The sequence below is a fragment of the Engraulis encrasicolus genome, chromosome 6 (assembly GCF_034702125.1).
Source record: "Engraulis encrasicolus isolate BLACKSEA-1 chromosome 6, IST_EnEncr_1.0, whole genome shotgun sequence".
Classification (NCBI taxonomy): domain Eukaryota; kingdom Metazoa; phylum Chordata; class Actinopteri; order Clupeiformes; family Engraulidae; genus Engraulis; species Engraulis encrasicolus.
Genome location: NC_085862.1, coordinates 44755639 through 45038920, shown reverse-complemented (window position 1 = coordinate 45038920; position 283282 = coordinate 44755639). Strand labels below are relative to the sequence as shown.

At 42.1% G+C, this 283282-nt stretch overlaps 22 protein-coding genes and 1 long non-coding RNA gene across 38 annotated transcripts in view; 11 read left to right on the top strand and 12 right to left on the bottom strand.

Moving 5' to 3' along the window:
- Positions 1 to 4027, top strand: part of LOC134451574 (5-hydroxytryptamine receptor 3E-like) — a 7435-nt gene extending 3408 nt beyond the window's left edge. The window contains 6 exon segments of the mRNA XM_063202080.1: positions 1148 to 1254; positions 1595 to 1764; positions 1975 to 2118; positions 3005 to 3238; positions 3442 to 3642; positions 3786 to 4027. Coding sequence (XP_063058150.1) covers positions 1148 to 1254; positions 1595 to 1764; positions 1975 to 2118; positions 3005 to 3238; positions 3442 to 3642; positions 3786 to 4027 — 1098 coding nt within the window.
- A 2827-nt stretch (positions 4028 to 6854) lies between these two features.
- On the top strand, positions 6855 to 13301 carry LOC134450415 (receptor-transporting protein 3-like). Its single transcript, XM_063200261.1, has 2 exons — positions 6855 to 7067; positions 12698 to 13301. Exons 1-2 carry the CDS (start codon positions 6913 to 6915, stop codon positions 13038 to 13040), a joined length of 498 nt encoding a protein of 165 aa, XP_063056331.1. The 5' UTR covers positions 6855 to 6912; the 3' UTR covers positions 13041 to 13301.
- LOC134450416 (uncharacterized) lies at positions 10259 to 11791 on the bottom strand. The gene is made up of 3 exons (XR_010035084.1): positions 11485 to 11791; positions 10862 to 11079; positions 10259 to 10325 (listed from the first exon to the last, which is right to left on the bottom strand). It is a non-coding gene; the product is annotated as an uncharacterized LOC134450416 (long non-coding RNA).
- An 11681-nt stretch (positions 13302 to 24982) lies between the features above and the next one.
- On the top strand, positions 24983 to 28832 carry LOC134450414 (5-hydroxytryptamine receptor 3A-like). The gene is made up of 6 exons (XM_063200259.1): positions 24983 to 25045; positions 25307 to 25476; positions 26035 to 26192; positions 27062 to 27272; positions 27784 to 27984; positions 28294 to 28832. Exons 2-6 carry the CDS (start codon positions 25308 to 25310, stop codon positions 28533 to 28535), a joined length of 981 nt encoding a protein of 326 aa, XP_063056329.1. The 5' UTR covers positions 24983 to 25045; position 25307; the 3' UTR covers positions 28536 to 28832.
- Positions 28833 to 30971: 2139 nt separating this feature from the next.
- On the top strand, positions 30972 to 38803 carry LOC134451573 (5-hydroxytryptamine receptor 3A-like). Its single transcript, XM_063202079.1, has 10 exons — positions 30972 to 30989; positions 31117 to 31174; positions 31591 to 31763; positions 32585 to 32629; positions 33014 to 33120; positions 33762 to 33931; positions 34256 to 34413; positions 35459 to 35669; positions 36067 to 36255; positions 38182 to 38803. The coding sequence occupies exons 1-10, from the start codon at positions 30972 to 30974 to the stop codon at positions 38427 to 38429; spliced, it is 1377 nt and encodes a 458-aa protein (XP_063058149.1). The 3' UTR covers positions 38430 to 38803.
- A 1543-nt stretch (positions 38804 to 40346) lies between these two features.
- LOC134451572 (5-hydroxytryptamine receptor 3A-like) lies at positions 40347 to 56465 on the top strand. The gene is made up of 11 exons (XM_063202078.1): positions 40347 to 40367; positions 41798 to 41842; positions 42127 to 42233; positions 42699 to 42868; positions 43078 to 43238; positions 43416 to 43626; positions 44060 to 44254; positions 44536 to 44720; positions 55355 to 55435; positions 55802 to 56041; positions 56454 to 56465. The coding sequence occupies exons 1-11, from the start codon at positions 40347 to 40349 to the stop codon at positions 56463 to 56465; spliced, it is 1428 nt and encodes a 475-aa protein (XP_063058148.1).
- An 86-nt stretch (positions 56466 to 56551) lies between these two features.
- On the top strand, positions 56552 to 66038 carry LOC134451571 (5-hydroxytryptamine receptor 3C-like). Its single transcript, XM_063202077.1, has 12 exons — positions 56552 to 56617; positions 56935 to 57145; positions 57858 to 58052; positions 58320 to 58547; positions 61051 to 61223; positions 61519 to 61563; positions 61867 to 61973; positions 62302 to 62471; positions 63104 to 63264; positions 63713 to 63923; positions 64830 to 65030; positions 65746 to 66038. The coding sequence occupies exons 1-12, from the start codon at positions 56552 to 56554 to the stop codon at positions 66009 to 66011; spliced, it is 2034 nt and encodes a 677-aa protein (XP_063058147.1). The 3' UTR covers positions 66012 to 66038.
- A 1881-nt stretch (positions 66039 to 67919) lies between these two features.
- Positions 67920 to 74901, top strand: LOC134451570 (5-hydroxytryptamine receptor 3A-like). The gene is made up of 9 exons (XM_063202076.1): positions 67920 to 67926; positions 68407 to 68570; positions 68864 to 68908; positions 69023 to 69132; positions 69391 to 69560; positions 69963 to 70123; positions 71699 to 71909; positions 73345 to 73620; positions 74367 to 74901. The coding sequence occupies exons 1-9, from the start codon at positions 67920 to 67922 to the stop codon at positions 74600 to 74602; spliced, it is 1380 nt and encodes a 459-aa protein (XP_063058146.1). The 3' UTR covers positions 74603 to 74901.
- Positions 74902 to 77344: 2443 nt separating this feature from the next.
- rubcn (rubicon autophagy regulator) lies at positions 77345 to 111746 on the bottom strand. Of its 5 annotated transcripts, none has more exons than XM_063201752.1 (21): positions 111568 to 111746; positions 108748 to 108901; positions 106341 to 106424; positions 105746 to 105905; positions 100802 to 100908; positions 99492 to 99696; positions 97593 to 98231; positions 94787 to 94876; positions 94417 to 94532; positions 91996 to 92191; positions 91084 to 91188; positions 90418 to 90492; positions 87770 to 87824; positions 87206 to 87356; positions 86582 to 86727; positions 86144 to 86208; positions 84853 to 85091; positions 83752 to 83813; positions 83231 to 83384; positions 82668 to 82761; positions 77345 to 79648 (listed from the first exon to the last, which is right to left on the bottom strand). In XM_063201752.1, exons 1-21 carry the CDS (start codon positions 111603 to 111605, stop codon positions 79497 to 79499), a joined length of 3087 nt encoding a protein of 1028 aa, XP_063057822.1. In that variant the 5' UTR covers positions 111606 to 111746; the 3' UTR covers positions 77345 to 79496. The 5 variants fall into 5 exon arrangements, with proteins under 5 accessions (XP_063057822.1, XP_063057824.1, XP_063057823.1 ...); XM_063201754.1 differs by having other exon boundaries at positions 87206 to 87338; XM_063201753.1 differs by having other exon boundaries at positions 91084 to 91173.
- Positions 111747 to 112419: 673 nt separating this feature from the next.
- LOC134451349 (vitellogenin-like) lies at positions 112420 to 123427 on the bottom strand. 3 transcript variants are annotated; one of them, XM_063201750.1, is made up of 35 exons: positions 123388 to 123427; positions 123010 to 123030; positions 122690 to 122841; positions 122048 to 122299; positions 121791 to 121937; positions 121549 to 121721; positions 121310 to 121460; positions 120131 to 120288; positions 119876 to 120041; positions 119653 to 119778; positions 119340 to 119558; positions 119035 to 119252; positions 118850 to 118947; positions 118584 to 118708; positions 118385 to 118489; positions 118163 to 118282; positions 117806 to 117992; positions 117585 to 117678; positions 117307 to 117492; positions 117120 to 117207; positions 116919 to 116933; positions 116597 to 116801; positions 116149 to 116426; positions 115650 to 115682; positions 115470 to 115550; positions 115175 to 115381; positions 114898 to 115040; positions 114662 to 114800; positions 114404 to 114533; positions 114027 to 114210; positions 113820 to 113914; positions 113587 to 113681; positions 113331 to 113496; positions 112689 to 112854; positions 112420 to 112583 (listed from the first exon to the last, which is right to left on the bottom strand). In XM_063201750.1, exons 1-35 carry the CDS (start codon positions 123425 to 123427, stop codon positions 112487 to 112489), a joined length of 4860 nt encoding a protein of 1619 aa, XP_063057820.1. In that variant the 3' UTR covers positions 112420 to 112486. The 3 variants fall into 3 exon arrangements, with proteins under 3 accessions (XP_063057820.1, XP_063057818.1, XP_063057819.1); XM_063201748.1 differs by lacking the exon at positions 116919 to 116933 and having other exon boundaries at positions 112420 to 112590; positions 112693 to 112854; positions 115650 to 115694; positions 116161 to 116426; positions 117084 to 117207; XM_063201749.1 differs by lacking the exon at positions 116919 to 116933 and having other exon boundaries at positions 115650 to 115694; positions 116161 to 116426.
- A 6391-nt stretch (positions 123428 to 129818) lies between these two features.
- On the bottom strand, positions 129819 to 140321 carry LOC134451348 (vitellogenin-like). Of its 3 annotated transcripts, none has more exons than XM_063201745.1 (34): positions 140282 to 140321; positions 140011 to 140031; positions 139758 to 139909; positions 139411 to 139662; positions 139175 to 139321; positions 138910 to 139058; positions 138619 to 138769; positions 138364 to 138521; positions 137260 to 137425; positions 137047 to 137172; positions 136734 to 136952; positions 136429 to 136646; positions 136033 to 136130; positions 135405 to 135529; positions 135206 to 135310; positions 134995 to 135114; positions 134675 to 134861; positions 134476 to 134569; positions 134161 to 134346; positions 133942 to 134068; positions 133639 to 133843; positions 133254 to 133549; positions 132710 to 132754; positions 132524 to 132607; positions 132227 to 132433; positions 132000 to 132142; positions 131765 to 131903; positions 131540 to 131669; positions 131253 to 131436; positions 130807 to 130901; positions 130631 to 130725; positions 130382 to 130547; positions 130128 to 130289; positions 129819 to 129984 (listed from the first exon to the last, which is right to left on the bottom strand). In XM_063201745.1, exons 1-34 carry the CDS (start codon positions 140319 to 140321, stop codon positions 129881 to 129883), a joined length of 4896 nt encoding a protein of 1631 aa, XP_063057815.1. In that variant the 3' UTR covers positions 129819 to 129880. The 3 variants fall into 3 exon arrangements, with proteins under 3 accessions (XP_063057815.1, XP_063057817.1, XP_063057816.1); XM_063201747.1 differs by having other exon boundaries at positions 131253 to 131474; positions 131566 to 131669; positions 132710 to 132742; positions 133975 to 134068; XM_063201746.1 differs by having other exon boundaries at positions 131253 to 131474; positions 131566 to 131669; positions 133981 to 134068.
- Positions 140322 to 149621: 9300 nt separating this feature from the next.
- On the bottom strand, positions 149622 to 165293 carry LOC134451346 (vitellogenin-like). The gene is made up of 34 exons (XM_063201743.1): positions 165229 to 165293; positions 164901 to 164921; positions 164630 to 164781; positions 163892 to 164143; positions 163642 to 163803; positions 163393 to 163541; positions 163135 to 163285; positions 162776 to 162933; positions 162131 to 162296; positions 161706 to 161831; positions 161368 to 161586; positions 160801 to 161018; positions 160257 to 160354; positions 159869 to 159993; positions 159643 to 159744; positions 159297 to 159416; positions 158872 to 159058; positions 158628 to 158721; positions 156754 to 156939; positions 156206 to 156350; positions 155522 to 155738; positions 154960 to 155219; positions 154557 to 154589; positions 154378 to 154440; positions 154021 to 154227; positions 152917 to 153059; positions 152445 to 152583; positions 151881 to 152046; positions 151244 to 151427; positions 151024 to 151118; positions 150744 to 150838; positions 150483 to 150648; positions 149990 to 150151; positions 149622 to 149792 (listed from the first exon to the last, which is right to left on the bottom strand). The coding sequence occupies exons 1-34, from the start codon at positions 165266 to 165268 to the stop codon at positions 149689 to 149691; spliced, it is 4905 nt and encodes a 1634-aa protein (XP_063057813.1). The 5' UTR covers positions 165269 to 165293; the 3' UTR covers positions 149622 to 149688.
- A 20112-nt stretch (positions 165294 to 185405) lies between these two features.
- On the bottom strand, positions 185406 to 204166 carry LOC134451347 (vitellogenin-like). The gene is made up of 34 exons (XM_063201744.1): positions 204102 to 204166; positions 203764 to 203784; positions 203492 to 203643; positions 202825 to 203076; positions 202577 to 202738; positions 202328 to 202476; positions 202063 to 202213; positions 201702 to 201859; positions 198932 to 199097; positions 198479 to 198604; positions 198142 to 198360; positions 197590 to 197807; positions 196985 to 197082; positions 196598 to 196722; positions 196374 to 196475; positions 196046 to 196165; positions 195625 to 195811; positions 195394 to 195487; positions 194842 to 195027; positions 191551 to 191695; positions 190869 to 191085; positions 190307 to 190566; positions 189908 to 189940; positions 189729 to 189791; positions 189372 to 189578; positions 189018 to 189160; positions 188546 to 188684; positions 187970 to 188135; positions 187335 to 187518; positions 187115 to 187209; positions 186835 to 186929; positions 186574 to 186739; positions 185776 to 185937; positions 185406 to 185577 (listed from the first exon to the last, which is right to left on the bottom strand). The coding sequence occupies exons 1-34, from the start codon at positions 204139 to 204141 to the stop codon at positions 185474 to 185476; spliced, it is 4905 nt and encodes a 1634-aa protein (XP_063057814.1). The 5' UTR covers positions 204142 to 204166; the 3' UTR covers positions 185406 to 185473.
- Positions 204167 to 205881: 1715 nt separating this feature from the next.
- Positions 205882 to 213516, top strand: LOC134450413 (di-N-acetylchitobiase-like). The gene is made up of 7 exons (XM_063200258.1): positions 205882 to 206155; positions 206263 to 206401; positions 209333 to 209541; positions 209646 to 209817; positions 210365 to 210462; positions 210719 to 210880; positions 213015 to 213516. The coding sequence occupies exons 1-7, from the start codon at positions 206006 to 206008 to the stop codon at positions 213273 to 213275; spliced, it is 1191 nt and encodes a 396-aa protein (XP_063056328.1). The 5' UTR covers positions 205882 to 206005; the 3' UTR covers positions 213276 to 213516.
- Positions 213517 to 214932: 1416 nt separating this feature from the next.
- Positions 214933 to 223084, top strand: LOC134450412 (di-N-acetylchitobiase-like). The gene is made up of 7 exons (XM_063200257.1): positions 214933 to 215314; positions 215408 to 215546; positions 215775 to 215983; positions 216085 to 216241; positions 216485 to 216582; positions 217391 to 217528; positions 221947 to 223084. Exons 1-7 carry the CDS (start codon positions 215183 to 215185, stop codon positions 222253 to 222255), a joined length of 1182 nt encoding a protein of 393 aa, XP_063056327.1. The 5' UTR covers positions 214933 to 215182; the 3' UTR covers positions 222256 to 223084.
- Positions 223085 to 224732: 1648 nt separating this feature from the next.
- spata1 (spermatogenesis associated 1) lies at positions 224733 to 229426 on the bottom strand. Of its 2 annotated transcripts, none has more exons than XM_063200255.1 (12): positions 229138 to 229426; positions 228901 to 229007; positions 228698 to 228815; positions 228564 to 228617; positions 227806 to 228214; positions 226768 to 226909; positions 226595 to 226655; positions 226138 to 226210; positions 225748 to 225873; positions 225251 to 225432; positions 225056 to 225154; positions 224733 to 224966 (listed from the first exon to the last, which is right to left on the bottom strand). In XM_063200255.1, exons 1-12 carry the CDS (start codon positions 229168 to 229170, stop codon positions 224817 to 224819), a joined length of 1554 nt encoding a protein of 517 aa, XP_063056325.1. In that variant the 5' UTR covers positions 229171 to 229426; the 3' UTR covers positions 224733 to 224816. The 2 variants fall into 2 exon arrangements, with proteins under 2 accessions (XP_063056325.1, XP_063056326.1); XM_063200256.1 differs by having other exon boundaries at positions 226768 to 226906.
- Positions 229427 to 229879: 453 nt separating this feature from the next.
- rpf1 (ribosome production factor 1 homolog) lies at positions 229880 to 236613 on the bottom strand. Its single transcript, XM_063200254.1, has 9 exons — positions 236268 to 236613; positions 236026 to 236082; positions 235210 to 235290; positions 235028 to 235123; positions 234637 to 234790; positions 233187 to 233269; positions 232731 to 232912; positions 230249 to 230375; positions 229880 to 230116 (listed from the first exon to the last, which is right to left on the bottom strand). The coding sequence occupies exons 1-9, from the start codon at positions 236538 to 236540 to the stop codon at positions 230075 to 230077; spliced, it is 1095 nt and encodes a 364-aa protein (XP_063056324.1). The 5' UTR covers positions 236541 to 236613; the 3' UTR covers positions 229880 to 230074.
- Positions 236614 to 237806: 1193 nt separating this feature from the next.
- Positions 237807 to 240353, bottom strand: LOC134451343 (deoxyribonuclease-2-alpha-like). The gene is made up of 7 exons (XM_063201738.1): positions 240269 to 240353; positions 240030 to 240133; positions 239620 to 239785; positions 239427 to 239511; positions 239043 to 239201; positions 238640 to 238831; positions 237807 to 238437 (listed from the first exon to the last, which is right to left on the bottom strand). Exons 2-7 carry the CDS (start codon positions 240128 to 240130, stop codon positions 238097 to 238099), a joined length of 1044 nt encoding a protein of 347 aa, XP_063057808.1. The 5' UTR covers positions 240131 to 240133; positions 240269 to 240353; the 3' UTR covers positions 237807 to 238096.
- A 101-nt stretch (positions 240354 to 240454) lies between these two features.
- dnase2b (deoxyribonuclease II beta) lies at positions 240455 to 246584 on the bottom strand. The gene is made up of 6 exons (XM_063201737.1): positions 246406 to 246584; positions 246015 to 246189; positions 245615 to 245693; positions 244223 to 244384; positions 243672 to 243869; positions 240455 to 241297 (listed from the first exon to the last, which is right to left on the bottom strand). The coding sequence occupies exons 1-6, from the start codon at positions 246528 to 246530 to the stop codon at positions 240963 to 240965; spliced, it is 1074 nt and encodes a 357-aa protein (XP_063057807.1). The 5' UTR covers positions 246531 to 246584; the 3' UTR covers positions 240455 to 240962.
- A 1572-nt stretch (positions 246585 to 248156) lies between these two features.
- On the top strand, positions 248157 to 252476 carry uox (urate oxidase). The gene is made up of 8 exons (XM_063201739.1): positions 248157 to 248262; positions 248626 to 248838; positions 249018 to 249134; positions 249239 to 249317; positions 250566 to 250749; positions 251028 to 251151; positions 251313 to 251396; positions 252067 to 252476. The coding sequence occupies exons 1-8, from the start codon at positions 248245 to 248247 to the stop codon at positions 252136 to 252138; spliced, it is 891 nt and encodes a 296-aa protein (XP_063057809.1). The 5' UTR covers positions 248157 to 248244; the 3' UTR covers positions 252139 to 252476.
- On the bottom strand, positions 252283 to 255614 carry samd13 (sterile alpha motif domain containing 13). 2 transcript variants are annotated; one of them, XM_063201740.1, is made up of 4 exons: positions 255329 to 255614; positions 253964 to 254055; positions 253704 to 253815; positions 252283 to 253494 (listed from the first exon to the last, which is right to left on the bottom strand). In XM_063201740.1, exons 2-4 carry the CDS (start codon positions 253999 to 254001, stop codon positions 253351 to 253353), a joined length of 294 nt encoding a protein of 97 aa, XP_063057810.1. In that variant the 5' UTR covers positions 254002 to 254055; positions 255329 to 255614; the 3' UTR covers positions 252283 to 253350. The 2 variants fall into 2 exon arrangements, with proteins under 2 accessions (XP_063057810.1, XP_063057811.1); XM_063201741.1 differs by lacking the exon at positions 255329 to 255614 and adding an exon at positions 255041 to 255058.
- A 1369-nt stretch (positions 255615 to 256983) lies between these two features.
- prkacba (protein kinase, cAMP-dependent, catalytic, beta a) lies at positions 256984 to 277940 on the bottom strand. 6 transcript variants are annotated; one of them, XM_063201731.1, is made up of 12 exons: positions 277467 to 277940; positions 275162 to 276908; positions 273181 to 273242; positions 272009 to 272137; positions 271760 to 271858; positions 270856 to 270938; positions 270584 to 270710; positions 270097 to 270192; positions 269873 to 269995; positions 269169 to 269333; positions 259261 to 259435; positions 256984 to 258816 (listed from the first exon to the last, which is right to left on the bottom strand). In XM_063201731.1, exons 2-11 carry the CDS (start codon positions 275340 to 275342, stop codon positions 259310 to 259312), a joined length of 1191 nt encoding a protein of 396 aa, XP_063057801.1. In that variant the 5' UTR covers positions 275343 to 276908; positions 277467 to 277940; the 3' UTR covers positions 256984 to 258816; positions 259261 to 259309. The 6 variants fall into 6 exon arrangements, with proteins under 6 accessions (XP_063057801.1, XP_063057800.1, XP_063057802.1 ...); XM_063201730.1 differs by having other exon boundaries at positions 256984 to 259435; XM_063201732.1 differs by lacking the exon at positions 275162 to 276908 and having other exon boundaries at positions 256984 to 259435.
- Positions 277941 to 282845: 4905 nt separating this feature from the next.
- ttll7 (tubulin tyrosine ligase-like family, member 7) overlaps positions 282846 to 283282 on the top strand; it is a 91056-nt gene continuing 90619 nt past the window's right edge. The window contains exon 1 of the mRNA XM_063201729.1: positions 282846 to 283097. The gene's annotated coding sequence lies outside the window, so the exon portion shown is untranslated. The remainder of the gene's footprint in view (positions 283098 to 283282) is intronic.

Genomic DNA, 283282 nt, shown 5'->3' with positions numbered 1-283282 from the left:
GCGCGTAAAGACGCGTGCAGACTGGAAAATTAAAGAAACATTCTGATATGTTTTATTTATTCTCAAGCGTAATTTCAGTTATCATTTCAAGCAGCATTAACTGCAATCTGCCTGGCCATGACCTGTTGAAAGTGTTGCGTTGCCCATGAGCGTGAGAATGACTTCGCTTGCCGTTCTGGAAAAAAGATGTGATGGGTGGTTATTATATTCACCGGGGATTGAACTCACGCCTCCGATAAGGAAATATCGTGTATGAATTTCCGACATTCTAACCACTCACCCACCAACCGTGCTTCCATATTAGTGGTAGGCTATAGCGTACAATATTAAACATTATATGCAAAACCTACAAATAATACATGGTGGATTGTAATGTCGCATTTGGTAATTGCAGTTGAAGAGGGGTGAAGTCGGGGACATGATTGTGTTGACAAAGATTTGTGGACTTTGATAGATGTATAGCCTGAATTTGACAGGCACTGTGTGGTACAGCGTCACTGCTTTGCGACAAATGCACCCGAGCTGAGGCGAGACACTCCGAGCATTTCCGACAACTTCATCGTGCGTCTGAACTTACTTGGTTGGAATTTCATCGGACTTACTTCGTACCTACATCGGACTTTGTTGGTTTGAGGCTTTCGAGAAATCATCGTTGTTGGTTAGTTGTTGTGTCGGACTTCGTTCGTACTTACTTGGTCCGAAGGCTAATTTTGGTCGGATTCGAGAAATCCACCCCAGGTTAGTCTGGTAGAAGCAATAAATGAATTACTAGGAGCCAAAACTATGCAGAAAAACTATAAAAAGTAGCAATTTAGTAGCCTAATTATCAACTTTCAAATCTAGTCGAGACTTCATCTGACCAACAGCATGACAAGTAAGATTTCATAAACCGCATGGTTGACCTGCCTCCCTTGGTTTGCTACTGGTTGTTTGCCTGCTGTCAAAGGGGGAGGAGTTCACGTTTTTCCGGAGCGCAGAAACAATATCTTGAATGCTCCTGGCCTGACTAGAAGCAATGCTGAAGGTGTTGCGTCACGAGGAGGGCGTTAGCCTGGCTAGCAGTTCATTGGAAAGCTGCTTGATTGAACTGGGGCACTTTGGTGGGCATGTCCACTTTGACGGGCATGGGCACCTTTTGTCTCAACAGAGGTTTCCAAATGAGTTTGCACAATGGGATCCAGAGGAGTGTGGCACAAATAGAATCTCCCTCCCCCGAAAGAACTTGTGGTACCCTGATCTTCTCATCAATGAAGCGTGAGGAAATTGCTGTTTTACAACTGTCATCTGAGCCATAGTTTGGCTTGCCAAGCTAAGAATTATTATAATGTTGAGTCATTCGTCATTCAGTCTCCTGAAGTTTCAGGTATGAGTAACTATGATAGTAGCCAGAAATGTTTCCATTCAATGTAGGCTAGTAATCAATCAATAGTAATTGAACTCCGACAATGTTGACTAATTACTTCAAATACTTGCGTCAGCAAATGTAATTCCTTGCTTGATCATGTCTCAGTGATCTCAATTTCAGTGATGTGAAAACACGTGCCAGAGAAATAACATTTGTTGCCGACTTATTGTCCTTTCTGCTCTATGGCAGCATGGAAGCAAACACAGGACCAGAAACCTACTTTGTGTACCTACATAGCGATGGGACTGTAGACGACTGGCTTCCGGTGAGAGTAGTCAGCTCCTGCAACATGGATATCTATACGTTCCCTTTCGACACTCAGAACTGCTCCTACGCCTTCAATTCCTACTTACACAATGGTAAGGTGCGTGCAACACATAGCCTACAGTACACACACACACACACACACATGCATAATACACACATGCACACGCATGCGCGCGCACACACACACACACACGCACACAGCCACAAATACAGTAAATGAACACACATTCAGTTAACAATAAAACATGCTCACAACTTCACCTGTCAGTGGGAAAATGGCTCATTCCATCTTTTTTTTGCAGCGGATCACGTTCAGTTGGTTCTTGAAGTGCCCATTGAGACGATCATAGACTGGACAAACTATTACATGTCAAGGAAGGGAGAATGGGTAGTCCAGGACATCACCGCATACGAAGACAACAAAAACGGCTCCAATGAATGGAATCATATCTACGCTAATGTATGTGTGTATATGAGGAAGACAGCCAGACCTATGTCTACGTTTATGTCAATGTCTACGTATGTCTATGTTTGTGTTAATGTGTATGGGCCAAATTGTCCCAATCAACACATCGGACACTAATGTGTTTGGACAGTGCTGTCTTTTATGTACAAAAAGACTAACTTAAAATGTTGGTGAAATAATATAGTTTGACTATTAATTAATTAAAGGAACAGTCCACCCATTTTTGATTTTCACATATTTGCAGTATTTCCAAGCATTATTCATGAATGTGCATATCATTTTCTTCTCAGTGTTTTCAGTAGGCCTACTTAGAGTTATTGAATCAGAATTATTAGCATAGCTTAGCATAATCACTGGAAGTGGATGGGGGCAATAGCATCAAGCCACAAGTTATCACAGGACGGGATTAAATAGCTGATTTGCACTCTGGTGAATTTTAACTTAATTTTTAAGTAGTTTATAAGTACATTTGAAGATGTTTTGTTTGCCCCCATAGACTTGCATTGCTACGCTTAATTTGGCTGTACCGTTTAAATAGGCAATATAGCCAAAAATGATACGCACATTCTTGAATAATGCTTGGAAATACTGCAAATATGTGAAAATCAAAAAAGGGTGCACTGTTCCTTTAAGAACCATATTGCTTGTATTCATATGGGTATGCCATGTGTGCTGTAGGGTGCTGTGTAGACCCTAGTAACACATGGGAAGCATTTTCAATATCTTACTGTGGCGCTTTTAAGTAACGACAAAGAAACCATGCTGTAGTTGCACAACTGTATTTGCTTTTTCTACTTTTCAAACCTTACCTAGAACATTCACATCAGGACATTGGTTCTATGCTCTGTTATATTCTAAACAATAACTATTATGACTGCTTTTCTTCTAGTTGATCCTGAAAAGGCACCCCACCCTGTACGTGGTGAACCTGCTGGTACCAAGCTGCTTCCTCATCAGTTTGGACCTCTTCAGCTTCGCCCTGCCCCCTCAGAACGTGGACCGGTCGGCCTTCAAGATGACCCTCATTTTGGGCTACACCGTCTTCCTGCTCCTCATGAATGACCTGCTGCCTGTCACTGGAAACACCATACCACTTCTAAGTAAGTTGAATTAAATTACTTCCTCAACTGTGAAGTCCTTCAGAAAATATCATATCAGAACCATTCTGGTCATCTTCCAGAATTTATTTATTCTTTTTTATCCAAATTGCAATACTCGGTTGCAAGTTTATCAGTAGATCAGTAGTGATACTGGTACTCTCGCAATTCTGCTCTGTGTGCACTGGTTTCACTTCTCTCCTCAGATGTGTTCTTCTCCATCTGTCTGGCTCTGATGGTGGCCAGTCTTCTGGAGACCATCATCATCACCAACGTCCTGCACAACTCCCATAACTACCCTGACGTGCCACGCTGGCTTAGGTTCCTCGCCATAGACCTCCTGGCCCGCCTGGTTTGTCTGAGCAGGAAGACACCAGACGACAAGGACACTCAGTCAAAAAAATCAGGTACCCTTAATAAACCATGCTTAAATGAAATTACAACATTGTAAAGTAACATTATTCATACTTTGGGCATCATATTAAGTGTCAAAAGGGCTTACAACAATAAAGGCTCGAAAGATCTTCAGGTGTCATTCCTCTTTTTCTAGTTGAGGCTCCTCCCCAACGTCCCAATGTGACTGAGCCTGAGCTGGTCCATCAGGAGCCCTTTGGGAGTCTGCAGAGGGAGCTTAGAGCCATCCGGCAGCACATGGAGAAGAGTGCGGCCACCCAGCAGGTGTCAGAGGACTGGATCCACATCGCACAGGTGGTGGACCGCTTCCTGTTCTTCATCTACCTCATCTTCATCTCCACCAGCTTCATCACCATATTGGTCATGTGGACCAATTAGTTGTCTGAAGACTGCATCAGTGAGGGGTAATAAGAAAGGTCTATGATGATGATGTTTTGACTTTATATACACAGGGTACTATTTAGATCTCACATAATTGTTATGAAGCATCGGGATTTCAGCTGGCTGTTATGATATTGTAAAACTATGTCTTAACACCATCTATTCTACACTGTAAACCCGGATAAGTTAATAGAACGTTTTGAGTACATGAACTGAAATTTTTAAAGGGACACTGTGCAGGAAATGGTCAAAAATGGTACTGCAACTATGCTGCTCATTGAAACTAGGCTCCCTATCAGTGATGCGCGGGCTGACCCGAAAGCAGCGGGCGCTTGCAGTTAACTGCGGTCGACCGCAGGCACGGGTTATGAAATATTATTTTTAATGAAATTCGGGTCGGGTGCGGTCGGTCAGGACCTTTGAAATGATGCCGAATTTTAAAGTAGGCTATAGGCTAGCCAATAGGCTATAGTTTACTTCAGCAGACAGGGACATTTTTTGCGAAATAGATCAAAGTTTATATGGCTGAATAACAATGATGGTGCCACGCACTCTGCAGGAGACTTAACGAGGCTCCTGCGTCGGCCGAATATGTTCTGCGCGCAACTGGTGCAGCAGGTGCAACCATTGAGTGCATTTTGAAGAACACAGAGGGTGCTCTCTAAACAGTGATTTGATGGATATAGCCTACATATTTTCTTATACAATTGTAATGGTTTCGCACTCATGTGTTGCTTACAGAGTTTGTTTTCATTTCCTGTGTCGTACCATGACTACGAGGCAATCCACTTGACGGCTGGCTCCGTCTGCTCACCAACCTACAGATTAATTTTCTCCATGTATCCAAACGACGATACAATAAACAGGTGACAGTCGGCAGTCGTCATTGCATGGCCTCGGTTCAAAAATCCAACATGTCCTGTTGAAATGCACAGCTGTCTTGTTCTTCATGCAAATTCCTTTTTTTAAGACCTTTATTGACGTGATTGTGCTTTGCCAATGACGCTAGGGTGTTCATAAAGACGCACGGCTACTTTTTTCAAAGGCGGGTCGGGAAGCGGGCCGGGTCAATATTTTTCATGAATATTTCTTGCGGGCAGGGTAAGCGGGCGGACTAGGGAAAAAAGCGGTCGGGTGTGTTTTGTTTTTTCGTCGACCCGCGCATCACTGCTCCCTATTGCCAAATTTGATCTTTACATGAAAGTTTACTAAGTAATAAACCAAATATTTTCTAGTATGGTCCAAGTACAGTCCTTTTTGCAGCTAAAAATGGCTATTTTGGGAAATTCAAAATGGCGGACCATGGAGAAGATCCCCCTTTTCATGTATGAAAAGTGCATTTTTTTCAAATCATAGGCCTAATGAATACTTAGAATGTGATGGTGGTGGTAAGTATTCATGAAAAAGGTAATATTAGTGAATGGGCAGCATGAATTCTGGAAATAAACAACTAAAAATCTCACACAGTGTCCCATTACCATTTTGATTATTACTTTTATGTAAAGATCAAATTTGGCAATAGGCAGCCCAGTTTCAATGAGCAGCATAGTTGCAGTACCTTTTTGACCATTTCCTGCACAGTGTCCCTCTAAGTTCACTTTAAAAGTTTGAGTACATCAACACACTGTGCTTAAAAAGTGTGTCATTTATCATTTCTGTTACTCATGTGTAAATTATACAACACATATCTTCACCAATACACTACCAGTACTAGTAAGACATAAAATGGAGTAATTGTTTTTACTTTTCGTGATACAGCATCTAACCTAACCATGTCTCATCTAGTTAGTATGTCAGGACATACTGTAGGCTACATGTATTCATCAGTAATGATTATGAATGATGACGTTTATAGAATCACTATGTACATAGTATACCTGATGGTATGGCAGTTTATGACTAAGCACTGTACTGTATGTCAACAGTTTATAATGAGAGCAAACCTGATGACGCACTGGGCGAAACGTGTTGTTCGCTCCGAAAAATTAAGTATGAAAAAAGAACAGTAAGCAGTGTGCGGTGTCTTTTGAATTTTGTTCATAGTTTATCATGAGAATTCATGTCTCAATCTATGCAACATTTTGAAGTGAACAGTGCATTGAACGTCTTTCTGGAGCATTAAACAAAGGAAACACATTTAATAATTCTACACATTGTAACTTAATAAATTATATGTCAATCAATATGGTCTTGAGTGTATGTTGCCTGGTGGATATTATATTCCTCCATATTGGGTGTGGTGACTTTCCTCCTTTCCCATACTACAGTACTCCCCAGATCTAAGTCATAGAGGGGAGAGACTCCCCCAACAGAATGCACAAACATGTAAAAACAGTGGGCACAGGGCCGTGGACTACTGCTAGTCTGGCTGGTAGTCCCTATAGCCAGAACCAGTTGAAAACTACTGCTTTATACCATTGCAACCTGTGCATCCTTTCAATGAGTTTGATCCTTTCTTTTTTTCTTTTTTTCAAGTTTCTTTGTTTTGGTCTTTTAGACTTTATTATTGATAGGACTATGAGAGGTGGACAGGAAGCGAATCGGGAGAGAAATAGAGGGGTCGGCAAAGGGCCCAGGCTGGGAATCAAACCCGGGTCAGTCGCACAGCAGGCGAGTGCCCTACTGGATGGCCACGGCAGGGCCGAGAGTTTGATCCTTTCAATGAGAAGTTATCTATCTATTTCTTGTTCTGCTGCCACCTATTGGTCTAAAGGTTCAGTGATATCACCAAGTTGTGGACGAGAGTAACCAACTGAAGTCATCTCTATAAGTTTCATTTCTGATGAAAGGGCTTGCTCAGTCAGTTCCATTCTTCACACAGCTATAATAATAAAGCCTGCTGGCTGAGACAGACACAGTCTAGTTTGAGCTAAGAAGAGAGGATGTCACGCCAGGAGTGGCAGAATATTTTTTCTGCGAAAACAAAGGGGCTTGTTGAAAAACATGGACACAACTGGATTCTTGAGTTTGATGACACGATTGAGGCAGACAAGCAAGCCAGATTCTGGTATCAGTACACACGGGGAGCCTTTGCAAGGTAACACTCTTGGATTTTTCAGACATCTATCTATCTATCTATCTATCTATCTATCTATCTATCTATCTATTCAAATCTTAAGATGAAATGCATACTCATACTCTATCTTCAGATACATGTGATACAGTATTGTTTTAAACATTAGTGTTAACATCATTCGTCTTATAGGATATGATAATATTTGTATAAGACACTACAAGCTGTCATGTGGTACATGTATATAACAAGCTATAATTACCAACTGCAGAATGGCTGTAGAAGCCTTGCCAGTTTACTACAAAATATAACTGAAACATATAGCACATGGGATATAGTTGCATTCTGGGGTCATGTAGAACATGATGTAAAAAAAAAGTAGGCCTATAGTAGGAATGAGTTATATGTTACCCCTCAAATTCTTATTAAGGACATCTTGACAGTTAAAAAAGTCAAGTGGCATTTTGTTGTGGGAGGGGTGCAAGGGCTATCTGGGCTCCCAGACTATCTAGCCTAAAGGTGCCGGTATGCTTACTGCAAGATACGCGAGCGCGTGCACGATTCGTTCATGAACGCGTTACCGTGCGTATGTAAAGGAATAGGTCGGTATTTTGCATTTGGGACCTTAATTATGGTGTATCATACACTGAGCTACCCACCTGTGTCACTTTTGTTTGATTTGAAGCCTTCCGTGAGATTTTGGGTTTGGGCGATATCAACAAACCACCATACAACGGGAGTCAGCGGGGCACAGACTTTAAATCCGTCGTACACGCATAAACAGTATTTTCTTATTTTATTTAGGGTCATACAATTACGTTTCCGCCTCATTTCAATATTTAAATCTCCCGGGTTCAGTGAACGAATTAAAAATCTGTATTGACTGAGGTGTGCTACGTCATCTTTCTGCGACGCTCATTCTGACAGCCAGCCAGCTCTGTTACGGCAGTCGGCAACATGATAAAGTAACAAGAAGCAAACGTTGAAGCTCTCGGTTTTTAACAGTTCTTCGGCTAGAACTTTGCTATGGGTTGAATGTGCGCATATACTGGATGCTGAAACTAAACGACAAGCTTTATGAAACCGTGGCATTTTGCGTTGAGATGGAAAAGGAACGCGCCACACTCTTCTGGATACGAGGCTACGTGTGTGCGTTTTTTGCGCCAAAGGTCTTTCTACCAGCAAAACAAAATAGCAGGACAGAAGTGACAGCGTCAGAAAGAAAACAATGCTGTTCCGATTGCTGATGGAGACAACAGAGGTAAGGACATATTATGTATCTAGAGTTTTTGAATGGCTAATCTTGGTGTCGCCTCAAACTAGCTCTCTTCTCGGTGCCTTCGTATGGCTGTTCATGCTACCAGCTACAGATAGTCAAATGAATCAAGCTACATTTGGTCTCAAACAAAATTGTACACGGAAAATACGAACAGTATTCCTTCAGTAGGCAAGACAATCACAATCATATGATAAGCCCTGCACCAAATCATGGGGTATACTTATAAGTACAGTTTACTTTTACTTTTACTACTAGTAAAAACATTCTGTCTAGCCTACTGAGAAATGGTAGGCTACATTGATTCTCATGTCATATCACTTGGAGGTTTTACAGTGTGATACTGATCTGATGTAGTGACACACTTCTTTATTTATTTAGGAAGGTGCCAAGTAACTCTGGAGGATATTCTCGCCATGACGAATCGAGCTGGTATCAACATTCTTCGAAGTTGAATCGGAGATTATAGCCAAAACTCGCAGGAACACACAGCTTTCAATTGAGTAAGTCGCCGAGGAATTTGTAAATTCTGTTTGATTTACTATGCCCAGACAGCTTTGTCGATATTGGGGTCAGTCAGTGACGTTAGTAGTAACTTCACAGCTAGTGCCACGATTGTATAGATTATTATTTGTTCTGTTGTGTTTCATGTCAGTGGATTATCCAAGAAGCATTTTCATTGCAGTATACTAATCAATTATTTATGAACATAAGCTGTGGTTGTACCACCCCCCCCCCCAAAAAAAAAAAAAAACAAAAAAAAAAAAAAAAAACAGTCATTGACTGAAGTGTCCCTACCTCTTACTTGCTGTATTGTGATCATCTGTCTCGTAGGAAATGCTGTACACAGCGCTCAGGGCCCTGGGAGCTGAACGTCTGCGGCCAGGTTACAGTACAGAAGGGTCATCCAAGGTGCATCATGACCCTCATCCATCTCCCACCATACCATATGCTGGATGGAGTCAGAGTCTCTACATTGACTTATCATCTTGTGTTATATTGAGTAATTACAATGAAGTTATAAATCTAGTTGGTAATACTACACATAATTTGACACATTACACATCTTAGGTGCTCTCACAGGAAGAGATTATCTACATAATTCAAAAGACACCGTACACTGCTTACCATTCTTTTTCTTACTTTATTTTGACACACAGGGCAAAATGCGTTGTTAGCTCAGAAAAATGAAGGAAGAAAAAGAACAATAAGCAGTGTGAAATGTCTTTTGAATTTTGTTCATTGTTCACCTTCTCCTGCCTCACATCAGCACCTGCATTGCTGAGGGCTTGTGCACAAGGACTCTCTTGAACTTAGGTCATCAATATAATTTGATGGCCATTGAAAATAAATTTTACACATTTATCCATTTGTCATTACTGCCTCAAGTGTCATTACTTTACCTTCTTTACATAAAGGAAAAGAGAGAAGATTTTACTGGGACTTTAATGTCAGCAGGTGTGACCAATAACAATGTGTACATCATAATTGTAATCATTCAGTCATTAACAATGTAGGAAGAAGTGAAGAATCTTGTAATAATGTAAGAAATGTCTTATTGGGTAACCAAGATGTCACTATCAAACATCAGAAAGTATTTTAGATAAATAGGGTTTAGGACCTTCCGAAATGATTGCTCCGTCATGACACTAAAACATACATGTCTGTTCTTGGGACTGGAGTGGAGAGTTTTCGTGGTGGAGTGTTTGTTACACTCAGTTTATTCTATAGAGCAGTGTTTCCCAACCAGGGGTACATGTACAACTAGGGGTACGCGAGCACACTGCAGGGTATACTTGGAAAAATGAAATTTTAACAAACATATGGAGCTTAGTTACATTGGGATGGAGAAAGCGATATAGAACTTGACTTAGGGGGTACTCATGGCACAATGAAAAGGCTTGGGGGTACACAAGACAAAAAAGGTTGGGAAACACTGCTATAGAGGGGTTGTCTCCTTTCCAGCACTCAGTCCATTAGGTCCTTTCAGAAGGTCTGGCGTCTATCTGGAAAATAGAAATGACAATTGTAGTGTATTATGTATGGCCATTGAACAGGAATGGTAAAGGCCAATCACATGAGTGCACAGTAGGTGATGGCAGTAATGTAACAGAATGTGAAACTCATAAAGAAGATTGTCTGCTCTCCAGATACACCGTGATAAGTCAAAAGGTGTTAGTTGAAGGCCACTAGACTTTTTTTTATAATATTGGACAGGAAAGCAATGGGCATTTTGCCAGAGTAATACTGGATGGAAAAACCCTTTGAAAAATATCGACACGAAAGTAATTATAATTAATATTATATTAGTATTAGTAACTAATATTATAATTAGTATGAATGGTGTACTGTATGGGTAATACTACAAACGTGGCTCATAACTGTTTTTTCCCCTGAGCCACACATATCCCATGTGTTGCAACAACATTTCAGTTTTTACACATAAAATGTGTTCGTGATAACTCGCCTATGGAATACACCCTGGTGTGTTGTTTAGACTTCTAAAACAAATGCAGTGGAGTGGTAGGCCTGATGTGTTTACCTTTGTGGTAGACCATGCCGGTGCCAAACCGAAGTATTATCCAGACGACCGTCTTCAGGTGGTAGTGTTCGTCTGCGAAGGGCTAGTGAGAAACCGGGTCAGGAAATGACTGCACAGTAGATACTGATGGCTGGTCAACGGTGGGCTGCTATTCACAGGGGTCGAGTGAGGACGTCATGGAAAGTCCAGCTCTTGAGTCTTGACCTTCTCCTGTCTTTCTAAATAATAAATAAAGAAGTGTGTCAATACACCAGTATCACTGTAAAACCTACAACTAGTATGACCTGAAAATCAAGCAATGCAGGCCTGCCAGTTATTGGCTAGACAGTCGAATTACGTGCCGTCAGTTTTACTAGCAGTAAAAGTGAAAACCACAGTCGACCTACTCCATGATTTGGTGCAGGGCTTTGACAGGCTTATCATATGATTGTGATTGTCTTGCCTACTGAAGGACTACTATTTTCCGTGTACAATTTTGTTTGAGACCAAACGTAGCTTTGATTCATTTGACTATCTGTAGCTGGTAGCATGAACAGCCATATGAAGGCACCGAGAAGAGAGCTAGTTTGAGGCGACACCAAGATTAGCCATTCAAAAACTCAAGATACATAATATGTCCTTACCTCTGTTGTCTCCATCAGCAATCGGAACAGCAATGTTTTGTTTCTGACGCTGTCACTTCTGTCCTGCTATTTTGTTTTGCTGGTAGAAAGACCTTTGGCGCAAAAGCCGCACACACGTAGCCTCGTATCCAGGAGAGTGTGGCGCGTTCCTTTTCCATCTCAACGCAAAATGCCACGGTTTCATAAAGCTTGTCGTTTAGTTTCAGCATCCAGTATATGCGCACATTCAACCCATAGCAAAGTTCTAGCCGAAGAACTGTTAAAAACCGAGAGCTTCAACGTTTGCTTCTTGTTACTTTATCATGTTGCCGACTGTCGTAACAGAGCTGGCTGGCTGTCAGAATGAGCGTCGCAGAAAGATGACGTAGCACACCTCAGTCAATACAGATTTTTAATTCGTTCACTGAACCCGGGAGATTTAAATATTGAAATGAGGCGGAAACGTAATTGTATGACCCTAAATAAAATAAGAAAATACTGTTTATGCGTGTACGACGGATTTAAAGTCTGTGCCCCGCTGACTCCCGTTGTATGGTGGTTTGTGGATATCGCCCAAACCCAAAATCTCACGGAAGGCTTCAAATCAAACAAAAGTGACACAGGTGGGTAGCTCAGTGTATGATACACCATAATTAAGGTCCCAAATGCAAAATACCGACCTATTCCTTTAATGTCAATTTCGCGCGCGTTGGACACGGCAGCCAAATGCGTGCGTCAGGTGCAATATCTTCAAACTCGCTGGGGGCGATCGTAATATGGACTGCGCAGTTCCAAGCGTGTGCTTGATATGAACACGACAATGGCAGCAACTTTTAAGAGCGTCTCATTGAGTTTGTCCGAAATTTCAAACATTTGTGATCATACTTCCTTGTTGTACTTTGAAAAGGGAGCATGCACATACAGGAGTAATAGCAGTATTCTTTCCTTGCCCAGGGAGCCCCTCTTTTTGTTTTGTTGTTTTCCTTGCCATCTGTGTTCCCAATTTCCCCATCCCAATGCTGCGTGCTCTCTGCCCCCTGGATGATACCGCCAGTATTTTGCGTCTTGGTCAACTGCTTTTGAAGCAAGCATGTGCTGTCGGTTGCTCGCGGTGACGCGCGTAATTTACAGCTCGCAGCAAGCATACCGGCACCTTAAGGCCCTACTCTCAGGTTCAGACAGTGTATGTTGTATGCATTGTTTTGTATTTTCTTTGTTTTCTGTATATTCTCAGATTTAGATGCTCCAAGTGCAACAAGGACTGGACCTCCAAAAAAGTTCTGGTCGTGTTTCACTTTCAACTAAATAAAAGTACAAGGAAGGGGACAGTCAAGGCACACCATTTCCGTCAGGAATGCAAAACCTGCGAGGATGCAGAGATGGAGAAGCCAAAGTTTGCTCCGGACAACATCAAGGCACTGCTGGAGAAGTTGGTGGAGAGGATCGACGTCAGGTGTTACACGAAAAACAGAGGCAATAGCTCCGTGCGATTACGATATTTTCGGAAGTCTGACGGCCCGCATGAGGCTGCCCATTGTGAAGCCTGTCAAAAAGGTTTTTGTGGACAAGCGGAGTGAAACCACATGCTGTCTGGATCATTGATCATGCTGTCTGGAACAGTTGCATTTATATGTAGTTTCATTTATTTTGCATTACTTTGCAGTGTCGAGTGGCAAAGACAACAGTTTAAAACTAAATGAAGTCTCCAAAGGTCATCAAGCGCTGCAAATGCTTTGTTTAAAGTGAATATTTGTATTTATATTTATATGACAACAGGGGCTATAAAGGATGTCACACTTTCATTGTATGAAATGTCAATGAAATATATAAACATGATGTAAATAAACTTCTATATCTCCTCCATCTGTATGTTTGGAAAGTTCACAGAATAACAAATTGCAAAGTAGGTGTGCCAGTGACAGAACAGGTTGTAAACAAAATACCACAAGTGAACTATTATTGACACTTTGCTGCAGGGTGGAAATCTGGTAGATCAGGTTGGTCTGCCACATGAGTAAACAAGGCTCTGAGATGAAACAACTAAACCTGTTAGTAGGGAAGGGAACCATATGGCATTACAAGTACATGAGGTGCCTGGGAGCTTTGTTGCCTGTATAGGCACATTTTACAGACACACATTTTGATGAGCATAGAAAATAGTGGGCTTGTTTAAAGGGGCACAATGTAGGATGAGCTGTTTAAATAAGCTTGCTGTGAGAATGTTTTTCATCACAGAATGCCAGCAGCTGATACAAATCTGAAAACGGTATGTAAAGCGATTTTTCATGTGAGAAGTGACTGAAGTGTTTCCCACCACGACACTCGTAGCGGACCACTGTGTCAAAAAGTTAAATTTGGGGTTCTCAGCAGACGGACCGTGAAGAGCTCCTTTAAGGCTCAGTCATTTCAAATTGGTGTTAAAGTTTGGTTTTCACTTCCAAGTTGGAGTTTAGGGTCTATAGAATAATTTGAGTCCGAGTGTCAAAAGCACAGAAGAAAAATGGCATAAGGGGGCGGCGTAAAATATACAGCATAAACTGCTATAACTTTTCATTAGATTATCCTCATATTAACTTATGAGGTATGTATGGACTGACTCTGAAGAAGGTGTAGCAACGTTAGTCGGGTTGTAAAAGTTAGTCGGGTGTATGCACAGAAAGAATAAAGTCTTGAAAGCTAAGCTGCAATGTGCTCCAGCCTCTCCTTTCCAGTGATGTCTGTCCCACTGTGATGCACCTGCAAGCTGAGTGAGGGATGATGCGTAGACTAGAGTCCAAATTTTTCTGAGGTATGTACGGATTCAGAATTACATGGAGAAACTGGTGTGCTAAGCATTTGGTTACCAGACTGAAACACACACTTTAAAATAGGCACACTTTTTATCCATGGACAGCAAAATTGTGCTTTTTTAGATAAAGGCTGTGGGCTGTGTTCCATGGTGGGTGCCACAGTCCTCTGGCTCGTACACTGTTCCAGACTGCCCCAGCGTTCCAACCTGATAGACTAGAAGCATTTCCAGAAAAAGGCCTTTTATAAGGGTGTTAGAAGCATTTTTTAGTAAAAGTTGGGAACCTAGTTTTCTAAGACAATTAGAGTACCCTGAATTCAGCTAGCCTGGTTCCCAAGCTGAATTTTGAGTTTTTGACCATGAAATGGGCAAAAAACAAAATGGCCGCCGAAATTCTTGATTTTGGGCAGAATACGTAGAAAGTACCACTTCTCCATGGAAATAAATGTGCAATGCTCACATATTTGCATTTATCATGTATTCCTACACTTACACAAAGGCAAATTGTCATGGCAAAAAGATAAAAAATACTATAATTATGCCGTTCTAATAATAAGATATTCTCTTAAACTGGCATTCAATAGCAATAGCCTCCATGAAGCACATTATCATACAAAATTGTCATTCAATAAGATTTGGAAAGAAAAAGAGAGGCAAAGAAGATAGTATTATCTAAAAGACTAAATATTGGGACATGAATATGTCCCCTGTTCTTCGACGGAGATGAGTGAGCCATCTCTATGGGAGCGCACTCTCAGCTGTTCGATTAGCTGAAGACCTTTGCAATCACGCCAAAGGTCCAATCAACTGTGTGGGCAGGATGTCCACTTTGTCAAAACCGAATGGTTGCGCGCAAATAAGCCACTTTGATGCCAAACATCTCTTCGGCTGTCGGCAATAAGGTTGTCTTGAGAGACGGCTCACTCATCTCCTTCAGAGAATGGGGACATATTCATGTCCTAATGGTCTCTTTCAGTCGAATCGTTCGCATATCTATAGGAGAGTTACAATCACTGCCGATTTCTGGTCCAAATTAGGCAGAACTCCAAGAGCATCCTGTAAGGATAGCATTCCTATCACCCTACAGACAATCAGTGGTCCTGCCCAGAACCCTATGTTCCTGTGGCAACGTGGTCACATCTAGCCGGTAGAACCAGACAAAGATGGCGGGGTTGGCCCAACCAACCGCTCTGCACACCTCTGAAACTGCTGCACCCTTGAAGAGAGGACAAGATGTAGAGACCTGCACTGGTAAAGTGAGCCCTAATCTGGGTTGGCGACCCTTGGACTCATATGCCAGGGCAATGGTTTGAACCAACCATTTGGAGACCTCTATTTCAAAACTGTGAGCCCTGTAGAGGGCTTGATGAAGCACACAAACAGCTGCTCAGTGTTCCTAAAAGAGTGAGTCCTGTTCATGTAGATGTGTAAAGCGTGCACAGGGCACAAGTTGTGTTGTCACCTCTCTTCCACGGATCTGAAAGGTGGTGTGCAAAAGCAGTTTGGAGAGGCCCCTCTTGGAGGGGCTCGAAAGGGGCCCCACACATAGCCTCCAGTACTAGAGAGATATCCCAGGAGGGTATCGTCTGATGTAGCACGGGGCGTAAGTATCTAGTGGATGGGCACTCAGAGTGTTGGAACCGAATCCTACATGGCACGATGAAATCGCTGCAAAGTAGACTTAAATGGTAAAGCCTTGTCTCCCCCCAATAAGTCTTGTAGGAAGGACAACACGATCGGTACTGAACACTTTCGCGTTGGTCACACTAGCGTTGGAAGACAGACCACTTCAGGTTATACAGTGTCAAAGTAGATTGGGCCCTGGCCCCTTAAATGTCCTGATAACGTTATCCAGAAAAGCGCGCCATGCCTGGTGACAGGGTGCGCTTTCGTGCCAAGCGCAGTGGCCTGCGGTGATGCCCAAGGGGCTCCAAGGCAGCTGCTCGAGCTGGGGAAGCCACATCAGCAACTAGGGTGGTGGTCAGTACTGTATGAGATTCTCTGTGGTGGCAGGGAGTTGGGATAAAGAGTCGTCCACCTTAGGCTAGAACTAGTCAAGCTCTCGTAACTCGTGTCCTTCAGGGTACTCGTGACCTCAGTCAGGAAACGTGAGTCCAAGGAACCGGGTACGCACAAATGTTTGTAAAGAACTTTTACTCCGTATTGTTTCTAATCTGCCGTGAGTAGATTCCGTCATTGTGAAGTTTCTTGCTGCCATGGGGAGGACACTGTACATTTCATATGTCTGATCTGCAATGTGTGATCTCAGGTTAAAAGAGAGTGTCCACCTACACAAAGCTGGGGCTGTCTCGGTGATCACAATTATGCTCTTTTATTGCTTGTGACATTTACCCACTTCATAGCCTGATCAGAATCTGGCTAAACTTGTGAGCCAATCTCTTGACAACAAAGTGGCCTTTTTGGAATTCAGACAAAATGGTTCTGGAAGCTGACTCATCAAGTAGATACACTGGGCCCCAGTGTGCATAATTAAGATGGCCATACAGCTTAAAGTAGGGCAACATTAGGCTGAAAGAGTGAAAATTCAGATCCCAGGTAGCTTCACGTTGTTCTCTTGTGTATTGCAGCACAACAGTAACCATATCCATATACTGCTACCAGTTCACATCATCAGATTGACTCTCAGCAATATCATGCAGGAGATTTCTGTCCTTTTCCTGATACTGGAATGAAATCAGTTCACTAATGTCTGAGGATCATCACCATTAGCCATCCTAGCAAGACAGGTAGAGAAGACTTGGCATGAGAAGACCATAAAGGGATTGCAGAGTAAACGTGTGTGCCATGGCTTTGTTGGATGCCTTTCCTGCCAGAACAAGTTCAACAGGGCCTTATCCAAGCAATCCACCATCCATACATTGGTCAGTCCAGATCCATTCATATGTTCTCCTATGGCCTTAAGGAAGTTGATTGACAAGTTAAGTCCTCCTAGGCGAGGTATTCATCTGTTGTTCTATTCTGAAATTGCCCACTTTAACTCTTTAAGTCTGCAGTACAATGCTTGGTCAACTGTGATAACTGTTCCTGTCCAAAATATTAAGATATGACAATGCATTTGTATTCAAAGTATCAAAACGTGTGCAGTAGCGAGGACTATTGGCAAATACCCCGCAGCAGTCTGTTGTTCCTTTGATGACAGTGACTGATTGAACACTGACCAAGAAGTCTTCATGTCTAAGTTCTGACAGTGCAAGAAGAAAGCTAGATCCGTAGCCTTTGCTTGTCTAGCATACTTCTGCTCCTCTCCAGATTTTCCAAAGCATGATTAAGCAATTGGTGCTGAAAAAGTTGGCTTGAATGTCCTATGAGTAATCCAGAGAGGATGTAGCTCCATCAGGGCATTTGGCACATTTAATGTATGTCTAGTAGACACCTCTATATCTTTAACAGAATCATCAATTGGTTGGCCTCTCTGCCATGCTGCCATTTGTGTTGCATGGGAAGTATTCTTCCCGTCAAGTGTTTCCTCCAGGATATCAATGTTATCACATGTGTAGTGGATGAATTTATCTGCCACAATGTTGGTTGGAATAATGGCACCACTCTCTTGGTTCAGTGTTTTAGAGTGCTCTCAGCTGAGGAGGATCTGGACTTGGAGGACCTGGTCGTAACTCAGACAATGACCTGCCTGATTGAATAGTCATATTAGGTCTTTTACCCAATAGCTTGATGAAGAGTACAAGCAAGACTGACATGTTTCGGAGTCCATTTTTTGCCATCACTGACACAATACCCAAGGACTTTAGCCTCATTCAGAACTCTTCTTTGAGGAAGTTTTTCCTTGCCACCAATTTCATCATCTTCAAGAGATGTCTGGCCACTAACAACCAGGCTGAGTAGCATGTATAGACTATCTGGAATGTATGCAATAGTATCTGATAGAATATGTAAAATATGTCTGAACATTTTTCAAAATTTACGTTATATGTAATATCATGGTGTCATCTAGCGATTTCTGGACAGTTTTCAGAGAGCCAATAGCAACTTTCAGTGATTTTTTTGGAAACACTAAATACTTCACATTATGCAAAGTATTTCTAAAATACTTACATCAATTTTCTTAACCATATAAACACACATAGGCTACAAATATCTTATTAGAAAAGCTAAATATTTAAAACGTTCAGGCTAACACCTAGTCTACAATATTAGCATTATTAGCATTCTAGAAGCTATTTTATACTTTTTAAAATCCTCTATAATAGAAACATTCATCAACAAACATTAATGGGACACAAAATGTTAGAAAAGAGCATTTATTTCCAAGTACAGCAATACTTGGTAAAATGCTCTGTCAAAAATAGCGTATTTTGGCAGCCATTTTGTTTTTCAAATTTAACTGTCAAAACCTCAAAATTCAGCTTGGGAACCAGTCTAGTTGAATTCAGCACACTTAAATTATGTAAAGTACATAGGTTCCCAACTTTTACTAAAAAATGCTTCTAACATTCACAAATATGAAAAATGTGTCTAGACTATGACAGGGATTTGTCCATTGTCAGAACTTCACGTCGGAAGGTTTTGCCTTGTCGTACACCTCTGCACAAATTCTGGGGTATGTTCCCCCATTGTCAAGTCAAGTCAAGTCAAGTCAAGTTTATTGTCAATTTCTTAACATGCACTGGTCATACAAAGAATTTGAAATTGCGTTTCTTGCTCTCCCATGCAGACATAGACTAATCTAGGTAAGGACATAGACAGTATAGACATAGACAGTACTCATACATGGACATAGACAGTATGGACGTAGATATTTCTCATACAGACATTTAAAGTGCAAGATTGGACAACAGAAGACTTGTAGAGAACATACATTAAGAGGAGGTATTTTGTTGTGCTTTTTCTAAAAGTCCTTTATAGCGTTCTGACATAGTAATAGTAGCATTTGAAGAAATAAATAATTAAAAAAGGTTTTTATTAAATACACCAGCAGCAGTATGTGTGTGTGTGTGTGTGTTTGTATGTGTTTTGTGTGCGTGTGCGTGTGTGCGTGTGTGTGTGTGTGTGTGTGTGTGTGTGTGTGTTTAGTGCAGGTAGAAAGTGCGGTGTGCGTCTGTGTGTGTGTACCTGTGTATGTGTGTGTGTGTGTGTGTGTGTGTGTGTATGTGTGTGAGTATGAGTTGTGTGTCAGTGTGTGTATGTTTGGGTTTAGTGCAGAAAGTGCAGTGTGCTTGTGTGTGTGTGTGTGTGTGTGTGTGTGTGTGTGTGTGTGTGTGTGTGTGTGTGTGTGTGTGTGTGTGTGTGTGTGTGTGTGTGTGAGTGTGTGTGTGCATGTGTATGTTTTGAGTTAGTGCAGGTTGAAAGTTCAGTCACAGATGTAGTAGTGCAGGTGGAATGTTCAGTCGCAGATATGGTGGTGGGGATGAGGGGGGGGAGCGTTGTCAGTGGCCTGGCTGGCTAGAGGCTGACAGTGAAGGGAGAGTGGGTTGAGTGTTCAGTATCTTGATTGCTTGATGCATCGTGCTGCTTGCAAGCCTGGTGGTACGGGAACGGAGGCGCCTGTACCTCTTTCCAGAGGGCAGGAGGCTGAACAGTTTGTGTGCAGGGTGGCTTGTGTCTTTGATGATCATCAGTGCTTTTCGGGTGAGGCGTGCGGTGTAAATGTCCTGCAGGGAGGGGAGTGGTACTCCAATGATCTTCTTCGCTGTGTTCACAACACGCTGGAGTGTCTTCCTGTTTTTCTCCGTGCAGCTTCCTCCCCACACTGTGATGCAGCTGGACACGACGCTCTCTATGGTTCCTCTGTAGAATGTTGTCATGATGGAGGGTGTAGCACTTGCCTTCTTTAGTTTGCGCAAGAAGTAGAGACGCTGATGGGCCTTCTTCGCCAGTGATGTAGTGTTGGTGGTCCAAGAGAGGTCGTCGCTGATGTGCACTCCAAGGAACTTGGTGCTGCTCACTCTCTCCACAGCATCACCGTCGATGGTCAGTGGTGGCAGTTGTTTTTGGACCCTCTGAAAGTTGACAACAATCTCCTTGGTCTTGTTGACATTCAGCAGGAGGTTGTTGTCTTTGCACCATCTGGCCAGCAGGTCTACTTCTTCTCTGTAGTGGGTCTCATCGCCCTTAGTGATGAGGCCCACCAGTGTTGTATCATCCGCAAACTTCACTAGATGGTTAGTGCTGTGGGTCGTTGTGCAGTCATGTGTCAGCAGCGTGAACAGCAGGGGGCTGAGAACACAACCTTGCGGAGCCCCCGTGCTCAGGGTCAGGGTGCTTGAGGTGTTATTCCCTACCCGTACTGCTTGTGGTCTCTGCATCAGGAAGTCCAGCAGCCAGTTGCAGAGGGAGGTGCTGAAACCTAGTTTGTCCAGTTTTCTGATGAGTTGTTGTGGTATTGGAGGGCTCGTCGGCACACAGGTGGCAGAGACAGATTTGCCCCTGTCCAGCACTGGGTGTAGCATCTTGGACAGGTACCACTTTTGCACTGGCCTCATGGCTGAGGCGTACCACCAGGGATGCTGCGGCCACGAGGCCCAGTTGCCTCTGACACTGGCGAGCATGCACATTGCTCTGATCCAAGAACTGCTCAGTGATTACCCAGCCTTTATTTACAATAACTTTAAAAAATATGTTTTATTGCAACTTTGAGGGCATTTCCACCCTTTATCGAAAAAAAACACAGTTTTGCTGTCCATGGTAGTAGTCAAGTAGTCTACACAATTATCAAAACAGTCCAGGACACAATATTTTAAGAATGTCATTAAACAGTAAATTCATGGCAGTGTTTAACAGGCCAAATTATATTGTTACTTTATTAGTTTGTAGAAAATAATTGTACAACCGTGTATAGTACAGTTTCCTCTGTTATTTAGCTAATTTCTTGACATTTTTTCAAACGACATTCTGTTTTGAGCAATTGCTAGTTGCTTTGGGATTTGTCCATGTTATTTTGAGAATGTTATCTCTGTTTTGAGAAATGAGCCAAACCAATGAGAAACCTGTAATATATGGCCATTACTTTCTGTATGTGAATTTACAGTAAATAATTTTACTGATAAATGTCCTTGGTAAATTGTCTGTGTTGTCAAACTTCAAGGGTTTCACTCACTTTTTCATTTTTATACATAGCCGAAATCTGTTAGCTGAACGTAGTCCCATAGTGACAAAACATCTAACCATTTTGACTTGCAGTGCTTACACAATGGCAAAGGGACAATGTATTTTGGGGGTACTGATGATATATGTGGGGAAGGAATTTAGTTTTGACATACGCATACTGGTAAACTGTTTTTGGAGCAATATGAGCATGTGATGAGGATCCATGAGGTTATGCTGAACCATCCAGTTTATTTTGACAGAAGGACTAAATGAATGCAAATGAGCCAAAGCAATTGAGAAGGATCTATGCCATTTTTATCATACTATTGATGTGGGAGAAGGATTAGTGCTGATGCAAGAATGAGCTGTTTTGGGAAGTATATGACATTTTGCTAGTTATCTGAACTGTTTTGCAGAAGTGTAAGAATGTTTGGCCAAATAACCCAATGGTTATAGGAATGTCATCTCAGTTTCAAGAAATTAGCCAAACCAATCGAGAAAAACTGTAATCAAAAGTTGTAACAATTTAAATATTTTGTAGCGTCCCCTAGAGGCTTTTTATTATCTATGTGTTTGACACTCGGGCTCAAATTGTTCTTTAGACCCTTCACTTCAACTTAGACGTGAAAACCAAACTTTAACCACAAATTTGAGTTGACTGAGAAAAATTACACATACTGTACATACGACCCCAATAAAATCGTATTTCATGAATTAGCTTTCGTTTCTTTTATTTGCTGTGGTGATCATGTGACGTGCACTCACATTCAAAGCTCTCAATAATGGAGAGATAATCGTGATGATATGACTTTTCAGCCTCCATTATTTCTCAGAAGTAGCTGAACAACAAGCATGTTTCTAGGTGGACACTCTCCATGCCCAGGTTGCTGACTGGTGACGTATTGAGTTTGAACAGCACCACTTGTCTTGTGGTCACCACTGGTTCTGTTTCACCCTGGACATCTAGCATTGTGCTATACAACTGAAACTTGTATGACACTGGTGTCTGTTACATGAAAGTGTTTGACCTTCATCTATTTTGTAGATTTCAACTATATTGGCCAAAGCCATCAGAAAGCTACTTTCTGAATTCTTTACCTCACTTCTGAATCCTTTGAGAAAAAGCAGTAGTCCTACCTCAATTAAGACAGAGCCATATTTCAATATTTTGTTTGGTGGCTTTTGAAGAGACACCTCTGGTGGTACTGGATTAATTGGATGGACTGACGTGTTGTATCCCTCTGTATTAAGAGATTATGTGCCCATGGAACCATGCAAATCACTGTTTTTGTCTTTATAGAGTCATATAAAGCTGACAAAAGTGACATTGAGGCAGAAACAATACAGACTGACAATAATACTGACACACTTGTCATTCTTCAAGAGGAGTTCAGAGGAGGACAGCATTACTCCAATCACTTGGAGGGGTACAGTAAGCAAATCTCGACTTGACTATAATATGCATAATATTGACAGGAATCTTCCAACAGCAATGGTTAAATATAAATATTAATTTCCATCTTGAATGCAACAGGGGCTGGAACTGAGAATGTGGAATCTCAGCATCCCTGTGCTGCTGCTATTCATCCTCACACAAAGTAAGTGGCTTTGATTTCGGAAGACCTCCTATTAGAAAATATTCGAAATAAAATGATGGTACTTGTAATTGTTATACAAGGCAGAGGCGGTGTTTTTTTCCCCATTTTTTTTGTTAAAGGATCCCCATTAGCATGTACCATAGCAGTTTGCTAGTCTTCCTGGGGTCCTATTTTATAGACACGAAAATGGTTAGTGTCATGATGACTTAGACCAGTCCAATCCTCTCGGGTCAGGACATGTTCATACTCCAAACTCATTCTTATGACTGTTTGTATGGAAAATGTGTATTGTGAAGAGAATAGAACAAATCAAGAGGGAAATAAGCTGCCATGTACATTATACAAACAGCACGGATCCAAAATGTCGTGTTTCGCTCAAATCTACATATAATATATACTACAGTCAATGTAATATATATAATTAATTCATTGTAATATATACAACTAAATAATTTAAAACTGCTGAGTGGTCATACTCATCTTCTCTGTTAGCTGTGGTGTTGCAGCCTGCTGAGGGCCTGAACTGCTCTGAGCCAAACTCAGTGTCTCTGCTGAGTGCCCTTCAGGAGAATGTGTTGAACCTGAGTGCCATCCGGCCTGTCCGAGACCCAACACAGCCTGTCATCATACAGTTGTTCTTCATACTCTACGGCATCTTGGGAGTGGTAAGCAAACTGAACCAGTCTGAATCAGTCGCTTTTCATCTTACAGCAACACTACAGCCTGTTGTTTTTTATTTTAATTTTGAAGTTGCTAATGTTGTTTTTTTTTTCACGGGCAACAACAGACAGACATAGCCGAGAGACTGACTGACTTGACTATCTGTCCATCTGTGTTTTCACTTCAGAAGTCGTAAAGTGCATGCCCACAACAGCTAGACCTCTAAAGGATTTGGCTGATAAAAATAGCACACCTACCACTTTTTGTCTCTTCTCTTCGAAACTAGGAAACAAACTTAAGAGAATTTCTAAGAAACAAGGAGTGGAAATCATAGGTCTGAGGTTAAAGACACAGATGCAGACACACTTTCACATGAACCAACAAGCACGCACACAGGCACAAAGGCACGCATGCACACAGGCAGGCGCGCACGCACACGCACGCACACACACACACACACAAAATGCTGTAGCATTCTAATTATACAGCAAAAAGGCAAGGTGTTTGCTAAACAAGGCCATATTTGTTTGCTTGCTGCATCATACTGGTGCAAAAAATGGTTGGCCACAAGGAAGGTGCTCTTTCGAAAGAACGCAAACACGCAAAACACGAGCACAGACACACACGGCAGGCCTCAGGGTGTTTTTTTCGCCTCAGTGTGGTTTCAGAAGATACTCCGAACAATGCTCTAGCCCTCCACCTACTTTTTTTTCTTTTGTTTTATTAGAAGAAAAAAAAACTCCTCACAAAAACAATGTGGACAGAAATGAGAAAAACACATCACAAAATGTTGAAGTTGTTTCAGTTGTTCAACAGCTTGTGACAGGGTAAAAGGCACCTCTTGGTTTGCTGTCACCCAGCACATGTAGGGGCGTGGGTCAACTGAACTGTAGTTCAAATGAAAGACAATATCGTTTCCAACCTGTGTGTCGAATGAAGACGAATGTTGCCTCAAATGTGTGACATACAAGACGTGGCAAAAAAATCTTGTTATGTTGTGAATCAGCTGCTTTTCATATTATGGTAGTAGTTTTTTATGTTTTCACAATTGTTTCACTTGTAACAGGGTGGAGGGCACTTGTAGGCATCTTTGACACCCTCCATGAGTTGCTTCTTATTACATAAACACTTTTCTGAAACACAAATCGTATGATGTTTTTTTACCCATCTACACAGGATGAGAAGGCTCAACTGTTAAAAGCCGTCATTTTTCTTCACATGGTGAGCATGGCACATACTGTACTGTTTTCATCTGCAGTTGACTGCTTTGCATACATTTCTTAACTTGGAGCTGGGTTAAGGCTTAGATGTTGACCTTGGTTTAAACAAGTAGCCTACTTTGATGGGTATGGGCATTGTCTTCACAGAATTGGAAAAATTAGTTTGTACATTGGGATCCGGAGGAATGCGGCACAAGTAAAATCACACTGCCCCGGTCGAGCTTGTGGTCCCCAGACATTGTCATCAATGAATTGTGAGTACAATCCTGTGTCATATGAGTGTTTGCAATCTGAGTTTCTTTGGACTAACTTATAGTGGAGAGGAATTCATTGAAAATGCTGCTGCAGATGTGTACATATTGTATTGCAGACCACAATGATAAGCCCTGTTATAATTGTTATGAAGTGTCTCATTTGCCTTTTCTAGCAACTTTTTTTTTAACAATGATGTGAAAACAAATGTGCCAGAGAAATGTGTTTTTCTCCAACTTATTGTGATTTCTGCTCTATGGCAGCATGGAAGCAAACACAGGACCAGAAACCTACTTTGTGTACCTACATAGCGATGGGACTGTACACGACTGGCTTCCGGTGAGAGTGGTCAGCTCCTGCAACATGGATATCTATACGTTCCCTTTCGACACTCAGAACTGCTCCTACACCTTCAATTCCTACTTACACAATGGTAAGGTGCATTCAGGACATACAGTATGTATACACACACAAATATGCAGTCGCACAGATATGCACTTAAGCATGCACGCACACGCATGCACACACACGCACACATACCGTATAAACTCAAGCACATACAATTCACCCGTCAATGGCTGCATGCCGCCTCTCCTCACTTCAGACTCTGACTTCGTTTCAAGTAGACTTTCAATAAGTGAAAGTTACAAGTGCTTTCGATCTTACCCCACAAACTGGAACGCCACTTTGAAATGACAGTTAGACAGACAGAAAACAGTTATCGAAACTGGGGAAACTATCATACTGGGCTTTACTTCTGTTGCCCTTTAGAGGTCCAAACTAAACTGTCAAAACTCACCAGCGAGTTGAGATTCCATCTAATTCCTCTCACGATAAGAAAAGTATAACAACTAGAGTCATGTGTGAGAGGTTCTCTTGAGGTCTCCTCTAAATGAATAATGTTAACAAACTTCAGAAACTGAATCTGTCTTCATATCAGACAATGTCATGACGTTTCTGATTTCTCTTTTCCCCCTTTTTTTTTTTGTAGCTGATGACATTCAGCTGGTTCTTGACCAGCCCATTGAAGCAATCATAGAGCGGACAAACAATTACATGGCGACGAAAGGAGAATGGATACTCCTCAACATGACAGCATACAATGACAAGAAAAATGGCTCAGATGAATGGAATCATCTGGTTTTTAATGTATGTGTGTGTGTGTGAGGAAGAGGGCCAGGCCGTTGTCTATCCTATGCCTATGTCTATTTCTATGGTATAGGATTTGACATTGCAGACTTCCAGTTAGACCATTACTAGGACCATCCCTGTATGTTTGATTCGTATTATTGGTGATGTGGTTATAGCCAAAGGTGCACATTTGTTTCATGCACTGTGTTGTAATGCACTGTGTAATATAAAATGGGAAAGACGCTGAAGAAGGCTTAGGCCGAAACGTCTGTCTGTCTGCCATGCTAACCCAGTATTAAAACTGCAAAAAACTGATCTGGGAGTGCGGCTTTTTTACTATACATAATATAAAATGGGAAACACTTTCAATGTCCTCTTCTTAAAAAGCAGCATTTCACAACCACTATGTGTGAGCCATCTGATTAACACTACACATTAATGTGACATTTTGTTTAAAGTTGTAGCATTAAAGTGCAAAGGGCCAATTAATACCCAAATCAAGTTTTGCAAGTTTGCAAGTTTTTGGTAATATGATTTGTGTCCTGCTCCAAACATCACCAAACATTCATTGGTCTGCAGTTAGTTTGTTGAAAGATTTTTGTGTCGGGCTGTTAATACCTAGCAACAGATGTGATCACAACAAAAACATTATAGCTATTTGTTTAATGTCTGTGACAATTATGATTTACTATAATGCTAACAACAATTACGAGTAGACCCAAACAACTCATTCGTAAAGGTATAAAAGCCATCCACTGCTGAACTGGCCAGATTTTCTTCATGTGACAGGGCAGGGCAAACAACATGGGCAGGAGTATGACCAGAGTATGGCTCCTTTGATTATTTTTATTGACAAACTCTTATAGGCCTACCTGTTTCTCCTTTAGTTGATCCTGAAAAGGCACCCCACCCTGTACGTGGTGAACCTGCTGGTACCAAGCTGCTTCCTCATCAGTTTGGACCTCTTCAGCTTTGTCCTGCCCCCTCAGGATGTGGACCGGTCAGCCTTCAAGATGACGCTCATTCTGGGCTACACTGTCTTCCTGCTCCTCATGAACGATCTGCTGCCTGTCACTGGAAACACCATACCTCTTCTAAGTAAGCTAGACTATATTATCTCCTCCAGTTTGATCAAGTCCTTTGAAGTACACCATTGCGAAATGTAGTTCTATGAAACACACCATAGCCATCTGACTCTGGAGAAACAACATTGAAACGTTAAACATGATGCTTGCACCATATTGAGTGTTCCAGTCATCTCTGTCCTAGCCTTTCCTAGTAAATAGTTCAAATCAACCCTATCAAAGCCTTTCTCAGTGTCTAAGGGCGGCCAATATATCTGGAATTGGACAAACAGATGGGTAATAAATGATGAACAAACGACTATTACAACATGGAAACAAAAAAAGGGGGTCAGTACAGTAATGGTTGATGGAATAGAGAATCTTTACCGTAAGTCCATGGTCATTGCTAGGCAACACTGCAAACTAGATACTGACATTTGTTATTTTCTCTCAAACCTCTGTACTCAGTACTGAACGTGTAGGCAATAATACTCTATTTCAAGAAAACTCTGTGTGTACTGTAATTGCTTCTCCTCCCTCTTCAGATGTGTTCTTCTCCATCTGTCTTGCTCTGATGGTGGCCAGTCTTCTGGAGACCATCATCATCACCAACGTCCTACACAACTCCCATAACTACCCTGACGTGCCACGCTGGCTCAGGTTTCTCGTCATAAACCTCCTGGCCCGCCTGGTTTGTCTGAGCAGGAAGACACCAGATGACAAGGCCACTCTGACAGAAAGATCAGGTACAGTACCTATCATATTCTAGAAGTGAGATGAGGGCTCTACTTTTGCCCTTGTGAAGTTGATACAACAATATAAAGTGTCCAATGTACGTACACAAAATTATCTCCACCTATCTTAATTTTGCTAAATCAACACACCAATAATGATATCTTCTTATGGCTAATTTTACTTGTTCTGTCCATTCCAGCTGCCACTACAGAAGTCTTATATGAAATACATGTAAAAACACACACACACCTGTAGAAGTGTGGTAAGACTGTGGATAGTCCACAGCAACTTCCAAACAAGCCTCATGTCTCTCATTCTAGTTGAAGCCCCTCCTCAGCGTCCCGATGTGACTGAGACTGAGCTGGTCCATCAGGAGCACTTTGGGAGTCTGCAGAGGGACCTGAGAGCCATCCGGCATTACATGGAGAAGAGTGCGGCCACCCAGCAGGTGTCAGAGGACTGGATCCACATCGCACAGGTGGTGGACCGCTTCCTGTTCTTCATCTACCTCATCTTCATCTCCACCAGCTTCATCACCATACTGGTCATGTGGACCACTTAGTAGCTGTGTTTAATGATGTTATGGCATAATCAACTACATACAGGTCTTAGCTAGATCTTGTGAGAATCACTAATGGGTTTTGGGTCTGTTCTGCCCTTATGTAAGGGATAACTTTATGGCTGATCGCTAAACATACTGTTTTTCCATGTCCTTCTAATGGTCCACGTTTGATTGTACATCACTATGTCCCTGGGAAATAACATGAAATTGGTGTAGGTGTAATATATGTATACTTTGTCTAATTGACTATGTCCACACCCAAAGTCTATGTCTATGTCTGCGTGGGAAAGTAAGAAACTTAATTTCAATTCTTTGTATGACCAGCGCATGTAAAGAAATTGACAATAAAGCTGACTTGACTTGACTTGAAAACTGAAGTGTAACACCTTCTAGCCTCATCCACTAGAAAGACAGAAAAAATATTGTTACTGTAGATTGTAGCTTTCATTATATAGCGTCTAACAATATTTAATATTACCAATAGCTGTACTTCATCACAATACGATGTTCATGTACTACAGATAGCATGATATAGCCTGTAGCCTACATGTTATACCGAATAATTTGTAAGGAGAAGGGTTAACTATTTAGCCAATACAATTCAAAGCATGAATGCATGTCTCAATCTACAACAAAATAGGAAATAAATGGCATTAAAGTCTTCATTAAGTATTCAGGAAGCATTTATCAAGGCAACACTTGCAACAATTCAGCTTAATCAGGATGCATGTCTGCATACACCTCAACATATTGTATCCAAGTAAAATCAGTCACAATAAGAAAACAAAATTCTCAGGCACAGTGTTCTGTCAATATATTGCTCTGAGCTGCTAAAAATGGGATTGTATATAGTGAAAATAAGGCTATGTATCCAAGTAAAATCAGTCACAATAATAAAACAAAATTCTCAGGCACAGTGTTCTGTCAATATATTGCTCTGAGCTGCTAAAATGGGATTGTATATAGTGACAATAAGGCTATATTATATTATATTATATTATATTATATTATATTATATTATATTATATTATATTATATTATATTGCCTGTAATTAAATTACCATCATGCACGTCAGTATCAACAGCAGCCTCAAGGATTCAAGTATATTTATTTGTCATGTACATAGAGACACTTTCGTGTCACTTGTAATGAAATGCATGTCCAGTGCAAAACAAGTGTGCAGAAGAAGGGTGAAGAAGAAATAAAATAGCCTAAAAATAAAAGGTGTGTGTGTGTGTGTGTGTGTGTTCTTCCATCTTCCTGACAAGAGTGAGGGGAATTATGGTGTTGAATGCTGAACTATAATCAATGAAGAGCATTCTCACATAATTACCCTTTCCTCTGTCTAGATGTGATAGTGTGGTATGCAACAAATTTGAGATGGCATCGTCCCTTGACCTGTTCTCTCCATAGGCAAACTGTAGAGGGTCAAATGAGCTAGGCAGGGATGAACATATGAAGGACTACACTTCTCAAAACACTTCATCACCATTGATGTCAGAGCCACTGGACGGTAGTCATTGAGGCATGTTGGACTTTTGCCTTCATGCCATCATGCCAGTAGATAGAAGAAATGGGTGTGCTTGTCTGAGTAATTGAAATGAATAATTTAGTGAATGTTCCATAGACACTGCAGATTGATCTTCTGGCTTTTGTTAATAGAGTATACAAAAATAAAGGCTGTTCATTTGAGCAAATGGATTGTTGGATGTGAGTATCGATGTGAATGTAACACTTCTTGCTTTCACATACTGAAGGGAGGTTCGTCTGAGAGCTGATTGCAAGTGGGTAACATTTTGATCAATGTTGTTGCATGGCACATGCATGGCTCATAGCACTCTAGGAAACCATGACATTAATCTGTCCTTATCAACCAAGTATATATAGTGAAAGAAAACACACAAGTTGAATAATTGCAAAGGACATCATGCAGGTCTCTGCCTGTGGGTTTTATGAAAGTTTTACACAGACACATTAAGGAGCCGAGTGAACGCCTAAGACATCAAATCAGATGTTTAGCTTTCATTTTCTCTCCATCTTTTCTGTGTGATTTTCTAACTAGAAGACACTTGTACTCATATTTTTTAATAATGGTCTTTAATAGTCTCGATAGCATGTATCTTTGGTTGTAGGTGGACATTCTCCAGGATCAGGTCAGGGATTTTTATGGTGAATGACGATGACACATTTAGTTTCAGCAGCACTGCTTGTCTGATCACCGCAGGTTCTGCTTCAAATTGGGATGGGATGGACTGACATGTGGCATCCCTCGATCTGTTTATGATAGATTACTGTATGTGGGACTATGCAAATCACTGTCTGTGCCTTTATGGAGCGTCCCAGACCAAGCTGGCACAAATCATACTGAGAGACAGAAACAACACAGACTGGACAATATCACTGACACACTTGACAATCTTCCAAGGAGAGCTGAAATGAATAACGTTGAGAAGGTAAGTACATCTAAAACCTGTACGTAGTAATACGTAGTACGTAGTAATGATGTTGACAGACATATCCCAACAACTATGAATGGCTTGATTAATGAAAATGAATTTCCTTCCATTATGAATGTGGCAGGTGCTGGAACTGAGGGCGTGGAGATTCCCTGTGCTGCTATGCTTCATTGTCACACAATGTAAGTAGCTGAACAATGAAACTGGCGTTCACACCCAAAACCTACAAAATCAAATAGAAATGGGGGGGAAAACATTCCTTGTACATTGCTCTGTAACAAGCAGTTAAGTCCTACTTTTGAAAAAAAAAATCATTCCAAATCAAATTGTCATAACTGGAATTGGTATTATGAACATTAGGTAGAGGCCAACCTTTACGTAGGTGCAAGCAGCTTTATTTTATTTTTAGAATAAATATATTACACATATCATGAATTATTTGTTGTGTCAGTGCGCAGGACTTTTTCAAAGGTTCTGTAGATACTGTACGTCATAAATCTGTCATTGACATTGGCACATACGCCTCGAAGCCACAAAATGAGACAAATTACTTCTTTACAGTGTATTGTTGTTTTGTGTGGTCTGTTGTGTCTGACAGGCATGGTCTTGCAGCCTGCTGAGGGCTTCAACTGCTCTGAGCCAAACTCAGAGTCTCTCCTGAGTGCCCTTCAGCAGAATGTTTTGAACCGCAGTGCCATCCGGCCTGTCCAAGACCCAACACAGCCCATCATCATAGGATTGGCCTTCACAATGTATGCCATCTTGGGAGTGGTAAGCAGATTAATCTGATCTGAACCGGGTGTTTTTGATCATGGCCATATTGGGCACACTGTTCCGCCAGTGGAACAGCATATTATTTGTTATTTTGTTTTGACCCACTACCATTGTAATGTACTACTACGAGATTGCAGCTTTTACAGGGACACTGTGTGAGATTTTTAGTTGTTTATTTCCAGAATTCATGCTGCCCATTCACTAATGTTACCTTTTTCATGAATTTACCATCACCGTCAAATTCTAAGTATAGTATTCATTACGACTGGAAACATTGCACTTTACATACATGAAAAGGGGGATTGTCTCCATGGTCCGCCATTTTGAATAAAAAAAAATAGCCATTTTTAGCTGCAAAAATTACTCTACTTGGACCATAGTAGGAAATATTTGTTTATTACTTAGTAAACTTTCATGTGAAGATCAAATTTGGCAATAGGCAGCCCAGTTTCAATGAGCAGCATAGTTGCAGTACCTTTTTTGACCATTTCATCCACAGTGTGAATAATAATACGTAATATAATATGCTATGACAGGGTCATTGTCATTCTAGTATACTAACTGGGCAGTGGCGTAAAATGTATTTCTTTCTGAAAAATGCTGTCAAAATTGTTAGCTAAGCAGGCTCACAGCTAGGTTTGGAGGAGTGAGTTGGCAAAACTGTGATCCAAACGACAGACAATTATGCTCCCAGCCAGGGATAACTACTAAGTGTTTACTATATGAAATGTAAAATTATTTAAATGTATTGGCCTATAGCACATACAAGACATTCTAAACCTAAAATCTCCCAATTTTGTTTTATCCCATCTACGTAGGACGAGAAGGCACAACTGTTAAAAACCCTCATTTGGCTGGACATGGTGAGCATGTAGCGTTTGCAGCTGATGTCAATGAGACTTCAACGAACAGCTAATTTGCAGACAGGGCCGCTGCTAGACATAAGCAGAGTACGCAGAGTGCTTAGGGCACCAACAACTTTGCCCCCAAAATTGGGGCGTCTTACATTGAGATAGACCAAAAAACATCATGAAAGAAATATTGAATTACATTACAAAACACATATTTAGTAGTTAGTAGATTATTATTGTTATCATTTAATTATGAGGGGGGCCACCTAACCAGTTATGCTTAGGGCCTCCAAAACCTTAGCAGCGGCCCTGTTTGCAGATGATTCTATTGATTGACTTTCGTGTAAGCTAGCACTTAGGTTTGGATTCGGGTTTGAACACATTCTGTCTTTACAGAAGTGGCAAAATGAGTTTGCACATTGGGATCCCGAGGAGTGTGGCACAAATAAAATCTCTTTGCCCCGGAAGAGCTTGTGGTCGCCAGACATTGTCATCAATGAATTGTGAGTAAAATGCTATTACCCCTGGAAGTACCTAATCAGGTCCTTTGCAATCTGAGCCTTTGCACCAGGATGAAAGGTGAAAAAGTATAGCCTGTATTGTTCAAAAGGAAGAAAAGTATAATCTTGTGATCCTGTGGGGAAAATGTTGCTTTGTCATTGGCTGGTTCAGTGTGATCAGATCAGAAGTGGAAAATGGTTTTGGAATATGAGCATGAAATACAAGTGTTCCATATCATGGCCAACTATAGAAAAGCATTGGACATTTATTGGTTTATAATCTCCTTATTTCCTGCTCTATTGCAAATTGCGTTAAACATCAGGCATTGATTTGTAATTTTTAATTCATGAGGGAATATAGAATCGGAACATTTTTTGATGAATATTTCAATACTCTAGTGTCAATTGTGAAAGCAAGGCCATAAATATGGCAATGGCCGCCAAGGTATCCATTCGCTGGAATCAATTTCCTTGGCAGAGCGTAAAACAAGTTGTCCTCTGTCAACGTTGATTTAATGTCCTCGCAGTGCAGGCCTCGGAAGATGTTATCTCTAATTTCTCTAATTTACTTCTTTAAGTCAATGACATAAGAGGCATAAGTGGCCGAGAGGAACAAATTGTAACTTATTCTGCTTTCTGTTCAGCATGGAAGAAAACACAGGACCAGAAACCTACTTTGTGTACCTATATAGCGATGGGACTGTACACGACTGGCTTCCCGTGAGAGTGGTCAGCTCCTGCAACATGGATATCTATACGTTCCCTTTCGACACTCAGAACTGCTCCTACACCTTCAATTCCTACTTACACAATGGTAAGGTGCATGCAGGGCATATGAACAACACACATGTGTACACATACATGTTCAAGCACGCACACACACACACACACGCTCACACACACGCTCACAAGTAAAGTCGAGCACATACTCACAACTCAATTAGGAAACCTCTTTTCCAGTTTTCCTACTTTTAGTTGAAACATTTGGACCTCACATGTGTAGCATTGTCATCACATTTATGTACAACCACAACCTTAGCTGTCAGAGATATGTGACAGAGATATGTGGACAGTGGCAACGAAGTACAATCCTATTTTAACGATGTTTGATGTTTCTTTTTTTCTGTATTTTTTGCAGCTAACGACATTCAATTGGTTCTTCGCAATCCCATCGAAGTATCATTGAACAAGACGCACAAATATATGACAACCAAAGGAGAATGGATACTGCTTGACATGACGGCTTACCAAGACAACCTAAATGGCTCTGAGGAATGGAATCATCTTTACGTTAATGTATGTGTGTACAATGTGAGGAACAGGGCCAGACCTATGTAGCCTTTTTACCGTATGTGTGGCCCAGACAGTGTTTCTGTACACAAACCAAACGCATACAAATATTGTTACTTTTGCATTGTTTCACTCTGCAAAAATAATGTACATGACTTGTGTCTCTATAAACTTAAATGCATTTGCGCTGCGCAGGCCCACTGATCTCTAGAACACCAAAATAGCAGAGGATAACGTAGCCTACTGTATGTCATCACCCGTATGCTTGGAGATCTGTAGCGCTGGCTCAGCAGAGTCCCACACATTGTGTGAGAGTGTGGAATCTTGTGTACGGGCTGGTGAGCCTGCTAAATGAGCCGTGTGACAGGGATTTTGCGCAACTTGACAGAGATGTTTTATTGGATGGGGTACCTTTACTGAGAGGGAAAGGAGTATTATAAGGCTCATTTAAGTAACGGCTTGTAAATCACAGTAACACTACTGGTGTTTGCATTTTCAAAACCTTACAGAGGACATCTGAGTTTACTAAAGGGCACTGCACTATTTGCTTGGTTTAAACCCTTTCATGCAGAGCCCGAATGGAACCAAAACTTGTGGCAATGTCATAACAGTGTTTTTATGAGGCAGTTAAGCTTTTTCAGCAAATAGTGAATAGGCTCGCTAGCAATCCCATCTGAATGAAATTGCTACATTAGGTAAGTGAATGAAGAAGCACTCATCAGATTTCTTTTTTCTTTTTTAATAGCCTCACATCACAGACGTTTCGGGCTTACACCCTTCTTCAGTGTGAAAAAAAGAAATAAGAAATCTGATGAGTGCTTCTTTATTCACTTACTTCTGAGATTTGAGTTCATTCATTGACGAAGTTAAGCACCCAGTGTAAAGTATTAGATGACGAGGTGTTGAGCGCGCTTCCTGATCCTTCTAGGGCTACATTAGGGACATTCTAAGTTCTCTAGGTTCTCTAGGTTCTGTGCAACAGATAGTTCTCCCTATAGCCCATAAAACAATGAGGTATGACTGACTGTTAAGACTGTTTCTTGTTTTTTAGTTGATCCTGAAAAGGCACCCCACCCTGTACGTGGTGAACCTGCTGGTACCAAGCTGCTTCCTCATCAGTCTGGATCTCTGGAGCTTCGTCCTGCCCCCTCAGGATGTAGACCGGTCAGCCTTCAAGATGACCCTCATTCTGGGCTACACCGTCTTCCTGCTCCTCATGAATGACCTGCTGCCTGTCACTGGAAACACCATACCTCTTCTTAGTAAGCTAAACTAAATAATATCCTCAGAGTGCTTTGGAATACACCATTATAACAGCACCATTCCAATCAGCTCCATCTACAAGATTCCATAGGCCTATACAAGATACAAAATATTTAAGTCTACCTTATCGACTTAATACACGTCATTATTGTATACCATGAACTGACAGAAGGTCTGTTTATCAGCTCCACATCTACTCAGGGCTTGGATTAAATACGAGAATTATAGGCCATCATATTCTCATTTCGTGAAGCCAAGGTTAAATCGTGTTAAATCCAGGCCTTCAGGAAATAAAAAGTCATAAAATAACTTTGTTTTAAACGTTGCGTGGCCTTTTAACGTGGTGTGGCCTTTTCAACACTGTGTGCACTGTAATGGTTTCACTTCTCTCCTCAGATGTGTTCTTCTCCATCTGTCTGGCTCTCATGGTGGCCAGTCTTCTGGAGACCATCATCATCACCAACATCCTGCACAACTCCCATGACTACCCTGACGTGCCACGCTGGCTCAGGTTCCTCGTCATAGACCTCCTGGCCCGCCTGGTTTGTCTGAGCAGGAAGACACCTGATGACAAGGACACACCAGGTATTACGCACAGTAATACTGCATATTTGCACGACATTACAACATGAGGTGCACGACAACTACAAAATGAGGTGTTGTCTATACTTTGGTCGTCGCCAAGCTGAGGCATCAGTTAAGTCTCACTTCGCTGTGTCATAAGTCAAGATATCATGTTTTGAATTCAGGGCCCATTTGAGTTAAAGCGTATGATAAATATCACCAAACAAACATGACATTGCTTGGCTTCAGAATAAATAGAGATGGCAATATTAATTTACTCTTTACAATTGGATATTTTCGTTGTTGAGTATGATAGGTAGCAGGCTTCACTCAGGTTTCTTGATAACTTTTAAGGGTGCTGGCCCAAATAAATACTTAGAATTAAAGAAAAGGGGGGCCCACCTTGCATCATTTTTTTCTTTATTTTTGTGCACAGACGCGTTTCAGCGTGTGCCGTCCTCAGTGTGCAACAACAACAAATATTTTCATTGTTGGAAATGATCAAAAGAAGGAGTGTCTGGTTCTTGTTTTTGCTTGGCCATGGATCATTTGAATTGATGGGACCTGTTACTCACCAGGCAAAATAGCCATACACACAGAAACACTTTTGCATGGAATTCCTGCAGTGTCAGGTGTTAGTCCACGTGCTCTTCAGAACGTTTCAGCTGTTATGTAATTCGGCAAGTGTTAACTGTAGCTTGGAAAACCATAGCCATGTGTGACTCTTTTTGTGATCAACATTTTACCTTTTCATCATTACATGTTTTTACAATACAAACAGAAGTCAACTTTCGGTGCCATGTGTTGCTTGACCATTACACCATGTACGCGGTACTGTTTGCGATGCTCTGTTTGTACACATTTTCATGTATAACTTAATTGAAATTATACAACTGATGTAGCTGTAATATACAGAAGTTGTATGTGAATTCTATGGGGGAAAACCTTTAGGGCAATGCTATGCAGTAGCCAATACATGCAGAATCTGTGTTGTCTGAAAAAAATGAATTACATCATAGCAGCATTGCTATGACATTAGCAGGCTTAAGACGGTAGATGGCTCACAGGAACTGCCCAACCCAGAACCTTAGCCTCTTGCTCTAGTGAAGAAGACTCAGACAAGGGTGCTTGCAGACTTAAGACTGCAGGAACCTTCCGACTTCCATCTTTTTTTATTCCATCTTTTCTATTTGTAATTCAACAAGTACAATGGAATTTATCAATCCTTTTTCAGTCAAACAATAAATTGTACATACAAATCTCAAACCTCACACACCCACACACACATATCACAGCCATACACATTCATGCTGTACAGCAGGGGTGGGGAACCTTTTTCGTTCGAAGGGCCACTTCAAATTCATCCTAGGGCCGTACTATGAACACAAACCAGGATTTACCCCTTCACTTTAGGCCTATATTGAAGGCAGCTACCTTTTAAACAAACACCACCTTCTCTAGGTTCCCTGAATATAACTTAATTGTACTGCAAATGTCTTTTTTTAAGATTCCTTTACAAAATATGTCATATTTCATGTGAAGCTGAATAACATTAAAATCAGGGGGCGCTGTGGCGCAGCGCGCTAAGCCCCCCACATTTGGGCTTGCATGCCCACCCACGGGGACCCCGGTTCGAGTCCGGCCGGGGTCATTTCCCGATCCTCCCCAGTCTCTCCGTCCCATTCGCTTCCTGTCACCATCTTCGACTGTCCTGTCAAATAAAGGCATAAAAGCCCCAACAAAAACATTTTAAAATATATATATATATATATATATCGGGGGCCAGAGAAAACGGCCTCAAGGGTCACAAACGGCCCTTGAGACATAGGTTCCCCACCCCTGCTGTACAGGTGTATGGTATTAAAACTACACTTCAGTAGCATAATTTACTGCAGCAACGGCTGCTGAGTAAAACATGTTTTTCGGTCTTCTTTCCTCTTGTTACAGTGGTGGCCCCTACACAGCGTCCCAATGTGATTGAGACCCCCATTGAGCTGGTCCATCAGGAGCCCTTTGGGAGTCTGCAGAGGGACCTGAGAGCCATCCGGCATTACATGGAGAAGAGTGCGGCCACCCAGCAGGTGTCAGAGGACTGGATCCACATCGCACAGGTGGTGGACCGCTTCCTGTTCTTCATCTACCTCATCTTCATCTCCACCAGCTTCATCACCATACTGGTCATGTGGACCACTTAGTAGCTGTGTTTAATGATGTTATGGCATAATCAACTATAGACAGGTCTTAGCTAGATCTTGTGAGAATCACTAATGGGCTATGGGTCTGTTCTGCTGGGATAACAGCTGATCATCATACTGGTCATGTGGACCAAGGGGTAGTATAAGGGCCTGTCTATGTTGGGTTATGTCATAAGAAGATGTAACACCATCTAGTCTATTAGAAAGACATCAAAGAAGTAAGAGATTGTACTTTACACTATACAACATCTAACCACATTGCATGGAGCCAACACGTAGTCTATGGGGCACCTAAGTCTCCGCCCTTTCCGGGCAGCTCATGGGGCTGGGAAAGTAAAAAAACTTTCACAGGGCTGTAATGGACTGATCAAACCTATTTTCCGATCCACCTCACATTCCCCCCTAGATCACACATATGCTGTACCTCAGAATTAATGATAAGCAATGGTGTGATTGTCGACTTCACTTGTCAAGCTATTTATGAGTTATTTACATGCAAAACAGGGCAACAAAACAAACGTTGTGTCTCTGACGTGCAGCCACTTCAGCCACAGTGCAGCATTAGGGCTGGCTGTGCACCTTTAGCCTCGTTTCACATCAAATACCTGAGGCGCATGTTGTAGTCTCTTACCCAGTTTCGCACACAAAGTAAAGTAACCTTTCTTGCCTGCCGAAAATGAGTGGTCTTATGACGCCAATCCAAACCTTTAAAATTCACTGCTATCATATGTGAAATCTAGAGCACGTGCCAAACGGAATCAGGATTTAGCTTGACTCTCTCCATTCACTCCCATTCAAAATTTGGTGAGTTACAGCCCCATGGATCGGAAGTAGAAGGGCGTGAGTTAGGTGCCCCAAGTAGCCTATCAGAACATATTTATTAGAGTGTTTGTGTAATCAGTCAGAATGACTACCTGGAAGTAAATGTAGTATAATCCATCGTATAGCATGCATTTTATGAGTAAGTGTGATCAGTGACTGGCAGAAAGAAGCGAAATTAAGACGTAATAATCTATATTTAGTCCAAAGAATAAGGAGGATGAAAACACGTTTCGGTCTGCACAGCAAAACTGGGATATGAACGGTGTGTAAATTGAGTGATTTTGTGTTGTGTAGCCCTAAATGTGTTGACAGTCTTTGTGGGACATTGTATCTTAAGAAAGAAATGACAATAAAAATCTATTTTCTAATCCCAATATCCTGTCATTATGTTATTCTGAGCTTTAACGCAGTTTGTGATTTCAACAGTGGCATAATTCTTTTAAATATTATATTATGAATATTATTTACATTTGGTTAGTTAGTGGATCCCCATGGTGAAATTAAGCCCAAAGTTTCAGTCATTATATTGATACAGTATCTAACTCAGTTTGTCAATAAATTAAATCACAGCATCATGAGGACAAAATTGGTGTGCTATCTGGGGAATTAGTGTGGCTTTTCAAATTTTCCCATTTCCAATGTTAATTCCTTGGTTGATAACGTTTTTCATGTTAGGTTTTGAGGATAGCGTGATCCTCAGAATTACATAACGTGCGATAATCCTCTAAATATGGGTTCAACTTGTGAAAAAAGTGATGATAAACCATTTCACAGGTATTTCTCTTCGGGGCGGATGACTGTAGTGCTAATTATTTCTCATCTATAGTCAGTGCTGATCTCTTAACACGTTAAAACCTGATTCTGCTTATTAAAGCATTTTGCTCATGCTTGCTTTTCACTCCTACCCTTATGGGCTGTCCTGTCTCCTGACCTCAGGTCATTGTGGTGTAGCCCTCTCAAAAAACCATTAAAACGAGTTGCTGATTTGTCTATGCAAAGAGAGAAAAATATCACTATTTATGGTCAAAGGGAGAACTTTCAGTGACAGAGAATGTACACAGTGCATGCGTACTGACCACACTGGACATGGGCTCAATGGCTGCGCACAGAGACAAGGTAAGATAAACCTTTACTACATTTAGTACACATTTGGCTATATATTTACTGTAATTCGCAATACACATAGGGCTACTGTACAACCACTGCTCTGTGTGTGCATGGCAAGTATGCATCCAATCTTCAAGTTCACACTTGCATATTTGTCCATTTTGTATCGCAGGACAAAAAGATATGGCCTCAAGTCAAGATTACAATTGTGGTGTATGTCATGATTACACAAGGTAAGACATGCACAGGTTCACAGATTAGAGACATCATTATACAGTACTGTATGAAAATGTATGGTGATACGTGTTATTGTGGTTCATTTGAAATAATTTGTTAATAATAATAATAATTGATAATAATTGGAATTGAGTGATTTAGGGAATGGCCATAACATAATCTTTTGCAGCTCTGAAATTCACGTATACAACCATTTTATAGACTGAAACCGTTTTATCAAACTGTAGACAAAAAACACAAGCGAGTTACGTCTTGTGTTCAGTGTTGCCGGCTACTTAGGGTTGCCGTCTGCGGGAAAAAATGGATTTTGGAGAAAAAAAACGCCGAATTTTTGGCCATAGAAATCAATTGAATTGGGTGGGATTTAGTGCTTCCAGGCAGGATTTGAGAATTATTTGGGCTGGAAATCATCAGCCTCATCTGGCAACCCTGCTTGTGTTTGACTTGACAGGTCTGCTTTGGAAGCCTGGCTTGACTCTGAACTGCTCTGAGCCCAACACAAAGGCCCTCCTGATTGCTTTCAATGAAACTGTAAATGGCTTGAAAGGGGTTCGCCCAGTCAACAACCATAGCACCACAACCTATGTCAGCATATACTTCACCCTGTATGCCATTCTTGGAGTGGTGAGTCATTATCGTGTCTGGCATACAGTTGCTGTTTTATATGTGAAAACCTGGCCCGTTAGACATTTAGTATCACCAGAATGGCAATGACCAACTTATTATGAGATTAGTAAGTAAGGGTTCTGTTTTAATATTGTAGTTTTGTAGTACTATGGCATGGGTGTCAAACTCAGGCCCCGGGGCCAAATCTGGCCCACGGAGCCATTTTATTCGGCCCGCGGGATAATTTCAAATCCTATGTTCATAAATCAGACACATATGAACAACCATATATGATGGGAAAGAATGTGTGTGAAATTTTTAACTATGAGTATAAAGTCCATGCACAGTTTTAAAAAGATAAACTCGATCCGCAAATTTAGATTTTTTTTCCCTCAGTCAATTTGAGTTTGACACCCCTGTACTATGGTATTAAAGTCTCTTCAATGATCATTATAGTGTGTCACTGGTGAAACAATGTATTAAAAGGCTACACTGACTGCTGTTTTTTGTACATTATGGGTTACTTTTTTAACGTCCCGAAGAGTGGTTCAGAGTCATTCTGTGTAACATAGAGACAAAAATGTGATTGTTTTCAGGACGAAAAGGCACAGCTTCTGGAAACCATGATCTGGTTCACAATGGTGAGTTTACAGTACTTATCAGTATTGGTATGAACCTCATAACGTATTGGGTAAAGAAGTAAAATGTCTCAAGGTGGCCGTTACATAGAGTAAGGCCCATCCTAGAGTTTAGAAAAGAGTGACATAACATTACCTGATTATCATAGACTTGCAATCAAGATTCGTAGAAGCAACGCCGCCGAAGGTGCTGCGTCACTAGGAGGGCGCAGCCTGGCTAGAAGTTAAATGTTACAATTTGCTCTGCTCCTGTACTTATGATGCTACTCTCTGTTCTACTGTCACAGTCATGGAAAAACCAGTTCCTGAGCTGGGACCCTGAACAGTGTGGGACCTCGTCCATGACACTACCAAGAACCATGCTCTGGGTGCCTGACGTTGTCATTGATGAGTTGTAGGTTCAATTGTATTGGAGAGAAAAACATTGATTGCTACCTTGCGACTGACAACTTTTGTCAAAAGTTATGGAAAATCATCTACTGTAGATGTTTTGAATTCAATTGAATTTGATACCAAACAATGTTATTAGGCATGTGTAAGTCTAGAAGTTCTGAGGGAATGGTTTTAGACGAAGACTTACAACTTACTAACAAGTATACTGCATAAAGATTATATACAAGTATAGGCCCACGTATATACAAATGCCTATTTAAAACATACTCATTATCTCTACATTGAATTGTTTCAAAATGGTAGGATTCCGGCAGGTTTTTAACTTCACCTATGACATAAGTAGATAAATCTTTGGCCATATAGCACAAGTGTAATTCATGTTTTTCAATCAAGTTTGCATTGAATGATTGATTGATTGATTGATTGATTGATTGATTGATTATGTATGTGTGTATGCACTGTGCAGTGTGGATGAGAATAACGCCCCTGAGACCTTCTATGCCCACGTGACCCACGACGGGTACATCAAGGATGAAATGCCCCTTGAGGTGATCAGCTCCTGCAACCTGGAGATATTCAGGTTCCCCTTTGACACCCAGAACTGCTCCTACACATTCCAGTCCTGGATACACAATTGTGAGATTTACATTTTTTTGTCTTCAGTCAACAGATTACGCATCCATTTGTAAATATAGTGCAAATGTCACTGCCATAATGAAAAAGTTGATATACAAAGGTGTTCACAGTGTCAAAAACACTCGTTGTGGTATGATTCAGTTATTATGATTTTAAATGGTTGATAATGTTTTTTAGTGGTTATTTATTTCTATTTTGTTTTCTTGCAGCTCATGAAATTAAATTAAGATTAGGACACACGGTTGGGGAGATCATGAACACATCTCGTGATGTGATGGTCACAAAGGGAGAGTGGGAGCTCCTAGATATGACTGTGTATGAACATGAGCTAGACATAGGAGTGGCCGCACGCCACCAGATCACATACTATGTGAGTTCCCTCATCTTGCATAACTTACACACTTCAATTGCTGCATGTAAAAACGTATTCACTCAATATACAAAATGTTTATCATCCATTGTGTATCCATTGTATTATCCATGGTGTGCCCATGTATTATCCATTGTATTTATGCAATATTACCCCTTCTTGCTTGTGTGTCTTTAGATTGTTCTCAGAAGGCAGTCGACCATGTATGTGGTGAACCTGATCATTCCCAGCTTCTTCCTGATCACAGTGGACCTCTTCAGCTTCGTCCTGCCCCCCCAGAATATTGACCGGTCAGCCTTCAAGATGACCCTCATTCTGGGCTACACCGTCTTCCTGCTCCTCATGAACGAACTGCTGCCCGTCACAGGAAACACCATACCTCTCATCAGTAAGAGAAACATTATCAGCAAGAGAAACATTGCAGCTCTGTTGTGGCCGAACACTTGGGCACTGGGTTACCAGGCCGGCAACCTGGGTTAAATTCCGGCCCAGATCATGTGCCCATCCTTCCCTGTGTCTCTCTCACCACCATTCGCTTACTGTCCCATTGTTCGCTATACTGTCCAATTAAAGTTGAAACACCCCCCCCCCAAAAAAAAAGAGAAACATTGGAAGCAGTGATAACTCAAAAGTCAATAAAGGCAATTGCATTGCAGCACAAGTTGGCAGTCGACAGAGCAAAACGTATCCAGTAATATGCTTACCCAAAAAGGAAGATTTTTGAGTGTGGTTAAACAGTGTCACCATTGTCTTACTGTTGGAGAAAAGTTGTTAATAGCAGGGCCTTAACTTCCTGTCCCTTTTCCCGCTTGTGTTTCTAGATGTGTTTTTCTCTATGTGTCTGGCGCTGATGGTGGGAAGTCTCTTGGAGACCATACTGATCACTAATATGATGTGTGGCTCCATCCGTGACCTTCCCATGCCAAACTGGTTCCGAGTTTTTTTCCTGAAGTTCCTTGCACCGCTAGTCTTCATGAAGAAGAGAGTCAAGAAGCGCACTTCCACTCAAAGTCAAGGTATATCAAGTTTTACATTTCAAGTTATACGTTTCAGATGTCCTCTGAACCTTTGATAAACGAAGTGGTCAATAAATCAATCAATCGATTTACAGGAAATGATGAAGATTGCCAACCCTCTTATCTAAACCCTATCTCCTTCACCACTAGGTCATGGCGGACCGTTTACTGTTGGGACCATTTACTGTTGAACTTGTTCATCCTCTGTTATTGTGTATACACTTTTTTGAAAAATAAATAAATAGATAAATGAATAAATACATCCGAAATCTAATTCACAGCTAGCGGTGGTGAAGTAGCCCATGTTTCTGGTAAGGGCGAAGGTCAACTGGGTTCCAGAGACGGTCAGACTGCAGACCCCAGTGTGGTGGAGCTGCAACACCTGGGAGAAGAACTTCAGGCCATCCAAAGACACCTGCAAAAGAAACCAGTCACAGTTGACCAGAACGCAGAGGACTGGATTTTCGTTGGCCTGATCATTGACCGTATAGTGTTTGTGGTCTATTTTCTCTTTTCCTTCATCAGCCTGATTGCTATTATCGTCATATGGGTTAGCCTGTCCAGTGGCTGACATTGCAGGCAGGGCCGTAACGAGACATTTTCAAATACAGAGGTCGAATACTGCGTGCTGTACTGCATGCTGTACATTTAGAATGCTTCAAACTAATCAGTCAAATCTTAGGTTTGTTTTCATTAACCACTGCCTTAAGGATAAATGGGGGTGGCATATACTTACTGAATTTATCATTGTTACCTCCGCCAAGGAGGTAATGTTTTCGGTCACGTTGGTTTGTCTGTCTGTCTGTTTGTCTGTCTGTCTGTTTGTCAGCAGCATAACTCAAAAACTAATCAACGGATTTTTACGAAACTTTGTGGAGTCGTTGATAATGACCCAAGGAACAAGTGATTAAATTCTAGTGGTGATACGGATCACGAACCAGAACCAGGACTTTTTGAAAGATTCTGCCAGCAGGATGACTCAAAAACTTATCAACTGATTTGGATGAAACTTTGTGGAGTTGTTCGCAATCACCCAAGGAACAAGTGATTAAATTCTGGTGGTGATCCGGATCACGAACCGGAACCAGGACTTTTTAAAAGATTCTTCACCATTGCTGGCCTATATATCTAGACGCCCCTAGTGACCAGAATTTCTATTGCGGGTACTCCACAAAAAGAAGGCAGAAAGACTTAGGGTGTATCAAGCAGCTTCCTTGGCGGAGATCTGCGCTCTCTGAGTGCTTCTAGTTGATCATAAATCGATTTTCATCATGAATTTTACATTTCTGAAAAAATACAGAGGACATGACCTCTGTGTCCTCAACGGTTACGGCCATGATTGTAGGTATATGTAAATAATAACGTCATTGATCCCTGAGCTATGGCCTTACTTGTGCGACATGAGTTTGTATTCATCAGAGGTCATGACCTTAAGATTATGATTAAGCAAGTCAAGGTTTGTGGAGTATCCAACAGTGTCTAAATAGGCTATTAAAACATGGTAAGAACAATAGTACATTGAGTAGGCCTACTTCATATGTAACTATTGATGTCAACATGACACCACACTGTCCAAAACAAACTTAATTTCATCATTTGTTCGTGTTGTTATATGAGATGAGTGATCAAATGTACCTGTTAATTGAGCTTGTGTGTGATGAACAAGAATGTGAAGAAAAGGAGGCTAATGTTCATGGTGAATCTGCTGGTTCCTAGCTTTGTTTTTGATGACACTTCATAGAAATACTGTATGACTGGCATCATCTGTGCATGATTTTTCCATCATCGGTTGTCCATATGAAGGATATATTCTGATATTGCTGTATAATGTTGTTTAATGTTTTATTATATTGCAGACCACACACAATTTGTGTATGACTAAGTAGACCAGAGACAGTTTTGTGTATGACAGTAGCAATTGCTTTGCATGCTCCTCACATACAATTGTGTAAGCCTCATGGGTTACCTTTCCGTAGTGTGTGCTCAAATGACAAATAAAAACTTAAGAACTTCAATGTCATGTTACGTTGTCTGTTGAAAATAAATAAGAATTATGTGATCAACATTATTAACGGTTATTGTCATGTTCATGACTGACACTGAAAGATGGTGACATAAAATGCACCATGTGGGGCAGCGGTGGCCTAGTGGTTAGGTAGGTGGAGTAAAGATCAGAGGGTTGCAGATTCGAATCCCACCATTACACCTCTGCCCATGGCTGAGGTGCCCTTGAGCAAGGCACCTAACCTCACATTGCTCCAGGGACTGTAACCAATACCCAGTACCTAAAACAGCTTTAAGTCACTGTGGATAAAAAGTGTCAGCTAAGTTCAATGTAATGTAATGTAATGAATCGCTGGTGCACTGCACTATGATGGGCTTCACTGGCGTGCACAGACATTTTGGGGGGCAGGTGCTGGGGGCATGTGGAACCGCTTACTTCCAAGGCAATATAGGGATTATATCGCGGCATTAGGGGTCTTACACACCAAGGCGGTAAAGCGTCGCGGAACGGCCACGTTTTTTACCGGCGTCGGTGAAAATACATTGAAACCTATCTGTCCTTACACACCAACCGGCAGTAGTCGGGCGTCAGCGGCGCGGGAGCCGGCTCCGCGCCGCGCTGCATTTGGAAAATAGAACTCAAGCGTATTTTTCACGCCGGCGACCGGCGGTGTCTCATTCAAATGAATGGCAAAGTAGCATGCTAGCTTTGGCTGTGGCTAGGGTTTTGAACAGGACTGGCCGCGCACGCCGACGCTGTCAGTGTGAAAGGCAGAGAAAAACACGCCGGCCGAAACTAAGCAGAAATACCGCGTCCGTCCTGCGACCGTTCCGTTCCGCCTTGGTATGTTTTGGCCCTTATTATCACACGTTTTTAATTGTCAAGCATGTCTAGATTATCACGTCAACAAAGACCACAATAGAGAACATTGTGGAAAAACAAAAAAAAACTTTCAATGAGGGCACTTTTAGTGCAGTAGGGAAAGGGGCAGGTGCTTTAGCACCACCTCGTTCCTATCTGTGCATGCCTATGATGGGATTGCATGCCTATGTGGGGACCCAAGTTCCGGTCCGAGTCCGACCAGGGTAATTTTCCAGTCCCTCCCTATCTTTCTCTCCCCCTCTCGTCCTGTCATGATATTCACTGTCCTATTCACAGTAAAGAAAAAAAAAACATGAAATGAAAAAAGAAGTAGAATGAAATGAATAAGTAAATTATCCTACAATGAAGGAGATATACTATATGCTACGACACACTACATCTTATCCCATAACCTGAATCTGGATTCTTGGTCATACCTGCTGGTGCATGGTACACTTCATCAAAACGACTGATAAACTGATAAACATAGACAAGACTCAATCCCAAAACATATGGAATTGATCACATCCACCCTCTGCGAAGCCCAATTCAAATTCCTCACATCCTTTCTTCACAGCATCCCAGACTGGCACTATTGCCTCAGCAGTGTTTGGAGACATGTTGATTACATCTTAAAGGAATATCCTCTTATCATATATAGAATTTAAAGCATTAGTTGTGTTCATTTTAATGATTAATTATTACAAATTATTGATTTAAGCTATTATTAATATTATCAATGTATTATTTAAATGTATCTTCTAAAGCAATGTTGTTTGATTCAACAGGTTTATTGGTTTTAACACAAGTCTCTGCTCTTCCTGTTGTATTTGCCGGTTCTTAAAAGCAACAATACAGGAGGAGAGAGAAAGAGAGTCAGTAACGTCTGCTGAAAACCATGAACTCAGTGGCATCCAGGCAACTGTTGCGTAACTCCTGTCCTTCATGTCAAGGTGAATATCACTGCCCTGTGCGTGTGAAAGAAATGTTCGTGTCCCACTATGACCACAGCTAAAACACTGACCTGTGCTGTTCCACCACCTCACCACCACAGGCAAAGTCTTGGCCCACCACCACGTTTGCTTGTTGGTCGGTCAAGCAGACACCCAGCGCTTTGCATGGCGACAGCAGGATTTTTGTCACACTTTGGAATGTGCATGCTACCCATAGAAACAAAAGATGGAAATGTCCATCTCTGTCTCATTTGTCTATGGAAATGAGCTGTCAGTCATCCCAAAACTGAAAATGATTGAATACTTTATAAGTTATAAAATACAAACACGTGCACAGAATGCACAGTTCAAAATTCCCACGTCAGCTGTCCGGTGACAATGACTGGTACTGATTTGAGGTAAAACCATATCAATCCCCATCAGCTTCATATTTATTATGTACAGTATTACTGTTAGCAAGGACTTTCATACATTTATACACTGCTCTGTGAAATCATAGCTGTCAATTAACAATGTCTAAATGAAATGCTAGAGTAGAGAGAGTCGATTATCATTCATTGATCCCGAGGCTGAAGCTAAATGTAATACATGTGTATATTGCAGAGTACAGCATGGTACAGCATGGGCAGCAATTGCTGTCATAGTCACACCAGTTCTTGAGACAATAGTAGTTTGTTTTTAATTTAGGGATAGAGATATCAAAAATAAAACTGCTCATCTCTGCCCCAAAAGGCAAGCCCGCTTCCAGCATTTTCTGTGAGAATGCAATCTAGTTGTGTATTCTCCTCTTGCAGGTGTTAACCTACAAATTTGAAACCGATCAACAATTTAAACCACTCATCTATTTGACTTTAATGCACAGACATAAAACACCATTCTCACCTTTCCAGTGTCCTCCTGAAACTATTGCTCTTGTCCTCCATCTTGCCTTCAAAGTGGTATCTTTCCTTTGCAAATGGCATCCTGTTAATACATTGCAAATATCTGTTTCATGGTAGGGAATGATTATGTAATGCTTAATGATTAAGTAATGCCTAGTGGTTAGCTGAGTCCCCCCTGAAGATCATATTTATTCATTAGCTAAATTAATCATGTGACTCCATATGTCTATCCCATATGGGGAAGGCTATCACATTAAACGTGTGGTAAGGAATGTCCTTTAGTGCTCAAGAGAACACAAGCTTATTTGAATTATATTGAAGTACATGTAGGCTATTTCTACTCAAGTTGTGATGATTTTTAGTTTTTGAAATTTTAGTTAAAAATGATTTTTAGTTTTTCTTGGTCTTTCAATGGTTGTGTTTTTAGCTAAAAAGTTGCTCTGACACACACTGATACACGCGGTCTCACAACACAACAGGTGGTGAGTGTATCAGCTGTTCACCAGATCAGCTGTTTTTGAACCCTGTAACCATTCATGTCCTTTACATTACATTACAATATATTGCATTACATTACATTAAGTAGATTACACTAGATGATGCTTTTTATCCAAAGCGATTTACACATGGCACAGGGTATATTGGTTACAGTCCCTGGAGCAGTGTGGGGTTACTGTAGGTACCTTGCTCAAGGGCACCTCAGCCATTGAGGGAGGAAGGGATTGGTCAGGGTGGGGATTGCACCTGCAACCCTGTGATCTAATGTCCAACTTCCTAACCAAAACACCACGGCTGCCTTCCTCCTCCACCTCTATTATCTGTTTTTCTTCAACCTATAATAAATTCATGCTGACATGGTTCAGGATAGACACTAGCCTATGCATCATATGATATTGTGCTATGTCCTCCGTAGAGTTACAGTCATATGATTGCTTGATTCATGCTCTCTTATGAAGGCCATCAGGCAGCATCTTTTTCAATGCATGCACTGCTGATGTATCGCTGCTTGACAATAAACATTGTTTCCAGTAGACCTAAATCTCAAAGTTAGAAAGCATGATCATGCTGTAAGCTATAAGGGTTTCCACAGCTTAGAAACGGTCGTGTCTCTACATAGTTAATGCAAATTAATTGTATGAAAAATGGACCTGCTTGGATGGCTTCAACGATGGCAATAACAAGTGTTTCAAATGTGTAAATTAAATTACCAGCAAAGCCATTTTGTTAAACTCTGTATTATAATAATTGCCAATTCATTTTAAACTAGATTGCATTCTCACAGAAAATGCTGGAAGCAGGCTTGCCTTTTGGGGCAGAGATGAGCAGTTTTATTTTTGATATCTCTATCCCTAAATTAAAAACAAACTACTATTGAGAAAACAAAGCTAAAAGAAATGTTGGAAAAAATCCATTCACCCAGTCAGAAGTTATGGGCCAAACAATTCAGCCATCTTGGATTCAGCCATCTTGAAAGTGTTGTAGCTCTGCGTTTTGGGGATATACTAAATGACATACATGGTATTTGAAGTTGGCTAAGGAACACTGCATATGATATAATTTTGAAAATCAACATGGGTCCGAGTGGGATTCGAACTCACAACCTCCATAACTGTAATGCAGCATCTTTGCCATTGATACTAAATGATATACATGGTATTTGAAGTTGGCTAAGGAACACTGCATGATATAATTTTGAAAATCAACATGGGTTAGAGTGGGATTCGAACTCACAACCTCCATATCTGTAATCCAGCACCTTTGCCATTGATACTAAATGACATACATGGTATTTGAAGTTGGCTAAGGAACACTGCATGATATAATTTTGAAAATCAACATGGGTTAGAGTGGGATTCGAACTCCCAATTATTTATATTTAAAAAGTAATGGGAGTTGGGACATGATATTTACACCGTGTGGAGTCATCTTCTAGAGCTCACTAACAACGCGTCAACTAAACTTCTAGGTGAAAGTGTTGATGTTTATGAACGAAAAAGCCTTCTACACTCTGATCTATAGAGTGGGACGGAACTCTGTCTCTAAAGGTTCTACCATTGTTTTCAATGGGGACCCAAATTTGCAAAAAATCGCCAAAAACAGAAAAACGGACACGCTATATCAGTACAAATGATCTCCAAGCCGAGCCGGTCGTTTTAGTGTTTGAACGGTGTCTCTATCTCGAAAGGCCTAGGAGGAGATCCATTTTCATGCAAGCCCGCTTAATAATTGGTCTTTACCTACTACTTTACCATCTACTATTACATGAATGTGCATGACCGTCTGGAAGTGTTGATTTGTTGGATAAAACGCAACCTAAAGAATGTGAATTTGAAATAGATTTTTAATTCCTCTACCAGCAATCATGCACGACTTTGCCCTAACTTAATCGGTCTAAAATGATTGCACCTCACACCTTTTTTTCTGTGTAACATATATAGTATATATAGTATAGTAATGAACTAAAAGTGTAGTAGTATAGTAATTCACAAAATACAATATTTAAATACACTATACAGCCAATGAGGGGGCTGACATAATTTGTCAGAAAATAAAACATCAAAACAACTATGTGTGGTTTGATGTGGTGACCTCTATGAACCATGGCATGTCTGAGGCGACAGTGTTAAAACTAGATCTCTGATTTGTCTATGCAAAGCTGGGGATTATTTAGGCTATATTGTACATGCATTCAGTGATGGATGGCCTAAGTGTCAGACATTCAGCGCATGTGTATGTATACCTTCGATGGCTGCATTTAATTCACACAGCGTAAAGGTAAGATAATTTAATATAATAATAATAATAATAATAATAATAAACTTTATTGCAGACACATGTCCATATCACACACCATAATGTACGTGTCATTTTTGGTATTTGCCAGTCTCCTACAGGTTAGCCAGTACATATTTCAATAAAATATCTGTGTATTGTCCACAACAGGGTGAAAAGCAATGGACAAGAGTTATTATCTATGGCTTTGTTTTGCAGGGTAAGGCACAAAATATACTTTTAAGTTTTAAGTTTTAATTTCATCACAATCATTAAAAACATTTGACAGTCTTTAAGAAATGCATATTGTACTGTATCTCACATCATATTTTGCAGCCATGTGTGTTGGTTTGGGTATTACTCTAAACTGCTCTGAACCAACCACCAAAGCCCTCCTGGACGCTTTCTCTACGAACGTATCCATGTTAACAGGCATGCGTCCAGTCAACAACCTACACACCCCTACTAATGTCAGCATCCACTTCAGTCTTTACGGTATTCTAGATGTGGTGAGTCATCTAGCCATAATTGCTTCTGTTAGTAATCACTATTTTGACCCTGATGACCCCTGATGAAGGCCTAAATTATCACGAGGTAGATGCCAAACAGCGAATTAGAACAAATGGTATCCTTTCAGTTTAAGCATTTTTAATATTCATTATTATTTTAGTGTATCTACATGTAATATCTTGTATTTACACTGTAGCCTACCTAACCCTAACGGTACAGTACACAATGTTACGTTAAATTGTACCTAATTAGCGTAACAGGGACCGTAGGCCCTTTGGTGTGGATGAGATCATTGTTGGCCAAAAAACTTAACTACATCATCATTGTGGAAAGTCTAAAAGATGAAGACTTCATCATAGTACTTTTGGTGCCATCAAGTTGATAATAGAGGCCTTGCATGAAAGAGAACCGAACGGATTACCATAATCATAATCATCAGCACTGAACAACAACCTTCCACAATAACACGGTTTGGTCCCTCCTGGATGTGTATGTATGCCTATAGTATGTGATTGTTGGTATGGCTGCATGGTTTATTGTGTGAGTAAGTGCTTATGTTGCCTGTGTGTAGTATCTGTGTTGGAGCGTGCATGTATGAGTGGATGTGTGTGTGTATGTTGAGAGTAGGCCTATGTGTTTATGACAGTATTTGTGTATGAATGTATATTGCACTTGATGTCCATATGTTGTCCTTGTGTACTCTATTGCGTATGTTTTGTCTTCATGTTGGCTGTAAATTTGTTTGATGGTGGTGGGAACACATTTCCCCTTGGGGTCAATAAAGGCAATCTAATCTAAACTAATCATTACCATCGTAATTGAAACGGTCAATCGTGATCTTTGTTTGCAGGATGAAAAGGCCCAGTTTTTGGACACCTTAATCCACCTCACAATGGTGCGTACACTAACCCACCTACGTATATATTCATGATTAGTTACCTTTTTACTGTAAAGGCATGGACATTAACACACAGAGACAGATGAAAACAATATGCATATCGAAATATTCAAACTTGTCTCTGCAATACAGCAGTCAAGGGGAGGTAGTAATTGCCATGATTTGAAGAGATGCCAAAGCTTCGTAACGGAACCATAACATTATGGATACGTCACTAATAGAGGCGTTTATTAAATATTTGTAGAAGTGTTATGTGTCATCTGATCAATACTGCCGTGCAAAACAAGAACGTAGTAACTCAAAAATGGTGAAAAAATGTTTAGATCGGAAATGGGCTTTCAACTACCTCATTTGTCTTGTGTCAAAAAAATGGTGGTCCAACACCGTCCCGTTTTTGAGAAAAATCATTTTTGAAAGTGCAAAAATTACCAAAAAAAAGTTACTGCGGTGTTGGATTAAAGGTTACGTTGTGCAAAACAAAAACGCAGTAAGTCAGTGAGTTACTGCTGCACTTTCCAATGTGAATTGGTTTGGGAGTAGACAGTAATACTAGCCAAGAACGCAGTAACTCCTGCAGTAATTCCATTTTGTGGCAGTAATACCAGCCAAGAACGCAGTATCTCTGTTTTTTGTGGCAAAAAGACACATAAATGTTGTTTTTTCTGTTTTTTTGTGTGCATTTACTCTCTATCCTAAAAAAGTATTACCAGGAAGTGTCACCACCACTTTACCGACAACACAGATGTCCCACCATATAGCAAACTTTGAAGCCTAGTTTGCCAGAATCTGAGTTACTGCGTTCTTGTTTTGTAAGGCAGAACAGTCTCTTGCAGTTGCAGACAATACATGCCTTGAGAAACCCATAAAATCTCTGCCAAATGTCAGTTTCATTTCAGTTCAGAGAAGATGTAGGTCAGAGGGCTTCAGCGTTCTCTGTCTAGTAATGCGAAGGTGCTCTATTTTACTTAGACATAACTTTGAGATGTTTTGAAGAAATTCAAGGCTCTCTTCGTCTTCATTTAAAGGAGAAATTCTGCCAATTTCAATATGCTGTTGTATTGCTCACGCTACCCTTGACTTGTCAGTACCCGGTGATGCCACATTGTTCGGCTAAGCCCTTTCCGAGATATGAGCTCTTCTAATTGGGGCAGCGTTTGCTTACATAAAAAAAAAAAATAACATAGGCCTACTCCAAATATTTTCCCGAAAGGTACCGCTGTTGGCTAGTTGTCTGCTGATGTCGTATAACCTTTCGGATGTTTTGGGAATAAATAAAAATGTTATTTTGAAATGTAAACAAATCGCTGCCCCCATTACAATGACCAAGATCTCTGTAAAGGCTGAAGAAGAAGAAAAAAAAAAACTCAGGTACTGACAAGTCCAGAGTAGTGTGAGCATTACAACTGCATGTTGAAATTGACTGAGCTGGTCCTTTAAAAGCTTTTAATTTCGCTGAGCTATAGTTCATACTTGAACAGATACAAATTGCCAATATGTTTCGCATGGGGGCCGCTAGGGGGGGGAGTGGTACAGATTCTAAGGGCCCAAGCACTGATAGAGCCCCTTAAGAGGGCCCAAGCACTGAGAGGGGCCCTTAAGGGGGGCCAAAATTCAAATCTTTCATGGAGCCCAGCAATTCTGGCAGCGCCCCTGATGTTTCGGCCATCAGTGGCCTTCATCAGGGCTTCAAGGGCCATTGCTTCTTCAAACATTTTATTTCAGTTCAGTTTGAGAAAAACTCCCACACACTGACCATTTTGCTGTTTTCTTTCCACAATGTTTAGGTCCTACATTTACTTAATGAAGTCAGCTTTTATTGTCACTTTCTTCATAAGCACAGGTCATGCAAGGAAAATGAAATTACATTTCTCTCTATAATTTCATTTTCCTTGTATGGCCTGTGCATATGAAGAAGGTGACACTAAAAGCTGACTTAACATGAAGGTATTGGACTCAAATTTAATGTAGGCTTATGAAAGAAAACAGCAAAAGGGTCACTGTACGGGGGCTTTTTTTAAAATTGTCTGCTGAGTGACCCATGGGCCATCTCATATGCACCTGCCAGCTGAGGTGTACAAAATAAATTCAGTTCAGTTTACCTAGGCCCACTGCTGACACCTACAGGTATGCCTGTGAAAATGAAGCTTAGCAAGACATGTATATACGTATATGACTGAAATTTCTGGTCACATTTTTTATTACTCTGTGTTTCCATGACAGACATGGCAGATGGAGTCTCTGAGTTGGGACGTGGCCGAGTGTGGGACCTCATCCATAACTCTGCCAAGAAACATGCTCTGGGTGCCTGATGTCATCATTGATGAATTGTCTGTTCCTTTACTTTTATCTTCATTGGAAATCGTATCAGAACAAAATAATCCAGTAGAATTTTTGTCAGTTTTGTCAGTATTGTTGCCATAGCAGCCGAAAATACAAGCATGCTGTGGTGGCTTGGTAGATATGCCGAGAGGAAGGAATCTATTTTCTAATCTTTGAATATTTTTGCTCGTGTCCATATCTAGCCATAGACCAAATCTAGCTATACTTTTCCTCATATTGGGCAATATACAGTACATAACCTATGTGCATATAACCTTATCATTATGGACAGAGTGTTACACCTGTGTAAAATGACTATTGTCTATCTAAAATGTGCTGATAACAAAGGCCCAGATAGTAACTCAGGCTTCACTCCTGTACAGTGTGGACGAGAACAACGCCCCTGAGACCTTCTACCTCTATGTGTCCCACACTGGTGAAGTCATGGACATGATGCCAGTGGAGGTGGTCAGCTCCTGCACCCTGGACATCTACGAGTTCCCCTTTGACTCCCAAAATTGCTCATACACCTTCAGGTCCTGGATACACAACGGTGAGGAGAGGAGGCCCCCGTTTATAGGCACCAGGGTCACCACTAGACATAAGCAGAGTACGCAGAGTGCTTAGGGCACCAACCAGTGCCTGGGGCAGCAACCACTTTGCCCCCAATATTGGGGCATCCTAAATTGAGATTGACTTAAAAAAAAGTCATGAAAAAGATATTGAATTATATTACAAAACATATATTGATTAGTTAGTAGGTTATTATTACCATTATTATTATTATTATTTAATTATGAGGGGAGCCTCCGGACAAATTTATGCTTAGGGCCTCAAAAACACTGCTGCTATTTAGTGTTGCCTGGAATTCTAGCTTCTTTAGTCACATGTAGCAACGATACTGTATGCTGGTTGGACAGTCAATGCTTCAGAATGTCAATAAAATAATCAAAAGACTTTAAAATATATATATATATTTTCTGTTTTTGTGTGTTGATAGCTGATGAAATAAGGTTATCGTTCGGACAGCATGTGGAGGACATGCTCACCATGTCCAAAAACATCATGGTGACAAAGGGAGAATGGGAACTCCAAGACATGAACGCCTTTGAGCATCCATCAGTCGACAACGGAGAGTTCACAAGCTACCAGCTAACTTACGCGGTGAGCTCAGCATGCCTGCTAAAATGCACACCCTCACAGTTATTTCCTCAGATACATGTATTTTGCAAATGTCTCTTTCAAAATCTTATGAAAGTCATTTTCTTTCTTTATTATTTGATTATAGAGTGGACTGCACTGAATCAATGCTGTTTATTTCCAAATTCAAACAGCAAAACAATTATACTGACATTAAATAGGAAGCACAATAGAAACATTTTTTTGAACATTTAGGAAAACTGTTTTGGACAAGCGTACTTTAAGTGCTGCTTTGTGGTCGTAAATTACCATTTTAAGAGCCTTTGTTCATTTGCTTTCAGATTATTCTCAGAAGGCAGCCAACCATGTATGTGGTGAACCTGCTTCTTCCAAGCTTTTTCCTAATGACAGTGGATCTCTTCAGCTTCGTCCTGCCCCCCCAGAACGTGGACCGGTCAGCCTTCAAGATGACCCTCATTTTGGGCTACACCGTCTTCCTGCTCCTCATGAACGAACTTCTGCCCGTCACAGGAAACAGCATTCCTCTCATCAGTAAGTGATTTCCTGTCAGGAGTGTAGCAGCAAATTCTAGGCCCTCAATTGGACTGTGTGTAGGCCTCCTATATAAATGGGGCCCTGGTGACCAGAGACGATTCTAGGATCAGATGGGGCCCCAAGCAAAAATGCAAAAGAATGAACCATTTGAACCAAAATTGGCACTACTGTGGCAAAGTGTGGGCTCTTATTCACTATCTAGGGGCTTGGGGCCCCCAAGCGGCTGCCTGCCTTGCCTGGTGGCAAGATGCGCCTCTGCTAGTGACTCAGTCACACATGACCCCCCTGAACAACACCCCTGCTGCCTTTTAACATTGATTAGGTACAGTACCTAACATGCTTAAACAGTAAGCTATATATGAAGTTATTATGGTTAGGATTAGGACTAGTGTGTGTAAGTGGTAAATATCACATTGGCAACACTTTGTGGTGTCCTTTGTGGCCTATCTGCGTGTATCAATGTCTAAAATTATGTATTTACACTATACAGTACATACCTATCGTAACCCTGACCCTAACCCGAAGGTGCAAGTGCAAGTGCAATTGCACAATGTTACATTATGTTACATAGAGGATTCTCACTAATAGTAAGACATGAGAGCATTCTTTTCTTGTAGCGAGAGAGTAAAATCAGAGAATATTTAACCATAAACCACTATTGAGGAGAAATGTCCTGACCTCTTCTGACCTCTTCCGCTTGTGTCTCTAGATGTGTTTTTCTCTATGTGTATGGCCCTGATGGTGGGAAGTCTCCTGGAGACGATAGTGATCACTAACATGATGTGTGGCTCCATCCGTGACCTTCCCATGCCTAACTGGCTGCGAGTTCTTTTCCTGAAGTACTTTGCGCTTGTAGTCTGCATGGGAAAGGCGAATAGCGACAGCACGTCTTCTGAAAATCCAGGTACACCGAAACCAAATAAAAGTTTGCTTTACCCTTTGTGCCTGTCCATGATGGTTAGCCTACGTAGTAATGACCTACATTTCATCCAGACGAGAGAAGAAGTAGACTCCCTTAAGAGTTTCATGAGATAAAGTGAATGGTGATATATATGCCATTGCATTTGTATTGTATGTATTGTTTATTGACTTACAATAAACAATACATGGTTCACATGGTGTGAGAATGACATTTGTATTGCATCTCAATACTGTGTACGTACATTTACAGATGGCCTTGGTGAGGAGCCCTCTGTTCCTGGTAATGGCGAAGGTCAACTGGGTTCCAGAGACGGTCAAGCCCTCCAGACTGCAGACCCCAGTGTGGTGGAGCTGCAACACCTGGGAGAAGAACTTCAGGCCATCCAAAGACACCTGCAGAAGAAACCAGACGCAGTGGACCAGAACGCAGAGGACTGGAAGCGCATTGGCCTAGTCATTGATCGCTTCTTATTTTGGGGTTACATCATTTTTTACACTATCAGTCTTGTAATTATATTTGTAAAATGGATGACTATCTACACTGGGGGGCACCATGATGAAGATCACTGATTGTACTCTGTCATTGTCATTGTATTTTGTTTTTAATAATGCATCATTTGTTTCAATGGAACATAGCTAAGCCATGTTATGAAATAAATACAGTGTGGTAGATACGTATCATCTGCGATATAGTTTTATACCGGTACTACATAGGCCTATATATACAAGTAGTTCATGAGCACCATGATATTGTGTTGTTTTGCTTGAAATCTCTGTAGCTTACTAAACTGTTCCTGAGAGTAATAAATGATTACTTGTTAAAATATACCTTTTTGATGGCATATGAGTCATGGAAGATGAAGTTGGACTATGGTCCCACTATGAGAATGTAGGCTAATGATTGTCAATGTCTCAATTGGTATGTTTCCTTCGTGTTAAAAGCATAAATAAAGCCTGAACTGTTTGTTGGACATTTCATATGGATTATATTTGTTTTTATTTTTGCACACGTAAACATTTTGCTGTACAAGCATTTTGTTGTAAAAGTAAGCATATGCTTTTGTGGTACAATAGGCTAAGTATTCTGAAACCATAAGCATAACGTTCTGGACTGACAAATAGCATCTTGTCCATTGCTGTACCATCACCTTTATCATATCAGGTTCATGATTTGTCTTTGTGCTGTGCACAAGCACAGTTTGTAATTTTTAGGTACATTTTTCAACTTCCCACAATATCTTTTTCCGAGCAATGTAGGCCTAACTGTTAGAATCAGAAGCAAGCCTATCATTAACATAACAGCAAACTTTGCTCCTCATGTTACGAAAATGTTGAGATAGCAAGCCAATGGCACTCCACCTGACATTGTGGGTTGTAATTTTGGTGAGTTTATTTTTAATGTCTGGCACTTGCTACAAGAGCTACATATGCCAATAACCTTTTCCTAATTGTCACCAAAATTGTAATGACTAAGTCTTAATCTGTTAGTCTACTTGTACCGACAGGCCATCCGCGTAAAGAGGCCACCCTGCCACTTTTTGATCAAACATCACAATGTATTGTCTTGCGCCCCCTATCTATCTACCATGGTAGTAAAATGCTAACTAGGTTGTTTTAGGAACACACGCCCCTGGTTCAGGACCAGTCACCAGACCATAGGCTCGTTCGTGACGAAGCAGTAAGATTTTTGCTAGGCAGTGGGCATGCACACTTTGCCAGTTTGATGCATTCTGGTTAGAATTTTCTAACCACAATGCATCAAACTGGCAAAGTGCGCATGCCCACTGCCTAGCAAAAATCTTCATGCGTCGTCACGACCGAGCCCAATATAACAAGTGAGATATGGTCTGGAGACTGCCTACTTAATTTCTCATTGGGGAGGTGTGGCTTACGATTGCCAATGGCCGTTGATTGGCCATTACGGATGTATCATTTGATGTATATGTAGCCCATAGCCAATCGTGTGAGTTGTAAGAGGTGGTTCTTCTTACGATCCTGGCTCTTGGTCTGTTGCATTATCTGTGTCACTCTGTTCTGACTGCCACTCCATTTATTCAGGTCAAGGTTTAAGTCCTGTGCGTGTGAGAAAGATGTTCATGTGTCTCACTGTGACCACAGCTGAATGCTACTGTTCCACCAACCGACAACCACAGGCAAAGTCTGAGCCACCACCACGTTTGCGTGTTGGATTTTTGACTGGACAGCACTTTGCATGAGGCCAGCAAGTTTCTGTCACTCTTTGGAATGTGCACGCAACCCACAGGAACAAAAGATGGAAATGACACTCTCTGTATTATTTGTCTATGGAAATGAGCTGTCAGTCAGTTTAAAAAATGAATTTATGTTTTATAAGAGTCACAACACATGCAAACACATATGTGTAGACGCACATGAGTGCAGATGGGACTGGCCATATGCACAGTCCAAGTCAGATGTGCAGTGGAAATGGATAGGACACATCTATGGGAGGTAAAGCTACATTTATCACTGAGTCTTTCGACTTCTACTACACAATGGACTTTTATACAATGATACCGCTATGAAATATTTGCAGTCATATGTGTCTTGTTTGTAATTTGTTGCTTAACCATCCACTAATATGATAGGTAGGCCTATGATGTGTTATGATTTCGGTATGTTGATGACAAAGGCTAGTGGTATTATGACTGGCTGCGCTGAATTACATGCATGTGTTGCAGGGCCCGTATTGGAACAGAAAAGTTTTTGTGACTATCTTTAGTCTTTTGACACATGGTAAGATGCATTTTATTTTTATATTTCAAAAAAGCTATATGATAATCTGTCTTATAAGATCTTGTAAGATAACTGTTTAATTCTGAGTGTTTTTATTCTGGATTCCCTATGAGACGTAATGAATTGTTTTAAACAAAACCATTTGTATCAAACTTGCCTGTGATACTTTACGGTACGTCTGCTGCTACTGTCTTTGTTTTCACACACTGGACTTGTTTGTTTGGCAGCTCTGCACATGGGTCCTGTGGCGCCTCTGAACTGCTCTGAGCCCAACACCCAGTCCCTGCTGGCTGCCTTCAAAACCGACATTTTCCCCTTCAACGCAGTGCGCCCTGTCAACCAGCTAACCACCCCCACCAACATTAGTATATACTTCACCCTCTACGCCATCTTAGGAGTGGTAAGTCCTGTATCAGTACTGCACACCTCTACAATATTTTAAAGTCAAAGTAGAAAAAACAAGCAATCAATGTGTATAGCCTATCTACAGTATCTACAAAGTACAATAAGCACTGAGAGTGTGTTTTTTCTTCTTTAAGCTGGCAGTTTGTGTACTCGCACCTAAAATTATCCTTTTCCTAGAAGTTGAGCCCGCATATCCCTTCCTTCGATATATATTAAACTCTTCAGCTTTAAGCTTTAATTAAGCGCAGTACTGTGAGCTTGTTAGCTGAGTTTCTGTGTGTTGCTATCAGGATGAGAAGGCCCAGGTCCTGGAGACTTTCATCTGGCAGGCAATGGTAAGTGTCTGAACACTTAAACTAAACAACACTAACATTTCATTTTGTAACTATATGCTACAATATTTGTATTGATATTTGTATCAATTGTATGCTATAATATTTTCTAATTTGTAATGCATAATTTGTAATTCCTCCTACTACCTTTTGTGAACAATGTAACATTCTGTACATACATAGGCTATTATAACATTGTAGGCCTACTATTCATGATTCAACGATCCAAGTACAATAGCAAAAAATACATAGGCCTACCTAATCTCTATTTTGAATACAAGCATGATTCAATGATTTCGAATGCAGACATGGCGGATTGAGTTCCTGAGCTGGGACCCTGAGGAGTGTGGCACCGATGTGGTCACCGTTCCAAGAAACAATCTATGGAGGCCAGACATTGTCATCAATGAATTGTGAGTATTGTAGGCAGTTGAAAATTATTCCAGATGAAAAACCCCTCTTCTACATTGACTATGTTCCCAATGTTTTTGTTGATGACATGGTATTCTCATTAATTATTTGTAAAATGTTTTATTAGGCCTAGTTTTATGTCCTTTGTGGGCTTACATACATTTTGATATTCTCATTTAAACCAATTGTTGATATGGCTTAGGTAGGCAATTGAATTCCAATGAGCGTCACTTCTAAGTATGAGGTTGCTATTTACAAAAGCATTTTCCCTCATTCAGATAGCATTTTATGCTATGTGCATGTGTACCTGTATGTGCAATTCCTATGCAGCGTGGACAAGAACAAAGCCCCGGACACCTTCTACGTGCGTGTGAACAGCTCGGGCTATGTGACTGACGGCATGCCTGTGAAGCTGAAGAGCTCCTGCAACCTCAACATCTACACATTCCCCTTCGACATGCAGAAGTGCTCCTTCACTTTCCACAGCTACATGCACAACAGTGAGTTAGCATGAACCAGGGCTGGACTGGTAATCCGGCATACAGGGCATTTTCCCAGTGGGCCGACTGTCCTCAGGGGCTGTTGCTGCTGTTGTTGTTGGTTATTTTTTTTGTTTTGTTTTGCGTTTCCCATTGAGACTGGCCCACCATTTAGAAAGGGGTGGTCCATTGGTCCATCTTTGACAAATAGACAATGGATTTAAGCAGCCATACTGTAATATCGTTGAAAGATGGAGCCATATGAGGGGCTGATCTACGCCACAAATGCATGGGCTGTATTGTGGACCTAGTCCAGTCCTGGGAGGAAAATATACACTCACTATGTGCTTTTTGTTACATTGTTACAGGCACTGTCCATTATATTTGTGCTATTTTGAAGGGTCCATGTAGGGGCAGCATGTAGCAAAAAAAAAAATCTAGTTGCGCTCATATTGCCGCCTCAGACATACAGTAAACTCGTACTGCAAGACATGGAATGTGGTCAATGTCTCGTTCTTAATTTTTTCAAGACATTACATTATATTGCATTTGGCAGAAATGTTTTAACCAAAGTAACCAAAGTGAAGATATCATTGGGTTGAGTCACCCTGTGTTTAACCTGGTGCATGTGTTCCTCGTCTTTTCTCCTGCAGATTTGTCTGTGAGCCTGGATTTTGGGAAGGCGGTGGAGGACATCTTGAGTCAGTCCAAGCTGTTGATGAAGACCATGGGGGAGTGGGAGCTGCTCGACATGACCGCTGACAAGATCAGCTTAGTCAGCTACGAGAGCACATGGGACGAGCTTGTCTACTACGTGGGTCACTTCCTGATTTTTCTTTTTTCCAAGAGATATTGAACTATTTTCTGGCCTAAACTCCACTCAGTAGCAATGCCATGTAATGTGGTTGCACTAACTTTGCTGTATTATATCTTTGCTTACTCCATGTGTTTTGTTTTGACCTCTACACATCTTTACCTTGTTTGTGTCTTCCTATAAGCCACTTTGCATAAACTTAGCTTAGGGTAATATAATGCTAGCCTATGTCATGTAAATATTCAGAAGTAGGCCTAATCAAAAATAGTGTCATAATCATACATCACCGGATAATACAATGCTTTGTTGTAGGCACAATGTTATATTCAGGGGGAATCACAATTTTACCCTCTGAAAAAAATATGTGTCAATTCCGTGTGAAGTACCGTAAATTTCAGTTGTGTCTGAAGCGTATAGGCTACTCTGCTTTGTCTTAATGTGAGCTCAGGTTACGCTGAGACGCAGGGCCACGCTGTACGTGGTGAACCTGATCATCCCCAGCTGTTTTCTCATCACCCTGGACCTCTTCAGCTTCATCCTGCCCCCCCAGGAAGTGGACCGGTCAGCCTTCAAGATGACCCTCATTCTGGGCTACACCGTCTTCCTTCTCCTCATGAATGAACTGCTTCCTGTCACAGGAAACACCATACCTCTTCTAAGTAATTGTTTTGTCATGAAGCTCGTTTATTTGACATTTAAGATTGTATAGCTCAATGTTTCTCCACCTTTTTTGAACAAACGCCCCCCCTGACCTCATCACAAGCCTCTCAACACCTCCCCCTTGACCTCATCATAAGCCAGACAACGCTCCCCTTAGTGTTAAAAAATTAAATGGACTAATGCCCCACAATGGCAACTAAGCACCGCCCCCTCTCATCTCTATCCTTCTCAACGCCCCCTGGGGGGGTTGTAAAGCCCCCGTTGAGAATCATTAATATAGCGGATGCCAGCTAGCAGAGGTCGGTGTAGAACGTTAGTAAACCTCCCTCCCAAAGCCTGGTACTGGTAGGTGGCGGGTTCGAGCCCTGAGTGGGGAATTAGGGTAGGATCACCTCAGTTACAATTGCACTATAATGGGCGATGGATGGACTTAGGACTCAGGAAGTTTTTTCCCAAACAATTTTGTGTAAGAATAATTAAGGTTTGAAGTCAGGAAGGGTTATTCTCTTTCTACAAATGCACCCTTGTGAACATAAAAATATTTAAAATATCATGTTTGCTCAAAACTTACCTCGGTGAAAATATATAGAATCTGACACCAAAGTGTTGATTCTGATGCATATCCATGCACAAGTTCGTCAGATGGCCGTCTTGAAAGTGTTGGCCTCTAAATGTATGAATGAAGAATGGAGAACATTATGTTGCTATTACCTTCAGGCATAATGACATATTTTCCCAATTTGTACTGCAAGCAAACCTGTGGTTCTCCTATAGAACTCCATCAGCCCACATTATAGGGGGAGTCAGACGGAAATAAACATTACATTAAAATTTATTAATATACTGTGCCTGTCTCTCTAGGGGGGGGGAAATAATTGTAATTGTTACCTTTGACTTTCCTTCAGATGTGTTCTTCTCCATCTGTCTGGCTCTCATGGTGGCCAGTCTTCTGGAGACCATCATCATCACCAACCTCATGCACAACTCCCAGGCTTATCCAGCTGCGCCTCACTGGCTCACGTTCATCATCATAGACGTGATAGGTCGACTTGTCTGTTTACGACGCAAGAAAACGCCTGAGCAGGGCTTTGTTTTACCAAATCATGGTATCTATATTTACATTACATTACATTTGGCAGACACGTTTAAACTATCTAGCTGAACTATGTTTCACTTCCACTGTCCACCACAAAGAGAATTACGCCATCTCCATCAAGATATGATTCTCTATGAAAGCAAATTGCTGCCTCCCATTCATAATTTATCTGGTCATTGTCAAGATTTCATCAAGGTCGTGATATGCAAAACCCATTTATTTTGTTCAGTAGAAAGAGCTCAGTAAACTGTGAAACTTCAGCCTCTGAAATTCTGTTCCTCTAATTCTGTTCCTTTCAGTTCTTTTCCTTTATTGAAATGCCGTTCCTATAATCTGCGTTATTTTGTTCAAATGTACAATTTTGGTGGCTTGGGATGAGTAGGCGGACTGCTTAAACTCTGGTATAAGATTCTGGTAAAGGATGCTGGTTGGTATAGGATTCAAACCTTTAGGTACCATAACACAACTCCCTTCCCAAAAGTAAAATTGGGTATAATCTTGGGTATAATCACTTCTAAGCAGTAAGACTCCTAAGTCTTTCTCCTTATTAAGGAGGAGTAAATAAAGTAACAGTAGAGTCTGTATATTATGTATCCCTTGCATTCAAGTAACCTCAGCAACTTAATTTTTTGGAGAAAAAACTAACATTTTTTGTCAGTGAAATGTACCCACCCCACCAAATCATTTTTTACAGTGTACTGACATCCAAATACCCATTTCCACAGGCAGCCTGGTGAAGATGAAGGTGGGTGACGCGGCGGGAGGCCCTGAGAAGGAGACGGAGGCCGTGACGGAGCTCAGGAAGCTGAGGAGGCAGCTGCAGGACATCCGCCACCACGTCTTCAGCGCCGCCGAGGCGGAGAGCCGCGGAGACGACTGGATCCTCATCGGCAGCATCGTGGACCGCTTCCTCTTCTACCTCTACGCCATCTTCATCTCCGTCAGCTTCTTCACCATCGTGGCTCTGTGGATCCACCAGGAAGCTGTTTAATGGAGTGTGAACTCCCTCACTATTACAGTATATATGAAGTAGAAGTAAGCAAGAGTAGGCCTAGAGGCCTTTATATAGCAGCCTTTTAAGTAAAACTTGGAAACTTGCTGTCAACTCAATTATTGTATGCTGAATTCAGTCTGGTTCTCAAACTGAATTCAGAGTTTTTGATCAATTCCTATAAACAAAAGCGCTGCCGAAATGGTTTGTATGCCTGTCATCTAAAATGTAAAGACGTTGGCTTTAGTAAGATCATATAGCAACATTTATTTCTTATGTATAAGTAAGTAAGACCTCCCTCCCCTCAATTCAAGTTTAATTCAAGTGTTGTTAATAATATGTATTGTGGCACAGCTGCTGTATATGATTCCAATGTAATTCTTTCAAAAGTGTGTAAATGTTTTTCCTGTGTAATGGGCTATATTTTGTCTACTGTACTGTATGTGATACCAGCCAATAAAGAGGTTTTAAACCATGACAGAAACCCATGCAGTGGTGAATAATATTTTCAGGTAACATGTTATGTAGTTCTTCAAGAAGTACCACAGATACCATAGAGGCGCACGCACACACACAGACAGTGTGTGTGTGTATGTGTGTGTGTGTGTGTGAGAGAGAGAGAGAGAGAGAGAGAGAGAGAGAGAGAGAGAGAGAGAGAGAGAGAGAGAGAGAGAGAGAGAGAGAGAGAGAGAGAGAGAGAGAGAGAGAGAGAGAGAGAGCGCTTCACCAATTAAAGGTGCAATATTGTTTGTTAGGTACATGCAAGAGGTGTCTATGGAAAGAAAACAATCAGGATAACTTGATGCTGGTACAAAAACCCCACACACTCCTGTTCTCCCCCATCTCTCGTGCGCACGCATGCATGCACGCATGCACGCACGCACGCACACACTTTCAGGGAAAATAATTGTATGCTCGAGTTGTTACTGCAGGTGTTGAAAAACATGTAGGCTATGCTTGATTGTTACTAGTAGTTTGCAGACAGGACTGCACTCCTTCCAGACAGACGTGGCATACCAAGATTTTTGCCTGGAACAGGAGGAAATTAGAAGTGAAAGAAGAAGACTTAAACGATCACAATGGGGTGTTCTTGTGGATACCTGCTCACATCGTGTGTTTTTCTGCTTACAGGTAATTTTCTGACTAGAACTGTAGAGATTACAATTTGTATACTTGCAAGAAAAGTATGTGAGTCCTTGTGACATAAATAATGAAGTTTAACAGTGGCGTGCAGACATATTTTGGGGGGCAGGTGCTGAAGGGAGATGTTTGGGACATGTAGAACTTGCAGCTGTTACTAGGCTGTAGAGGCTACACTTTACATCAGTGGTTCTCAAACTTTTTGTGTGAAGTACCACCCAAGAAAATATTGAGCTCTCCGAGTACCACCTTGACAACCAACATTAGAATATCGCAGCAAAGGCCTTCCATATTCACTTTTGCCAGTCAATACAGGAGATGTTCATAACGGCATCAACAGCTACGGTCACATTCAGTGCAAGTTTGTTTTTAAATTTCTTGCTTGCCTAGTATTATTCTGCATTATGTTTTCAGATTCATAGAGTTCAATATTACAAAAATTGAGAGCAAAGAGACATTTTCGACTGCAACAACTTGATTAGCCTTCAAATCAATGCACAAAAAAATGAATTCTTCCAAGTACCACCAGAGATGTCAGAAGTACCACCAGTGGTACGCGTACCACAGTTTGAGCACCACTGCTTTACATTACATCAGAGCATTGTTGTAACATGCTTTTGATTGTGAAGCATTTGTAGATTATCATGTCAACATGTGGGTCATATGACATTGTGACAAAAAATATAACTTTCAAAAAGGGCATGTTTTGTGCAGTGGGGCAAAGGGGCAGGTGCTTTAGCACCAACTCATGTCTATCTGTGTACGCCTATGAAGTGTAATGTATCACAAGTTGCTTAGTCAAATTGTAACTTTTGTCGGTCATATATTTTAGTTTAAAGTGTAAGCATTTCTATTGATTTTTTTTTTTTAAAGTGCTTTGTATAAATGTTACAATTTCACGTTAGTTTAAATATGTCTATTACATTTAAATAAATAAATGCTATGGTCTCCCTTTAGTCTTATTTTATGCTGGAAACAGCTTTCTGTTCAAATTAGAACTACTCCAACAGTGGCTCACTTTAAAAAGAAATCAATTATTTTCACATGCCTTTGATTAACCTGTAGGTCTAGCGTTAATATGAGCTGTGATTTGCATTGTCTTTAGATAAAACTATATAAAAAAGTTTGTCTTTCTCAAGCACATTGAATGATAACTGAGTATGACAATGTGCTATATATAAGTACTTTTAATTGATTGATTGGTTGAATAATTGATTGATTGATTGATTATGATGTACGTGGCTTGTGTTGTCAGTGCATCTGTGCCTGGGTGTCCTCCGCTGTGAGGAGGGCCACAGTGGCCCCACCTATGAGTCCATGAATGACGTGTTCAGCAAGAAGTCCTTCAGGCCAGCTGTCAACCTCAGCAACCCCACCATCGCCAACATCTCCTTCACACTCTACGCCGTGCTGGGGGTGGTGAGTAGCCAGTACCTCAGAAGTCGATATTTTCTCAACGACATCACTGAATGATATTCACAACCGTCTAATTTCATAAAATCATGGCCATCTTGGTGATACAATGTGCATTGTCCATTAGAGGTGATTGATTTAAAATTGAAATGTATTATTTGTTTATAATTTCTTGTAAATTTGTTATGAACGGTGACAATACCATTGTCCGTGAAAGCGGGGTGGGGGTGGGGGTTTGCTGTATATTAATTATACCACAAATAATAAACAATCATTTTATTTTTTCTATCTTAACACAGAATGAGAAGACTCAGATTCTCACAACTTTCCTTTGGCTCAGATTAGTAAGTTCTCCTGCATACAGCTTTATCCATATTTGTGGATATCCATAAAAATCTATAATGCCAGCCACATATTTTGGACACTTTTAGCTCCTTGTTCTCTCTCTTCTCTTGCAGTACTGGTTTCATGAGTTTCTCATATGGGATCCTGAAGAATGTGATGGTGTGACCAAGATCTCCCTTCCAGTGAAGGACCTTTGGATGCCTGATATCATCGTGTACGAATTGTGAGTAACAATCTGGATTCAATGACTTATTATGTTATTGTCAACACCAAAATGTATGAATGACAGCTGGTTGTCTGTACCTCAGAGGTGTATAGAGTAAAAGTAAATGAATGATGAGCACAACACTAGTAGTACATGATATTGCATAGTTGTGACGTGGTATTACATAGTTATTCCACTGTACCTGTGCCTGCACATTATCAGGTGTTTGTCTATAGGCCTACCTGCTTATGTGAGTGTGTGTCTCCTCCTCATCAGTGTGGACGATGACGTGTCCCAGGCCTGCCCCTACGTGTACGTCAACCACACGGGCCACATCCGCTACGACCGCATGCTGCGGCTGGTGAGCGCCTGCAACCTGGAGATCTTCAGCTTCCCCTTTGACATCCAGAACTGCACCTTCACCTTCGGCTCCTACATGCACACCAGTAAACAACAGTAATACTAATAATAACAATGATAATAATAGCAATAACAACAACAACAACAACAACAACAACAAAATTAATCATACACACCAGCAATCACCAACCACCACATAAAGTGCACCCACACCTTCCCACATCATGCGCTAGTAGTGCTATAACCAGTCGACTATTTCAAAGAAGCAAAGGAGCCCATTACTGTAGTCCCTTAATGCACGCCGTACCTCCTGTGACACACTTTCATAGTCATTGAAACGTTAAGTACCATAGTAGTACGACAATACTATGACATAACACAGGGTCTTTAGTAATGTGCTACAACTTGGTCATTGCCATTCTGGTAACAGCACACTGTGTCTGAAAATGTTGACTCTGTTCTGCTCTCCCTGGTCCATCCTGCTTCAGTAAAGGACGTGAGGGTGAGCCCAGCCCTGTCGTTCGAGGAGATATCTGGGAACTCTAAGCAGTACCTGGAGGCCAGCGGGGAGTGGGAGCTGGTGGACATCCTGGGGGAGGCCAGCGTCCTCCGCTTTGGCATCGACGAGTGGGACATCATCACATTCTGGGTGAGATGGGAGAATATACAGATGCAGGTTTAACAAAGAAAAAACACACACATCCGTTCCAAAAAAGTTTGGGATGCAAAACTAGAAAAGTCACATGAAAACTGAAAATAAAGTCTGCACGTTAAGCTACCCTTTCCCTTAATTTAATGTAGTGACGTTTCAGGCAGCATTCCCTTCATCACATGGCGAATGTACAGATGCAACCATCATGGTACCATCAGCAGGGTATGGCTAGTTTTATATACAATATATTGATTTTTTTTTAGGCCTTTATCGCATTGGATAGTGGATCTACGATGGTACCATCAACAGGGCATGGTACTATCAGCATGGTATGGCTAGTTATACAGTATACATACACAATATATTGGATTTTTAAAAAGCCTTTATTGAACAGGACAGTGGAGAGCAGACAGGAAGCGAGTGGGAGAGAGCTGGGGTAAGGTCAGGAAATGACCCAGGATGAACTTGACCCTGGGTCTTCGAGGGCATGTCGTCCAGACATACTGTATGGTCAAGAGTGCAACACCACCCAATTTGAAAATCTAGATTAGTGTTTCTCTAAAATAATCTACAGCCGCCCAGAGGTCGTTAGGAAGCTACTTTGACACTATGGGTCAATTCCATTTTCCAACTCCTGTCCTTGACGCGTGCTTGTGGTCTCGCGCTTTGATGATGCCCCCGCCTCCATGCAGAAAACAATTGTTGAAAAGTGTCAGCCTAGGCACAATAACTTTTGGGGGACGTTTCCCCATTCAACATCCCTATTGGAAATGAGAAAATGACCTTTGAATTGTGCTTTTGCAAGACATTGAATTAAACATCTATTGTCAATGTCGTCTTGTAACATCATCACAAGGCCACAAGCACAAGGGAGGATGAGAGTTTGGTCAATGGAATGGAGTCTTTGTCACAGGGCAATACAAATGGCAATACAATTAAGAATACATACATTTGTATGATGACCAGGATAGCCATTGACATGATTGTACAGTAGGAAGAGTATGATTTTTCCAACTGTTTGCAAATGCTGCCCTCTGTAGGTAGGTGGTCACAAAGCGGCGTTTCCATGCTGTACAAACATGGTCAGCCTTCTAATAGGCCTAAGTGATGATGATAGTGATAATGATGATGGTGATGATTGATGATGATGAAGCATGTGAAATGAATGCATGCCAGGTCAGATGCATGTGCATCACTGATGAATTATGTGATAGGTTAAAGACAGAAGTTAAATGTTCCCGTGTTGTGCACTGTGTAATTTGACGACTATTACTTGTGGAGCTGACCTTCACTATTGCTAATGCTGACCGCTGCTGGTGGTCATCAAGTGTTGGCGGCCTAGTATGCTGGATGTGGTACTCCTTCTTATGAGTGTGCAGTGATGATACATGTGCACAACTGATGACCACATGTGTGATGGCTTTAAGACAGACATTACCATTTGGTTTTGTGCACTGTGATCCTCAACGTTGCTTACCGTATGGGACTGACCTCCTCCACAGAGCCGTTAATAAATCTAAATAATCTTTACACACGGCTCTGCTCCTCCATTGCGAATGCTGCCCCCTGCAGGTGGTGATCAAGCGGCGGCCCATGCTGTACGTGGTGAACCTGCTGATCCCCAGCTCCTTCCTCATGCTGATCGACATCCTGTCCTTCTACCTGCCGCCCCACAGCGTGGACCGCGCCTCCTTCAAGATGACCCTCATCCTGGGCTACACCGTCTTCCTGCTCATCATGAACGACCTGCTGCCCAGCACGGCCAACGGCACACCCATCATAGGTCACACACACGCTTGCAAACAAGCACGCACACACGCACTGTACACATACACACACACACACACACACACACACACACACACACACACACACACACACACACACACACACACACACACACACACACACACACACACACACACACACACACACACACACGTACAGCTGATCTTCCTGTTCATCACGAACGACCTGCTGCCCAGCACGGCCAACGGCACACCCATCATAGGCCACACAAACTCTTGCAAACAAGCACGCACACACGCACTGTACACACACACACACACACACACACACACACACACACACACACACACACACACACACACACACACACACACACACACACACACACACACACACACACACACACACACACACACACACACACACACACACACACAGTAGAGTATAATCTTCCTCTTCATCATAAACGACCTGCTACCCAGCACAGCTAACGGCACTCCCATCATAGGTCCCATACAGACACAAACACACACACACACACACATGCACGCACATAGGAGTACTACTGATCTTCCTCCTCATTATGAAAGACCTGCTGCCCAGCACTCCCCTCATAGGTTACACACACGCACATTAATTAGATTAATTGCTTGTGCTTGTAACCTTTAAAGGGACACTGTGCAGGAAATGGACAAAAAAGGTACTGCAACTATGCTGCTCATTGAAACTGGGCTGCCTATTGCCAAATTTGATTTTTACATGAAAGTTTACTAAGTAATAAACAAATATTTTCTAGTATGGTCCAAGTACAGTCATTTTTGCAGCTGAAAATGGCTATTTTTGGAAATTCAAAATGGCGGACCATCGGGAAGATCCCCCTTTTCATGTATGAAAAGTACAATTTTTACAGTCATAATGAATACTTAGAATTTGATGCTGGTGGTAAGTATTCATGAAAAAGGTAACATTAGTGAATGGGCAACATGAATTCTGGAAATAAACGACTACAAATCTCACACAGTGTCCCTTTAAAAATAGCGTTTTGGAGTATGTGTTCAATGAATGTTGCAAAGAACTTTGGGCTCCACAGAATAAAATGTGGCATTTTAGAATTCTGTATTGTTACACTGAAGAACACATTATATATAAAAAATGTTCAACAACTCCATTAGGAAAATGAAGTTATTTTAAAGTGCTACAAGATTTGAGCGCATGTACAAGGTGTCAGGGGTCAGCATCATCAGTAATTTAAAGGAGCATAAAATTATATTATTTGTAGAAAAAAAAATCTGAGTTTTTAGGGTCAGTATCATCATTGCACATTGTGGCCTACTCATGACTGGGTTGTCATTGTGTATGTTGCTTTGCTCTATCAGGTACTATAAATCTACTTTTACTGCCGTGTTAGTTATCAGTATCAGTAATGATCACATGATCTCATATAAACAGCTGCTGTTCTGCTCTGCCAGGTATCTACTTCTCGGTTTGTCTGGCCCTGATGGTCATCAGCCTGCTGGAGACGGTCATCATCACCAACGTGCTGCACCACAACTCCATGAAGTACTGCGACGTGCCGCGCTGGGTGCAGGTGGTGGTCCTCACTTACATCGCCCGCCTCATCTGCTACAGGTGGCCCGAGGAGGACTCCCCCCGCGCCCGCGAGAAGCCAGACGCCGCTGCACCCCACGCCACCCAGCCGCCTGCCCAACCCACAACCATGACCACACCTCAGACACCCCGAAACAGTGAGATAGACTTCAGTTCAGTAACCAATAAGTCCAGGTCACTTGAGTCTGTACAGTCCCTGGAGCAATGTAGGGCTACAGATCTTGTCCAGGGACTCTTAAGCCATGGGTGAGGGAGACCACCCTCATCCACTATACTGCATGCCACTTTCTTGATTGTCTAAACCTTCTGATTATTGTTGATTTCATGCCATTTTGATATTTAATTTCTACTATTTATTTTATTAGGGGCCAAGCAGCGAAGCTGGCGGAAGGCCCCTATAGTGTTAGTAGGTTTTCCTATTATTATTCAACTTTCTTCTCCTTAGTAAGAAGTCTATGGCAGCCCATAGAACCATATGGTCAAAAATGCTGACAATCGGCACACGGCTTCTAGACCCTCTCAACATTCCCCACAAGAATTTATAGGTCCCCACCCCCAACCCTCTAGCGCCACCAGCAGGCCAAAGTTGCAGGTACATTTCTGCTTGTGACTTTTGAATCGCTCGTCCAGTTTTCAAAAACTTTACCCCGTGATTCTCTTGACTCTGGGCCCTGAAGGTATTCCAAGTGGGCCTTGAAATCATTTCAATCAAAAATCAAAATAACATTTTGTGTATAGCTGTTGATTTATTTAAGTCTTATTGTTCATCGGGTCATAGTTGGGTCCCCGAACATTTGTGAAAATTTCCATGTGGGCGGGCACCAAGTTGAAAAAGGTTGGGGACCCCTGATTTACCCCATTCATTTCTCCTGTGTGCCTGCAGTGTCTGGATCCCTGCCAGCTTTGGCCATGCCGATGCCGGAGCTCAGCCAGATCTGCCAGGACGTGAACGTGATCCGTTCTCACATCTCGGAGCTGCAGCGGGAGAGCGCCATGCAGGACCAGTGGTGCCACGTGGGCTACATCCTGGACTTCCTGCTCTTCCGCACCTATCTGTTCCTCATCACCTGCTACGCCTTCGTCATCATCTGCATGTGGTGCATCTGGATCAACCAGTGATGCAGCACGCTCACACACACAGTCACACACAGAGTAGTTTGGATCAACACACGATTGATTCGCACAAACACTGACAGATCTTATATGGATCAACTAGTGATGAGACGCACGTACACATTTCATTTGAATCAACTAGTGAGGGGACGCGCACACTCGCTCCATTTGGATCAATCAGTGATTTGCACACACACTCAAATTTTATGTGGATTAACTAGTGATGGGAGTGGCACGAACGTACATACACACACATTTCATTTGGATCAACCTGATAGGATGCATGCACGCAATCAAACAGATTTTTATCTTGATCAAGCAGTGATGGGACACACGCACAGACACACACATGCCAACAGGGGGTGGGGGTAAGGATGATTCTTTCTATAGACCTGGCATTGACAAGGGGGTCTTGGAGGTCGATAAATATTCAGCTTCAATAGTACATTTGCATTGCATTTGTAGTCACAGGAGCTAGCTAATATTTCTGACTTTTTCCCTGCACACACATACTTTATCAGGACCAACAAGTTATGACACACACAGGCACACAGACACACTTGTGACTACAGTAGTTGTTATGCCAAGAAATAGAAATCATTGATAACATGGGCTACATTATATTTCTATTTAGTATATAAAAATAAACCCATTGCAGGAAGTGAGTGTGTTATTTTAATTATGGATCATGGTTTGTCCAATTACTATGAGTACTAATGATACTATGATAAGAGCTTGCATCACTGTAAATACTGTGCTTATATACTGTACAGTATGTTCATGAACATGCTTAAATTTTAGAAAGTTTGCGGACATCATTTGTAATCACATTGCAATACTACTGTAAAACATGTTCATTTTCAAAAGATGACAACAATAAAAGGAACTTTAACACATTGAATACCGGCGGTGCTCACGGAATTATGTCGTAGAATACCAGCGTTCTAAGCCCTTTTTTCCGTTTTTTTGTAGACTCACAGCTTATTATGTGATAGGGCCACTGAAATATGTTATGACTCGTTTGAAAGTGGAGACGCTGCCCTCTTAGTAGGTGAAAACTGTGTGTCTCTACGAGCTTTTATTGCCGAGTAAACCCACGCTAAACCGAAGTGGGTATCCATGGAATTCAGCTACAATCGGAGATATTGAGGTTTTTGTGAAGGGTGCGCTTCTTCAGAATGTGACGAGTTTGAAAGGGGATGAGTTGGTTTTAATCACAATTTGGTGCAAGGTTAGCTCTGACACACATCTTCCTGCACGTCAAGACACACCTCCTGCTCTAAACCACTACGACACCGGCAATCAATGCCCTTCGAAATCCACGTTTTTCACACAGACTGAACACAAGCTCTTTGCACACATGCAGAAGGTCGGACATTTGCTAAAATAGTTCCCGATGACTCCCGAAATAATAGCCCAACATTGACAACAAATCCCAATGATATGATGCTTAGATGTAGCCCATCCGATCCATATGTAGCCATCTATGCTAGCTTCTGGCTTTTCACATACAGGAAGACAGTTCAACATAGGGGTGAATACTCAAATAAACTTATCTGGTTGGCGATCAAACTTCTAAATCGGAGCGCATTACTCCAATTACAATTCGGGTGCCATTTTGATCCAAGGAGCTGGTAAAGGTCTAGGTAGCAAGCCCAGAAAGTTCAAGATACTCCTGGAACGATATACAATGGTCTCTGTGTTTACCTATTGCGTGAAGTCAGACACAATACACGCTACCGATCGTAGGCTACTAGGGAAACAACAACATAGCACGATTCACGAATACGGCAGCACACCTCCTGCTCTGTCACACTACGACACCAGCAATCGATGCCCTTTGAAATCCCCGTTTTTCACGTGGACTGATCACAAACTCTTTGCACACATGCAGAGGGTGAGACATTTGCTAAAATAGCTCCCGATGACTCCCGAAATAATAGCCCAACATTGACAACAAATCCAAATGATATGATGCTTAGATGTAGCCTAGCCCATCCGATCCGAATCATATGCGGTGGCAGATGGACACTCCCAACTGAGATCGCTCCCGGACGTGTAGTCCCAGGTGTTTCTATCACTCCCGGACGTGTAGTCCCACCCGGATCGATAGTCTGGCTAGTGGGAGCGAGCCGACAGGGGAGCGTCCTGCGTTGGGAGCGACAATCAGGGAATCATGATATGTAGCCATGCTAGCTTCTGGCTTCTCACATACAGGAAGACACAGAAACTTATCTTTTTGGCGATCAAACGTCCAAATCGGAGCGCATTACTGCAATCACATATCGGGTGCCATTTGGATCCAAGGATCTGGTAAAGGTCTTGCAAGTCCAGAAAGTTCAAGATACTCCAGGCACTATACAATGGTGTTTACCTATTGCGTGAAGTCAGAGACAACACATGCTACAGTGACCGTACTAGGGAAATCAATGCAGGCAGCGCGATAGGCGACATGGGTTGGCATCCAGACATCTTGGTAAGTTAAATTAAAATATCCAAATCATAACACTCAAACATCATAACAATCAAACAACTTTGGACTGCAAATGTTGTCATTTATGTCCATCACAGAGCTACCAAAATCACATATATTGTCCATTGAAGGGTGTAGATTCAAAATATGATATTTAAATGCAAAAACGCATTTTTACGTTTTGGTATACAACGCATGGGCGTGAAAAACGCATTAGTACGTCGTCGGTACTCAATGTGTTAAAGGAACCATGCCAAAGAAGAGTCCAACCAATATGCGTTGTCAACAATATTATTTTAATAATATTAATAGTAAAACACATCCTCATCATCAGTAGTGCACTTAAATCTTACAACAGGCCTCTGTATAAAAAGGCAGTTCACAAGTAGAACCCCGTGCAACTGGGGTGGCCATCAGCAGGATAAAATGAATAACTGCCATAGCTAAAAAAAATAACAAACACATTCCATAAGCAGCCATGACCCAACTCACTCTCACACTCTCTAGGACACATACACACACGCATACGCTCACTCTTTCACATCACCTTGTATCAGTGCAAATAGGGCTTTTAACAGTTGGCAACAGGAGGGAAAAAAGAAGCACATTGTTGTTATTGCTGTACGTACTGTAGCCTACAGGGGTCACTGTAATGCCCCTCCCCCAGCATAACAGGCGGATGGTGAAGCACATGACAGGGTGCGTTTATACTGCCGCTTACTGTAGACGAGAGCAAAGCCAGACTCTGTGAGGAGGAGGAGGAGGAGGAGTTGAGATCTGACCTCTGGTTAATAAGGTGAGATGGCGACTTGGAAGGAATACCTTGTTGAGGCTCTGAGCTGCCCGCGTGGGCAGTCAGGTAATTCACTTACGGCTGGTGACTGACGGAGGATTCACACAACAAAAGCACGCAGCTGGACCACTGGCAGAGCTTAGCGTTGTGCGTGTGTATGAGTGCAGCAAGTTTTTAAGTTAGTTCAAGTTACACAATCAGAGAAGAGAGAAGAAAGAAAGTGTGTGTGTGTGTGTATTGTCAGAAGTCTAAAAGCCTACACAGCGTTGGCCCGTAAACGCCAGACAGCTTGAAGCATCATTGTCAGCGATAACCATTAGCGTGTACAGTTGGAGCTGCGCTGGTTTAAAGGGCTAGAGCCACACTACAGAAACAGAAGCGAGCAGCATGCTCGCCAAGTAAAGAAAAAGCAGAACAGAACCCAGAGTAGAACTGCCACACCGTATTACTGTGGACGAAGGAATTTAACTGTTTTTTTTTGTGAGTGTGGCTTCTTCAACTGATGCACAACATATCTCAAGCATATGCTTCTATTGTATTTACGCACGCACCCACCCAAACAGGCAAAAATGCCTGCATCTGCTTCTACTGTATTCACGCACGTGCGCACGCACGCACGCACGCACGCACGCAAGCACGCAAGCAGGCAAAAATGCCTGCAACACATATTGTCAGACCAAAAACATCTTGATATTGCTCCAGAATAGCTAGAAATTTAACCAAACAAAGAACCTGCTTGGTTTCAAGTTCTTCCAGTCCTTCATAAGCACTGCAAATGAGAAAACTACTGGAGCGCTGACTATAGACTCAGTCGGCAACTTTGGACCCGCCCATGAAATTGCTTGTTTTCCCCCACTTTGACTAATCAATATGCCAAATGACTGGCAGTGATTGGACCGCACAAGCATTCGGAGGGGAAAACAATGCAGTTTACTGGGCAGGCCAGAGGAACCGACTGGGTGAATAGAGAGGACACACGTCTTCAATCGTATTCTCAGTAAGCTCTTTTGACGACAATAATAATATATACTATTTAAGGAGTTCCAGTGCTTTTTAGTGGTTTTTCGGCATTCGACCCAACTTAAACTTAATCAACTTAAGAAAGAAAGAAAAAAAGAAAATTAACATAAATCAAGGAGGCAGAACAGAATTTCTGCATATGCACACTTGCATTTACAAGCCATAAAATCATATATACCATCTTTTATATTACATCTTATACACATAAAAAAGGAAAGGAAAGTGAAGTTGACATTCATAGTATTCTGGCATTATCGCCCAGTAAGCCACTTTGTTGGACACAGTACTGTTTCCAAAGGGAGATGTAGCGAGGGATGGGTGGAGCAAATCAGAGAGATTGAAAAGCAGAGGGGGTAGGGGGTGAGAGTGTGTCATGGCATGTATATCACAAATGTGACTAAAGTGAAAAACCCAGATTACTAATTTCAATCAGTCATAAACCTTGTAAAGGAATAGTCCGTAAGCCTTCGTTTACCAAAGAAAACAAAGGCATAGGCTCCCTTAATGGCAGGTTTACAACTACACACAAGTTACCTCTACCAGTTTTAGCACAGTCTTGCCTGGCCGTGTGGCCTAGACACCTCCCCCTTTGCACCTGTTGCCCCGGTGACAAGTCAGCTGGCCCCGCCCCCCTCATCCTCCTCCAAGTCTTCCTGCTCCTCCATGTTGCGGCGTGCCATGCGCTCCCGCCTCTCCGCCAAACGCTGGCACCGTGGGCACTCCTTAGCACCCTTGAAGCACACGCGGTGGTAGCATGCTTTGCACTCTGTGGGGAACACACACACACACACAAACAGGCAGAAATTATTATTTCAATTGGGAAGACCAACATGAAACACAGAAGCAAAAAATATTTATAGAGATCATTACACCCACAATCACAATTTTGTTACTCTGCACAAGCCAATAAATTAGCACTACATAACAAAACCCCAAACTGAGCAGCTATGTAATGACAGACACAGGCACTAGATGTCTGACTTATACCAATAACAGGTATTGAGGAAATAAAGCGGTCACTGACAGGTCGTAAAAAGATCCCTAGCGATCTCCTGTGTCATCACCACTTTCCTCCCTCCTCCCATCACTTTTGTAACCGCACAACTGGACGAACCGGTTTCAGAACAGTCAGGTAGCAAGCAAGTACTAAGGTTGCTAACAGGCCTTTCAGGTAACCAATCACTGCTTCAGGTTTTAAAGGGTGGGGTCAAACAAAACAACAAACAGACTAGTCCACGTGACAAACGAACACAAAGAGGAGGACCGTAAGGCTGGGCCTATGATGATTCATGAACAGATCACACAGTAGCATTCAGGGCATTCCTGCTCCGCTTTCACTCGGTCTACAGCTTGTGGTTTCATGCAGTCTGAGAAGATGGGTGTGTAGATGCTGTGATCAATCATGACACAAGGGTAAAATATCTCCAAGATTATTCCAATGTGATGGTTGGAACACCCATGAACACCACAAACCAGAATAATAAATAAATAAAGTTTATTCAACACAATAAAATTGCAGCATTTGCAATAATTGACATATGGAAACAGACTGCTCTTTAAAAAACAACTCTTGTAAAAATAGTCCACACAGACCAAAATCATTTCAAGTTTGATACTGAGAAAAACATTGAAAGGCAGTCATAGCATTAACAGAATATATACCTATCTCAAAGTCAGCTAAACTAAACATTTCACACAGTTTTGCTGTCAGTCTTTAAAAGTTAGAGGAGATGCAGTATACCTCTGCCAAAGTAGCAAAACAATGTGAGTAGACTGCTCAATGAAGGAAGGAGTGGAGAGAATATGAACTGATAGGACCACCATCACCAGGGGAGTATCCCAACAGCATGGTTCAGTCCTAAACCTGGCTTAGTTAACCAATAGAAAGTGGTAAACCCGCTAAAAGATAGCCTGAACGTGCATCAAGAAGTTAAGCTAATAACATTAGGATTCCAGGCTCTTTTTATTCGCCGATTTACCACCATCTCCAGGTTAACGTAACCTGATTTTCTACTGAACCAGCTTGTAAGAGCATCCCTCAAAGCTAGCAGCAGGAAGGCTTGTGGCCCACCAAGAGGTAAATCCCGCCTTATTTACTAAGGTTTTAGGACAATGTCTACATTCAGACTATGTTCATTACTATGCTTTTTCCTGAGGGCTTATGTAAACACCCACGGGCAGCAGTACGCCATCGCAGTGCTAAAGAGTGACGTTGAAAGGCACAATATTATGTGTCACTAAGGGTAGAACATAAATCCCAACACCAGAGACCACCACCAACACCAAAAACTACACCACAACCGGCTCTAGTGCCCAATCAAAGAGCTGAGAAGCACACCAGTTTAAAAGTACACAACAACAACAACGCAACACTGGATTCGCTAAACCACATCCATCACCATCACCAACACCACCATCACCAACAACACCACCATCATCATCACCACCAACAACACCACCATCATCATCAATAAGGATGAGACCAGAGTGGTCTAACAGTGTGACATTTGGCGAATTTCAGTGTGGTACAACCACAAGGCCTCACATAAAACAATGATTTAAAAAATAATAAATAAATAAAAACGATTAAAAAAAACACATTTCTAGTCAGTCAATCTTATCTGTTACATTCCATTCCACTGACGTGGCACAATGTGCATTGGATGTGGAGTTGATCACAGAGTCCCTCTCAGCAGACTTTGAGGCTACTGGTGACAACCGCCCTTTTTGACCCTCCTCAGCACCCACCTCCTCAGCCCTGCCTTCATCCTGCACTTTCCCCTTCCTACCTTTGCTTACTCTCCTTGCCCTGCGAGTCTTCCTCTCCCTCCATTTTGTTGTCTCCTCTACCTTCTCTTTCTTGCTGTCTCCGACGTCCCTGCTACCATCTACAACAGCTGTGGCCACTTTGGCTTTCCTGATATTAGACAGCAGATGTAACATCTGACCAGGCTTCATTAACTTGCTGGAGTGACGCTTGCTTTCGTCTTTTGTCGGAGTTTGGTCTCCAGCATCTTGGACTTTCCCCTCCGCGGTGTCAGGTTGCTCTTCTACGTCTGCCGTCATACTTTGACCACTGTTCTGTTCTGAGTGTTCTCCTTCTCCCATCACCTCAGTCTTGCCACCTCCTTCCCCCTGTTTCAGCTCCGGTGTCAAGTCGTGCCATTGTGTGTTCGACACCTCATCTTCCTTTTGTTCAGGTGAACAACTAGCCCGACCTTTTAACCTGAGCTTCTGGAATATGCTCTTTTTGTCCCTTTTCTCTTCTCCGTCATGTTCCTCTCCTATCGCTTCCACCCTGCCATCCTTCACCTCCTCCGTCTCCCTTTCTTCCTCTGCCTCCCTCTCCTCCTCTCCCTCTCCCTCAGTCTCTTTCTCGCTCTCTTTTCTCTCAGTAGAAAAGGCACTGATGAGTTTGCCTGGCTTGAGTGATTTGAAGAGTTTGGCTATGGTGTCTGTCTTCGGGCCTTCAGCACTGCAATCCTCAATCATCTCCTCCCTAGTCTGGCTCTCCTGCTCCTCTTCTATCACTGCTTCCACCTCCACCAGGGATAAGCTACTCCCCAACTCTCCTTCTCCTGAACCACTATTTGCCTCTACTTCTTTCTCCTCCACTCCTGGCTCTTTCACTCTCTCGTCCTTCTCTTCTCCTCCCTCCCCCTCTCTCCGGCCTTGGGAGAGCACTCTAGCCAGTCTGCGGGGCACGGGGAACTTCCAGTCTTTCCAGGAGGGGGAAGGAGTGGAGCGCTTGGAGCCCAGTCCTCCAACCACCACGGGGGCCTCACCTTCGCATCGCTCGCACTTGTTGAGCTCGAAGGGGAAGATGATGTCTTTGTCGTTGCCACAGAACTCACAGACAAAGCCCTTCGCCTGGCACAGCTGCGGGAACAACAACAGAGGAACATGGATGAGTTGGTGTGTGTGTGTGTGTAAGCACTAATTTGTGAAATCAGCCTTAATACAGAAATTACAGCAGCACAAACAAAATGGGTATACACGTATGATATTCTACAATATTTATCCTATACATTCATGCATTTGCTTTCATGCTCATTTATGAATAGGTATGATGGCTACAAATTATCATTAATGGATTCTATTTTGTTGTTGTAGAGTAGTAGAGTAGAGTAAACTTTATTGATCCCTGGGGGGAAATTCAGGTGTCAAGTAGCTTACATAAATACACATAATGCCTACATAGACATTGTAATCAGTAACCATCTGGTATCTTTGAGGTGTGTGTGTGTGTGTGTGTGTGTGTGTGTGTGTGTGTGTGTGTGTGTGTGTGTGTGTGTGTGTGTGTGTGTGTGTGTGTGTGTGTGTGTGTCTGTGTAAGTTAGTATCTCACCACACAGCTGGCTACGTGCAGGGTCCCCTGGCGGAGCAGCTCCTTCAGCCTGGGGGCGAGGTCCCCACTGCGCACCGCACTCAGATCACTCAGAGAGAACAGGTGAAGGTCCTCCGTCAGGTGACCCGGAACAGAGTCAAACTGATCCAACAGCCTAGAGAGAGAGAGAGAGAGAGAGAGAGAGAGAGAGAGAGAGAGAGAGAGAGAGAGAGAGAGAGAGAGAGAGAGAGAGAGAGAGAGAGAGAGAGAGAGAGAGAGAGAGAGAGAGAGAGAGAGAGAGAGAGAGTGTCAATAATACAACACACACACACACGCACGCACGCACGCACACATGCACACTTTGAATTTGAGTGAGAGAGGACTGGGAGAGAGACACAGAGAGGACAGAGATAGGGAGAAGTGGAGGGAAACAGAGCAAAAGAATGGGGGAAAGAAGGCTAGTGTGTGCATGTGTGGAAGACAATAGAGTAAATCAGGGGAGATATTCCTGTATGCTGTTAATCAAGAGAAGGTGGTCTTACTCTTTAGCGAAGCGACAGGTCTTAAACAGATTCTTCATGTGAAACAGCTGAACCCTCAGAACCTACAACAAAAGATGAAACGCAACACAATCAACTGAGTCATTTTTGACTTTGGCAAATAACTTCAGATGATAACCAAACAACTGCACACAGAGAGACAGAAGTATCATCACCATTGGTTTCCCAGTTTGACATCAATTAAGTGTATGTATCTATTACCCTTAAAAACAAACAAAAAAATCAAAAACAAAACTAGACCGAGAAAGAAAGAGGAAAATACATGCATGTGGATTATCTACACCACAGTGTATCATGTGGCTAGATTATCTGGGCCTAGCATGATAGCCAGGCTGCTTCTGAAACTGTCCCAGACAAAAACAGGTTCCTCAAACAGACTGCCTGCCAGGAAGGTCTCAAGAGGTGACAATCTATTTCCCCTATTCCCAGCAGCAACGGTTTTGGAAAGCAGGCTAATTGCAATACGAAGACCACAGCACCACAATCAGATCCACACAGACATATAACCCATACCAGCATCTTATCACACCTCTTCTAATTAAGCAACTGATGTGAGAAACGAAACCGAAAGCAGAGCAAGAAAATGTTTCGATGCCACGTCCCCGGAGAGAGTTTTGATGTCTCGGTCCATACAGCCTCCATTTTAAAAAATCCTGCACCATTCTGTTTGTTTGTATAAAAGAATTCTTGTCTGCAGAGTGCATAGTCTTTGTAATTTAAGACATTATTTAACAGAGAGATTGTTTGTCTTCCTCATATGGCATGTTTACAGAGAAAAAAAAATAAAGGCGAAGAAACAGAATACAAAAAAAACACAAAAAAAAAACAGGACCACGTTTCTTGAAAGCATCGTTGCTCACCAGTTAGCAACTTACTAGGTTGCCAATGGGAAATTGCATTGCAACCAAGTAAGTTGCTAACTTAGCAACAATGTTGCTGAGAAACGCACCCCAGATAGCCGTAAGAGAGGTTGCATACTTGCATGACAGGGGAAAATCCCACAGAGGTTCATACTAGTCCTTTTTTTTTCGCCCGGGTGGTTTTGAGACCTGTTATCTTGGGAAGAGGGCAGTTGCAACTCACCCTGACAGCCTCCAGCGCTTTGACCTTCTTGTAAAGGCCGCTGTTGATGTCGTTGGGGTTGAAGAGGGGGTCCCCGGCGATCTTGCTGAGCAGGTCGCGGGCGAAGTTGCTGACGTAGTACTTGCTGAAGTCCCACTTGCGCAGCACGCGGCCCGGCACCACTGCCTGGGCGTTCTCATGGCAACACTGGCAGAAGTAGCGGCCCAGGTACTCGCAGTAGCGCAGCCTCTTGATGTAGTCTGCACAGGGGGGACAGAGATGGCAGGGGCCAGTCAGCCTTTATTATCATATATATATATATATATATATAGCTCAATAATTTATTGTAACCTGTTGATTAGGGTACATATCGTTATTATTTTCATTACTATTTTTAATTTAAGTGTTCAGTCAGTGTTTCAATACCATGGTGTATAGGTAGTGATATTGCTCTTTAAAAAACAACACTGAAATATTACCATATTATTACTATTAGTAGTTAGTATTATCATTCGGATTTAAAGGGCAGCTCGGCTTACATTGAAATAGAAAAGTTTTAAGGATTTAATTCACATCAGTATCATGTTCAAACTAAAATATGCAGTTTGGTCAAATTAGAAATAGGCAGAGCCGTTTGGCTATTGATTTCAAGGATACAAGCTTAAGACCACCATGTAATTTGGCCAAACGAGATTGCTGGGTGAGCCGTCATTGAATCCCTATTGTAATGCTAGCGTTGCATTAAAGTGGAAATGTTGCGTTGCACCAGCATTACAACAACTGTGTGGGCATTAAAGGGAAGGATTGACAACAAGGGCTGTTTACAGATTGCAATAATCGCAACTGTAGTAGTGCAAGATGTACTGGGAACATGTTTATGAGGATATGAAGTAGCTTCCATTTCATCATAAATGTGTGTGTAAAAAATACAAGAATACACAGCAAGTGCTGCTTCAAAATGTCAACATCGCAACTGTGCTGTAGTGGAACAGCTTGAAGAATGTTCCCAGGCGAAAACGCAAAAGACTTACATTCTGACTGGGTGAATTTTGAGAAATTCTGTACTGGCAATGCAAGGTTCCCTGATCAATCTGTTACCCAACATCTTCATTACATCACTGTTAAAATGCTGGGGTCATTAAAGTGCAAGCACTGTCAAAATTACAACCGTGTGGTCATTACGGGAAAGGATTTACAACTAGGACTGTTTCAAGACTGCAATATCGCAACTGCAGTGCAAGACGCACAGTATTACTTGTCAAATTTTGCGCACGTACTGCACGTCTTAAATGGATGACGAATCGCTGGGTACCTGGGTCAATGCGTGTTCCACAGCCGGCACATCTGTAGTTCTGCTTCGCCACCACAACTTTCCTCCTGCAGTTCAGAGAGAGGATGGTCAGGCAAGTAGTTCAGACAGTGACAAATAATTACAGACAGCACTACATTAATTGTAAATGTATGTATGAGTGGCTTAGTTGCATGTGCGAGTGTGTGTGTGTGTGTGTGTGTGTGTGTGTGAGAGAGAGATTATTGTCAATGTTTCAGTTAAACTGCACATTGGAGACTGGTCAAATGCAATTTCAAACTTCTGTGCCTGTTACATAGAGTTTTGACAATTGACACTTGACTTGACTTAAAAACAACAGCTTTAAAGCAACCATCACACAATAATCTTACACAGTAGTACAAGTATAACAGCCATAACACTGAGCAGCATACGGAAAATTATAAAATTGAGGAAAATTACTTGGGAGCAGGATGGATGTTGAAAATGATCTGCGGTCGTGGGGGAGCCCATTCCAGGTTTCCTCTGACCCGTATGCGTAGTTTATAGATGTCCGCGTGCTCTCCGTCATCAGGGGAGATGGGCAAGGAGTCAGGTATGGGAAGGAGCTGCATCAGGACACATCAGGCAGAAAAAAAGACAACAAAAATTAGATTTCAAGGTATGAGGATGAATGTGTCTGTGCTCACCAGCCTGTGTCCACGCACACATGTAGAACTGATGTATACTGTGTGCTTGCATAGCTGGAAATACGGAAGTGAGTATTTTTACGTACAGGCCAAAACAGTATTATGTATTGGATTGGTGTACAGATGCGAAAACACATCTATGGACATGCAAAAGGGCAGCATTTTTATGCACGACGAAAAGTGCTTGCATCTTTGTATGGATATTCAAATAGGTGTGTTTGAGTGAGTGATAGAGTGACGGTGAGAGCAAGAGAGGGAGAGGTAGAGAGTTAGACAGAGGGAGAGAGAGAGCTAAATAGAGTGGGATAGAGAGACAGAGTGACAGCGTGTGTGTATGAGAGAGAGAGACAGACAGAGACAGAGACAGAGTGTGTGTGCTGCTGAGGAGCCGACATACTTTCTGTGGGGCATCGTCCTCAGGCACCAGCCAGTCCAGTTCGGAGGCGGCTGGTAGCTGCATGCCTTCAAACTGGCGCAGGAGCCCCATGGCCACAGACTCTGCTGAGTTAGACTGCAGGAAACTGGGGGATCTTTGGGAAGGAGGGGCACTATCACGTACAAATACACGCATGGTTCACGACACAGACACAAAAGAAACAAAAAAAGGAAAAACATTAAACAAAACTTAAGGTTAGATATTTGCGTCCCAGCTAGAGTATTGATTCATGCATCCTGTCATATGGCAATAAAAAGTGGACTACAAAAAATAATGGGTGCAACAAAAATGGGCTTAAATACTGTATTATGCCAATATCAGAGCTTAAACGTTTTCCAAATCCAGCTAGCTGGCTGGCTGGTCCAATTCGATTCAATGATACATACTAGCCCGCAACGAGCAGTGATATAACCAAACAAACTCAGAGAATGGCTGGAAGAACTGGAGAAAGGCAAAACTCAAGGGCAGGTGTTATTCCAGTCAAGCATCGATCTACAGTAGAAAAGGCAGTAGAGTAGCACTTACATGGACTCTGAGCTGAGGAAGGATCTGCTGCTCATGCTCCTCTTGATGTCTGCATCTATTAGTAGAAACAGACACATCATTAGCCTCACTGCTCTGGCATTTCACATGGCCTATTCAGGCTTTTTCATGTTTTTTTTTTAACTAGCCAGATTACAAAAAGGTAGAAATGTTAGAAATAGCATCTACAGTACAGCATCTATACTATCTGTAATTGAGTGAAATCATCAATTATATATTCCAAACTGATTATACACCAACAAGCATTATAAACATTAAGACATTTGAATAAAAAATTACTACGGCTAAAAAGTGCTTACATTTTTTGTTGATGATGTGGACAGTAGACAATGGGAGAGATAGGATGAGGCATGTTTGAGATGGTGAGTCACACAGGTCAGAGGTGGACACCAAAGCTTTAGAAAGTATTTGTCCCATTGTTTACACTACTCAGAATATTCTGGCTACCCATAATAGACTGCTTTAATTAAAATGAGAGCAAGAATTAAATACTTAAATAGAATACAGAGCATGACTCCACTTTCTAAAAGCTCAATATCCACCTCTGGTAATGGTAAGCATTGCAATGGGTTAGATGGGGAAGCTGATTTTAAACAGTGCAACAGAAATGGATTCAGGAAGTGGTGATGGTTCCAAAATGGGAAACAGAACATTTGATGGTTTCATTTCATTACAAACAACCATAAAATAATCTTAGTTGGCTGACAAAACCTTAGCAACTAACGTCTTCAAACTCTGGAAAAGACTGGATGGTCAAAAATTTTCCTGTTTCTTTGACAGTTCCTGGTTAGTCCAGGTGTTTTCACAGAGTCCAGACCTCTTTTGTCAGTCAATTATAGACCTCTTGGCCATTATTATGCTTCATTTACTCAAGAATTAGCCTATACAACAATGCATTTCCCGTTTTGGAATTTAGATCACCATTTTAATTATCAATCACAAGCTTCTTCCACTAGATGACAAAAAAAGAAACAAACATTCAGCAATCTTGCCGATTTGGGGATGTGCAGACTGGGTAAACAAACAAGCAGCCGCAGCAGCCGCAGCAGCCGCAGCAGCCTTGCGGAAACTTCCAAACAGCAGCGTAAGACAAGGCGTATTTGCAAACAGTGGATTTGTAGGGCTAGCACGTCATGCCTAAGAGCTCGCTGAGTAATCTGTAATGCTCCGGTGGAATTTCTGAGGGCTGTGGGAGAGGAGAGAGCTGTGAAAACAGAGATGACCGCAGCATGATATCTGACCATCTACTGAGGCGGGATTCACTACCGATAGGAGGAGCAGAGACAGACACATCAAGGACATCTAACAGTGCAGAGCTCAGCTACTAATCAAGAAGAGAGGCGCTAATTATGGTGAAAAAAGGAAAGCACAAGAAACAGCGCTGTAAATACTACTAAGAATTACGGCAAGCTGCCAATTCCTTGAAAAGAGCCTAGAAAAACTTGAGCCATGCACAGACACGCTCACATGCTTGCACACACATACTGTTCATACACAATGTGGAAAATTTGATACAATATACATTTAACAGTATGATGCGTCTTGTGTGTAGGCTCAGGCAGTGGAGGTGCAAGCAGCTCACTTTGTCTCTTTTCCACCACCAGTTGTCTGGTAGGCCTATAGCCCAACAAAGCGTGACGTGGCCGCCACTTCTTGCTTTAGGGTTGAGTTGTGTCGTGCCCAATTGAAAAGCAAAAAGTGGCGGCCGAGTCGCGCTTTGTTGAGATGTAGGCCTACCAGAAAACCGGCAGTGGAAAAGAGCCTATTGTGTCTGGCCTAAGGTCAGCTCCAACTATGGTGATGAAGTAGGGCAACAAACAGACGCCTACCAATATCTGACTTTCTATCTTTTATAAAAGGAAATTTTGGGGGCTTGTACACCTTTATTATTCAAATTGGACAGTGAGAGAGACTGGGAGCGAGAGAGATGGGGATGGAAGAATAGGGAAATGACCTTGGAAAAATACCCAACCCCCCGCCTGACTTTGTAAAGAGGTTGTGATACAGGAGAAGCAAGTCTTCTTTCTAACTAGCAAGAGCAGGCTGGCAGAAGATTCCTACTCCAACTTATCTGGAATTTTGCCATTGTTCTAATGGTGTGAATGAAAGAGGAAATCTGAAATGCTGACATAGCAGGGTTTCAGAGGAAAACAAAGAACAACATCAAAACATGCTTCATGAGTCATGAGTTACTGAATAATCTCTTCACACCAACACTGACACGCTGGTGTTTTTGTTGCCCTCCTCCATCACTCATGCAGAATTGTGATTTTTGCAAGCGGCTAACTACTGCCGAGAGCTGCAGACTACCAGAGAGACTCTGCACCAGACCCGGACAAGACGTTCAGGTAATGGAATCAGTGCAAGAGTCGCTTCTGCCGAGTGTTTTTGTTGTTACATGCGAACCAATATCAGATTTACGTCTCGCCATTCCATTTACTCCAATTACAGGAGGCATTTGTATGTACTGGTATATGTTCAACTCATAGGATCGGACTCAGAGCGAATGGAATAATTGGACGGTAATCTGATCGAGATTTTGTTCGCATGCAACCTCAGAGACTGCTCTAAAACCCCATGCTCAGCCCCGACCCCTCCAACCCCACTCCCCTCCACTCCCCAGCCAATACCTGAGAAGAGGGAAGCGAGCGACAGCGATAGGCCACTCTGAGAAACCACCATCAGCGACTCACCCCCACAGCCATCTAAGAGACAGAGACTGGACTCAGGGCGACTCACACACAGACACACAGACATCCCGGGAAACACTGTGCACACGCGGCACACAGATGCATGCAGTGACACCACTATTGACTGTTCTTGGGGTTTGACCCCCCTCACATCCACGTTAACACACTGACCCGGTGTCAGACTGACCTGTGACTGTGTGCACAGTCAAAGGCCAATGTTGTTGCAATACTGACAAGCAAGCACAAACAGAACTCAGCACCTGGTGTTGTGGACCAGGGTGGACATTGTACAACAGCAGCCCTGCTACTGACAGGGGGCACCACAGCACGCTACATAAAGCGATGGAGCATCCCACAGCATTGTGCTCGGTGTTGAAATCAGAACTGAATCACGGCCCGTGACCTGTACTGTAGACACTTATGATGGCTGGCTGCTCAGGAGCGATGCAGGCATGTGAATGATGATTGATGAAAGCATGATTGGAGTGGGATGGCAATTAATATCAGTGACAACAGCAACAACAAAAAACACCATCACCAGCAGAATAGATACACACATCACACAATCCCAAAGACGCACACACGCACACAGACTTCCTGTTTTACCTCTAAGCTCACACTCTTCCACCTCCCCTGCAGAGCCGGAGTCCGACAGGTGAACGGAATCCTGGGAGCTCCGCCGGGACCCGCCGCTGTCTGTGGAATGGAATGCTGGAGATCAAGAGGTGCAGGGGTTAAAAGGTTATGCTTTCATTCTACTGGGGGTTAACACTAAAAGTTTCACTACTTTCAATAACACAGTCATCTACAGCTAACGCAGCAATACTTACTTACTACTTGGAATAATTAATACTCATTTACACAGTACATACCTAGGCTGACACCAACCCTAATCCTGATGGTAAAACTTTTAACACACTCAAAAACTTAACACCATTTCCCCTACAGATTTGGGTCCTGTTTCTCGAATGCATCGTTGCTAACCAGTTGGCAACGATGTAGTCGAGAACCACACTCCAGAACAGAACTGACACACATCTCACACTTGTTATTGCAACCCTGAACCTCAAGAGCTCCTCACTTTATGCTCCTCCAGGGCTCAGCACCTCAGCATGGAGGCTCTAAGGGTGAGGTGCTGGCATGTTAGTGGGGTGTGAAAAGTTGGAACTAGTGTGAAAACTGCTAACCAAGTTATGTGAAGCAGCTGCTTTAAAAGAGAAACGCTACGGGTCACAGTCCAGAGTTTCAATGAGCTGTTACTCTGCATGACCTGTATGCACAGGACTCTAAATCATACACGGATGAAGCTACATAAGGGTTGGATTTATAAGTAGTTGTATGAAAATCGCAGTATTGATTGACTGATTGGGTGAGGCATTAACTTAATTGAATGTGTTTCAATGGTAAATAGCACATGACTTGACTGTCTACTAGGTGCTGCCATGCCCTGCCTGTATGGATGGGCACACATCAACCTGTTGAGCCTTTTGTGTGCAGACTTTGGGTTGAGGTGGTTACCATTGCTGGAGGGGCAGTTGGGCTGGTGGCGGCTGCGCCGTATTGCCTGCCTGCGCAGGCGGATTTTCTGCTTCAGCTGTTGGATCTCGCTGTCGCTGTCGCCCTCCTCATCGGCCTCCTGCTGCCAGCGCATGTTGCACTTCATCAGCTCGATGGCCGCGATCAGGGACTCAGATATGCTGAAGTGGGCGTTCTCCTGCAGAAATGGGAGACATGGTCGATTTAAGTGGGTTTCAGACAGGGTCTGATAAGATAGCTGACAGTGATGCGCGGGCTGACCCGAAAGCAGCGGGCGCTTGCAGTTAACTGCGGTCGACCGCAGGCACGGGTTATGAAATATTATTTTTAATGAAATTCGGGTCGGGTGCGGTCGGTCAGGACCTTTGAAATGATGCCGAATTTTAAAGTAGGTTATAGGCTAGCCAATAGGCTATAGTTTACTTTAGCAGACAGGGACATGTTTTGCTAAATAGATCAAAGTTTATATGGCTGAATAACTACGATGGTGCCACGCGCTCTGCAGGAGACTTAATGAGGCTCCTGCGTCGGCCGAATATCTTCTGCGCGCAACTGGTGCAGCAGGTGCAACCATTGAGTGCATTTTGAAGAACACAGAGGGTGCTCTCTAAACAGTGCAGTGATGGATATAGCCTACATATTTTCTTATACAATTGTAATGGTTTCGCACTCATGTGTTGCTTACAGAGTTTGTTTTCATTTCCTGTGTCGTACCATGACTACGAGGCAATCCACTTGACGGCTGGCTCCGTCTGCTCACCAACCTACAGATTAATTTCCTCCACAGGTAGGGATTCGAGTGGCTATGCCTACATTGTCGAAATAGAATAGGCTACTATAGCCTATAGCCTACAATGTCCAAATTATTAGCCTATTCCCTTTGAATGCAGTGCTCATTTGAGTAATTTAGCCTACAGTGGAAGAACAATGCCCTCGCCACTTAAAATAAATAAATAGGCTAATAAATAGCCTAAATAATAAAATAGCATTGTATGAAGAGCAAACTTGGTAGTCTGGGTAACAGACAAACATATTATGATCGAAATGCTCTATTAGAAAATAATAATTTGTGAGAAAATGTTATCTAGCCTATTCAACAAAGACTAGGCTACTTTTTGTTGGACAGGGAATGTCGCGTTATAGCATCGTGAGTGCAACTGTCAATCAGTTGAGAAGGGCTCTGCAGCCTACGTGATCATGTATGGATCTTTACATTGCAGTCATCTAAGATTACGAAAGTTCACGCTTTGTGTGCGCTAAATGATAATTTGCGCTAGAAAGACAAGCGTTGCCTATAGTGGCACCAGGCGGCGCAGGTTGCGTTTGTGGTTTGTGCACACACATGTGACGCGATTATCTTTCCCAAACTCCCAAATTAACCGCTTGGTCTCTGGTGAAGGAGGGGGTGGCCTTGGCACCCTGTCCCTCAACTTCGGGATAGGAAAAAGCGAAACCAATTTCAGTTCAGGAAAAGGACAGCAGAGGAGTAGCCTCAAACGAAAAGAAGACAAAGTGTTGTAGTCTATGGGTGTTTTCATAGCCTACCTGTTCCCTATCAACCATTTAAGCGAACTTATACCTGCAGCTCAGCATTTTCTGTGATGTGAAGTGTATCCAGACCCCTCGGAAGTGAACCATGCTGAGACCTTTATTGACGTGATTGTGCTTTGCCAATGACGCTAGGGTGTTCATAAAGACGCACGGCTACTATTTTCAAAGGCGGGTCGGGAAGCGGGCCGGGTCAATATTTTTCATGAATATTTCTTGCGGGCAGGGCAAGCGGGCGGACTAGGGAAAAAAGCGGTCGGGTGTGTCTTGTTTTTTCGTCGACCCGCGCATCACTGATAGCTGTAGCATTGTGTCTCTTGACCTGAGTAAATGAGTTGACAGCAGGTTCAGGATTGTTTGTGGTTCTGTTGAAAATGCCAATGGAAAGTTCAACTTGAGCAACCATCCGTAATATCTTTATCATACCAATTCATTGTTACATTTTATTATGGGTGTGCTGTACATTTAAAATCATGTGCCCTTTCTTAAGGGTCACCAACTGTCTCTCCCTACAACAGTGAATCAATCTCTGCCAAATGAGCAAAATGCAGCCAAACGCAAACACGGACATGCCCACAGACACCGCCCGTCCCAGGACAAAAGACATAGAACAAAAACCCCTCATATTCTTACATACAGTTCAATGGTAAAGTGCAGTTATTCAGAGACCAAGTGCAATGGGTTATTACAGTCAGTACTTAACAGGGATGTACTAGAGGGTATAAATGTAAATGATCCGCAGGCTCTATTTGTCTGGAATGAAGGCAGCCTTGAACCTCCTGCCTGAAGGCAACAACTAATATGCTTGATGTAAGGGGTGTATGAGTTGATGTACTGAGTGTGCCACTCGCTGACCTTCTCCAAGTCAGCGCAGCTGCCGAAGTCCTGCTCCGAGAGGTAGCTGATGAGGCTCTGGCCCTCCGACGGCTTCCGGAACATGCCATCAGGGACGCTGCTGTACTGGGAGCCATCTGTACATCACAGAGTACACACACATGGATGACACACACAGATACACACACAGACACAGACACACAGACACAGACACACTTAGTTCTATATATTGTTACTTTTGAATGAAAAAAAACAAGCACCCACTTGAATGTAATACCATATGCCCATTAAAGTTTTTGATGAATAAATCACACACGCACAAGCACGCGCACGCACGCACACGGACGCACACGCACGCACGCACGCCAATAGGCACACCCAGAGAACTTACTGGACTCCATGTAGAGCGAGCTGGGAGTGCTGCGGTCACTGCTGAGGGGGGAGAAGGGGTCATAGTTCTTCCCATCATCAACAGTAGACTCTGAAATCACACACATGCACACACACACATACGCACAGGAGTAAATGCACGCACACACACACACAATCATTCTTCCATCAATTCATTGACGACTACTTGGAATGGTGGGACAACATCGAAATGGAATACACATGCACAAATAATACAAAAAACAACAGGGATGGAACTGAATGTGTTGCAAACTTGACCGATGAGATGATTACCTTTGTTTTAAACGAAAGATCAAAAAAATAAAATGAATAAAATCGTGAGGAGAAGTGAAGACATGCTGGAATGTGCTGATCATGTACAGGAAAGATTGTTTTGTTTAAAACCCAAGCAGCTTGCTCCATTGGGGCCAAAACCTGACTGCTTCTTTTAAGTGTGGGGAAGCTCTCGCCCTCGCCTTGCTTCTCTATCTAATCAGAAAGAAGCAACATCTCCTTCCTGGAGCCCTGCACACAGTACCACAAAACACGTGTGACCCAATTGACATGCCTGTGACAAAGCCCAATGTGACTGTAACACAACTCAATGTAGTAACAACAGTCTAAAATGTTGCCGTTTGTGAAATATGGAGCAAGTGTAACAGCAGTAAAGTTATAAAAATTTTAACTACTGTAAGTAATCAGCACGGCAGCGTGGTTGGTATAGTCTTGATGTTTGAGGGACTTACAGTTGTGCTCATATGTTTACAACACAGAAAGCCAAATCAACCCGTCACTAGCTTCAGAAAGAATAAAATGAAGTTTTTGAGCGACCGTCTCACTCTCCTGATCTCAACATCATTGAGCCATTCAGGGGGAACCTCAAATGTGAGGTTCCAGCAAGACACCCAAAAATATTATAGGAAACAACCATTCTGCCAGGAAGAATGTGCTGTTTTGTCATCTGAGAACATTAAGAGCCTTATCCACAACTACCACAAACAATTTAGAGCGGTCCCTGATGTTAAACAGGGCCATATTCAGCATCAGAAACTAGGGTATGTAAACTTTTGAACAGGGTCATTTGGGTAGTTTGGGTTGTGATCATGCTTTTGAAAGAGTAAACACAGAATATTGCTAATAAATATCTTAAGCCAGTCACTAGCCATGAGTGAAAAAAAAGGTTTTGTGTAATCCTTCATATTTTGTGAGAAATCGCAGAGAAAGCGTTTATTCTGCTGGGGTATGTAAACATATGAGCACCACTGTATATCTTTGAGGCCTGTTGCAAGACACTGCTTGTTCAAGTCACACCCAAAAATTATTTTGGGCAGTTTAATATCAACACCTCACTCATCCTCCATTCAAAATATTTCTAATCACCATATTTCATGCATTTTGTCAAAGCTAAGCGATTCAATATGTTTGTGAAATAGTTTCTGGAAAATCTGATAAGGCAAAGCAGCAGCCTTGTGACCAACAGTGTAGAGTAATGACCATGAGATATGTGAAATTCATGGTATGGGGGCGGCGGAATACAGAACTTTAATTCAAGCTGCCCTGGCAACCTGCCTGGTAACAAGCATGCTTATTAGAGCTGTACACACCCAGGTTTCCCAAAGGACCCGTTTGGAATACATCACTTGTTTTTTTTTTCTAAAAGGGTTTGAGCACAAAACAGTCTTAGTCTTTTGGATTTTTTCCAGGCCATTTCAGTCAATTCATGGCACGTGTAGCTAAAGAATGTCGAATAGTCTTAAAAAAAATGAAATTAATTATACACAAACACACAAGGCAATCATAAACGTGAAAACTGCATTCACAAATATACTGCACATGTAATGAGGGCATATCATGTTGAGAGGAGAGAGAGAGAGAGAGAGAGAGAGAGAGAGAGAGAGAGAGAGAGAGAGAGAGAGAGAGAGAGAGAGAGAGAGAGAGAGAGAGAGAGAGAGAGAGAGAGAGAGAGAGATAAAGAGAGAGGGCGAGGGCGAGATACAATGCAATGTGAGATTGCAATATACAGTATGATATGGTAGGATATGACACAAGCACAGGGGGGATGTATTGAGGAGTATTGAAGTGCTGTTCTAGAGCACAGCAGACCTGCCACAGGGTCCTCTATTATTATGGTGATTTTCCTGTGTCCCCCTTCTAATCCAGAGAGGACACGGACAGCAGGAGGGGAGGAAGAGAAAAAGAGAGAGAGGACGAGAAAAAGACAAGAGAAGAGACAAAAGAAAGTGCAAAAGAAATTGTTACCCCTGAATACTAAAGAGTTAAGACTGGGGATGTCAACAATTAATCGATGAACTTAATTCATTAAGAGTAACTTGTCCAAGTCAGAAGCAGATAAAACCTCTCAGTGGTTGCTCAATTCTTGACCTTAACAGAGACTTGTCTAAGAAGCAAATGCTAAACCCTAACAAAACTCCTGTCAGCTCTTATGCATTCGTTGACCGTGTTCCAACTTGTTTGCAGAGCAGGCTAATAGTTTAGTAACAAATGCAATAGTGCACGCCGGGTGCTCATGTTAATCTGTCTAGTAATAAGAGCCCCAAACTGGAGAGGATTCCAAACTGGGATGCTTCCAACTTCCAAGCCTCAAACATTTATTTATTAATCAATTAATCAATCAAGTGGAAAATCTGAAGGTCTCATACGTAAACAGAGTCTGGTAAAGCACATACTGTAGATTCACACATGCACAACCAACAGACTTGAACTGCATCCAAACCATGCATGGAAAGCCATCCCATTCCTTCTTCAACACACTGAGCCACCCGCCCCCCAACAAAGCGTCCACTCACCAAGCCTCCTCTTCTGCGTGACGCCCGTGTCGGAGAGTGACCGCACGTGACCCCTGCTGTGACCCCGTCCCGGTCCCCTCTGACCCTCGGAGAAGGAGCATCGTCTTTGCTGCGCAGCACCTGCAGCGGCGGCACCAGAGACAGCAGAGCCGCCATGTCCTTGGCCCTCTCCCCCAGCCTGTAGTCCGCCGGCCTTGTCGGCTCCGGCTCCCCCCTCGGCCGCCTGCTCGGCACTCCGTGTGGAGCCCTGCGAGTCGCGGCGGCGGCTGCGCTGCCCCAGGTTCCCGATGGCCAGGTACTCCGGCCCGTCGTCCACCTCCAAGGCCTCCTGGGACGAGGGCGACTCCCCTGCTCCAAGGCCGCCCCCGAGCTCCCCCCCAGGGAGAGCCGATGTGGAAGAGGGGGCGGGGGAGGTGGAGGTGGAAGTGGCGGCCGCTGCAGTACCGGGAGGCTCGGTCAGCGAGATGCGAGGCACGCAGCTGGGCTGCCCCACCATGGGGAGCTGCGACTGCTGCCCCTGCTGTCCCTGCCCCTGATGATGGTGATGGTTTAGCTCTCCGCTGGTGCCACTGCTGCCACCACACTCCCACGGGGCACCGCTGGCACGCTCTGAAGCGTCCGTCTGTCGACGAGCAGCGCCTGGAGAAGAGAGAGAGAGAGACAGAGAGAGAAAGAGACAGAGACAGAGAGAGAGAAGAGGAAGAGAAAGTGAGAGGAATAAGAAGTTCCAGAGCAACAAAGATGGCAGACAGAAAGTGAAAGAGACAAAGAAAAGAAAGGGAAGAAAGAGAGAGAAAGGGAAGAAAGAGAGAGAGAGAGAGAGAGAGAGAGAGAGAGAGAGAGAGAGAGAGAGAGAGAGAGAGAGAGAGAGAGAGAGAGAGAGAGAGAGAGAGAGAGCGCAAACGAGATATAAAGACAGAGAGAGGGGGGAGAGACAGAGAAGGAGACAGAGAAGGAGAAAGAGAAAGAGAAGACCAAAAGAAAGCGAGAAGTAGAAGTGGAGAAGTGAAGGAGAAGGGTACACACTGTGAGCCTTGGCGCTTTTAAAATAGATAGCATTCCCTATTCCCAGAAGCCCTATTACTAGCCACCCGCCCACCCACCACTTGACGTCGGGAGAACACCAAAAAGCACATGCACATAATTTCCACCCGACACTGTGCACTTTCTGTGCAACACAGACAAGGGGACGCATTGAGGGCACTCATTGTGGGCTATTCAGAGCGGTGCTGGCGTTTTCTGCTCTGCACACAAAAGCCAGCTATTCTCCCCGCTCGAGGCGTCCGCGGTATGCTTTGCCACCTACTCCCACAAGAGATGCCAAAGAGTTTAGCTGCAATGCAAACAAACTGGACGGCAGGCTTGGACCCAAATCACTACGCTCTCCACTTCCATGAGGTATTAGTAACTTAGTAATTACAAGTGCTCCCGATTACATCAACTACACAACTGGGGAGCATTTCTCGAAACCAAAGTTGCGTACTACATTAGCTACTTTGTTGTTTTCAATGCATTTTCCCATTGGCAAGTACCGAAGTTTCTAACAAGCTAACAACTTCTCTTTTGAGAAATGCACCCCTGATCAAGGTTTTCGGATGAGGACCTAAACGTTTCTTTCTTTTTTTTTTCAAGCTTCAAGAAGTCTGGACGCTAAAAACATTGAATGAGAATCCACACAGAATTCTTCTGTGTGTGCAACTTGCAGTTTGCAGTAGTGGTTTAATAACAAATGCAATAGTCCACGGTGCTAACAATAATCCGCCAAATAAGAATAGATTCCAAACTGGGATGTTTCCAACTTCCAACTTGAACGAGTAACAATCTTCTCAGACTCCTCTGAGATTATCTGTGTACATGTGAGAATACTGAATACTGTGAAACAGTAGCGTGTCTGCTAACCTGATATGCTGTCGGCCGGTCCCATGGGTGCCCCACCCACCGGCCCCGTCTCCCTGAGGAGGGAGCACTGGGAGGTGGTCATGCGGCGGGAGAGGCCGTTCTGGCCCCCCTCGAAACTCCTCCAGCTCCCCATAGCTCCCGGCAGCATACACAGGCTCTGGCTCTTCAGCAGACCCACCGAGGGGGAGTCGTTCAAGTGAGACAGCTGGGGAGAGGAGGAGTAAGGAGAGGAGAGGAGAGGAGAGGAGAGGAGAGGAGAGGAGCCGAGACGAGCCGAGACGAGACGAGACGAGACGAGACGAGACGAGAGAGGATAGGAGAGAACAGAGAGGAGAGGAGAGGAAACGAGAACAGAGAGGAGAGGAGAGGAGAGGAAAGAACAGAGAGGAGAGGAGAGGAACGAACAGAGAGGAGACGAGACAAGACGAGATGAGAACAGAAAAGAGATGAGAGAACAGACAGGAGAGGAGACGAGAGAACAGAGAGGAGTAAACAGAGAGGAGAGGACAGAGAGGAGATGAGTAAACAGAGAGGAGAGGAGAGAACAGAGGATGAAAAAAAGGATAATGCTGTTGTTGTTACATGAGCTCAAACACTGAAACGCAAGAATTGATTGAACTCGTGACACTAGAGGATAGATAAAGTCGATGTTTTATTGATCCCAGAGGAACGTTATCATCACTATTAGCAAAAGACACACTTGGAAAGATAAGAAAACAGACACTAAAACTTAGAGCAGAATGACCTAATAGTAGCTCGATGTGGAGTATTGAATTGCAATAACAAAGAGCACAGGCAAATATGTACAACATGTACAGTACGTGGTAACATCATGTGACAAACTAAACTACATATTTGAAATTACCATGACATGGTCATGCATTATAACAGCAAGAAAGTATGAATGCACACGACACATGACAAAAGACAATGAACAGTGGTTTGGTAAAATTGGCCCAGGGGAATATCTCTCGACAACGTTGTTGCTAACCAAGTTAGCAAGTTAGTAGGTTGCAATGCAGTTTCCCATAAGCAACCTACTAAATTGCTAACTAGTTCGCAACAACACTTTCCAGGGGAGAAATTCCAAGAACATGGTTAAGTGATAAACCTGGCGAAGTCAACCTGCATGAAGTGGTAATTCTGCTAATAGATGGCCCAAGTGTCATTTAGAAAAGAAAGAATCCAGGCTCTTCTATTAGATGGTTTACCACTGCCTCAGGGTGCCTGGATCACTACTTAGCAAGGTTCTTGGCATACTCCCAAGGAGTGTAATAGTGCAGAATGAACACAGACAAGGAGGCGCTTACTCGGACTGTGTCGATGAGTGCCAGTAGGCGCGGGTCGTTCTGATCCACCGCCTCCAAGCACTGGAACATGGCCGCCACGTGGGGCTCGCTCAGCACAAACGCCTCATCTGCACACAGACACAGACACAGACACAGACACAGACACAGACACAGACACAGACACAGACACAGACACAGACACAGACACAGACACACCTCAAAAAGTGTAGGGAGTGGGGGCACACACAAACAACACAAACGTGCAAATGGCCCGCAAAGTGTCGAAATAATATGTCTGGTTAAAGGAAAGGGCAAGTTCACTGAGCACTGATATACGGTTAAGTACATTTTTACGCCAAGGAGGATATGTTTTCAGTCGCGTTGGTTTGTTTGTCTGTTTGTCTGTCAGCAGGATAACTCAAAAGGTTTTGTGGAGTTGTCAACTCAGAACATAGTCAAATGTTTTTAAGTTATATTATAGGCAAAGGATGCCACAGCGTGTAGATGTTATGGCGTCAGTGACCCCATGGACTTGGTGGAGATTTGTTTACAATTTACCTGAACAGGAATCTACAAATACTACAGTGTAGTGTGAATTGCGAAGTGCAGGTTCAAAATCTGATTATGGAAAACTGATGCAAGTTACCTGGATAAAAAATAATCATTTTAAAAATGTTAGAAACTTGGCGACTACAGCTTATAGTGTGATATGAATTGTCTGAATAACAGCTTCCGTAGGATTTTTGTGCTAAAATTGATTTTTTTGCATAATTTGCCTTGTTTGGGGTCCTACTACTGAAAAATGATGGGTGTCGAATTTTCTGACCCCGTTATACCCCTCCTCTAGGGGGCGCTTTCTCGCCCTGGCCAGTATAGCTACCGAACCCATATCTCTACTAATAATGATCACATTTTCACAATCTTGGTGTCAATTTCAGGGTTATTGATGATGCTGAGTCCATTTATGACAGTTTCATTTTGATCAGAAGTTGCTATTAGACATATTTTTGAGATTTAAAGGCTATTTTGAGATTTAAAGGCTATTTTGTCCACCGGCATCTGTCTCATTGGATCTATGCACATCATATACATAATAAAGATTTAAATTTTATTAGGGTCAGTACTGTGAGAAAATGATGGGTTTCAAATGTATTACCCCTCCAGGGGGCGCCTTTTCACCTTGGCCAGGATACGTATTGCAACCATAAATGCAGCAATAAAGATCCTATTTTCACAAACATGGTGTCAATTTAGGGGTTATTGAGGATCCTGAGTCCATTTATGGCAGTTCTAGTGTGATCAGAAGTTGTTATGACTCATTTTTAGGTAGTGGCAAAGAGTTGTCAAACTTGTCAATAACACGATTGAAAATGAATATACCAGGATCTTCTCCAAATAAAGACTAAATATTAACCAACCAGAGGGGGTTGTGTGCACTCAGGAAGATGATGCTGACCAGCTATGTAATTTGTGTGTGAACAACAACAGTAACTGTGTTTCATATAGTGAAGTTAAAGGCCCCATTGAGTTTTTTTTGTTGTTGTTTTTTTAACCATTTTAAGCAACCATTTATAACATTCCAACCTTAATATTCCAACCTAACATTTTTTGAGGTAAAAAAAAAGATCATGTACTGTAATGGTAATATCAACTCATTTATACAAAATATCATGAACATGAATAGTAAACAGCCCGCACTGAGGAGTGCTGGTCATTAAGCATTGCTGCTTCATTTTTTTCTCCTAAACAGGTGCACTTAGGCTCAAGGAAATACACTATATCTCTTCAAGATATGATCAGATGTAACTCCAGTTTCAGCCATAGCATCAACAATTAGAACTATTCCTGGTTCAGTCATTCGAAGGGACACCAGCATTTCACCTGTAGTCTTTCAACAGCATGCATGAGGCTAGCTTCATCAGTTATGATATGGAGAAAGACATTTATGGATTGCCAGCCCTGTAGAGCTCAATTGAATTTTGCATCTTCACAGCTTTTGCCCTTGATGGCAACATCTCCCGTAAGCTGGTAGTGTTCATTTAGCACAGACTTGCTGGGTTGAGGGAAGCTGTCCAAATAGTGCATCACAATATGAGCAAGATGTGGTGTTGTGGTGATAAGACATGGGCAGTGGCATCCTGACTCAGTCCTACTTTGCCGCCATGAAGTTCCTTCATTTTCCTTTATGCTCTAGGTTCTGATCTGTGAACAAATGAGTAAAGGGAACCTTTGATTTTGCCGCAACAAAATCCCCTTACCCAAGAGCATCCCATGTAATAGGATCATCTTGTTCCAAAGCATTCATTTGAGCAAGATGGACTGCCAAGAGGCGGGCATAACTCAGGAGATCATATGCAAAGAAGTACTTGATAAGGTTCATCAAGGCAGCCAGATAACATGCCCAGTCCACTGGACGACAACCACTTGCTCTTACAGGTGTTGTACAAGAAACTGAGCAAACTCTGAAGTGTCTTCTGCTTGAAGAGGTTTCCAAATAGAACTGGGTGTTACTGTACAATTGCAATGCATCTGGACTGTGCAGATGCAGAGCCTCATTGATATCCACACACTTGGACTTGAATGGATTCAAGGGGATGAGCAGAGGAAATGGCATGAAATCTTGTCATCATAATAGCCAGGCTAGTTGTGATGTGATATGCAAGGGCCCACTTGTATGCTTCCCACCAAAGACTCCATGGAGATCTGCTGAAGAGTATGAATCTCTTTCAATTGAGCATGTGTCAATGCCACTTGCATCAGTTGTTTTGCCAAGAGCATGCATTGCAGCAAGCACTACATACTGTATCTATGTGCATAACACCTGCTCGTAGGTGTTTTGGAAAAGGTCAAGATCAGAGATGATGAGAGTTCTCCTCTCAGGACCTACTAAAACAGCAGTGATTCCCTGTGTCAACATCAGAACAGAAAATGGGTTGCATAATTTAAGGTAGGTCTTGAAAGTGGAGCGATGATCTCTGAGTTTATCAGGCGATAAGTCTCAGATTGCAGGGATATCAGTAGAGATTTAGTGGCTGTCCAACTATGGATAACTTCATGTTTTACCAACTTCTTGGCATGTTTGGGTGTTTGTTCATCTATGGACAGAATGAGATAATCACGGTCAGTTTCCTATTCAGTACATTCTGCTGCTGTACTGTTGGTCGCATCTGTTGCTAAATATTTAGCAAGTGCCCATGTAAGAGTAAAGGCGTTGGAAACAGTGTTGTCTACATTTCTTTGTTTGAAAGTTACATTGAACTGGCCTAGTCCTTATGATTGGTAGCTGCAAATGTGGTGCATGTGGGGAGATGTGGGGAGCTTCTCAGGGATGACAAGGAGTTGGTTGACGGCAACTAAATCTTCATCTCTTTGATTCATTACAAGCACTGAGCCATGGAAGGTGTTCTGTTCCGTGAGGTGTTTTGTAGGAGTTTAAGGTTGTACAGTAAATGGTTGCATACTGAAGAAGGCACACGCCAAAACATGTTTGTGCAATAAAAAACACTGCTATGCAAGGTGCAGCCTCCTTCTTGAAACATTGAATTTAATATTTGTTCCAGCACCCTCAGAGGTTCAAATAATTAAGAGTGATGCCTGCTCCAAGAACAAAATTGTACAGTAAATGGCAAACCAAACATTTACTCTACATTTACTTTAAACAATATCAGGTAAACAACACCCACCCGACTTGTTCATGCATTTCAGAACACCTTGTCCTATTCGTTTTTCGAGTCCAATTATTCTTTGGTAGTCACTGCCAATACAAATTACTCACTTTGGTTACTTTATTCCCCGACCCTCCATAGCGAAATAATGACTTTAGTTGCTCTGGTAGCGTTGGAAACCTTTGGTCTACACACAAAAGTAGACAATTCTTATCTTCTGTTAAACAGTTTTGTTTTTCTATCGCGATTTCTTTCTCCTGATATTGCCAATCGGCCAAGCCTTATACAAAGTGAATTAGAAACTGAGCTGCTCAGTTTCATTGTCATCTATTTTAATAAAAATATAGAAAACTCTGAAACTGTTAATAAAATTGGGTAACGGAATGGGACGGATGCCATAGTAGTCATAACTCCCACAACAGACCTGTAGGTGGACAAGCCTTAAATGTCAAAAATATGTGTAATAGCAACTTCTGATCACACTAGAACTGCCATAAATGGACTCAGGATCCTCAATAACCCCTAAATTGACACCATGTTTGTGAAAATAGGATCTGTATTGCTGCATTTATGGTTGCAATACGTATCCTGGCCGAGGTGAAAAGGCGCCCCCTGGAGGGGTAATACATTTGAAACCCATCATTTTCTCACAGTACTGACCCTAATAAAATTGAAATCTTTATTATGTATATGATGTGCATAGATCCAATGAGACAGATGCCATCGTAGTCATATCTCCCACAGCAGGCTTGTCGGTGGACAAAATAGCCTTTAAATCTCAAAAATATGTCTAATAGCAACTTCTGATCAAAATGAAACTGTCATAAATGGACTCAGCATCATCAATAACCCTGAAATTGACACCAAGATTGTGAAAATGTGATCATTATTAGCAGAGATATGGGTTCGGTAGCTATACTGGCCAGGGCGAGAAAGCGCCCCCTAGAGGAGGGGTATAACGGGGTCAGAAAATTCGACACCCATCATTTTTCAGTAGTAGGACCCCAAACAAAGCAAATCATGCAAAAAAAATCAATTTTAGCACAAAAATCCTACGGAATGACACTTCATACCACACTATTAGGTCAAGATAAAGACAACAAGATTTCATTTCAGACAATAAGAAAAAATTGTGGATTCCATGAAAGCAAAAAGCCAAAGGTCAAAAGAAGGTGATAAACACATGAAAGTGAGCTCAGACAAAGGGGACTGGCCAATATGCCAATAAGGAAGAGTGGTGTGGTATGGTGTAGCATAGTGTAGCACAGTGTGGTGGGGTGCAGTGTGGCACTTTACTAACCGTTGTAATACTTGCGGGTGTTGCTCTCGTGCTTGAGGAGGGGCTTCAGCTGGATGGAGAGCGAGTGGACCTGGAGGCTGTGCAGCAGCCAGCGCTCAGCCTTGTAGCCCTCCCCCTGGATCTGCACGCCACTGCTCAGCACCGGGTCCAGCTGACTGAACTGCAAACACATCGACACACAATGGCCAAATGAGTCCTTTTCTTCTCCTCGCTTCTGGCATTTGTGCGTTACATAAGGTGCAAAACAGTGGTGATGTGAGCAGATTTCACTCAGAGAAGGCCAGGGACTGTGTGTGCATGATGCAATTGTGTGCGTGTTGGAGTTTGGCGTTGGACAGGAAAGGTGTTGGCACACTCAAAATGGACATTGTCCCCAATTAAAGTAAGCACTGTTGAATATTCAGGAAAGCCTTTCACACATGGACGAAATGAGGTGATTTAAGGTCAGCACAACCTAGACTACTGCCATGAACGTATGTCCTGAAATAACACATTTTAAACACTTTCTAACCACGTTTTTGCCACGTAGTCTATTGCATAAATGCAGAGCTGAGAGTGTTAAGAGGGTAAAGGAGAGGGTTAGGGTCACACGTACCTGTTCCACATGAGACGCCAGGTGAGGGCTGATGTATCGGACACACCACACAAATCGCCAGTAGTCTCTCTGCTTGTTATACACCTGTAGCACATGGCAACAGAAAAATAAGAAGAGACATCAGAGTTGGCAACCTGGCCCCCATTAATTTTAGATGCACATGATATTGTGTTTGGCGCCACCAGCGGACAACCCAAAGCACAGCAGGCATACAAGCAGATGGGTAGACAGAGCAATACCTGGCTCAGATTAGATTATCCCGATGATCATCATGATGAGCGGAGAAAACAACATTTCCCAACCGTCAAACAGGGTTTTGTGTGTGTGTGTGTGTGTGTGTGTGTGTGTGTGTGTGTGTGTGTGTGTGTGTGTGTGTGTGTGTGTGTGTGTGTGTGTGTGTGTGTGTGTGTGTGTGTGTGTGTGTGTGTGTGTGTGTGTGTGTGTGTGTGTGTGTGCGCACCCCCGCCTAACGTCCTGATTGCAAATGAGATAATGACCTTTGAATTGTGCTTTTGCAAGGTATTGAATAATCATCATCAATGACGTCAAGCACTTTGTCACAAGGCTACATACAAGCAACAGGAAAGGACTTTAAGGAACTTAACAAATCAAATCATCAACTCACAGGGCCTCAAGGCCAAACACAAACTTTTTCCTCGTTTGTTTCATTGTGTCAATGCTTTTCATGGCTCATTTCTAACGATCAATTTCAAGCCTAGGTGTAGTTCCACTTTATGTGTACTACATGTAAATGTTCTGAATAATAACAGTACTTTCCCCAGTGTAAGCATTGCTTTTGTCAAAAGAGAGTGTCTCTCCTTTTGTCAAGCTACCTGCTTTCAGCTGTACACCTTGTACTCATAGACATGACTGCAGCCACGCCAAGCTAGTTTTTTCAGCCATTTTGTCTTTTGTTAATGTAATCATCCCAATCAAATCAACACAATCAGACTGGCATCATTTTGTCACAACGGGTCAGTGGGGCGATAAGCAAATATGTTACAATAGTGTCACCAGTTGTTGCTCATGTGAATTTGCTATGGTTACAGCAAGTTTATACAAAGAAAGAACACAAACAAACAAAAATGGAATGCCATGACATACGAGGGTTGCATTTTCAGGTCAAAAAAACATCCGGAATTCCTTAACAATCAAGAAAAGTCACATGAAGTCTGCATTCCTGCTCCTATACAGCCAGGGTGGAGACTAGGGCATTACCCCCATCACTACCCCTTCTGCTTGTTTTTGCCCCCAACACTCCATTTTGCTGGTGCATGTGAATGTTTGGTGTTTCCTAATGCTTCTGAGAGGGGAAAATGCTTACAATCCCTTCACTTCCCTTTGAATTGTTACTCATCCACTTCCCCTTGAATGGGACTGACTCTCTCTTTTACTTGCCGGTACATGGGGAATCTCTCTCTCACTGTCTCGTTTGGTGTATGTCTGTTGTTTATTGTATATGTCAATTGTCTATTGCCGATTTCATGTCATGAGAGGAAAGAACAGGAAAACAAATATTTATGGTAGTACAGAAGTACATGTTAAGGGATAATGGAAGTGTGTGGATGTTGATTGCAAACTTGATAACCATCAAGTTTAAATGAAAAGTCATTGTTTTGAATTGCATTGAAAGCATTGTACATGAAATCCTTCCTTTTTATAAAGAAAGTTTTTTTTTTTTTAAATGGACAGATTGACAGAGAGGAAGATGACTCCCCCTAGACTTTATTTTAAAATGACAACTGTGGGCCATAGCAGATATACCATTTCATGCAGGTTAACCTAACCAGGTTCATCACTTAATCATGCTGTTGGAATACTCTCCATGGCTGGCACTGGAAAGCCAAAGAGATTTAACTTTCTGCTCTCATTCCTCTTCCTGGGTTCTCTCTGGCAAGGCCTACCACTGTACCTGATAGTGGAAAAAGTATAAGTTTGCACACTGTAGCTCCGCTTTAAAATGTATTCAGGTCATACAACGTTTCAACCCAACAGGGTCTTTATCAGGCCTGTTGGGTCTAAACGTTGTATGACCTGAATACATTTCTAAGCGGAGCTACAGTGTGCTGAATTTTTTCCACTATCAGATGCGCCTTTGTCCTGCACCTGGCCTCAGAGAGGTGGGATGTGCATGCTCTTGGGTCAAAGACGTCCAAAAAGGAATTGTCATTCAGTGTAACGGATACCTTCTGCTGACTGTAACTGTAAAAAACATGACTCTTTTTATTTTTTTATTTTTTCCAGTGAATTCATGAAAGCCTCGGCTGTCATCCATTCACTTGAAACCATTTTAAAATCTTGTTTTTTTTACAGTTACAGTCAGCAGAAGGTATCCGTTACACTGAATGACAATTCCATTTTGCACGTCTTTGACCCTCTTACTCTTATGAAGATTCTACCACTGTACCTGCTCATACTTGAGGCCATGGCTCAGGATGCTGTTCATGTCCTTGTGGAGCCTCTGCAGCCCGCCATATCTGGACCACACATTGGGGTTGTTGGTCGACAGCAACCCCTCCACAGTGGTCTTAAGGCTGGACAGCAGCTTCCAGTGCTCCTTCCTGAAGAGACAAAATGGTACATCACACTTGAGACTTACAGCAGCTGCTGAGGGACAAAGATGGCCTTCAGATATGTAGGGAATGGATACTGAGGTTACTTGACAGAGAAAGCATTCAACACATGTCACCTGAGCACACACTGTCTGCAAATCCAACAATTTACAACTTGCCTTTCATCTAAAGCAAGGGTGGGGAACCTAGGTCTTGAGTGCCGTTAATGACCTTTGAGGCCATTTTATGTGGCCCACGATGTAATTTTAATGTTATGCAGCTTCACATAAAATATGACATATTTTATAAAGGACATTTGCAAAACAAGTTAGATATATTCAGGGGACCTAGAGAAGGTGGGGTCTAAAATGCATAGGGAAATCCTGCTTTGTGTTCATACTACGGCCCTTGGAGGACTTTTGCAGCCCTTGGAGGAATTTGATATGGCCCATCGAATGAAAAAGATTCCCCACCCCTGATCTGAAGCTTACATAGGTTTACACGTGCACTTTTACACGCACACACACTGTATAAAGCTAAATGGGTGAAACTGTAAGGCAGAGAATGATGGCCTGTACATGAAAACAGATGCATGATATCTTCTGCATATTTTCAAGGCGGACGTGTTAACTTATTCCATAACACCAATTAATTTCAAGAAGTCACACCATTGAACAATTGTGTGCCACTCTGATGAAGATGGAACTTCAGCTGTTGTCATGTGTCAAGTAAATAAATGTATTCTCTTGCATGACTGAAATCAGTAAGTTCAGATGTGGAGCAACCACAAAGTCATGATGATTCTACACTAAAAATGCTTCACAGACAATTAAATTGCAAGCCATGTTCCAGCACTTCCTTATTTTCTCTGAGCTCAGCATTCAGCTTTTGGGTTTCACTTGCTTTGTGTGTGTGTGTGTGTGTGTGTGTGTGTGTGTGTGTGTGTGTGTGTGTGTGTGTGTGTGTGTGTGTGTGTGTGTGTGTGTGTGTGTGTGTGTGTGTGTGTGTCCGCTTCTTTGCCCACATTTCTTTTCCAGTGGGACACACACACACACACACACACACACACACACACACACACACACACACACACACACACACACACACACACACACACACACACACACACACACACACACACACACACACACACACACACACACACTTTACGTCTGAGAAGAAAGTGTTTATTCAGGTTCTGTGATGGAAAACACTGAGCCCCCTGGATTACATTCAGAGGGGAGTGTTAGGTTAGTTTAGAACCGTTCTGGTGAGAGGTCATGTGACTCAAGAAGCTGGAAAAACAAGGAACATTTTTACACAGTAGATGGGTCCAGTCATGTGGAGTTGAAGCACATTCATTGGTTTAGCTAAAAAGAAGTCATATCTCAACACAGTCTATGTCTATAAGCTACGTGTGGGTAAATGGCTTAGTTCCATGTCAGTGCGCTAAACCTCTCAGCTTCTGGATATATAACTTCGGACATTCCTGGTGCCTCTCTACAGTAAACCCTAATGACATGCCTGTTAACCATCAGTTATTGCGCAATCGTTACATATCGGCAGTGGCACAAGCCATCAAGCTCCAAAAAATGCCTTTACAGCACAAATGCTCACGGGGAGGACACACACAAGCTAAGCGTCACCTAGTTTACATTCATGTACTGTTTATAATCGCTGATACACCACTCATTCCTTGCACATTGTAGAACTGAAGCTCCCCGTGGCTAACTGGAATTGATTGGCAGATTATTGTATTGTGGCACCATTTATTCCACGTTTCATACAACGGGTGGGCCAACTCAGGGATGAATGGAGATGTTAAAATGACTTCTGTAATACCCACGTAGTGGGTTTCCTTTTAAAAGTGAGAGGGAGAGGAAAAATAAAAGATAGTGATGAACAATTTCCCCCAAATGTCAACTTCGTGTCAAATGTCATCCTCCTCACAGTCACGGCGCAACCAGCTTAGCCATCTGCTGATAGCTAGCAGCCATAGCATAGTTTATTTAACAACTAGCCTACACAGGCGTCAACAATTTTGCCTCTTTCGTCAAGTTTAGGCTTAAACAGGGCAGTTTTCCGTGTCTCATAAGTGAATGTGATCTGATAAAAGCTCAACCTCTAAGGCACGTGAGCAGAAGACGAGACAGGAAAGATTAGCCAAATTACCTGGTGAACGTTAACAGATGAAGAGCTAATGTTAGATCTTATGTTGACACAATGCATCAAAACCGGAGAGAAACACTACATTTTCATCTCGCCACATTAACAATGAATGTTCACACTATAATGTTGGCAAGTGTTAGAAACCCACAACAATGCCAAAACATTTCAATATAGCCTACAGCTTGCCAGTGAATCTGAATATACACCAAGTGTCGCATGCCAGTAGCTTTCTTTTTTTTTCAACCAACTATGTTGGCCAACTATGAAGGCAACAACACTGTCCTCGCATCAACGTTAGTGGGAAGTAGGCCTAACTACTGTATTCACACTATCGACACGCTCATAGTAACACTTGTTTATTACAATACACGCAATAAAATGGCACAAAAACATGAGAGGCCCGCTTACTTAGCTTGCTGACTAGCTGGTAGGCAGCAAGGACTTGGCTGGCTAGCTGTCAAAACAGGGGGTGAAAATAGGTGGTAGAACTAAACATGTCGTTTTACCTGCGTTCCAAAAGTTCTGCTTCTGAAAGTGACTCCATATCTGTTAGTTCCAGGGGGGAAACCGATTCATAGGGTCAGCCTCCCCCCGTAAACATCACTCTTCTGGTAAAATCAATCGTTAATACTACAGGTCTCTTAACTGGAAAGCTAGCCGGCTAGCTTGCCAAACTGAACCTGCACACGAAACCACACAACCCTGCAGCTTTTTCCGTCAACACGTCAGCGAACACGCCCAATAAGCATTGGCCATTCACAGCCCAGCCCACAGACCTAGCTCTGGTGTTACTTTGTTGCCAGCAGAGCCGTAGTACAGAGCTCTTAAAGTCTGATCATAAATAATAAGTAGCAAAATCGTATCGACAAAGCCTGGATGCCAGCAGCCTATCATGCCAGCTCAGCTCATCCTCATACTGACACAATCAGAAGACCTTGCATCTCCAATGTTCAGACAAACTGAAAAAGGCGCTGGGGTTTCATTCAAGACTGTTTTTTTCTTCTTCTTCAGTAATTGTTGAATTTGTGAGGTTTATTAAAGAAGAAGAAGAAGAAGAAGAAGAAGAAGAAGAAGAAGAAGAAGAAGAAAGGGAGGTAAACAATGAAAAATTAAATTACAGTCCCAATCATGAGTGCCCCATGAGAGCCCATTTGTATTTCTGGTATTGGAGTAGACTCTATTATATAGGCCTAGGCCTATATACCGGTAGCTTTTGCTAAACCTGAGGCAACTTGGCCTGACTAGAATGGTAGGGGTATGCCTACCAGGACATTATTATAATAAATCTCACAGACAATTCATACATGCTCAATGTCACTTTTATTGAACAATGAAATACCATTCAGGGGGTGTGGGTTTATTTCACAAATGGACCCTTCATTGATAAATATTTATTAATACTACAGTATATGGACATGAAACATTCTATGCACATTGAGCATTGCACTGGCATGCCATGTGGGCCTCTGCTGTCTCCCTCAGATCCACGCTCTTCTCATTCAGGTTGCCCATGTCCAGGGATCTGGATTCTGAAGGAAAGAAAATATACATATTTAGAGGATCACCCATCATCTCCAATACACAGATACACCGATCAGAAAATCATTTTTGTTATTGTACTGCAAACGTACCAATGGGCAGGCAGCGGTATCCAATGGTGACTGGCATGGTCTTCAGTGGGAGGCATCCAGGCAGACAGCGCAGCACGGGCTCGACAGAGTAGCATTTGGAGTCCTGTCCGTTCACATTGATCTGCTTCTCCAGCTTCACGGATTCAAGCTTCAGACGGCACTCTGAAACAAAATAGAACAGCTTATCAGCATACATGTACCAGATACAAAAAGAGGACACTTACGAAAGTTGCCTTCTTGACATCTACTATTAACACATTCTGTCCAGTAGATGAATGACATGGCGAAAGCTTTAGATGGGTGTTCAACATTGTGCTGGGTTCTGTAGCTTCTTAATGTACATGGGGTCGCCGGCGGGCCTATCCAGTAGCCTATTTGCTGAAAATATTCAACTACATCAAAACAACATAGCTATGACATTACAGAGAGCCTTAAGTAACAGATTAAGACATGGCTATTACAAATTTGGTGACGGTAAGGTTATGAGCTCTGTGATAAGGGGTTAACATATATAACAAATCTGAAAACCGCAGACTGGATTTAATGAAAAATACACAAACATTGCAAAGCTTGGTGGGGTAAGGTTATGCCGACTATTACAATGATGGGTAGGCTAAGTTAAATAAAGTGTCTTTTACGGGTGCTGTCGCGGCAGCTCTCGGCAGAAAGCACCCAGGAGTGGGCGAAGCTGACAGGGCTCTCAGTCACGTAGCCACTTGGTGTGGAGTATTCCTGTCTGGTCTCTCCGTCAGCCTTGCCACAGAGACCACAAGTCTGGCCCTTCATCCAGTCCACAACATTCACCTTAGGGAAACAGTTTCAGGAGTATTAGTGATTTGTTCTAATAAGTGCTGTAGTTAGAGTTGGGTTGTTTCTACAGTAACTTGTATTTACCTTCCATTGGTCCTTGCTGAAGTAAACCTCCTGAAGACCCAGGCTAGGGGCGTGAAGTGCCAGGCCCTGAGCTTTCTGTCTGATCTGGACAGTGCCTGAAAGACAACCAATTGCTGGTGTTAAAACGCTGCATTGGGAGAGTTGTAGCATTTAAAGGAATAGTCCACTTCATTTAAGAAAATTGCTCACATGTAGTTAAAGTAGTTAATAATTTACGCATTTCATTAATTTACCAGATGGGTGTTTGTAAGGAAGGTTGTTAATGGGAACCTCCATTCCATTGACCTTAACCAGCACATCAGAGCCAACGGGGTACAGGTCAACATCCCTGCAAAAAGACAACAAACGCTTCAGCATTCTGAGCTCCATCAGCGTGTCATGTGGATGTGTCAAGTATTGTGTTGTGCGTCAAGTATGCATGCACCAATTACAGTACTTACACATCTGCAATCTTCACATTGATGTGGTTCTGCTCAGTGAGCTGATCCTTCTTCAGGAGGACGGTGAACTTGAGCTCTGAAGAGCAGTCCTGGGCCAGCACCTGGTAGCAGGCAGCTGGTGTCTGCAGTTGGTATGTCCTGGAGTTGAATGTGGTCAATTTGTTTTGAACCAGGCTGCACTGGACTGAAAAAACATAAATACAATCTTGTTAACTGGTGCAAACACAGATGAAATGTAATCTTGGTAACACTTTATTTTATGATTCACTTGTTAGCCTACAGAGAGCTAGTTAGCCTGGCTCACAAGTGACCCTTCTATTAAAGTGTAAAGTGTAATAAGTGTAATCATTTTTGTTTAGGAATTTCTGGTGGCTCACCTGAAGTGGCCTCACCATACAGGTGCTGCAGCTGCTCAAGGATGCTGTCTTCAGGAATGATGCGGATAACTCCGTTAGCACCAATGGGCACAGGAATGGGCAGGGGCAGGGCCAGTTTGGAAAGAGTTAACTACACATAGAAAAACGAGGTAAGTCACATGACAAACATGACACAGATATAAACAGTAATGCCTAAAATGTAATTCCTAATGTATTGTAATGCAATGTAAAATGTTCAGAAATAGTATACATATGTACCAGTGGCAGTTTCACAATGACATCAACGGTCCTCTCAGTTGGGATGGCAACGGTCAGTTCCATCTGTCTTTCACTGTTCTTGGCCTTGGCCACGGTGATTCCGGCCATCAAAGCAGCACCAGGGATGTACTTGTTCAGACTTGATGGAAAGAAGAAACACTCCGATGAATACTTACAGTACTTGGCAACCAGAATCACTTTTATAGTAAATATCAGTCTTTGCTGAAGGATCTTACTTAGTTGCATAGGTGGTGACAATATCAGGGATCTTCACCCATTCAAACTCCACACGGGCAGCAGGGGCTGTACCGAGAATGCCAGCCTCGGCCTTCAAGATGGTGGCATATTCAGTGCACTCTTTACCCCAGGCGATCTTTGACTGAACACACATGAAACACGTTTAAATATTTATACCACTACTTGAGAGGTACCATTAAAAAGACTTAAAGAAACTACCAACTACAGTAAAAGGACGCTAGAATATCGTAGAAGATAGATTAGTTAGATTCTCACCATGACTTTGAACTTGCTCAGGATAACACCATCAGCACACATCTTCCAGTTGTCAGTCTCAGCCAGAGCAGAGATGATGGTCTGGAGCCTCCAGTTGGCTTTGTCAAGGTAGGCGGCAGCCTGGTAGCCCAGAAGCTTGTGGTCGGCTCTCACGGCACGGAAGAGCGCCACCACAACAGGTGTGACAGCATTGCCAAGGAACTTGTTCTAAAATTGTTTTGAAAATGGCAGACATTATTTAGTGAAGTGTCTATCTATGTAAAGCTGTTCTGGTTTGTCTTCCAATGAGTCTTACCTCTCTGTAAATGGCCTCAAAGCTGGATGCACTGCTTGCGCTGCTCCTGAGCTGAGCCGAGGTGAACTGGGAGTTCAGGTGCTGATATTCAATTTAAAAAATAAAGTTAGATATACTGTAAATCATAATCACCGTAATTGTGAAGGGAAACTAAATGTAGATGGAAATGCAGAAATATACCTGGTTCTTGTGGAATTTCTTGAATGGATATTGCTTCATTGAGGTCTAGAGAACAATTAGACAAAACCGTTAAAAGGATGTAGTGCTGTATATAAATTGAAAATTCAACAGCCAAAGCTCATCTAGTAGTAGTTTCAATGAATATTCTAGTGATGACACACTATTGCAGTAAATACTGGTTAAATCATGATACATGGCTTGTACAGTTCTCAGAGGGCAGGCTTCACCCAACACAATATTCTGCTGTATGTTAATGGTCAAAGGTACCATCAAGTAGGTCACTCTTTTCTCTACCTTAGCTACCACTTGGTCTAATGACATAATTGTTACGTCTTTGCCCTGAATCTGTGCCAACTAGCCATTCTCGAGTTCCTAAATTCTTTCATTCCAAGGGTACGATTTGAAATTGAAGAGATAGCCACCTTGGCCAGCAGGTCACACAACATCTGGTGCAATGTCACAGGAAGTACACTTGGCATGCCACGCCTATATACTGTACGGTACTCCTCACCTTTTCCAAGCGGGCACTGGAAGAGCTGCTGGAGGAGCTGAGGATGCTGCTGGATCCGAACCAGTCGGAGTCGATCAGGCTGCTGCTGGAGCTCATGCTAGAACTGCTCTTCACGGCAGGCTCGAGGATCTTCTTCAGTTTGGACACAATAGTTCTACCTGCGGCGCTCTCCTCCTCAATGATGTTGATCTCCTTCAGGATCTTCTCGGCAGCCTTGGGTCCGACTTGCACCTCAACCTCCAGTCTCTCAATTGCGGGGCCTTCAGCTATAATGAAAAAGAGCAATGATATGATTTAAATTTTGTAAATATGCAATTGAGATGTATGGGTGAATTCAGGTAAATTGGGCCACTTTTTCATATAAGTGAATGGCCCAAAGTGGCACAATTTACCTGAAATCACCATATTTTAAACTTTCCTTTGAAAAAAATCCTACCTTGTTTCAGAGAGATCAGAGCAGCATGCTGTCCCAGAATGTTGAGCAAAGGCACAGTCTTGATGAGGACTCCATTGGTGGTGGACACCTCAGCACATCCCCTGAGTCCCAGGAAGGGTGCAGGGAGACAGAAGGTCTTGTGGATGGGTGCACTCAACTGAGGCTGGACTTCAATTGAAGAGTAAATGATCTCAGAGGACTGGGCCTGTGAAAGGAAGAATCACAGTCCTTCTTTTAGGCCACACAATTAGAAAAGGCGTTCAACAATTATTTCTGCTTGCGGGAGAGATGCTGAGCGCTCTTCTTTGTTGAACAAATAAACTCCAACATGCCGTTGCTCAAGAAGTTAAAAGACAAAGTCCATTCCTCAAAACTTGGTGGCCGTCGGGCCAACCTCAGGCAACTCTTGCATACTGTTGCTTGAAGTAGGCCCAACGGGCACTAAGTTTTCAACAATTATTTATCTTCTAACTTCCATTGTACTTACAAGGCTCTGGTCCATAGACAGTCTCTCGATAGACACACGTTGGGCAGCAACAACTGGTACAATAGTTGTGATTTTCTCAGCTGCAAGGTCCTCAATGTTGCGAGCAATAGCCAGAGTCTCAAAACTAGTTACAACGAGAAAAATCACAAGTTTAGCACAACATCAGTCAATAACGTCTATTTTGTTTTCACATTTTAATGGGATGGGACAAAGTCATCCTTACCGAGCAACAGCAATGTGCTCAGGAGTTGCAATGGGGAGGGCCTCAATCTTGAAGTTGAGTTTGGGAATATCAGCTCTCACGGCAACTCTAGCTGGCACAGCAGTGAGCACCCTGGCACGGGCCATGACTGCAGCCTGGATCAGGGCAGTGTTGACACCAATCACAGCAAAGGTGTGCATGGAAATGCTGAGGAAATAACACAATGCAATATACATCAGAGAAAGCTCCATGTGTTGTAGACATTTGTGTGGTATGATGGATATCTGAAAAATGTCAACCTTGGCATGGCCTCAGCCTCCAGGTTAATGTCAGCCTTCAGCAGCTCGGCAGCATTGAGGGGCTCAGCAAGAGATGGGGTAATGATTCCCTTAACTATGGATATCGAAAGGGGCACGGGTCAGTGGTGTTGTTGGTACGATGATAAACGAACAAAAAGGAGTCACATGCTGTCTCTGGACGAGACTAAAATTGGTAAATCCTACATAAGTATTTCTCCTACCTTTGACGGTGGCAGTAGCAACAGCAGCAGAGTAGAGACTGAGTTCCATGGGCACACCAACAGCAGTGGGGAAGATGCGACGAACCTCAGCAGCCAACAGAGGCTTAGCGATGTGGGCAGCAATGCCAGTCTGCAGTGCCTTCAGGGCATCCTTCAGAATGGTCTTGGCATCAACGGTCTGGGCAAGCTGGAGGAAGAAATGATAACATATCCGTAGACGTACCACATCAGTTTTGATCTCGAATGTGAAAGGCAACTTCACTAAAAATGTTACTTAGACTATGGGCAGATGACACACATCTGATATGATCTTTTCTCTGATAAAAGCTTAAAACAGAATTTAACCGTGTTGTGTACCTGGACTCCTTGATCAATGAGAGCTTTGTCAATATTGGCAAAGGCAATCTCCTGTCCAAGGAATTTCACATAGAAAGATCCCAGTGGCTGGTTCTTTGGCAGGGCCTTCCAGTCAGCAAGCTATAGGACGCAAAATGATTAGAATTTTGCAACATTGTGTAATTGTACCCCTTCAGTAGTATTGTAGACTGACCGACTGATAAATAAGTCGAGTAAACTTACAGCCTTCATAACCCGCTGCATCTTGGTAAGTCTGTCATTTTCTAAGTCCTCCAGAGCGCGAGTTTTCAGAAGAGCCTCCTGAAGTCCCTCAGTTCTCACTCCAACCTGGGAAAGAAAGAGGATGATCAGGGGTGTATAAAGATAAATTGGAGGGTGTTTAAGTCATTCAGTGCAGGCTGTCTCAGAGGTGAAAATTTACCTCAATAAGATCAGCAGCAGCTCCAGCAAGGTAGGCACGAGCCTTGGCCACAATGGCTCTGGGCAGAAGAGTAGCACCATCGTTGATGATGAAGGCAGTGCCGGCAGCTCCAGCCATGACAGGGCCTGAAAAACAAATTCAAACAAACAAAAACAAAAATCAATTATCAATTATGAATATAACTATATTATATAGAATATAACAATACCAGTAAGCCATATAGCCATAGAAAAAGGTGTTGTTTTTTTGTTAGAAATAAGGCGTACTTCTGAAGATGTCCAGGTGGATGGCTTTGCTGTAGCGGTAGCTTAGTCTGTCCAGCTTGGGGCTAAGGATCTTCATGGCAACATTGCTAGCTGCAGCACTAAAAGATGTAGAGGATGATGTTAGACCACTAAGCATTGCTTGTGACAGAAGCAAAATATCAATATCCTGACATGATTGGACTTACACTCCGGCAAGGTCTGGGGCAGTGCTCTTGGTGAGGGATCTGATGTATGAGTACACAAAGCTCACAATCTGCATGCTGGTCTCCTTCTTCAGAACGTTGGCAATGGTGGACACCAGTGCGACTGGGGGTCTGGTCTCAAACAGAACCACAGCGGCCACCATACGCAGCTCAGGGTGAAGAGCCTTGTCCATGAACAGCTGCAGGGCCACTGGCTGGATCTAACAGGCCAAATACAGCAATTAACACAATACTGCAAATATAACTGCTACCTTTTAATGGTTCACATTGACAGTGGCTATGCTTACCATCTTAGGCTCCTTCTTGGCAATGGTCCTAAGGGCCAGGATGGCATCGACTTGGACTCTGATGGGGAGAGCAGCAGCGGCCGAGCCAAATCCAGGAAGGAGCTTCATGATGGGCTTAAGACTGGCGGGATGACCAGCATTACCCAGGACCTTGAGGAGCAGGGTGATCTCAGCAATATCAGCCTTAGGAATGGCCTCAGCAGCAAGGGTGTGGATGGGCTGAAGAGAGAAATTGGTGGAAAATACCCTTATTGCAGAGAAAAGACTAGAAGACTAGCTACAAATGGGCAAAAAGAAAAGATAAATCGCTCACCTTCAGGAGTTCAGCTGGGCAAGTGGGAACGGCAGCACAGTACTTGGCAATCATGGTACCATAACCCAACATGGCGATCTCACGCAGAACAGGCTGTGCCTGAACCTTATGGTTGAGGGCCAGGCTCTAGATAATTTTTTAAAAAGGTACTAGTAAGAAAGGAAAGAGAATTTGCTTTGAAAAATGTTAAACGTTGAAATGCACACTACTTCTGCCCACTTACAGACACAAGTCCGATGACCTCCGCATCAGCAGGAACCATATGCACAGCAGCCACAAAGATCTGAACGGTTTCGGGAATGGTGATTGCTCCAGTCAGGAATTTCTCCTCGATGAACCTCAAAGCAGCTGTTGTTCCAACAACTGGAATGGTGTCCAGAATCCAGCGTCTGAATCAATCACATTGCACAGGTTAGTTTTAAGGAATGCATGGTGTGCGCACATTTGTTCATGTACAGACTGTGAAGGGAGTTCATACCTGTACTCGGGCCTGGCATGGAACTGAGCCCAGATGGCCTCAATGTTCTCGAAGGTGGCCACACGCAAGACCTGGATCAGCTGGATGAACTTAAGAGGGGCATCTTCGTGGACCTTAGCCACATTGTGGGCAACCAGATGGTTGAGGATCTCAACAGCCTGAATGGGAAATGAATTAAATTAAGAAGATGACGAGGTCCCACACAAGCTTCCGATTAAAATATGGCTGTTGTACTTTAAAGATGTTATAATGATTTATTATATGGTTGTGACGTCATCGGTCGAATGCTCCATTCATTTCAACGGGGCTCCCCAACGTTCGCACGTCTGTTATTTTTCGATAACGGACGGGTTGGTCTATAACAGACCGCTGTCAATGGCAACAAGACTTTTCACTGCTAAAGCGACTTTTCAACAAGACTCTAATCAGCTGCTGTGATAGACTACACCTGTTGTCCTGGCTACCTAGCTGTTGCCTAGCGGTGTTCCACAACGGCACTGTTTTGTTTTGCGCAGCAACAATCTTAACATTAAATAGGCCTAAAGAAATGTCCCCGCCATGTGTGAATCATTTAAGTATATCCATATAATAAGCGGGTTAACTTTCGGCGAGTCGGTCGCTTTGTGGAATAGCAGCACTTCAGAGAGAACAAGACCCCTCCGCTCCGCGTCGGGGTCTAAAGATTCTCTCTGTCGTGCTGCTATTCCACGGTAGCGACCTTCTCGCCGAACGTTAACCCTTACGTAATTATCTACTGCAAGAGTCCACAAGGAAAGAGTCTCAACAATACAAATGTGGGAAAGAACGGCTATTCTGTATCATTGTGTGATGCGTATCCAAGGTTGAGATGGGGTGGGTGGGTGTTGATCACTGTCTTTGTAATGTTTGTGTTTATCATGTTGGGATTTTGTTCATAAATTTAAAAAAGAGGACAGGTTTTGGAGGATGGTGGAAATAGCAGAATGGCTATGACTAAAGAAAAGCTGTCAGTTGATTGGTCATAGTGTTGAGTGTTGACCAAGGCAGTGCAGAGACTATTTGAAACATAATGAACTCAGTTTGGTCCCACCCACAGCTCTCAGCTATCTGAATCGGGTGACTCTAGACTAATATTTTCACGTTAGTCTGGCTCACCAGGCTAGTGTGGGTATGGATCTTGTATTAACAGCTGTACCTTACCTGAGCCTGGGCGTTGTTAATCCTCAAAAGCTGAATTGGAGTCTGAAGAATCTCAGTGCCGAACTCATACATAATAGATCCACGGGCCAGGTAGTCAGCATGGATGGGGACGATGGGGGTCTTCTCAATCTCCAGGAATTTCAAAGATTGCCTGAGAATGAAAACAGAAACAATATTCAATGTCTTCCATCCATAGATTCTTACATTTACCATGAGAGAGGAGAGCGAGATGCACATACTTGGCTTCCATCTGGGCAACTCCGCCCATCTCGGCAACAGGGGTGACCTGGTGAAGCTCCCTCACTGTGGCCTCAGTGATCAGAGCACCAGTGGCACTTGGCTTCATGATGTAACTGTAGGTGGCAGCTCCAGTCAGAGACTTGGCTTGCTGTATGTGGAGATGACATTGAAACTTTATTGGAATACTTCATAGCAAATGCACCTCATTATAGCATGGCCTATATTTGTTCTCGGTTCATACCAGGGTTTCCAGGTAAGCCAGACCCAAATCCTTGATGATCCTCTCCTGACAATTGCCAAGGTCCTTGGACTTGGTGACAAGAATGCGCTGGGCCTTGACATCCTCACTGATGAGGTAGTGGGTCTTGCACACTCCCTGGGCTCCAGCCTTCCGGTTAAAGATAGAGCATTTATAAGATATGTTAGTGCATGTGTGCAGGTGCATGTGGCAGAACCTTAAATAAAAACTGTAAAATTCTTGACATTATAATGCCTGACCTCTTGCAGCTCATAAACGTTCTGGGTCTTCTTCAGGTTGAGCTGAAGGATGTTAAGGATACCTCTGTGGACATTCAGTACTGTGGTGGATACTCCAGCGGGGGCAAAGACCTTACCAACCACACCATTGACATACTCAAACTTGATGGGCATCAAGAGCTGGGAAGCCAGAGCTGCGGTGAGCTTGGTAGCTGGGACAAAAGGATCCTTGGGCCACACACCACTGTACTCGAAGATCTCAGGTTCTGCAAGCTGGGGACACACAGGAACAATTTCATAAGCAGTGGAAAATTACGCAAAATAAATCATGGTATCTCTGTTTGGGTTATTGGAATAACATTGCACAGTGCCTTTAGAGTGCATAATCCAAGCCGTCACAATCTCATTTAGTTTTTCTTTATTCAAAATTGAGTAGTTTTCCTGATATTCAAGTTTATATCAGGGAAATCAGTTTGAACATAATTTTGGCCAATACTATACTCACACTATGAAACATAGCATGTGTCTTAATAGATAGCAAACATTTTGATTATGTGCATCACATTTCACATTTGAGCTTTTTTCAGGGAGTCAAAGATACAGAAACAACGGAAACACTGTATATGTCTTCTGCCAGCAGATATACTGGTAAACCCAGATTACCTTCAGCAGGAAGATGTTGTCAGCCACAGCACTGATGAGAACTTTGCTGCTGACTTTCAGTCCTGCTCTGGCCAGTCCTTCCACAGGAAGGCCGCCCAGGAGCAGTGCCTCATACTTGTACACATAGGTCTTGGAGGCGGCAAACTCAGGGGCTGTGGGTGAAATGAAACAGGCGTTTGTGGAATAAAATCTCACCCATTCGGTTTTTACATTTATATGTTACCCAACTAATAATGATGTTATAATGATATAATAATAATGTAATAATTATTTAATGATGTAGGCCTATATCAAATTATACAATAATGTGTAAAACTCACCAAGGTTAACATGCTGACTTGCTGTAAGATAATAGAAACACAGATGTTTTGTTAAAGATCTATGTCAAAATCTAAAGTAATTTCATACAACCTAAATGCCAGTCAAGTAAAGTTGTGGTGCGCACATCCAAGACGCAGGTGCATGATAAAAAATCTAAACTATGAACAAAAAGATGAATGTCCGCACACTGCTTCCAATGCTTTTTTAATTTTTAAAGTGAACGCTTTCGAGCTAATTAAGTCTGATGAGGAGCGATTAGCTCGAAAGCGTTCACTTGAAAAATAAAAAAGCAACAGGAGCAGCGTGCGGACATTCATCTTTTTTTATACAACTTAAATGCAACCTGAAGTGACCAGAACTGATGTGTAACAACTTACCCACAAGGGCAATAGCCAGAGCAAGAACAAGCAGCCTCATCCTGACTGGGTGCAAAGGACCACACAGATGCAGCCCCCTTTTATAGTAGGCCTACCGTTGAGAATCTATCCTATCTAATCTTGATTTTATCATTAACCAGGCTCTTTAGTTGCCACCCCCTACTTGCATACATACAGCACCGCACATGTTGAAATTTGCAGTAAAGTTAGGTTGACCTGACCATATTCTTGTGACATCCGCTCCACTTGAATCACCCCCCTGCAAAAACATGAACACACACCTGTTTCATTTTTCTTATCATTCCATCACACTCATTTTTGGGTACTGTGGAGCTTTGCTTAGAAACATAACCCTGCAAACAATAAATGTTAATAATGTTGTGGGTACATTTTAATAGGCTAAATGTGTATTATTATTTACATTATGTAAACATGTGGAAATACGGCTTTAATATAATATACTTTTACCAATTTTTTCTCATAAATATGGTTAAATTAGTATTAAGCTATGTAAAAAATATTACTTTAAATAAGCAAATATTACATTATAAGCAACTATTAAGTTTTGGTACCAGTCTGTGTGATTGTGTGGATCCATTGGCACCCTCCAGAACAAGGTAACAAAATAGCTTTTTATTTTTTACTTTTATTTTTTGCCTTTGTACAATGTGACAGAAAATGTATCTCAACACAATGTGACATGTCATGTCAGAATGACATCCACATAGTTGACAGACATTTGAAAAGTTGAGGTCATTGTGATAGGTCATTGTGATAGATGATGTTGCGAAATAAAAAGGCAGTGAAGTGCTTTGATCTGATCAACAATATTCTGAATGACAAGGTAATCCACATGGCACACACACACACACACACACACACACACACACACACACACACACACACACACACACACACACACACACACACACACACACACACACACACACACACACATATACTCTCTCTCTCTCTCTCTCTTTCTCCACATTTAGTGTCACCAGTACGAACAACATTTCAAAGAACTGTTAGGGGAAACAGATAGGGGAAAGGACTAAAACACATTTCACTGAGACTGTGTGTGTGTGGACTTGCCTTGGGGACCATAATGTTGACCTGGCTGAATATTGTTCTGCCACCCTTCATTCTTTTAGTGCAGCGCCTGGTGGAGCTGTTTGGAACTACATGTATAAGTCTGTCAACGGTGCTGGTTGAGAGCCAGGTCAATGTGTGTGGAGCTCAGTAGAGCCCCCAGTGGAGTTGTGTGGAACTATTATCAAGTGATAGCCAGGTGATGGGGTGGATGTCCCCATTAACTGTTAGGTCCCCACAAGGACAGTTTAGCAAGAACACACTTGCGCGCGCGTTCACACACTCACACGCACGCACGCACGCACACACACACACACACACACACACACACACACACACACACACACACACACAGCAGAGAGTAACCAGTGGTCATATACAGTCATAGGAAAAATGTTGTACACCCTTTGAAATGTTTTACATTTGTGTCAAAATTGGTCATAAAACATGGTCTGATCTTCTTTCCTGGAAATCACAAGAAAGAACAATCAGAGTCTGCTTTAACTAATTTCACCTAAACATTTACATGTTTACAGTGAGTCCAATATGTATTTGATCCCTTGCTGATTTTGCCGGTTTTCCCACTAATAAAGACATGATCAGTCTATAAATTTATTATAATATGTATTCAAACATGGAGAGACAGGATATCAAAAAGAAATTCCAGAAAATAACTTAAACTAATATATTTTAATTTATTTGTATTTCATTTAGGCAAATAAGTATTTGACGCCTCTAGCTAAAGCAGATAAAGTGCTTTGTGGAAAAGCCCTCGTTTTTTACCACTGAGGTCAGATGCTTCTTTTAGTTGATGACAATGTTTGTGCATATAGTAGAAAATAGTTTTGCCCATTTTGTGGCTGTAGCTTGGCAAATGGGAGGTTCAGTTCTTTCCATAGAATTACTATAGGGTTAATATTTGGAGACTGTCTAGGCCACTTCACGACTTTAATATGCTTCTTATTGAGTCACTCCTTCGTTGCTTTGACTGTATGTTGTGTATTATTGTCATGTGGGGAGATCAAAAAATGGCCCACCCTTCAGTGTAGTGGTGGAGGAAGGACGTTTGCACTCAGGATTGCACATTACATGTCTCCCGCCATCCATTCGTTGACGATGTGAAGTTGTCCTGTGCCTTGGCTAGATAAACACCCTCAAACCATAATGATACCACTTTCATGCATGATGGTGAGGAGGGTGTTGTTGGGATCATAGACAGCAGTACTCTTTCTCAAAACACATTGAATTGTGTTAATGCCAAACAGCTTGATTTTGGTTTCATCTGCCTACAGCACCTCCTTATCATATCCTAAACCAGTCTGATGTCCGTTGGCAAACCTCAAGTGGGACTGCACAGGTTCCTTCTGAAGTAGAGGTACCATGTGTGCACTACCGGATTTTAAACCTCTGTGGCATTAAGTGCTACCAGTAGTTTTCTCAGTGATTTTGGTCCCAGTAGCTTTGATATCATTGCCTAGTTCATCCCGTACAGGACTAGGGTGCTTTCTTTCTGTTCTCATGATTATCAAATCCCTACAAAAGGTCAAATCTTGTATTGAACCCCAGACAGGCTGATGGATAGTCTTTTTGTATTCCACACATTTTGGAAGAAATGCATCAACAGCCGGGTCATTAATACCCAGTCTCTTTCTTGTGCAGTCCATTTAATCTTTGTTCAGGTCTAAAATCTTGTCCCTGATATCATTTGAACGCTCTTTAGTCTTTCCCATGCTGGTCAGGTTGGAGTGTGACTGATTCAGTCATACTATGGACTGATTCTGCTGATTCAGTGTGTCTTTTATGCATGTTAGTATGTACAGGTGTCTTTAATTCAGATGACAAGTTGATCGGAAGTGCCCATCTGGTCTGTGGGCCCAGAACTGTAATCAGTTGGCAGGGGATCAAATACTTATTTTGCTCGATGAAATGGAAATAAATTAATATATATTCTCTTAAGTTAATTTCTGGATTTTCTTTTTGATGTTCTGTCTCTCCATATTAGAATACATATTATCATAACATTTATTGACTGATCATGTCTTTGTTAGTAGGCAAACCAACAAAATCGGCAAGGGATCAAATTCTTATTGGATTCACTGTATGTGGAGATTGGCGACGCCACGTTCGTTTGCTATGCCCAAGAGATGGAACGCCCTCCCCATCGAGATCCGATCAGCCAGCTCCGTGGACTCCTTCAAGAAGCAGCTGAAGACCCACCTTTTCATCCTTTCCAACTCCTAGCGTCACAGTGTCCCAGCTGCCGCTGCGTCCTTACTGCTCACAACCAGCCCTGGCAGGGGGCTCCCCTAGGTGGCCGCTGGTCTCTGCCTGAGGTTTCTTCCTGGCTATAGGGTTTTTTTTCTCAGACCTCATTGAGTTTTTTTTCCCCCCTACAAACTATGATTCAAGCGAAAGGGCCGCATCTGAGCGCCCAATTTCTGTGTGACTATCTATGACTTTTGCTAGACCCAGCCACTATTGACCTGACGTATCTAAGAATCCTGGTCCCAACCTACGTTGACCTTATGACTCTACAATCTCTTTCTATCTCTTCTTCCTCTGCCTTCCTGCTATCTCTGCCTCTCCTCTCTTCCTCTCCTTTTAAATCCATCTCTAACAATTATGTTTTTTTTCTCATTTGTTAAGCACTTTGAGTTGCATCCCTTGTATGATACAGTGCTATACAGATACAATTACTATTATTATTATTATTATATTTTTATTGGCCATAAGATGTAAACATTCACAGGACAGCAAGGCAGCATAAGTACACCCTTGCATTCAATAGGTTTTAACCGTCAGTTCTGTCAGAATCATTTTAGTCAAGAAACACAAGAGAAGATTATGAATGAAATTTCTTTATCATAAATTATGAAGTATATTTGGCGGTATAGCTCTGTTCGGAGGAGCCCCCCTATTTCCATGAGCACCTTGGAAAAGCATTAAGTCAGGGGGCAGCAGCAGTTTAGGGAATTCTCACCCCAGCAGGACAGGGAGAGATAGATAACCCCCATGAACAGAGCCAAGCGACGTGACAAGAGAACATGCCACATCATACACGACAAGGTGGAGCAGGGGAGGCGGTGGGTTGCAAAAACTGAGCAGCATACAGTTGAGAGGAAGTGGGTAGAATTAAAAAGGCGTGCTGAAGATGTGTGGCCAATCGCTAGGGAAGAAAGATTATTAGCTGAGGGGATGCACCTGGATCAATTAGGATGAATGAGATGAAGGGGAGGGCGGCAAGCTTCTTGACTACCATGGCCTGGTCAGAACTGACATTAGTACTTTAATTTAGTTACAATAACTTTAACCAGATGTTTCCTGTAGTTGCCGATCAGATTAACAAAACAATCTGGATGTATCTTGTCTCCCCCTTCTTTACAAAACTGCCCCTCTTGAGCAAGTTTTCTGGGATGTCTGGAGTGAATGGCTTTCTTGAGTTTATGCCAGATCATCTCAATTGTTTTTTTGTCAGGGCTTTGACTGGGCTATTCCAGAATGTGTATTTTATTGTTATGAAGACATTCTAAAGTTGATTTGCTTCTAAAATATGGGTTGTTCTCCCATTTCAGGACCCATCTTCTTGTGTGCTTCAACTGTGTGACAGACTTCACATTTTTGACTGTAAAATATCTCAATAAACTTCTGAGTTCATTGTTCATTGTCAACTGACAAGGGCTTGAGGCACCAAGGACGCATAATATGCATAATGATGCTCCCGCCACCATTCTTTAGCGCCATGTCATCCCTATCTGTGCACGCCTATGCTGTTGTGTGTCATCTGCAAATTTGATGATGTGATTCGTTTCAAATCTGGCACAACAATCGTGAGTCATCAGCATGAACAGCAGAGTAGATAGCACATATCCTTGCGGCACCCCTGTGTTAGTGATGGTGGTCGCTGAGGAGTTGTTGTCAACTCTGACTGTCTGCGGTCTGTTTGTGAGGAAGTCCAGCAGCCAGTTGCACAGGGAATTGTTGATGCCTATTTCACTCAGCTTCTTCACCAGATGTTGGGGGATAACTGTGTCAAACACGGAGCTGAAGTCAATGAACAGCACCCACGCGTTATCTATTCCCTACCATGTGATGGCACTAATACACCAGATACAAATGATTCTTTTTTCACTGTCTGGAAAGCTTACTGGTGTACTGATTCAAAATGTAGAGTCCGCATGCATAGTAAGGAGTACAAGAGAAAAAATATGCACAATCACATTTGTTTCCTGCATGATTGCATCATATGGTATCTTATTCCCAATGTTATGTGGGTCTTGAGACTGACATTTGGGGTTGCGTTGCAGGCCTGGAGGAGTCTATTATTATAGTATTTATCTTGTTGTTTCAGGTGTTCTGAGTCAAAGGCACAGTGCTAGGTGTGGATGAAGGGATCCTGGAATATACTACTAATAGTGTGTTACAGTAGGGTTGTGGGCGTGTGCTGATTGACATGTCAACATGTCTGGTTCTTTGGTGTAGCAGTCAGAGCCCCAGTTTGCTACCTCAGGTTCAAGTTCTGACAGGGAAACTCTTCTCTTGTTTGCTACATACTATACATGTATGATGTGTCATTGTCATGCTGTCAAGTCAAGTCAAGTAGGTTTTATTGTCAATTTCTTTACATGCACTGGTCATTTCAAGAATTTGAAATTACATTTCTTGCTTTCCCATACAGGCATAGACTAATCTAGGTAAGGACATAGACAGTATGTGTGCTGTGAGAGCATCAGAGGTGCACCAAGCTGTATTGGCCATAGTAAGGAACCCAGGATTGGTGACCCTGGTGGTGAAAGGAAACCCAGTTGTGGGTGAGCTGTGGGGCATCCTGGATATTGGAGGTACCAGAGCTACACCCTGAGTGTGTGAATTACTACTGCTGCTTCTACTACTACAGGTGTAGAAGAGAAATGAAATTCCCGCCAACTTCACAGAGCAGCACACTGTCTTCAAGGGGACATTTTGGTGGGTTTTTTTTGGAATACATTGAAAATTTGTGTGGTGACGTGAAAACCTAAGCGACCTAAGTATTTTTTCTTCTATCCCACTCTTCTTGTTCCTCTTTTCAAGATTTGTTGTCCCAATGAAATGCCAAAAATGTTCCTAACAAAGACTTTCCCACACTTTGGGTATGTCACAACCATGTCAGAGGCATTTAAGTGAATCTGCTCAATCGACATGTAGTTCAATAATAAAGAGCTAAGTATAGAATGTGTTCTTTATCGACTGAGAAAATTAGTATTGTAATGCACATATTGTTTTCTTCAATACCTTAGAAAATGATTTGCACAGAAGTACAGAACAACCAGAGACACAAGTCTTTTGCTCAAATTCAATATATTTTACAGAATTTTGAAAACATCGGACACATTCAAATCTCAAACACTAATGAAATGAGGGTACTCTATGCACAACGGGCATTGCACTGGCATGCCATGTGGGCCTCTGCTGTCTCCCTCAGGTCCACGCTCTTCTCATTGATACTGTCCAGGTCCAGGGAACTGGATTCTGAAGAAAGGAAATATACGAGACGTTTTTAGAGGATCATCCATCTTCTCCAATACTCAGATTTACCAATTAGGAAATTATGTTTTTAATTAATTAATCCATTTACATAATTCATTTTAATCATACAAGTAGTACCAACATACCAATGGGCAGGCAGTGGTATCCAACGGTGACTGGCATGGTCTTCAGTGGGAGGCATCCAGGCAGACAGCGCAGCACGGGCTCGACAGAGTAGCATTTGGAGTCCTGTCCGTTCACATTGATCTGCTTCTCCAGCTTCACGGATTCAAGCTTCATGCGGCATTCTAAAACAAACACAATGGAATTGTAATGAATTATGTGCAAAGATTGAAAAAAGTGAGAATTGTGTGTGGTCAAAGGTGAATGTCTCCCTTACCGGTGCTGTCGCGGCAGCTCTCGGCAGAGAGCACCCAGGAGTGGGCGAAGCTGACTGGGCTCTCAGTCTGGTAGCCACTTGGTGTGGAGTATTCCTGTCTGGTCTCTCCGTCAGCCTTTCCACAGAGACCACAAACCTGGCCTCTCATCCAGTCCACAACATTCACCTGGTGGAAGCAGTAAAATTGCATTAGTGGTTCGCTCTCTACAGAAGTGCTGAGGTTTGAAGCTGTATTTAAATTGTATTTACCCTCCATTGGTCCTTGCTGAAGTAAACCTCCTGAAGACCCAGTTTAGGGGCGTGAAGTGCCAGGCCTTGAGCTTTCTGTCTGATCTGGACAGAGCCTAAAGACAAACCAATACATTTAAGACAATGCACAGAGAGAGAATAGGAGATGTTTAAGATCATTTTGTTATCTAGTTTACCTGAGGCGTGTCTGTAAGGAAGGCTGGAAACGGGAACCTCCATTCCGTTGATCTTAACCAGCACATCAGAGCCAGTGGGGTACAGGTCGACATCCCTGTGGGGAGACACATCTGAATCAGCAATGGGGATGAGCAATATAATCAGCAAGATAGTATATTGGACTTATTTCCAGAGAAGATTGATAAGGAGGAGAGACAGTCCCTAAGGACTTTCTTCTGGAATCAATATGAGATAAGGTTCTAAGATGTACTGGATGTCTAACAGCTACCATGCACCTTTAGGAGACTAGTGGAGGTTCAGAGTTCAGTGAGGAACAATTGACAAGTCACACCTACATACAAGACTGGAATTGATCCCACTTTGTTGTATTGGTGACACGTAGAACGATTTATCTTGGTTACCACATTGGAAAACCTTTGGTATTTCATGCCTGCTATTGACTTACAGATCTGCAATCTTCACATTGATGTGGTTCTGCTCTGTGAGCTGATCCTTCTTCAGGAGGACACTGAATTTGAGCTCATTGGTGCAGTCCTGAGCCAACACCTGGTAGCAAGAGTTTGGCATCTCATTCTTGTATCTTCTGTTGTTGAAGGTGGTCAGCATGTTGCGCTCCATGGAACATTGAGCTGAAGTAAAGAAAGTGAAGAAGAAAAAGATTTCAGACCTCTTTAGTTGTCTTCCTTATAAAATAAGACATTACTTTTAACTGATTGGATGTTTATGCCACACCTGAGGAAACCTCAGCATACATGAACTGCATATTGTCAAGAATGTTGTCCTCTGGGAATGCACGGATGATGGCTTCGCGGCTTATGGGCACGGCAAAAGGCAGAGGCAGGGCCAGCTTGGAAAGAGTCATCTACGCACAAAAATAACTTGGTTAGTCAACGCACCTCTCTATGAAAGACATTTTTAAAAGTATGCTCCAAATGGAAACCTTTGGGAAATATTTACCAGTGGCAGTTTTGCAATGATGTCAACTGATTTCTCAGTTGGGATGGCAACGGTCAGTTCGATCTGTTTTTCACTGTTCTTGGCCTTGGCCACTGAGATTCCAGCCATCAAAGCAACACCAGGAATGTACTTGTTCAGCCTTAGAAAACACAAACATAGTATATTGGGATAACAGTTCTACAATTATGTTACTAAGTTTCAACTGTACATATCAGCCTTTGTTGAAGGACCTTACTTGGTTGCATAGGTGGTGACAATAGCGGGGATTGTAATCCATTCAAGCTCCACACGGGCAGCAGGGGCAGCACCGAAAATGCCAGCCTCGGCCTTCAAGATGGTGGCGTATTCAGTGCACTCTTTACCCCAGGCAATCTTTGACTGAACACACATAAGACATATTTCAATATTTATACCACTGCCTGACAGAAAAGGAGGCTAGTGTTTAATTGAATAGATTCTCACCATGACTTTGAACTTGCTCAGGATAACACCATCAGCACACATCTTCCAGTTGTCAGTCTCAGCCAGAGCAGAGATGATGGTCTGGAGCCTCCAGTTGGCCTTGTCAAGGTAGGCGGCAGCCTGGTAGCCCAGCAGCTTGTGGTCAGCTCTCACAGCACGGAAGATGGCAACCACAACAGGTGTCACAGCATTGCCAAGGAACTTGTTCTGAAAAGGTTTAAACAACAGCACATTCATTACGCACTTTCCCTTCAAATTCTGTTAAAATATCTAGTGTTGTCTTGCAATGTTTCTTACCTCCTTGTAAATGGCCTCAAAGCTGGCTCTTTGGCTTGCGCTGCTCCTGAGTTGAGCTGAGGTCAATTGAGCTGAGTTCAGATACTGTTATTTCACAAGAAAATGTATTATTGTCAGGAACAACATAAAATATACATTCTACTGTAGCTGTTATGTGCATGTTATGTGATAACGTGTAAAAAATACCTGGTCCTTGTGGTATTTCTTGAATGGGTATTGCTTGGGTGCAACCTACAGGAAACACGCAAGAAACATCGTAAAACTATGCCTTGTAAAATTGTGATTAGAAAAAAATAATGTTTATACAATTCTAGAATGTGATGCATTTGCACTTGAGTATTCGATTCTATTCTGATACACCTGCAGGAGACCTGTGGTGGACTACCACCGTTTACCAGGCATGTATGTCTGAAGTGAGAGGCTACTTGAAGCTTTTGCATTCTAGAATGTTGCCCAGTTTAGAACGGCAAATATTTTCGATGAAAGAAGAGAGAGAGAGAGAGAGAGAGAGAGAGAGAGAGAGAGAGAGAGAGAGAGAGAGAGAGAGAGCAACAATGATGCACTGTAAATTTTGCTATCACCATATAATGTTAGCAAAATTACAAGATATTCCTTGACTGAACGTGTGAAATGCACAAATTCCACTACTTTCCATGACAGAAAAAACCTCTATTGAATTTCCATGATATTCTAGGAATTCCATGACCAGTCTGAACCCTGGTTTTCATACCTTCTCCATGCGAGAGGAGCTGCTGGAAGAGCTGAGGATGCTGCTGGATCCAAACCAGGCGGAGCTGATCAGGCTGCTGCTAGAGCTACTAGAGAGCTGGCTGGCACGGGATGAGGAGCTGGAGCTGGAGCTGGAGGCCTTCAATGCAGGCTCGAGCATCTTCTTCAGTTGCTCAATGATGGCTCTTGCCTCTGGACTTTCCTCATCGATGATGTTGATTTCCTTCAGGATCTTCTCGGCAGCCTTGGGTCCGACTTGCACCTCAACTTCCAGTCTCTCAATTGCTGGGCCATCGGCTGAAATGGAATGAAAAGGTTTTGTAATTTTTTTCCACACAAGGAGATGGAGAAAGGAGACTAAAATCTGTTCCAAAACCCCTTCTGACCTGGTCTCACAGCAATCTGGGCACTATGCTGTCCAATCACGTTGAGCAGTGGAATAGTCTTGATCAAGGCAGCATTGCTGGAGGTGAGTTCGATGCATCCCTTGAGACCCAAGAGAGCAGCTGGGAGGCAGAAGGTCTTGTGGATTGGTGTGCCAGCCCTCAGCTGAGGTGCTGCGTCGGAGTAAATGATCTCGGAAGACAGGGACTAGAAACAAAAAGAGTATAAATTCCATTTTGTTACACAATCACATTGAGCTTGGAATTTGTTTTAAATGTTGAGGTTGGGACGTTCAAGGGACTTACAGCACTGCGAGAATTGGAGGCAAACCTCTCAGCGGACACGCGCTGAGCAGCAATAACTGGCACCATGGGTGTGATCCTCTCAGCTGCGATGTCCTCAATGTTACGGGCAATAGCCAGGGTCTCAAAACTATTAACAAAGCAATAGGAATTGCGCATCAGTATATAATTCCATAAGCATATTATAAATGAGTGCTTTGCGCGCATAAACATTTTCCTTACCGGACTTTAGCAATGTGCTCGGGTACGGGAACAGGAAGAGCCTCAATTTTGAAGTTGAGCTTGGGGATATCAGCGATGGCCTGCAGTTTAGCAGGCAGCACAGTGACAGCCTTGGCACGGGCCATGACTGCAGCCTGGATCAGGGCAGTGTTGACTCCCATCACAGCATAAGTCTCGGCAGCAATGCTGTGAAAAGTAAGATCGAACACCAGTATTAACATTCACTATGGTGCTAATCGGTAGACATCTTAACAGATGCAGAGATTGTACGCAGACTGCAGAATTTGTACGCTCATATCTTCAGAAATATCCCACCTTGGGGTGGCCTCAGCCTCCAGCTTAATGTCAGCCTTCAGCAGGTCAGCAGCAATAAGGGGTTCAGGCAGAGGTGGGGTGATGATTCCCTTAACTGTGGAAAACCAATGTGTTGAAAACAATTAGTGTTTCAAAAATGTCATGGCGTTCCCATTTAGTGTTTCTTTTTACCAATTTGGTAGCATGATAATTCTCCTACCTTTGACGGCAGCAGTAGCAACAGCAGCAGAGTAGAGACTGAGTTCCATGGGCACACCAACAGCAGTGGGGAAGATGCGACGAACCTCAGCAGCCAGCAGAGGCTTAGCGATGTGGGCAGCAATGCCAGTCTGCAGTGCCTTCAGGGCATCCTTCAGCATGGTCTTGGCATCAACGGTCTGGGCGAGCTGGGGATAGAAATGACAACGATATATCCTATAAATGTCATTCATAATTCACCCAGTTAACCATATAAACATACAGCCTTAAATAAAGCTTTAGATGGATATGTGGAATTGAAAAATAAAGTGAAGTCTTCACCTGAACAGCTCTATCAACAAGGGCTTTGTCAATGTTTGCGAAGGCAATTTCCTGTCCAAGGAACTTGATGTAACCGGATGCCAAAGGCTGGGTCTTTGGCAAGGTCTTCCAATCAGCAAGCTGTAAAACATTAATGAGATTTGCACTTAGATCCATTGTGCTATTTAGATATAACATATACTATCATTTTCTTTCATATTTCTTCACTTACAACTTTCATGACGCGCTGCATCTTAGTAAGTCTATCATTTTCCAAGTCCTCCAGAGCATGAGTTTTCAGAAGAGCCTCCTGAAGTCCCTCGGTTCTCACTCCAACCTGGGAAAGAAAGAGGATGATCAGGGGTGTATAAAGATAAATTGGAGGGTGTTTAAGTCATTCAGTGCAGGTTGTCTCAGAGGTGAAAATTTACCTCAATAAGATCAGCAGCAGCTCCAGCAAGGTAGGCACGGGCCTTGGCCACAACAGTTCTGGGCAAAAGAGTTGCACCATCGTTGATGATGAAGGCAGTGCCAGCAGCTCCAGCCATGGCAGAGCCTATATAAAAATATCAAACATGCTATTAGTTTGGCAGCCACAGAGTCAATCCAGCAGTTATTGCCAAATGCTTTTTATATTCATACATTATTTTCACCAAATTGTTACCACCACCAAGGAGGTTATTATTTCAGTCACGTTGGTTTGTTGGTCTGTTTGTCTGTCTGTCAGCAGGATAACTCAAAAAGTTATGAACTGATTTTGCAGAAATTTTGTTAAGGTGTTGGAAATGACAAAGGAACAAATTATTCAATATTTGTAGTGATCCAGCCCACGATCCGGATCCAGGATTTCTTCACCATTGCTGGGTAGGGTGAATTTTGACGTTTCAGTTTCTAACTCCACCAATCAGAAAGACTTGCAAAATAAATAGGGTGTAACATAGTCAAAATGCTCTATCAGTTTCCTTGGTGGAGAGGTCTGCACTCTGAGTGCATTTCTAGATCCTAATATTCCTGTTGGAGTTATGAATTTATTTAACACGAACAGGAAAAAAACCTTACTTCTGAAGATGTCAGCGTAGAGGCCTCTGCTGTAACGGAAGCACAGTTTGTCCAGCTTGGGGCTCAGGATCTTGATGGCAACATTGCTGGCAGCAGCACTGAAAAGTAATAGACGATCATATTAGACTAGCAGGTTTCCCAACCTTTATTGTCTCGCATACTCTCTAAGAGTTTTGGTCATACCATGAATACCCCCTTTCTCATGCTCTACAGTACATATCTTCCTATATCCCACTCTGACTCTGCTCCATACATTTGTTTCAATTACATTTTTCCCAGTACCCCTGCACGGGGTCATGAGTATGTATGCCCCTTGTTGGGAATCAGTGTGTTACACTACTGATCATTGTTTGTGACTGTAGAGAATTATTAAAATTTTGACAGTAGTACACTTACACGGAGGCAAGGTCTGGGGCAGTGCTCCTGGTGAGGGATTTGATGTATGAGTACACAAAGCTCACAATCTGCATGCTGGTCTCCTTCTTCAGAACGTTGGCAATGGTGGACACCAGTGCGACTGGGGGTCTGGTCTCAAACAGAACCACAGCGGCCACCATACGCAGCTCAGGGTGAAGAGCCTTGTCCATGAACAGCTGCAGGGCCACTGGCTGGATCTAACAGGCCAAATACAGCAATTAGCAGAATACTGGAAATATAACTGCTACCTTTTAATGGTTCACATTGACAGTGGCTATGCTTACCATCTTAGGCTCCCTCTTGGCAATGGTCCTAAGGGCCAGGATGGCATCGACTTGGACTCTGATGGGGAGAGCAGCGGCTGCGGAGCCAAATCCGGGCAAAAGCTTCATGATGGGCTTAAGACTGGCGGGATGACCAGCATTACCCAGAACCTTGAGGAGCAGGGTGATCTCAGCAATATCAGCCTTAGCAATGGCCTCAGCAGCAAGGTCGTGGATGGGCTGAAGAGAGAAATGAGGAGAAAATACCCTTATTGTGGAGAAAAGACAAGAAGGCTAGGTAGAAATGGGCAAAAAGAAAAGATAAGTCGCTCACCTTCAGGAGCTCAGCTGGGCAAGTGGGAACGGCAGCACAGTACTTGGCAATCATGGTACCATAACCCAACATGGCGATCTCACGCAGAACAGGCTGTTCCTGAACCTTATGGTGGAGGGCAAAGCTCTGGACAAGTAAAAAAAGAACTGGTTAGAGAATATTTTCCACATATTTTTTTAAAAATAAAAGTGTTCACTTTTTCTTCCAACTTACAGAGAAAATTCTGATGACTTCCAGATCAGCAGGAACCATATGCACAGCAGCCACAAGAATCTGAATAGTTTCGGGAAGGCTGATTTCTCCAGTCAGGAACTTCTCCTTGATGAACTTCACAGCAGCTGGTGTTCCAACAACGGGAATGGTGTCCAGAATCCAGCGTCTGAAGTAATCGTGTTGTAGAAAGTACAGGTTAGTTTTAAGGAATGCATGTGTACGCACATCTGTTCATTTACAAGCTTTTAAAGTGGTAGTTCGCTATTTTAGACATTAAGCCCTGTTTGTGTGACTTCTGGGGTGAAGTAGAGATGTTCTCATCACAATTTTGACATTTGGTGCTGAACGGAGCATTTGGGTATCCAAGACTGCAGCCCCCCCACCTTTACATTGACTCCAATAGAGCACTCAAGCAATCGATTATAAAATGGCATTAAACTTTTGTTTGAGAAGACATGGAACTCACCGTGTGGTCAGTGGTAGACAGCGATAAATTGACCCGAAAATTGCAGCGAAATATGCCTTCCAACTGTTGCTTAGCATTTGGCGACCTATTTTTCCCCAGACGCCGTTGAATAGCAGTAGACATCCAGCCAGTAGGTAGCGATAGTGTGTTGTTTATGTAGACATCAAGGAGAGAGGTAGAACGGCTATCTTTGAGCGGGACTGGCTGCAAAAACTACAGCTTGCATACAAACCATAGATAGTAACGTAAACAAACGCACCCCCATTTCCGGTCGCGCGGAGTAATACAAGTCAAACCAATACAATCAATGAAGACGGACAATAATGAATATATCTTCTCTGGAAGCGTATTTCGCTGTGATTTTCGAGCCAACGTATCGCTGCCCACCTCTGACCACTCGGTGAGTTTCATGTCTCTGCAAACGAAAGTTTAATGCCATTTTATGATCTATTGCTTGAGTGCTTCATTGGAGTCAATGTAAAGGTGGGGGGGCTGCAGTCTTGAATACCCAAATGCTCCGTTCAGCACCAAATGTCAAAATTGTGATGAGAACATCTCTACTTCACCCCAGAAGTCACACAAACAAGGCTTAATGTCTAAAATAGCGAACTACCACTTTAAGATAGTTCATACTGTACCTGTATTCAGGCCTGGCATGGAACTGAGCCCAGATGGCCTCAATGTTCTCGAAGGTGGCCACACGCAAAACCTGGATCAACTGGATGAACTTAAGAGGAGCATCCTCGTGGACCTTAGCCACATTGTTGGCAACCAGATGGTTCAGGATCTCAATAGCCTGAATGAAGTACAATGATGTAATGAAGCATGTAAGAACAAGTGAACAAAATTATGTACATGTAGTTCATGAGTTTACATAGACTGCAAAATGTTACCTGAGCCTGGGCATTGTGAATTCTGAGGAGCTGAATTGGAGTCTGAAGAATCTCAGTGGCGAACTCATACAGGATGGTTCCGCGGGCCAGATATTCAGCGTGGATAGGCACAATAGGGGTCTTCTCAATTTCAAGGAACTTCAGGGATTGTCTGTAATTGTGTTAGTGGACATAGCAATAATTTCAATCTAGATATGTTGTTGGATTTCGAAAGATGATAAAAAATAAGTCTCGTAATAGAGAATTAGGTCCATAATTTGAATCACAATACTACACATAAGCTATGCATACTTGGCTTCCATCTGTGCAACTCCACCCATCTGAGCAACAGGGGTGACCTGGTGAAGTTCCCTCACTGTGGCTTCAGTGATCAGACCACCGGTGACACTTGGCTTCATGATGTAGTTGTAGGTGGCAGCTCCAGTCAGAGACTTTGCTTCCTGCATGTGAGTGATGATGGACAGTTACAGGAAAATTCAAATTCTTGAAACTCACCTGCATACTATCATATATGCATTGCATTATAATGATTTAATCAATGCTTCTTAAGTCATACCAGGGTTTCCAGGTAAGCCAGACCCAAATCCTTGATGATCCTCTCCTGACAGTTGGTGAGGTCCTTGGACTTAGTGACAACAATGCGCTGAGCCTTGACATCCTCGTTGATGAGGTAGTGGGTCTTGCACACTCCCTGGGCTCCAGCCTTCAGGTTAAAGATAGAGCATTTATGTTAGTGATGTGGCAGAACCTTGAATAAAAAACTGTACAATTTTTGACATTCTAATGCCTCACCTCTTGCAGCTCATAAACGTTCTGGGTCTTCTTCAGGTTGAGCTGAAGGATGTTCAGGATACCTCTGTGCACATTCAGTACTGTGGGGGACACTCCAGCGGGGGCAAAAACCCTACCAACCACACCGTTGACATACTCAAACTTGATGGGGATCAAGAGCTGAGAAGCCAAGGCTGCGGTGAGCTTGGTGGCTGGGACAAAAGGATCCTTGGGCCACACACCACTGTACTCAAAGATCTCAGGATCTTGGAGCTTTGAAAACAACATAAACATTTTTGTTAAAATAATTCTGGATTCATTTAAATCAAAATGCTTTTTGATGTGGTTGAGATGGTGTATTACAGTACCTTCAGCAGGAGGATGTTTTCAGCCACAGCACTGATGAGAACTTTGCTGCTGACTTTCAGTCCTGCTCTGGCCAGTCCTTCCACAGGAAGGCCGCCCAGAAGCAGTGCCTCATACTTGTACACATAGGTCTTGGAGGTGGAAAACTCAGGGGCTGTTGGTAAAAGATACATTTTACCAGTTGTAGATGTTAAAATGTTTAAACAAACAAACAAAAAAACTGTTCAAATCGCGAATGAGTTAGACTATACTTACCAAGGTTCACATGTTGACTCGCTAAAGAAAAAAATAATGAAATGTTATTTTTTTACAATGGCAGTATTCATTAATTTATTATGTAATGCTAAAGCCCAATTTCTTGCAAGCATCATTGCTAACAATTGCTAACAACAGCATTGCTAACCAATTAAGAACGTATTTAGTTGTCAATGGGAAAATTGCATTGCAACCAACTAAGTTGTTGAATTACATAGCACTGAAGCTGTCGGGAATCACACCCCACAACCTGGATATGAAAGCCACTCACCCACAAGGGCCAAAGTCAGGGCTAACACAACCAGCTTCATGTCTGGATGTGAAGAATGACTGCAACACACAGCTCTTTTATAGTCGACAGATCTGTGATGTCATCTGTATAATATATCATTAACTTTGATACTTATGTGCTTTAACTGTGACAAACAACGGCATGCACACGCACACACGTGCATACACACAGACGGACAGACACACACACACTTGACTCTGTCAAGGTTGGGTGGTCAGAAGTTGAAAAGGTTAGGCTGTCCTGCCCCACGTTGTCATTCACATCTTATCATCCGTTTATTGAAATTCATTGAAATTCTGTGGAAATCATTGACATACACAGGGGTTCCCAAACTTTTCCAAAGGCCCCCCATAGACTGGTAGAGTCCAGCCAAGGCCCCCCTTACATAGGTTTTGCCACACTATATTCCTGTGCGCCCCCTTTCACAACCATAGTCTAGGTCAGTGTTTCAGTGCCCTACTTGGATATACAGCATAATAGCAATAATATGTTCAGAGATGGAGTTGTTAACTAATGGGAATATTGTTAAGCTTATTTTTATTTATTTTGGTGCACTTTAATGATTCGATTATTCATTCTGTTTTGCTATATTTTCCTTCCAACTCGTTGCGGACCCCTAGCACCATCTCGCGGCTTTGAAAACCACTGACTGAACCCATCTCCCTTTTCAATATAGGCCTATATCAATCCATTCCCCCCAGAAAATAAAAAAACCTCAAACCACATATTACACATACATGTGTTTATTTATTTATTTATTTCATTGAACGTATGTGAACATGTACAAGGTGGAAAGTAGATATGTACAGTGATATTGTACAGTATTGATATAAATCATTAACTTTCAATAATGAATCAGGTGAATTCAATGAATTGACATACATTTTGATTGTTTTTAAGACTGTCATCATTATACTACCTCCTTGTTTAATGGATATGAGTTGAAGATTAACCCATGGTGACATTTTGGCATTAAGTCAGCATTGGAATCAGCCTGACATTAATGCTGGATATGTTTCAAGTTGGTGAATCAAATGACAATGTGCCTAATGTCTCTTATCTGTGTCAACACATTTTAGGTCATGTCAAATATTTCCACAAATTCAGGTGATACTGCTACACATCTCTTGCCTTGTGTCATGAATTGAAATTTGTCAACCTTAATTTTTTTTCAAAATGTGGGGCCCAAAATAAGGAATATGAATCTGAAAATAGTAACAGAACATACATTAACAGAATATTTGTGAGAAATCTGACATTCATAGTTTTTGATACACAAGACACAAGACACAAGTACAGCTTTTGTACAACTACAATATACCACAATATTGCTGATACCTCACAGTTATGTAAGACATGTTTCATTGTTACAGACGTGATCCTTTGGTGCCCCTTTGAGGTCCAAGGAATATAATCTCCTCTAAAAATATTACTGTAGGATCACCTGAGTAGGCGTTGGCTCTTCAAACCAGTTGGCATTGACATTCTCCCACCTTGTTTATTAAGATTCTCTGATATATAACATTCATACATAGTTTGTTACCCTGTCACTCAAAGAGATTGGAAGGGGTATTGATTTGATTTGTTTCTTTCTCTGTTTATCTCTCTGTTAGCAGCATTGGACACAGAAAAAACCCTAATATTTATTATATTATACTTGTCATATGATGTTTGACCATTTAAACTTTAGGATACCAACCACATGAAGCAATGCTATTTTGGTTGTCCAGCCATGCTCAAATCTGTTCATCCATCACAGATTTTTGTTGCACAGTAAATGGGTGGTTGGCAGGGCCGTCGTTAGGCCTATTTTAGGGGGGCTTTAGCCCCCCCTACATTAGTATTAGCCCCCCCCTTCAACGATTTTGCAAAAAGAAAAAAGATTTTTATAATATTTTATTATATTACATTTTATACATATTATTAAATATATTAATATTTAAAATATTTATTTTTTATAATAATATTAATCAGTTGAAACATTTTGTAATGTTTTGTTTAGCTTACATATAAGGAATGTTCATTAAAATGTGATTTTTTTTTTTTTTACTGTAACTAGTGTTTAAAAATCGGTTTGGTGCTCCTAAAATAATTGTTCAAGAAGACGCTTTTGCACACCTCTGTAGGTGGGCAGGTGCGTAGGATATTATCCAAGTTATTCGAGTGTAAAGAAATCCTGCACACTGTCCATTCCACGAACAAACTTTAATACAACATGAAGAAGGTCGGATGACCGAAACAATGTATTAAAGTTTGTTGGTGGAATGGACAGTGTGCGGGATTTCTTTGCTCTTAAAGTAATCAATTCATAGACAAAACCTTTGCAGGTGAGCGGAAAAAGCGCATTTTCTTCCTCTGGGGCTAAGCCCCCCCTGTCTCTCAAACCTAGTGACGGGCCTGGTGGTTGGGCACAGTATGCACTAGTTCACAATCTTGTGTGCTGACTCTACGTATGACAGATACTGTATAGAGGTCAACAATTTCAAGATGGCTGACTTTCAAGATAGTTTGCTTGATAACTTTTAACTTCAAATGGTTTTGCATCAAATTCTGTATGGTAACACTCTAACATTGGTAAATAAAATTTGAAGGTCCAACACTTTCAAGATGGGTGATTTTTTGTTTGTACAATACATTTTCATTTTTTGTATTTTTGGGGGGCTTTTCGCCTTTATTGTTGACAGGACAGTGAATGACAGACCGACAGACAGGATTGACAAACGACCCGAAATCCGGGTCGCCGGCATTATAATCCAGTGTATGGCAGGGCCTGTGCAATACATTTTCAGCTGATGGACGGATCTTCAATGAGTCGGAGGAGAAGCAACCCTTGGTAGAACTGAAAAACATCCTGCGCAAGAAGCTGATGACGATGCGCAGAGCAGAGTGGCACCGGAGACGGGGGAGGGAGAGGGCAAGGAAGCGAGCAGCTTTCATCTCCAGTCCCTTTGGCTTCACCAAACAACTCCTTGGGGACAAGCGCGGTGGCTGGCTTGAGTGTTCTATAGAGCAAGTAAATCACTTCCTCCAGGACACCGTGAGCGATCCGTTGAGAGACCAGGAGCTGGAGCCTGACAAAGCTCTCATCAGCTTAGATCCCCCAACAACGGAGTTCAACCTGAAGGAGCCGAGCCCAAAGGAGGTGGAGGAGGTTGTCAAGGCGGCCCGCTCAGCATCAGCACCAGGCCCCAGTGGAACCCCTCACCTTGTCTAAGCGCTGTCCAGGGCTTCTGCGGCACCTGTGGAGGATCATGAAGGTGATCTGGAGAAGGGGAAAAGTGGCCAACCAGCGGAGGCAGGCTGAGGGAGTGTGGATTCCTAAAGAGGAGAACTCACGAGACATCAGTCAGTTTCAATCCATCTGGCATCTCACTACTGAGTGTGGAAGGGAAGGTTTTCAGCATCGTCTCGAGAAGACTGACAGAGTTCCTCCTTAAGAACAGCTACATCGACCCATCTGTACAGAAGGGAGGGATCTCTGCTCCTGGCTGCTTGGAACACACTGGGGTCGTTACACAACCCATCAGAGAGGCCCGTGAGAACAAAGGTGACCTAGCTGTACTGTGGTTGAACCTCGCCAACGCCTATGGGTCCATACCACACAATTTGGTTGAGCTTGCTCTCCACCTCCACCATAGCATCAGGAAGGCTTAAAAAATATTGGCTGATCCTAGTCACCCCAACCATGAACTGTTTACTATGTTACCATCTGGGAAAAAAAGCCTGAAATCTCATACTACCAGACTCCAAAGTAGCTTCTCCAACCAAGCAGTAAGATTACTGAATTCATGCTCAAGACAACAAGGCACTTTCTTTGCACTCCCCCCCCCATCTCTCTCTTTTTTATTTTTTTTATTTATTTATTTTTTAATCTTTTTGAGGACACAAAAACACAACAATTTTTACTCTTTATAGGCTTCAAACCTATAATAAGACGTAATAAACTAATCTTGAATCTTGAATCTTGAATCTTCCCAGTAAAATGAAGGATCTCATCCTGGATTACTATAATGATTTCAGGATGAGAGTTACTTCTGGGTCAGAGACATCGGACTGGCATCGCATTGGGAAGGGGATAATTACAGGCTGCACCATCTCTGTAGTCCTCTTCTCCTTAGTCATAAATATGGTGGTAAAGTCAGCTGAGGTGGAATGCAGGGGGCCCCCTGACCAAGTCAGGTGTACGACAGCCCCCCATCAGAGCCTATATGGATGACCTTATCATAACATAACATCCATCTCAGGAACTGTCATCCCAACCATCACAGAGCAACCAGTGAAGAGCTTGGGGAAACTCTTCGACTCCACCCTGAAGGACTCTGCAGCCATCCAGAAAGCCAACTTGGAACTTGGAACCGGGCTTACCAAGGAAGACAAGTCTGGTCTGCCTGGTAGGTTTAAAGCCTGGATCTACCAGCACTCAATCCTGCCCCGCATCCTATGGCCTCACCTGGATTTATGCAGTCTCAATGACAGCAGTGGAGTCCATTGAGAGGAAGATTAGCAGCTTTCTTCGAAAGTGGCTGGGACTTCCTCGCAGCCTCACCAGCACTGCCTTGTATGGGACGAGTAACATCCTGCAGCTTCCTCTCAGTGGTCTCACAGAGGAATTCATGATGACACGCGCCAGAGAAATTCTGCAGTACAGGGACTCAAATGATGGCAAAGTATCAGCAGCTGGCATTGAGGTGCGGACAGGAAGGAAGTGGAGGGCCAGGGAAGCAGTGGAGTTGGCAGAGTCACCCCTACGACAGAAGGCACTGGTGGTCACTGTGGCAACAGGCAGAGCAGGCCTGGGTTACTTCCCAAAGACCATCATCAGCCAGGTACGTGGGAAGGAAAAGCACCACCTGATCCAGGAGGAAGTCAGAGCGGGGGTGGAGGAAGAGCGTGTGAGCAGGGCAGTAGGACTACGGCAGCAGGGAGCTTGGACAAGGTGGGAGAGCGCTCTCCAGCGGGAAATCACCTGGACAAACATCTTGCAGACAGATTTCCAGCGGGTACGCTTCCTGGTCCAAGCTGTCTACGACGCCCTGCCAAGCCCAGCGAACCTCCATGCGAGGGGAAAAAGTGAGACCCCTTCCTGCCCGCTGTGCTCTGGTAGAGGCTCTTTAGAACACCTCCTCAGCGGCTGCCCGAAGGCTCTGGCAGATGGACGTTATCGCTGTCGCCATGACCAGGTGCTCAAGGCAGTCGCTGAGAGTGTAGCAAGCAATAAACATCATGCTCCAAAGAAGGCAATCTCCTTTGTCAGAGCTGGAGAAAAACCCAGAGCAAACCATCGGGCTACGACTGGCCTGCTCCACACAGCATCTGACTGACCGCTGCAGGTCGACCTGAGTAAGCAGCTGAGGTTCCCCCAGAACATTGCAACAACAACCCTCCGCCCAGATATGATCATGACCTCTCAGTCATCGAAACACCTGATCATACTGGAGTTGACAGTGCCATGGGAAGACAACATCGAAGAAGCCAATGAGAGGAAAAGGGCTAAATACCAGGAACTGGTGGAGAAGTGCAGGGGGGCAGTCTGGAAGACATTCTATGAGCCCATAGAAGTAGGCTGCAGGGGATTTGCAGGGAGGTCCCTGTGCAAGGTCCTCAGCCGCCTGGGCATCGTCGGAGCAGCAAAGAAGAGGGCCATCAAGTCAGCAAGCGAAGCCGCTGAAAAGGCCACTAGTGAGGACGGGAGGTAGGATAATGGAAAGAGCCCATTCAGAAACTATTCAGAATCTACAGAACTTAAGATGAGAATAGGCCTATACATTTACAGTAGTGTGTCCAAAAAATGTAGACACACTTCATATCACTCTAAAGTATTTATTGAAAGTCATGTAATTTTCATTGTGTAATAGAATTTACAGACATCATTTTATGGTTTTGTCACCACCTGTTCTAAAACTGGCATCCATTCTGGTTCATGCACTGCTGATAACACTGACAACAGGAATCATACATCCCTGTTTTTCCATATTAAGCAAGTTAACAAAACTGTGTTGTATAAAATGGGAGCAGTATGGATGTGTGTATAGTGGACATTGTAGAGCACTTTCATTGCTTGCTGTTATAGTAGTTTATAACATGGGCATTGATGCCTTCCTCCTCTCGCAATCCATTTTCTGCAATGTTTTGTGAGCTTGTTCCATTTCTGACATAGTGTAGACTAGGGGTGTCAAAAAATTCTCAGTGGGCCAATATAAAAAAATGGGATGAAGTCGTCGGCTGAACTTTAATATAGTATATTTCAATAATGGATGGGAATTGTGCATGAACACACTGAAAACTTGAATTTCACAAAATCCTTCAAAAATGTGGCTGCACATATGAGGAGATATCATTCACTACTGATGCACTTGTATATGCTGTTGCACTGGCCTGGGTCCACTCAAAATCCCTGTGACTCACAAAATTCCACGTTGGGTCCAAATTAAAACATTCAAAATAATGTGGCAGGCCAAATAAAATAACACTACGTGCTAGATTTGGTCCCCCAGACTGCATTTTACATCCCTGGTATAGACATTTAGACAATGAGGTTGAGAAAAGTGAAAGTCCATTTTTTTCTGTGACTCAAAAATATTTCAGTGGAGCTCTGCTTCAACTCAATGCCAATAGTTGCAGTGTTAAATAGTGGATAGTGAATCTTTATTTCCAGAATAGCACATTTGCTTTTCCACCCACAACTTGTCTTTTTCAACTTCCAAGCTTCAAATTTAAATGAAATGTAGGCCTATTGTATGTCCATGTAAATCTCCACAATTTCACTATTTATGTTCTGTCTATTTAAATATATATATATATATTTTTTAAATCTACAAGAGCCTGGACATTCGAGACTGGTAAAGATGTCAGTTCGGGGTTTAGAAATTAAAACCCTAGTACATTTGCTGTCTAACACAGGTGACCACTAAGTTATTGGTGTTTTGTATGCTCAATTTTATCCCCAAAGTGGTTGGGTCATTGAAATGAATGGCTGTGTCTTACTCCCTGACCCTTTTACCTCGAGAGTTTGACACCATCAAAGAGGTTTCCATCATGAATACATCTTGAGATTTGTTTATGCTTCTTGTCTTAAGGTTTTTCCTCTTGGTTGCGATAACTGTGAGTGTAATAGTGTAATAGCCGCAGAAAACAGAAAGCCCTTAGGAATGGGCAAAGCTAGCAGCCCTTTTCATTATGTTATAGTAGTAAGAGTAAAAAGCTTGAAATGGACCATTCTATCAAGTCAAGTCAAGTGTGCTTTATTGTCAAACATCTATGCAACAGGTTTAACACAAGTGGCATGGTGAAAGAAATGTTCATGAAATGCTCTCCAGTGTCCTTTGAAATGTCCATGTAATGTTCTTCATTGTGTTGAGGAGTCTGATGGCTTGTGGGAAAAAAACTGTTGCTCAGTCTGCTTGTGCGACACTATAAGCTGCGGTAGGACTTCACTGATGGTAGTGGGGAGAACAGTTTGTGTGATTGGTGAGAGGGGTCTTTGATGAAGTTCATTGCTCTCTTGAGACAGTGTGAAGTGTAAAGGTTCTGAATGGCTGGTAGGTGATCTAATGATCTTTTCTGCGGTCCTCACCACCCTCTGGAGTGCCTTCCTGTCTGCAGCTAGACAGCTGCCGTGCCAGACAGAGAGGCTGCTGGTCAGGATGCTCTCAATGGCACCCCTATGTGTGTGTGTGGGTCAAAGACGTCCAACATGTCCTTCAGTGCAACGGATACTTTTGCTTACTGTAAATGCAAAAAAGAGATTTTTTTGAAATTATTTTTTTGGCTTAGCTTTCATGCATTCACTTTTCAAAAAAATGTTTTGAAATTTCATGTTTTTCACAGTTACAGTAAGCAAAAGCATCTGTTAGCACTGAAGGACAGTGTCATGTTGCACGTCTTTGACCCGTGTGTGTGTGTGTGTGTGTGCGCGCACGCTGTGGGCTACATGCACACTGTGTAGCATCAGTGAACGTTCCATCTTTTTTCCATCTTTCCAAAATCAGCATGTGTACCCTGGGGTGTCATAGTGAGTTACCAGGTCCCCATACATATATATATATATAAGGGGCCCACAGAATGTCTGATTCATGTAGATATACATTACGGCTAGGGGGGTCCATTGGAGCTATTGTACACAGGGCCCACAATTTGCTGCTATGCCCCTGTGTCTACTGATTTTGTAGAGGGATGTGCTCAATTTTGCACAATTTTAGTCCATTTTTTAAAATAATTGTTGAGTTCGGCCCGCGACTTCGTTCCAGATTTTGATTTTGGCCCTCAGTCAATTTGAGTTTGACACCCCTGGTCTATACTGTATATTTTAGGGCTTTTGTGTCTTTATTTTGCGACAGGACAGTGAAGGAGAGACAGGAAATGAGTGGGCAGGGAGAGACGGGGAAAGACTGGCAAATGACCCGGGGCGGAATCGAACCCGGGTCGCCGGCATAGTAACCCCAGTGCCCTACTGTTAAGCCACGGCAGGGCTGTCTGCTTCTTGTTTTAATTTCCTAACCATGGGTTTTTCATCATCTCTCTTTGTTTCCCATGTTTACACTTGTCCTATCATGTGTACGGTTCTGTGCGATCGGTGTAATGTCTTCGGTCAGATGGTCTGTTTTTGCTTGGTAGCCACTGCCTGTTTGCTGTGTATCTCTGTTCCCCTGGTTTGTTTTTTCATTGGTATGTTAAGTTTTGCTGTTCCCCTGCCATTGGTGCTTTGTTTTGTTGCATACTCCTGTTATTCACTTCTTATTTAGACAGGACAGTGAATAGTGGGACAGAGAGACAGGGGAGGATCGGGAAATGACCCGGGTTGCCCGCATAGCAGTGCAGTGCCCAGCCGACTAAGCCACGGCTGGGCCTATTCACGTTTTTTTGATCCATGTCTGCTGTTGCCTGTGGTTTTCTGTTCCCCTCTTTTTGAAACCCTTTTAAATTTCGAATAGTTTTAGGTACTGCTGTGGACAGTAATATTCAAACTTCTTACAGCTTTTTCACTCTATGGTCATACATGTCTTTTAGTTTTTACACACATGTATCTTGTGCGTGACCGTCATCAATGGTGTGCCTGGAGTCTTACCTGTACGTGTATCATGTCTAGTATGTCAATGTTCAATGGTGTTTGATGTCTTGATGTCTGTTATGTATGCCTGATGTAGGCTGTGACAAGTCTGTGGTATTGGAAGGAACGAATTTCCCCTTGGGGGCAATAAAAGTCTATCCACACACACACACACACACACACACACACACACACACACACACACACACACACACACACACACACACACACACGAATAGGAAGAGGAAAAGGGATAACTGCAAGTGTGGCCTTTAATGAATTCAATGATCACATCTAAACAGATATTACAAACATCACATTTTAATAATAGTGAACTAATTTATGCACATTGGGCATCACACTGGCAAGCCATGTGGGCCACGGCTGTCTCTCTCACGTCCACGGTCTTCTCAGAGAGGCTGCTCAGGTCCACAGCGCTGGTATCTGAAACAGAAGACAGAGACAACGCACATAGACAATTAAAAAAGCTGCATCGTAAAAAAATAAAGAGGGTAGAGATACTGATCACTTCCCAATGGAAATTATGTACTTTTTAACATATAAGTAGTTTATGTGATTTTTGTGCCAAAGCAATAGAACAATGTAAAACCAATTGTGAAAGAAACAAAAAAGACACTCACGGGTGGGCAGGCAGTGGTATGCGACGGTGACTGGCATGGTCTTCAGTGGGAGGCATCCAGGCAGACAGCGCAGCACGGGCTCGACAGAGTAGCATTTGGAGTCCTGTCCATTCACAATGATCTGCTTCTCCAGCTTCACGGATTCAAGCTTCATGCGGCACTCTGCAAACGTACAAAATAAAAGCGTGCCAGCTCAGTTGGACAGGTGGAGAACTAGGTGGTGAGAAGACTAGGAAAATGTCAATGGACTTGGCTCATTTTCTTTTTTTTGTATAATTCTATTTTACTTAGTCATGATATGTATACATTTCAGCTTGGATAAAATAATTTGTATTATGACCTAAGCCACAGGCGTTCTTACAATGCAACAGTTGCTTTTTTAACATATCAAGACATTTTGCATAAATGTATTTACTCTCTACCTATTCATCCCCCATATATGTGTGCCTCCCACCCCTACCCATCAATATATATACTTGGCTCATTTTCTTACGGTTGCTGTCGCGGCAGCTCTCGGCAGAAAGCACCCAGGAGTGGGCGAAGCTGACAGAGCTCTGTGACACGTAACCACTTGGTGTGGAGTATTCCTGTCTGATCTCTCCGTCAGCCTTGCCACAGAGACCGCAAACCTGGCCCTTCATCCAGTCTGCTACGTTCACCTGGTGGAGATAGTTTTTTTACTCAGCCAGATGCTCTCAATAATATGATGGTGTCCACTACAGCACAACATGGCACAGTGTAACATTGGACTCACCTTCCAGCTGTCTTTGTTCAGGTACACCTCCTGAAGACCCAGTCTTGGTGCAAACAGGGCCAGACCATCAGCTCTCTGTTTGATCAGGATGGATTCTGTGAAAAATAAAGACGAAAAACAAATGAGCGAATGGATGAATGAAAGAATGAAGGAAGTAGGATGTTTTAAAAAGATTTGGTTGATGATTAACTGCAGCTGTGGGGAGTCTTCCACCAACATTAAAGGGGTTCTGCAACTAAATTTATTTTACAAACACAGAAACAGAGGAGAGTAGACAGACCTGTTGGGTGCTGGTAGGGAAGGCTGGACACAGGAACCTCGATTCCGTTAACCTTCAGGAGAATGTCATTGCCCACGGGGTACAGATCGATGTCACTGTTATGAAACGGAAACCATTTTATGCAAATGATCAGCAACACAACAAGCACACAAGTGCACCCAGAGACAGGAGAAAGCCAGAAGTAGTGAAGTGAAGGTTCACTGTTAGCAGTAACACTTACATGTCAGACAGCTTGACGTTCAAGTGCTTCTGTTCAGAGAGTTCATCCTTCTTCAGGAGGACGATGAATTTCAGCTCCTCGGTGCAGTCCTGAGCCAGCACCTGGTAGCAGGAGTTTGGCATCTCATTCCTGTACTTCCTGTTGTTGAAGGTGGTGAGGGTTTCACGGAACATGGTGCACTGAGCTGGGAACAATGGAGACATACTGTAAGCTTTCGCAAAACTGACATTGTTGTAAATGAATGACAACAACATGACATAGTAGACGTGTAACCTTTTAAACTGTCAACAGCTCAAGAAACTGAACATGTTCAAAGAATTTGGTCATAATATGACATTGTAATGATTGATCCTAGGGCATTTTCACATATAGTCTTAAAGTTTACCAGACTCATTCCTCTGGACCAAAAAAATGCTAGTCAGAAGTAGATCTCAGTTCTGTTTTTGTTCACATTGTGTGTGTATTACAAAAAGAACAGGCTACTATTTAGCAAACTCTCCTGAGACCATGCTGACAAAGGTCTCCGGGTATGTGTCCGGGTAAGTGTTCGGTACTTTTCACATATGCATAAAATGATGAGTCACTGCTCTGAGTTCTCTTCAATGGCTGAAAGGGACGAGGTGTGAAAACTACTTACCAGAAGTTGCATCAGCCAAAAGGTGTTTCAGATCTTCAACAAGTTCTTTTGGAATCTCTGGGTATCTCTCAGTAATCTCTGCCAAGTACTTCTTGACTAAAGCCTTAAGATCCTCTTCAGTGAGAGGCACAGCATAAGGCAGGGGCACCAATTTGGACAGTGTCATCTACAGGAAAAGGAAAATACACCACATAATGAGAAACTATGTAAAAGCTTTTCAAAAGTAACATAAGAAGAATAGTCTGACAGCTAACTAATAAAAGTATATATTGTTGTTAAGTGTCTCAACCCTTGATTCAATTAAACTAAGAGATTAAACTTAACTAAACCCAGAATAAGAATGTCTGCACTTCATCTTCTGCATCTCATCACAAGTCTACCAACGCTCCTTTAGTACTACAAAATAAAATGGACTAATGCCCCCCCAGTGGCAATTAAGCACCGCCCCCTCTCAGCTACCTCTTTCTTAATGCCCTCCTAGGGCTCCCCAACGCCCCCTGGGGGTCTGTAGAGCCCCTGTTGAGAAACACTAGACTAGACTCGGGGACGAGCACAAGAACTTACTGTGGGTGCCTTTGCAACAAAGTCGAGAGCCTTATTAGTTGGCACAGAAACAGACAGTTCAATCTCCTTTTCAGCATTTTTGGCTTTGGTGACGGTGATTCCGTTGGTCAGAGCCACTCCAGGGATGTACTCAGCCAGCCTTAACAGACACAAAACAGTTAGTTACATTAGTTAAAGGGCAATATCTAATTCATTATCTGGTTCCCAGTATGACCGCATCTGGTTGTCCACCAAATTGATGTGTCAAATGTCAATAATTCTGCCATTAATGGCTAGATCACAACAAAAATTGTTCTCTAGACCGCTATGGGGAATAGAATAACTGTATCAAACTTAGAATCCTTTATATCGCCACATGTGATATGGATGTAAATAAAAGTCCCCTGCAGCATTGGCCATATATTTGGCCAGGTTGCCAATTCTGTGCTTGTGTTATTAGTCTTTGAGTCTCTCTCCATCGCAACATACGTACTTCTTGGCGTAGGTGATGACAATGGCGGGGATCTTCACCCAGTCCACAGCGGCGCGGATAGCGGGAGCAGTGCCAATCTGTCCGGTCTCACCCTTCAAGATGACGGCAAACTCCTGGCACTCAGCTCCCCATGCGATCTTGGACTGAAGACACAAAAATCCTCATATAAGTTCATTATTGCAAATAATTGCAAATTTCACAATGTTTGATTACCATTACAAGTATATTAATAGAAAAATTAAGTATACAAGTAGTACAACTATGATAATAATACATTAAGAAATGAGTATTATTATTAAGCCCTCATCCCCACCACCATATCTGCGACTGAACATTCCACCTGCACTACTACATCTGTGACTGAACTTTCAACCTGCACTAACTCAAAACATACACATGCACACACACACACACACACACACACACACACACACACACACACACACGCACACTGCACTTTCTGCACTAAACCCAAACATACACACACTGACACACAACTCATACTCACACACATACACACACACACACACACACACACACACACATACACAGGTACACACACACAGACGCACACCGCACTTTCTACCTGCACTAAACACACACACACACACACACACACACACACACACACACACACACACACACACACACACACACACACACGCACACGCACACAAAACACATACAAACACACACACACACACACATACTGCTGCTGGTGTATTTAATAAAAAACCTTTTTTAATTATTTATTTCTTCAAATGCTACTATTACTATGTCAGAACGCTATAAAGGACTTTTAGAAAAAAGCACAACAAAATACCTCCTCTTAATGTATGTTCTCTACAAGTCTTCTGTTGTCCAGTCTTGCACTTTAAATGTCTGTATGAGCAATGTCTACGTCCATACTGTCTATGTCCATGTATGAGTACTGTCTATGTCTATACTGTCTATGTCCTTACCTAGATTAGTCTATGTCTGCATGGGAGAGCAAGAAACGCAATTTCAAATTCTTTGTATGACCAGTGCATGTAAAGAAATTGACAATAAACTTGACTTGAACTTGAACTTGAACTTGATGAGGGGAAACAAGGGGTGACAAACCATGACTTTGTGCTTGCTCAGGATAACACCATCAGCACACAGCTTGAAGTTGTCTGTCTCAGCCAGAGCAACGAGGATGGTCTGGAGCCTCCAGTTGGTCTTGTCAAGGTAGGCGGCAACCTGGTAGCCCAGAAGCTTGTGGTCGGCTCTCACGGCGCGGAAGGTGGCCACCACAAGAGGTTTCATGGCATTGCCCAGGTACTCATTCTAATTGTAAAGATGCACATACCATTAATACATCTACACACTTTGTGATAAACACAAAAGAGTTTGATAGCAAGATATCAATACAGGGCATATTTTTGCTCATTTTTTGAGACATAAAAGAAGAAAAGGGAAAAATAAATTCCTGTTCACCTGCTTGAAGATGTTCTCGAAGCTGGCTGCACTGCTCCTACTCACGTCTGTGCTGGTTCTGTGCTATAAGGTGAAGACAAAAGTATAGAATAAATGTACAGTACAGCCATTTTACAGCTATTTACATGATCAAAGAGGACATGCTGCTGAAAGAACTAAATGAGAGGGTATTTACTTACCAGGTGCACATGGTTCTTTCTGAACTTGATTTCCTGTTGGAAACACAGATAAAGCACAGATTTACTTGGACTATCTAGCAATAGTAATGTTTGGGTCTACCACTGTCAGGCGCCCCTCTGAAGGCAGTTAATATTACACATATTTAATAGATAACATACACATAATATTACACATATCATTGTACTTTGCTTTAATTTGCGTTGCTTTAGTGATTTTGAATACCAGATGGAAATTAGCCTTTGTGCTACAATTGTGCTATAATCTGGCAAATTTACACGTATGTATGTAATGTATGTACTGTGTATACTATATGTTCATTAGTGTGCGCTGTCCTGACACATAAAAGTAAGGAAAAGAAAAAAGAAAAGGTTTTTGGCAGCAGCTTAGCTTAGCTTAGCTTACCTGGGAGGAGCGTCTGAGGGACATGGCGCTGGAGCTGGAGCTGCTGGAGGAGACGGAGGAGCTGAGCCTGCTGCTGGAGGAGGAGCTGGAGCTGGTGCGGTTCCTCAGGCCGTTCTGCAGGATGTTCCTCAGCCTCAGCAGGATGTTCCTGCCCTCGGGGAGGTCTTGCTGGAGGGCTGGCAGAGCCTTCAGGATCTTCTCGGCGGCCAAGGGTCCGACCTGGACCTCGACCTCCAGTCTCTCGATGGCTGGGCCGTCGGCTAGAGATGAAACAGGAACGTTGTCAAGACTTCTCGATATTTGTCTTTCTGATATTTGTCTGGCTTCTGATATGTCTGATATCATATGAATCTATTTGCATTGTACTACTAATATATGTGTTTATTTTCACAGCTTTTCACAACCAAACACTGGTTGGTATTATTTGGCACTATGTTCAATGTTCTATGTGAGCTCAGTGCTCAGTTTACACTGTCTCGAACTTTCAAAAAAGCACCAAATATCTAACAGGCACAGACACAGGCAAACGACCAAAGCCAATAAGAATAGTATGGTTCCTCACCGGGTCTCACAGCAAGCACGGCTGCGTGCTGTCCAAGCAGGTTGAGCAGAGGCTGTGTCCTGATGAGAGCAGAGTTGGTGGACATGAGCTCAGCGCATCCCTTCAGACCCAGGATGGGGGCGGGCAGGCAGTAGGTCTTGTGGATGGAGGAGCCGGCCTTGAGCTGAGGGGGCACTTCAGAGGACAGGTCGGAGTAGATCACTTCAGAGGACTGGGCCTGAAACACCAGAGTAGGAGCAGGGACATGTTAATGAAATACAAATCGGCTCAGCACTCGACTGCACCAGACTACACCAAGAACCCGGGCTCGATTCTGGCCTGAGGATATCTGACGAGCCTTCCGTGTCTCTTTCCCTGCTAATTTCCTGTCCCTCTCTTACTGTCCTGTCAAAATAAAGGCATAAAAAGCCCAAAATATATACATACCGGAATATATGAAATACAAACCAAAGAGTCTGAGATAATGATCAGAGGCACAATATCATTTTGCTAAATAAAATTGTGTTGTTTTAAAAAGGCTTAATAATAAACTGCGGTTGACAATGACTTGTTTAGTTTTTTGTAAGTTGCTTTGGATATAAGCCTCCGCTAAAGATAATGTAACGTAATGGTGAAGTGAGATAACGTAAAGGTGTGTAGCATTATAAAAGTAGAAAGGAAAACACAAATGCAGTAAGTCCCTACCATGCTGTTAGCGAATGAAGCAGTCATCTTGGAGGTGAATATCTCCTTGGAAAGCTGCTCAGTTGCAACAATCACGGGGACCATGGGGGTGATTCTCTCACTGGACAGATCCTCAATGTTTCTGGCAATGGCAAGGGTCTCCAGGCTGCCAAGATCAAGTCACAAACAAAGAATGAATGGCATTACCATGGCATGTTATTTTGTTATGCTGTGCTATGCTATTGTGATCTATTTCAGTGGATTTCATGAAGATTTTACTCCGTAAAAAAGGGTGTGTCAAGGTTTCAGAATAAACTTATATTAATGCAGATAGAGTATTTACAACACTGTGGAAGGTCAAATTACTCTATTACAGACACTATTAACTCTGAATATGTTACACTGTGACCAAAGAGTAACGTTAACACTATTTTTGAGTGGGACCAAATGTTATCCAAAACTGAGATAACTTCAAATCTTTAAAAGTTATATTAACACTGGTATATTTATTACTGTGTAATGATTTTCATGTCGCCAGACTTGGAAATCGATGGTAGAAATATTCTTACCGCACGGCTGCGATGTTCTCGGGCACCTCCATGGGCAGAGCCTCGACCTTGAAGTTCAGCTTGGGGATATCAGCTCTGATGGCGATCTTAGCGGGCACCACGGTGGAACCTCTGGCACGGGCCATGACTGCGGCCTGGATGAAGGCGGTGTTGACTCCCATCACAACAAAGGTATGTGCGGAGATGCTGAGGGGGGCGGATCAATTAAACGCTGGTTAGCTCATCAGAAGTCACTTGTTACGTAGCCTTTTCATGCAGATGGGATCGCCAATGATCCTATTTGATATTTGATGAAAAAGCTTAACAACACTGCTGTGCCACTACAGACAGTTGTTGTAGGTAACAGATATTACGACATTGCCATTATCATTTCGGTGGCAATATGGTTATTATTACAGTGCAAAAAGAGCGTTTAAGAGTGATTCTACGATTCCCCTACGCTTTTGGCAAAAGCAAAATGTCAATTATCAGTATTTTTTTTTCAACTAAATGACCTAGACGTTTAAATAGTGTATACAGCTCCAGGCCACTTTATTAGAATAGCATGAAAAAGTTGATTTATTTCCATAATTCCATCAATAATGTTAAAGTGTCATGGATTGTAGATGCATGGCCCAGTTGTTTAACTATTCCAATCATTCAAGTTTTTCTTTTTACATAATTTGGCCTTCCAGCTCAAAAAACCCATGAATTGGGAAATTCGCATTATTAGAATATTGTAATAAAATCACAATTTTCTTCATCAAAATTAGTTTCACATCAGTGCACATCAAATCAGTTGAAATTTGGTACTTTCTACATAACATGCAATGTTCAATACTTGGATAGGACTCTCTCTGTCTTAATAACGGCCATGATGCGTTTAACATTGAAGTCAATGGCAGAAACAGTGCAGAGTGGCCTGGAGCTGTATATTTAAGTTTCCAAACAAGCAAATTGCCAAGCTTAATCTTAAATCATTTGATAAATACTCTAATGAAAGCGAACATTTGCTTGATTATTTTGTCAACAGTGTTATGGACAAATACTATGTCATTTCAAACATATATAAAAGTACTACAGAGTTGAAACAACATACGTTTGAAAGTGCTTATGTCCCTTAGCAATAATGTTGTCATTAATCTGTGCAACTGATATAGAAAATGTGATTGTTGAGCTTCATAAGTAGGATTTTATGATTCACTGTGATACAGACTGACACATTTTTCATTATAAATCCCTGTAACGTCTGATTTGAATTTAATCACCCTCCTTACACAAGACTTCCTTCTCCAGAGCTCAAAACTTACCAAAAAGTCTTCCCATATCCTGCCAAAGAGGTTATGACATCACATGATGTTATTCGTATGGCCTAAGACCAAACCATTACTGATTTATGGAGGGGGTTTCAGACCGTGACACGGTTAACACAGTTTTCGTGGACACACACAAAATGGCAAATTTCAATGACAGTTTTGTCATATTGTGATGATTACTGTGAATCAACATTTGCAATCGTCTTGGGCAAAACACGTTTCTTTACATGCTAATATGAAGACTGAATCTGACATTTGGAAAACAGGACGGCATGAAAACGCCATACTCATTCTTGCTGAGGGAAATAATGCCATGTCTACACTGTCTGTATTATATGAAAGATAAATGTCTTCTAATGTCCAAAACATCATTGGATGCAGTTAATAGTTAGTGGAATTGGCAAATAAAATCCACGGACTTAAAAGCGTAGTCGAATCGGAGAATCGCTCTTAAAGAGTTAAACTGATGCGGTTAAAGATGATATTTGAGAAATATGCCACCATAACTGAAATATTTAACTGAAACACTGATATCAACTGTGATGAAACATAGAGCAATTGTACTGTATTTATGAGTACCTTGGGATGGCCTCAGCCTCCAACTTGAAGTCAGCCTTAAGCAGCTCAGCAGCAACAATGGGCTCAGACAGAGGTGGGGTAATGATTCCCCTAACTGTGGATTATCAGATAGAGAGGGAGTTGTTTTGTAACAGCTGGTAAGTACAATACCAATCAGTAACAATATCAGTACAATAACAATCAGGTGGATTATTCCGATTTTGATGACTAAATGAGTGTTACTCTGGCTAACATGTTCTCATACCTTTGACGGTGGCAGCAGCAACAGCAGCAGAGTAGAGACTGAGTTCCATGGGCACACCAACAGCAGTGGGGAAGATGCGACGAACCTCAGCAGCCAGCAGAGGCTTAGCGATGTGGGCAGCAATGCCAGTCTGCAGTGCCTTCAGGGCATCCTTCAGCATGGTCTTGGCATCAATGGTCTGGGCAAGCTGGAGATGAAGACAAGCTTTTAATGTTTCAGCTGGTATATGAAGACAAGTGAAAACAAGCAACATCATCAACTCATCTCAGATGGATGGTAAGATATACAATATATACATATAACCAAGGACTTAAGAAATAATCATTGCTACTACTTTCACCTTTTCAATTTTTTTCTTGTTTTTTTGTTTAAATAATTCTTTAAATAGTTTAATAATTTAATATTGTTTTACATAGTCAGCGTACCTCAACTGCGCGGTCAACAAGAGCCTTGTCAATGTTGACAAATGCAATTTCTTGTCCCATGACCTTGGCGTACATGGAGGCCAAAGGCTGGCTTTGGGGCAGAGCTCTCCATTCCTTAAGCTGTGAGCCAAAAGAAGAACACAATATTGGAACAGTATGGATAAACAAGTTATAATATGACATGTACCATGCAAAAAAACAACCCAATGTACTTTATTATGTTTATGTAAATTCACTATAGAATTAAAAACACAAGAAAGTAAAAAGTATGTATAGAACTATGCATTGTACAATGCAGAAACAGTTTACATCTAGCCACCGATGTAAAGAAAAGTTCTATACTTACAGCCTTCATGACTTGCTTCATCTTGTGCAGTCTGTCGATCTTCTCGTGCAGGGCAGGGGACTTGATGATGACCTCCTGAAGACCCTCGGTTCTGATTCCAACCTTGAGGTAACCAAGAAGGCGATTAAAGGCCATGATGACGAACCAAAGCAATAAGGAAAACACCTCAAAAATGGTTTTCTTACTAGCAGGCTTAAAACTGATTCAAAAATATATATATATTTACCTCAAGAACATCAGCGGCAGCTCCGGCAAGGTAAGCACGAGCTTTAGCCACGATGGCTCTGGGGAGAATAGTGGCACCGTCGTTGATGATGAAGGCGCTAGCGGCAGCTCCGGCCATCAGGGGGTCTGGGCAGGGGAAAAAAACAACATTTCAATATTTGTATTGAGGGGCATTTTTGCGTTTATTTTGATAAGGCAGTATGAGAGGTGAAAGGAAGTGAGTGGGAGAGAGAGATGGCGAAGGCTCGCCAAATGACCCAGGCCGGAATGGAACCCGGGTCACCAAAAAAAAAACATTTTCTAAAGATAAGATGATTAAGAAAACTTGTAGAAATTTGTATTACAAAGTGCTGTTTTGATTCAAGTCTCAATAAAAAATGTTTCCTTACTTCTGTAGATGTCAATGTGCATGGCACGGCTGTAGCGGTAGCTCAGTCTGTCCACCTTGGGGCTCAGGATCTTCATGGCAATATTGCTGGCAGCAGCACTGACAAGGAAAGACAAATGAAATTACATGAAGATATTGCCAACTCTTACTTACATAATCCCACCCTGCTGATTGAATGCATGCATGTTGACATTCATAAATAAAGAAAATTCATTTGAAAAGAATCACTGAGCCTTTTAAATAATAATAATAAAAAAAACGTTTAAAAAAATGTAATTTTGTAATAAATCTCTGGCCTTTCACCCGCTGAAACAATAAAACACTGGGCCTTAATCAAAACCTAGTGCAGTGCACTTCCAAGTGTATCAGCCTAATTAGTCATGCCCAGTGATTGGATACTCTTTGGTGAACTCTACGGAATATCCAATCACTGGGTATGACTAATAAAGAGTATCCAATCACTGGGTGTGACTAATTAGGCTGATACACTTGGAAGTGCACTGCACTAGGTTTTGAGAAGGGCCCACTGATGGCAAAATGCTTACACGACAGCCATGTCTGGGGCGGTGCTTCTGGACAGGAACTTCATGTGGGAGTAGGCAAAGCTGACCAGCTGCATGCTGCTCTCCTTCTTCAGCACGTTGGCCAGAGTGGACACCAGAGCCACGGCGGGCCTGGTCTCGAACAGCACGATGCAGGAGACCATCCTGAGCTCAGGGTGCAGGGTCTTGTCCATAAAGAGCTGCAGAGCCACGGGCTGGACCTGTTTCACAAGCACAGTAACAAAAATGGGGTGTCAATATACGTAACTCGCATTTGGTCCCACTCTAAAATAGTGTGAATTGTACTTTATGGAATATGAAGTAATCATCTCGTGGTAGAGTTGCAATTACACTGGCCTTAACACTGACTGGAATTTAACACTGACATTTTTCTAAACTGATGGACTCTCTGCATAGTTATTAAACCTCTATCTGAAGATATAAAAAATTTGCTATAGAGAATTTTGACACCCAAATAAATCAGCCTGATGGTGTCACACACGCAGGCAGTCAAGCCAGAGATAGACCTCTCATGGGTGAATGTGGAGGTGATACATTACAGGTACGTACGAGCTTAGGGTCCCTCTTGGCGATGTTCCTCAGGGCCAGAATCACATCAACCTGTGCTCTGACTGGAAGAGCAGCGGCGGCAGAGCCAAATCCAGGGAGGATCTTCATGATGGGTTTCAGGCTGGCAGGATGACCTGCGTTACCCAGAACCTTGATCAGCAGAGTGATTTCAGCGATGTCAGCCTTGGCAATGGCTTCAGCGACACGGTCGTGGATGGGCTGCAGAGGAGAGAAGACAATAATGAGCACTTCAGCTCGAAGGAAATAGCAGCTTATTAAGCACTCATTGATACCTTAAAGTAACATTAGCATATGGGAAATACAGATAAATCACTCACCTTCAGGAGCTCAGCTGGGCAAGTGGGAACGGCAGCACAGAACTTGGCAATCATGGTACCATAACCCAACATGGTGATCTCACGCAGAACAGGCTGTTCCTGAACCTTGTGGTGGAGAGCCAGGGTCTAGATGATGGGAGAGAAGAGTTATAATCTTGTAATTAAAAGAAATCTATTCAATATCACTGTCACACTGAACTTCACAACTCAAAGGTGAACAAAACTATAATTTTAAAGCAGAAATGTCTGCACACTTATATCCATTATTTCAGATTTTTTTTAAATTGCCAAATATTCAGTCTCAAAGACATTCCTCCGGGCACACAGAACCCAGCAAGTTTGCTGATAAAAGTCTGAATTTAAGCAGACATTTGTTTTTGCTCACAAATTCTATTAAAATCTATAGTTATGCCCGCCCCACTTACAGAGAAAAGTCTGATGATTTCCAGATCAGCAGGAACCATATGCACGGCAGCCAGAAGAATCTGAACGGTTTCGGGAATGGTGATTTGTCCTGCTACAAACTGCTCCTTGATGAACCTCACAGCAGCTGAAGTTCCAACAACTGGGATGGCATCCAAAATGAAACGTCTGCAGCAATGTAGCACAAAAAAGAGAAAAAGCACCGTCATAAATAATTAAGTGTACTTGGAAGAAGCATACTAACTGTTTTTCATACAGGAACACTAATTATTTTAACAACAGTAAAATGTTACATTGTTAACTGTGCTACTTAGATAACTTTGTTCATCCTACCGAAACTGTGGTAACAAATACAAGAGAAAATCAAAAGGTAACAAAGGTACAAAGATACAAGGATACCATCAACTATTGATGCTAAATGTAGTAAAAGAACTTAATGTCAATGTCTGCACATAGTATACTATATGATCACAGTCCTTCACACATCCAACCTCACTTTCTGCCGGACTGCAGTTTAATTTAAGTTTGTGAAAAACAGCAATATGGAGCTAATAGCCTTCAAGAGTGTCCAGATTGAGGGAAAAGTGCCCTCATTGTGAAGAGTAATGCAAATGGAACTTAACATTTACATCAACATACTGTCATACCTGTACTCGGGTTTGGCATGGTACTGAGTCCAGATGGCCTCGATGTTCTCGAAGGTGGCCACACGCAAGACCTGGATCAGCTGGATGAACTTCAGAGGAGCATCCTCATGGACCTTAACGACATTGTTGGCAACCAGATGGTGCAGAATCTCCACAGCCTGAGAGAACATGACAAATTGACAAAAAGACAAAAATGACAAATTATTTTTCAGAAAAAAATTGTTTTGGAATTTCCTTCTGTGTGGAACCATTGGGCCTGTGTGATTAACAAAACCATACAACAAAGAGTCTTCTATACAAGATAATTATATGTTTATAAGCATTTTTTGGTTGTTGTTTTTTAAAGCACATTGCCTTACCTGAGAGAGTGGGTTGCTGATTCTGAGGAGCTGGATTGGAGTCTGGAGGATTTCAGTGGCAAACTCATACTTGATAGATCCACGGAGCGCATACTCAACATTAGCCTGAACAATTGGTGTCCTCTCGAACTGAAGGAATCTCAGGCTTTGCCTGTTATGCAGAGAGCAATGTATTAATTTAAACAATTGCACTGTACACAAGACGTAGCTTTATATAGGTAGTTTTAAAGATCTTATTCAGTAATTCAAAGCTCTTACTTGGCCTCCATCTGGGCAACTCCGCCCATCTCAGCAATAGGTGTGACCTGGTGAAGCTCCCTCACTGTGGCTTCAGTGATCAAAGAACCAGTGGCACTTGGCTTGACGATGTAACTGTAGGTGGCAGCTCCAGACATGCTCTTTGACTTCTGTGTGGTTCAGAAGACACAGATTCAGTGAGTGTGAAAAACACTAACCTAGCTGCTAATTTACAACCATACTACACTCTAAGTGACCTCTATCGCTTACCAGCTGACATTCGGGGCATGTTTCCAGGTAAGCCAGGCCCAGATCCTTGATGATCCTCTCCTGACAGTTGGTGAGGTCCTTGGACTTGGTGACAATAATGTGCTGAGCCTTGACATCCTCATTGATGAGGTAGTGGGTCTTGCACACTCCCTGGGCTCCAGCCTTCAGGTTAAAGATACAACATTTCAGTGTCATGGTAGAACCTCAAAAAAACACCAAACAATATGATTTTTGAGTTTTGATTGCTGACCTCTTGCAGCTCATAAACATTCTGGGTTTTCTTCAGGTTGAGCTGAAGGATGTTCAGGATACCTCTGTGGATATTCAGCACTGTAGCAGACACTTCAGCAGGGGCAAAGACATTACCAACCACACCATTGGTGTACTCAAACTTGATGGGGATCAAGAGCTGAGAAGCCAGAGCTGAGGTGAGCTTAGTGGCTGGGACAAAGGGATCCTTGGGCCACACACCGCTGTACTCGAAGATCTCAGGATCAGCAAGCTGGAAACACATACGCCATAGGTAAAGATTTCAGGAAGAATGACACATGAGTTGAAACCTAATTCTGGTCCCTGCACACAAAGGACATAACCTCTAGTTCAACCTATAAGGAGAACTGAGCAATTTAGAATCACTCTAGCCCACAACAGATGTCTAAAGTGATCTCCATCATCTTATACAAAGTGACATGGCTAGGCTAAATTTGCAAATGTGTACTTCTTACAGTAGGTAAATGCCACAAAATGGGTTAGATATGTGCACACATAAACAGCACAAATGTAATGTCCAAAAAAGTGACATTGTGTAGAGCAAAGGCAACTTTAGCCATTTTGAAAAGTAAGCTAGTAATAAAACTACAGACAATATAGCTTTCTAATAGATAGGGTGAATTCAGGTAAATTGGGCCATTTTTTGCATTCACTTATATCCCAAAAAGTGGCCCAATTTACCTTAATTCACCCCCCTATACTAGTAAACCCAGATTACCTTCAGCAGGAAGATGTTGTCAGCCACAGCACTGATGAGAACTTTGCTGCTGACTTTCAGTCCTGCTCTGGCCAGTCCTTCCACAGGAAGGCCGCCCAGGAGCAGTGCCTCATACTTGTAGGTGTAGGTCTTGGAGGCGGCAAACTCAGGAGCTGTGAGGAAAATAAAGGCAATTTAAATTTTCTTGCGGGCAGTGCAACAACAAACATATGGGCTACATACAACAAAAAGTGTATCTATATTTCATGTTCAATTTGATATTGTAACTTACCAATGTTTACATGCTGACCAGCTATATGAAACAAATAAAAAACATTTATAAATTAGTTTTTTTTTTCATCAGGATTAAGCTTTCTTTAAGGAACTGCTGCTGCCTGGCAGTAGATATATATCTATGAAAACCAGGACAAATAGACTGAAGAACAGTTCTTAATCCAGCTCAATCAACAAGGAATGCTCAATTTCGTTGTACGCGTTACAATGACAAATGAAAGATATTCTATTCTATTCTAAATTCAGGCACACAGGCCTAGAAGTATCATAGAAGAATCTGATTATCAGCATTACAACCTTTGTGAAACTGGAAGACTCAGACTTACCCACGAAGGCTATGGCCAGGGCAAGCACAAGTAACCTCATGTTTCAGGGATGCCAGGAGCTCAGGGCAGACCAGGATGGGAGACCCTTTTATATATGCCGAATCTCATCTATGCACACAGTCTCTCTGTTCATCATTAACTAGACTGATGTCATGACCACCTAGTGCTGCCACACGTTTTGCCTGGAAAATGGAATGGTCTTTCCTGGAAAATGGAATAACTGTCCTGTTTTGTTACAATGCACTTCCTCATATTACCCCATTGAAAAATTAAATATCACATATCATGCTCTTGAATTTATGTGTCCCGGTTATAATAAATGTGTCAGATGTCAGCACTAGGGCCGACTTCAGGCAACTCCACAGGCCGACAAGGATTGTCCTTAGTATAAAAACCCTTTATTAATCCATGGGCATTGTTACAAAGATGAAACCGCCAACCGGTTTCAACCCACACTGGGTCTTCATCAGGGCGTAAACAGAGGAGGAGTCCCATGGTTGACCTATTTATCAGTTCAGGGGGTCACATGGTTACCTCGGTGATGACTGACCTTTCAAGAAAATAATTAAAATTAAAATATATTTAAAGAATATAGTCCATTCTGGGTGTGTGAAATAAACACCATTTCACATGAACAATGCACAATGTATCAAGGAATAACCAGCATAATCACAGCCGTTAATTTCTATTCATGACAGCTCACCACGCAAAGGAGCCAATGCAACTCCATGCCATTCCTGAACTGCCATGGTCATTCACTGCAGCTGATATATTTGAGTGGCGTGGCAAAATGCATTTAGTCCTAGTGGACTCGTACTCGGACTCTGCAAACTTTTCACAATCAACTTTAAACACATCCGCAGCAGTCCCTGCTATCCGCAATCTAACGGCCTTGCTGAGTGTGCAGTGAGATCCGCCAAGCACCTGCTGGAGAAGTGCCACCGTGATGGCTCAGACATTCTACACACTCGTAACATTCCCCGTGAGGGACTCCCGTCTTCTGCTCAACGCCTGATGTCTAGGCGGACCTAGCCTGATTATCATCGACTTTCAAACCTCTTCGAGGCTTGGTCTGACCAACATCATAACAATTAACATTTCCCAAACGGCCTCCCTTGGTTTGCAAACGATTGTTTGCTTCCCAACAAAGTGGGAGGAGTTCCCGTATTTGCGGGAACTCAGAAAGTACTTGTATTGCTCTTGACCTGACTGGTAGCAAAGCTGAAGCTGTTGCGTCACTTGGAGGGCACGGCCTGGCTAAGGCGGACCAGGACCTTCCTGCCAGCCACCACAGACATGCTCAGACCCACCATCCATGTCAACGTAGCTGCTGCCATCACCAAACACAGAACAAGGGGGAAAGTGTATCATGACCGCAATACTCACCGTCTCCCTGCACTAAAGCCCGGTCAAACAGTCAGAGTGCAGACTGAACATGGTTTTGATCAAGTGGCAAGAGTGGAAGGCCCAGCCCAGCAGCCTGATAGCTATGTGATAGCATCACAAGGGAAGAGCTACATCAGGAACAGGCAACATCTCCTCCGGGTAGATGAGGACCCACCCCTGAAGAGGACGTGCCACTGACCTCCACCTCTCCGGCACCTGATGGAGAGAATGACACCAACAAGTCAAGTCAAGTCAAGTTTATTTATAAAGCACATTTCATATGGCTTACATAGACTCAATGTGCTGTAAGATTAAAAGGAGGAAAAGTAGAAAATTTAAAAACAGCACTAAAACTGAGTGAAAATATAAACATATATAATAATAGGTAGAAATAAAACAAAATAAAACCCATTGCAATGATAAGACCTTTTAAACACCAAACACTAGACTAGACACAAAGTAAAATCAAAGTAAAAAATAAAACACATAAAAACCCTTAGGAAATAAAACAATGTCAATAAAAAATCAACTCAACCAAAAGCTTGTGTAAATAAAAACGTTTTAAGACCCTTTTTAAAAGCGGGAGTAGAAGTCACTGACCTTAGTTCTAGGGGGAGGGAATTCCAAAGGGTAGGGGCACAATAACTAAAAGCACCATGTGCAGTGTTGGTGTTAATTTTGGGGACGCATAAAAGACCTTTATTTGATGTTCTCAACGAACGGGTAGGATGGTATGGAGGGATGATGTCAGAGATGTAGGTAGGGGCCAGCCATTACTGCTTTAAAAGTGATCAGAAGTATTTTAAAATGTATTCTTTGTTGTACAGGCAGCCAGTGAAGAGATTTCAGAATTGGGGTGATGTGTCCAAATTTGGATGTTCTTGTCAGTATTCTGGCAGCTGTATTCTGAATGAGTTGGAGTTTGTTGAGTGCCTGTTTAGTGAGCCAGGCATATAGGGAGTTGCAGTAAATCAAGGCGGCTGGAGATAAAAGCATGAACTAACTTTTTCAGAGTCCTGAGGAGACGAGAGGCCACGTACTTTAGTAATATTTCGCAGATGGTAAAATGCCGTCTTAGTGATAACAGATATATGTTTGTTAAAATTAAGATCTGTATCAAGGGTCACACCCAAATTTTCTGACATCATCACAAGGTATTACCTGAAGGGGGGCTAAAACGTCAAAGATGTTCTCTACGAGCCTTGGGGCCTACAACTAAAATCTCTGTCTTGCTGTCGTTTAACAATAAAAAATTCTGACCCATCCAGTTTTTGATGTCTGAGGACACAACTTATTAGGTCATTTACTGGACTGGGGTCGTCAGGGAAAAAGAAATGTACAACTGGGTATCATCTGCATAGGAGTGATATGAGAGACCATGGTGCCGGATGATATGCCCAAGTGGTAGCATATATAAATTAAAAAGCAGAGGGCCCAGGATTGATCCCTGAGGTATCCCATGAGAGGTATCCATAGAGTCAGAGAAGAAATTGTTAATAGTGACAGAGAAGGATCTCCCATTTAAATAAGAAGTGATCCAGGCAAGGGCACTACCGCAAATGCCGATTTGATCTTGTAGTCGTTGGATTAAAATCGTATGATCCACAGTGTCAAACGCAGCACTTAAGTCTAGAAGAACCAGAACAGATACTTTATGGTTATCAGTGGCCATTTTAAGATCATTGACCAACTCTGATCAAAGCAGTCTCTGTACTATGATTCACACGGAATCCAGATTGGTAGGCATCGAAAAGGGAGTTGTGGGACAGATAAGAGTAAAGCTGCTTGTAGGCAACCTTCTCAAGGATTTTACCTAAAAAATGGTAAGTTTGAAATGGGCCTATAACTCTCAAAAGCTAAGGGATCAAGGGTATGTTTCTTTAACAGAGGAGTAACCAATGCATGTTTAAGACAGGAAGGGAAAGTACCAGAGAGGAGTGATGAATTAACAATATTTAAAATGTCAGTAGCTAAACAGCTGAAGACCTCTTTGAGCAATTTAGTAGGTATAGGGTCAAGGGAGCAGGTAGCAGAGCCTAGCTGTCGAACTATCTCTCCTAAACTCATCTTGATGAATAGGAGTAAAACTGGGGAGACAGGCTTGGCTGGGCAGATAATTGACATGGAGAAATGTAGCTGACATCAGTATTAGACGGTATGATATTGCTCCTTATAGTTAAAAATTTTATCACTAAAAAAGTTGCAAACTCATTGCATTTCTTACAGAGTGGAGCTCTGTAGGAATTGTAAGTGGAGGGTTGATAAGTTTATCAATGGTATTTGAACAGTATTTTAGCGTTATTTGAATTTTCAGCAATGATCTGAGAGAAGTACTGCCTTCGAGCTTTCTTGATTTCATTGTTATACATAAGAATATGATTCTTATAGTTTACAAAGTCAGCCTGCAGTTTAGATTTACGCCATTTTCGTTCGTAAATGCGACAGATTCTTTTAGATGTGTTAATTGTCTGTGAGGTTCTCCAGGGTGACCTACGTTTTCCTGAGATAGTTCTTAACATGCAATGGTGCAATACTGTTTATAGTTTGCATCACAGCAGAGTTAAAAGACTTGACTAAGGTGTCGCAACAGGGGGATACAATAGAGTCACAAACAGAGCCCATGGGGGAGACAGATGGCACAGATATCTGGCTCAGGTCACATGACCGAGCAGCATTAAAGTCAAAATAAAATTTTCTGGGGTATCTTCCTGATCCTGCGTCTGAGAACCTTTTTCACACCAGATACATGTCTAGTCGTTGGCCAGGAGACACTAAAATATATACAGAGGTGGTCAGAAAAAAACCAACATTAAGGTGCCATTTATAGAGACGTCTAAGCCTTTTGAAATGACCAGATCTAAGGTGTGGCCATGGCTGTGAGTAGGGACAGACATATGTTGTGTGAACTCGAAGGATGACAAAAGCTCTGTGAACTGAATTGCCAGGGAGTTAGCCATGTCATCAACATGAATATTAAAAATCACCAGAAATAAGAATACAGTCATAGTTGGTCACAGTATTAGATAAAAAATCCTCGAAATCAGAAATAAAACCGCATTATATTGTGGTGGACGATAGACTGTGACAATGAGTAAATTATTTGATTGCCTCAGGGCTAAATATTCAAAAGCAGCATATGGACCAAAGAAGAAACAGTCTTGCAGGAAGCATGTGAGAAAAAAAGGGCTGCTACACCCCCCCCTCTCTGATGTTCACGAGAGCAGTGGGCAAAGGAAAAGTCAGGTGGTGATGCTCAAGAAGTTCATAGTTGCCTGAGGTATCAAGCCATGTTTCAGTAAGGAACATACAGCTTAATTTATGGGAGGTGATAATGTCATGTACCAGAAATGTTTTATTACGAAGTGATCTGACATTAAGAAGGGCCATCTGTAGGTGATGAGAGGGGCTACTTATTGCCTGTGTAGTTTGATCCCCAAGTGATACAGCAGGAGAGGGAGAGCTGCAATTAACAGCAGGACCCATAGTAGAGCTGGGTATGTTTGTGAACTGGATTGGGTCATGCTGTGTTGAATGTCAAGGTGTGCTGAAAGCAATGAACTGAATAAAGTTGGTGGTTAGCTCTAGTAGGCCCAGTTTGTTTGGATGCACCATCAGATCTATATAAAAATGATTTGGTCCAGAATATATCAAAATTAGCAATAAAATCATGACCAGCTAGATTGCAGAATTGTTTCAGCCAGGTATGGAGACTATGCAATCTGCTGAAACGCTCTGAATTACTGGAGCTAAGTGGGATAGGGCCTGACATTATGCAGCGTTTCCCGAGGCTTTCAACAGTGAGACATAACGTCTCCAGCTCATTCTGTAGCTTCACAGAGTTCCGGGCCATGACGTCATTTGTCCCCACGTGAGCAATGACAGTGTTTACGGAAGGATGTCTGTTCAATAGAGACGGAATGAGATGAGAGATGTCAATAACCCTTCCTCCCGGGATACAGTACGTGATAGCACTAGGAAATAATCAGATCTCTGACAATTCGAATCACCAACAATGAGAATTTCAGGAGGGCATTGAACATCGCGGTTAAAGTGTATAGAGGTGCGAGGAGGAAGTTGTAGACCATCTGGACGCTGAGGGACGCTGTCAGCCGTGGACAACGCCGGTGGTGTTTGACACGGGCTACACAAGCTAACGACACCAGCATCATTAGCCAAACAGAGGCATCGCAGTAGCCGATGGCTTGACAAGCTATCCGCTGTTGGAGATGTAGAGGCCATGCAATCTGCTGCGGCCATCGTTGGAGAAGAGATTCTGAGCCGCTTATCAGAAACGCGCTCTGGACTCGAGCCGTCGCTGTCTGCAGACCTGTTGCGCTAGGAGGTAACTTTGCGAGCTACATGTTGACGCGGTGATGGATGGCCTGGCCTGAGCCGCTTATCAGAAACGCGCTCTGGACTCGAGCCGTCGCTGTCTGCGGACCTGGTTGCGCTTGGAGGTAGCTTTGCGAGCTACATGTTGGCGCGGTGATGGATGGCCTGGTGGATAGCAGGCGAGGGGCAAGATTCGCTGCCTGTTCATCCGGACATCCAGATCCACTCCGACGTGGGGAGGCGACGTAGGGAGATCAGCAAGAGGAGCAAAGGAGTTGTGGAGCACTAGATCCGAAACAGCCCCAGTCCGACACGCCGCGACAGGAGGAGGGCGGCGACGAGACTTGCCAGCAGCTACCGTAGACCAGGCAGAGCTACCCGGGGCGGGGGGTCATGGAGACATCGTGGAAGGCCAGGTAGTGGCGGATAATCAAGCGAGGTAAGCCGTGCACCAAGATCTGCTTGTTGTTGTAGAACGACTGAGATAAGTTTCTCAATCGAAGCCAAGTCCATTTTTATTTCAGTCCAGACAAGGCCTGTAGACATTGGGCTAGCGTTTTGCCGAACCTCAACAGCCTCAGTGGCCGCCATCGCTACTTTGTCTTGCGTCCTCCTAAGCGTGCTCACCTGGGAGACCTGTGTCTTGTCCCCGTCGGTGACGGCCTCGCCCTGGTACTCCAGCACGTAGGAGTCGATGAAGCGCTCCAGTTCCTCGATCTCCTGCGAGCGCGTGCTGCCCGCAGCGCACATGCTCACTCTCTCCTCGGGAGTCGTGATCAGTCCACCTCCACCTCCTACCACATCAGTGGTTAATACTGCTGGCCCAGTTGAAAGACAGTTGGTGTGACACGAGCAGGCAGAGTCAGCCAGCCCAATCAACGCTATGGGGACATTGTCAGTCCCTAGAGTGAAAAAAGAAAATATAAAATGTTATCCATGTGTTCTTTTGTTTAACTGAACTTGTCTTACTTGCTCTTACTGCCCTTTATGTCTACGTTAAGTGTTATCTTATGTTCTGAGATAGGCAGCTTGGTCAGATGATTTCTTATGTGTTTTAGTCATGATCTGTTACATGCCTTAGTTCAGGTTATATAATATGTTGTGTGGAGAATAGTTATTTTATCTATAAGGAGGGGGATGTAGAGTGGTGGCACTATCACTTTAATTATCTGTATTCCTTGAAGCGTCACTAGGTGGCGACACCTGTATGAGTGAGTGGGATAGTCAATAAAGTCAGTCTAGTGCAGGGGTGGGCAATTATTTTGGTTGAAGGGCCACATTAGGTTTAGAATACTGCGGCCTGAGTTTGCCCACTTCTGGTCTAGTGTGTACATTTACCCGAGCTGCATGTGTGATTTATTGGCACGTTATTGGCGAGATAAGTGTCTGACAAAAGTGCATCATTTGAGACACAGCCACTGTGTGCAGTGCAAAATCATTCAGGCTGTATCTCAAATAACGCACTTGTGCACTTCGGGCACTGTTTTTCAGTGCCTAGGGCGCTCACGCTGAAAAATTCAGTTGAGCCAGTGCCCTGAAAGTGCCAGGATGATCCCCTAACAATGGCGGAAAAATGCAGTGCAGAATGACACTGACACTGACAATGACTCTGGCTATGTCTCAAATGGCGCACTTTTGTCAGTGCACTGACAGTCAGTGCATGGTGCACACAGTGCACTGAGGTCTTTAGTGCATAGTGTCGAGGAAAAATGTGAGCACTTTGCACTGTGCTCTCGCTGGAAGTGACAGCTGAGCATGCCATTAGCTTGCCAAAATATGAGTTGGCTACTGTTTACAATGCACAGCGTCTGGTGCTTGTATTTTCATGACCTTCACCCCAAAGGACAACAATCACAAATACAATACTTTGGTTGGCATGTAAAGGTTGGTGTCCCATCAACATTACTTACAGAATTAGGAGACTGTTGACCAAACTCCTCTAGTTAACTAAATGCCACATTTCCTCCTTGTCATTGTCACACGTACGTGCAGTGTCCTTCATTCAAGCACTGCATTTTTCCGCCATTGTTAGGGGATCATCCTGGCACTTACAGTGCACTGGTTCAACTGAAATTTTCAGTGTGAGCGCCTTAGGCACTGAAAAACAGTGCCCGAAGTGCACAAGTGCAGCATTTGAGACACAGCCAATGACACTGCACCATAGAGGTAGAAAATAACACTAGAGAGGACCCGCCCCCCTTTTTACGGCAGTGCACAAGTGCAACATTTGAGACACGGCCAATGACACTGCACCATAGAGGTAGAAAATAACACTAGAGAGGACCCGCCCCCCTTTTTATGGCAATCTGTATCGGCCATTATCTGTAGGTAGATCAGAGAAATGGAAATTAACGGAGAACGAGGCTCACCTCTGTCAAAAATGGCTTAATCATGTGAAAATGTCCATCAACACACTATACAAGGACAATAGTTGAAGTGTGTTGCTATTATTTGATTTTTAAATGTATTTTATCGACTCATATGATTTAAGTAGATATTTAGCCTGACATTTCAAATCTGGTCTTTGATTAAAGTGTTACTTCATATTTACACAGTTTTAGTTAATTTCTTGACAGGGGTGGGCGTGTTCTCCATTGACTTGCATTGCCTGAAAGTACCTACACTACCTACGGAAGTTGGGAAGCTCCAGCTGCCATTTCCCAGTGCTGTCGCAAATTGCTGTGTCCTCTCTAGTGTTATTTTCTACCTCTATGCACTGCACGCACTAAATGGCGGCCATGTTGACAATGACACGGAGGAAATGTGGCATTCAGTTCAGTAGAAGAGTTTGGTCAACAGTCTCCTAATTCTGTAAGTAATGTTGATGGGACACCAACCTTTGTATGCCAACCAAAGTATTGTATGTGTGATTGTTGTCCTTTGGGGTGAAGGACATGGAAATACAAGCACCAGACACTGTGCATTGTAAACAGTAGCCAACTCGTATTTTGGCGAGCTAATGCCATGCTTAGCCGTCACTTTCAGTGAGGGCACAGTGCATAGTGCTCAAATTTTTCCACAACAGTATGCACTAAAGACCTCAGTGCACTGTGTGCACTGTGCACTGACTGTCAGTGCACTGACACAAGTGTGTGATTTGAGACACAGCTCACCCTACTTACTGGATTGCTGTGTCTCATTAACCACGTATGGAGTGTGCTCGTGACTGTAAGATAATGAATGTCATGGAATACACGATGAGCCACGGATGCACAGTTCACAACTTTATTGTGTGTACTGTAGCATTATTCAACTGAGGCATGAATCAAGACAGACCCAATATATATACTAGACTGCTAGTGCCACCCCGTGGCGGAACAATACATTACATCTCCCTTTCTTCAGCCTATAAGGAAAACATAACATGGTTAGAAAGGGCTCAGCAGTGAAATCAACTTTAAGCACAATGTGCTTAACATTATTTAACAATTAATATAACAGATAACAAATTAATCTAACAGATAACAAAGAACAACAGTAACAAAATAACTGTTTAGCCCAAGAATATAAATTACTACTATAGCACCTGACTTTGGCACTATATCAGAAAGTCACTGAATAATAAAAGCCTACAGGTCCAGTCTTTTAGGAGGCTTTACTGCTCTGCCCTGTTTAGTCATACGCCTTGGGAATCAGCAGCTGTCGGGCAGCAGGGAGTTGGTTCCTGGGTCTCCTACCCATCAGGAGCTGTGCAGGAGACAGTTCCACTGATTCTAGGGGGGGTCGTCCTGTAGTTGAGCAGGGCCAAGTGTTTATCTGAAGCCTTGTTCCACATTCTTTTCACCGTTTGCGGGGATGATGACTGATGCACAATGCCATAAGTGTGACGGAAATCTCTGAACTCCTCACATGCATACTGCGGGCCGTTATCTGTTCGTATGACAGCGGGAATGCCATGTCTACTGAACTGAGATTTCAGCACCTCGATGGTGCTGCGGCTTCGCTGGTCTTTTAGTTCATCTACCTCAATGAACTTTGAAAAATAGTCCAAGTCAAGAAGTTGAACGACGTGTGGTTGAAATTGATGAAGGTCTTTCGAGTGTTGATCAGCGAATTGAGGCACTTGAAGCCACTTGCACCGAGCTACGGGAGGCTAACATTCGCGACCTGGAGGGACGCTCTCGTAGACTCAACATACGGATCATTGGTGTAAGAGCCAATTTTCCTTCTGTTTTCTTTTTATTTCATGTCATGCCGTAATCGTCCACTGGGTGGCGCTTGCATTGTAATTGGGGTCACAGCAATATAAGGGGGAACCTTTGTTCAGGTGACAGGTGTTGCCTGACGGAGGTGAACACATACAGTTTTGACCGCTTCGCTCTGCGTTTGTATGATAAACCTCTGTCGTGTTTTACTTTCGTTTCCTGGACTATTGTGACTTATGATGCCTTGGGATGTGTTGCTACTGGATGCACTTCAACTGTGGTAAGACACAATAAATTACGCAAAGTAAGAAGACTTCAAGATTGTTTATTCATGCATACAACAGTTTCCACCTGCTGAGCAAGCGCGTCTGATTGGTGTTTGTCAAGCAACACTTCAGGAGCTTCAAGCGGTAGGCTTAGCTTCTATATCTCAAGTCAAAACTGTATCTCGCGCCATCGAGACGGATCAATATTCTCCAAAGTGGATTAGCCGTTCATCGTGCGATTGGATGGATGTACAGGAAGACCTGACTTGACTATGGAGCCGGGGACGAGGGCCCCTTTCAACATCGCAACTTTGTATCTATCAACACAGTGGAGGAAGACTGTACATGCTTCGGAGTGAAGGCGCCCGACGAAAGGTATGTGTAGCGCTACCTACGAATGAATGGCCATTCAGTTTGTGTGCACACATTGTGGGGTAAAAATCCAATGCATTGGTGACAACCGGGGTTGGGGTTAACGCTGGTCGCGGATTATTCTACTTCGTTTGAACTCGTTGACTTTGTTGCGAACTCTGTTGCGAACTTTCTAACCCGTTTGGATTAATTATGGAAGAGGATACCGGTGTCGACAGGCCTGTGGAGCCGTCTGACAAATTGAACATTGAAAATGTTGATGCGCAAAATGACAAAGAAAAAAAAGAGTGGTCAAATTAACTCCCAAAGCGCTTGCTGAAAGACTCGGACGTTTACAAAATGACAGGCGAAATGTGTTGAATAAATGCTTCAAAGCTAAGGGATGAAAAATGACAAAAAACTGTTTGAAAGTGTTCTTAATGATTTGTTGAAAAAGTGTGACGGAGCAAAAGGTTTTCATGCATCTTTAATGAGTATGTTGCCAGTTGAAGAAAAAGACAAACATGATGTGTGGTTTAAAGCCAAAATGATTGCTAATAATGATTTTATTCCTAAAGTACAATTATGGGTGTCAAAGTGTGATGAAAATGTAACATGTGATACTGCCAATGGTATTGATGATGTTAACCCTGAAGATAGCATCTCCAATGTACCCAGCAGACGGTCAGGGAAAAGCGGTAATAGTGGTAGGGTAGACTGAGTACAGTTGAGTACAGGGTACAGTTGAGACAAACCAAATATCTCTGGGTAACAACGTAACTCTGATCTAATTTTTGCTGTGGACATGCGCATCAACATCCTCTTTGATCATGGGAAATTTTAAACCAGCACAGATAACAGATCCAAAGATATTGGGAAAATGCTGTTTTCGACAGGTCAGATTTACTTCACCAGGGTCTTTCAACATTGAATATCTAATGACCAGTAGTTATCCTCTTGATATAAGTTACATGATTGCAAGCCATGATATGTGCTCTAAAAGCAGACATATTTCCTGACATCATAACAGTTAAACCCAGTTTAAAATCTTTATCAATGTGTGATCTGGCCAGAAGGGGACAGTTTAGACGCTAGCCTGTAATGCTAATTTCACTATGTAAAACCAATGTGAAGATGCTAACGGGTACAGTTGAGTACAGTATTTTGCTATCGGCCATGCTATTAGCTCCCATGGCTATTACATCCCATTGATTAGAATGGTGTCTCAACTGTACCCCACCGTTTTTCACCTAGGGTACAGTTTGGACAAAAGTGCACCTTTTTTGTTTGCTTAATTACATAAACATTAAACATCCTAGAGATATAAATCCTTGGTTATATACTGGCACACAACCTGAAAATATATTTTGTCCAAAACAACTTTCTTTTTAGGACCTTTTGATAGTCTAATTTCTGCGTGGAAGGGGACAAAATAAAAGAGTACCCAACTGTACTCAGTCTACCCTAGACTTAGCAATGCATCCTCTACAACCAAGGCAAAGGCAGCACTGCTCACTCGTTTAGCTGCTTTAAAGGACAAGCACACCCTTGAAGAGCAAGAACAGCAGATAAGAAGGAAAAAGGAGCAACAGGAATTGGAAACCATGATTGCCGAATCCACTGCTAAGCTTGCTGTTCTCCAGTCCTCTGACAATCGAAGCTGTGTTAAAACGTCCAATGCAATGAATTCCTACTTGAAGAAAAATACCAGGAAAGCTTCACACCAGTTGAACTCAATGGCCCATACCCATCCCAAAGGAAACACGCGCACAAGGAACCTGTGCTTTCAGCGCCCCCAAAGGTACAAGGTGCGCCACAGCAGATAGGTGGAGCTCAGCCCACAGTTAGGCCAAAGCAATACACCAACCTCAATACGCAGACTCAGCGCACCCCGGGCAAAGGACTACAATCCACACAAGCCTACAACCTACCAGCACCGAACCTTGTCTCTGTAATGCAAAGTCAAAATGAAATACAGTAACATCTGCACTGGTCAAACAACAACTACTAGCATCACTGCCACCAAGAGACATCCCTCTGTTCGATGGAGATCCTCTTCAGTACATTTCATTCATGCGTGCATTCAAGGCCTAGAAAAAATAATGTTTTGGTTCCGGTTGCCGACCGACCCTATCATTTTTTGTGCGACCCAAAAATTTTTTGGGGAGTTTTTGGAATCCTCAAAAGAATATCGATGTTGTGTGGACGGTTGTTCATATAGACAAGACACAACACGTTTCTCAATTCCTATAACTCGCCATCTCTCACTTTCTACCTGCCTGCAAGTTACTGAATTTGCATCGCATGACTATCCACATAGGAGCAACACACACGCGCGCGCCATAAGGGCCGCCGGCTTGATATTAGAAAACCCCAAATGTCACTGCAGAGTTGCGCACCTACTCGGTCACGTTATATGCTAATTATTATGCTACAACATGCTAATTGGTAGTCGTTGTAGCTCGTAAGTTTTGAACAACTTGCCTCATAGCGTTCTTGCAGACTAATAGCCTACGATGTAGGATAGTTTGGGAACCTGGCGAAAATGCCTGTCAAATAATAGCTTAATAGCCCTCACCCGACACTGACACAGCCTGACCACCCGCCTCGAAATGCAACACACATTGAATGTATTGATATTGTCTCGTCGTGTTAGAAAAGGGCTTCCATTCAGTCGCGCTGCATGTTCGACGAGATGCATAACTCGTTATAGCAATACTAAAGTAGCACTGTAACAATACCTTGTAAAATAAGTTAATATGAGAGAAGGGAAATGCTTTGCCCAAGTTTTCCTTCATTCTTTAATTTACCACAAGGCTTGGTTAACCAAGAAGTCCGTTGGCCTGCGCCCGTTATTTTCTCGCTCTCTCTCTCTCTCTGCTTGTCCCTCCACCATTGCACAGGAGCAGGGCGCCTGTCACTCTCACTCTCCGCACCTCCTCCAAATAATGAAATAGAAATGAACGATGATGTCGCCACAAATAGGCATACGACTGTTCGATGAAGACCTAGGACTACTACAGTTTCCTACAATAATGCTTTAATGGTAATGACGATGTTGCCCCTCAATCACCCTTCATTCAAACATTCATATCGCCTAGGTGTCTACATCCTCGCGTAAAACAAAAAGTGAGTAAATAGAATGTTTGCAAGCCAGAACCTTCATCCCAATGAAAATATGGTCTACAACGGATGATGGAAAGGAATCAAAAAAAGTAAACGGGACATAGGCCTACAGGAGTTAAAATAGCAGTGTCAGGCAACTGACAGCTGGACAAGTTTTGCCAGAAACGGTAGGCTATTACGCATCATATCCTCATTTCGGTGACGGTCAGTATAATTGGCTCATTAATGTTTATTATATTTAATTGTAACTTTAGCTGTAGGCCTCACTCCACTATCGTCCTTGGCATTGTTCAAACAACGTTTATGACGAAATCTGGCGCATGTGGGGGTTGGGGGTGTCGGACATAAAAAAAAAAGAAAAAAAAAATTGAAAAAAAACCAAAACATTCCGACCGACCCATGACCAAATCTGACAACCAACCGGAACCAAACTTTTATTTTTCTTAGGCCCAAGCAAGGAGTGGAGGAAAAGGCCAACCAAAGTGACTGCTTGTATTACTTGGAACAGTTCACCAGGGGGCAGCCTAGGGAGCTTGTTCGTAGTTGACTGCACATGATGCCTGACCAAGGATATACAACAGCAAAGCACCTGCTAGAGCAACACTTTGGCAACAAGTACAAAGTCGCCACAGCATACATTGAGGGGGCTTTATCGTGGGCTACAATACAAAATGAAGATGTCTCTGCACTAAAGGACTACTTTCTCTTCCTCAGGGGCTGCTGTAACGTCATGCCAGAATTGGACTACATGCAGGAGCTGGAAATGCCAAGTAACAACCGGGCAATCGTTTGCAAGCTGCCATTTAAGCTCAGAGAGCGATGGAGGACCATTGCACATGACACTTTGGAAGCAACAGGCAACAGGGCCCTGTTTGACGACCTGGTCAAAGTGATTGAAAGGCATGTTAGCATGTTGTCTGACCCGTTGTATGGTAACAATAATGACCCACCACCTGCAGTGAATGGAGGAAGAGCTGCCAGTAGGCCAAATAAGTATACAGAGCAAAGGACTAAAGGAAAGAGTTTCGCCACAACCATTGCACCTGTCGAGTCCGAACAGGCCAGAGGCTCGAAGAACACTTCATCGTGCATAGCTATGCTGCAGCCCCTACTTGTGCATGTTGTGCTCAAAACCACTCTCTCGACTGCTGTGAGCAGCTGAAGCGCATGAAGCACAGAGACAAAATATACTTTCTAAAGGAAAACAGATTGTGCTTTGGCTGCCAGGGCACATGAGCCAAAATTGCAAGCAGCGCCTGACCTGCGAGACATGTGGTCAAGCACATCCCACTGCTCTCCATGTTGACAGGAGTGATGCAACAAACAGTACACTTACAGCACAGGTCCAGGCCAGTGCATCCACAGCACCTGCTGGGCCTACAGGGTCACGGCCATCTGCAGAGATATGTGCACATACAGGGACCGGAAGGAATCGCTGTCTGTTGTCCATCCTTCCAGTGCAAGTCAAATCTGCTAAAGGCGACAAAGTAATCCACACATGCATTTTTAGACCCTGGCAGCTCAGCAACCTTTTGTTCAGAGCAGCTCATGCGAAAGCTTCACATCACCGGAAGGAGAACGCAGCTCCTACTGCAAACAATGGGACAAGAACGAGTGGTGCCGTCATACTCACTTGTTGGCTTGGAGGTGTCTGGCATTAATGGTGACGTGTTCTATGAACTTCCAGAGACTCTGACACAAAAGAAAATGCCCGTAAGCACTGAGCACATCGTAACAACCAGAGACCTGGTGCAGTGGCGGTACCTAGCAAAAGTTGACGTTCCCAAGATAGAGGCTGGTATCGACTTGCTGATTGGCTGCAATGTGCCCAAGATACTGGAGCCTTGGGAAGTCATAAACAGCTGTGGGAGGGGCCCGTATGCACTGAAAACAGCGATCGGATGGGTCGTTTCTGGTCCAGTGCATGAGAATTGCTGACCAAACATCTGCATCGGTCAATAGGATTTCTGTACAAGGCTGGAAGAAATGCTGACCAATCAGTACAATCATGACTTCAATGAGAGGGGCTACAGAGGAGATGGGGTTGTCAAGAGAGGATAGAAGGTTCATGGAGATTGCAGAAAGGTCGGTGATTCTCCAAGACAACCACTACCAGCTAAAGTTGCCCTTCAAACAAGATGTGTGTCTGCCCAATAACTACACTGTGGCAAAGCAAAGAATAACAGGCTTCAAATGGAAGTTCCTGAGAGACGAGCAACTCTTTGAGAAATACAGTGCCAACATATCTGAGATGGTGAGCAGAGGCTATGCAGAGGAAGTACCTGCCAAGCAACTGAGTGGCAGAAGCGGCAAGGTATGGTACATTCCTCATCACAGCGTTCGTCATCCCAAGAAAAAAACTCAAGTCGTGTTTGACTGTGCTGCAACGTTCCAGGGAACCTCACTGAATCAGCAGCTCTTGCAAGGGCCCAACCTCAATAGTACACTGCTTGGAGTTCTCCTGAGGTTCAGACAGCATCCCGTGGCTATCATGGGAGATGTACAGGCAATGTACCACCAGGTCAGAGTCCCATTGGAGGACAGAGATTGCCTGCGCTTCCTGTGGTGGGCTGGCAGTGACCTCATCAAAGATGTAGCAGTGTTCCGCATGACTGTGCATCTGTTCAGTGCTGTCTCCTCTCTGAGCTGTGCCATCTTTGCTCTGAGGAAAACTGTGGATGACAAGTCAAGCTGACTTCCCAGAAGAGGTGGTGTCAACGGTGAAGAAGAACTTTTATGTTGACAAATGTCTTAAGAGTGTGGAGTCTGAGAAAGAGGCTCTGTCAATGGTGAAGCATCTGACCACACTCTGTCAGAGAGGAAAGTTTATTCTGACAAAATGGACCAGCAAATGGATACAGGGTCCAATTCTGCTGCATCTTCCAAGACTGGCCATGTGACGTGGTGGACACTGTGATCGAGCCGGACGACCCAGAGATCAAAAGGGAAGCTGTGGTGAATGCAGTCACCATGAGTACACCCTCTGACAGCACCAGTTACTTTATCACCTACTTCTCTGACTGGAGGAAACTGAAAGTAGCAGTAGCCTGGCTTCTGAGACTGAAGAAGCTTCTTCTGTACAGGGCTCGCAGAAGGAAGGAGCCGGATGCTGCCAGCAGCAGACAGAATTCTACAGAACCCAAAGGAAGATTGACTGTCAAGGATCTGTCCATCTCTGAGTCTGCTATAATTCGCTTCCGTCAACGCCAAAGGTTTGATGAGGAAATTGCTGCTTTATCTGCAGGGAAGACTGTTTGCAAACAAAGTGTGCTCTACAAGCTTGGCCCGCGACTGGAGGACGTGCTCATAAGAGGTGGAGGGCGACTCATTAGAGATTCACTGCCAGAGGAAGCAAAACCTGCTCATTCTTGCTAAAGGTCAACACGTGGCAACATTTCTCCTGCGTGACCTGCCCCATGCGGCTCATGGCCACTTGCAAGAGTCCTGGAAACTTACCCTGACAATGCCTGTTGCCAAGCTCTGCCTGCTATATGAAGCTCCAAATTAGCAGTCTGACAGGGCAAGCAATTATGTGTCAACAGGGGTAATCCCATGATCTTGCATTCATTGTTTGTTTCTTTCACTGGCTGGTTTTTATGAGAATTGTCATGTTTGTCCCCCAACCATTGCAATTAGGGGCCGGGGTGTAAGAGCCAGTTTTCCTTCTGTTTTCTTTTTATTTCATGTCATGCCGTAATCGTCCACTGGGTGGCGCTTGCATTGTAATTGGGGTCACAGCAATATAAGGGGGAACCTTTGTTCAGGTGACAGGTGTTGCCCGACGGAGGTGAACACATACAGTTTTGACCGCTTCGCTCTGCGTTTGTATGATAAACTTCTGTCGTGTTTTACTTTCGTTTCCTAGACTATTGTGACTTATGATGCCTTGGGATGTACTGCTACTCCCGATTAGCATCCTCGCGGTCCGCTGGCGCTTCGACTTGCACCTGCTCGTTCTGCTCGCTCATCCTCACTCGATTTTGTCTCCTCCGTCGTCTTCTGGAACTGGATCCGGTCATTCACGCTGTCTCTGTCCGCAGGTCGTGAACTACGCATCTGACACATGTTGTGTGATTTAATAACACTGAATAAAACACTGGACAACTGGAGTGACGTTCATGAGCTTTATGTGCATAACTGATCAACTGTTCAACTGACGTACACGTACAGTGTAGTGGCTTATATACCTAGGGACTAGGGTTCCCCCTAGTGGTAAGAATCGGTATAGCCCTTGGCAGGTCTAACACATTAACATTGGTTAACACCACAACAATATGTTGGGGTTTCTTTTGGTTATGAAAAAATCAGGTGGTGTTAATAGACCTATGCAACACTAGGTGCCTCTCTTTGACAATGAATAAACTCAAAGTTGAAAGATAGAAGCCTGAAATTTGAAGTAGGCCTTGGCCTACTCATCAGATTCCTTTTGAGAGAAAGAGAGGCACTTGCCTTTTTCTTTTCTTTTTTCTTTTTTTGCCTCACTGTCCAGTAAGGGAAGGGAGAGACCTCGTTTGTCCATTTCTGTAGGACAATGATGAACTTGTATGGTTTAAATGTCCATACTTAACAGTGGAGGATATCAGGTCTGTTGTCGATGTGAGAGAAGTACCCCAGCTTCTATCAGTTTGCCACGGTTTGCGCTGACATGATGGGTCATGTGACTACCGAATCTGCCGATCCCCTTTTTTTGTAAACAGAGTAGTAACAGGACAGAAACTTTGTTTGTAAACAAAAGCAGTTTGCAAGACACCCGCACCATTATATGGTGAAATGAATGAATGTAAACGAGTTTTACACCATCAAAGGTTTCCATCATGCATACAATCAAGAATTCCACCACGGTTGAGAGTTCTCACATCAAACCTTAAGATTTTCTTATGCTTCTTGCCCATTTTTCTCCTTGGTAGCGATGACTTTGAGTTTAATAACTGCAGAAAGCTCTTAGGAATGGGAAAAATAGCCACCCTTTTCATCAGCTGATTATGTTATGATAGTCAAAGTAAAAAGCTTAAAATGGACAGTTCTATGCATGTGTGTGTGTGTGTGTGTGCACGCACTGTGGGCTAAATGTGTTGCGTTAGCATCAGTAAGTTTTTTCCATCTTTAGTTATATTTTCCAAAAGCAAAATTAACATGTGTACCAGTTTGTAGAGGGCTGCAGGCTATTAATCGGTTTCATCGATCTGTTATAAAAATAATTGGAATGCAGGGGACCTTTGGATGCGAGGTATGAGGCAAACGTCAGCGCTCAGCATCACATATTGACACAACGTAAACCATTTCACACCGGACTACTCCTTTAAAGGACCAGTTCAGTCAATTTCAACATGCAGTTGTAATGCTCACACTACCCTGAACTTGTCAGTACCTGAGGTTTTTTTTTCTTCTTCAGCCTTTTCCGAGATCTTGGTCATTGTCATGGGGGCAGCGCTTTGTTTACATTTCAAAAAAACATTTTTATTTATTCCCAAAAACATCCGAAAGGTTATACAACATCAGCAGACAACTAGCAAACAGCGGTACCTTTTGGGAAAATATTTGGAGTAGGCCTATGTTAATTTAAAAAAAAAATGTAAACAAACGCTGCCCCCATTAGAATAGCTCATATCTCGGAAAGGGCTTAGCCGAAAAATGTGGCATCACCGGATACTGACAAGTCAAGGGTAGCGTGAGCAACACAACAGCATATTGAAATTGACTGAACTGGTCCTTTAAGTGCCTCTGTTTGTGTTCTGTTTTTGATTTGTTTTTTTGTCTTCCTATGCTCTGTGCTTCTTGCTTTAATTTCCTAACCATGGTTTTCATCATCTCTCTTTGGTGTTTTACCCATGCTTACACATACCCTATCATGTGTTTAGTTCTTTGCTTTCTGTGTTATGTCTTTGGTCAGATTTTTTTCTTTCATTCTTGTACATCTTGTTCATCACATGTTTTATTCCCTATTTATTTTAATGTGGTATGTCTAGTAGTGTCTATATGTATATAGTATGTCTTGAGGAGACGTGTGATGTTGACCACTTCAGTTTCACCCATGGGGGATAATAAAGTTAACCTTGACCTTTTTTTTGCCCGGTAGCTACTGCCTGTTTGCTGTGCGTATACCCTAGTTTGTTCATTGGTATGTTAAGCTTTGTTGTTTTGTTATCTGCCATTGGTGCTTTGTTTTACCCTGGTTGTATACTTCTGTTATTTCCGTTTTTTGTCCATGTCTGCTGTTGCCTGTGGTTTTCAGTTCCCTTCTTTTTCAAACCATTTAATATTTCAGATATTGTTTTGTGGTGCACTTGACCTACAAGACATGTGGCATATCTTGTGTACAGAACACAGGTTGTGCTGTGGAGAGTACTTTTCAAACTTCTTCCAGCTTTTTAACTCTATGGTCATACATGTCTTTTTTACTTTTTTACACACACACACACACACACACACACACACACACACACACACACACACACACACACACACACACACACACACACACACACACACACACACACACACACAAATATGCCCTTTACAATATGCCCTTTACAAATGAAAAGGAAGAAGGATAAGTTCAAATGTGGCCTTTAATAGATTCAATGATCACATCTAAACAGACATTACAAACATCACATTTTTATATAGTAGTGAACTAATTTATGCACATTGGGCATCACACTGGCAAGCCATGTGGGCCACGGCTGTCTCTCTCACGTCCACGGTCTTCTCAGAGAGGCTGCTCAGGTCCACAGCGCTGGTATCTGAAACAGAAGACAGAGACAACACACATAGACAATTAAAAAAGCTGCATCGTAAAAAAAATAAAAAGGGTAGAGATACTGATCACTTCCCAATGGAAATTATGCACTTTTTAACATATAAGTAGTTTATGTGATTTTTGTGCCAAAGCAATAGAACACTGTAAAACCAATTGTGAAAGAAACAAAAAAGACACTCACGGGTGGGCAGGCAGTGGTATGCGACGGTGACTGGCATGGTCTTCAGTGGGAGGCATCCAGGCAGACAGCGCAGCACGGGCTCGACAGAGTAGCATTTGGAGTCCTGTCCATTCACAATGATCTGCTTCTCCAGCTTCACGGATTCAAGCTTCATGCGGCACTCTGCAAACGTACAAAATAAAAGCGTGCCAGCTCAGTTGGACAGGTGGAGAACTAGGTGGTGAGAAGACTAGGAAAATGTCAATGGACTTGGCTCATTTTCTTGTTTTTTGTATAATTCTATTTTGCTTAGTCATGATATGAATACATTTCAGCTTGGATAAAAATAAGTGTATTATGGCCTATGCCATAGGCATTCGTACAATGCAAAAGTTGCTTTTTTAACCCATTGACGCCTAAGGCACCTGCAAAAAAGGGTGCTGAATGCCTGAGCCCTTTTCAAGAAAAGCTGCCCTCAGCCTATAAAAACCTAAATATCTTAGCTTCTGAAGCACATAAAAATATGCACTAAGTTGCATTTAAACACTAAGACCCTCATCTTTCATTAGAATGTGTTCATTCATCTCAAACAAACAGACATTTTTAATAAAGTTGTCTCAAATCTCATGTGCCTGAATGTTGAGTAATGCAGCTCCAGGTGCCAGGGCCAATGTTGCAAAACGCAACATCAGGCATCAATGGGTTAACTATCAAGACATTTTGCATAAATTTATGTTACTCTCTACCTATTCATCCCCCATATATGTGTGCCTCCCACCGCCACCCATCCATATATATATACTTGGCTCATTTTCTTACGGTTGCTGTCGCGGCAGCTCTCGGCAGAAAGCACCCAGGAGTGGGCGAAGCTGACAGAGCTTTGTGACACGTAGCCACTTGGTGTGGAGTATTCCTGTCTGATCTCTCCGTCAGCCTTGCCACAGAGACCGCAAACCTGGCCCTTCATCCAGTCTGCTACGTTCACCTGGTGGAGACAGTTTTTTTACTCAGCCAGATGCTCTCAATAATATGATGGTGTCCACTACAGCACAGCATGGCACAGTGTAACATTGGACTCACCTTCCAGCTGTCTTTGTTCAGGTACACCTCCTGAAGACCCAGTCTTGGTGCAAACAGGGCCAGACCATCAGCTCTCTGCTTGATCAGGATGGATTCTGTGAAAAATAAAGACGAAAAACAAATGAGCGATCAGATGAATGAAAGAAAGAAGGAAGTAGGATGTTTTAAAAATATTTGTTTGATGATTAACTGCAGCTGTGGGGAGTCTTCCACCAACATTAAAGGAGTTCTGCAACTAAATTTATTTTACAAACACAGAAACAGAGGAGACTAGACAGACCTGTTGGGTGCTGGTAGGGAAGGCTGGACACAGGAACCTCGATTCCGTTAACCTTCAGGAGAATGTCATTGCCCACGGGGTACAGATCGATGTCACTGTTATGAAAAGGAAACCATTTTATGCAAATGATCAGCAACACAACAAGCACACAAGTGCACCCAGAGACAGGAGAAAGCCAGAAGTAGTGAAGTGAAGTTTCACTGTTGGCAGCAACACTTACATGTCAGACAGCTTGACGTTCAAGTGCTTCTGTTCAGAGAGTTCATCCTTCTTCAGGAGGACGATGAATTTCAGCTCCTCGGTGCAGTCCTGAGCCAACACCTGGTAGCAGGAGTTTGGCATCTCATTCCTGTACTTCCTGTTGTTGAAGGTGGTGAGGGTTTCACGGAACATGGTGCACTGAGCTGGGAACAATGGAGACATACTGTAAGCTTTCGCAAAACTGACATTGTTGTAAATGAATGACAACAACATGACATAGTAGACGTAACCTTTTAAACTGTCAACAGCTCAAGAAACTGAACATGTTCAAAGAATTTGGTCATAATATGACATTGTAATGATTGATCCTAGGGCATTTTCACATATTGTCTTAAAGTTTACCAGACTCATTCCTCTGGACCAAAAAAATACTAGTCAGAAGTAGATCTCAGTTCTGTTTTTGTTCACATTGTGTGTGTATTACAAAAAGAACAGGCTATTATTTAGCAAACTCTCCTGAGACCATGCTGACAAAGATCTCCGCGGATGTGTCCGGGTAAGTGTTCGGTACTGTTCACATATGTAGAAAATGATGAGTCACTGCTCTGAGTTCTCTTCAATGGCTGAAAGGGACCAGGTGTGAAAAGTACTTACCAGAAGTTGCATCAGCCAAAAGGTGTTTCAGATCTTCAACAAGTTCTTTTGGAATCTCTGGGTATCTCTCAGTAATCTCTGCCAAGTACTTCTTGACTAAAGCCTTAAGATCCTCTTCAGTGAGAGGCACAGCATAAGGCAGGGGCACCAATTTGGACAGTGTCATCTACAGGAAAAGGAAAATGCACCACATAATGACAAACTATGTAAAAGGTAAGCAACATAAAAAGTAACATAAGGAGAATAGTCTGACAGCTAACTAATACAAGTATATGTTGTTGTTAAGTCTCTCAACCCTTGATTCAATTAAACTAAGAGATTAAACTTAACTCAACCCAGAATAAGAATGTCTGCACTTCATCTTCTGCATCTCATCACAAGTCTACCAACGCTCCTTTAGTATTAAAAAATAAAATGGACTAATGCCCCCCCCAATGGCAATTAAGCACCGCCCGCTCTCAGCTACCTCTTTCTTAATGCCCTCCTAGGGCTCCCCAACGCCCTCTGGGGATCTGTAGAGCCCCTGTTGAGAAACACTAGACTACTGTAGACTCGGGGACGAGCACAAGAACTTACTGTGGGTGCCTTTGCAACAAAGTCGAGAGCCTTATTAGTTGGCACAGAAACAGACAGTTCAATCTCCTTTTCAGCATTCTTGGCTTTGGTGACGGTGATTCCGTTGGTCAGAGCCACTCCAGGGATGTACTCAGCCAGCCTTAACAGATACAAAACAGTTAGATACATTAGTTATAGGGCAATATCTAATTCTTTATCTGGTTCACAGTATGACCGCATCTGGTTGTCCACCAAATTGATGTGTCAAATGTCAATAATTCTGCCATTAATGGCTAGATCACAACAAAAATTGTTCTCTAGACCGCTATGGGGAATAGAATAACTGTATCAAACTTAGAATCCTTTATATCGCCACATGTGATATGGATGTAAATAAAAGTCCCCTGCAGCATTGGCCATATATTTGGCCAGGTTGCCAATTCTGTGCTTGTGTTATTAGTCTTTGAGTCTCTCTGCATCACAACATACGTACTTCTTGGCGTAGGTGATGACAATGGCGGGGATCTTCACCCAGTCCACAGCGGCGCGGATAGCGGGAGCAGTGCCAATCTGTCCGGTCTCACCCTTCAAGATGACGGCAAACTCCTGGCACTCAGCTCCCCATGCGATCTTGGACTGAAGACACAAAAGTCCTCATATAAGTTCATTATTGCAAATAATTGCAAATTTCACAATGTTTGATTATCATTAAAAGTATATTAATAGAAAAATTAAGTATACAAGTAGTACAACTATGATAATAATACATTAAGTATTAGTAGTATGAGTATTATTATTGATTTCATTTCAAAACCACAGTGATGAGGGGAAACAAGGGGTGACAAACCATGACTTTGTGCTTGCTCAGGATAACACCATCAGCACACAGCTTGAAGTTGTCTGTCTCAGCCAGAGCAACGAGGATGGTCTGGAGCCTCCAGTTGGTCTTGTCAAGGTAGGCGGCAACCTGGTAGCCCAGAAGCTTGTGGTCGGCTCTCACGGCACGGAAGGTGGCCACCACAAGAGGTTTCACGGCATTGCCCAGGTACTCATTCTAATTGTAAAGATGCACATACCATTAATACATCTACACACTTTGGGATAAACACAAAAGAGTTTGATAGCAATATATCAATACAGGGCATATTTTTGCTCATTTTTGGAGACATAAAAGAAGAAAAGGGAGAAATAAATTCCTGTTCACCTGCTTGAAGATGTTCTCGAAGCTGGCTGCACTGCTCCTACTTACGTCTGTGCTGGTTCTGTGCTATAAGGTGAAGACAAAAGTATAGAATAAATGTACAGTACAGCCATTTTACAGCTATTTACATGATCAAAGAGGACATGCTGCTGAAAGAACTAATTGAGAGGGTATTTACTTACCAGGTGCACATGGTTCTTCCTGAACTTGATTTCCTGTTGGAAACACAGATAAAGCACAGATTTATTTGGACTATCTAGCAATAGCAATGTTTGGGTCTACCACTGTCAGGAGCCCCTCTGAAGGCAGTTAATATTATACATATTTAATAGATAACATACACATAATATTACATATATTATTGTACTTTGCTTTAATTTGCGTTGCTTTAGTTATTTTGAATACCAGATTGAAATTAGCCATTGTGCTATAATCTGGCAAATTTACACGTATGAATGTAATGTATGTACTGTATGTATACTGTATTTTCATTAGTGTGCGCTGTCCTGACACATAAAAGTAAGGAAAAGAAAAAAGAAAAGGTTTTTGGCAGCAGCTTAGCTTAGCGTAGCTTAGCTTACCTGGGAGGAGCGTCTGAGGGACATGGCGCTGGAGCTGGAGCTGCTGGAGGAGACGGAGGAGCTGAGCCTGCTGCTGGAGGAGGAGCTGGAGCTGGTGCGGTTCCTCAGGCCGTTCTGCAGGATGTTCCTCAGCCTCAGCAGGATGTTCCTGCCCTCGGGGAGGTCTTGCTGGAGGGCTGGCAGAGCCTTCAGGATCTTCTCGGCGGCCAAGGGTCCGACCTGGACCTCGACCTCCAGTCTCTCGATGGCTGGGCCGTCGGCTAGAGATGAAACAGGAACGTTGTCAAGACTTCTCGATATTTGTCTTTCTGATATCTGTCTGGCTTCTGATATGTCTGATATCATATGAATCTATTTGCATTGTACTACTAATATATGTGTTTATTTTCACAGCTTTCCACAACCAAACACTGGTTGGTATTATTTGGCACTATGTTGAATGTTCTATGTGAGCTCAGTGCTAAGTTTACACTGTCTCGAACTTTCAAAAAAGCACCAAATATCCAACAGGCACAGACATAGGCAAACGACCAAAGCCAATAAGAATAGTATGGTTCCTCACCGGGTCTCACAGCAAGCACGGCTGCGTGCTGTCCAAGAAGGTTGAGCAGAGGCTGTGTCCTGATGAGAGCAGAGTTGGTGGACATGAGCTCAGCGCATCCCTTCAGACCCAGGATGGGGGCGGGCAGGCAGTAGGTCTTGTGGATGGGGGAGCCGGCCTTGAGCTGAGGGGGCACTTCAGAGGACAGGTCGGAGTAGATCACTTCAGAGGACTGGGCCTGAAACACCAGAGTAGGAGCAGGGACATGTTAAAAAATACAAATCGGCTCAGCACCAGACTACACCAGCAACCCAGGCTCGATTCTGGCCTGAGGATATCTGACGAGCCTTCCGTGTCTCTTTCCCTGCTAATTTCCTGTCCCTCTCTTACTGTCCTGTCAAAATAAAGGCATAAAAAGCCCAAAATATATACATACCGGTATATATAAAATACAAACCAAAGAGTCTGAGATAGTGATCAGAGGCACAATATAATTTTGCTAAATAAAATTGTGTTGTTTTAAAAATGGCTTAATAATAATCTGCTGTTGACAATGACTTTAGTTTTAGTTTAGTTTTTTGTAAGTTGCTTTGGATATAAGCCTGCGCTAAAGATAATGTAACGTAATGGTGAAGTGAGATAACGTGAAGGTGTATAGCATTATAAAAGTAGAAAGGAAAACACAAATGCAGTAAGTCCCTACCATGCTGTTAGCGAATGAAGCAGTCATCTTGGAGGTGAAGATCTCCTTGGAAAGCTGCTCAGTTGCAACAATCACGGGTACCATGGGGGTGATTCTCTCACTGGACAGATCCTCAATGTTTCTGGCAATGGCAAGGGTCTCCAGGCTGCCAAGATCAAGTCACAAACAAAGAATGAATGGCATTACCATGGCATGTTATTTTGTTATGCTGTGCTATGCTATTGTGATCTATTTCAGTGGATTTCATGAAGATTTTACTCCGTAAAAAAAGGGGGTGTCAAGGTTTCAGAATAAACTTATATTAAGGCGAGACACGGCAGGTGAAATCATCGTTTTTTCATGCCCTGATCAAATCTGAGATTTTGGGCTAGTTTGCATCCTTAACTTGTTGTCTTTCACACTGGTGTGAAGAAAACGTCTAAAAAACAGTATTAGATAGTTATTTTATTACATTTGGTAGACTTGCGCTTGTGATTTTTAGGTTGATTTGTTGTGTTTTTCCTCTTGTTACGCACAGTGTTTATTTGCAACCGTTGGGTTTTATATGCCTTCCGAGGTCTCGTTGGAAAGCTTGAGTCTTCCCGCATATAGTCATGTATTCCAAATAAGGATATTTCCGCTGTGTCAACCACCAATCATTGATTTAGACAAGGCGAAAAAAACAGGAAGAGAAGGTTGAAACGAAATCCGATTGGCCGGAATAGGAGATTCGGCACTGTGATTGGTTCTAATCAGTCACGTGTCACTCTCGGCTGCAGTGGATTATTTTGGAGTGAGAAGTATCCAACGGGGCACTTCGTGTCTCCACTTCTTCAAGACGAATCGAAAATGACAAGAAGCCCGTGCTTACATGTAATAGAAAGCACGGAGGAAAAACAATAAAGCAAACGACAATATATGTTTTAAAGTGAATTATTCGGTACGCTGTCGGCATTCATTGGGCTCGCGTTTGCAATGCGTTGCCTACAGTTAGGTTACCCTCTCCTCCTGCACCACAACGAAATCTCTGTCAGTGCGCGTTTGAATTGAATAATCAACGAATTGGTACTCATTGTACTGTTTTATTTAACGTGTTGTGCGATGTAGCTCACAATTGACTCACACATAGCCTAATAAACCACTCTTGTATCTTGTTTTCGAGTGAAGTGCACAGGTAAAACGCCGAGGTTCCGAGGTGAAACCAGCCTGGCGACTAACTCTGTGATATTTTTCTTCCAATAGACCAGTATTTCTTAAGTTGATGGATATTGATCATTAGTCTATAATTGACTCCATTGGCACAGAAAAGATTACTTCCTTCAAACATTATGGAAAGGGGCTTGTGTAAACAGACTATCTTTGGATGAGGTAGTTGACCACCACACATTTGCAAAGCAGAGAGGCTGCTTGTCATCCTGCAACATGCTCACTTCCCAAAGTCAGTAGCCTGCAGTGGATATATGAAAAATAAGCATGGGCAATAAAAATACACCCTGCTATATATTTTAAGTGAAAGTAAAAACAAAGAAACAAACAAAAGTAGAGCTTTTTTTCATTGGCCCAGGTGGTGTGCCACAGGCAGAGAAGGCCCTTTCATGAACAAACAGAAGTGTCCCAATTTAGTTGTAGCCTATCATGTGGGCTGTTGCCAATCACTGGCATCTAGAGACCATTACACCATTACAAGTATTAGTAAAATAATCCTATCTTTAAGGGGTAGCCTAGCAGGAAACATTCTGTTTGTCCCTAGGCCGAAGCTTAAGCCAACCTTAACATAACCAAAAAACTAAATAATAATTAGGCCTAGGGCCTATAGGCCTACTAAAACCATAGGCCTAATCATGATTAAAAATAAAACATGGTTTATAACTCCTTGCTGTCACAAATAAGTAGGCCTATACCAGACTGTGCGGCTATTGTTGTAGCGATAGGCCTATAGCTGTTCTGTTCAAGTAGGCCTAGATGAGCTATATAAATTTCAGCTGCCTATTCATTTCAATATTATAGGACCCTTTTGTGTGATCTTTTGGAAATATTATGGCCAGTAATACATGTTTAGAGAGGTCAACATGAACCTCTGATGCTATAACATCCATGGACCTACTCCACAGTTTGTGATTTTTAACCTGGCAGTTTCTGAGGCCTGTTAGGGCCCTATTCTAACATATTGGTAGGCTATATGCAAATTGGAGGGACCAGCCATTCACTTCACCAGTTGGTAAGTGAAATAGTATGCTTCAAGTGCACAAATATGGCCTAGAAATAGATTATTTCACTCCAAAATTGGTGTAGTGAATGGCTGGAAAAAATAGGGGTACAGGATTGCAACCTCGAAAGCCAGATCACTGATGATGGCACTGTTGATACCATTAATGATAAAATAAAAAAATATTCACTGTTTTAAATGCAATAGAGTTATCAGTTTTAGTGTAATACATGCATATATTCATCCTACATTCATCCTAATGCCATTTTTTATGTACGTTGTGGCTTTTACCAGAAATCTATGGATTTTTGCCATACAAATCTTTAACGGCCATTTTCTCAAAAATGAGGTTTTTCCTCACACTCAAAGGCCTAAAACTCCACTTCTGTATGACTGACATACACCAAACTTTCCAGTCCTATTCCTGACTGTATATGGAAGATTCTGTCACAGGATTTTGTTGTTATATCATTCTAAGCCTGATTTATAGGACTTTTCCTCTTAAAATGAGGCGAAAAATCACATTTTCAGGGCTAATAGCAATTATTTAAGATTTTCTGGGAAACAAAATGAGATATCCATGAACCCCTGTGACAAAATCTTTTAAACAGCTGTAATAACACAATGAAAAAAGAATTTTGAGTCTAGCTCTTTCCCACATGGTCAAGTTTTACACTTTTGAATATATATGCAAATTAGCGCATAATTAATTAAACATAGCCTAATTACCATATTTAAATATAAGATTTCAGAAAACTTCCAATACATTTTTTTCTCCTATATGTATGAGTAATCCACTGGAAAAGTTTCATGGTGATATCTGCAAGTTATTTTTTTTAGCCTATTCACCTTTAGTGTCTCGCCGCAGATAGAGTATTTACAACACTGTGGAAGGTCAAATTACTCTATTACAGACACTATTAACTCTGAATATGTTACACTGTGGCCAAAGAGTAACGTAACACTATTTTTGAGTGGGACCAAATGTTATCCAAAACTGAGATAACTTCAACTCTTTAAAAGTTATATTAACACTGGTATATTTATTACTGTGTAATGATTTTCATGTCGGCAGACTTGCACATCGATGGTAGTAATATTCTTACCGCACGGCTGCAATGTTCTCGGGCACCTCCATGGGCAGAGCCTCGACCTTGAAGTTCAGCTTGGGGATATCAGCTCTGATGGCAATCTTAGCGGGCACCACGGTGGAACCTCTGGCACGGGCCATGACTGCGGCCTGGATGAAGGCGGTGTTGACTCCCATCACAACAAAGGTATGTGCGGAGATGCTGAGGGGGGTGGATCAATTAAACACTGGTTAGCTCATCAGAAGTCACTTGTTATGTAGCCTTTTCATGCAGATGGGACAACCAATGATCCTATTTGCTATTTGATGAAAAAGCTTAACAACATCATAACAACACTGCTGGGCCATTACAGACAGTTGTTGTAGGTAACAGATATTATGACATTGCCATCATCATTTCGGTGGCAATATGGTTATTATTACAGTGCAAAAAGAGCGTTTAAAGAGTTAAACTGATGCGGTTAAAGATGATATTTGAGAAATATGCCACCATAACTGAAATATTTAACTGAAACACTGATATCAACTGTGATGAAACATAGAGCAATTGTATTGCATGTATGAGTACCTTGGGATGGCCTCAGCCTCCAGCTTGAAGTCAGCCTTAAGCAGCTCAGCAGCAACAATGGGCTCAGACAGAGGTGGGGTAATGATTCCCCTAACTGTGGATTATCAGATAGAGAGGAAGTTGTTTTGTAACAACTGATGAGTAAACAGTACAATAACAATCAGGTGGAATTGGAATTAGGCCGATTTTGATGACTAAATGAGTGTTACTCTGGCTAACATGTTCTCCTACCTTTGACGGTGGCAGCAGCAACAGCAGCAGAGTAGAGACTGAGTTCCATGGGCACACCAACAGCAGTGGGGAAGATGCGACGAACCTCAGCAGCCAGCAGAGGCTTAGCAATGTGGGCAGCAATGCCAGTCTGCAGTGCCTTCAGGGCATCCTTCAGCATGGTCTTGGCATCAATGGTCTGGGCAAGCTGGAGATGAAGACAAGCTTTTAACGTTTCAGTTGGTATATGAAGACAAGTGAAAACAAGCAACATCATCAACTCATCTCAGATGGATGGTAAGATATACAATATATACATATAACCTAGGACTTAAGAAATAATCAATGTTACTACTTTCACCTTTTCATCTTCTTTCTTGTTTTTTTGTTTAAATAATTCTTTAAATAGTTTAATAATTTAATATTGTTTTACATAGCGTACCTCAACTGCGCGGTCAACAAGAGCCTTGTCAATGTTGACAAATGCAATTTCTTGTCCCATGACCTTGGCGTACATGGAGGCCAAAGGCTGGCCTTGGGGCAGAGCTCTCCATTCCTTAAGCTGTGAGCCAAAAGAAGAACACAATATTAGAACAGTATATGACATGTACCCTGCAAAAAAACAAGCCAATGTACTTTATTATGTTTATGTAAATTCAATATAGAATGAAAAACACAAGAAAGTAAAAAGTATGTATAGAACTATGTGTTGTACAATGCATAAACAGTTTACATCTAGCCACCGATGCAAAGAAAAGTTCTATACTTACAGCCTTCATGACTTGCTTCATCTTGTGCAGTCTGTCGATCTTCTCGTGCAGGGCAGGGGACTTGATGATGACCTCCTGAAGACCCTCGGTTCTGATTCCAACCTTGAGGTAACCAAGAAGGCGATTTAAGGTCATGATGATGAACCAAAGAAATAGGGAAAACACCTCAAAATGGTTTTCTTACTAGCAGGCTGAAAACTGTTTTTAATAATATATATATTTACCTCAAGAACATCAGCGGCAGCTCCGGCAAGGTAAGCACGAGCTTTAGCCACAATGGCTCTGGGGAGAATAGTGGCACCGTCGTTGATGATGAAGGCGCTAGCGGCAGCTCCGGCCATCAGGGGGTCTGGGCAGGTGAAAAAACAACATTTCAATATTTGTATTAAGGGGCATTTTTGCGTTTATTTTGATAAGGCAGTAAGAGAGGTGAAAGGAAGTGAGTGGGTGAGAGAGATGGGGAAGGCTCGGCAAATGACCCAGGCCGGAATCGAACCCGGGTAACCAAAAAAACAAAACAAAATAAAATTAAAGATAAGATGATTAAGGAAATGTGTATTACAAAGTGACGTTTTGATTCAAATGATTTGATTAAAAAAAACTTTCCTTACTTCTGTAGATGTCAATGTGCACGGCACGGCTGTAGCGGTAGCTCAGTCTGTCCACCTTGGGGCTCAGGATCTTCATGGCAATATTGCTGGCAGCAGCACTGAGGAACGACAGATTAAATTCATGAAGATATTGCCAACTCTTACTTACATAATCCCACTCTGCTGATTGAATGCACTCATGTTGACATTCATGAATAAAGAAAACAAATTTGAGAAGAATCTCTGAGCCTTTTTCATTAAAAAGAAGAAAAACGTTAAAAAAACGTAATTTTGTGATACATCTCTGGCCTTTCACCCAAACGATATGGTATGTAGTCATATGTGAGGGTGCACTTATTGAGTGGGGACTGCTGAGTGTGTGTGTGTGTGTGTGTGTGTGTGTGGGGGGGGCTGGGGGGGGGGGTAGTTGATTTGTGTGTGTTTGTGTGTGTGTGGGGGGGTTTAGGCCAGGTTGATTGTGTGAGTGTGTGTGTGTGTGCGTGTGGGTGTGTGTGATGATGTGTAAAAATACATTACAGTACATGCAGAACAGGTGTAGGAATGGTAGGCAAATGTAAATATGATGTTTAGGTGAAACGCTAAAACACTGATGGCTAAATGCTTACACGGCAGCCATGTCTGGGGTGGTGCTCCTGGACAGGAATTTCATGTGGGAGTAGGCAAAGCTGACCAGCTGCATGCTGGTCTCCTTCTTCAGCACGTTGGCCAGAGTGGACACCAGAGCCACGGCGGGCCTGGTCTCGAACAGCACGATGCAGGAGACCATCCTGAGCTCAGGGTGCAGGGTCTTGTCCATAAAGAGCTGCAGGGCCACGGGCTGGACCTGTTTCACAAGCACAGTAACAAAAATGGGTTGTCAATATAACTTGCATTTGTCCCACTCAAAAATAGTGTGAATTGTACTTTATGGAATATGAAGTAATCATCTCGTGGTAGAGTTGCAATTACACTGACTGGAATTTAACACTGACATTTTACTAAACTGTTGGACTCTCTGCATTGTTATTAAACCTCTATCTGAAGTTATAAAAAAAATGCTATAGAGAATTTTGACTCCCAAATAAATCAGCCTGATGGTGTGTCACACGCACAGGCAGTGAAGCCAGAGATAGACCTCTCATGGGTGAATGTGGAGGTGATACATTACAGGTACATACAAGCTTAGGGTCCCTCTTGGCGATGTTCCTCAGGGCCAGAATCACATCAACCTGTGCTCTGACTGGAAGAGCAGCGGCGGCAGAGCCAAATCCAGGGAGGATCTTCATGATGGGTTTCAGGCTGGCAGGATGACCTGCGTTACCCAGAACCTTGATCAACAGAGTGATTTCAGCGATGTCAGCCTTGGCAATGGCTTCAGCGACACGGTCGTGGATGGGCTACAGAGTAGAGAAGACAATAATAAGCACTTCAGCACGGAGGAAATTGCAGCTCATTAAACACTCACGATACCTTAAAGTAAAGTAAGAATATGGAAAATAGAGATAAATCGCTCACCTTCAGGAGCTCAGCTGGGCAAGTGGGAACGGCAGCACAGAACTTGGCAATCATGGTACCATAACCCAACATGGTGATCTCACGCAGAACAGGCTGTTCCTGAACCTTGTGGTGGAGAGCCAGGGTCTGGATGATGGGAGAGAATAGTTATAATCTTGTAATTAAAAGGAATCTATTCAATATCACTGTCACAATGTCACAATGAACTTCACAACTCAAAGGTGAACAAAACTATAATTTTAAAGCAGAAATGTCTACACACTTATATCCATTATTTCAGATTTTTTTTAAATTGCCCAATATTCAGTCTCAAAGACATTCCTCCGGGCACACAGAACCCAGCAAGTGGGATTTGTTTGTGGAAGTTTGCTGGTAAAAGTCTGAATTTAAGCAGACATTTGTTTTTGCTCACAAATTCTATTAAAATCTATAGTTATGCCCGCTCCGACTTACAGAGAAAAGTCTGATGATTTCCAGATCAGCAGGAACCATATGCACGGCAGCCAGAAGAATCTGAACGGTTTCGGGAATGGTGATTTGTCCTGCCACAAACTGCTCCTTGATGAACCTCACAGCAGCTGAAGTTCCAACAACTGGGATGGCATCCAAAATGAAACGTCTGCAGCAATGTAGCACAAAAAAAGAGAAAAAGAGTACTTGGAAGAAGCATACTAACTGTTTTTCATAAAGGAACACTAATTATTTTAACAACAGTAAAATGTTACATTGTTAACTGTGCTACTTAGCTAACTTTGTTCATCCTACCGAAACTGTGGTAACAAATACAAGAGGAAATCAAAAGGTAACAAAGGTACAAAGATACAAGGATACCATTAACTATTGATGCTAAATGTAGTAAAATAACTGGTAACACTTCCAAATAAGGGGCCATAATTAACAGTAAAGTAGCTACAACATAATACTTAAGTAAGGGTTAATAATCATTACTTAATGCCACATTAGACACATATTAATTGTTATTAATGCATTAGTAAGCAGTTACTTAACTATTAGATAACTATTACCTTGTGTTACAAGTTAATAGCATATTATTATTTAAGTAATAGATAAGTAAGGGCACAGTTAATAGTTAAGTAGCTATCAGGTCATACTTAACTAAGGACCAAAAGTAACACTTACTTAATACAAAAGCAACGCATAACTAATGGTTATATAATACATAAATATTGGGTTTTGGGACCCTTATATTAGAGTTGGCTGAGGATAACTAATGGTTAATTAATAGATAGATATTGATGTTTGGGACCCTTATATTAGAGTTGGCTGCGGATAACTAATGGTTAATTAATCGATAGATATTGGTGTTTGGGACCCTTATAATAGAGTTGGCTGAGCATACCTAATAGTTAAGTAATTAATCTACTGTGACATCTAGTTTTCACTCGTTCAAATCACTGTAATAGTGGCAACAGGAGCCATTATATAGCAAGGATTGGACGTACACTTCTCAATGATGGTGGGATGATGAGATGTAATTTTTTCATGTACCACTTATTAAATTTAATGGTGAAAACCCTACAATAAATGCAGAACATTATGAAGAGTAACAGTTTTGAAGCTAAACTAAACCATTCCTTTGTGATAATTAGGTTAATGTTTGAGAATATTAGCTCCAAGCAGAGCAGTGCATGATGGGTACGCAATCAATAGACAACAATAATTCGGTATTATTTAATCATTAGATATGCCTTACTTTTGTATTAGGTAAGTGTTAATTAAGGTTCTTAGTTAAGTATGACCTAATAGCTACTTAACTATTAACTGTACCCTTACTTATCTATTAGTTAAATAATTATATGCTATGAACTTGAGACACATGATAATAGTTATCTAATAGTTAAGTAACTGCTTACTAATGTTTAACATGTGAATTAATAACAGTTTATATGTGTCTAATGTGGCATTAAGTAGTGATTATTAACTGTTACTAAAATATTAGGTTATAGCTAATTTGCTGTTAATTATGTTAATTATAATTATATATATGATCCCTTACCATGTGTCTCAAGTTAATAGCATATAATTATTTAACTAATAGATAAATAAGGGTACAGTTAATAGTTAAGTAGCTATTAGGTCATACTTAACTAAGGACCTTAATTAACACTTACTTAATACAAAAGTAAGGCATATCTAATGATTAAATAATACCGAATTATTGTTGTCTATAGATTGCGTACCCATCATGCACTGCTCTTCTTGGAGCTAATATTCTCAAACATTAACCTAATTATCACAAAGGAATGGTTTAGTTTCGCTTCAAAACTGTTACTCTTCATAATGTTCTGCATTTATTGTAGGGTTTTTACCATTAAATTTAATAAGTGGTACATGAAAAAATTACATCTCATCATCCCACCATCATTGAGAAGTGTACGTCCAATCCTTGCTATATAATGGCTCCTGTTGCCACTATTACAGTGATTTGAACGAGTGAAAACTAGATGTCACAGTAGATTAATTACTTAACTATTAGGTATGCTCAGCCAACTCTATTATAAGGGTCCCAAACACCAATATCTATCGATTAATTAACCATTAGTTATCCGCAGCCAACTCTAATATAAGGGTCCCAAATATCAATATCTATCTATTAATTAACCATTAGTTATCCTCAGCCAACTCTAATATAAGGGTCCCAAAACCCAATATTTATGTATTAATTAACCATTAGTTATGCCTTGCTTTTGTATTAAGTAAGTGTTAATTTTGGTCCTTAGTTAAGTATGACCTGATAGCTACTTAACTATTAACTGTGCCCTTACTTATCTATTAGTTAAATAATAATATGCTATTAACTTGTAACACAAGGTAATAGTTATCTAATAGTTAAGTAACTGCTTACTAATGTTCAACATATGCATTAATAACAATTAATATGTGTCTAATGTGGCATTAAATAATGATTATTAACCCTTACTTAAGTATTAGGTTGTAGCTACTTTACTGTTAATTATGGCCCCTTATTTTGAAGTGTTACCAAATAACTTAATGTCAATGTCTGCACATAGTATAGTATATGATCACAGTCCTTCACACATCCAACCTCACTTTCTGCCGGATTGCAGTTTAATTTAAGTTTGTGAAAAACAGCAATATGGAGCTAACAGCCTTCAAGAGTGTCCAGATTGAGGGAAAAATGCCCTCGTTGTGAAGAGTAATGCAAATGGAACTTAACATTTACATCAACATACTGTCATACCTGTACTCGGGTTTGGCATGGTACTGAGTCCAGATGGCCTCGATGTTCTCGAAGGTGGCCACACGCAAGACCTGGATCAGCTGGATGAACTTCAGAGGAGCATCCTCATGGACCTTAACGACATTGTTGGCAACCAGATGGTGCAGAATCTCCACAGCCTGAGAGAAAATGACAAATTGACAAAAAGACAAAAGTGACAAATTATTTTTTAGAAAAAAATTGTTGTGGAATTTCCTACTGTGTGGAACCATTGGGCCTCTGTGATTAACAAAACCATAGAACAAAGAGTCTTCTATACAAGATAATTATATGTTTATAAGCGTTTTTTGGTTGTTATTTTTTTAAAAGCACATTGCCTTACCTGAGAGAGTGGGTTGCTGATTCTGAGGAGCTGGATGGGAGTCTGGAGGATTTCAGTGGCAAACTCATACTTGATAGATCCACGGAGCGCATACTCAACATTAGCCTGGACAATTGGTGTCCTCTCGAACTGAAGGAATCTCAGGCTTTGCCTGTTATGCAGAGAGCAATGTAATAATTTAAACAATTGCACTGTACATAAGACGTTGTAGCTCTATAGGTAGTTTTAAAGATTACAATCTTATTCAGTAATTCAAAGCTCTTACTTGGCCTCCATCTGGGCAACTCCGCCCATCTCAGCAATAGGTGTGACCTGGTGAAGCTCCCTCACTGTGGCCTCAGTGATCAAAGAACCAGTGGCACTTGGCTTGACGATGTAACTGTAGGTGGCAGCTCCAGACATGCTCTTTGACTTCTGTGTGGTTCAGAGGACACAGATTCAGTGAGTGTGAAAAACACTAACCTAGCTGCTAATTTACAACCATACTACAATCTAAATGACCTCTATCGCTTACCAGCTGACATTCGGGGCATGTTTCCAGGTAAGCCAGGCCCAGGTCCTTGATGATCCTCTCCTGACAGTTGGTGAGGTCCTTGGACTTGGTGACAATAATGTGCTGAGCCTTGACATCCTCGTTGATGAGGTAGTGGGTCTTGCACACTCCCTGGGCTCCAGCCTTCAGGTTAAAGATACAACATTTCAGTGTCATGGTAGAACCACAAAAAAAACAATATGATTCTTGAGGATGTTTTGATTGCTGACCTCTTGCAGCTCATAAACATTCTGGGTTTTCTTCAGGTTGAGCTGAAGGATGTTCAGGATACCTCTGTGGATATTCAGCACTGTAGCAGACACTTCAGCAGGTGCAAAGACATTACCAACCACACCATTGGTGTACTCAAACTTGATGGGGATCAAGAGCTGAGAAGCCAGAGCTGAGGTGAGCTTAGTGGCTGGGACAAAGGGATCCTTGGGCCACACACCGCTATACTCGAAGATCTCAGGATCTGCAAGCTGGAAACACATACGCGGCACCATAGGTAAAGATTTCAGGAAGAATGACACATGAGTTGAAACCTAATTCTGGTCCCTGCACACAAAGGACATAACCTCTAGTTCAGCCTATAAGGAGAACTGAGCAATTTAGAATCACTCTAGCCCACAACAGATGTCTAAAGTGATCTCCATCATCTTATACAAAGTGACATGGCTAGGCTAAACTTGCAAACGTGTACTTCTTACAGTAGGTAAATGCCACAAAATGGGTTAGATATGTGCACAAACAAGCAGCACAAATGTAATGTCCAAAAAAGTGACGTTGTCTAAAGCAAAGGCAACCTTTTTTATGACCTTTAAAGTAAGCTAGTGATAAAACTATAGACAATCATAGCTTTCTAATAGATATACTAGTAAACCCAGATTACTGTACCTTCAGCAGGAAGATGTTGTCAGCCACAGCACTGATGAGAACTTTGCTGCTGACTTTCAGTCCTGCTCTGGCCAGTCCTTCCACAGGAAGGCCGCCCAGGAGCAGTGCCTCATACTTGTAGGTGTAGGTCTTGGAGGCGGCAAACTCAGGAGCTGTGAGGAAAATAAAGGCAATTGCAATTTTCATGCGGGCAGTGCAACAACAAACATATGGGCTACATACAACAAAAAAGTGTCTCTATATTTCATGTTCAATTTGATATTGTAACTTACCAATGTTTACATGCTGACCAGCTATATGAAACAAATAAAAAACATTTACAAATTAGTTTTTTTTTTTTTGCTTTCTTTAAGGCCACAACCTGTTTGAACTGCTGCTGCCTGGCAGTAGATATATATCTATGAAAACCAGGACAAATAGACTGAAGAACAGTTTTTAATCCAACTCAATCAACAAGGAATGCTCAATTTCGTTGTACACGTTACAATGACAAATGAAAGATATTCTATTCTATTCTAAATTCCAGCACACAGGCCTTGAAGTATCATAGAAGAATCTGATTATCAGCGTTACAACCTTCCCTTTGTGAAACTGGAAGACTCAGACTTACCCACGAAGGCTATGGCCAGGGCAAGCACAAGTAACCTCATGTTTCAGGGATGCCAGGAGCTCAGGGCAGACCAGGATGGGAGACCCTTTTATATACTGTATGGCGAATCTCATCTATGCACACAGTCTCTCTGTTCATCATTAACTAGACTGATGTCATGACCACCTAGTGCTGCCACACATTTTGCCTGGGTTGTCTCTGGTTATTATGGTCTGTCCAGAAAAATGGAATAGCTGTCCTGTTTTTTTATAATGCACTTTCTCACAACTCATCGAAATAAACACATATTATTCATGTTTTGCGCTTGTGCCTCAATATGTGCCGTTTTTTCACAACTCCGATGTGACCACCAGAATCTGTTGGTACAGCATCCCTAGGGAAGGAGTAGGCAATTAGCGGCCCCGCGGCCAAATCTTGCATTGATAGCTTGCAATCTTCAACTAATGAAACACGTTATAAAAATAAACAATAAACAACTGGCAATTGTATACATTAGTGATGGCAGGTTGCTAAGGCAAGTCGCCCTTTTCATGAGAGAAATGCCAGGAGATGCAGCAGTTTGCATATTATCAGTACATCATTATCATCAGAACAAATTATTGTTTTAAACTAAAATCAAATTACATTAAGTCAATTGAATGTAGGCCTATATTAAATAACATTTATTTTTAATATAATAGAAAAAAATAGAAACAAATTTTTAACCAGTTGAAAACCATGGCAATGGCCGGCCCACGATGCCCTTGTCAGAAAAAACTTGTCTACCCCTGCTTTAGGGCATAACGCCTGGACTTGTTCCCAGGTCAGGTTACCCTGGCTTTTGCTGTTGGCAAAGGGAGAGTCAGACATGTGCAAACATTGGATTTATAGCAATGTGATTCTGCAACACCCCTTTCTTCAAGTTCTAGGATAGTAAGGCTAAACTTCCAAACGTGTACTTCCTACAGTACATGTAGGCAACTGCCATAACATGGGTAAAATATGCACACTAATAAACGGCACAAAAGTAATGTCCAAAAAAAGTGATGTTGGCTGAAACAAAGACAACCTTAGCCATTTTTTCTTTTATGCCTTGGATCAGTGTTTCTCAAACTCTTTTTTAGGCGAGGCACCGTTTCAATTCATGACAAATTTCAAGGCACCCCAAACCAACAAGCCAAGCCGTAACATGGCATCGCACTTCAGGGTGCCACGGCACCCCGGTTGAGAAACGCTGCCTTGGATGCTTGGTAATATCTGGGTTTACAAGTACATCTATTAGAAAGCTATATTTAGTGTAGTTTTATAAGGCCTACTTACTTTTTTAAATAGCAGTGTTCTTTATTGTCCTCAGGGGGACATTTGTCTTGGGCAACAAAAAACTAGGCCTACAGAAAATATAGCTTTCTAATAGATGCACTAAACCCCAGATATTACCAAGCATCCAAGGCCTGGATTTGTTCCAGGTATGTTGCCTGGCTTTTGCTGCTGACCTCAGCAAAGGGTCAACCGGTTTGTATATATTTATGTTGTAGGTCTAATAGGCCTAGGCCTAAATGAATTGAACAAAAGACAGAATCAATCATTTACAGAGAGAAATACCTAGGCTGAGCAAAAAAGTTTTAATGGGAGCTAAGATCTTAAAGGACTTAATTTACTCTTTTTACGCACACAATTTCCCAACAGACTACACGACGAGTTAATTTAATATATTCGCCTAAACATTTAATTTTGATCAGTCAGATACAACAGAAGTAGCCTGCTTTTATTTTGAAAAATCGCAAGACGCAAAAATGGCGCACAAAATAAAAGCAGTGCAAGGGTTGTGGAAAAGAGGGAAACATGCACGCTGAACTTCCTTGTGCGATCACATGAGAATCACACCTTTCATTCGGTGAGAGTATGTGTGCTTTGACATTCTCGCAATGCAGCATACCGGCACAATGACAGCGGCCGCGCGCATCTTGTTCTTTACACTTCTGAATGCGCTGTGTTTCTACGGTGCATTCGGTGACACTTGTCCATGCAAGGAGCAGGAACTTTGTCAACAAATTAAAAATGAGACAAAATTTGAGGTAGGCCCAATCGAAAGTCTCTTCTGTTTCTGTCATCATATATCCTTGAATGGATAACCCCAACTAAAGCGAAAGTAGGCCTAATGCATTGCATCATTGTGTTTCAGGTCTTTGTGTTCGATGTCGGGGGACAGGCATGGAGGTATTATGACTGGTCCAAAGTGACAACTATCGCCGCTTTTGGGCAGTATGACCCCGAGTTAATGTGTTTTGCGCATTCTAAAGGTGCCAGGCTTGTCCTCAAAGGTAACAATCAGACTTTGAGTTGCATCTGGTCAAAACAGCTAGATTAGAGGTGAAGCACCACGGGAAAAGAAATTAAACTGTTGTAAGCTGTCTGGTTCCATCTAACGGACAGCCGCGTTATTGCATTTTTTTTCTCCACAGGTTTGTCTCTCATGAAATCGAGATGACATTTTCCCAATTCCAAATATCATGGATATATCCCCAAACCAACATGACACAACAGAATGTAATTTATTATTGTTTTCAAATGTCAAATGCTTTGTAGCCTAGGCTAATTTGCCTCAAATGTCTAGGCCCACATCTTTGCAAACCTATAGGTAGGTAGGTCTTACAATCAGCTCACATTTAACACATTCAAATAGGCGTAAGTAGGCCTAGATCTTGTTTATCTAAACTGATAAGTCAATTCTCTGTTTATGGTTGTTCCCTTAAAATCATGATCGCAAGATTCACGGTTTAAGTCATCATTGTGCAAAATAGTCTTGCACAATTGTCAAAAACGTAATATCCCTTGAAACCTCTGCACCTCTGTGGATTGGTGCGTTTTCCCTAACCTCTGGGTCTTTGGATTCATTCTAGCCTAGGTCATTTGCAGTCGTGTGTTTGCACACTTGAACTCCTCTGTAAGACTGGTAAGGGGCAACTTCAGGACAGTGCCTCTGTAGAGGCCTATGGTGGTCAGGCATTGTAGAACTCCAAGCCGCTTCTTGACATGGACAGTAACTCTTCTCTCAAGTTTCTCTACTGTTGAGATGGGCACCTCGTAGACTGCCAGGGTCCACAGGAGCACTCGGGGTAGTAGGCGCCAGGCCTTGAGTTTCCCAGGAAGATGGGTGCTGTCGATGGCCAGTAGGCCTGCTTTGACACCGTTGCACTGTTGCTTCACCTGGTCTTTGTCTTTCAGGCTTCGTCTTTCAGGCTTCGTCTCTTTCAGGCCAAATTATCTTATAGTTATGAGAATGATACCTGTAAGATCATCTTGATATCAGGAAATGAGCCAAACCAATAGAGAAAATGGTAACAATATTGTATTATACAGTATGTATTCATGTCTGTGCATGTCAACCTTGAAAATAGACAACAAAAAGTTGGAGAAAAAATGGATGTCAAACAGTTCAATCAGCTGCAGGCCCACATTTCCTATTGAAACTGATTACAGATACAGTGCCCTCCATAAATATTGGCACCCCTGGTTGAGATGTGTTAAAAGCCTTAAAATAAATTCAGTGTTTATTGCAGAAGAATACTGTCACACTGAAAATTGTAGGAAAATGTAGCCTTCAACTCAAATGAATTGTAAGAAAATAAAAAAATCCCTGACTGAAAAATAATTATTTTTCATTAAATCACCTGTTCCACAATTATTGGCACCCTTAACAATTCCCAGGAAATAAATATAATTGAAGCATTTCTGTCATTTCTACAGTAGTTTACAAAGTTTACCAGAGTATGTAGGAACATTTAATTAGGAATTCATCACTTCCTGTTTCCCTGGGGTATAAATATGACGTGACACCGAGGCCATTTCTCTTATCCACTCTTAAACATGGGAAAGACAAAGGAACACAGCATACAAGTGAGGCAGATGTGCGTCGACCTTCACAGGTCAGGCAGAGGCTACAAGAAGATTGCCACTCAACTGCAGCTGCCCATATCCACTGTGAGAGGAATAATTAAGAAGTTCAAAACAACTGGAACAGTGGTAAACAAGCCTGGACGAGGACCCAAGTTTATTTTGCCACCACGCGCACAGTGAGGAGGATGGTAAGAGAAATCAAAAGATCTCCAAAGCTCACTGTTACAGAATTACAACAAATGGTAGCATCCTGGGGTCACAAAGTCTCCAAATCAACCATCAGGCGCTGTCTACACGCCAACAAGCTGTTTGGGAGGCATGCACGGAGAAAACCTTTCCTCACTCACAATCATAAACGCAAGCGTCTGGAGTTCGCCAAGCGGTATTGGGGCTTCAACTGGGACCGTGTGCTTTGGTCAGATGAGACCAAGATTGAGCTTTTTGGCAACAAACACTCTAAGTGGGTCTGGCGTACCACGAAAGATGCGCATGCTGAAAAGCACCTCATACCCACTGTGAAGTATGGGGGTGGGTCAGTGATGCTGTGGGGCTGTTTCGCTTCCAAAGGCCCTGGGAACCTTGTTAGGGTGCATGGCATCATGAATGCTTTGAAATACCAGGACATTTTAAATCAAAATCTGTTGCCCTCTGAAGATGGGTCGTCACTGGGTCTTTCAGCAAGACAATGACCCTAAACATATGGCCAAATCTACACAGAAATGGTTCACCAGACACAAAATCAAGCTCCTCCCATGGCCATCTCAGTCCCCTGACCTCAACCCCATTGAGAACCTGTGGGGTGAGCTGAAGAGGAGAGTACAGAGGAGAGGACCCAGGTCTCTGGATGATTTAGAGAGATTCTGCAAAGAGGAATGGCTGAAGATCCCTCTTTCTGTCTTTTCCCATCTTGTGAAACATTATAGGAGAAGATTAGGTGCTGTTTTGTTGGCAAAAGGGGGTTGTACAAAATATTAACACCAGGGGTGCTAATAATTGTGACACACATTATTTGATGTCAAATAATTATTTCTTTATGTGGGATTTTTTCCCCACTGAATAAATGCACTTGTATTGAAGGTTGGATTTTTCTCTTTTTTTCCATTTAGGTCCCATATTATTTAGAAAAAAAAAAAAAAATTGGAAGCTAAAAAACACATCTCAACCAGGGGTGCCAATAATTATGGAGGGCACTGTAGGCCTACTGCAGGTATACTGTAGCCAATGTGTTTCAGGAAATGGGTTGATACCATGGTTAATGCTAGACCCACAGTATGCTGTAAATGATGAAACTGGGTTTTTGGTACAGTTTGTCTGTCTTTTCTCTAATCTTGTTGTGCTCTTGTTGATGTTCGCAGGAGATGTGTCTGTGTCAGCAATGGTAGATCCCACCAACAGGACTACCTGGATCAAGGAGAAAGTGACTTTGGCAAAGAAACAGTTCATGGATGGCATCAATATAGACATAGAGCAGGCAGTTGAGGACCAGTCGCCAGAATTTTTTGCTTTGACATCACTGGTCAAAGAGACCACCGAAGCATTTCACAGAGAGATTCCTGGTTCCCAGGTATATTCATATTTTTCATATTCTTCATTTTTATAGGGTTTTTTTTACCATCAAATTAATGATTTTCAAATGTAACATTTCAGCTTTTTACATTTTCTCCACAGGTATCTTTTGATGTGGCTTGGTCTCCCAAATGCATTGACAAACGTTGCTATGACTACAAAGGCATTGCAGATGCTTGTGATCTGCTTTTTGTGATGTCTTACGATGAGCAGAGTCAGATTTGGGGTGATTGTATCGCCATGGCTAATGCGCCTTATGACCAGACACTGACAGGTGAGGGACTGATAAGATATTGGGTTCAAGTCAAACCAATTTCTCCGCCCTTCCTTGTGGCCTTTGGACTCATAACACAATGCTTGTAAAGTCATTGATCTAAGTTTTATCAACAATTCAAATGTCTTTTTTTTTCATTTCCAATCGAGATGTGTAATGAGGGAGAGTCCCTGAAAATTCGCTCTGCGCTGGTTGACAGCACAGAAACTTCATTGTTTTCCAAACGGAGGCAGGACAACTCAGAGGAAAGAGGACAGGAGGACCAGGAAAGGATGAGAGAAAGTAGTTTGACTTGCCCATATTCGACAACCCAGTAGACAAGGAAAGCTATTCAATGGCCGACACAAACTTTGCAGATGTAGCCTATTATTTGTTTGGCACAGCCTGTGCATGCTTAGCAGCTAGGACCTCTTGATCCTCTGATTTCCATGAATAACTCTCTCACTGAAACATGGGCATCAACATAATAAATAACTACTATAACTACAAATACAATGTACATGCAAGGTTGTGCCGCTTGAAAAAGGTTTTTTTTATTGTCTTCCAGCTTATGATCAGTACATTAAGATGAAGATTGATCCAAAGAAACTTGTGATGGGTGTGCCATGGTATGGCTATGATTACCCTTGTCTCAGCTTCTCACAGGTAAATGTAACAAAATGTTTGGTGCATTACAGACTGTGATTATTGTTTTATTTATTTTTTAAAGACATTGAACAAAGTTACTTTTGTTGTTGTTCATGAAAGTAGAAATGATGGAGAACATTTAGAGCAGAGGCAGAGACGATGGAATGAATGATTGATTGATTGATTGATTGATTCATGCCATAATTTCACAAATATAAAGTTGATGTAAATATAAAAGTGTTTATAATTATGAAACCCTGCACCTTGGTTCCAGGCGGGTGTATGCAGCATCCAGGAGGTGCCTTTTCGAGGAGCCCCCTGCAGTGACGCAGCAGGACGCCAGATACCCTACAGCGACATGATGAAGCAGGTCAATAGCTCCATGTCAGGAAGGATCTGGGACAAGAAGCAGCAGGCCCCATATTACAACTACAAGGTGAAACAACAAGGGATGTAACGGATCGAACCGAGAAATCGTGATACTCACGATAGTCACGATACTGTATCGTGATGTAAGGAGGCAGTATCGTGATACGCCCTTTAAAAGTTTTGTAATCATTCCAGAAAACAACCATATGATATGATGTGATAGTGCTCCCAAGCTTCCAACAAGATACATTTCAGAAATCGTGGGTTGTAGCGAACCGTAGCTCAAAAATTGTGATACGAACCGAATCCTGAGTTGAGTGTATCATTACAGCCCTAGAAACAAGACACAGCATCTCATGGCTTATTGAACTGGGCCTCGTTTCCGGATAACGATGGTTAGTAGCCTTAAGTGTGACGTTAACCAGTGATTTTACGAATGTTCTTAGATTTTCTACGACTGTTTTCCCAAAGACACTCGTACATGAACGCACGTGCACAGCCTCTAAGATCATTCGTAGTGTCGCTCTTAAGGATCGCTGTCCATTTATGTGCTGCTGAAGTGTCCTCGGAGTGAACTGCGCCGTCATCTGCTGCTAAACCATTTACAAAAAGTAAGGCGTGTGTAAGTGTCAAAAGTTGCTCTATATAGTAAGAGGTGGACTACATTTGTAGCAGTTTGCAACTATTGACAGGAGTTATTGTTGGCAAATGAAATGCACACAAACATGAATCATGCAACACTCCCAACTGACATGTAGAATGAACACCGAAGTAGTGCACGTGCTTGGACCAAATAGGTGAAAACTGACAGTGATGTAGATGTAGAATGATGTAAAAATGATGATCTGCAATACTGATCAAAGTCTCCAAACATTGAATTGCACAACATGTCAGACAATTAGTCCATCACTGTGCACTGGATTTAGGACTGCATTCTTCATTATCCCTTACTTGTGAGTCAGAAAAGACTAATGGAAATAAAGCTGACCTTGTTGGAAACTGTTAGTAACTCTTGCTTAGGCTGATACAGCAATGTGTAATTACATATAACAAGAGATTTTTTATTTTTAAGCATGGATATTTTTTTTATCTCTTTACATATTAACACGGCATGTGGATACATAAAAAAAACAGGTGCGCTTTATCCCCCTAAAAGAGAAATGTTTAAAAGCGAAGTTTGAAAAGGCAATTTCTAAAACTCCTGTTTGTGGGTAAACAAGAGGCCGAACCCGAAGTGATTAAAAAAACAAAGCATACATATTATACACGTAAACAGTTTCTAAGTATGCCTATCGTCTACATGTAGGCTGATACAAATGCAATATGTACCGGTAATCAGATACAGATGAACAACAGAGTGATGACAGGAAATGAGTGGGAGAAGATAGAAGTGTGGTAAACCAAACAGAAAGACATCACTTCAAACCCTGAGTCACCCATGTCATGGGTTGGGTCCCCTTTAGCCTGTTACAGCATGGACGCACCCCTGATATCCATAACTGTTACCATACATTCCCCTCCAGAAGTCTTGGAACAGCATGCCAAACACAGCATGTTTTAGGTGAGCAAACCGGAACATGGAACATGTGACTGATCTGCGATTAATAGGCATTTTTTATTGACCAGCTGTTGAATTTACAGATATTTTAAACTGGAAATAGCAATGCATGACTTCTCAACTGTATTGTTATTTAACATATCTAGATTTAAGTAGCGGGAAAAAAAGCTGACATTCTGAACTTTTGTTTCATACTCATCTTTTAATCTCAAACCAGAATGTCTTCAGTGGACAACAAAAACAAAAGAATATGGCTTGCTGTTTTAAAAAAATATATGGAGGGGACTGTATATAAATATCTACTTCCCCGTACAGTACGTAGGTAACCAATCTGGTTTGAAATTTGGTAGATTCTGCTGTTTTTTTTGTTTGCTTTTTGGCAGAATCCCATTTACACAGCACAAAGGATTAACAAAGGATATAACATGTGTCCCGGTTTTGCTTCTTGGTATTAAAGTAACCGTTTGGAAAGATGACTAACACAGTATTTTCCAACGACTTGCAGCTTCGTTTTCATCGTAACCTGTTGACATGCATACATTTCCCCTGTGAAACATTCTACTTTTCCGCAAAGCTAATCCATTACGAGTAGAATTTTGGGCTGATGCACTGACCGTGTGACCTCTTTAAATCTCACCACTAGGCGGCAGGGGGTCAGGTGCACCAGGTGTGGTATGATGACCCCCAGAGCATCTCTCTCAAGGCGGCCTACGTCACCAAGCTGGGCCTCAGGGGCATCGGCATGTGGAACGGCAACATTCTGGACTACAGCAACAACCCCGTTGCCCAGCAACAGACCCAAGACATGTGGGATGCCCTGATGACAGCCAGGGACACTGTGTCAAGTGGAGTTGCCCCTGAGAGCAGCAGTAGGCCTATGCCTCACGATCAGCAGGCCACTTAGTGTACGGAGCTGGATGAACAGTACAGTCATACTCATGGCTGTCTACTGTACTTTAATTTTAAGCAGCTGCCTTATCCAGTCAGTTTTACATTACAATACAATACAATAATATTGTAAATAGTCTTGATTATTGCATTCTTCCAAATGGAAATTCATGTTGTTGTTGTAATAGCAGTCAATAGCAGGCCTACAGATCACCAGCTTTTTGATAAATGAATAAAATCTCTAACAAAACCTTCAATGTTGCACATGATCAATCTACAACAACACTACATTCTGCAACCATCATTCTGTTTAAATGTTAAAATATAATCTTATTAGCCTTTGGGAAATCATTGCTTTGCATTACTGTGTGACTTACAATGGTACAAATTTGTTGAGAATCCATTTCATGTGGTTAGAGGTGGCTACTGGTATGTTTGTCACATGGTTGCACTTTGGTCCATTTTTCCACACCTGCAGTTATATAAGATCTACAAACCAGATAGAAAGCTATGCATATTGAATAAAGTAATTAGAATGTAGATCAAATATGGTAGGATGTTCTTGTATGTCATGGCCTTATTGACAGTCCTCTTATATGGCCACTAAATGATCATACTGTGTAGGCCTAGGCCTACAACAAATGCATTGTTCAATACACATTTAACAACACAGGCTTGCTTACTATACTATTCTATCTCTGTTTATTTTATTTTATGGTAGCCTACAGTACATCACGAAAGTGAGTACACCCCTCACAGTTTTTGCAGATTTGTGAGTATATATTTTCATAGGAAATCATTACAGAAATTTCACTTTGACACAATGATTAGTGACCTTTTAGCAACATATTTAACCGCTGAAATTTCTTGTTCACTCAGAAAAAAACTAAATACAGCCATTAATGTTTGAACATGTACTCACAAAAGTGAGTACACCCCAGATTAAAATCCGGTAGAGAGGGGGCTGTGTTGGCTCGAATCGTCTCGAAATGAAACAAAATGAAAAGGGATGAAAGGGGAGGTCATCAGTGTGCGTTTCAACCTTTCTTTGCATTGAACTTTTACATTTTGAGTCTGCATCTGGCTTAAATAAATTGGTGTGAGATTTGAATGCAATCCTATGGAGAATATCATGATCTGCTTCAGTAGTCACAGTGCATGTTGATATGCATGTTTCTTTTAGGTGTATTTCAGATTACCAATGTTGACAGCATCCATGCATCCCCAAACCATGTCAGTCCCACTGCCATGCTTGGCTTTTGATAGGATACACTTTTTTTGTAAACCTTACTTGTTTACCACCACACATGCTTGACACCATCTAAAGTATATTTGTTTATCTGGGTCTCTTCAGATCACACGACATGGTTCCAGTGATCCATATCCTTGGTCTGTTCATCTCTCTTGAGACCAAGATAAACAAATTTGCTTTAGATGGTGTCAAGCATGTGTGGTGGTAAACAAGTGAGTTTTACAAAAAAGTGTATCCTCTCAGTAGCCACACATGGTAGTGGGACTGACATGGTTTGGGGATGCATGAATGCTGTGATTGCTGTCAACGATAACTGTCTCTAAGCGTGTGTATTTTATTTTATTAATGGTAGGCCTACCTGCGGTCCTAGACGTGACGTTATGCATAGTTATGGGCGGGGCTCAAACAGCTCTTCAGCGACCATCAGCATTTCCAACAGCTTTCACCCCTTTCAGTTTCGTCTCGTTACTCGTCAAATTCGCTCCCACTAGGCCAACCGTATCGAGACGTGAGATAGGGCTCACTAGGCCTAGTTGTAGTCGCTCATAGAGGCGAAATCGAATAGTTCTAACTGCACGTCCAGTTCAGCTGCATGTAGCCCACCTGTCGCACAAATCTGTAGCACACTTGTTACTGTAGCTTTTGGTGTCCTGTCACCTGACTTACGGAAGATGTCAGCGCACACTTTGTTATTTACCCTTTTATATGCGCTACTAATTAAGTGCGATACATTCCCTGTAAGTGATTGTCCTTGCAAGGAACCAGCTCTTTGTCAACCAGTTCAAAACAAGACTGAACATGAGGTATGGAAACTTATTTTCTTACTATCTTGAACCTTTGGTTTACTCGGGGGTAGCGTAGCCCGACACTATATGTGTATTTTATCTTCTTCTTAGGTGTTTGTGTTTGATGTTGGTGGAAAAGCGTGGAATCAGTACGACTGGTCGAAAGTGACAACTATTGCAACGTTTGGACCGTATGATGCCGAATTGATGTGTTACGCTCATTCCAAAGGTGTCAGGCTGGTTATGACAGGTAGGTTGTTGAACATGCGTTTTCCTGACGGTCCCCAGATTGAGATTTAGGCAGTCTTTGAGTTTACAATATGCTACTGGTTCTGATTGTGAAGGTACCAGGTAGGCTATGTGTGGAACAAAGAAGATGAGTAGCCTAAATGGCAGAGGTGGATTTCAGAAATGTTTGAATGTAGTCTGACATTCTGTTAACGCATTGATTTCCTGGTGAATCTGTTGATGTTCTCAGGGGGTGTGTCTGTCAAAGACATTGTAGATCCCACCAACAGGACCACCTGGATTAAGGAACAAGTCATTTGGGCAAAGATGCACTTCCTGGATGGCATCAACTTAGACATAGAGCAGTCCATCAAGGAAGAGTCCCCAGAGTACTTTGCCTTGACAGCGCTGGTTAACGAGACCACTGCTGCTTTCCACAGAGAGATACCAGGTTCCCAGGTAGGCTAATCACATGATGAGTAATCTGTTTCAACCATAAAGTGAACCATCTCCTGACCAAGTCTCTAACAACTCGTGTTTTATTTCAATTGCATCCAAAGGTGTCTTTTGATGTGCCCTTCTCGCCTATATGCGGTGGACGACACTATGACTATAAAGCCATTGCGGATGCTTGTGATCTGCTTTTCGTGATGTCTTATGACATGCACTGGGGCATAGTGGCTGGACCTAATTCACCATTCAACAAGACATTAACAGGTAAGGAGAGACTGACACGGTGGTGAGGAAGTAATCCAGCTACATTCTTGTGCTGAAGAGTCTGTTTACTTACATGACATAATATACAGTGCACACAGGGCCGCTGACAGCCTTGGTTGGGCCTAGGGGGAAAAATCATCTGAAAGGGCCCCCTTCTCAATACAAGCAAACATCCCGGGACAACTTGAACCATTAACTCCTCCTCCCTCTCAGCAGAATGAAACGAGTATCTGTGTTTTCCAGGTTATGAACAGTACATCAACAAGAATATTCATCCTAAGAAACTGGTGATGGGCGTACCATGGTATGGCTATGATTACCCTTGCCTCAACTTCACACAGGTAAATAAATGCAGAGGTAATGCAACACAGACTTCTATCAGCTCTAGTGCATACTGTGGGATTATTTGCATATCATTTGCATTCATGCTCAGGAGGAAGAGCCACTTACATGAAATTGTAATAAATCTGATTGCATTGTCATTTTAAGGTACCACAACAATGCAACAGTCTTAATATCTTAATTGTCCTAACCAAATTCACATTTTGCCAGAAAGATCAACCAAGTCAAGTCAAGTCAAGTCAAGTCAAGTCAAGTTTATTGTCAATTTCTTTACATGCACTGGTCATACAAAGAATTTGAAATTGCGTTTCTTGCTCTCCCATGCAGACATAGACTAATCTAGGTAAGGACATAGACAGTATAGACATAGACAGTACTCATACATGGACATAGACAGTATGGACGTAGACATTGCTCATACAGACATTTAAAGTGCAAGACTGGACAACAGAAGACTTGTAGAGAACATACATTAAGAGGAGGTATTTTGTTGTTCTTTTTTCTAAAAGTCCTTTATAGCGTTCTGACATAGTAATAGTAGCATTTGAAGAAATAAATAATTAAAAAAAGGTTTTTATTAAATACACCAGCAGCAGTATGTGTGTGTGTGTGTTTGTATGTGTTTTGTGTGCGTGTGTGCGTGTGTGTGTGTGTGTGTGTGTGTGTGTGTGTGTGTGTGATTAGTGCAGGTAGAAAGTGCGGTGTGCGTCTGTGTGTGTGTACCTGTGTACTATTATATAATCATTATCTCACACAAACACAGTACACACACACATACACACTGTAGTAATATGCAATTGGTCCTAGGCTGGTGTGTGCATCATTAAGGCAGGCCCTTCAGTGGAGTGGCAGCGCTGCTACAGCGTCATGATGAAGCAGGTCAACAGCTCCATGTCGGGCAGGATCTGGGACAAGAAATACCTCGCCCCTTATTACAACTACAAGGTGACGTTGTTTTTTTCCTAAACTATCTGTTGTAAACTGTTATTATGTTATTGCATTTTAAAATTATGGCGACAGTAAACATGCTACTCTCTTAATTAGAATGTAATAACAATTTGAAACCTGTGAACACTTTGAACTTGTGAACAGCTGTCAGACTTCAACAAGGTTCCCATCAGACTATCCATGAAGAAATTAAAGCTATCTGTTAATTAGGGTATTGGCAAATATGAATTAATCAACCACCACAAATGTCAACAGAATGTCTTTTCACTTTCTTTTCACATTTTCTTTTATAGGCCTTCAAAGTTTAATAAAATGTCTATATTACCCTTCATGACATGCAAATATACAAATCCTTCACAGAAATACTGTGCTATGCTGAAAGCTCCACATTATAAAGTGCTCCGCTGCACCAGTGCAGAGCACTGCTCCAACAGTATTAGATCCATTGTTTTCAACCCCACACATCATCGACAGGGGCGAGCAGGGCAATTGCCCCAGGGCCCTCCCATATTGGTGGTGGTGGCCCTATTATGACCTTGGCAGGCCGTATGGGGGGCCCTATCAGTGTCTTGCCCTGGGGCCCTGTGTGTAATTGTTCCGCCACTGATCAGCGCCAAACTGCTGACGCAGACTGTTGACTTTGATTCAACTCGATGAGTTGCTCGATAAAATGTATTGTTTAATCCACGTGCTACCATGCTTGTTTGCTTAGTAGAGTGCACTGTCAGTGTGTGGGGGCAAGTAATATTGTTGAATCCAAAAGTGCTGAAGGAACTGGCATGTGGAGGGCATTACATTACATAATCAAAACCAGATATGATGGAGAATGCATTATAAGCATTGTGATGCCATTGTTTTGATAAATTGATGCATACAATAGAAATAATCCTTCTTACAAACCCCAACTCCGGTGAAGTTGGGACGTTTGGTAAACAGTGAATAAAATCAAAATGCTATCATTTTCAAAACATTCAATCTTTACATTAGATGGAGAATAGTGAAAAGAAAACATATTAAGTGTTAAAACCGAGAAAAAATATTGTTTTGGGGGACATATGTACTCATTTCTAATTTGATAAATCCAACACGTCTCAAAAGAGTTGGGACGGGGACAATAAATGGCAGCAAATGTCGAGGAAGCCAAAAAACAAAACAAAAGACAACACTTAACAGTTAAATACGTTAACCGATGAGATGATTTTATATAAAAAACAGTGTTAATTCCTATCTTGGACATGATTTCACCAGCTTAAATGGTGGGTGTATTCCTTGTCATGTTTTGCAATGTTTTCCTTTCTGTAGTGCTTACAGTGTGACGGGTCCTGACCAAAAGCCCACCATTTTATCACCTGCTGGTCCTTATGATGGAGCCAAACTGTTAAAACATAGTAGAGAATGCAATTTGACCTTACTATGTGGCAGTAATCGAAGATCTCCCTTCAAAATATAATGCATGAGTGGCTTTTCATGCTGTTTAAAACTCATTTATACCATTCAGCACTGTATTTATATCTACAGACGAGTGAGAACATCTTAACCAATGCACTACTGCACCCGCATGCCATCACGGAGGCTGACTTTTGAAGTTAGCACTAACACAAGTTGGATGGTCCATTTTCACTTTAGCACAGGATGTGCAATGCTCTATTATTGTCAAAAAGAATGGACTTCTACAACTTCTGCTGACTTCTGTAAGCAAAAGACTGTTTCCCATGTCTTCTGGGTCTATTTCAAGTGAGCTCAAGTGCTTAGGAGATTGTTACACCCCTGTATCATTTGCACGCATTAAGCATTCTTAATATGGTCAATTTTCAATAGCTCTAATTCCTGGAGTGCTAGAGTGAGACTACAGCCAATATATATTTCATGATGTAATGAACCTATACAATGATTTTAATAACAAAAATATGTCTTATATACACTCAATCGTGGTAAATCAAAGGGAATTCAAAAATGTATGTAATAACTATGGTAATTATTCCCTTTGCATCTTTAATTCTGAGTGACTCAGCCTCTCTGTGATGATCTTATACCTGGACACCTATATTGTCCGTCAGTACAATTCATTTTGAAATGTTCTTCTTTGTTGTTTAATCTTATTTGAATGTTTACTAAATTTCACTGATCCCTGTCCCAACTTATTTGAGACGTGTTGCATTTATCAAATTAGAAATGAGTACATATGTCCCCCAAAACAATATTTTTTCTCGGTTTTAACACTTAATATGTTGTCTTTTCACTATTCTCCATCTAATGAATAGATTGAATGTTTTGAAAATGATAGCATTTTGATTTTATTCACTGTTTACCAAATGTTCCAACTTCACCGGAGTTGGGGTTTGTAGGTTCAGTTTCTTTCCTTTTTAAGTTTCCAATGAAGCTTTTTGCCATTTAAAAAATCATGTAGCCCTTTGTGAAGATGGAAATCGCGCTGAAAACATAACATTGCTGTGATTTTACCGAAAATCTCTTGTAAAAATTAAACAATCTTACAGGTTCTATATGCACCAGTGTTAATTTCGTCAACCACGACGATGACGAAAATATTTCGTCAACGCCCCTTTTTTCCCTTGACGATGACGAGACGATGACGCACTAAAAATCGCCTCAAGCAAATCAAAATATGACGAAAATAAAAAAAATATTTTCGTCAAGGAGACTAAGACGAGACGAAATTTACAAGCCATGGACGGATGGACATTAAAAATATATAATTATTTATAATTAATTTGTAATTTGTAATTGTAATATAGGCCTAAGTGTCTTGAACTTCATAGGTGATTGCGCGCTCACGCTGTGTTGCCTCGCTTGTATCTGCTGGCAGCCAATGCATGGCGCGGCTCAGTCAGTAGTTCTGTAGCCTAGTAGTTCAGTGAGTCCATTTAAGTTGAGTTTAGGTCCTAAAACATTCCCAGAGAAAGAGAAAAAATAGCCGACGTTGAGGGAAGTGTTCATTTTGAAACATGTTCAACAACCCTCTTATCCATGACGAAGACATGTGTTTCTGCAGTAGGTAATGACAGTCGCGCCAATCCTCCTCTGATACTGTCATTCTAAACCTCCTCGAGATTCCACTATTCTCCTTTTCACTTAGGCTGTCTTAGCCCGGCGTTCGTTGTCTGTTCTTTTTTTGTAATGTTTGCTATATTTGTTGTTTAACCATATGAGTAGGCAGCAAGCAAATCATGAAGGTCGGATTTGTGAATGTATTTAAATCAGTCACCAAGGGAGCGCGCGCCAGCAGGGGGAAAGTTGGCCTGTCTAAAGTAACAGAGGCACGGCTACTGTAGCCTAGTTTTGAAAAGAATCAATGGATGGGCGATCGCTAAGGAGTTTTAAACTGTTGAGATTTGAAACTTGTTCTCGTCGAGAGCAATGCTAAAAGACCCAAGGAAGTCGACAGCATTTCCGTGCGTCTTCAGCGTCTTCCTAAGTTCCAAAAACTCTTTCCAGGTCATGCTTATCGAGCCTCGACACCCCCGACAAACAAAACAGCATTAGTGTTAAATATTTGTATGTGCGTGTCCTTTCTATCGTCCAGTCTGCATACCCCTGCCTAACTATTTTTCCTGGGACTTTTGCAGGGCATACGAAGTGTGCTTGCGCAATCTATTTAAGCCTATTCCACACATGCCGCACGAGTCATTATCGTTCTCTGCTCGCATTGCCAATTGAAAACAAAAACCACTAACTTGCATGGTCTAACATCAGCAGTATTTTATCTGACTCGTGGTCATCGGGAAGCCACTATCAGGGAGACTTCTTGAACTTCATGCAGACTTGGGATGTCTGGTCTTCCCACTGCCGGCAATCTGCAGGCTTTAAGTCCCGCGGTCAGGTGAAGAAGAGCATGTAGCTTCCTCCGTGATCAAACTCAAAATGAAATATAATATGCAGCAGCTTCTAATGCACGAGAGAGAGAGAGAGGGGGGGGGCCTGCACCTGGATGTGTGTGTGTGTGTGTGATGCTCTTTTGCTCTATGATGTTGAAATTACTGATTTGGGTTTTGGTGGAAAATGACCAAGTAACAAGGTGAATATTTGCTGCAATAGGCAATATTAGTAATACTTTGTGGAATAACAATAGCCATTGTAGGTTATTTATTTTACACAATATTGACTAAAATGACTAAAAATTGAAATGTTGACTAAAATTTGAAATGTTGACTAAAATGACTAAAATTTGACTATGACTAAAATTGATTTTCGTCATTTTGACTAAGACTAAGACTAAATTGGGAAGGCAATGACTAAAATATGACTAAGACTAAAATTGATTTTCGTCATTGTGACTAAGACTAAGACTAAATCAAAAAAAGCTAACGAAATTAACACTGATATGCACATGAGGGAGACTGGAGTCATTTCAAATGATAAAATACTGAACATGTGACCTCTTTAAATCTCTCCACCAGGCGGCAGGGGGTCAGGTGCACCAGGTGTGGTATGACGACCCCCAGAGCATCTCTCTCAAGGCGGCCTACGTCACCAAGCTGGGCCTCAGGGGCATCGGCATGTGGCAAGCTGACTGTCTGGACTACAGCGACAACCCCGTTGCCCAGCAACAAACCAAAGACATGTGGGATGCCCTGGTGGTGGCCAGGGACACTGTGTCAAGTGGAGTTGCCCTGGAGGGCAGAGGCATGTTTCGCCAGCAAGAGGATGTTTTCTGTCCGGAGCACTATGAGCAGAAAAGGCATCCTCCATCTCTATTCAGGCCATAATGGTTTTGTACTTAGATTTAACAGCTGCCCTTTGAAGTCCATTGTAATATTTGGACGAAATATTTGGACAAAATATTTGTTATGAATGTGCAATCACTGACACTGCCATGAAAGGAATTACTGAGTTACAATCAAAAATGTAATCTCTTGAATTTTTTATATGCAGTCTCTTTTCTGTTGTGATAATTATCAGGTACATTAAGTATGTTATGGTGCAAGAATATTGTTTTTTCTGAATGAATGTGTCATTTAATGTGATATCAATCTTTAAGTCACATGTGATTTTAATAGATTTTAATTATTTTATATTGCACTTTGTTGTTTGTTTGTTCTGTGTGGGGTTCCTGTCTGATTGTACTGGTATGTCCTGATATGTATTTTTATGTGTACTTTCTGTATTACTGTATGTGACTGTGGACCAAGATCCTGGCGAATAAACTGAATTGAATTGAAAGAATTCGCTGTTGTAGCATATATTATATTCATTTGAGCAATAGTCTAAAAAATATCTGGACTGAATTTCTGTGCATCCATGGGTTTTTGATACAGCTCTACAATTGATACAGCTCTACAATTGGTCATGGTTTTCTGATTAAATGTGTCGTACAATGTGATCTCATCAACCTCATGTGCTGATGGAAAGAGTGTGAAGAAAACTTAAATACACTTGTCTAGACTGGATTTCTGTGCATCCATTTGTTTTCAGCTTTTTTCAGTTTACAGCTCTACAATTGGTGATGATTCTGTTAAATGATGATGATGCCTTTGTGAAGAAATGTTCACCTCTCTCTGTACAAAAGAATAAACCCAAAGTTGCACTTGATGTACTTTGTGAGAAAATGACCAGTCCACATCCCAGTCCACATCAAGAAGAAGTGAGTGTCCATGACTCCGCTTTGCAATAAGCCAATCAAGTTGCTCCGCTCTTCTTGTGCCCCTGAGGCAGTGTCACAGATTTTTCTAAAAGGGCTGCGGTTGTGTGCTGATGTGTTGTACTGGCTCCAGACAGGCCAGTGCTACCTTGCCTGATTATCATCGATTTTCAAACATCTTCGAAACTTGATGTGCATTCCAATATGCGGACTCCCTTCCTCCCCTTGTGCTTGTGGCCTCACATCTTGCTGACGCCCAGGCTCCATGGAGAAAACAATTAAGTTTCCCTTCCCCGCTGTCAGCCTAGCCACAACAATTTTTGGGGGACTATTCATTCACCATCCAGTTTGCAAATGAGAAAATAACTTTACAATTGAGCTTTTGCGAGATATTGAAATACAATGCTCATGCTGTTGTCACGACGTATTACTTCCTGGTACGAGGCCACAAGTAAAAGTGGAGGATGCATATTGGAATTTACACTTGGTCTGACCAAAAGCATAACAATTAACGTTTCCCAAACGGCATGGTTGACCTGGCTACCTCCCTAGGTTTGCTTCTGGTTGACTGGTTTCAGACAAAGTGGGTGGAGTTCCCGATTGTTCTGGAGATCAGAAATGATATTTACATTGCTCTTGGCCTGACTAGAAGTAACACCAAAGGCAAAGAGGGTGGAGTAATATAGAGGCTTCGAAACCCGTCCACTCAATGCAAAAGTGTGTGCTCAAGTTGGGTCTCCCAGAGAATTTAGAATACAGGGGGTCTCCTAAGGGGGCGTTGTCCCCTCCTTCTTCTATTTTTGAAGTCTTTGCGCAAGAAGTACGCTACCGCCATCTACAGCGCTAAGGGGACTCCATTTATTCTCAACCTCAGGGCTCCGAAGGTCTCCTAACCGAAGGACTCCTAAAGGGGCATTCACCCGACAGAAAGTGGATACCAGAAATGAACTGGAATGACTTATCTCTGTCTAGAGTATCTCTGCCAAAGGTGTTGCGTCAGTAGGAGGGCGTGGCCTGGCTAAGTGCTGCCTCTCTTTACAGATACCTATTTTGTTACACTGTATCTGAATACTCAGTTGTTTTTTGAGGAAGTATTCTCAGCTCGAAAGGTTTTTTTTTTTTTTTTTTTTTTTAAAGGTATTTGGGGGCCTTGGCCATGGTTCTAATGCCTGGGGTGCTGTGCTGTTTCGTTGGGGCCTCTGGTTCTCTGTGCACACCGAGGAAGGCAGAACGCTGAAACCCGTCTGTGTAATAATAAAAAAGAATCCTTGGTGCCACCTTTTCTTACTTTTCAGTTTTACAATATATTGGTCAGCACTCTCAAAAGAAGAAAGACTTGTTGGGTGAAGCCTGCTCCAACCTTTATAAACATAGTGCCGTACAATTGCTTGAGCTTGTCCATGAATAATCATTGTCAATGTTAAGTTTTATATTTTAATTTGCTTGACATTCCAATTCTGTTGGACTTTCAGGCATTACTATGGTATCCCGGGCAACTGTCTTGTCTGCCTATGCCCAGCACCAGCCCTGGAATAAAGTGTATTGTAAGTGTATTTGTAATGTTGAAGAAAATTTGACAAATAGCAGTGGATCACGGACAGCATCTCATGGTTTGCTCAACAGTGTTTCAATGAGAACAAAATATGCAAGTTAATTAGTTTCGGTTATGACATTCTTGATGTGGGGGGCTCAGGTTTGTTCCTTCACCACAGGATGTTTGGTATATGGCTGTGCACAAGCCTGTGCATCCACAGATGTCTTGATAACAGAAGGTTGGGATTTCTTGGATGCTAACTCCGCCCGCAGTGTCTGAAGTTCAGTGGCCGCTTGTACTCTTAGCTAAGAGGTAAAAAAAAAAAAAAGTCATTAAATGTGTGATGCCCTCTGTCTTACTTAAACTAAAAGCAGTGTGAGAAAATGTAACAAACCTTATGCTCTGTTTCCAGCCTCATTTTACAGTCATCCACCTTCCTTCTCAAATCGTCTATTTCATAGCTTTCCGTCATAATCTGGATTATCAAATCATTCTGAAATATGAGTTTGGTTAATTGGTTAATGTTTTTTTATAGTAAGAATCTCAGCATTATTAATTTTTGTTTCATTTTGCAGTTTTATTTGCTCACCTTCATGCTGGAGGCCTTTCCCAGGCGCCTCTGTTTATTTCTGCCCTGCTCTCGCGCATGAAGCTGTTGGAGAAGTTTGTTGTAGAAAGTCTCAAGTTCCTGGCGGACATTTTTCAGTTTTTCCTCAAGAGGTGCTGTGGCCTTCTTAGTGTCAAAATACTTTCGCTTCCACCCATCGCGAGCTGAGGACACAAAATGACCTGGGCTTCACTGACCAAAGAAGTGCAACAAGCCCTGTTTTAGACATTAAAAAATTCAATATCTTGGCATAGATAGATAGTGTCCCTACCTATCTTTCTTCTTTACTCACATTTTCACTCATCAGGGTGGTCAAACCATGAGTGTAGGGCTAGCTCAAGATTTTATTCAATTTCAGCAGATTTGATGTGAAAACAGTGCATAGGCCTACGGTGTACACTATGAATATGGGAGGCATGCTTATGTTGGTTTGTCCACATCAAATAATGCTAGCAGTGCAGTTGTGGTTAACCAAATACCTTGGTTCCTCCTGTGTCTGTTTAAAGCCAGAAGGTCTTTGCCTTTTCGCAGAAGCTCTTGTCTGGTTCGTTCAAGCTGCTTTCTCTCTTCTCTCACCAGCCGAAGTTCCTCTATCAGTTCCTGCCCTGTAAGCAGAGGCGATTCTAGGGTCAGGTGGGGCCCCAAGCGAAAACGCAAAAAAAATGAGCATTTGAACCAAAATCGCCACTAGTGTGGTAAAATGTGGGCTGTACATCACTATCTAGGAGTTTGGGGGCCCCAAGCGGCTGCCTGCCTTGCCTGGTGGCAAGATGCACCTCTGCCTGTAAGCAATGTTTTTCTCAGTGTACTGAGCTGGTTCCTGCATGGGATAGTCTGGACGTATGGGAGTGAATAGCATTTGGCCTTACTGTTCGTTGAGAAGACTCCGGCGACAGGTTTCCTCGCAGGGAGTGTATAGGAGGAGACTACAGCAGGGGAACTCTGAAGAGACAAAAGAGAAGATGGTGTTGACCTTTGAAAAGCATCTCATTAAATAAGCTTTGTGCAGAAATACAACGTGCCCAGTTTTAGGGTCTGTGTCGCACAGACCCACCAGTAAGAATGCAGACCACCTGCTGACAATGCCAATCCCAGACCGACACAAAAGCTCACAGTCAGTTTACGAGAACCCATGAGTCATTAGCAACCGGGCAGTACATCCCGAGCATGTACACCACCACCCAGACTGCTATTCACAGATATTACAATTCCAAGTCCTTGTCTTTTAACAGCAAGTGTAGCATAACAAAGTGTAAGATTTACAATTGGAAACAAAAAGAAAGTCAAACAGAACTAAATAAAAAAAGAAAGAAAATACAAACTTACCTCTTTTCGAGACTTGATTCTGTTGGTTTTGTTATCTCTGTCTTTACTGTGTACAGTATGGCTGAAAGAAAGAAAGAAAGAAAGAAACCGTACACAGTAAAATGTGTAATTTCTGTGTGTGTGTATGTGTATGTGTGTGTGTCTGCCAATGACAATGTATATGAGATGTTGACCTGTCTTGGCTGATGGAGCTGGAATCCACTGGGTCAACAGAGTCCGGCACTCCGGAGTCTTTACTTTGGATTCTTCTCACTGAATGCTTCTTTGTTGCCGAATTGGCCCTTCTGGCAGGACTTAACTTGGTGGAGATGTCTACTGTTGAGGATGTCAATATCATTTCATTAACACACATGGTTGTTTGAAACCAAGGTCACTAGAAAGACATGCAAAGAAAGAATGCTAATATTGTACAAACATTTTAGATATCAGTAATCATATCAGTAATTCTGTGACATCTCAGCTTGATTCTCATTCAGTTATGCACAAAATATGTACATGTGAAATGTGGATTAAAACACAAAATCAAATGACAGTTGGGTTACACACAGGGCCGGATTTCCACACAGTGGTGCAGCCCAGGGGCCCCCACCTGCCTGTGGCCCCTGATTGTCCAAAAGTGAAAAATTGCACAATTGAAAAAATCATTTGTCATGTTGACTACTGTTGGTATTTTGAGGGAGGAAACCAACGCACACCAGAGGTTTCGAGGTGCAGGTAGCGGGTGCAGGATCAATTTGGTAGAAGAAGGTACCGCACACTCTTGTCCATCGTGCTGCAATTTATTGACAAACAACGTTTCGGCCCGTATGGCCTTTCTCAAGTTTTCTTGAAAGTTGAGAAAGGCCATACGGGCCGAAACGTTGTTTGTCAATAAATTGCAGCACGATGGACAAGAGTGTGCGGTACCTTCTTCTACCAAATTGACTACTGTTGGTAAACATCTGTAGCCTTGTAGCAAACTGTAGCCTAGGGGCCCCGAGCCATCTTTAATTCGGCCCTGGTTACACAACATTACTATGAGACTACATTAATTACTGGTATGTAACAATATAATGGTATATAACGGTAACAATATCTAATACTGTTACATTGCACCTTTGGGTCGGATTTGGTGAGGTGAATATCGTTAGGATTGAATTAAAATAAATTAACCATAAAGTGTCGCTGAGAATTGCCTCAGACTCCTTCATCTATGCAAATCAAGCACATACCTTGGCACTTTTTGGTTTGGAACTGCCCATGCCGGTTATCTTTCTGACTGTGGTCTTCTCCCCATCCTAACATGCAAGAATACACATCCTCCTCCTCTTCTTCTTCCTTTTCCTCTGTGGAGATGAAACTGTCATCATCATCATCATCCTCACCCCCATCCCCACCATCTCGACCGCCATCCAGACTCAAAACTGGGGGCTTGTTGGAGATTGAAGACGCCTGTTTAATTTCAGGAAATCGAACAGGCTCTTTTGCCTCAGTAGTTGTTATTATTGACAGAGGCTCGGAGCGAAAGCTGGCTTGAGGGTTTGAGCTGTAGCTGTGTATCTCTGAGGTGTGCGAGGGTGACCGTGTGCTGCAACTGGGGTCTGTGTAGATGGGCAGCAGGTAAAGCTCGGGGTGGGGAGCCTGGGGATCAACCGCATGCACAAGTTATTACTGCTGAACACATTTAGTTCATTTTGCAGTGTCAATACAACACTTTTAGAGTAAAATTCAACTATCCTTTACTGGGTCCTACTACTCCTGAAGTGTGTGCCATGGATAGGTTTCTGAAACTCAACTCTTGACTACTCTGTTATTCAATTCTAACCTTGCTTCTTCACTAAAAACCAAAGAGAAAATAAATGCATCATGGCTCCCAATCTTTAAACTATGCAAGCCTATAACAAAAATGTGTTTATTACAAATATGATATTAAACATCATATGATAATATCATGATGTCATTGTAATAATGTAGGACTAATTTTACTTACATAAGGAGGGGAGAAGGCTTTGACTTTCAGTTCCCTTTCTTGCTTGGCCTTGACCTGTTAGGTTAGAAGGTGTATTTTAATATGCTACATGCCCACAGAATAACTAAACGGTTATTATTAGCCATCACACCTACCAGTGCTAGACTTCTCCCAACGCATTTCAGAAAAGAGTATCTGTCCAGAAAGGTGTCCCCACCAAGGAGGGTAGCCAGATCATCTCTGAGAGCTTTCAGTGTTATCTCTGGATAAACTCTTGAATAATGAAGTAACAAATCAGGATGTTTCAATTCAATGGCATGGATGGTTAAAAAAAAAAAAACGCAGTCATCTTACTCACCTAATAAGCCCAGCGGATATAAAGTTATCGATGACTTCAGATGAAATTGTATTCAGTTTTGGATTCCACAACTCAAGAGGCACACAGAAGACATGGAACTCCAAATACTGACCAGGATGAAAAATACAAGCGTCAGCATTATTATCCGCCCTGAAGCAAAATCAGTGGACCAACTGGTAGGCCTAGCGTATTACAATATATTGATTGGAGAGCGCGTCGCATCCACATTCCACATACCTCTGAGCTCGCGCGTCTTCCCCTGTGGTTCATTGTGCTACGTAAACCGCTTCATTAAAATGATGCAGTGGCTTACTCACTTGAAGTATTCTAGTTGTTCTCAAGCAGTAGACTCTAGCTATTACCTGAAAAGCGAGACCGATCTTTTGTCATGTCTCTGTGGGAGTGGACGGCGCTAAGTTACAATCTTGTGTAATCAAACTGTGGCATGACACCAAGGATGTGCGTCAGGGGAAGACCAGCTACTGTGGCCAAAGTGGGTTTGCCGCCCGGCATAATGCAGATGCGTTGAAATACACCCCATTATATTGACAACACTGTTTAAAATTGTCAGTCTGGTTGTCATGGTTCCCTGATCACGTGCCTAGTTGGCACTCTTTTAATGAGGCAATAAAAATGTCCCTTAGTAATGCTTGGGGTATACCTCAGGCCAACTTCAGTCACAGCAATTCCAAACTTGAAAAATCTTACATCTAAGCAGACCTAATAGTTGGATGCAATGGTCACCTCTTGAAATCACAGCCAAATAAAAATAAAATATTTAAGTAGTAATAGTCTTACTCCAAGTCGCCATCAAGCAAAGTTACAGTAAGTTTACTTCATGTAGGCTACTACAAATAATCGTAGCATATGCTGGTGGTGGCTCAGTAGTGAAACCAATTGTATTTTGAAAAGTCAACTGATGAAACAATGGTTTGGAAAGATTGATGATACATTATATAACTACACAATGAAACACACATTTAGAACAATTTCATTTTTATTGTCAAATATGAATTGTAACCTTGGCATTTTGGACAACAAAAATAATGTGTGTGTGTGTGAGAGAGAGAGAGAGAGAGAGAGAGAGAGAGAGAGAGAGAGAGAGAGAGAGAGAGAGAGAGAGAGAGAGAGAGAGAGAGAGAGAGAGAGAGCACATTGCACAGGCATGGAATCTTCACAGGTGGAACTTCCTACGACTTGTATCCATCTCATGGCGCTGTGGAAGAGAGGGGAGGAGGAGAAAGAGAGATTAGTCATTGTTTAGTTTAGTATAACTCTTACACAATTCTTTTCAAAAGACATCAACTGCAGCATGTTTTTATAACTTACGACTGACTAGTCTACTCACCTTGTGAACCCATTCATACTCCCCAAACTTGGAGTCAAAGGTCCCCTTCTGAAGAGAGCGAAGTTTTAGGGTAAAACGTGGGCCCAACTCTTGAATTCCCACCTTCTTCTCATTCTTAAAGATGTACCTGAATAAAACAACATGTGCCAAAAAATCTCATTAGAAACAGCTTATTCATGGTTCATCTGCACCCTAATGATAGGGTAATGGTTTACTACTCTGGCGGCCCGGGTCATTTGCCGAACCTCCCCCATCTCTCTCTACCTGCTCATTTCCTGTCCCTCTGTAACTGTCCTGTCACAATATATCCATAAAAAGCACCAAAAATATCTTTAAAAAATAACAGCCTATTCATAACAGGCAATCTGTAGTAAATTGTATGATTTAAATTACAGAGCCTTTCTAAACAGCTTTTCAGAATATTGTGTGGAAAGAGTTGTTCTTTTCACACACATTACATGTGCAAATGTACACACAAAGGAGCACAGGACCACATATCCCAGCAGCCTTTGTGTCCAAGTGGTGCATAGCAACCCTGGCCAGTGACTGACTCCAGAGACTGTGTAAGGGCTAGTTAAAGTGTCATCTCTTTCAGCAGCCAGTGAGTTATTGTGTGGTACTGAACACAACTGGTTTGTACTTCATGTTTGAGCCAAACACATTTCAGCCAGTCAAAAAACAAAAAAAAGTTTCCCTTTCCGCCGTGTACGTGTAAAATGTGGCGACGTAGTCTTTGAGTCGATGTGCCATTTGTTTTAAACTCAGGGGAAGAGGGGAGATGGAATTCCTGAGTGCCAAAGAACACTGGGTGTAGATTGACACAAAGTACAAAATACAGCCCCTCGGAAGACAGTTGTATAAGACTATGTTGGGGGTTTTTTTCAAGAATTTTTCAAACTCTTTTTCAACTTCATGTGATTCGACAGTGTGAGAGGTGGACAGGAAGCGAATTGGAAGAGAGACGGGGAGGGGTCAGGAAGGGCCCGGGCAGAGAATCGAACACGGGACAGCCACATGGCAGGTGAGTGCCCCACCGTTTGGCCACGGCAGGGCCAGCGCGACTATCTTTCCATTAGCAGTGGACTATTGTCAATCACTATAAACTGACACATTCTTGGCTACATAAATAAATACAAAATAACTTTACAGAGGATATCTGCAAAGCGATAACCTGTAACCTTTGCTGCCGAGAAAGCAGTCACAGACCAGATTCCAGACACCCTTCACTAAAAGCAGCAAAATATTTGTCTCCTTCATGAACCCTCTAAAACAAATAATATATACAACGTTTAAACACATAGAACGATTCCCACTGTCCTTGAGCACGGGCCTAGCACTGTTCTAAGCCATGCTCAGCCAGTCAGTGCTTGATAATGTCACACTTCCTTCATTTAGTGCAGGAGTGGGGAACCTTTTTCATACAAGGGGCCACTTCAAATTCATCCGAGGGCCGTAAAAGTCCTCCGGGGGCCGTACTATGAACACAAATCAGGAATCCCCCCCTGCACATTAGGCCTATATTGGGGGTAGCCACCTTTAAAACAGACCCCGCCTTCTCTATGTCCCCTGAATATCAGTTAATTGTATTGCAATGTAGTTTCTAAGATTCCTTCACAAAATATTTCATATTTCATGCAAACAGCCCTCGAGACATAGGTTCCCCGCCCCTGATTTAGTGCAATATTTATGCAATGCTTAAGTTCCACACTAGAGGGTGCAAGTACTGTTTTGGAAATTTAACAAGCAATGGGTAGGAATTAGAGGCAACAACCAAAACAAGCCCCCAAAATAGAATAGTTCTACAGGTGGTGTCCACAGCACATTTTTTTCTTTTTTCACTCTTTCTGGTTGATATTTTGAAAGTTTCACACCCATGAAGGGATCATGACCCAATGTCTGTAGAATCAACCACTGAAGTTCCTCAGGTAGTGCTACTGGCATATCGATGTGCACTGTGGTAAAAAGGTTTGCCGTGTCCCCCTGCACAGTGTCCAGAGCATGGAGGAGATGGGAGTATACATGCCAGTACACCAGGGCACATGGTAATGGCACATGGCCATAGGATGGTTACAATCCAGCAGGATGATCAGAATCTCCTTCATTATGCCAGGAGGCAGTCAGGAGGTCTGCAGTGCACTTCTGTGCATGTTTCTGCTCAAATGGTCCAGAACAGACTCCACAAGGAGGGTATTAAGGCCCACACATGGGGCCTATGCTTACAGTCCAACACCGTGGATTATGTCAAAGACAAACACCAAAATTGATATATTTGCCATTGGCGCCCTGTGCTCTTCACAGTCCCTGGAGCAATGCGTGATTAGGTGCCTTGCTCAAGGGCACCTTGGCCATTACCTACTGATTAGGGTAGGACTTGAAGTCACAGCCTTTTGCTCTTAAAATTATTAAGCTGCCCTTAGTCACCCATATTGCTTGTGTTCCTCTGAACACAGACACAAGTTTCCTGTCTTGGGTATTCCCTCACCTGTGAAACCTGAAGAAGATGAAGTCTCGCTGGTTGTGGAAGGTGGCCACCTGCCGACCCACGAAGTGCGGGTCGTGCGGGAAGAGTGCGGCGAAGAGGCGGCCGATGCTGTGGCCCAGACGTGTGGTGAAGTTGTTCAGGATGACCTCCGGGGAGTGCTCTGTAGGCTCCTTCCCACGACGCTATGGACACAGTAGAACAGTTCCACATTTATTCATTACAAAGCCTATTTATATCACTGACAAGCATTAAAACATTTAACTCGTTAATAATAATAATAATAATAATAAAGTGAACACCAAATACATTTTAGTAATAATGAATTAGTAATTAATACTTTATGTTCCCATTCTTATTATGAAGTAATTCACACAAAGTGTTAGCTTGAGTGTATGTCATTTGTCAGATGCTTTGGGAAAAAGTCTGCGGCATGATAATGCAAAAAAAATCACTTACTTTCATCTCTTTGCGTAGTCTGACGTTGCTGATTTTAAAGTGAGCAGTCGGCCCATCTGGGAGATGACAAAGCAGCATGCCATCTTTAGGAGGAAGGAGTTAGGGACAACACCGCACCAGGTATAAAACAGTAGCAGAATGCAAAAACTCATGGAGCTCCTAAACCCATTTTAGGCTGGGAGCGACATATACGCTGCATTCCGGCTCTTGAGATTTCAGTTTTTTATTAACAATGTGGGTATGTTAGAGCTGATTGAACACATTCTAATGAAAAATGAGGGTCCAAGCTTTTTAATGCAACTTACTTCACATTTTTATGTGCTTCGAAGGCTGAGATATTTAGGTTTTAAAAGACAGAGGGCACTTTTTCCCAAAAAGGGCTTAGGCTAAAGTGGGTTAAAAATGCATGCCGTTCCACCAGTGGAAGGCTGTAATACCGTAGTCACTGAAAAAAACTTTACTACCAAAGTACTGCACCACTATGAGACCACACAGAGCCTTAAGTAATATATTAAGACAGTTGGGGCGTCCTTTTGAACTGAAAGCAGACAGCTGCGCGCAGTGACCAGCGGTAAACCCGGTGCATATGAGGTGCGATGAGATAGCGAATAGGTTTTTTTTACCGGTGAATTTCACATGGGGACATGCCATGTGAGATGTTTCCTTGACGCAGCTATTTTTCCCCTTGTTCACAACTTAATTAATACTACATGTCCATGACCATGCCATCCTTTTTTTTTGCCTCTAGTATAGCGTGACCTTTGCGAACATAACCATCCACATGCTGCAATTCGAGGGATTTTGTTTTTTGTACGACTTCCCAAACTTAACTGCTCAACATTGCCCAACGTTATCTATTTAATAAAACTGTTTGCTCCACATGTGGTAAATCTCTCGTCTGCTTTCTGCAAGCCGTCCACAGATATAAATATTCATTTTGGCTGTTTTACTGAATATTCATGATTAATTATGGGTGTGTCCACAGGTGCGCACATGTGCCGCAACTTCAGAGTCAGTTGAGATTCATAAAGTCAAATCGGTGTGGAACGTACGTGCGCCATGCTTTATAAATCTGAATATTTTCTTGCGTACGTACATCCTGAGATTCGTGCGTGTGCCCTCTTTTGGCGCATTTCTTCCGCAAAGTTTTATAAATGAGGCCCTTGGTCTTTGCCTTTCTGGCAATAGCTAATTTATAACAAGGTTCATGTTTAACTAGTTTAATCCCACACAGACGAACCAGTAGTGAGGAATAAGCAGCAACGTAAAGTCCGTTGTTGTTAGAATAAGCAAAGTCAAACGAATGCACAGTCCATGGGGCATGGGTGTTCAGCTCTTCAACCCATTCCCTGCACATTTTGAAACAAACCTTACAATAAATTGTCAGTTGGTCAACATAAAATTCTCTCGTTGAGAGAAATTGAGCAAAAAGCACTGGTAAGAAGGATACTGGGCACTTTTCTGTCCTCGTTGATGACCATGAGATAGGTGAACCCTCTGGAGACACACTGAGGGACAACATTCTTCAGAGCCAAGCCTCTTCTGTAGTACACATGTGCGTCTGGGATCACAGTCGCCAGCTGATCACAAAACTGAATAGTCCTCTGGAAAACAATGGACAGTTTGGGCAACTGAATTGGTGAAATTATGGACTGATAAGCGTGGGTTATTATAATTCTTGATTACTTCACAGTGATCATATTTCAATTAAAAGCCCATGAAGAGAAAATACACTTTATTTCATTATCACAATAACATACTAAATTCATCAAGATACACTGAGAAATACAAGCACCAACGTATGCAAGACCAACCAGAGACACTTTTCATAGGAGACATACCGTTTTGGGCCGATCTGACGTGGTGATTAAAACTTTGGGGTTTGTGAGACGGTTGAAGTAGGCGGAGAACTCATCTGTTCCCTCATCAAAGGCAACCTGAACAGGATTGAAAGGTTGTTAACTCAATACGAGAGCCTGAAGTGGTCCTGCAACAACATCTCTGATTGTCAACCATACAGTACCTCTTCATCCTGGGGATCTACGGTGGTTTCATCATGTATCCTCTGATTTTCAATGGTTTTGGGGACTTCTTTAGGTGGTGCCTGTTCAAAGACAAACAGAACATGAAGCACTTGGAATCACATGAGGAGGGCTAATGTAGGGCACCCATGGGTAAGCGGTTAGGGTGTCAGACGTGTAACCCAAAGGTTGCCGGTTTGACTCCGGACCCGCCAGGTTGGTGGGGGAAGTAATTAACCAGAGCTCTCCCCCATCCTCCTCCATGACTGAGGTACCCTGAGGTACCCGGCCGTCACACTGCTCCCTTGCACGGGGGAGGCATAAATGCAATTTTGCTGTGTGCAGTGAACACTTGTGTGCTGTGACAAAATGCCAATGGGAGTTAGAGTTTCCCAGTTGGACTTTCAAACTTTCATGTTCAGTTCCAGGTTGCCTTACATAGGGCTTTGACAACCACTTTAATGTAATAACATGGGTCTTCATCAGTGATAAAATGGGACTAGTTTTCAAGGGATTTCAATGCATGTTTTGGTATGAAACCAAAGACTGGTTTAAATAAGGTTATTCCATCAATAACTCAGACCTTCTGAAAATGAACCGTAACAATCAGTGGCTAGCAACTGCGATTGCAGGTTGTTCGTGGTCTGATGGGTATGTTATACCCCTGGTAAATGAAGACCAAATGACCACCTCTTACATACACATTCTCTGTTACTTTTAATAGCTACCACATACAGAATAAGGTATTATATAGGCCTACTACTGATAAGACAACACAATGTTACCATGGCCAAATTTAATATTAACGTTTAACTTACCTTGTCACCAAGGGCTTCCCGTTCCTTCTTTCTCTTCTTTCTGATCTCTAACCTTTGCTGAAAGAGAAATGGAAACCAACTAATGTTAGTTGCAGCTTTATGTCTCTGAAAGCTGTTTCTCAAAAGTTAGATGGAGACGTCATGGATGTCATTAAGGCCCATCAGCACATTGCACTGGAATATGACATCAGTTATCAAACTAATTGACATCGATACATCAAAACGCGGCCATAACAATGTACCTTTTTCTTCTCTTGTTTTAACTTCATGAACATCATGTGTCTCCGTTGTTTGTTTTTGATTTCGGACACGCTAAATGTTGGTGGAAAAGCAGTGGAAGGTGCCGCGTCCATCGAGCCAGTGTCTTTCTCTTCCTTTTTCACCATTTCTTCTTGTGATTTCTTTCCTTTGGCCGCTTTCTTTCCCTTGTCTTTTTTCTTTTTCGGAGTATTTTGGGCGGATTCCTCCTCATTATCCATGTTTTCTTCGGTTACTTCTACTTCTGCGAACTCCATGGTAGTATTTTGGTGCTGTACTCACGTGTGTGTATGTGTCGCCTATTCTCCTACTTCCGGGTGAGAAAGGAAACACCCATTATGTAATGGTCTAACTCAAAAGCAACACTGCCGTCTGGCGTTGAGGAGGAGCCATACGACTGTAGAGTGAACATTGGTTGCCTTTGGTTAGGCTGGCTATGCACCTGAGTGAAGAAATGTGAAGGTGTATTCTTTTCTTGGTATGGTTAGTTTTGAAAATCCTGACACTCTCTTAATTTGCTGACCTTGGTTAACCATCTGTGATCCAGACTCAGCTGAGGTAAGTGAGCCAGCCATCCACATATGACTTGGCAGTGAATTTATAATGCTCTCTGATACAGAAACACACACCTGTTAGGCAGACCAAGCTCAAGTGAAGTGAATTTATAGAGCACATGTAAAAATAAAAAGGTGAACTGGCTAGGCCTACATGTGACTGAAATCATGATCACATCTCATCGGAGATGCCTTTTCCATGGAATTTGTTTTATATGTTGGTGAAACCAAATAACTTCCAGAGACTCCAAGTTAAATAGGCTTAATTCTGCACACCTCAAAGGACATTATCATGCTCTCACCATAACATGCTCCCTTTTTTCTGACTAAATAATGAGCAGGAAAAGCCTAGTTTCATGTGGTCACTGGATTGTAAGGTTTTTACCAAATGTGGAGTGGACAGGTCAAGGTCAATGTAGACTTTATTATCTCGAAGGGGGAAATACAAGTGGTCAGCGTTGGCTCCATCAAAATGGGTACAAAGAAATAACAAGGCAGGGGCTGTACCCTCCATTTTAATGTACAATGATGAAGAGGAATTGATAAGACATACACAATTAAGAAAACCACTGATATGGCTTTGGCAAACTTGCAGATGTAATTTCTTGAGATGCATAACATCACCCAAAAATCCGACAATTACGTTTGAAACATTGCTTTAAGTCAGGATCATCTTTGATTGGTGTTGAATGATCCCAGAGAGGGTGAAAAGGTCACAAGGTCATCATGAAACCATGTGGTGAAACTCTTGTGATTCTGTGGCCACGTACAAGTGTCTACTTCTGTATGGGAAAACAGCTGCTCACTGTCTGCTTTCAAGACGACGTTTGCACTTCATTGTCAGCTTGGTGTTATGCCAAGCAACACCCACAAGCCATTTTAAAACAGTATTACTTGGTGCCTCTCATGGCCATGGCATTGCTTACACATAAAATGATATGTGGAAAATATCAATCAGACACCACATAATAAAAATATTTATTTTTTTATTAATCTTATGTGGAGTTGCACACACCTATTGCTCACTATGTTTTTTTAAAAGATTTTGGGGGGGCTTTTTTTACGCCTTTATTGTGACAGGACAGTTACAGAGGGACAGGAAAAGAGCAGGGAGAGAGAAGGGGAAGGTTCGGCAAAAGACACAGGCCAGAATCAAACCCGGGTCACCGGGGTAGTAATCTAGTACCCTACCGTTATAGACCACGGCAGGGCCTTGCCCACTATATGTTGACTGAGAATCTGTAGCCTATATTAAGGCGTTAGTTACATAGCTCATAGGTGGAAACGACACCCCAGAAGGCTTGCCAGACGTCGGTGTTATCGGTACACACGGCCCCGCCTCCCCTGTACTCCTGGCTGACCTCTCGGTTCATGTCTGCGATGCAGGTCCACGGCTTCTCGGTCATGTCCACCATGACGGTCCACTTGGAGTGGTCCACGGTGACGCTGAAGGGCTCGGTGGTGGGCAGCTGCATGGTCGCCACGTTGTAGACGTCGTACTTCACGGAGCAGTTGGACGGCAGGGGATGGCGCAACCTGCCCCAGCTCTTGGCGTAGAAGGCCCCTCCCAAGTACTTATCCAGCACTCCAGAGTACAGATCTGGGATGAGAAATATGACAGAAAGGAGCACACTCAGTCTAAACTGGTCATGTTCGTAAAAGTTCTGAAAAGTTTCTTACAATGGAACTCAACTAACTGATTGATCATACATATGTGTGTGTGTGCGTGTGTGTGTGTGAGAGAGAGCGATAACCCTGCACAACACCCTGATTGCCATAACTCGAGAGCTGAATGGCATTACCATCATGGAGTTTGGAGTATTTGGCATAGCTGACAAAGGTCTTTCCTGCCAGTGTGGTCATGGTGAGTTGCCGATACCATGGGGCCTCCTTAGGATAACACTTCTTATGGGCCACACACTGTAGCTCCGGGTCAAATGAGGAGGGGATGTGGGAGTCAAAGGAATAAACGTGAATGTACTGGAGTTGGATGGCTGTGAAGACAGATAACACACAGTAGCTAAGAAGTCATTCTCCTTTTATATAGCACATCATCAAGCTAGGGTCAAAATCACAAGGCAAGTACATCACCAATGCATGCTGGGTATGAATTTAATTTGATTGAATACAATTGAGCATGCCCAACATAAATCAGTTTTGTATTAATGTGGGAAAATATAAGAACCTTCATTCAAAAAACCTTACCAATGTCTTTGAAAGCACTATACTTGTAGGTCCCACAGATAAAGGTTTGGCCATTATAGTGGCCACTGTCTGGCCAGAAAGCCTTTATGTCAACCCCAGGGAAATCTGGTGTGCTGTGTGACAACCAAATGCCGGTATTTTTGTCCAAAAGAACAACACCTGTGCAGAACATTAACATTAAATTACACATTGAACATTAAATTAGCAGCTGTCAATATTATTTTATTTAAAACAATGTCTGACTCCCATATGGTAGCGATTAAACACATTTTATCAGTAATCAAATAATGTTGCAAATCTTATCAGAAAATGTAGCCGTTATCTGCCGCATGTCCTTCTTCCAGACCTTGCGGTTGTGGTGAGCTTTTAGTGAATTCCTTTTACCTTTGCTATGACCATAGGAGGAAGAGGCTGTCCTGTAAGGCACTGGCGGCTGGTCGTTGTACAGAATGTATCCAAAACTATCACTCTGTCCACCATGATGGGAAAAAATATTAATGAGAAAAAAAACAATCTTTGAGAAACAACAACAAAGTGCTAGACATGCTACGTATTATATGTATTCCCTTCCTCTTACCTCTGTGCCATGGTAAGCGAATAGAGGCTTTAGGGTTTGACCCACAGCGCTCTTTTCATCATTGATAGTGTACTGGCCTTCCACCCATCCCTGAGTGCTCTCATCCATGTACAGATACTTCAGTCCATTCTCACCATCAATGGATGGTTGCTTGTACAAAATGTACCTAAAATAATGTACAGAACAGATATGTTCAATTAATGCGCAGTCCCTTCAATGGATGTTTGCTTGTTGGCATTAGAATTATGAGTATTGTTAATATAATGTATTACTTATAGTATATTAATATTATTATTAATATAATGAATATATTAATATAATAAAATATGAGTAGTATTTCTAGAAGCAATATAGGTATATATTTGGAATTACTGACATATAAAAGCAAACAAGGACTCATCGACTCTTACCAGTCGACATCCTCTCCCTGCTCATTTCGACATGAGATGGAGACAGAGGCTGTACACCCACTCACGGTCAACAGTACACCAAGGAGGACCCAGGTCATCATTTCCTGTATTGCCAAAATCACAATGTTGAACAGTTTATTCTCAATAGCAAAGCAGTGTACTTACCAAACAATACAGCCACATATGGCTTAAGTTTTCATTGGAGCAGAAAATGGAATGTAATGTGTTGTTTGCATCACCTGTAGTTTTGGGACTTTCAGCTGCCAGTTGAGAAGGTCCTAAAATGGGCTTCATAGTCCTTGTGGCTTTTATAATCCCGAGTATTCACGGCCAGAGATGATTAAAACACCATTACCGACCTGTTATCTGATATCCTTATCGAATATTTGAGTTAATTCGGACATTTAAAGTTGCTTTGTAATTTGTGTTTATTTGGCAAACAAATGATAACAAGCTTATCTCTGGGCACAGTTTATTCCATCACATATTAAATGGCTTGAAATGATATGAAAATGTGCGCACCAATGTTATGACAGGACTATGAATGATGCCCTTAAAAAAAGACTGGAAGCGTATTGTTTTCTTTTATTGATATTGTGGGCTGATGTTGTGGTTCTATTATACCAGTCATACCCTGTTGTGGTTGTGGTGCATCCTCATGTGTGTCAGGGCATTCAGAAGATTGATCAGTTTATCATCACCACATGAATTAATAAAACCAGTTTTTCTGAATAAAAGGATAAGCATTATTACACTTGGACTATGGTTTCTATCATGAAGAATTTAGATTTTTGAGTTCACTAAAGACATTGAAGAGTTAAGAGGTGTTGTTGTCATGTATGTAAAGTCCTCAGAATAACCGCATGAATAACTCTCACACATTTCCGGCACAACGGTCACAACAGTCATAACGGTGACCAAACGATGCCTCCATCAACATGGATAGAAGGAGTGGACGGCCTGGCGGAAGACACTGTAAAGGAGGGAGTTCTGGGTGCAGATGAGCCCTCCGTCCCTCCAAGCCTGCCCCCTCTCCCTGTTCAGGTCGCCCAGGCACACCCAGTGGTCCTGGGGCCTGAGGGAGACGCACCACTTGGAGTGGTCGTTGCGGGAGTGGAAGTAGAAGGGGCCCGGCAGGCGGACGCCACTGATGTTGAGCACGTGCCTGGCCAGAGAGCAGTTGGAGAAGAGCTCGTGGCCCTGTCTCTGCCAGCTCTCCACCAGGAGGTCCGTGTTGAGCAGCTGGGCCACCCAAGACGTGTAGATGTCTGCAGAGAGAGAGAGAAGAACAATCCAGTGACAACACTGCTGAAGCCTTCAGTGGAGGAGGCTTTCACTTCCTCAGAAACACGTAAATTAACCTCTGCTTTGCAGAGGAGCACACAACTGCAACCATTTTATCAGGGGTTTTTTTGTGTGCGCCTTGTCTATTCATGTACTGATTTGCACCAATATTTTATCAATACACCAAGTGCTGTTACACAGTAAACAAATAGTAGTACTCTTGGACCACATACAATCTCAAAGATGTTAAAAGATAGGTCTTTGCTGTACTGATAGTTTATAATGAATATAAATGTATTCAAAGAGAGGGCCTGCACCTTTCAAGTGCTTTAGTCAGTTTAGCAACTGAATTACCATTGAATGTGTGTCCTGATTGGCTAATCTGAATGGATTGCCTCCTTGCTTCTGATGTCACCAGTAGTAGAGTAGAGTAGAGTAGAGTAACTTTATTAATCCCCAAGGAGAAATTCAGGTATCCAGTAGCTTACATAAATACACAAATAAACAAATGCCCACATGGACATTCCAAGACACAAATAACACAGGAATAGTCAGGGAGGGGAAAATAAAAAATAAAAATAGTAAAGATAAAGAATATGAAAATGTAATATGTAAAAAATGTAAAAATGTAATTGTGCAAAAAGACATTCTGTGACTTGGGATAGACCATGTGCAGAAAAACATGCTCTGTCAGTTAAGGTAAACGGTCTTAACATGACCTGGAACAAGTGTTGACAGATACATCTAAGATATAGTATAGTGTGAATGTTTGTTCTGGTTTTGCATTGAGGATGGGGTCACCTGAAACGTTTGCACTTTTGTAAATAGCACGGCATATGTGAGATCATTAAAAACCCACTTTATATGGGCATCTCTTCTTAGTTTTTACTGCGTTCGAGCATCAGACTTTCTGATTTTGAATTTCTCTAATGTATATAAATGCCATGCAAAAAGAACTGGTATTTGTTTGTGCTGTGATGTGAGGGGAAGTGCAATGACACATCTGTCAGAGGAGCATGGCACCCGTTGCATAATTTGAGGACGTTACACAACAAAGTCATTTGCCCTTGTCTCAGTCTCTTTGTCAACAGTGCTTGCAAGCCAGAGACAAAAACACAGACTTATGAAAGCATTACGTGTCCTCTCATAAAGTACTTTATCCATGGATAACAATGTAGGGGAGGGTATTAGCTTTCTTCCACACCCCCATTCCGGTCTTACCATCCCCTGGTGCTAAATGCCAATTATGAACAGGGGCGTCAGCTGACCTAACAGCATACAAGGGCACAGTAGGGCACGAGGAGAGCAGAGAGAGCACAGAGTTGTTTATTTTTAAAAGCTTATTTTATCTGAATGTCTTATGTATTATTACAAGTAGTGCATGTGCACTATTTTGTGCGCATTCTGTAGATTACTCCGAATGGTAAACTTTAGCTAAGTTCCAAGGTTGCAAGGTTGCAAGGTTGTTGTTTTTTTTGTTGTGAAACTCATACCGGGGCACCATTGGCGGAACAATGGCACACAGGGCCCCAGTGCAAAACACAGATAGGGCCCCCTGTACAGCCTGCAAAGGTCATAACAGGGCCTCATCCACCAATACGGGATGGCCCTGGGCCCAGGAGCAAATGCCCTGCTTGCCCCCCGCTATAGCTCCGCCCCTGTGAGGCACAGCAAATCAATACCCTGGCACGTGCCCCTGTAAAATAGGTCTGGCGACCCCACTGATTATGTACAGAGGGTCTACACAAGCATAACTGAGCACAGCCTTCAGGTGGGAGGGGTGAGCTCTGTTGAAGTTTGAAAACGGACGATTATGAGTTATGTTATGGAACTTATGAGTAATGAAATGTATGTAATGCGTTGCAAAACTACACTATAGCTGCCTTCCCTCGCTGCCAATCACGTTCGCTGATTTGCTGGGATTGAACCGGTTGCCACCAATGAAGACTCGCCCAACAACATCAGGCCCCAATGTAATATGTTGGGTAATGTTCATAGAGGGGAAGCTTATGGAGGGCTTACGGGAAGGTTATGATTGTTTCAGCCAATCTTCTCCAATACGGACTAACCTCCTCAACCATTATGCCAAAGCTGCACCCCCCCCCCCCCCCACCACCACCACCCATAAAAAGCATATTCTAAGCATAAACAAATATCGCTCATAAATATTGCTCATATAAATATTGCTCATCTACACCATCAGGGCCACTGGCAGCTTGGTCAAGCCCAGGACAAAATCCTCTGAAAGCCCCCCCTACCCCAATACACAAGGACCCAATTGTGGGGCCCCTGTTTTCCTGGGCCCGGGGCAACAAATCCCTTTTGCAACTCCACCCCATGTCAGCTTCCCTGCCATACCATCAACAAATTGGTGGGTCTTGACAAAACTGAGCAGTGTCTCCCCCTTGGCCGAGACCAATTTCTTGACGCTCCTGTCGCGGGGCAGGTGCGGAGTGACTCCGGAGCAGAGCTGGGCCAGGCAAGGCAGGTCCGCCTGCAGCGGGGGTGGCAGGGAGCAGTTGTAGACACGTGGGTTACTGTACATCAGCTGCTCGGCTGGAAAGAAAACACACACACAAACCAAGGAATTACTGAAAGGCAACTGAACATCACGCTGTCAGTCAGAAATAAATACTTGCATTATTTATTGTTCAAGCAAAACATCAAGGCCTAGGCAATAAAGTTAAAATTGTAACTAAACTACAGTAAAGTAAACTAAAGTTGAAAATTTGTTCTGACAATGACCACATTTATTTAAGACTGTGTAATGGCATAGTAGTGTAGTACTATGGTAAAGCCTTTTCCTACTGCGTTCCACTGGTGGAAGGGTGCATGCACATTGTGAGACTAACAGGAAAGTTCATGTGCAATTTCCAAAATATGTAAATGTCCTTTAGAGTTTTCCTTACATATAGGATGAAATTGTTCATAACTGTAGCTGACGCAGAAAAGATACTGGCCGTAGAAAGTGCCAGTGGATGGGTAGTCAAAGCCTCGCTCGGGGAAGGGGGGGAAATGGGGAATGGAGTGAGATAACCAGAAGCCCTGGTATTTATCAAACATCAAGACCCCTGGGGAGATGAGGAAACAAAGACAGGAAGTTAGAATGGAGCGATGAATACTGTAGGTATTTGACTGATGTGATTGACACCATGGGTGTTTCCGCCATCTGAAAGTCATCTGCTGTATCACTGATGCAGAGCTGAGAATGCTGCCTACTCAATCAGACCGACATTGTCACTGAGAGTGGTCGAATGCTAATTTGTTCTTAATTCATGGGACAGAATGAAATTTAGCTCAAGGAATAACGAAGTGTGATATAAAATTAGACCTTTATATGAATTTTATAAGAAAATGACTTCCAAAATCATGTCACTTCACCCAGATACACAATTGCCCAGTCATACCAGAAATGATTTGAATGTAAAGACAAGCATTAATGGTAGATTAACTTCATTAATCTCGACCAGAGAGAGAGAGAGAGAGAGAGAGAGAGAGAGAGAGTTGGGACAGCAACAGGAGTGAAATTGCAGACACTCATGGCATAAATTGGCATCATCCTGTTGGACACATGGCTAATTGCAGAGGTGTAATAAATGGCAGGAATGACATCAAGTGAAGCTACAGTAAGGTGTAAACATGCTTGATTGCATGAGCCGAGTGAGTCAGACACACAACATGAGTAGACTGTCATGATGAGAAACACATTTTCAGACCATTTGTGTGTGTGTGTAATGAGGGGAATCAAACCAAAAGCTTTAGGACTGAATGTAAGGACTAGGCACACTACTGAGAGAAAATTATATAGGTGGCAGGGCTCTCAATTAAGTTTTTCATCTCCAGCCAAAATGGCAAGTATAGATCTTAATTTTACTAACCAAACATGCAATCATTAATTGGTCAGAGAGGATAGTAATAATCTTAATAATAATAATAATAATAATAATAATAATAATCTTAATAATACTAATAATCTTTTCTACCAGCCAAACTGAAATTTCACCAGCATTTGGCCGGTTGGCTAGTGTTAATTTAGAGCCATGATAGGTGTTCTGTAAAATCATCAATTTATTTGGGAAGCACTCATACACTCATACCGCAGCCAGCCCTTATCAGTAATACTCTTTGTCCTTTCCTGCCTCGCCTTCCTAAACCACACATGTATTGGCCTGTGCTCTTTTTTAGGCAGTACAATTCCTGGGACTAAGGTCAGCAGACCAGAGGTAGCCTACGTGAGTGCCACTTGCTTTGGAAACACACATGGACTGACTGGTACATGGACATGTGTACGGACGGCATACCTTTAGTGTGACCATGATCCATATCATAGGGCAATTCTGGAGGGGCGTCATTGTAGAATAAATAAGCTGAACTGTTGGACTGGAGAAAAATTACATCACTTCATATTAACCATTTCTAGTTATGTGAAGTACGTTTGTACTTATTCATGAAAAAAACAAGCATTGTAAATAGTTCAGACATGCTCAAGTCAAGAGTACTGCATTCATTGTAAGAAACAATCCCAAGTATCACAACAAGTATTGCAAGCATTCCGACTCTCGCAATTGCAGTTTCAGGGCAACATCAGTGTTTACGCCCCCCCTGGTATCAGGGCCGCCTATTACAAGTTGCAGTCTCGCTAAAGGGCAAAATGATTGTGTTTAAGCCCTCCGATTGCAAGTTTGCCTTTGGCTGGTATACCTTGTACCCTGTGCCCTGGTACAGCTGGCCGAGGGTATGCCCTGCAGCTCCACAGCTGGAGTTGATAGTGCATGGACTCAGCTGCCACGTCTTCATGGAACCATCCACGTACATGTAGTGAAGCCCACTGCCATCAGCATCCAACGTGTATTTGGGCAATTTGTAGATAACGAACCTTTCAGAAACAAGAGACATGGTGTACAGTGTGGTAGACGTCACAGCAGTCAACCTCTGATAGTATAAGAGGTAGATAGCGCTACTGGCTGACAGCCACAGCACTCAAAACAAAATTAAATCACCACTAATGACACTTAGGGAATAAAATGAGCAACAGCAGCCTTCAAAGTCACAGAAGAACATATGAAATACTGTCTACTGACATTGTACCTACCAGTCAACGGGTTCATTCTTCTCGTTTCTGCATGAAATGTTGCTACCGCTTAAAGACTCCACAGCCAGGTGTAAAGACAAACTCTGTAAGGTAACAATAATTTGTAGCAGCACAGTGTGTAACATTCTATTGCTATATATCACGATCGGTCACTAAGAAAGTCAGCAATAAATGGAGAGGCAATGCCAAATGCAAAAGGAGAAGTGACTCATTTTGTTTCCTGCTTGAGCAACCCTGAAAGCAAATGCAGCTGTAAATCTTCAACCATGTCAAATCCTTTTTTTACTTTGTTAATTGTGAAATGTGAACTGAAAAAACCCCAAATGAATATTAAAAGTGGAAATGAAAACATTGGACTAGATCAGTTGCTTCTTAAACACACAACTCCACAGAACTTTGTCACTACACAGGTTTGATGCTTTGATACACCACAAGTCTCCGTCGGCCAACAGAAAAGAGAAGCAGAGTGCTCAGATTATGCAGAAGTCTGAGGTGATCCTTGAGGTAATTCTGGGTTGGAGACAGGCAGCAATGTTAAAATCACCTGGGACTGTTTCAGAACCTAGACCAGGCATTAAACCATGTACACTGAGACCATCAAAATAATATGAAACATGACATATCTTATAGCACTTCTATTACACTGATTCACATGTCTGTCACAAGAGTCTGGTGATAATGACTATTTGGCAGCTTCACAGTGCTTGACCCTTAAGGCCAGAGGTAAACATGGGGTCATTCATTCTTGGAGAGTAAAGACAATGGACCAAATTGTCATTTGGAGCCTTGAGTGTGAGTTAATAAGTAAAACAGAGACAATTAGGAAATCCTTCAGACAAATCACCTTGGAATCTTACAGGCTGGTAGCAGTAGCACCCTGTTGTTTGGGGTACAGTCAGAGACATTGATAGGCCTACAGTATATTAGAAGCATGTGCAAAGTGATGCTTCCAGCACACACATTACACTCTGGTATTGAGGTGCTGTACAGTATGAAATGGCATGAGACAGGGTTGGTATAAAGTATGTGACTGGTGTAAACATAGTTGGCTCGTCATTTCACAAAACCACATCTACGAAATGGAAAGACTGGAGAATGCAGATGGGTGCAGCTCACATGATCTCTTCCTGAATGTGGACAGAGACTAAGGAAATGGTACCTTGGGTGTGTAGAGTGATGTGTTTTACTCCAGAAATAAGGCCCCATATGCAAAAAAAAACTTTTTTCAACTTAAAGGGGGCTTGCATACCCACAGTCCACATTTAATCGTTTGTGGCCAGATGATTAAGAGGGTCAGCAGCACTATCATGTTTCTGGCCGTACACCTGGCTGACACACACACACACACACAAACACAAACACAGGGATGCCTGCAGGGGTGACAAAGGGGTCACTTGTCCCGGGCCCAAGAAGAGAAGGGGCCCAGAATTGGATCCTCATTACATTGTATGTATTGGGTTTGGGGCACTTTCAGATGTTTTTGTCCCGGGGCCAGCCAAAGCTGTCAGCGGCCCTGCGCTCGCTAGCACACGCACACGCACACGCACACACACATGCACACACACACACACACGCACAGGGTGTGATACCTTAAAAACCATACAAGACAGACAGGTTTGTTTGGTTTTGGTTTGTCATCTCACTCAGGTGGAAAGCACCTTTCAGATGTATGATTCCAAGCTCTAAGGTCAGCTCTTTGACCCTACCCCTAGCCCCAAACATTGCTCAACAGAAAAAGTAAACAGCATACATCACGTCGCATCACATGTCACCAATTGGCCCGGGAGAGACACTGCAGTGCTGCTGAAGACCAGGCAGGGATTGGAGTGAAGGCTAACCATGGCGGCCTCAGCTGAGGTATGGAGTTAAAACTAATTTTGTGACTTTAATGGTTGCCTTCTGTTATGAAATGCGAGATTCAAAATTCCAAGATTCATTTATTGGTCCTGAAGGAAATTAGTCTGGGGATACCCAAACTGCATTATTCAGTGCATACTTAAAAAAGGTTTAAAATTAAAAGTTGGAGTAAAAAAATTAAATAATAATCTGAATGTGTTGTGTAGAGTGTGGGGCATACATTTCATTCAATTTTGGAATGGTAGGAATCACCTAATGTGCCAGATTGCTTAAACTAAATGTTAACCCACAACTCCTAATCTGATATACTGTACCAGTGGAGTTATGATCATCTGACTAAATTCTGTCCTTATTTTTTTTAAGGGTGTAGAGTTTGTGCGAACAGGCTATGGGAAAAATCTGGTGAAAGTTTTGTACATAAAGCGCGAGGGGACATTTCACTACATCACAGAGCTGAATGCCAACGTGGAGCTGACGTTGATGACCAAGAAAGACTACCTGGCAGGGGACAACGCTGACATCATTCCTACAGACACCATCAAGAACACTGTGCATGCTCTGGCCAAGCTTAAAGGAGTAAGATTTTGCATGTCATGTCAACCAATACCCTGTTAATAATAGCTATAAGTCTTTTTGGATATAAGCGTCAGCAAAGTGTGATGTAATCAATTATTATGCATGTCACCTGGTTAAAAAAATCAAAATATGTTGGTGTACAGGAAATAAAATGGAAAATTGTTTGTTTTTTTTTGAAGGTTAAAACAATAGAGGAATTTGCACTGGATATCTGTGAACATTTCCTAACAGCCTTCAAACATGTCAGCAATGCAGCAGTGTACATCCAACAGGCACCATGGAAAAGACTGGAGAAGGTAAAAGACCGTTTGTGTTGCACATACTATACATATCATTTAGTGTGCAATTTTCTCAGTAATTATTAGCATTATTGACCACAGTGTGTTTGGGTTTCCTGCAGAATGGATTGGAGCACGCCCACGCCTTTATCTTCAGTCCTGATGCATGGCATTTCTGTGACGTGACGCAGGCCCTCAATGGTGAGAGACTCTGGTGTGAATAAATCAGTGCACTTTTCACTTTTTTGTCAGTGCATGCACAAAGATCAATGGGGTACCTGATTTAATATTGGTTATTAGTAGTGTTGCACGGATACCATTTTTTGGCCCCAATACCGATACCTTGCTGTGCAGTATCGGCCGATACCGATACCACCCTATTTGAAATGTATATATGTGAAGGGCTGTAGTGCATACTACTTGGATGTAAAATCGTTGCATGGCTTTGTCAGGCTGCTGCCTACCTTTGTGAAACAGGGAAAAGACTAATACAAGTCAATCCAGCAAAACGTTTTATACTTTTAAAATACCTCTATGAAATTCAAGGCTGTTTAAGTGTCATACAAGCACCTGTAAATGGTATCGGTGCCCTATTTGTTGGTACTCGCCGATACCGATACCACCATTTTAGTACCCATCCACCGATCCTGGTATCGGTATCGGTGCAACACTAGTTATTAGTTTGACTTGCTTATCCATATTTACAAGTTCTACAATCTGCCTTGCACTCAAAGGAAGATCCAGAATCCGCTTGTAACCTTTCTACATGCTTAGCAACTTGGCTGTACCGTGTAGGGCAGTGGTTCCCAACCTATGGGTCGGGACCCACCTTATGGGTCGCCAAAGATCCACAGGGGGTCGCGGAGCCCTCTTGATTTTAAGGGGTTTAATTTTAAATATATATAGACCATTTTGAATAAAAGACAAAGCATTTAACTAATAAATGCATTGAAGCAACCCATTGTAAGTGCTACATTAAACATTTATATTTGACCAAAGACGAATTGAGGAATAAAATAACTAAAACTAGTTTTCGCAGGAAACAGAGGGCATCTTGTGACTCCGTCTCGTGCGGGCGCTCGCGTGGTTGGGTCACCAAAGCATACAATAGTGAAAACCTGGGTCCCTTAAGAAAAAGGTTGGGAACCACTGGTGTAGGGCACTGGGCCACTACATTGGCGACTTGAGTGATTCCTGCCCTTGAGTTATTTGCCAGTCCTTCCCCATCTCTCTCTCCTCAGTCATTTTCTGTCCCTCTCTCACTATCCTATCTAAATTAAAGTTAAAAAAAAGAAACCCCACAGCAACTTTACTTAGTAGGTCAATGCATTCACATTCTCAACCTCTTACACACAACATTATTCGTCATATAGCCTACACAACTTTCCCATTATGACCATTAGCTGAGAAATACTATACAAAATGGCAAATACTGTACTTCTTTCATAGGAAATCCTGTGATTCACGCTGGAATTAAGGACATGAAGGTCCTGAAGACCACCCAGTCGGGCTTTGAAGGTTTCCTGAAGGACAGGTTCACCACGCTGCCAGAGGTCAAGGACAGGTGCTTCTGCACGTCTGTCTATTCCAGGTGGCGCTACAACACAAGCAACGCGCCTTTTGCCGATGCTTGGTGAGTGGCCCCATGGATACGTATTAGATGTTTTATTACATATGGGACAAAATGTTCTATTGTCATGTACTCATAAATATGTTTCCTGAGCAATGACAAGTTTTTGGGCTCAAAAGTCCCCAAAAGAAAAAAAAGGTTGTAAAGGGCTGGGGGAACATACCTGAGGATGAATTAATTAATTAAACCATCAGAGGTCAGCATTTTACAGACTGTGTAACAAATGCAGAGAATTCTAATGCAAGGAAACCAAAAGCATGAGGACTGTGTTTTCTTTGCAGGAATATTGTCAGAGACACGATAATTGAGAAGTTTGCTGGGCCATACGACCGTGGGGTGTACTCGCCATCTGTCCAGAAGACTCTGTATGAAAGCCAAGTCATGGTGCTAGACCGTGTTCCTGAGGTAAGCTTAAAAATTGAATGTGTGAATTGAAAATGAAAGGCTGATTCAATGAAGTCAAATAACTAAACAAAACCTGAACCATCTATAATGTTTAACAACATGCACTGAGGCGCATCCTTACCATGTTAACATTCTAAAATGTGGTCTTATTTTCTTCCAAGATTGAAGAAATTGAGATTGTTATGCCCAATCAGCATTACTTCACCATCGACATGACAAAAATGGGCCTATCAAACAAGGATGAGGTATGTGAATGATTAAAACCTTAAATTGTACCACATACATACTGTAGCTATTATACTGTATCCTATACCTATGTATGAAGCAAGTTGTTGAAATTCTTATACATTTCTTTTGAGTCTGATATCACCAACTCTGCCAAAGTGGATTTTAGTCAACAAAATAAGATGCATTATACTGCTGAGACATCAATGCACGAGATGCAATAAAAGTGGAAAATAAATTGCACCAATTTCATTATCTTTGCCATGTTGACAACTGATAAAAATGCACGCGAGAGACTGAACGGTTATAAAATACCATGACCACAAGCTGTCCAAACTCTGATGTCCAGCATGTGCACAGCAAGTAGGCCTATCTTCAAATAGTCAGGCGTACAAAGGACGTCAAGCACAGCCTTTTGGTGTACATTGGAGCCGCTTAAACATCACAAATATCTCCCTCGAACAACAAGAAAGCAATCAACGGCTTGTTGCTGGAACAGGACTCTAAGCCTGACCTCTGTGTCCATGTACTGTAATGAGTAACGACACAAGTCAAAAATCAATAGCATTTCTGCAACTACTGCACTCAGTTTCCATCTCCAAGTGTAAACATTTGGATCAAGGTCGTAACGAGAGATCACTTCATGTTTAAATGTGAACCGTATAAATGTGAAACATGTATTTTCTACAGGTTCTACTGCCCTTGGATAGTCCGTCCGGAAACATCACAGGAACTGTGAAGAGATCACGGGCCAAACTTTGATGTGATCAACCTTGCTACAACATTTTGGGATGTTTACCAACTCAAAAGACAGCTGGAATTCTGTAGATTATCAAGAGTAGTTATCTTGTTCTAAGCCAATAGCTACGATGATAGTAACATTGTAATAAAGACAATTACATCACGTGAAATAGATTTCATTTATAGCGCTTGTGCATTTGCAAAATCATCACATTTGTAGTCATATCAAAACACATCATTAACTGAGGGAACTGAGGGAAGCTTTCAACACTGTAGCCAACAGAAGGGGACCACACATTCAAACCAAACTGTACCAAGCACACAGGTATTGCCAACTGAAATAAAATTATACAACAGCATGATTTACCTCAGATCTTTTCTTTCATCACATAGCACATGAATGTCTGCATTATGCAAATTTTGGACTTAAATATCTTAAATTAAGTGACCCATGTTCCGATGCACATAATAGCCCATTACATACTTAAAAACAAAATCAAACCAATGGATGTATCAATTCCATGTTATAGCCACCATATAAAGTACTCATCAAACATAAATTAGCACCACTTATCTTGTCTTACCATATATCACTTATCTATATTTTCCACTGAATTCTTATAAGATATGGCTTTCACTATCTACCAAACAGCATGTAATGCACCTTTGTATAAAAAGTAGAAGAGCACCCGATTCAGACTATTTACAATTAAATAAGGGACATGGCCACTCCCAGACCCAACCAGTTTGGAGGAAACGCCATGCATTGATTCATGACAACAACACAACGTGCAATGAAGTGCCTGACTTTAAGGTGTCACATTAAAACACAAATGCTGCCGTCTCTCTCTCCCTCTCTCTCTCTCACACACACACACACACACACCCACACACACACAATAAATAAAATAACCACAACAAACACAACTTAATAAAATAAACAAGCAAGTCAATATTTACATTTTTTTCTAAAGACCCAAAGAGAGGAGATTAGCAGCATAGTTAACACTGCATGTCCCACATTAAAATATCCACCACCAGTCCTTGTCCAATCACACTTGACGGCACATTTCCAGGAAGGCTGTCAGTGTTGTGTGTTCATCAGATACTTGTATGTCTTCCCACATGATGTAGTAACAAGCAGAAGTATCTTCTCTAACCCTGTAGCATCCAGATAAAGATTCCAGATCACATGATTGTCTTCTCCTCTTCGTACTGTGCCTCCTCCTGGTGTTACGACACATTGGTCTTAAGATGCTGCGTCTGCAAGGGCTTGACGTGGTACTCGTAGATCTTCAGTGCTGGTCCCAGCTTGATTGACAGGCCCGTCAAGACGTCGTTGCGAGTCATAAGCAAGAGGGACTTGCCATCAATCTCCTGAAGGAAGAAACCATTTTGAAAACTTTAGAAAAAAAAAAGGGCGAAACAAAAACAATGTATATGTAACAACATATTACACATACTGTAGGTCATATTAAATTACATGCACTTTTCAAGACACACAAAAACACTTTGGGAGAGCAAGCTCATTTAATTCCTCCATTTTTTGTCTCTGCACTGATGTCAAAACTTTTCTCGACCCTGACCTGGTCCTGAAAAGCCGTCGCTTGTTCCTCAAATCCAGTAGCTTTGAAGTAATTGACCACATCAGCGACGGCCCACTGGGCGGGATCAGGGAGCTGACCATTTTCAACAGTGCTGTCAATCAAACAAAAAGGAAAATGAATCAGACCTGGGTAGACAGTAATACTACCATAGACACACGGTTGGCCTAATCAGTATGTCTATGGATATCACAAGAAGTGTTGATACAGGAGCATATGAAATGGATAGGGAAGAACTCTACCTTTTGATGTCCACTGAACCATTTGCTTTTGTCTCCATGGTCACCAGAGGGCAAGAGAAGTGGATGAGCCGGTCAACTAATTTACAGCAGTTCTGTAATGACAAAGAAATCCATTCATATAAATGTGCAGTAGAACTAAGTGCACATCAACACCTTCCAAAGGGTCTGAAACTGAAACCAAAACACTCGTAGTAGAATAGTAGGCTAATGTGTGTAAAATGTCCAGTTACTAAGCAACATAATTGATGCCTAGCTAGTTCTCGGCTGAGTAGTAGAACTAGGCCTAGCGTATTAGATCTTTTTTTTGTAACACAAGCCCTTCCCATCATATGACTAAAACGTGCAGCCTCGAAAAGATGATGGTAAAAATAGAATGCAAATAGTATTATTCAAAGTACATGCCTACAAAAACATGTTCAAAGGAAATTGTTGGGACGGGCCTACACGGACACATTGTCGTGTTTCTTTAAAACAATGTAACAGCAATGTAATACTCTAGTTGTTACAATAATGTAGGCTAACAAAAGGATCATTTTTGATACAATGTGTAATTGATGGCAGAGACAGACACTTCACGCGGCACAGCTCAATTTCTTCACGTCAAGCTAGCTTTCACAACTTTTCATAATTGTTATGGTTTTAAACTGTTGCTTTTCTCCTTATTTGAAGCACATCACAATGACTGAAAAAGATGGTGACTAGCAGGAAACGTTAATTTAGGAGAGACATTAACAGGATACATATTTTTCCTCAACCTCACGGTTGCAATATTATCGTTAGTTATTATTATCAAATAACACCGTATGACTTTTAGGTGGTCATTGTTTGCATGAAGCCACCGTTAGTTCTAGACCCAAATGAGGGTTCTTGAGTTGAAGTAGGAACTATTTTAGCTTCGGTGAAGTAGTGGCAGGGGCCAACCAATCCATTGATTTTTTTGAATGCTCTGCCAGTTTGCATTGCAAAGATATAGATAGCGTGCCTGCTGTCGTTTTGCGCAGGGGAGTATCTCTGCCTTTCTAACATTTTGACAGATTGATGTAGTGTAGTGTGATGAAATGTAGTGTGTGCTAGCACCTTGCTGAACTAACTTGAGATGCACATCACTGCAAACTGCCTAGTGGCCAGCTGCCATGGCTAACCAGTTAGCCAATACTGGCTAGCCAAATAGCTAACACAATTAATCAGACGTCATCCATCATAACTTTTTTGACAAGCACACCAGTTTAAGACATCTCTGCTGCTTCATGTAATAACCTACATTGGCAAATGGTGCTCGACAGAATGCTTCTCTCTTTTACCGAACCAACTATCATTGGTAAACGTTAGTATGATGGCTAATGGTTTGTTCATCTTTTCACTTACCGTTCATACTATTCAGCTCAGCTGTTCATTACATCGGAAACTCTGAATGACCAACTGTCACAATAACGAAAAAGATGAATGCGTCCTTGCAAAGTTTACAGAGGTGTTGCTTGCAATGCGTTCATCAGTAAAGATACTTCATAAAAATCGTAGTTAGCCTGGGTGGTACTACAGCAGTTACCTCGCCAGATTTCAAAATACAAACTGGAATGTTAACCCTTTACATGCCGAGCAGAAGATTAAATTACCTACTGTAGTTCTATGTATTTCCCCATTCAAAAAGGACTGTTTGAGATCGGACATATTAGGCCCACGGACGGTACCCATTGTGGATGGTGTCCTTTCAAAATTAAATGAATTGTTTATCCTCCATAATAATGCAATATAAATTGGGTGTCGAAATACTTGCAATGCTTTATCACAGGATACAGAATAATTCATAATAAAGACGGGCATAAGTTACTTTTATATGCACAATTGTCACTTTCTTCATGGCACATCAGATTGTTTTGTTGATGATGAGGCAGGCCCTAAACTAGGGGTGGGGAGGGGCCACGTCACATTCCTCCAAGGGCTGTAAAAGTCCTCCGAGGGCTGTATGAACACAAACCAGGATTTCCCCCTGCCTGCACTTCAGGCTTATATTGAGGGCAACCACCTTTGAAACAGACCCCGATTTCTCTAGGTCCCCTGAATATAGCTTAATTGTTTTGCCAATTGAATTTCTAAGATTCCTTTACAAAATATGTCATGTTTCATATGAAACTGCATAACATTAAAATTATATTGGGGGCCGGATAAAACAGCTTCAAGGGCCGCAAATGGCCCTCGAGACATAGGTTCCCCACTTCTGCCCTACACAATACAATTGTCGATCACTTAAAATGATATTGTCCCATTTTTTGAAATAAGCTCATATTACATATATCCTTGAGTTAAATAATTGAGTTTAACCTTTCTTCTGTACTTTCAACCGTTCTCTGAGTACGGTAGTGCAAATTTTACCTCAAAGCTAGCAGTTAACATTGACTCCTATGAGACCAGTTAGCCGCCAGCTGGTCTCCTAGGACTCAATGTTAACTGCTAGCATAGAGTAACAATTTGCACTGCCATACTCGGAGAACGATTGAAAGTACAGGAGAAAGGTGAAGCTCAATAATTTAAATCAAGGGGAGGTGTAATATGAGCTTACTCCCAAAAATGGGACAGTACCACTTTAAGGATCATTTTTATGCAGCCAACTGAGAATGTCAAATAAAATCATTCATTCATTCAAAACAGTGGATGGCATAACGTCACACTGGACAGCATGCAGTAGGTAATTTCAAGTGGTGAAGGGAAAAAAAAGTGCATTAGAGTGGTTTTGACATGTGTTTTTATTGGGAAAAATGCACAGGAGCAACCATGAAGACCTATGAGAAATTAAGGTGTGGGTTTACAGTACGTACGTGACAGGTGACAAGCCATGGCAACACACACACACACACACACACACACACACACACACACACACACACACACACACACACACACACACACACACACACACACACACACACACACACACACACACACACACACACACACACAGCAAATGACATTGCTTATTCCAAAAACACATATCTGTTAGTCACAAAACAATGGAATACACTGCACTGGACTTCAATTTAAACCAGCCATATCCCTCCCCCTTTTTGTGTCAGTTTACAATCCCATTGCAACCTTTCAGTGGCCTGGGCAAGGCCTTCTTCGTCATTATAACATGCCTGCTGACACACCCCACTTCTTCAATGACCACCACACCATGGGCGATTCTAGACAGGGAACAGGGTGGGCCAGGGCCCCTGTAGATTTTATCCTGGCTCCTGTTGTGGCCCCTGTGCTGGACAGCCAATGACCGTGGCATGATATACATTTTTGTATTTATTATATTCATAACATGAAAAATGTATCTCTTTTGCCAATTTATGTGCCCCCTGAAAAAATAATAGCCCCACCTTGGCCCCCCTGGTAATTTTGGTCTAGAATCACCCCTGGACCACACACAGTACCTCAGACATCTCAGGATGCACCCACTCATTCACTCACTCACTAGGACACTGCAGGGTTACAATCTATGACTACTGAATGGTGGTCTCAAACAGACCATTTTGTAAAATTAAATACATTTGCAGGAAGGCTCCCCCCTCAATTATTGGAAAAAAAAAGGAATGGACTGTCGGCATTGTAAATGACATTGAAACATTGCATTTCTGAACGAACTGATCTTTGAATGGTGCAAGTTCAATGACTTCATGGTGGTGAAAATAAATACACTGAAACGGCAAAAATGTACATTGACCCGATATGAATAAACATTTTTTTTAAATACAAAAAATATGAATGAACACCAACAGAATGAAACTCCCCGTGAGGCATCTTGCCCTCAATTTCCTTTACGTATACAAAATGTCACATCAGGGAAAAAATGAACAGGGCAGGTGTGCATGTGCCTTAGCATTATCTGCTCTACCACATATTGAACATACATATTTTAGCAGGCCCCCAAACATCTTTGGAGAAAAAAAGATGAAATTTGTGATGTCTTGACATTCCTGTCAAAATAAACGTCACTTTTGCATTTCAGGGAGAGATGGCTAATGATGACTATGCCTGCTCTGAACAATGCCACTATGGATGTCAGGTGGAAACACATGGGGATGAAAGGGATCAAACTCACTGACACGGTTCTGGTCTGAAGAAGGGGCAGGAGGACGTTTGTGATGTAGAGGTGTATGTTTCTGTACAGTGCTTGAAGAAGCAAAAACATCAGGACATGGCTAAAATCAAACAAGCAGTCTGTGACTGTGTTCTTCATTCAAGTGTATTACTATTACTGTTCACTTTTGGTCATTATCTACACATGGTATTTTTTTTTATACTCACACCACAGACAAAGACACAGCGCTTTGAAGTGAGGGAAAAAAATAATACAATATATTATCTCAAATGTTTCTGTATTGTACATATGCTCAGTGTTGGTCTTCCTTAGCTCATCGTGATTGTTTCAAATGTGCATTGAACCTTCTCAAAGTAGTAACAGAATGACAAAATCAACAAAATAAAATGTTTTAAGCTTAAAAATAGATAAAAATGGGATAAGTTAAGGAAATCATGATTAATTATAGCTTTTAAATAATATATTTTATCTCATAAATCATAAATCGTACCTCTGAAATGCCCTTTAACATATGACTCAAGAATGGCTCAAGTACTGTATTGTGATGCTGTATAACTCTGGATGCTTCTCGTCATTTACACTTCTGCAACAGCAAACCGACACACATACACACAAACGTAAAGTGCAAAAATGATAGCAAAGACGACATAAGATGGTCCTACAACAAGTGCAAACAGGAAAAAAAGCCATTTAGCTGTAATAGTAGAAAACATGTAACAGGCAAGTGAGGTTAAAAACCAAGTGACCAAAATGAATGTGCAACACCATTCTGTGAATGAAAAAAAAGAAAGAAAAGAAAACAGTGTTAACAGAAAGCCATTGTTGCATCATCTAATCTGAGTGGTTCATAGATACAGTGTGAACTCTTTCACATACTCATTTTCTTCTTTGCGGAGGTGGATAATATTACTTATACTAGAGTATGGCTATGAACAGAAAAACAAACAAACAAACAAACAAACAAAAAACTATAAAAAAAGACAAGGTTTTTGTTGCAGCAAGGTCAGCTTCCCCACATTATGCCTGGGTTTTAGGCTGTGCAAAATCCGCACAAAGATCTTGGCATTAAGGATCTCATTCAGCCTTATGGAATGGAGAAAAGAAGTAGGCATACATTTGAACACAGGATGTTCTCAACTTCTTCTTGACATAAAAAAACAACATAAAACAAAAAACAAAACAAAAACAAAAAATAAGGACAAACTCAAAATACCTCAAACTGTACGAATTTCCAATGGAGTCCTGCTCAAATCTTAAATTAATTAAAATTCAAGGAATTCCTTAGCACACTTCTCAGTATCTGAGATACGAATGTCCTCCTCTTCATAGTCGTCAAAGTTACTGGTGTCCCCTGGGCCCCGGCACTTTGGTATGATAGGCGCTTCCACCTGATGTCAGAGATAAAATGGCAGAAACATGGAGAGGAGTGTTAGCCTGGTAAACTAACCCCACTCGCCAGCAGCCAAATTATTTCTGCCTGCGACTGGGTCTAGACTCGGACAATGCCCCAAGCCCAGAAACTGGCTGGCCAATCACAATGCAGCAGATTTGTTTTGATTCGTTTTGAATCTTTGGATGCAAAGCGGACGGGTTTTTGAGGGAGTGACGACAAAACGTTGGCCAATAGGCACAGGCACAGTTTGAAAAAAAAAAACCAGGTTGTTCCCATCAACAATCTTCCGATGTCTCATTGATCGGGGCCAGACTAAATATTCACATTTAATCTCACATTTAGGCTGGCTTGCTCGGCGAGAAGATAGTATGAAACTGAAGCGTCTCCCATGATGTTAGATGATTTTTTGAGAAAGTCCAATGTGAAAGATTTGCAATCCAATTTTCGAACTTGACAGGGGTGAGAACTAACAATCTGATATCCATAGCTGCTGTGTCATATTGAGCAAAAGCTAAGAGATATGGTAGTAAGTAGTAAACCATATTTGATAGTTTTTTTTGGTAGTAATCTAAAATTTAAAGCCAGCAGGAACATTTTATTTTGATGGTGGACGTACATATTCATAAAAAATGCCAAGTTTGGTAATTAGCAGCATGGCTATAGCAACAACAAAGCTCAAAGGAGTGTGGCCAGTCTCATGTACTAACCAGTTAATTGGAGGTGGGCTTAACCTTGTGTCTATCTAGCTTCAAAGCAACAAAGGGGGTGGCCGTGGCCTAATGGTTCGATGGGCTTTCGATCAGATGATTGCAGGTTCGAATCCCACCCTTCCACTCCCACTTCCTCGCTGAGTGTCCTTTATCAAGGCACCTAACCCGTCACTGCTCCAGGGACTGTAACCAACACCCTATACTTAATATGACTCTAAGTCGCTTAAGATAAAAGCGTTAGCTAAGTGCAATGTTTGTGGCCATAGACATATTTGGGGGGAGTATTGGCCTAATTGGTTAGAGCAGTGATTCTCAAACTATGGTCCGCGGCAGTACCGCAGGTGGGCCGCGACTCGAGAGGTCGAGAGGAAAATAATATTTAGCCTACTCGCATGTTTAGATAATCATCACATGTTGTTTAGTTATCTTATGTCTAGTGTGCGTCCAGAAACGCGAGTACACTTTCTTATTTGGTATTCTTATGTACTCTTAGGCAGGATTTATGTTAAAACATTGTGTCATTTCAATCGCGGAGGTAATTGTCTACCGCAAATTAATTTTGCGCGAGTTTACCCGCGAGGTAAAGTGTTTCTATCTGCCATCGTGTTGTAGGTTATTTTCATGCTTGGTGTTGATGTATGTGTAAAATGTATATTTGAAATCATATTTTAGTCGATGGTGAGGGGGAAACATTGTCGTTTTGACCTGCTACAGTTGCTATTTCCCCCTAAATATTAGGCCTTTATTAATGGAGCATCTAGTATTTAGCTCACTGTCAGTGAGTCAAGTGTACAGTCTTACCAATGCCCCTCAGTGGCCACAACTTCCTTTCACCATAACAATATTATATTATATTATATTATATTATATTATATCATATTATATTATATTGGATTATATCATATTATATTATATTGGGCTATATGGTTTGGTGGGCCCCAACATTTTTTCACATTTCAAAGTGGGCCTCCGTGTTCTGAAGTTTGAGAAGTTTGGCTGGGTTAGAAGGTTGGTCTTAACTCTTAAGATCAAAGGATTGCAGGTTCGAATCCCACCCATACCGCATCTATCCATGGCTGAAGTGCCCTTGAGCAAGGCATCTAATCCAAATTGCTCCAGGGACTGTAACCAATACCCTGTAAGTCGCTTTGGATAAAAATGTCAGCCAATTGTAATGTAATGTAATACGAATCTACATTGCAAAGCTTTGCAACATACAGTATGTGTAGTGAGAACCCGAAATCCCACTTATACTGGCTCACTCAAATCATCCCATTAAACACAATGCATGGACTCTGGTATTTCCTTAGTCAAGGTTCACTGAAAATTCAGAGATAGTCTGCTAGTAGTAACATTTTCTACAGCATCAAAGAAAATATGGACAGGCCCAAGCTTCAAGTTTGTAAAAATGTCACACACTGGACTTTTAACACATTGAATACCGGCGGTGCTCACGGAATTATGTCGTAGAATACCAGCGTTCTAAGCCCTTTTTTACGTTTTTTTGTAGACTCACAGCTTATTATGTGATAGGGCCACTGAAATATGTTATGACTCGTTTGAAAGTGGAGACGCTGCCCTCTTAGTAGGTGAAAACTGTGTGTCTCTACGAGCTTTTATTGCCGAGTAAACCCACGCTAAACCGAAGTGGGTATCCATGGAATTCAGCTACAATCGGAGATATTGAGGTTTTTGTGAAGGGTGCGCTTCTTCAGAATGTGACGAGTTTGAAAGGGGATGAGTTGGTTTTAATCACAATTTGGTGCAAGGTTAGCTCTGACACACATCTTCCTGCACGTCAAGACACGCCTCCTGCTCTAAACCACTACGACACTGGCAATCAATGCCCTTCGAAATCCACGTTTTTCACACAGACTGAACACAAGCTCTTTGCACACATGCAGAAGGTCGGACATTTGCTAAAATAGTTCCCGATGACTCCCGAAATAATAGCCCAACATTGACAACAAATCCCAATGATATGATGCTTAGATGTAGCCCATCCGATCCATATGTAGCCATCTATGCTAGCTTCTGGCTTTTCACATACAGGAAGACAGTTCAACATAGGGGTGAATAATCAAATAAACTTATCTGGTTGGCGATCAAACTTCTAAATCGGAGCGCATTACTCCAATTACAATTCGGGTGCCATTTTGATCCAAGGAGCTGGTAAAGGTCTAGGTAGCAAGCCCAGAAAGTTCAAGATACTCCTGGCACGATATACAATGGTCTCTGTGTTTACCTATTGCGTGAAGTCAGACACAATACACGCTACCGATCGTGGGCTACTAGGGAAACAACAACATAGCACGATTCACGAATACGGCAGCACACCCCCTGCTCTGTCACACTACGACACCAGCAATCGATGCCCTTTGAAATCCCCGTTTTTCACGTGGACTGAACACAAACTCTTTGCACACATGCAGAGGGTGAGACATTTGCTAAAATAGCTCCCGATGACTCCCGAAATAATAGCCCAACATTGACAACAAATCCAAATGATATGATGCTTAGATGTAGCCTAGCCCATCCGATCCGAATCATATGCGGTGGCAGATGGACACTCCCAACTGAGATCGCTCCCGGACGTGTAGTCCCAGGTGTTTCTATCACTCCCGGACGTGTAGTCCCACCCTGATCGATAGTCTGGCTAGTGGGAGCGAGCCGACAGGGGAGCGTCCTGCGTTGGGAGCGACAATCAGGGAATCATGATATGTAGCCATGCTAGCTTCTGGCTTCTCACATACAGGAAGACACAGAAACTTATCTTTTTGGCGATCAAACGTCCAAATCGGAGCGCATTACTGCAATCACATATCGGGTGCCATTTGGATCCAAGGATCTGGTAAAGGTCTAGCAAGTCCAGAAAGTTCAAGATACTCCAGGCACTATACAATGGTGTTTACCTATTGCGTGAAGTCAGAGACAACACATGCTACAGTGACCGTACTAGGGAAATCAATGCAGGCAGCGCGATAGGCGACATGGGTTGGCATCCAGACATCTTGGTAAGTTAAATTAAAATATCCAAATCATAACACTCAAACATCATAACAATCAAACAACTTTGGACTGCAAATGTTGTCATTTATGTCCATCACAGAGCTACCAAAATCACATATATTGTCCATTGAAGGGTGTAGATTCAAAATATGATATTTAAATGCAAAAACGTATTTTTACGTTTTGGTATACAACGCATGGGCGTGAAAAACGCATTATTACGTCGTCGGTACTCAATGTGTTAAAGTGACACCTGGATTTCACTTGAACTAATTGTACATCATAACAACGACATATGAATTACAAAACCATTTAAATTATTTGGGAAGATATTTACAAAAAATCAATGTCTACAAATTTCTGTAAAAGCATTTAGAGCCATTTAGTCAGGGACCCAAACCCTCAAAAGTGCTTTAAAATGGGAGGAACCTGACACGGCGCATTTTACTTTTTATTTGTAATTTTTTTTGATAGTTCTATCCCTTAGGAAAAATAATTAGAGGGTCTGCTTGGTCGGAAATACCGCGAAAAAAATTAGTGTCTATTTTTAATGTATGTACCCTTCATTTTTCGAGAGAAATTTCTGAAAAATGAAAAATGACCTGAAATCCTTGGTGGTTTGGTTAAGCTGTCCAAAAAGGCTTGCCTGGTGCACAGGACACACCTACTGACTATATTCAATAAAGAAAATATTGTTAAACCACATTTGAACATGATTTTGGCTCAATTTCATGTCATAAAATTAGGCGTTTTTTCACTTTTTTGCTATATTTTCAACTTTTCTTCTCTGGCAATCACGTTTTTCTCCAAGGTTTGACATCAGACAATATGCCATTCTTTTCAGTACGCAGTATAGTGATACCACAGCAAAAAATATGAAAATACAACCAAAATCAATGGATCTGTGGGGACTTGAACTCTAGTTGGTGATCAACAGGCCCAGAAAGTCAATAGAATTTCAGGTTACAATTAAAATGCTGAAAGGCATGCTGAATACTGAGCAATATGACATACCCACCCACCCACACACCCACTCACACACACACCCACCCACACAATCTGGGGATCCTTCAATCATGTTCACCCCAGGTGACACCCTGCACACCTGAATATACCCCACACATACATAGGCCTACTTCCTGGATGTGACGCAGTGAGCTACTTACACAGAAGGGGGAAAGGCAGGCCTACACAACTACCATTAAACACCTAACAGACCTGCCACTCTGCAGTATGGTAACTCTCTGGAAAGCCAATATTTTCAGGATTAACATAACCCATTTCAGTTTGCATACAGGGCAAACTGCTCTACACAGGACATCATCACCTGCATGCTTCATACTACTGGAGAACATGAAGCTGAGGAACACATATGCACAATTTTGAATTACAGTTCAACCTTCAGCACCATCCAGCCTCAGAGTCTTTGTTCTAAACCCCACTATCTGAGCCTGACCAACCATCATGTACTGTGGATTTCCTCTCTAACTGCTCCCTCTTGCTATCAACACCAGCACACTGCAAGGGTGTTAGCTAAGCCCTCTACTCTACACCCTATTCACCCATAACTGCCTCTTTCTCCTCATTCGCTAACATAATGTCACACTAATTATGAATGAAGACAAGACAGACTACAGGAACAAGACAGAACATCTGCCGTCATGGTGTAAAAGCAATAGCTTCGTCCTGGAGTCTAAAAACAACAAGGGAATCATTGTGGACTTTCACAAAAACAATCACAAACCCATGTAGTGGTGACTTGTAGGTGGTGGAGACGGTCAACATCTTTAAATCCCTGGAGGACACTGCAGCTGAAGACCTGTCCTGGAGTATTCACATAGGCTCAGTGGTCAGCAAGGCCCAACTATGTACCTTCTACCTGAATCTCAATGTCTCTTCTACCAGAAATTAGTATTATCTACTACCACACGCACTGTGAGGATGTGGACACCAGAAGCAGAAGAAGCGCTGAGATACTGCTTTGAGTCCACTGAATGTTCTGTTCTGCAGTACAGTGAAAACGTAGGAGATAATTTCAATAGTGACTCTCAACCTCTGCATGGAGGAGTTCCCAGTAGTTTGGTAAAACGTTTAGCCTACTGGTACTCTAACCAACATGTGCATGTTAAATGGGCGAACATCCTATCTACACGTTTTAATGTCAGCAACAGGGTACGACAGAGGGGAATTTTATCTCCTTATTTAATGCTTATCGATTACCTGTCTAGGTAACAAACAGGTAGTAGGCCTATAGTTGGTGATGATTAATCACTTGTTATATGCAGCCAACCATACCATTCTATCTCCAATTAACAGTTGGTTCCAACAGCTCCTTTATATTTGTTATGATTATGGGGTAGTCTGACATTAATAATATTAATAGGAAGAGTGTGATAATGTAACACAGTTCCCTCCTTGCCATCTATCTAACAGCTAGGTAGCAAATACCACAACATATCTGTGTTGCATCCTGAATGATACACTGGAGGCTGATGCCAACATGAGCAGGGAAGAGTGTGATATTTCCAAGCCATTATGCTGGCTATTCCATCCCTGCACTACAAAAGTTACATAAGTTAACTTATTTCAAACTGATAGCACAATTTGTTGATCCAGGTCAAAGAGGGACATGTCTATGCACACTGGGAACACTGGTTTAAGTGCCTTCCCTGTTTATATGTATGTACTGTATATGAAGTGTGCTGTAGTGAAATATTGATGTACTGTGTATTTTACAGTACATATTGATGTACTGTTTATTTTGGGCCTCAAGCCTGTAATATTTAAAACATGTGCAAAAGAGGTAGCTGAGCCACAGCAATACATTGTCAACAAGAGTGTATAAATGGGTGAGGCGCCTATAGATTGTACCTACAGTAGAAGACCTCATCCCTCATACCAGTCCCCAAAAAGCCACACCCCAATGATTACAGACCAGCTGCTCACATAATGAAGACATCTGACTGAGTACTGCTGCTCTACAAAAAGAAAACCCAGGTTCGCCATGCATTGGATTCCATATAGTTAGTTTACCAGGAGAATGTGGGAGGTGTGGGTGTTATCCTGTAACTACTGCATAGGGCACATTCTCACTTGGACAAAGGAGACAGTGTTGTGAGAATAATGTTCTTTGACTTCTCCAGTAGTGCCTCCAACATCCAGCCACTCTTGCTTAGAGACACACTTCTGCAGATGGTGGATACAGAATTGTGGTCAGCAGCACTGGAGTGCCACAAAGAATGGTGTTCTCCTTGGTATTGTTCATCCTATACCTACTTTTGCTACAGCACTTATATCTACCACATGCAAGTTTCCATAATGACACTGCAATTGTGAGGTGGATCAAAGGTGGGCTGGAGGGGGAGTACAGGCGACAGGTGGATAACTTTAGGAGAACCACCCCTCCACTCTATAAGAGAGGGTTCTACACAGTGTGGCCTAAAACATCAGCATCAAAAAGGTCTCACACACATGTTGTATGACTGCCCTTTTCTTTGATTGTGATACAAATTTGGTGTTGTATTGTCTTAATAAACTTCTACAAAGTCTGGACTTACTTTCACCAAGTTTTCACCAATACAAGATCTTATATGGATGATGGTAGAGTCTGGGCACTATGCCACGCCTTGTCCAGGATATCCCAAAGATTCTCAGTGAGGTTGAGGTCTAGACTTTGTGGTGGACAATCCATGTGTACCAATGATGTCACATTAAAGTGTGAGCCTGATGAATATGCCTGTATTTAAAAAAAATATATAGAATTACATATTGATTCAGCTTTCCTCATTCTTAGACAGGAAACAGGAAATTAGACCTGTCACCAAATATTTCAGCGATTATTTTGAACCCCTCAAACAGACTAGCATATTTTACATGACATTATATGGTCTTTTGTTTAAAGAAGTTTTAAAGTTAAAACGAGTTGTTGCACCTATTGGTTCAGGGAACATAATTGGTATTAGAGTTTAGATCTCAATCTCATTCAGAATCTTGAGGTTGGTTGGAGAAGGCTTAATACAGTGTTCAAATTCTACCATCACACAATACCTTGGTGAAAACTTAAAGCAACACTGGATGGAAACAGTCCAGATATTGCAGATTGAGTGTGACCTCATAGTATGCACCATATGCATTTGTGCCTGCTTGAATATGATAGGCCTACATATTCTTATGGTAACACCACCTTCTCATATACCAAGACTGGAAGATGAGGACCCACAACTTTCAAGCCAGAAGTGAGCTATTTCTGGTAATGAATGGACATTTTATCACTAGAACCTCATCTCCATGACATACTGCTGTATGTGCGCTGCGTATATGATGTGTATTACATTATGTGTGTGGTTGTGTGAACTGACTTATAGTTAAATGTGTGTTATATGTTAAATATGTTGTGCAATAATATGTATTGTGTTTTTCATATCTATTTATGTATGCTGCTCAATACCTGAATTTCATTCAGGATTAAAAAAATGTGTACTCCACACAATGTATTTTTCACAATTTTGAGAGTAGTCTCTAGGCTTTCCTCTTGGTTACTGTGCCCTGCAGATGGCAGAAGGTACGCTAGGTGTTCAATGGTAGTTGTTAACATCTGCCATCTCCCCCTTCTGTGAAAATAGATCACTGTCAAATCCACAAAGTATGTAAAGTATATACAGGTGATGTGTACGGTACTGTACATAGTAGGCCTACATATGTACGTTGTGGGGGGTGCAAATCATTGTATGATCCCCAGATTACTGTGTGTGTGTGTGTGTGTGTGTGTGTGTGTGTGTGTGTGTGTGTGTGTGTGTGTGTGTGTGTGTGTGTGTGTGTGTGTGTGTGTGTGTGTGTGTGTGTGTGTGAGGATGTATGGCATATTGTGAAGTATTCAGTGTGCTTTTCAGCATTTTGATTGTAGCCGGAAATTCTATTGAGTTTCTGGGCCTATTGATCGAGTTTCTGGGCCTATTGATCACAAACTAGAGTTGAAGTCACACAGATCCATCGATTTTGGTTGTATTTTTTATAGTTTTTGCTGTGGAATCAGTATAGTGCTTAATAAAAAGAATGGCATATTGTTTGGTGTCAAACCTTGACAAAAAACCTGATTGCAGATGAAGAAAAGTCCAAAATATATCAAAAAAGGGAAAAAACGCCTATTTTTATGACATAAAATTGAGACAAAATCATGTTCAAATGTGGTTTAACAATATTTTCTTAATTTAATATAGTCAGTAGTTGTGTCCTGTGCACTAGGAAAGCCTTTTTTGACAGCTTACCCAAGCCACCAAGGATTTCAGGTTACTTTTCATTTTTCAGAAATTTATCTCGAAAAATGAAGGGTACATGCATTAAAATAGGCACAACTTTTTTTCGCGATATTTCCGACCGAGCAGACCCTCCAATTATTTGTCCTAAGGGATAGAACTATCATAAAAATCACAAATAAAAAGTATAACGCGCCGTGTCAGGTCCAACCCAATTTTGGGACTTTGGGTCCCCGACTAATTGCAGTCCCATTTCAAAGTTTAAAACAGCTGGACTTACAAACAAAATATGATGTTAATGTTAACTGAGACCCACAAGAGACGTCATGACATGTAATTTTTTTTTTACTGATTTAGCGCCTGCAAACCAATGTAGTAACTCTCGTCACGACGTCACATGTGTCTCAGTTTATATTATATTATATTGTTACTGTGTTTGAAAGCCGGAATTTTTCAAACTTTGAAATGGGACTGCAACTTCACTACTGTATCACTATTGTATCACAATAGACATATTAAAAAATAACTGATTAAGCCCCGGCAAATCAATGCCTTGCCGACTCTCGTTGTATGATGTTTTGTGGAGATCACGCAACCTAATTTGTCCCGGAGGGCTCCAAATCACACAGAATTACCATGTGTGAGTAGTACTGTATACTGCAGTTTACATTAAGATGAAGGCAAAATGCAAAAACATTTCTTCAACTCTTCCTATGGTGCTTTGGTAGAGTAGTATAAAGATTAATATGACACACACCTTCCTCTCGTAGATGGCAATCCAGTCAGTTGTTGAAAACCACTTGTGATTCTTGATGTCGTTAACTCCATTTTTCAGGTTCCCAAAGCGCTTTGTTAGGTCTACCTGGAGCAGGTTCCTAAGCAAGTCCTTCAGGTCTGAACTGAAGTGGGATGGAAATCGTACCTGAGGTGACAAGAGACAGGGAATACAATCAGCTTCACTGAATGTGGGCAAAGTGTTTGATACTGTAAACTAGAGCTGGGCAATATATATCGTTATAGTGATAGAAAAGTGTATATCGTGCCCCTTCTCCTCTATCGTGATAAACTAATTTGATCAATTTTATACAATTTAATATAATTTAATTACATTTCATGTTGCCACTATACATGGTCTAAGTTCATGTAACTGTACAAACTAGAATAAAAAGATTCATTTTAAAGAAATGTGATTTTGCGACAGGACCAAATAGAGAAAATAAGAGAATAACTGAAAGCGTACGTAATTGTGGTATATCGTGATATATATCGTTATCGTGATATAAAGTAATCCATATCATGATATACTGTAGGTTTTTTCCCATATCGCCTAGCCCTACTGTAAACAAACTCAAGTGAGTGCTCCAATCCGTTTTTGAGGGTATTGTTACAACATAGCTTGAGGATCAGTCAACAAAATCGGGGTGAATATGTCAAGTTATCGCTCACAGAAACTCACAATACCTTGCCAGAGACTATTTTCTCGTAAATCTGAATCGGCTGGTCTGCAAAGAAGGGTGGGTACCCCGCTGCCATCTCGTAGATCAGAACGCCCAGTGCCCACCAATCCACAGCTTTATTGTAGCCCTGTTAAACAACAAAGGGATTATTAATACATAAATCCTTAAACATATCAAACCCATTTTTGTATATATTTGTACTATGACTAGTAATGACAAGACATCTACCTTGCTAAGGATTATTTCTGGGGCTAAGTACTCAGGAGTTCCACACAGAGTCCATGTTCTACCTTTTACTCTTTTGGCAAAGCCAAAGTCTGTGACCTAAAAGACAAAAAAAGGGAAATCATCACTAAAAAGGAAATCATCACCATAGGTAATTACCCTATTAGGCTCAGAACATTTCTGAAAGTACATTTACTGTAGTCTGTAGCAAATGGATGTGTTCTACAGACATGCATAGTCACAAATGAGAGATTATATGGGCTTTCTTTTCACATTTTGACTCCACACAATATCATGGAGGCACAGCCAATGTTTGATGGTAGCACATACAGTACATAGAATGAAACACATGTTGGTCAGCATTTTATGTTAAAAACAGTAAAACATAGGGTAACTTGTCATTCCGTGAAGAGTAGTCTGAAAACATGAAACTTAATTGACCAGACAAAAGCCCGTAACATGGGAAAAGGTATTGGGATGGACGACCAACCTGAATGTATCCTTGTTGGTCTATAAGAAGGTTCTCAGGTTTCAGGTCTCTGTAGATGAGGTCTAAGGAGTGGAGGTACTCGAAGGTGAGTACTATCTGTGCTGCATAAAACCTGGCATGGTGTTCGCTGTGGCACACACAGGGAACAAGAAAAAAAAGTTAGGGATCTATACGGACCAGGATACTTCACGAGTGAAGCGGGATGCAAAGAAGCAGTAAATATCTGCACACAGACGATTAATGAAGTTACTGAGGTGATCAGCGGACTGTACCTGAATCTCCCAATTCGTCTCAAGTGTGAAAACATTTCTCCGCCGGGAACATACTCCATAACCATGTATAAATTGGAGTTGTCCTAAAAGTGGAGGAAACATAACACTTACACACTTTCTTCATAAAATAATTTTGAAGATATTAAAATGTATTATAATGATGCATAATAAAGATATTACGTTTTTAAAATAGGGCAAGGCTAAGACATTACATTAGTGAATCTTCATGAGTACTTCACATAACAAATCTGTATTTGGATTGTAGTAGGGGTGGGCGATATACAGCTCCAGGCCACTTAATTAGAAAAGTGTGAAAAAGTTTATTTATAATTCCATCAATAATGTTAAACGGTCATGTATTATAGATTCATGGCCCAGTTTTTTAACTATTCCAATCATTCAATTGTTTGTTTTTACATATTTTGGCCTTCCAGCTAAAAAAAACCATGCATTGGTGAATTCGCAACATTAGAATATTGTACTAAAAACACAATCAATTTTCTTCAGCAAAATTCAGGTCACATCAAATCAGTTGAATTTTGCCACTTTCTACATAACATACAATGTTCAATACTGGGTTAGGACTCTCTCTGTCTTAATAACTGCCATGATGTGTTTAACATTGAAGTCAATGGCAGAAACAGTGCATTGGAGTTATGGAAGCCCAGATAACCTTGATGCTTTGCTGTCAGCTGTTCTTGTTTGTTGACCTGGTGACCCACACTTCACTCTTCAATATACCCTGTAGATTTCCATGCCACGTTTTGGCGCTATTTCACCAGTTTAATTCTAAATCACCAGAATGAAACCCCATTGAAAATGAATGGGGTTTTATTTCTGGTAAGTTAGAATTAAACTGGTGAGTAAACGTTGAGAACAAAGTAATGCATCGTTGAAATCTTACCTTGAAAGCATACTCCAGCCTCACAAGAAATGGGAAGGACACAGCTTGAAGTATTTTCTTTTCATTTAGGGTGTGCTCTATCTGTTTCAACTTCACCACCTTTTGGAGCACATTAATTACATTTTTTAATTTAGTGATGGCAGTGCGTTTGCAAAAAATGACATACAAAACGTCACATTTCGGGTGTGCACATTCAGTTAGAAGACAATTCTAGAAGCTGGTGCATTCAACAAAATCCAATGGACTCACTTTCTGTTTGTCCAGGATCTTCATTGCATAGTACTTGTCTGTTGCACGGTGCTTCACCAACATCACACGTCCGAACGAGCCTGTGCCAAGAGTTTTCAATCTGTCGAAGTCATCAAGTCGTGTTGTGCTCTAGAGGAGAGAATGAAGAGGCAAACTTCAGGCTTCACACAAGTCAAAGGCGATAGACAAAATCAAACGCATGTGGGTGTGTGTCTGCAAACCAGAGGATACTGCACGCCACACACGGCAGAGTTATCAGAAAGTGGTCAGGCGTATTCATGTCTGATAAGGCTCAAGATATGCAACTTCAGCTTTTCAAAACAGTTCTACAACCATCAGGGCTGCTAAAAGACAAACTGTTACAGCACTCTAAAAAACAAACAATCCAACAAAAACCCATATATATATATATATATATATATATTTTTTTTTTAACTCTTCTTATGTAATGAATATGCAGAATGTCTTGGCATGAATTCTGCCCTGGAGCTAATGAATTTCTGATGTAGTTAACGGTTTACACATAAGAGACAAACAATCCAGAACTTTGATACCTGAGGTAAAACTACTGTATATTTACACAAAAAAGAAACGTGCCCTTAAAAAGACAGATGTGTGAAAAAAAAGCTAAAAAAATAAATAAAAAAAATCAGCCTATTCAACCAGACAACCAATAAACTGACAGTATTCAGTTGCCAAACAAAACGATGACGGTACAAGAGCTCCTCTTTTTTCAGTGATTGGCGTCAAGTAGGAAGAGACCGATGTCAACAATGCAATGCTCAAAACTTAAAGACTCATTTCAACAAGAGCACAACATTTTGGACAAATAAAATTTCAAATTGTACATGGTGTGTCATTCTTGTAGGGCAAACAGTGGAAAGGTGTTGCTGCAATGCCGTTGCACACAATTCTTCCTCAAAGGGAGCACACAGTTTTCACACACTAAAACATGCTACTTTACTTTTGTTACTGCTTGGTTATAATCATTAGGTCGTGCTTAGAAACTGTTGTGTAAAATGTGTAAAAATGCAGACAAACATATCTTTGGGGAATTTGATCATGAATGTACATGAGATTGATATAGTAATGGTTTGGTCAACACTCAGTAGTTTTAAGGGTTACAGTATATTGTTGTTGTTTTTTTTCTTTTTAGTAGTATATGATTTTACCTGAGGTGGACATTCCCATTTCCTTAAAAAGTCTTCTTTGGCTTTGGCTAAGAACTCTTTCACTAAAGGAAAAAAATCAGCAGGTGACGTTGCTACGTTTACAGATAGAGGAAAACCACTATAGCTTTAATTTTCAAAAGAAAACCAGCGGTAAATGCAAGCAGTCAAGAGTCATTTCTGACAGACAAACAAGAAGATAGTCGGCACCAGTCATTGCTTGTATAGGTGACAAATGACACGAGCACAGACAAAGAGAAATGCACACTGCAAGACCCAGGCATGCCAATACAAGTAGCATTGATGAGTATGATTGATAAATGAAATAGCATTCCAGCATAGGGGTTTCCCAAGAACAGTTCCAATCCCAACATGAACATATAGGAGTCAGTTACTTCGTTACAAGCACTCAACAAATGTGCAGCGTAATTTGATATTGATTGTGGTTTTATTAAGATTAGTTAATTTCAGAAACTTGCGTTTCTGCAGGTCTGTCCCTTCCCAAGTCGGTGCATACACAGATATTAGTGGCGTTTTTTAAAAGGTGCTAGATGTGGGGATATGAGGCTGTTTGGCTATGTAACATAGCATAAATAAAAATAAAATGATCTGGGGGTTGTAATAAAAAACATTCTTCATTTGTGATCAGTCAAATGACTGCTTCCATAATCACATATGTGACATTAATACCAGTGTACCATTTTCCAATTATTTCCAAGGAAAAATCCCACATTTAGCACCTCAGGTAGGTAATATCACGACAAGACTCACCACACCACTTCAAACTCTCTCTCTCACACACACACACACACGTTATTATTATCCTCATAGTGAGATAATATTGCACAGGACATACATTTTATGGGAGGGGAAACAGACTGCAGAGACGAGGCCAACTTTGCTGGAATGCTCTTAAAGTAAAACATGTAAAGCCATCAATGTACTCACAACTCTGACTCAAAAATGTTAAGTCAGTTTCTTATTCTTTTATGAGGTTACTTCTTGTTACTTAGATACTACTTTTTCATTACACATGCTTCAAAAGGGAGTGCACCATGCAATTATATTCAAAAGTTAATTTCAATGTTGTCCTTTAAAAATAACAATACAAACTCATGCTTCAATTTCAAACAGCTCACAGAAGAATAAAAGCATACCAAACAATTCTGAGGATCACCAAGCGTTTGCATTAGGAAAAAAAAACAAAGAGAAGAAACAGCAGAAGAAGACAGTGCAGTTATAGAGAAACATGTGGTTAAGATTGTGCAGAGATAGATTACTTCCAACAGAGACCTTTTTCACATGAACTTCATCCTTTCTTAAATATAGGAGCTGAAAACGAAAGCCTTACGCCCACACAGTGAAAACTAGACAGTAATAAGTACAGAAAGTGTTTGGGGAGGCCTGTGTATGTGGTCAACTGCACGCTTCCTGTCTCTCAGTCTACAGGTTATGCACGGAACAAAGCAAGCCTGTACTGTGGCTGACATTTCAGTGACTGTTGAAGAGACTCGAATAGGCAAGTTACCAAAGACGCACAGCACGTAGACACAATTGGATGTTTGATGGAACTCATTTCAAGTGCGATGCTTCAAGCCAACATATGACAGACAGACTGTAGATATCCACTCATGTCCATTTCCGTTAACACAGGAAAGCGGAGACAGAAGAACAAATAAGCCCCATGTAATGCTCAAATGTAAAATACAGGAAATGATGGCACACAGGGCAGCAGTCATGCAAATTATGTTGTAAATATATCCTCCATTTCTAAGGATATGGCATAATGCTGCTAATTTTGTTCTCTTCTCTTCTCTGTGTTGCCTTGTTTTATCAAAACCAAAAATAGCTCACCTTTCAATGAACCACAATGAGGCAAATAGAACATGGATTAAAAGCAAAAGCCAAGCAAAAGAACAACTAGTTGAAAAGCAACAACAAAACTCCCAAAACTGAACAATGCTACAGATGCCCATTTGCTTACTTGTTCTATCCCAGATCGTGGTGTACTCTGAAAGAGTATGTCCTTCATGTTCTTGGGCTTTTTGCTCTTGGCCCCCCTTCCGGTACTTAAAAAATCGACTGGCTAACACGTCTAACTTCTGAAGAGCCGTGTTGGTGCCCATTGACTGGGCAAAGCCCCCCTGATCTTTTCCCTGAGCCATGGAGACTAACCTTCTTCATGGGAGCACATCCACTCAGTGAGCAGAGCACTAGTGGCAAGCTGACTATCTTCAAGACAAGCACTTCCTGTTTTGGTATAAGTCTACTGTAGGCCTGTTTGCCAGACTCCGCAGATCACACTCAAACCATGCACACGGGTGGTTGGTTGTGCTTCCGGACTATGATTGCGCAGCTTTTTTTTGCTTTTTCAAATTTCATTTTTTTTTCATTGGGAGGGTTAAGAAACGTTCCACTGAACTGGATACACAGACATTAGTTGTATGCAAAATAGGTGCCTGATTAACACAGAAAGCCAACAAGTTTCCCAACCCAATAGTACTATTGCAATATACACACGTGCACATCGTGCAGTGCACACGCACAAACGAAGACATGCAAATACTAAAACGTTACTGCAACAACCAAAAGAACAAGGCTATATCAAGGCAGTAAAATAAAATCTCTCTCTCTCTATCTCTCTCTCTCTCTCTCTCTCACAAGGCAGCTGTTCATAGGTCTGAAGAATAATCTGAAGAATGAGCCTTGATGACATGCTCATTCTGTGTGGAAATAATAATAATAATAATAATAATAATACATCCATGTATTGTAACAAATTGATCTGACTTGACACTAAACTGTGCTGGCAACTCCACCTGTGCAGTTACATTTTATTACCATTTGGAAAGTGATTATAACTGAACCATTAAGCCAGGGATCAACATGGGTCTGCCCGCTAGATGGCTAGATTAATTTGGCTGTGTATTTAATCCAAATATATCAGGCCAGTGACTAGAGCATCACCAGATTAAATAAATAATTTGCTCAACCGAGGACAGTTTCATGCAACAAAACCTGCCATCAACTCAACGTGTTAAAAACGTCAACACTTTATATGCATCTCAATTGCCTGTTATTACTTCAAAGCATATCATTGTGGTGGTATCCATGTTGTGTTAACACAGTGGTGTAGTCTACTTTTTTATGGTGGGTAAACTGTATATTTTAGCATTTTTTGAAGTGGGTATACTGTATACATTTGTGCTTTTCTAAATAATGGACCAATCAATTTTAAGTGGGTATACTGAAATCCCTGAAATTTTGATGTGGGTATACTCCGTATACCTGAGTTCTACGTAGACTACACCACTGTGATAACACTTAATAATAATAATAATTTTGACAAAAGTTGTACCCGTGAAAAGGGAAAATGGTAGATTTGCCCATTTTGGCAAATGCCAACACAGATCATGTGCAATGTTGACTTATGAAGTATGGTAACAGTTAAAGTAATGCAAAAACACCAAACAAACACAAGTGTCACATTACAATTGTAATGTGACACGTGTCACATTACACACACACACGCACACACACACACACACGTTATCACTGTCAAGAGAGTGCTGGCATTTTAAGTAGAAGAGTAATTCGTCTCCTGCCCTTCAAGTATTGCTACCTCAGGTCATGCGAGTTCACACATAGCTTCCAGCACAGGAGGCGAGTAAATAAAACATGCTGCATCTATGACACACTGCATTGTAAAGAGTCATACCTGTTTACTAGGCCTAATTTATTTGGATGGAACATGGAATGGAAGAGTGAGTGAAGATCATATTTGGAGAAAGACGAGTTAAAAAGACAGGGCCTTGAAACAAACCAGTAACATCCCCTTGTTGGAGGCAATGCCACATTATTTCTGAGTTAACATTGCTATCGGTTTAGCGTGGGTCAAGTGGCTTTGGAAATGGGAAGACAGCTGACCGAATTCAGGCCCACTGGAAACGTGACGTCAGCCAGAATAACCTAAAAGAGCATCTGTGTAGCAAGCGAATATAAATAAATAAAAGCTATGTAGCATGCTACTGGTCAACAAAGCTGGCTAGCAATAAGCCGCAAACCAACCTATCTAGTTGGCTCATATAACGTTAACCTTACGCACCCTGGTCCATCGTGCACATGTACAATTTCATCACAATATGGGGTTGTCTGTTTTGCTTACTGAACCATAATATCCCTATTTAACATGGAGTAAATGCAGAGCGACAAGGCCACCTCACACATTGTATATGGTCATATTATTTGGATGTCAGTCATTTGGCATTGCTAGCACCAGTAAAACTCACCGCTTTCTAGTTCGTTGCCTCTTTTGGCGGTTGCGGCGTTTCCCATTTTGCACAAGTTATGACGACCAGATGGCAAAGAAGCAGAGGGCTCAATGAAGAGAAGAGTGGCTCTTGAATCAGCTTTATTTTCTTGTCCTCAGGTATCCCGCTAGTCCACCCAAAATCAATTGCTGCAAGTAGCCAGCCACCTTTATTAAATGTTAGCCGGGTAGCTGGCTAGCTAGCTACCCAAAAAATCGACTATGTGGATCCAACTCGCAGGACAAAACAGTAGCTCGTGATTGATTCATTGATGAAGACACCTCTTCGACCCTGGCATCACTTAACATTTTATACACTGACAGAATGCCATAACAGAGTTAACCTTAGCTACCACCAGACAGTGGTGGGGTAGCTAGCTAGTCCCACACAGTGAAAACAGTGAGCTACCGTTAGCTGTCTAAAATACTCCTTGCTCAGGCTTGCTCGCTCCTAAACAAATCTACGGAGCCAACAGCGGACATGACGATTCTGTCTGACGTCACGGCCGTCAATGGAGATGCAAAGGGAAATGTTCTTCTATGTGTTGTGAGGTATGGTCGTGTAGTGTTTCTTTAAGTATGAAAGATATTTTAATTTTATTTGAAAGAGAGGATCTATGTGAACCATATGTTTTTATTTTGAATTTGTTAATAGTCTTGGGGAAATACCACATTCACAAATGCAAATGGGGAGGAAGAAACCCTTCTTTTGTTTGTTTCAAGAAAGAACTGAAATTTTATTTTAAATCCCTTGAAGGACTGAACAGCAAAAAAGCTGAAAGAACTATTGCCTTAATGGCTATTTATGGCTTTTTTCCCTCTATTTATTAATATGTGTACGATACCCCGCTTTCTCAATGTTTGTATCTAATCTTTTCTTACAATAAAAAAAAAGGGAATGTTCTTCTAGCCTGGTCCTGACCATCTCATAATACTACCAAAAAAATTCATCCTCTAACTGTCTTGTGTGTGTGTGTGTGTGTGTGTGTGTGTGTGTGTGTGTGTGTGTGTGTGTGTGTGTGTGTGTGTGTGTGTGTGTGTGTGTGTGTGTGTGTGAACAGCACCTGATCAGCTGCTAAAAGCCCTTGGCTTTAGACAAGTGACTGATTGGCATGCAAGCACATAAAACTAGAAATGCACTCAGAGAGCGCAGACCTCCGCCAAGGAAGCTGTTTGATAGTGACTGTGACACCCTAACAGTAGGCCTAACTTTGATTTGACTATGCACCTTACTTTTTTCCAAGTCTTTCTGCCTTGTTTTGGGGGAGCTAGAAACTGGAATCTTAAAATTTCGATAAATCTGTGCATATCTTGTTGACTTATATTGCTGACAGACAAACAGACAAACAGACAAACAAACCAACATGAACCAATTCATAACCTCCTTGGTGGAGGTAATTACACAGGAAAGCACTATGTGTCTAAGTGTGATGTAGGCCTATGTCTGCAGTTCATTTTTAGCTTTGTTTATGTTGTATCTGTTATAGCATCACCAGAGTTTTATAAAGTAGAAGTAGAAGTACTCTTCCAGATGTAATTACAGTACCAGTGGTATGATATACAAAGTTAGAACCATGTAATATCATACCAATAGTGTTTTGTTGTAATTACATCTGTAAGAGTACTCTTGTACTTCTACTTTATACAACTCTGAGCATTACTTCTCATTGTACGGAATCAGTGTCTAGTTTAGCCTATATCTTAATTAGGGCTGTAAAGATACACTCAATTCACGATTCGGTTCGTATCACGATTTTTGACCTATGGTTCGATACACCCCACGATTTCACATTTTCTAACATGATAGAATAAAATTATTAATAAAAACTGTAATAGATTATAGGTAGAATAGGTGGAGGCTACGAATAGTTTTAAAAAGTTAAAATATAATAATGATGATGATGATGATTTGAGTTTGGAAGTACTCTCACTTCATATCATGTGGTTGTTTTCTGGTCTGATGGGTAACAAAAAATTGAAAGGGCGTATCACGATACTGCCCCCTTATATCATGATACAGTATCATGACTCTGTGTATCACGATTTCTCTGTTCAATACAATATCATTACAGCATAGTCTTAATGTCTTCCAAGGCCATCAGTCTCTCAGTGAGTCAACCCTACACTATTTCTCTCCCCATCCACTTTCTGTCTGGCGGATGTTAATGATTATTCTTTATATTTACCATCACAAAAGTTCAAAGATCCATGCACATCTTAGGTCTTAGGCTCCGCCCTACTGGTGACGCACTGGAGACTTCGGCTCAGCTACACCATAGCCTTTCTACCTATAGCCGTCCCACAGGCTATTCGCCCCATTATACAAAATTTGGCCGCAGTTCAATGGATTTGCATTAGGGGCGCTGTTCAGACAGAGCAGATTGGGGTTCCCCTATTGGGCTGGGGCTAATGGCCCACAATAAGTCCTCCCTAGCAACTGAAACCTGGACATATTACGGTCGTCTCTGACTGCAAATTAAACATTAAAATTTAAAACACAGTAACCTAGGAGTTATATCCGTCTAGTTTCTTACAGCTTCGACATTTGTGAGTCAGTCTTCACTAGCTTCTAGCTAAGGAAATGACGACATCCAATTGGTGAATGGGGAACTAAACCGGATGCTAACGTCGGCGAGACGTAGCCTAGCCACAAGCTAACTGACAAACGTGAGGCCAACAACTCGGCCGATCGTGATGTACGCCACAAATAGACCAATCGACCTCATATTTAGACACTACAATGTTGATTTCTGCCTTCGATTTTCATCAGTTAAGAAATCTAGCGTCGGATTAACACATTTTTAAGGTAGTAAAAGCGAGTTGTCGCCATGTTTGTTTTCCAGAATCACCCGGGTACAGAGCTCACGTGCAGCATTCTGGGTAATTGAGTTTCACGTTATTCATGCACAAAATGCGTGTTTTTTAAAAAATGCAATGACTTTAAAAAATCAAACCAAATGCCATTTGGAAGGGCAATTTACACTTCCTTTAGGAAAAATAAAATGAAAACCGGTGACCTTCCATATCGGACACATCAGTTGCGTCTATTGTGGAGCTTCATAGGACCCCCATTCATTCTGACGGCTCTCCTCTGCTTGAACATCGCCGCCCCGTGGACAGTACCACCCGGAAGAAGCTGCCAGTTTGGCCTCTCCTCTATAAATCCTCTCTGGTTACACACAGTAGGGCCAGGAGCTTGTTCAAGTAGAATCTGATCCCGCTACAGCGGAATCTCCACCCACTTTGTCTGGAACCAATCAACTGAGCATTTCCAACCGTCCTGGGTAGAGGCATATTCAAGGCAGTGACGTGTTTTTTAAGCAGAGACGTTCTATTGGGACTAAGAAATGTTTGGTTTAAACTTCGGCACAGCCCTCAACCAGTATCAAGCCGAGGGAGGCGGGTTAACCAGGCCATTTGGAAACACTAATCGTTATAGTCCTGGTCAGACCAGAATCGCGGTACGTGATCTGAAGTCTTTGAAAATCAGGCAAGGTAAACGCAGGAGTATCCAATATTTAAAAAGGAAAAACTTTACCGCACACTTGTTTGTCTTTATGCTCTTTTATTTAGAACGAACAGCGCGTTTCCTGTCTGTGCGTCATCAGGTTTGTGTGTTGTTCGCTCTGAATAAGAGAGCTAAAAGCAAGTGTGCGGTAAACTTTTTCCCTTTTAAAGTATAGCACATGGAGCACCTTGGTTATGTGCTCTTCACTATTCTATAAATTCCTGAAAGCCTTCCACATCAATAAAGACTACTGCAATATGTCAAGTTCAACATTAAATGAGTATTCCCTTTGTGCCAATTGCACTTAGTGATAACGGTAAGCAGGCCTGGACAGCTAATCTGGTATAGGGCAGTCAGTTAGGGCAGTCATGGGTGAGCAGTTAGGGCGTCAGACTAGTAGCCCAAAGGTTGCCGGTTTGACTCCCGACCCGCCAGGTTTGTGGGGGGAGTATTAACCAGTGCTCTCCCCATCCTCCATGACTGAGGTACCCTGAGCATGGTACCCTCCTGCCGCACTGCTCCCTTGGGGCACCATTGGGGGCTGTCCCCTTGCACGGGTGAGGCATAAATGCAATTTCGTTGTGTGCAGTGTGCAGTGAACACTTGTGTGCTGTGGAGTGCTGTGGGAGCTGACAATGGGAGCTCCCAGTTGTTTTTATTTTTTATTTTTAAAAAGGGCATTTCCCGGTGGGCCGACGCGCAGGGCCCAAAACAGACTGGCCCACAATTCAGAGGGGGTTGCGCAAAAATGTCAGGGCCTTTTTTTGTCACACTCTCATGTCTCTCGTGTAGTTATGCTATGCAATAACATCATTCTTTATTATTATTATTATTTTAAATATACTGTATATACTGTATTTTAGGACTCCCCCCCCCTTTATTTGATAGAACGATTGGAGATGGTGACAGGAAGCGAGCGGGAGAGGATCGACGTATGACCCAGGCTAGAATCGAACCCAGGTCACCGGCGTAGTAACCCAGTGCCCTTCCGTTAGGCCACGGCAGAGCCTAATCAGTCTTATTATTATTTTATGCACTGGTTGACTTTCCCAAAAGGTGTTTCAGTTACCAAAACTTTACAAAATGCATGCCATAAATCATAAAATGATTCTGATAGATGCGTTCTTCTCCTTTGCTAAACTGAGAGAGCAAGTGGGTTAAATTTCTGATTCAAAAGGTCAGAAGTCATGTCGCCTGCAGTTGCTAGTGGTGGCGCACCCTGTGACCATGGGGCAAGTTCTATTTAGGCCTATATGTGGGATTTGCCTCCCTCTAGTGTTTCAACGCTGTGCAATCCGATTACGGAGCAATGTAACAAATCACTGTGGAGTCCAACCAGATTTTCACAATAGGGATTATTTTAAATCTAAATAAACATATGACCAGATTAATATCTTATGCCCTATATATCTGGACAGTGTTTTTTAAATATATTTTAATTTTTATTTTATATTAATGGGGAAACATGGTGATTGATTAGAAAAGCAATTTCTAGCAACCATGCACGCAGTAGGCCCCTCTTTATTTTAAGTTTCAAAAACGCCAGCCAATATAGCTAGGCTTAATTAGTGAAGACCCATGACTTGGCTGCTCAGATTCTCAAAACAGCATAGTTCTAGGAGCAAGGATCTAGTTCTAGAGTTAAGTATTAGAATTCTGTTATTGCTAGAGTAGCCTACAGTTCTAGGCGTTGTCGGCCATATCATGAATCTTTTTGGTGCCATTAAAATTTCGCAGCAGCTATCATTTTTTTAAGCATGGTACGCTTCTGTTTCAAATGGTTGGTTTTGTTGTCAAGGCATCAGTCTCTTCTCCATGGTGATGACACTTCGCCCTCTTCCCCCTGCTTCCGCGGAATGGTTCAATCTATCGACGACGTTGCCACTGCCTTATTGACTGCACGCAATAGAACAGGTTCATTCACTTGTTACAAGTGTTGTGTCATTTTAAGTAAAATACAAGACACGTTCAAATGGCATCGGTACATAATTCTGGTGCACACAGACATTGAAATAATAAACAGACAGCCGCGTGCGGGACCGACTGGCACGCTGTAGTGGGCAGCAGTAGGCTATTTGCTTCACCAAGGAGCCTATGGTTGAGGTAACGTAATGTCACTCATGACGCTACTTTCGTTCTTTTCTTGACAAACTAAGCTAACAGAATGACATGCATAGCGATTGTAGTATGCACATTTCTCAGTGAAGACTTAATAACAGAGGGAATAGTAAAGAGTGTCTGCTCTTCATCTGTCGGCTCGTCCCGTCTCCTCGGAAGCTAACGTTAGC

What these genes read in the sequence shown, in the direction of transcription:
- LOC134451572 (XM_063202078.1), top strand. Translation starts at nt 40,347, where the DNA reads ATGGCTGCGCACAGAGACAAG. An exon ending in CCATGATCTGGTTCACAATG is followed by an intron (nt 41,843 to 42,126) that starts GTGAGTTTACAG and finishes CTACTGTCACAG; the next exon opens with TCATGGAAAAACCAGTTCCT. An exon ending in CACTTCCACTCAAAGTCAAG is followed by an intron (nt 44,255 to 44,535) that starts GTATATCAAGTT and finishes TCTAATTCACAG; the next exon opens with CTAGCGGTGGTGAAGTAGCC.
- LOC134451346 (XM_063201743.1), bottom strand. Translation starts at nt 165,268, where the DNA reads ATGAGGTTACTTGTGCTTGCCCTGGCCATAGCCTTCGTGG. An exon ending in ACAACATCTTCCTGCTGAAG is followed by an intron (nt 164,144 to 164,629) that starts GTAATCTGGGTT and finishes ATGTGTTTCCAG; the next exon opens with CTTGCTGATCCTGAGATCTT. An exon ending in CGTGCTTGCTGTGAGACCCG is followed by an intron (nt 155,220 to 155,521) that starts GTGAGGAACCAT and finishes TTTCATCTCTAG; the next exon opens with CCGACGGCCCAGCCATCGAG.
- prkacba (XM_063201730.1), bottom strand. Translation starts at nt 275,342, where the DNA reads ATGGCTCAGGGAAAAGATCAGGGGGGCTTTGCCCAGTCAATGGGCACC. An exon ending in ACCAACAAGGATACATTCAG is followed by an intron (nt 270,193 to 270,583) that starts GTTGGTCGTCCA and finishes TTTGTCTTTTAG; the next exon opens with GTCACAGACTTTGGCTTTGC. An exon ending in CAGAAATAATCCTTAGCAAG is followed by an intron (nt 269,996 to 270,096) that starts GTAGATGTCTTG and finishes GTTGTTTAACAG; the next exon opens with GGCTACAATAAAGCTGTGGA.
- LOC134450414 (XM_063200259.1), top strand. Translation starts at nt 25,308, where the DNA reads ATGGAAGCAAACACAGGACCAGAAACCTACTTTGTGTACCTACATAGC. An exon ending in GGAATCATCTGGTTTTTAAT is followed by an intron (nt 26,193 to 27,061) that starts GTATGTGTGTGT and finishes TTTCTCCTTTAG; the next exon opens with TTGATCCTGAAAAGGCACCC. An exon ending in AAACACCATACCTCTTCTAA is followed by an intron (nt 27,273 to 27,783) that starts GTAAGCTAGACT and finishes CTCCCTCTTCAG; the next exon opens with ATGTGTTCTTCTCCATCTGT.
- samd13 (XM_063201740.1), bottom strand. Translation starts at nt 254,001, where the DNA reads ATGGAGACAAAAGCAAATGGTTCAGTGGACATCAAAAG. An exon ending in GGTTCAGTGGACATCAAAAG is followed by an intron (nt 253,816 to 253,963) that starts GTAGAGTTCTTC and finishes TTTGATTGACAG; the next exon opens with CACTGTTGAAAATGGTCAGC. An exon ending in CGACGGCTTTTCAGGACCAG is followed by an intron (nt 253,495 to 253,703) that starts GTCAGGGTCGAG and finishes TTCTTCCTTCAG; the next exon opens with GAGATTGATGGCAAGTCCCT.
- LOC134451573 (XM_063202079.1), top strand. An exon ending in CAATTCCTACTTACACAATG is followed by an intron (nt 33,932 to 34,255) that starts GTAAGGTGCATG and finishes TATTTTTTGCAG; the next exon opens with CTAACGACATTCAATTGGTT. An exon ending in AAACACCATACCTCTTCTTA is followed by an intron (nt 35,670 to 36,066) that starts GTAAGCTAAACT and finishes TTCTCTCCTCAG; the next exon opens with ATGTGTTCTTCTCCATCTGT.
- rubcn (XM_063201752.1), bottom strand. Translation starts at nt 111,605, where the DNA reads ATGGAGTCACTTTCAGAAGCAGAACTTTTGGAACGCAG. An exon ending in GCTGCGCTGACTTGGAGAAG is followed by an intron (nt 92,192 to 94,416) that starts GTCAGCGAGTGG and finishes CCATTTCTGCAG; the next exon opens with GAGAACGCCCACTTCAGCAT. An exon ending in GCTCGCTTCCCTCTTCTCAG is followed by an intron (nt 87,825 to 90,417) that starts GTATTGGCTGGG and finishes TTCTACTAATAG; the next exon opens with ATGCAGACATCAAGAGGAGC.
- rpf1 (XM_063200254.1), bottom strand. Translation starts at nt 236,540, where the DNA reads ATGGAGTTCGCAGAAGTAGAAGTAACCGAAGAAAACATGGATAATGAG. An exon ending in TAAAACAAGAGAAGAAAAAG is followed by an intron (nt 236,083 to 236,267) that starts GTACATTGTTAT and finishes TTTCTCTTTCAG; the next exon opens with CAAAGGTTAGAGATCAGAAA. An exon ending in ATCTTCTTCAGGTTTCACAG is followed by an intron (nt 230,376 to 232,730) that starts GTGAGGGAATAC and finishes TGTTTTATTCAG; the next exon opens with GTACATCTTTAAGAATGAGA.
- LOC134451571 (XM_063202077.1), top strand. Translation starts at nt 56,552, where the DNA reads ATGAACGCCTTTGAGCATCCATCAGTCGACAACGGAGAGTTCACAAGC. An exon ending in CACGTCTTCTGAAAATCCAG is followed by an intron (nt 58,053 to 58,319) that starts GTACACCGAAAC and finishes GTACATTTACAG; the next exon opens with ATGGCCTTGGTGAGGAGCCC. An exon ending in CTTTGTTTTACCAAATCATG is followed by an intron (nt 65,031 to 65,745) that starts GTATCTATATTT and finishes CCATTTCCACAG; the next exon opens with GCAGCCTGGTGAAGATGAAG.
- uox (XM_063201739.1), top strand. An exon ending in CATGGAAAAGACTGGAGAAG is followed by an intron (nt 249,135 to 249,238) that starts GTAAAAGACCGT and finishes GGTTTCCTGCAG; the next exon opens with AATGGATTGGAGCACGCCCA. An exon ending in GCGCCTTTTGCCGATGCTTG is followed by an intron (nt 250,750 to 251,027) that starts GTGAGTGGCCCC and finishes TTTTCTTTGCAG; the next exon opens with GAATATTGTCAGAGACACGA.
- LOC134451348 (XM_063201745.1), bottom strand. Translation starts at nt 140,321, where the DNA reads ATGAAGCTGGTTGTGTTAGCCCTGACTTTGGCCCTTGTGG. An exon ending in CCAAGAGGGAGCCTAAGATG is followed by an intron (nt 136,647 to 136,733) that starts GTAAGCATAGCC and finishes TTGGCCTGTTAG; the next exon opens with ATCCAGCCAGTGGCCCTGCA. An exon ending in ATACCACTGCCTGCCCATTG is followed by an intron (nt 129,985 to 130,127) that starts GTATGTTGGTAC and finishes TCCTTTCTTCAG; the next exon opens with AATCCAGTTCCCTGGACCTG.
- LOC134451347 (XM_063201744.1), bottom strand. Translation starts at nt 204,141, where the DNA reads ATGAGGTTACTTGTGCTTGCCCTGGCCATAGCCTTCGTGG. An exon ending in ACAACATCTTCCTGCTGAAG is followed by an intron (nt 203,077 to 203,491) that starts GTACAGTAATCT and finishes ATGTGTTTCCAG; the next exon opens with CTTGCAGATCCTGAGATCTT. An exon ending in GGAAGAACCATGTGCACCTG is followed by an intron (nt 189,792 to 189,907) that starts GTAAGTAAATAC and finishes TTCACCTTATAG; the next exon opens with CACAGAACCAGCACAGACGT.
- LOC134451343 (XM_063201738.1), bottom strand. Translation starts at nt 240,130, where the DNA reads ATGATGACCTGGGTCCTCCTTGGTGTACTGTTGACCGTGAGTGGGTGT. An exon ending in TCGCTTACCATGGCACAGAG is followed by an intron (nt 239,512 to 239,619) that starts GTAAGAGGAAGG and finishes CATGGTGGACAG; the next exon opens with AGTGATAGTTTTGGATACAT. An exon ending in ATACTCCAAACTCCATGATG is followed by an intron (nt 238,438 to 238,639) that starts GTAATGCCATTC and finishes TTCTCATCCCAG; the next exon opens with ATCTGTACTCTGGAGTGCTG.
- spata1 (XM_063200255.1), bottom strand. Translation starts at nt 229,170, where the DNA reads ATGAACCACAGGGGAAGACGCGCGAGCTCAGAG. An exon ending in GAAAGGCCTCCAGCATGAAG is followed by an intron (nt 225,155 to 225,250) that starts GTGAGCAAATAA and finishes CTCATATTTCAG; the next exon opens with AATGATTTGATAATCCAGAT. An exon ending in GGCTGGAAACAGAGCATAAG is followed by an intron (nt 224,967 to 225,055) that starts GTTTGTTACATT and finishes TTTACCTCTTAG; the next exon opens with CTAAGAGTACAAGCGGCCAC.
- LOC134451349 (XM_063201748.1), bottom strand. Translation starts at nt 123,427, where the DNA reads ATGAGGCTGCTTGTTCTTGCTCTGGCTATTGCCCTTGTGG. An exon ending in GCCCAGCTGAACTCCTGAAG is followed by an intron (nt 119,559 to 119,652) that starts GTGAGCGATTTA and finishes TTCTCTCTTCAG; the next exon opens with CCCATCCACACCCTTGCTGC. An exon ending in TGCTACTGCCACCGTCAAAG is followed by an intron (nt 117,679 to 117,805) that starts GTAGGAGAAATA and finishes CGATATCCATAG; the next exon opens with TTAAGGGAATCATTACCCCA.
- LOC134450415 (XM_063200261.1), top strand. Translation starts at nt 6,913, where the DNA reads ATGTCACGCCAGGAGTGGCAGAATATTTTTTCTGCGAAAACAAAGGGG. An exon ending in ACACGGGGAGCCTTTGCAAG is followed by an intron (nt 7,068 to 12,697) that starts GTAACACTCTTG and finishes GTATATTCTCAG; the next exon opens with ATTTAGATGCTCCAAGTGCA.
- LOC134451570 (XM_063202076.1), top strand. An exon ending in CTTTCCTTTGGCTCAGATTA is followed by an intron (nt 68,909 to 69,022) that starts GTAAGTTCTCCT and finishes CTTCTCTTGCAG; the next exon opens with TACTGGTTTCATGAGTTTCT. An exon ending in GGGACATCATCACATTCTGG is followed by an intron (nt 70,124 to 71,698) that starts GTGAGATGGGAG and finishes TGCCCCCTGCAG; the next exon opens with GTGGTGATCAAGCGGCGGCC.
- LOC134450413 (XM_063200258.1), top strand. Translation starts at nt 206,006, where the DNA reads ATGCAGCATACCGGCACAATGACAGCGGCCGCGCGCATCTTGTTCTTT. An exon ending in CTTGTCTCAGCTTCTCACAG is followed by an intron (nt 210,463 to 210,718) that starts GTAAATGTAACA and finishes CCTTGGTTCCAG; the next exon opens with GCGGGTGTATGCAGCATCCA. An exon ending in CCCCATATTACAACTACAAG is followed by an intron (nt 210,881 to 213,014) that starts GTGAAACAACAA and finishes TCTCACCACTAG; the next exon opens with GCGGCAGGGGGTCAGGTGCA.
- LOC134450412 (XM_063200257.1), top strand. Translation starts at nt 215,183, where the DNA reads ATGTCAGCGCACACTTTGTTATTTACCCTTTTATATGCGCTACTAATT. An exon ending in AAAACAAGACTGAACATGAG is followed by an intron (nt 215,315 to 215,407) that starts GTATGGAAACTT and finishes TCTTCTTCTTAG; the next exon opens with GTGTTTGTGTTTGATGTTGG. An exon ending in TGTCAGGCTGGTTATGACAG is followed by an intron (nt 215,547 to 215,774) that starts GTAGGTTGTTGA and finishes TGATGTTCTCAG; the next exon opens with GGGGTGTGTCTGTCAAAGAC.
- dnase2b (XM_063201737.1), bottom strand. Translation starts at nt 246,530, where the DNA reads ATGTTACACACTGTGCTGCTACAAATTATTGTTACCTTACAGAGTTTG. An exon ending in AAGAATGAACCCGTTGACTG is followed by an intron (nt 246,190 to 246,405) that starts GTAGGTACAATG and finishes TGTTTCTGAAAG; the next exon opens with GTTCGTTATCTACAAATTGC. An exon ending in TGAACAATTTCATCCTATAT is followed by an intron (nt 243,870 to 244,222) that starts GTAAGGAAAACT and finishes TTTTCTTTCCAG; the next exon opens with CCGAGCAGCTGATGTACAGT.